The 221,361-nt window shown below is 45.8% G+C and overlaps 10 protein-coding genes and 4 long non-coding RNA genes across 30 annotated transcripts in view; 6 read left to right on the top strand and 8 right to left on the bottom strand.

Moving 5' to 3' along the window:
• The first annotated feature begins 6,465 nt into the window (after positions 1-6,465).
• Positions 6,466-61,121, top strand: RALGDS (ral guanine nucleotide dissociation stimulator). Of its 6 annotated transcripts, none has more exons than XM_039323068.1 (18): positions 6,466-6,498; positions 44,126-44,236; positions 46,011-46,204; positions 47,310-47,384; positions 47,906-48,099; positions 48,395-48,516; positions 48,603-48,818; positions 49,584-49,687; positions 50,841-50,925; positions 53,436-53,513; positions 53,869-53,955; positions 55,230-55,262; positions 55,921-56,042; positions 56,401-56,496; positions 56,919-57,174; positions 57,523-57,768; positions 58,139-58,253; positions 58,481-61,121. In XM_039323068.1, exons 1-18 carry the CDS (start codon positions 6,481-6,483, stop codon positions 58,654-58,656), a joined length of 2,328 nt encoding a protein of 775 aa, XP_039179002.1. In that variant the 5' UTR covers positions 6,466-6,480; the 3' UTR covers positions 58,657-61,121. The 6 variants fall into 6 exon arrangements, with proteins under 6 accessions (XP_039179002.1, XP_039178998.1, XP_039179001.1 ...); XM_039323064.1 differs by lacking the exon at positions 6,466-6,498 and adding an exon at positions 11,181-11,506; XM_039323067.1 differs by lacking the exon at positions 6,466-6,498 and adding an exon at positions 17,819-18,363.
• On the bottom strand, positions 8,787-11,074 carry LOC120298895. The gene is made up of 2 exons (XR_005554254.1): positions 10,886-11,074; positions 8,787-9,231 (listed from the first exon to the last, which is right to left on the bottom strand). It is a non-coding gene; the product is annotated as an uncharacterized LOC120298895 (long non-coding RNA).
• On the bottom strand, positions 43,364-45,976 carry LOC120298894. Its single transcript, XR_005554253.1, has 3 exons — positions 45,201-45,976; positions 44,100-44,520; positions 43,364-43,861 (listed from the first exon to the last, which is right to left on the bottom strand). It is a non-coding gene; the product is annotated as an uncharacterized LOC120298894 (long non-coding RNA).
• Positions 61,122-61,456: 335 nt separating the features above from the next.
• Positions 61,457-70,091, bottom strand: CEL (carboxyl ester lipase). Its single transcript, XM_039323069.1, has 11 exons — positions 69,933-70,091; positions 69,148-69,298; positions 68,232-68,354; positions 67,309-67,506; positions 66,581-66,711; positions 65,678-65,785; positions 64,930-65,047; positions 64,175-64,361; positions 62,985-63,188; positions 62,454-62,651; positions 61,457-61,732 (listed from the first exon to the last, which is right to left on the bottom strand). The coding sequence occupies exons 1-11, from the start codon at positions 69,993-69,995 to the stop codon at positions 61,537-61,539; spliced, it is 1,677 nt and encodes a 558-aa protein (XP_039179003.1). The 5' UTR covers positions 69,996-70,091; the 3' UTR covers positions 61,457-61,536.
• A 925-nt stretch (positions 70,092-71,016) lies between these two features.
• On the bottom strand, positions 71,017-78,428 carry GTF3C5 (general transcription factor IIIC subunit 5). Its single transcript, XM_039323031.1, has 11 exons — positions 78,015-78,428; positions 76,912-77,128; positions 76,235-76,433; positions 75,051-75,246; positions 74,658-74,762; positions 73,856-73,970; positions 73,557-73,637; positions 72,931-73,019; positions 72,727-72,809; positions 72,232-72,374; positions 71,017-71,875 (listed from the first exon to the last, which is right to left on the bottom strand). Exons 1-11 carry the CDS (start codon positions 78,177-78,179, stop codon positions 71,718-71,720), a joined length of 1,551 nt encoding a protein of 516 aa, XP_039178965.1. The 5' UTR covers positions 78,180-78,428; the 3' UTR covers positions 71,017-71,717.
• Positions 78,429-80,442: 2,014 nt separating this feature from the next.
• LOC120298819 lies at positions 80,443-82,840 on the top strand. Its single transcript, XR_005554234.1, has 3 exons — positions 80,443-80,817; positions 81,459-81,563; positions 82,636-82,840. It is a non-coding gene; the product is annotated as an uncharacterized LOC120298819 (long non-coding RNA).
• GFI1B (growth factor independent 1B transcriptional repressor) lies at positions 82,591-92,525 on the bottom strand. 4 transcript variants are annotated; one of them, XM_039322900.1, is made up of 7 exons: positions 92,352-92,525; positions 87,620-87,777; positions 86,432-86,590; positions 85,426-85,664; positions 85,167-85,304; positions 83,841-84,006; positions 82,591-83,429 (listed from the first exon to the last, which is right to left on the bottom strand). In XM_039322900.1, the coding sequence occupies exons 2-7, from the start codon at positions 87,735-87,737 to the stop codon at positions 83,251-83,253; spliced, it is 999 nt and encodes a 332-aa protein (XP_039178834.1). In that variant the 5' UTR covers positions 87,738-87,777; positions 92,352-92,525; the 3' UTR covers positions 82,591-83,250. The 4 variants fall into 4 exon arrangements, with proteins under 4 accessions (XP_039178834.1, XP_039178835.1, XP_039178836.1 ...); XM_039322901.1 differs by having other exon boundaries at positions 87,620-87,748; XM_039322902.1 differs by lacking the exon at positions 92,352-92,525 and adding an exon at positions 91,892-92,053.
• On the top strand, positions 85,488-116,230 carry TSC1 (TSC complex subunit 1). 7 transcript variants are annotated; one of them, XM_039322895.1, is made up of 25 exons: positions 85,488-85,614; positions 93,020-93,158; positions 93,584-93,619; positions 98,737-98,804; positions 99,365-99,550; positions 99,859-99,962; positions 100,143-100,295; positions 101,058-101,202; positions 101,849-102,003; positions 102,482-102,555; positions 102,715-102,893; positions 103,706-103,821; positions 104,462-104,582; positions 105,507-105,559; positions 105,912-105,978; positions 106,739-106,843; positions 106,961-107,510; positions 108,260-108,303; positions 108,449-108,615; positions 109,441-109,623; positions 110,119-110,229; positions 110,405-110,527; positions 111,194-111,381; positions 111,683-111,850; positions 112,332-116,230. In XM_039322895.1, the coding sequence occupies exons 5-25, from the start codon at positions 99,445-99,447 to the stop codon at positions 112,858-112,860; spliced, it is 3,441 nt and encodes a 1,146-aa protein (XP_039178829.1). In that variant the 5' UTR covers positions 85,488-85,614; positions 93,020-93,158; positions 93,584-93,619; positions 98,737-98,804; positions 99,365-99,444; the 3' UTR covers positions 112,861-116,230. The 7 variants fall into 7 exon arrangements, with proteins under 7 accessions (XP_039178829.1, XP_039178826.1, XP_039178831.1 ...); XM_039322892.1 differs by having other exon boundaries at positions 99,357-99,550; XM_039322897.1 differs by lacking the exons at positions 85,488-85,614; positions 93,020-93,158; positions 93,584-93,619 and adding an exon at positions 94,368-94,493.
• A 1,143-nt stretch (positions 116,231-117,373) lies between these two features.
• On the bottom strand, positions 117,374-127,171 carry SPACA9 (sperm acrosome associated 9). 2 transcript variants are annotated; one of them, XM_039322906.1, is made up of 5 exons: positions 127,040-127,171; positions 125,454-125,609; positions 122,176-122,378; positions 120,714-120,861; positions 117,374-119,171 (listed from the first exon to the last, which is right to left on the bottom strand). In XM_039322906.1, the coding sequence occupies exons 2-5, from the start codon at positions 125,595-125,597 to the stop codon at positions 119,163-119,165; spliced, it is 504 nt and encodes a 167-aa protein (XP_039178840.1). In that variant the 5' UTR covers positions 125,598-125,609; positions 127,040-127,171; the 3' UTR covers positions 117,374-119,162. The 2 variants fall into 2 exon arrangements, with proteins under 2 accessions (XP_039178840.1, XP_039178839.1); XM_039322905.1 differs by having other exon boundaries at positions 117,374-120,861.
• On the top strand, positions 126,745-171,419 carry AK8 (adenylate kinase 8). Of its 2 annotated transcripts, XM_039322898.1 has the most exons (14): positions 126,745-127,024; positions 127,773-127,984; positions 130,182-130,266; positions 136,392-136,441; positions 137,809-137,922; positions 141,000-141,068; positions 143,597-143,678; positions 144,347-144,418; positions 145,849-146,049; positions 148,263-148,394; positions 150,490-150,579; positions 157,235-157,376; positions 169,793-169,873; positions 170,671-171,419. In XM_039322898.1, exons 2-14 carry the CDS (start codon positions 127,901-127,903, stop codon positions 170,915-170,917), a joined length of 1,449 nt encoding a protein of 482 aa, XP_039178832.1. In that variant the 5' UTR covers positions 126,745-127,024; positions 127,773-127,900; the 3' UTR covers positions 170,918-171,419. The 2 variants fall into 2 exon arrangements, with proteins under 2 accessions (XP_039178832.1, XP_039178833.1); XM_039322899.1 differs by lacking the exon at positions 126,745-127,024 and having other exon boundaries at positions 127,970-128,084.
• Positions 171,420-174,305: 2,886 nt separating this feature from the next.
• Positions 174,306-180,480, bottom strand: GTF3C4 (general transcription factor IIIC subunit 4). Its single transcript, XM_039323014.1, has 5 exons — positions 180,113-180,480; positions 177,330-179,117; positions 176,915-177,045; positions 175,984-176,072; positions 174,306-175,648 (listed from the first exon to the last, which is right to left on the bottom strand). The coding sequence occupies exons 1-5, from the start codon at positions 180,473-180,475 to the stop codon at positions 175,584-175,586; spliced, it is 2,436 nt and encodes an 811-aa protein (XP_039178948.1). The 5' UTR covers positions 180,476-180,480; the 3' UTR covers positions 174,306-175,583.
• Positions 180,481-180,757: 277 nt separating this feature from the next.
• Positions 180,758-206,079, top strand: DDX31 (DEAD-box helicase 31). The gene is made up of 20 exons (XM_039322945.1): positions 180,758-181,073; positions 181,437-181,681; positions 181,896-181,971; positions 182,581-182,624; positions 183,033-183,103; positions 183,379-183,443; positions 183,960-184,004; positions 184,350-184,391; positions 184,834-184,898; positions 185,849-185,968; positions 186,441-186,547; positions 187,311-187,552; positions 187,990-188,166; positions 188,532-188,591; positions 192,306-192,356; positions 192,739-192,878; positions 195,564-195,645; positions 198,676-198,787; positions 200,371-200,542; positions 204,220-206,079. Exons 1-20 carry the CDS (start codon positions 180,960-180,962, stop codon positions 204,359-204,361), a joined length of 2,172 nt encoding a protein of 723 aa, XP_039178879.1. The 5' UTR covers positions 180,758-180,959; the 3' UTR covers positions 204,362-206,079.
• Positions 206,080-213,831: 7,752 nt separating this feature from the next.
• BARHL1 (BarH like homeobox 1) overlaps positions 213,832-221,361 on the bottom strand; it is a 16,067-nt gene continuing 8,537 nt past the window's right edge. The window contains exons 2-3 of the mRNA XM_039322946.1: positions 219,338-219,560; positions 213,832-214,126 (exon numbers count right to left, since the gene is read on the bottom strand). Coding sequence (XP_039178880.1) covers positions 213,832-214,126; positions 219,338-219,560 — 518 coding nt within the window. The remainder of the gene's footprint in view (positions 214,127-219,337; positions 219,561-221,361) is intronic.
• LOC120298841 overlaps positions 215,119-221,361 on the top strand; it is a 6,803-nt gene continuing 560 nt past the window's right edge. Inside the window, exons 1-2 of the long non-coding RNA XR_005554245.1 lie at positions 215,119-215,463; positions 216,729-216,927. This is a non-coding gene — a long non-coding RNA (uncharacterized LOC120298841). The remainder of the gene's footprint in view (positions 215,464-216,728; positions 216,928-221,361) is intronic.

Here is a 221,361-nt window from a genome sequence, read left to right as displayed (position 1 = left end):
CCAAGCGTGCACATTTTGATCCAGGGACCACAGTGGTGTGAAAAACGGCCATCAGTCCCTTTTTTTCAATGCCTTTTCAGCTTCAAACGGTTGTAAGTCGAGGACTCCCTGTATGATCCGTTATGATTTGGTAAATGAAAACCCTCTAGCTAATTTTCAGTCCATCAGCCAAGATTTCTGCTCACCCTGGGTCAAGAATAGCTACGATCACAACACACACACACACACACACACACATACACACCCCACTCGGAACTGATCCGTTCCTCCTGACCTGAAGTCTTGGCGTGCAGGGGTCCTACTCAGCCACTGCTCCTCAGTCGCTTCCAACTCTTTGTAAGCTATGAATAATGTTTCAACAAGGCCGAATCTCAGTGGCTTTGAATTCTTGTCGTTCCGTGGGGGAAAAACACCAGCCACTTTCTCCCCTCTTGGTTTTTTTTCTAATTACCTTTGATTTTTCCCCCCCCTCCCAAGCGGAAAGTCTTCCCTACTGTTTCTCACCTTTGCATTATGCATACAAACTGTGGGAGAATCAGCTTCACCTTCCATGCCTGCAGGGAGCCATTAAACTTCACGTCATCTGGTGTTCGGTGTATAGTTCTCCTTACCCCCCATGGTAGCCTTAATTGTGTTCTCCAGCAACACAATCTGGAGGTTGGAATTTTATTTCAGTTCACCTTTCTGATTCATTCTCTCTCTCTCTCTCTCTCTCTCTCTCTCTCTCTCTCCCTCCCTCCCTCCCTCCCTCCCTCCCTCCCTCTCTAAATCTCCCTCCCTCCTTCCTTCTTATGGGAAAATTGTCATGAAAAAGAACATTTGGGAGAGATTTATGTAACGGGAGAAAAAAAAAACCAAGGAAATTTGCATTTAAACTGCTTTCTTGGGGATTTTCTAAATATACAGTGCTTTCATCATTTCTAAAAAAAAAAAAAATTCCCACTTTGTCATTATGAGGCACTGAGTGTAGACTAATCAGGAAAAAAAATGGATCAGCCGTAGAACCAGGCTGCAGCGTAACAAAATTGGCAAAAGCAAACGTTTGAAATTGGCAAAAAGTCTGAACGTTTTCTGAATGCACTGTATATACGTAGTAAAATGATTTGTCCAGCCACCTATCTCAGCCAAGGTGACTCTGGGCAATTTGTGGAAAATTCGGCCAAACGTAATGGAAAGAATACAAAAACACAATACATAAATCAAGAAGCAATAATAAAATGATAGCAGGCTGATCTGAGCGGTTCAGCAGCCACCTGCATGAGGACTCCCTTACTCTATTCTATTGCTATTCTACATTGTATTATGCTATTCTATTTTCAATTCTGTATTTTATTATTCTATTCTACTCTGCATTCTATTCTATTCCTATTCTGTGTTGTATTGTAATAATAATAATAAAGTTGGAAGGGACCTTGGAGATCTTCTAGTCCAGCCCCCTGCTCAAACAGGAAACCCTATATCGTTTCAGACAAATGGCTGTCCAGTCTCCTCTTAAAAACTTCCAGTGTTGGAGCATTCACAGCTTCTGGAATTCTATAACAGCTTATGCTATTCTATTTTCAATTCTATTCTGTATTTTATTATTCTATTCTACTCTGTATTATTCTATTGCTATTCTGTTGCCTTATGCTATTCAATTTTCTATTCTCTATTCTATTTCTATTGCTCTTCTATTCTACTCTACTCCTATTCTTTTCTATTCCATTCGATCCTATTCTATCCCGTTCCATCCCCTTCCTATTCTATTTCTGTTCTGTTCAAAATCAGATTGATTTAGGCATCCTCTGTCTTAAGAGCCCACGTAGAGGCGATTCTTTTACTGTTTGACTGACTGCAAAGGAAAAATCATCTCTTTCCAACCTACAGAAGGAAAATATGAGAGAAGCGTATGATTTTCCACCCCTCCTTTGCTCCCCCCCCACCACCCAGGACAGGCTCTCTGCAGCTCTTGAGGATGTCAGCCTGGATTAACTCTGCTGGCTCTTGTCTGCAGAGATGTTTATATGCTGTGGAAGCGCCAGCTTTTTAAACCAGCAAGGCAAACTAATCCTGTTTTATCTTTAAGCCCGTGTCTACTTTGCCAAATGCGATCAACGTTCCCTACAGGTGAGATCACGGGGTGCCATGGAGACGAGCGAGCAAAATAGCACCTTTTCGCCTCTCTCTTACGCTCACCGGACAAACCCAACTAGGATTAGCATGGAGGGTGAATCCAGGTTTATGTGGCTCAGCCAAAAAACCTTTGCTGTGGCTACGGCCAGGTTCCCATTGTGCGATTTACCCCTGCAGGGGAAAAAAAATAAATAAATAGCCCAAAACACAGGTTGTTTTGCAAACTGCAAATAAGCCTGCTGTAATGTGGGATATTTTGTTCTCCTTTCCATATAGGTACCCAAGCATCTTATCATTTTGATGGGTACCCATTTGGACTCTCAAAACAGAAAAAAAAAACAGAATAATAGGAAGGAACCTTGGAGGTCTTCTAGTCCACCCTCCTGCTCAACCATTCCAGACAGGTGGCTGTCCTGTTTCTTCTTAAAAACCTCCAGTGTCGGAGCACCCACAACTTCTGGAGGCAACTTCTGTTAATTGTTCTCCGTTAGGAAGTTCCCCCTTAATTCCAGATTGCTTCTCCCCTTGATCAGTCTCCATCCGTTGCTTCTTGTCCTGTCTTCAGATGCTTTGGAGAATAGCTTGACTCCCTCTTCTTTGTGGCAGCCCCTGTTTGCAAAATCTTAGATTGCAGAGGCTGCTGTTTTGTGTTTTTTCCCCCAAAAAAGTTTTTGACCTGGCCTGGTATGTGGCTTAATGGGAACCTCTTCTTTGTTGCTTTAACCTGTTGTGTCGGCTGTTCTGGAGAGGCTTGAGACAGGATATAGATCCATGCAGATATAAATAAAGGGATAAATAAATAATATGGCTTAATGAGCCAAGAAAAATGCATGGCAACATATGGAGGCTGCTGGCATACCTTTGCCTGGGACAGTTGGCTCTCTCTCTTCAAATAGTCTTTCATTCATTTAGTGACCGTTTGACCTGATGACGGAAAATGCTGGAAAAAGTGACTTAACGGCAGGTCCTCACACTTATGACCGTCGGAGTCCCCAATCATGGGATCAAAATTGGAGGCGTGTCTTTACGACTGTTTGCAGCATCCCAGGGCCACATAACGGTCATTTGCGACCTTCCCAGCTGGCTTCCAAGGAAGGAGGCTGGATTTGCTTAACAACCATGCGGTTCACTTAACAACTGATTCACTTAACAACCGTGGCTAAAAACAAAAACCCGAGAACAGTGGATGCAACTGACTTCACGACTACACAATTAACCAGTGGAACGACCTGCCTCCAGAAGTTGTGAATGCTCCAAAGTTGGAGGTTTTTAAGAAGAGGCTGGACAGCCATTTGTCTGAAATGGTAATAAGGGCTTCCTGCCTGGGCAGGGGGGGGTCAGACTAGAAGACCTCCAAGGTCCCTTCCGACTCTGTAATTCTGTTAACAACCCTCTCGGTTAACAGCAGAAGTTCCAGTTCCAACTCTGGTCATAAGAGGAGGAGGATCTGTACAATAGGCAGATTCATCTTGGGGTGGATTATTTTAAAAACTATAAATGGCTCCTTTGAATGATTTAAAAAAAAATCAGCTGTGAGGTAATTAAATTAAAGACACTGAGTGGGCTCCTTTCTCTGATAATAACACAACACTAAACACTGACCCTCCAGGATGAATTCCTGCACTACCAACACTGTGTTGCTCACAATCTTTTAAATCCCCCCCCCATTGTACACGCGCGCATGCACACACAGACACACACATATATATTAGAGTCTTCTCGTCTCCATAGCAACCCCCACCAGTCCTTTTTTTACTCTTGCCCAAAGCACCGATGACCAAAATTAAAATTAAATTTTACACACACACACATTATGTGTGTAAAAAATGAAATGAAATGAAAACAGCAAGGGCAGGAGGTTTGCAATGAGTTCCTGCAAGCATTGGTCTGAATAGAGATAAAGCTGTTGGGTTGTGTGTGTGGGGGGGGCATGGGTTCAGTCCCACGGTGGGGGTCATGAGCTGGAGACCCGAGCATCCTTCTTGTCTTGAGGTGGGGATTTGGCTAATTGGAAATCCCACACCCCCTATCCACCCCCAGAGGCCCTGCTTGGATTGGAAATGGATCAGGGACCCTTTTTCTGGAAAACTGCCTGTGGCATCTTAAGGACAGATAATTGGATTAGGTTTTCAGGCTTCATAGTGGGCGATTTGTTAGCATCCAGGGGTCACGAAACCCCCTCTTTTTTCCCTGTGATAAGCAGGAGACCCCCACCTCGTGTGAAAACGTGGGCTGTGTGTGTGTGTGTCCTCAGGGTTTTATCCAGCCAAAGTCAAACAGCTTCCAAGTGAGTTTTTGGTTTGCTTTTTTTTTTTCTTCTCCAAACGTGGGTGGCCTGCGTGGCAGGCGGCCTGAGTGGCTGCCAAGAGGGAGAGTTTTTTCTTCTCCAAATGATTCAAGGGCTTTAATTGGGCTCGGAGGCAGACCGGCAAAAACACACTATCTCCATCCCATCTGGCTTGCAGCTTCTCCAGGCAGGCAGGCAGTCCTTGGCTTAACGGCCACGACAGACCGCAGAATTTTCGTGGCTGAGCAAGGCGCTTGTTAAGGGCGCCCTATTTTACAATCTTTTTTGTGAGGGGTTTTTTTTGGGGGGGGCCACATTAAGAGGAGAAGGAAGTATATTTGTGGGTCTCGGCATTGAACAATGCAGCAATTTTTTCCCCACGGCCTTCTGTTGGCAAAATGAAGCAAAATTCTGCATATGCTCAGCAGCCCTCTTTTCTCAGCACCCAATTCAGATTTCTTTCTCCTTAAAGATCTTGCTTGCTTGCTTTTTCTTTCTTTCTTTCCTTCCTTCTTTTCTTTCTTTCTCTTTCTCTCTCTCTCTCTTTCTTTCCTTCTTTCTTTCTCCTCCCCCCTCTCTCTCATTATGTAAATGTTTAAATCCTTGTTTTGCTTTCGTTACTAAACCACGGTCCTGCCCCCACAGAAAGCGTAGATTTTAGGAGAACTGAAATATATGCTTTCTTTTTTCAGTTCTCCCTTAAACAAAATATATCAGGCCTGCAAAGTACGCTTGTAGGACAGCCCCCAATGCCAAACAATACCCCATAGATTGCCAATCAATGAAACAATAGCAATAATTGTAAATATATAATCGCTATAATAACTAACTTGGCTGCTGTGGGGATGCATTTTGGGGGGGGGGACTTTCTAAGGTTTTTAAGTGCTTTGACTGTTTTATAGTTTTAGAACTGTAAGGTGCTTGAGGACACTGAGCTGAGAATTGGCTGGCTATAGAAATCATCAATCATCATCATCAATCAATCGATAACATCACCTGCCTGTCCAAATCAGCAAGGTGGCCTAGCTCACCCACCTTAGATCGCTTTCCTTTGACATTCTGCAGATGCTCAGAAACAGCCTTGTTTCTGGTTTCCTGTCAACCTCAGCCGGCTGGGCTTTCCACTCTTTTGTCTTTCAGGGATGTCCCAAAAGGGACGTCTCGTCTTTTTCTTTATTTTTTGCAAGGCAAGGAGACAGCTTCAACGGTAAATCCCTTGGACTGGCTGGCTGGCTCTCTGCACACGCTCAGACGCCCCGGCCAAGGCGTCTTTACTTTTCACTCGCTTTTGCGCGCGCGCGGTTCTTGTTGTTGTGGGCGGTGTAGTTTAACGCACACACACACACACACACAAATCTCTTGGGAAACGGTGGAGGGGGGGGGGGCAGGCTGTTTTACCTGCTCGCCGGTGGCTGAGTCACGTTAGCTCGCCGCCCCTTTCCCCACCCAACCCCCCGGGCGCTTCTCTCCGGCTCCTCCGCCTTCCAGATCCCCCTCTCCCCGCGCGATCCTGAGCCCCAAAGCCGGCGCAGCGATCCGCCTCTTCTCCGCCCCGGGCAAGGGGCGCGCGCTTCTGTGTGTGTGTGTGTGTGTGTCTCTGTGTGCGTCTCCGTGGGTGCTTTTGCAAGCTGCGCCCACGGGGCGCGCTCGTCCCCCGAAGGAAATTGACCAGCTCTGGGTGCAATTGACAGATCTGGCTGCAACTGATCCGGCTCCAATTGACCGATCTGGCTGCAATTGACCAGCCGCCTCTGCCAGGCCCCTGGCGGCGGGCGAGGTGGATGGAGACGCCGATCGAGGATAGCCCCAGCACCGCCCGGAGAAGGCGTGTAGGAAGCCGGGATTATTATGGGCTTGGCCAGCTGCTAAACAGCTCCGCGCTGGCGGCGGCGGCGCTTGCTTGGCCAGCCTTGCGCTCCTCCACCCGCCGCCGCTGCTTCCTTCTTCTCCTCCTCCTCCTCCTCCCCTTCCTCTCCTAGCGGCTCTCCAAACCCCCTCCCCCCGCCTGGATCGAGCCCCCCACCCTCGCCCCCTCCCCCTTTCTCCTCGCCCGGCTCCTTAGAAACGATGCGCGCAAAACCATGATGCTGGAGAGCCAGGTAAGGCGCGCGGCTGGCCGGGAAGGGCAGGGCAGGTGGCAGGGCTGGGGAGCTGCGTCCTCACGACCCTGGCCTTGTTTTGGGGGGGTGGGGGTGGGGAAAACGCTCGGGAGGTTTGCCCCCCCTCTCCACTCTCGGCTTCCCCGCGGGAGGAATCGCCTTCCCCTCCCACCTGGCCCCTAAGCTTGGCTTGGCACGTATGAATGCAGCTGTTGGAGGGCACCGGGGAAGCCCAAATTCGCCTCTGAGAAAGGAGTGGGGGTGGGGGCAGATCTGGAGGCTAGAAAGGTCCCCTCCGAACAGGGGAACTGGGAAAGGGAACTGGGACCCAGTCTTAGCCACACCACTCACGTTCCTAAGGATTCCTTAGAACAAGCTTTAATGGGGGTGTTGAAAAGCAAGGGACACCCCCCCCATAAACACACACACACACACACACACACACACACATATACACAGAGTGGTCATTGAGGATGTTGGTGAGGTGGGCTAGATGATCCTTAGAGAGGCTTTCCCACGCTGAACTGGGATGATATTTCCAGTCTGTAGAAATAAGGAGGAACTGGGCCACCTTCATTTTTAAGCCCAGGGATCAGCCTCAATGCTCAGCCTTTGTTGTTCCACAGTGACACCCCCCCCCAAACCTGGGAGGATCAGTCACGATGCCACTGAATCATTAAAATTATGGGTTTTCTGGGGGAAAAGATTGCGAAAGGAGGGGTTTTTTTCCCCTCTGCCACAGAGCGTGAAAAGTGAGGGGTGTCTGAACAGGTGCTGGGGGCGCCCCGCGAACACCCAACCCTGGTAGACAGCCACTACTTGGGGGTGGGGGACAGGATTTCACAATTGGGACGATGGAAACAAGACCTCTGATTTAGTTTTGGGGAGCAAAGAACCTGAACGCGCTATTGAGCCCACATTTTTTGTCGCTAAGCGAGACAGCCGTCCAGTAAACTTTGCGCGTTTTACGACTTTGATGCAGTTAAATTCTCAAGCTTAGGAATGCAAAGCCGGTTCCTTCCCACTTTTGCACCGCTTCGTGATGGAGTAAGAATTACCTTGGAAACGTGCGTTGGCTGGTTAGCTAAATCTTGAATTTGGCTTCCAGATGGATGGGAAACTTGGACGCCACAGATATTATTTCTTTTTTTTTCCCCTTCAAAGTTGATGCACAAAGAACCCCACCCATAAAGAGATGCTTTCTTGTGGGGGGGTGGTAAAAGGGAGTTCAGCTGTTTTTTGTTTTTTTTTCTTGGCTTAGCCAAATAAGCACCTTGGCTGCTGACATCAGCTAGAGCCAACCTGGGCCTGTGTTGACTTGTGTTATGCTGTGTCTGCACAGGGCAAAACGGCACCACCAGGGTTTAATTTCGGCTGTAAAAACAAACTGCATTGGTGTCTGGGATCTCGGTCTGGGCTTTGCAGCTGGGAAGGGATGAGTTGCTGATGGCATCAGAGAAAACGTTCTCGTTGACAGGGACCTTAGAGGTCTTCTAGTCCAACCTCCTGCTCAAGCAGGAGACCCTATGCCATTTTAGACAAAGGGCTGTCCAGTCTCTTCTTGAAAACCTCCTGTGATGGAGCAACTTCTGGAGGCAGGTTGTTCCGCTGGTTAATTGTTCTCACTGTCAGGAAGTTTCTCCTTAGTTCTAGGTTGCTTCTTTCCTTGATTAATTTCCATCCGTTGCTTCTTGTCCTGCCTTCTGATGCTTTGGAGAACAGCTGGATCCCCCTCTTCTCTGTGATACCCCTCAAATATTTGAAGACTGCTGTCATGTCACCCCTAGCCCTTTTCATTAGACCTTCTCCTCCTTTGACTAGACTTTTGAAAGGTCTTTCTTTGACCCGGCTCCTTTGGTGTCTGAAAGGGTGAGAGAAGTGGCGGGTGCGGGTGCTTATGTGTAAAGGCTGGTGGTGAGTCACTAGTATCTAGTATCTATATTTTAACTTCAAATGGTCACTAAACAAGTGATAGTAAGTCGAGAGGAACTACCTGTAATATTTTCAACAAACCGGACCCCCCCTTTTTGCCCCGTTCTTCCTGATCCGGCCAGGAGGTGGCGCCCGGGCCGCGTGGCGTAGATGCAAAATACCTCCTAAAAAAGAACAATTTGTTCTGACATTTTATAATGACTAAATACTTGGGGAGACAAGAGGCTCGTGAATCATCACCATTTTGTACTTCTGGCTCCTTCGTAGTAGCTGAAACTCTCTGCATTTCACATCATGCCTTTCTGCTCCCAGCTCAACCCCGAAACTGGGATGTATATTTATTTTATTTTATTTTATTTGTGGCAAGCTTGATCGACACAGAGCAGCATCACCCAACGGCAGTGGATCTGAGCCGGCTGGGATTGGCTGACTCACAGGTCATCCTCGGCTTACGAGCCCCCCCAACTGAGCCCCAAAATGCGAGACCTTTCTTGCCGCAGAATTAAAATCAAGCCGTCGCAACGGTGCCCTTGGGATGCAGACTAAAGTTTCCCTCGGAGTTGAAAGAAAAGGGCATTATAAAAAGACTCTGCCAGCTTCCTCTTTTTGTTTTCAACTTTCCAGTCTACTCTCAAAGTTGGGGGGACTTTCCTGGAGTTTCCCTGATGGAGTTTCCTGGAGCTCGGGCTGGTTTCGTCTTCAGAAGATTGAGTTTGTGATCTCTTGGCTGAGAGAGGCCAATCCTGTTTCGTTTTTCTGAGATAAGCCAAGGATGGTTATCTGCTGCCATCTTCTGCCCACCTAAAGCATGTGAACATCCAAGAGAGGAAGGGGGGGGGCAGAAGGATAATAATAATGAAAATTTAAAATCATAGCTTCGCAGTGCAAACGGAAAAACAGCCCCGGATGAGCCCGGCGTGGCTGTTTTTGCAAAAGAGCAAATGTAGGTAACGTGTTGGAAATATATACATGTTGAAAGAATGATCTGTTAAGGTGGTCCTCTACGTATGACTTTGGCTTTGCTTGCCAAAAGGCGATCACAGGAGCCTTTTAGAATAGAATAGAGCTGGAAGGGACCTTGGAGGTCTTCTAGTCCAGCCCCCCGCTCAAGCAGGAGAACCTATACCATCTCAGACAAGTGACTGTCCAGCCTTTTCTTAAAAGCCTCCAGTGATGGAGCGCCCGCGATTTCTGGAGGCAACTTCTGTTCCACTGGTTAATTGTCCTCACTGGGACACTGGGACCGTCATAAGTATGAAACAGCTGCCAAGCGTCTGAATTTTGATCGCATGTTCATGGGGGCGCTGCAACCGTCGTAAGTGTGAAAAATAGGTCATACGTCACTTTTTTCAGTGCGGCTGTAACTTTGAATGGTCACTAAAAGAACTGTCGTAAATCGAGAACTACCTGTATCAGTAGTCAGAGGCATCCGAAAGTGGACTTAAATGCCAAATCCAGTCTAAACATCTGGCTGGGAAGGAAGGAAGGAAGGAAGGAAGGAAGGAAGGAAGGAAGGAAGGAAGGAAAGAAAGAAAGAAAGAAAGAAAGAAAGAAAGAAAGAAAGAAAGAAAGAATCAGGTTTCTCCAAATGATAAGCTCATTTGAAGGAAGGTCATATGCAGCTATCCCAAACCCTGAGCACACATTTATTGTTTTTTCTTTTAAATAGCTCTGTTTTTGCCCACCTACAAAGTGCCAGGATCCCGCTGATTTTACTCCTCAACCGAGGATTTATTGCCTCGCTTTCTTTTCCAGTTCTGAGCCTGGGTTTGGCCCTGGGTCAAAGAAAATATTTTTCAGGCTGCAGAGTTGACGTCAAGAGCTGCGAGGTGACTCCCTGGCCAAACTCCGAGGCTTCGTTTTGATTTCTCCCCAGAGGGAGATGAACAGGAGGAGTTGATCTAGATATAGAATTACAAAGTGAGAAAAGCAAGTGGACTGGCACTGAGGCAGCTCCTGGCAATGTGTTTACCAGGGACTAGAAACCATTGCTTGCATTGGCACACGAGCACTTACGTTTTTCTCCCTGTAATTTTAGGCAGAGCAGACTCAGTGGAGATACAGAATTATTTCAGGCTGCAGACTGGAATTGGCTAAGCCCTTGACAAAGGAAACAATCCTCGCGTGTAGAAAATAAAAGTTGTCAGGGGGAATGGGCCCATTTTCCTGATGACTAGTTTTCTCTATGCAGGCTTTTAAAAAAAAAGATAGGTAAAGATAAAGATAAGATCTATCATAATTGTGATGTGCGGAAAGAGGGGAGGAAGGAAGGAAGGAAGGAAGGAAGGTAAAAGGGGAAGGAGAGAAAGAAGATAAAATGAGGTAAGGAAAGAAGGAAGATAAAAGGGGAAAGAAGGAAGGAAGGAAGGAAGGAAGGAAGGAAGGAAGGAAGGAAGGAAGGAAGGAAGGAAGGAAGGAAGGAAGGACCAAGCACCAAAAGATTGTGTGAATGTACCTGTTAGGGCTTGTCTTGTCTTGCCCGAAGGGGTGGCCTGCCTGTTTCCCAAACGAATTATCAGGTTTTGAAACGGTGGTTCGCATTTTGCCCTTCTTCTTACGCTGCTGTTTGACCCTCATCAAGCTGTGATTCAATCTGACGTTCTTTCTTACCTTCGGCTAACCCGCGTGGCATCAACGCGGGATGTTTGCGGCAGGTTTCAACACAACCAGGTCAACAGTCCTGGTTGGCAAGTTTTCCCAGCTCCTCCCAGTTACAGCTTATTCCCGCTTCAGGTCACAGGAAAGGCAGGGCGGCGTGTCTTCTCGTATTTCCTCCAGGTGAGGCCAGGCAGGTGGGAAGGGAGCGCAGCGCACAGAGAGGCGATGTCGCTCAAAATTTGGGCCGCAGAGCAGCCATGAGGAACATCTGGGAGTTTTGGGAAAGATGGCAAATATTCTTAACGGGGGCCAGGGAGAACGCAGCGGACAGGCTCGAAAGAAGCCCCCTCAAGCTCCCGGCCGGCGAGGGGCCAGCAAGTCTCTGTCCCTTGATGTCTCTAAGGAGAATTTGGAGCGGCCACAAAGTCAGGTTGGTCGGTTCTGCTCAACTCGTTTCAAGCCCTGGTCTTCTGGAAAGGTGCGTTGCAATTCTTGCATTAATAAAGGAGAATGTTTGTAGCAGCTCAGGGCTGAGATGAGGGGGGGGGGTCCTTGTGGCTCTCTGAGCTGGGTGGTTTTCTTGCCGGACGTTTCATGACCCAACCAGGAGGAAGATTGTGGGGTCGTTGATGCTCTCTGAGCTTCCTTGCAGACGTTTCATGACCCAACTAGGTCGCATCATCAGTGATGGGAGGTTGTGGAGGAGGAGGAGAAGGTCTGAGCTTGGTTGCTTTCTAGCAGATGTTTCATGAATGAGGAGGAGGAGAAGGAGGAAGAGGAGGAGGAGGAAGGAGAAGGGGGAGTCCTTGGTGCTCTCTGAGCTTTCTTGCAGACTTTTCATGACCCAACTAGGTCACATCATCAGTGATGGAAGGTTGTGGGGTTGGAGGAGGAGGAGGAAGATTGTGGGGTCCTTGATGCTCTCTGAGCTTGGTTGCTTTCTAGCAGATGTTTCATGAATGAGGAGGAGGAGGAGGAGGAAGGAGAAGGGGGAGTCCTTGGTGCTCTCTGAGCTTTCTTGCAGATGTTTCATGACCCAATAAGGAGGAGGAAGAAGGGGAAGGGGGGGTCCTTGCTACTCTCTGAGCTCTGTTGCTTTCTTGCCCACGACGTTTCATGGCCCAAACTAGGCACCTTCATCAACACATGTTATCTGCTTTGGGTAATGAAATGTCTTCAAGAAAACAACTCAACTCAGAGAGCACCAAGGCACCCTTCAATTCTCGCATCATCCAACCTTGGGTCTACAAACAAGGATTAAGTGTGGCTCTCAGCACAATAGTTTTTTTTTGGGGGGGGGGAAAGGTAAGATTTGAAAGACGATGTGTACCACCCAACTCTGTTTACACAACACAGCTCCCCTGGATCCTGAAAGGGCCAGTTGGGGGACTGCACTCGTCCAAGGCTAAGGTCTCAAATTCGAGAATGTACTTGCTGGGACTTGGCTTGGCCCGGTTCAAAGGGTGGTGGGCCCGTTTTCTCTCTCGCTGTCCCTCTGCACCCTCCCCCTGCTTGCTCTCCCCCATCAGAAAGAGATTCTTCCTGAGCTCTCCGTTTGGATGGACAGCCAAAGAGAGTGTGGAATAATGGAGAAAGGATTGGCAGGGGGCTGGACTAGAAGACCTCCAAAGTCCCTTCCAACTCTGTTGTTCTGTTATTCTGTCCTGTTATTCTGCCAGCAAGAGTCCTTGCTGAAAACCCTTTTCCCCTGAAAGAAATTATGCACGGGGAGTCCACTGAAACTATCCTATCCTTTTGCATGATTTCAGAAAACACCCAGAAGCTATTAGCTTGCAACTCTGGGGAGTTAGAACGGTTATTTCTTTGAATAACCTAATCAACTGGGAAAGAAAGAGAGTGACATCAGCGATGGGGATTAAGCAAGAGGCAAATAAAAAAATTAGGTTCCCCAAGCTCCACTTTCTGCTCGTTAATTAAAAAAAAAATCAGATTGGCAGTTCGGTTTTTTAATTCAGGTTTGAACATTCAAATTGCCAATGGGGTTGCTAAACGTGGCTTTGATGCCACAGTCTCCGTCCTGTGAAGGCGACAATTTTAACGTTTGGCAGCAGGTAAGAAGACTGTTTGATGGGAAAAAGAGAAGCAGGGATGGTTTGTTTCATTTCTCTGGGGTTGACAGCTAGTTCTCCACTTACGCCCGTCCGTTTAGCGACTGTTCAGAGTTACGACGATTCTGAAAAAAAACCTGACTTATCATCAGTTCTCATACTTAGGACTGTTGGGAGCTATAGCTTTATAAAGTTTGGCAGTAGGGAAGAGGATACCTTGATGAAAAAAAGCGCAGAGAGTATGGGAGCCTCAACATACGACCTTTTGTTTAGTGACCGCTCAAAGTAACGACGATGCTGAAAAAAAAGTGACTTAGGACTGGACTGTTGCAGCTATATTTTTTAAAAAGTTGGCAGTGGAAAGGAAGATCGTTTGATGGGGGGGGGAAACAGAAGCATGGATAGTAGGTTTCATTTGTTTGATGTTTATAGCTAATCCCTGACTGACAACGCCTTCCATTGAACATCTTCTCTTGCAAAAAAAAAATAATAATAATAAAAGGTGAAAACTCTTATTTATCTCAAGCAGAGAAATCAAAAACCTTTAAATTTAATCAGTTGGGTAGGAGGGATAGCTTCAGGCCAAGCATCACAGTTCCCCTTCCCATCAATGGATGGGGTCTCTCTCTCTCTCTCTCTCTCTCTCTCTCTCTCTCTCTCTCTCTCTCTCTCTTTCTCTTCCTCCCCTCCCTCCCTCTCTCTCTCTGTTTGTGTGTGTGTGTGTGAGAGAGAGAGGGAGAGAGAGAGAGCTTGCTTTCATGGCGTGTTAACCAGGTCAATTGAAGGCTCAATTCACGCCGTGCCAAGCTTGATCAATGTTCCCCTTGGTGAAATTCAGGCACAAAGCTGTTGTTAGATTCCAGGTCAATGCCTTCTGTAAACCTAGAGAAACAACGTAGTAGATCGGTAACCAGGTTAATGAGCTGAATGTGTGAAGGATCCAATTCTAGTTTTTTCAGGCTACCAAAAGCCTGGGGAAACACTTGACTTCTCGCCCGTCATCTTGAATTTTGAGCTGTTTTGAATAACCCTGCGTACATTTTGGGTTTTCCCAGTCTCTGACATGTTGCACAGAGAACCCCCCCACAGGCCAGAAGTCATGATGGCTTAGAGGTATAAACCAAATTTCGGAGGCTGATTTGATGCCGTTAAAGGATACAAACGCTCTGAGTTTGCACTGCGTACTACTTCCGAGCAATTTTCCCCCCTTGCACGCGCACGAGGGTCGTCCCCGGCCCCATCGTATGCTTTGTAAGCATGGCAACGTTGCATGGGGCCGTCTCCATGGCAACCGTGTGTGGTACCCAGCACGAAAGATGGAGAAGGATGGGGAAAACCCGTTGCTGAATTGTTTCCCCCCCTCCCCCATTTTACAACCTAATCTGACAGCGTCCTGTTTAGTTCAGTAATATTCAGGGGACGGTTATGAAAAATGCCGAAAGCTGCAGATCTCTTTGATGGACTGGCAAATTATCTTTCTGGCTTTTTTGCAATTAGGCAGTTGGGGTAAATAATGTTCCCCATTTTGAACACAAATCTGTTTGCTTTATCTTGCAAATTGCAGCCCTTGTCGTAAAATAAAACAAAATAGCAATAACGAAACTCGACAGGTGGATAAAAAAGGTCAAATCCAATCCAAACCTCCGACTGACTGGGCAATGAAGCATAAGAATACCTCAGTCAATTGCAAAAGGCAGCTTCACTTGGAACAGCTTACATCCTGCATTAATATCGGTAACCCCATCCAACGTCCACATCTGCTTATCCCAGGTCCTTGGGAAGAAGGCGATAGGCGGGCAAAAATGCCAAATTCAGTCTAAACATTTGGCTGACTGGGTGCCGAACCGTATAAATAATGCACAATGCAAATTAGAGCCTTTGCAATATAGATAAGCGAAGAAGAACAAAATGAAGAAGCTCAAGTGCTTGGGGACTTTAGAATTCAGATAGACACATAACACCGAAGATTTAACGACTGTGGATAAGAAAGACACACAAAAAAAGTCTGGATGGTGGAGAGAGCGAGAGCGGAACAGAAGGAAAAAGAACTGGGAGGGAAAAAATCACAAAATAAAAAGAAATGCAAATAGAAGTAGAATGACTGTGGCAAAAGAAAGCCGAGGCAGCGCCAATAGTGTTAGGCGCCTTGGGTGCAATCCCAAAACATCTGGAGCATCAATTGAGCACCATTGGCATGGACAAGCTCCCCATCAGTCGATTGGAAAAGGCAGCTTGATTCAGCTTGATGGACAGCCATTTGTCTGAGATGGTATAGGTTCTCCTGCTTGAGCAGGGGGCTGGACTAGAAGACCTCCAAGGTCCCTTCCAGCTCTATTCCAACCATTTCCAGGATTTTATTAAACGCCACCACCATTCCTGGTTTCCCCCCCCACTCCTTCCCAGAACCAATTTTAAAAACTGCTGAGAAATAGAAACCAGAAATAGCTGTACAATTGCTTTTTTTTTTTTTTTTCCAATGCAGTTATCTCTTTGAGAGGCCGTTTCGATCATCATTTTTTACTTCTCATTTTTCGGTGAGCCGAGCGCCAACTTGACAAACTCAGCCGGGCTCTTTGGCACTGTTCGGATTTTTGAATGACTTCTCTCTGGAAATCTCCCCAGAGATTGGAGAGAGAAGGAAACAAAACAACAACAACAACAAAAATCCAGATAACGCCCCACAAGCGAGTTTTTCTGAGTAATTGGGAGTTTGTGGTGCAGTTCCAGCCAGGGCTCTGTCGCCAACTTGCTTTTTCTCACAGTCTTAAAAACAAGAGAGAGATAATTTCCTCCACCTCTTGATTTCCATCTTTTTTGCAGTTAATTGCACGCGAATGGTTTGATGATCCTGAATGTGGCTCCTTGGCCATCCCAGGTTGTTCTTGTGTGCTGAATGTCTCAATTTCCTTTGGAATGAACGGATGTTTAGAGTGGCCACATCCTGCAAACTCCATTCTCTGTTGGTTTGGGGTGGGGAAACTTCCTTCTTGTGTACCCCCCCCCGCCTGTCCTGTTGCTGGATTTAAACTGGGTTAAAGCGGATCGGAAACTGCCCGTGGATTCCAAACAATGCTAGTTTTGTTGTTCTTGGCCCAGAAAGCCAGAGAACGGCGCTGGGAGGAGAGACAGCGCAGTGCAAATGATGGGCAAATAGAATTGCACCTTCCCATTTTGCAAGTGGGTGTGTTTGGAGACACGTTGTGTTGCGTTGTGTTAGGGCAGAGTAGTCAAATCTGCTCTGTTTACACTGCATTTGGAGTTATTCTGCCAATTAGTGCAAATGTGTGCCTGCCAAGGCGGGTGGTGAGGCTCCATTGCTAGATTAATCAACTCAAAGCCAGTGGATTGATTGATGGATGCATCTAAAAACTCAGCACCCAGATCTCTGGCTCTTCTTTTCCTTTGCTCCCGTTACCAATAATGTGTGTCTTTTTTCCAAGTGCTAATTCTATATTTGCCCGGCGAAAGCTTGCTTTGATGTCCCCTTCTCCGTTCTGATCCCCTCCTTTATTTTTTTTTAAATTATTATGTTATTGTTATTATTTAAGATGTAAGCTTCAATTCGATTCATAGTCTGGGGCTGGTTAAAACTTAACAGTTCAAGTCTTAACCGAGAACTTAAGAGCTGTTAAGGTAATGTCTGAATATATATGGCAGCTCCAAGTAAGGTGGGTTTTTTTTTTTTTTTTTTGCAAAGTTAGGATATTCAGGTCTGATAAGTTCAAAATTTTCACGGATCTCGGCAGCCCTTGGAGTGTTGCTCCAAGAGCTCCTATTACTGTTGGCAAAAACGTTCCTCCCCAATTGCTCAACTTCAGTTTGCAAATTGCCATATTTTGGTGTGTTTTTTTCTAGCTGTTTCTCCTCCATTCATGCATCCCCAGGTACTGCCGTATCAACGAACCAGCCTTTTTTTTTCTTTTCCACAATAGTGGTGTCAGGCATGTTGTGGGCCAGACATCTGTCTATTTGGATCCGAAATAATAATATTTTGTTTTATTTATTTTTTATAATGTTATTATTTTGATCCCATTTTGAAATCATCCGTCTCCCTCACAAGAGACTTGAGGAAGAACTGCCCTCCTTAAAAAACCACCAATGAAGAGGTGGTCTCATTAGGGTGGGCCACAATGCCTCCCACCCTAGAGAGAACTATCTCTCTTTTTCTCTCCCTTTTTCTCTCTTTCTCTCTCCCTTTCACTCTCTCTTCCTTTCTGTCTCCCCGTCTCTGTTTTTCTTTCTCTCTTCTTTTCTCTCTCCCCCTCTCTCTGTCTCTTTCTCTCTCCCTCCCTTTCCCTTTCCTTCTCTCTCCCTTTCCCTCTCTCCCTTTCTCTCCCCCGTTTTCTCTTTCTCTCTTTCTTTTTCTCTTTCTCTCTCTCTTCCTTTCTCTCCCCCTTCTCTCTGTCTTTCTCTGTCTCTCCTTCTCTCTCCCTTTCTCTCTCTCTCTCTTCTTTTCTCTCTCCCCCCACCCTCTCTCTCTTCCTTTCTCTCTCTCTGTTTGGCAGAGGGGGATGCCCAGCATAGGATCTTCCTGCAGAAATGCAGAGCTAAGGAATATGAATTCAGGTTTCCCACCCCTGCCGTACCCTTGATGCTGAGGGAGGGCGTTCTCCTTGCCAGCAAGGAGGGGAATGAGCTGGAGGGAGGGTGGGGAGGGGGGGACAGAGAAGGAGAACGTGGCTGCGTCAACCTCCTCCTCCTCCTGGACCCTTTTTGTGCTTTCTCTGCCATGGATGACTGCAGACTCCCACCCTTGCAGTAGCCGGCTCCAGCCGACCGAAAGGAAGGACCTGTTGTGTTTGGGGGAAAGACGATGCACAGAGGCTCAGCCTCAGCCCCCAGCCTTTGGGGGCAGCGGGGATCATCGGGGGAAGCCCAGCCGTCGGGAAAGCAGGTCAAGCCCCAAAGGAGGCGTCTGCCTTGCCTTGCCTTGCCTTGCCTGCCTGCCTGCCAGAGGCGGGGACGGGATCCCTGATGATCCACAGCCTGGCCACGCAGACGGAAATGGCTCTCTGATGCTGCCTGTGGGATCACCCTGGAGAGCTTCTCCTGCGGGGCTTGTTTGTGACCAACCTGTTCCAGGGGCGCTGAGACCAGGGAGGCGGCTCCACCCGCCAGGAGTCAGCAGCCAGGTGGGAGCAGAGCTTGGCGTGGGCCGGTCAGCCTGAGGATGGAGAGCAAGCCTCTGTTCAGCATGCAGAAGGCGCTGGTGCAGCCGTTCCAGATGTGCATGTTGGATATCCCCTTGAGCGTGCAAGACGACGATGTGAGTAGCCAGCCACAGGGCGGCGGCGGGGGACGGTGGTGGGGAGGATTTAGGCAAGGGGAAGCCTGGGACCAGGTTTGGGGCAGGGGGCTGTCTCCCCCCCCATTCCCCCAGATCCTTCACGCTCCTGCCTGCCAGAGAAGTTTCCCTCCCGCAGTTGTCCTTTGTTCCTATCGTGCTTCTGCAGCTGACCAGCATTTCAACTCGCTTGGCTAAAGGGTTTTTTTTTCTTCCTGGCAGGGTTTTGCCACCATTCACACAACCCCAGACTCTGCCAAACAGGCGCCTCGCCTTGCCTGGAGGCCCCGACACCGCCAGGAAGCCCTCAAGGGAGAGGCTAGGATGGGGTCCTGGGCGCAAGAGGTCTCTCTTCGTAGGCGCGGCGTTGGGCTTGTCTTTATTTTATTTCACTGATCAAATTTACAGGCTGCCCGTCACACCTGGAGCTAGCTCCAGGAAGCCTCCGCCAAAGGGAACTAACTGCACTTGGGGATACTCCCAGTCTGGTTCCAGGGATTTCAGTCTGCTTCTTAATTGCCTTCCACACAAACAAACACCCAGGGATTAAAATTCCCTGCAAAAAAAAGAAAATAATCCAGATTGTGACATGGGAAATCCTGATGGAGATCTGTCTCGGGAATTTTTTTTTTTTTTTTGGCCACTCCTGGCTGAACGTCCCTTTCAGCGGACTTTTTTCCCAAGCTCTTCCTGGAGGAGCCCATATTGGGATTTTTGGGGTTCAAAGCAGGGACACGGCCAGGGAGCCTTGGCATCTGGGCTTGCCCTGGGGAGGAGGGGGGGCTTCAAACCCCAACCCCCCCTGTGCAGGATGTACTGGAAAAATGCAGTTTTAGCCCGGGGAATAGGATTGTGAAAAAGATCCAGGTATTGCAAGGAAGGTATGCAGATGATCTTCAAGGGTTTCCTGCCTGAGCAGGGGGTTGGACTAGATGACCTCCAAGGTCCCTTCCAATTTGAGGATGATGATGATGGTGATGTTATGACCACGACTGAGAGCAGAACTTCTGTTGCCAAGTGAGACACTGAAGTGAGTTCTGCTCCATTTTACGTCCTTTCTTGCCACAGTTGTTAAGTGAATCCCTGCAGCTGTTAAGTGAGTAACATGGTTGTTAAGTGAATCCTGGCTTCCCCCATGGACTTCGCTCGTCGGAGGGTCACCAAAGGGGTTCACGTGTCCCAAGGGGATGCTGTGACCGTCATAAGTATGAGTCAGTTGATCAACAGTGCTGGAACGGTTGTAAGTGCGAGGACTGGGCGAAAGTCGCTTTGCTCCGTGCCGTCACAATTTCAAACCGTCGCTAAATGAGCAGAAGCCGAGGACGATCTGCAACATCTGGATTTACTGATTAACAAGGGCAGGAGATCAAGAGTGGTTTTTAAGGGTTGTGTGGTTGTAACTTGAGGACTACCTGTGAATTGTGAGTTTCGTTGTCCACATTTAGGTTGTTGTCAACCTGGACACTTAGTGGACGTAATGACCTTGCCTCCAGAAGTGGTGGGTGCTCCATCACTGGAGATTTTGAAGAAGAGGCTGGACAACCATTTGTCTGAAACGATAGGCTCTCCTGCCTGAGCAGGGGGTTGGACTAGATGACCTCCAAAGTCCCTTCCAGCTCTGTTATTCTGGAATTAACCAGTGGAACTGCTTGCCTCCAGAAATGGTGGGTGCTCCAACACTGGAGGTTTTCAAGAAGAGACTGGACAACCATTTGTCTGAAATGGTGTAGGGTCTCCTGCCTGAGCAGGGGGTTGGACTAGATGACCTCCAAGACCTTCAACGCTGTTCTTCTGTGTTTTATGGACTGAGTTGCACAGCATTTGACTCCTTGATGCTGAGTTGGCCTGAGCAGCAATTTTAAAGGATGCCAGCCCAGATCTTCAGCGGCTGCTGAAACGCGGGGATGCGTCTCTGAAAGTTTGATTGTTTTGCCTGGGAGTGAAGAAGATATTGACCCGGCACACAGCTGGAAAGTTCAGAATGTACCCCGGAGCAGAATTTGAATCAAATGAGAAATGTAAATGAAATCTAAGCGAGGACAGTCTGGCCTGGATTGACCAAAAGTGACCCGGCTTAAAGAAAAAGTGTACTGACTGCTTTCTTTTCCTCTTTTCTTTTTGTTTTCTCTTGTCTTCCCCTTTCCCTTCTCTTTCTTCCCTCTTCCTCTCTCTCTTTCTTTTTTTCTCCCTCCCACCTTCCTCTTCTCTCTCTCCCTCTCTCCCTCCCTCCTTTCCTTTCCTTTCCTCTCCTCTCCTTTCCTTCCCTTCCCTTTCTTTTCCTTTCCTTTCCTTTCCCTGTCCCTTTTTTCTCCATTTCTCCTTCTCCATTTCCTTTCCTTCTCAGCAAAGACTTCTCCAAAACCGAGCTGATTGTGCTGATGACCCAGGGAAGTTCTTCTTTTACTAACCCTCAGTTCCCTCTTAGGTGACAGGACAGTTGCAGTCCTAAAGTTACCCAACCAGTTGGGCCTTCAAAGAAAGTCTTGCTCTAAAAATAGACGACTTTCTCCAAAGTTGCAATTAGCAACGCCTCCGGGGCTTCAGCTGGGCATCCCTTGCCAGCTGAGACTGTAGCCGCTTCAAAGCCTCACCTGTTGAGCCACCGCCAAGCACCCTGAACCTGTTTGACTTTGACCTGACTTAGCGTGGTGTCTTTTGTATCCAGGATGTTAACTGGTCAAGCAGGGGCATTTTACAGGCTTCCAAAGTCCAAGACCTCCAAGATCCCTTCTAGCCTTATGATTTCATGAAGTCCACTTCTTGGACTCTTTAGTCTTTGTGTGTTATTGCTGACAAAAAAACAACAACAACCCATGGAAAATGTTTTGCCTTGGGTGCTAAAATCATTTAGCTGTTTTCAGAGTTCTGATCTTCCGGTTTAGATCGCGTTCATGGTACTTCATGTTCCCTGCTAAGCAGCAAACCATCTTTATGGGGTTTGTTTATGAGTTACTACATTAAAAACAAAAACAAAAAAAAAAAAACGGTTGCTTAAAGCAGGATCTGTCTGGACAGAGGACAAGCAGTTAAAACCCGAGGACAATAAAGTAACGGCGATAGGAACTCAACGTTAGAAAGGAATGAGAGAACTGGGAAAAATAAATACATAAATGATAAAACAGGAACACTGTGGCGGAGCGGGATACTGTCCGGTGTTTCTAACAGATTAAGTCAAGGGAAACAAGCTTTTTTCCCCTTTCTGACTTCAGAAAAGACTTTTGAGGCGAATCTGCTGATTTTGGAGCTTAGAAACCCAGAAGGCAGAAGTTGGCAATATCTGCATCGCTCAGAATTTTAGGAAGTGAGGCTCCAGTCTAGGCAGTGAAAACGTGCTGTGGAACATGTCAAGTCGATCCCCAAATGCATTTTACTAGTGGAAAGCTGGCTTGTACAATAGCGGTCCCCAAACCCTGGACCCTGGGCCAACACCGGTCCATGCAAACAAGCGAAGCTCCACCCGCGGGATGCAGGCAGCGCGTGAAACCCCACGGAAAAAACCTCTCTCCGAGGAACCGGTCCGGGCAGCTGTTAAATGAATCGTGCGGTCGTTAAACGAATCCAGCTTCTATTGATTCTGCTTGTGGGAATCAGGCTGGGAAGGTGGCAAATGGGAGATCACGTGATCCCTGGACGCTGCAACCATCGTAAATGTGTGCCGGTTGCCAAGTGCCCGGATTTTTGATCACGTGACTGTGGGGAAATGCAGTGACGGTCATAAGTGCGAGGGCTGGTTGTAAATGACCAGGAAAATTTTTTACCTCCGAATCTCAGGATGATCCTATTAGTCTAAATGTTTTCATTTCATTTATTCCATTCATCTCTTTGTTTGTTTGTTGTTTTCTCCTCCTCTCCTTAAGCCAGAAATACGGCTGGCTTTGCTTTTGCTTCCTTTTGCGACCTTCCGCCAGGTGGTTCGGTAGAGGGATCACTAACGGTCGGGAACCTTGGACTCTTCCTCCACCCAGGCATTCTCAGGGTTAAACTGGCTAGATTACAGAATCACCGAGGTGGAAAGGGACCTTGGAGGTCTTCTAGTCAACCCCCTGCTCAGGCAGGCGAGCCTATATTTTGCACCCAAGAGGCTGTCCAGTCTCTTCTTAAAAACCTCCCGTGATGCTTCCAGTGTTCCAGGAGTGGGCCTTACTAAGCCTTTACAAAGCGTTACTAACACTTCACTTTTTTTTTTAATTGCTGTTGGATGTTAAGCGAATAGCCTACAGAATTTCAATCTTGTGATGGGGTTGGTGAATAGGATAGAATACTGTAGAATAGCCTCAAACAAAACAAAACGGAAAAAAAATAAAACAAAACCAACCATTGAAAACCTCGCCTCTCAGCCTGCAGAGGGCGCCTGGTGGTCTCCTTTCCTTTCCAGTTGCGCGCCGACGCGGAGACGCGCTTACGCGCTTCCCTCCTTCCTTCTTTCTCTCCCCCCCCTCCCCAAAGGAGTGAGTGACATCAGGGCTGCTGGAGGGAGGGGGCGGGCCTCTGCCCGGGGGCGGGGCTCGCGGAAAGCCTGCCGCGCAGCTGGCCGCCCCCGCTGGCAGAAGCCGCGCGCCGGGGACCCCCCAGCCCGTCTCCAAAGCGCCCGGCCGAGCAAACGGAGCCCGGCGGGCGCAGCTCCATGGTGATCCTCATGTGGTCGGAGCTGCTGCCGGAGGAGCGCTCGGCTAGGGCGCTCCAGGCCGGCGGGGGCAGCCCGGAACGCCTCTTCGAGGGCTGCCGCCGGCTTCGCAGCCTCTGGGACGCGGTCAGGCTGGAGGTGGCCGCCGAGGAAGGCAGCCCCGTCGTCTTGCACAGCTTCACCCAGCTGGATCCGGATCTGCCCCCCCTGGAGGTAAAAGACCCTGTGGGAATGCAGACTGGGGCGGTGGGGGGCGCGGAGAGGAGTTGCAAGGAACTTGCAAGGGTTCGCACGACGTGCAAAACCCGGGGTCGGGTCCTCGCTCTTTCCGCGCTGCGCCCGGGGCGCACGCGATGCCAATCCCCCCATCCCCGCGCGCGCGCTTGCCTCTGTTTGTTGGGCCGCTGTGGATGCTGGTGGGGCTGGATGTGTGAATCCGGCTAGTGAGTTGTTTGGCTTGGCTTTGCGGGTCACTTTTTCTGTGACTTGTTTTCCAGGGTTTGGACTAACGGGTTCTCCAGCTGGGGTCCCTTTTGGCTTGAACAAAGAAAGCTTAGGAGTGTCCAATGGACTCGTGTACACACACACACACACACACAGTCTGTCTCTAAAGAGCCACACTTGGCTTTGACTATTCGCATTTTGTGCCTTCAAACATCCCATGCTTCAGCTCCACAACTGTGACTTATTCCTGGCTTGGTCCGAGATAGAAAGTGACAGATGAAGCCGGCCAAGATGAGGGGGTAATTGTTGCACCCCCCCTCAGGTTAACTAGGTTAAGATTTCCCCCCTTGGGTGTTTAATCTGACGAAAAAGCTGCCTGCCCCCTTTAATAAATCCTTGCTGTGGATTAAGTCACATCGTGCCACTTTGTTGGTGGCACACACTTAAATAGGCTTAGCCTGCCTGGTTTACACAGAATGACCCCGAAAGCTGAGCCACAGAACAACAACTGTCGTTTAATCAAACTCTAGCCTAGAAACAGACCTTCCAAATTTTGGAGAATTTACACTTTTTAAAAGATGAGCTGCCAGCGTGGAGGGCTGACAGGGGGACTTAAGGGGGGAGGTTCTAAAGTAAGAAAGGACCCCTGTCCTCCATTTTGCATTGACAGCTTTTGGGGGGGGGAAACGGGATGATGGGCACTGATGATATTACCTAGTTTGGTCATGAAATGTCTGCAAGAAAACCCCCCAGCTCAGAGGGCACCAAGGACCCCACAATCCTCCTCCTCCTCCTCCCCACAAGCCCCTCTCCGTTGTAGCACTGATGTTGTTACCTAGTTGAGTCATGAAATGTCTGCAAGAAAAAACATCAAGCCCAGAGGACACCCAGGAGCACTCCGGGCACCGTTTTTCGGGGAAGGAGGGAGGCGATTTAAACTTTGGAAGACTACAGGCAGTCCTCAGCTTGCAATAATTCATTTAGTGGCAGTTTGAAGTTGCAACGGGGCTGGAAAAAGTGACCTATGACCCTTTTCCCTCCCCCGACAGTTGTGGCATCCCCGGGGTCACGTGATCAAAACTGAGACGCTTGGAAACTGGCATGTGCTTATGACGGTTGCAGCGTCCAGGGTTCACGCGATCCCGTGTGGTCACCTTCCGACAAGCCAAGTCAATAAGGGAAGCCGGATCCCCTTAGCAACTGCGTACCTCGCTTAAGAACCGCAGTGATTCGGTTCCGCTGCGGCTAGAAAAGTTGTAAAATGGGGCAAAACCTAACAAATATCTCTCTTAGCAAACATAAACTTTTTTATGTTTGCTAAGAGAGATATTTGTGGCCGTAAGTCAAGGACTTAGCAGTATTGTATTATAGTCAAGCAAACTAAAAGCCAGATGCAAGCGTTCTTTATGCGCATCGTTATATTAGAAGAAGTGGGAAGTATCTTTGTGTATCTTTGTGTTTTCCTTTTTTTTTCCCTTTATAATTTCTCACCTTATACTTTCTATCCCTATTCTCTTTCTACTCTCCATGGTTCCTCTCAAGGGTTAGTTTTTCTTTTATTCGTATACTTTGTTGAAACATTATTGGAGGGTAAACTTCCCAAGCCTTCCCCATCTTATCTTCCTCCCAAAAGCTCTTAGCTACCTGCTTGTCAGCCGGCTTCTTGTTTGGAAGCAGATGTTTATTCTAGAAGAACAAGGATACCAAACTCAAGCTGTCCTTCGCTCTGTTGAGTTGGTTGCTGGGTGCACAGCCTCTGGGTAAAATCACCGCCTTCCTTATTTGCTTGAGTACAATGTGTGATGATCCCTGGCTCACCCTGCTTGATCTGATTTTTATTTTTATTGTTTAATTTATGCATGCATCCAACCGGGAGGTGAAAAATGTTGGTCGCCTCCCACGCAAACATTTGTTTTCTCAGATCTGGAATGAATGAAATTCACGCAAGGAATTTCTGCGTTCTTGGATTCAAGCCCTGTGCTAGGAATGGTCCTCAGGAAACAATGCAAGCCCTGGTTGTAACTGGAAGTAAAGCTTTATATATCTTGCACTTTGGGGATCTTTCCATCTGCTCTCTTCTGCTTTCCCCAAATAAAATCCAGGGGAGTTAAGAGTTCTCCCCAAGGATTTAGGAGGCCATTTGTGTTTATCAAGATACACAGAAGTCTGTAGCTTGCTCAGCTCCGCGGATATATTAAGGCACACAAATTAGTACCCTGGAATTTCGAGGCAGCTGGTTGGTGATACACAATCCAACGAATAATTCTTGCCATCTGCACAAACGTTGTTGCGTTTTCTTACTGGTGAAAGGCCTGTGAAATGTATGAGTTATTTGTTTGCTTCAGGGCAGAGATGAATTTGAAACTGTGAATGTTGCATATTTTTCTACGCAGCTCAAATACGGAGGTGTAGAGCACATTATAAAATCCAAAATAAAGAATTCACATTGATTTGGCTCCTTGGGAGCTTATGGACCCAAACATAGTTTTATTGGCAAAATTGCCCTTTTTTTAAAAATCCTTTCTTGATTTTTCCTCCAAATATTAATATTGTGTTAAATTTAGGTGAGGGATGAATACATAGGCTGGCAGTATAATAGGATTTAAGGCCACTTTTTTTTGGTATTATTGATTCTTTTGTCTTAAAAAAAATAGAAGGGTTATCAGTCCATACAACTCATGAGTTTTCTAGCACTGAAACCCCATCATGAAACTGATTCTTTCTGGAAAGGCTAATCAAAAACAAAAAGACCACGAAATGCAAAGTAACCAGTGCATGAAAGCAACTTTCTAAATCGGTACTACTTCGTTGAAAACACTGTAGCTATGACTGTAGGCTCAGATTGCATGCTTTTGAACTGCTAGTTAGGCAGGAACTGGAGCAAGGAACGGGTGCTCACTCCATCACACAGTGCTTGGGTCTCGGACGGGGGCTGTCAGCTTCTCAGATGAATGGAATGAGATGGGATAGGACAGGATAGGATAGGAGTAAGAATAGAATAGGGATAGGATAGGATTAGAAATGGAATAGTATAGTATAGGGATAGGATAGGATAAGAATAAGAACAGAATAGAATAGAATAGAATAGAGAATGAAAGAATAGAATAGAATAGAATAGAATAGAATAGAATAGAATATGGAATAGAATAGAATAGAATATGGAATAGAATAGAATATGGAAAAGAAAAAAAGGATGTAGTTTTATCGTGGAGAAACGGAAGGAACAATTTAGGCTTCGCGAGTTAACTCATTTGGGAGCCGAGGATATTAAGGCAGCCAATGAATAATTCCACAAATGCAACATCGCAGCAAAAGTTCTTGATTCTGTCTTGCTCTTTTTTGCATCTGTCTACCAAACAGCAGGAAGGAAGGAAGGAAGGAAGGAAGGAAGGAAGGAAGGAAGGAAGGAAGGAAGGAAGGAAGGAGGGATTCTCAGTCCTTAAATTGGTCCAATAAGGAGGCCATCTTTCATAAATCTCAGCTTATTTCTCCCCTTCCCCATTGACCAGAGTAGCATTGCCTCGGATTTCCTGTTTGGGCTCCAAAGAACTTCAATTTTCTTAGTATTCCCCCCCCCCCAGTTATCTCTTATCCTTCTCAAACCTCTAACCTTCCCTCCCTCTTGGATTTTGCCTCTGATGTGGAGAGGAGGGGGGGGGGAGATCTGCTTCTTGTGGGTGGGCTGGGCCCCTTTCCCCTTATAGGGGGTGTTGAATAAAGCCAAACCCACATCATCTGCTTCCCATTAATTCCTCTTTCTTCAGCCTCAGGAATTGGCAAGAAAAGGAGGGCCCTCAGTTTCAGACATTTGGGGGCTGTGTGTGTGTGTGTGTGTGTGTGTGTGTGTGTGTATTGGGACTGCTGCGTTGCAGAAAGGAGGAAAATATTTTTTTTTTGTCATGGCATTTTTACAGCTGTTGTTCAAAGGGTTATCTCATGCTTTTCCTTCTTTCCCTCCCTCCTTCCCTCCCATTCTCATCTTCCTTCCTTCCTTCCTTCCTTCCTTCCTTCCTTCCTTCCTTCCTTCCTTCCTTCCTTCCTTCCTTCCCATTCTCATTTCCGTTCCTTCATTCCTTCCCTCCCATTCTCACCTTCCTTCCTTCCCCTCCCTCCCTCCCTCATTTCCATTCCTTCATTCATTCCTTCCCTCCCATTTTCATCTTCCTTCCTTCCTCCTTCCCTCCCTCCCTCCCATTCTCATTCTTCTCCCTCCTTCCCTCCCTCTCTCCCTTGATTCCCCCCCCCCTTTTCTCCTTGCTCTAATGTGATCTGGATTGCTTACCATCACCGAAAAGGGATACCATTCTTACTTGGATTAGGTTCAAGGTCCATTTTAACCCAGCATCCTGTTTCCGCTGGGGGCTGGCCAAGGATGATAGGAACACCCTCCCGGCTGGGTTTCTGTTGTTGTGTACTCCTCCAGGAAAAATATTGTCCTCAGAAGAGGGACTTTCTCATTCTTTACAATAGCTTTAATTTTGCTGCTGTAAATGCTTTCCACCGCCCTTTCGGAGAACCGAGAGATCCTTGTCTTGTGGCAGGGAGTTCCGCCAGCAGCAAAGGGAATATATAAAATGCCATCTTCTTTGGCTAGAACTGACGAAATGGGATTTACTAACGTCTCAAATTTTTGTTAGGAAGGGAGAAAAACCCAGTTTCTGCTTCTCCGTGCTTTGCACATTACAAAACTATAAAAGGAACAGACTGCGTTCCCCAACCTTCACCTGTTCGGTATCTATTCCCAGATACTCTCTTATATTTGCCATTTTTACCCTGAATAAAGCTTCTTTTACGACCGTTCGTACAGTACTGCCATAAAAATAAAGCTATTTTTATGGGTTGCCTTTATGACCAAACTGTCCTTGCCGTTTTTCTGCCCTTTCAAATGAGGCTTCTGTGGGGTTTTTTTCCCCGCTTTATTCTCGGACTACTTGAAAATTTCTTCTGAATTTCTCTTGGTGTTTTTCTACTCAGAAGGTTTGCTTTCCATGACTTTTTTTTTTTTTTTTGCCCTCCCTTAAAAGTCTCCCTGCTGTCTGCACGTTCCAATCTGGGGTGGAAAAAAATGCCCAGTTTGGTGTCTTAGAATTGCCAGGTTTTAGAGATGGAAGGGCCACCGAGGTCATCAAGTCCAGCCCTAATTCAGTGCAAGAATCCAGATTAAAACGTCTCGGCCAGCAACGGACATATAGGTAGTCCTCAACTTAACAAAAGATGACCGTTTAGTGACCGTTCCAAGTTACAACAGCACTGAAAAAGTGACTTATGCCTATGTTTCACATTATGACCGTTACAGCATCCCCTTGTGTGGCTTAGCCAGTCCTATTTTATTTTGACTAGTCCTACCTTGCTGGATTGTTGGGGCGACAAAGTGAGCCTCAACAGGGCACATCTGCTTGGCTACAATTTTCAAGCTAAGGACTGATAAAATTACAAAATTGGCCCATCTTTTTTCCTAACCTCGAAGATTTTCCTAACATTTGAAGAGATTATTATTGTTATTATTATTATTTGCCTTCTCTTGTAACTTTAAACCAGTGTTCTCATTTCTGTACTCTGGACTAATCAAGGACTTCAGACCTTTCTATCTCCTGCAGATATATATATATATATATATATATATATATATATATATATATATATATATTCTCTTCTCAAGGCTGAACTTATCCAATTTGGCTTCTTGTCTACTCCCCCGCCCCCCTTTATATCATTTTCATTCTTCTTTGCAATTTTTCTTCTTCTTCTTCGGAGCAGTTCTTAAAATCTGATGCTTAGAAGAGGAACGCCCGACTCATGCAGAGTTTGACTGGGCAGAATAAAACAGCACCGTGATTTTTTTTTCTGGCCTGGCCCAAAAAAGCATAAACAAAGATAAACCCAGCTCGTTTTTTAAACACGCTTTATGGATTACATTGCAATTTGCCAAGTTTATGCAACGCTCAAAACTCCAGAGATTTGATTGGGAACTTATCTCAGCATCTTGTCACTGAAAAAGGATATGATAACCAAATTCACCCTTGGCTGTTTTCCCCAAAATCTCTTAACCTGAAAGAAACTCTGAAGAGTCATTTAAAGGATTATTTTAAACTTTAAAGAGTCATTTTCAATTGGCTGCCTTCAACTATCATTACTGTAGGGTAGCATTATTGTATTATTAATCATTTAGGGTGGCTAATTCAAAGTGACAAAGACACTGAAAAAAGTACCTTTGTAACCCCAGTCCTCGCATTTATGACCGTCGCAGCAGCATCCCCTGCTGATCAAAATTTGGACACTTGGCAACCAGTGTGTATTTACAACAGTTGCAGCATCCCAGGGTCACGTGATCACCATTTGCGACCTTCCCAGCAGTCAGTATGGGGGGGTGAGATTCATGTAATGACCACTTGATTAACTTAACAGCTGCAGTAATTTGCTTATAGTGCCCCCCCCCCCAAAGGGTCATAAAATCAGACAACTGCCTTGCTTAACAACGGAGGTCCCAATTTTTGTCGTAAAACAAGGGCTATCTTCTTTTCCTTCTTTAAAGTTGCAAATTAACACAAACACAAATCACCACACACTGTCTCCCAGCTTCTCTTTGCTCACATCTTTGCTTTTCTCTTTTTGTTACTCTGCTGTTCTTTTCTAATGCTTTGTTGATACACTGTTGGGAGTGTTTTGCTTTTTTGTTCAGAAGAAGAAAAGAGTCATTTAGAAAAGAGGCTGTTTTTTTTTCTCCCCTGGTTACATTAGAACTTTTTTCTGCAAAGCTGCAGAATTTAGCATCCCCTCTTATTTTTTGCTGGCTTTTTTGGGGGAGGAGGGGGGAAAGCAACAACTTTCTGACTTTGAACTGATGAAGAGACCTCCTACTCGTTTAACTTCTGCTGATCTGCAAAATTAATTCTGCCTTGTTGGGATTTTGCTCAGAACATCGTGTTAAAAATTCTCGCTTTCCATTTATGTGTCAACCTCATCAATATTTAAGAGAGTGTATAGTTCCCCTTTATTTTTCCGGTCACTTCCCTGATTGAAAAACTTTTTGAGTTTGTGGTGCAATTCTAAAAAGACACTGTTCTTTGAGGTCAGCCTGCATTTTGGTTACCCACTGACTTCCAAATAGGTGTAAACGGTCAAATTATAATTTCAACTTGAATGGTGGAATTTTGTCATGAGTGTGTCCGCCACCTCTGTCTCATCTACTTACCCACATTCTCCGTTGCTCATATGGACCATTTGCCGATAAACTTTGTTTTACTTGGGAGGTTTTCAAACAAAGACTAGACAACTGTTTGACCAGGATGGTACTATAGAATCTTCTGCTTGTTAACAAACTCGGATGCTGATTTTCCTGTTTTTCTGATCTGAAAGTCTTTGTAGCTGCCGGAAATGGATTTATTTAAATCCCACCCAGCCTGATTAGTCCCCCCTTCTCCCCATCCTCTTCTGATTCTCTGGCTCTTTTGTTCCGCAGTAAGAGAACCAAATCTGGAGATTTATTTGTTTTTTTTCCTTGCTTGCGATTTTTTTTTCCCTCTCTGCTCTCGACCAGCCAGCCCAGCCAACAATTCAGCAAGGGAGGCTTTGCACGAGCTGCGTGCCGGCCCTGGGTACACCAGACAAGGGATCCCTCAGTCCAGCATCACAAAAGGGGTGTTGTCTTGTTTTTGTGTCCTTGCGAGCTCAGCTCCGAGGAGGGCCGGAGGAAATAAAGAGGAGAACGCGGATGCATTCAAGCAACTGCTCTCCTGCGCCAATCCACTTGGCGCTGGCTTCGAGGCCTCGCCATCTTTGCAGGGATTGGTTTGGATTCTAACTTGCTGGCGGGGGGGGGGGGAGCTATTGAAAAAGAAGAAGAAAAGGCTTGTTTCCCCCCCCCCCCCCCAAGCTCTAATGGTGCATCTTGGAAAGCACCCTTCCGTTTTCCTGTTTCCTTGTTTGGCTGGCAGGGTTTTGTCTTTCCGTTCCCACCTTCCTTGCCTGTTATTTTATTTTGCTTTTTTCTTTGTATGGTGGAATGGTGTTCAGCCACAGAAGGAAGGGAGGAAGGGAGGGGAAGAGAGAAAAAAGATAAAGGAGGGAGGGAGGGAGTGAAGGAAAGGAAAGAAGGAAGGAAAGGAAGTTGAGAGGGAAGGAAGGAAGAAAAAAATAAGGAAGGCAAGAGAGGGAAGGAAGAAAAAATATAGAGGGGAGGAAAGGAAGGAAGAAGGGAGGGAAGGAAGGAAGGAAGGAAGGAAGGAAGGAAGGAAGGAAGGAAGGAAGGAAGGAAGGAAGGAAGGGGAATCCTCAATTGCCTGTTACTTGCCAGCAAGCATCTTTCATAGGTGTGGAGATTATGCATGGAGGGGATTTTTTTTTCTGCAGATCCAGCTAGGATCGCTGTTTCAGTTTCCACCAATCATTTGATGCTTCTGGGAAGGTAGGAAAAACACCACTGGGCTTTTTCCACCACCAAGTTGTGTGTGGTGGACCGGATCTGGATGCTGTGTGTTTGTGTGTATGTGTGTGTGTGTGTGTGTGTGTGAGAGAGAGAGAGAGAGGGAGAGAGACGGATTTGTGCTTTGTCTTGCAACAAAGACTGAGGCCTGGAAAAAAGAGCACAAACAAGCAAAGAAAGCCCCATCCGCGGGATGCAGGCAGCACACAAAACGATGCACTCTCCGGTCCATGTAACCGGTCCTTGGTGCCCAAAAGGTTGGGGACCTCTGGTCCCGTTCAGTCTGTGATTCTCCCTTTCTGAGTAATGCGTGTGTTGAAGAAGCAATCAGCAGGTTACTGGGTGTAACCAGCTATTTGTTCCCTTAACAACAAGGACGGTGTTTCCTTCTTAAATTACAGGGCTGCGTCTCCAGATAAACTTTTACTGCTCACGCCTGGAGGTATTGTTAAGAGGATACATTGCTGGGCAAAAGACCTTTGGGCCAAGGGGGGCCATAAAGGCTGGCAATCAGACTCTCAGGTTCCCTTGCATGCTTTGCAATTGTGTGTACTTGCCCTCTCAAATTGACAATTTTGACATGTAGGGTAGTCCTCCGTTTGCAATCGAATCGACCTTGCAGGAGACCCTCTACTATTTCAGGAAAGTGGCTGTCCAGTCCCAAAACACGAGGAGGGGGTTGCATCAAAGCCACGCAAGGGAGGACCCCCTTCCCTGACCCAGTTGCGTTTTGCAATGTGCGAAACAGCTCTGCTTTGGAAGAACAGGTGCCCCGGCTTTCTGATTTGGCACGGCCGAAACTAGAAAGCTGCAGAATTCTGTTTGGATCCGCTTTGAAGATTTTCCCACTTTCTCGGCCGACTGCAAAAAGTTTGGACCTATGTTTGAAATTGGAGAGGCCGGCCTTCTTTTCCAGATGGGGGGTGCCTTCCAGATGTGCCGGACTCAAGTCTTCCAGATTTCTCAGCATTCTGGAGCCCACACACCTGGAGGGTCGCCAAGTGGGGTTAAGATTCTCCCTCTAGATTTCGGCGTGCAGAATAACCAAGCTGGAAGGGACCTTGGAGGTCTTCTAGTCCAGCCCCCTGCTCAAGCAGGAGACCCTACCCCATTCCAGACAGGTGGCTGTCTCTTGAAAACCTCCAGTGATGGAGCAGCCACAACTTCTGGAAGCAAGTCGTTCCACTGATTAATTGTTCTCACAATTAAAGAGAATTCTCCTTAGTTCTAAGTTGCTTCTCCCCTTGATTAAATTTCCATCTATTGCTTCTTGACCTGTTCTCAGGTGCTTTGGATAAATAGGTTGACTTGACAAAATGTCTCACCTACCAACAGAAATTTTGGTCTCCGTTGTGGTCGTAAACCAAGGAATGCTTGTAATCCCAGAGGAATCCTGTGTAATTCTCTGTCACTAAACCTCTTCAGAATAGCCCCCTTATTAATTACTTTCTCTTTAGAAAGCCAGTCCTAGCCCCCTTTCTTTTCCTCCAATGGAACAGGGGCGATTAAAAGCAGAATATTTGTTTTATTTTTTAAAAAAATTCCTTGGCACTCGTTTGCGACAAATTCTTTTCTTCCTCCCTTCCCAAGCTATTGTTTCCGAGGAAGCAGCAAACATCCCTCACAATGTAAGCCAGATGTGTAGAGATCTGGGCTGTGGGATAGGGGGGTCAGGCTTGGAATTTAAGTTCCTTTGCAGCAAATGTTTCACGCCCAACGCTGGGCCTGCTAGGCAGCTGCCAGACCCACCACGCCCCACTGCGCCACCGCTGGTTGGAGAAATGCAAGGCCCGTGGTTCATCGGCAGCCTGGGTGAGTGGGTGGGTGGCATTGCCAGGATGCCACAATTCCCTTCTCACGCCTTCTCCTTTTTCAAACGGCCTCGTGCCACCTGCCCCGATGAGTGGCGATCTTGTGGATTGTTGTTTTTTTCTCCCCTGCCTTCACTGCTCCATGGTTCACAATGCTTCAGCAATTGGGAGGAGATTGGCTGTGTTGTGGATTTGATGCCGGAACGACGTTGAACGAGGTTACCCTAGTTCACTGACCCCCCTGTGTTTTCCCAGTTTGCAATCCGGAATGAGCGGACGGGGCCACAATAGGCTTCTGTTCCTCTGACTCATCCAGCGATGGATGGGCGCTCCGAGTGCCTGCCTTGCAGCCAGGCACAGGTGCCAAGTTCGAAGCCGGGCGTGACACAATCGGAGGGCTCCTTTTGGGGGGTGCGAAGGGCCAGGTGTTCCAGCAAACAGCACAGCCATTATTTAAAACGTTCCTTGCGATGGATAAAGCCCTTTTGGGCCATTGTGCGTAATTAAGTGGGCAGCGCCAGGCATTCTGGGGGAAAATGTAGGGGGATTATGGGTGAATGAAGCCAGTGGCTGAATGGAATACTTTGCTCCTGTCCCGTTAACTGGTAAATAGAGCCCCAGGATCTAGAACATCAAGGTAGAGACCTTTTCGAGCAATTCTGAATATCCCCTGAAATGTATTGTACTTAGATGGCTGCAATGATCCCACTGCCCCTCTTTTTATATCATTATTTATATTTTATTTCTTTTCCATTCCTTATCTTGGAGGCTAAAGCATACTATGAACGGTTGAGGAAGCTAGGTATTCTAGTCTAACGAAGAGACGGTTGAGGGTGGATATGATAACTCTCTTGCAATATTTGAGGGGCTGGCACAGAGAAGAAGGGATCCACCTATTCTCCAAAGCCCCTGAAGGCAGGACAAGAAGCAGCGGATGGAAACTCATCAAGGAGAGAAGCAACCTAGAACTAAGGAGAAATTTCTTGACAATGAGAACAATTAACCAGTGGAACGGCTTGCCACCACTGCTCCATCACTGGAGGTTTTGAAGAAGAGATTGGACAACGCTTTGAGTGGGATATAGGTAGTAGTAGAGAGCTAGTGGGATGGGTCTCCGGTCTTGAGCAGGAGGTTGGACTAGAAGACCTCTGAGGTCCCTCCCAGCCCTAGGATTATGTTCTAAGTCTCTTCACAGTCGTGATTAGGATGAAATAAGAAAGAGAAACATGCAGATGGAACCCAAAGAGGCTTTTTCAAAAGGCAACTGGACTTGGGCTTTCCCTGTGAAGACGTTTCACTTCTTGTCCAAGAAGCTTCTTCAGTTCGGACTGAAGCTTCTTGGATGAGAAGCGAAACGTCTTCGAGGGAACACGAAGATCTGAGCTCAGCCAAAGATTTGTTAAAAGGAGTTGGAATTTTCTAAATCACCCCAAAGGGATGAGATTCTGGAACAGACAAGGCAGGAAGTCAATTCTCCGAATTGGTTATTTCAGTTTTCAATGATTAATCGGGTTTTTTTATCTACATTCAAAGTTAGGACTTGTGTCCAACTTCAGTGGCCGTAATAGGCGAAAAGAGAAGTCCAAGCTTCCCGTAAACCTTTTGTTTCAAACCTTCCAAGAAAGGTGTTGTAAGATATTCAGAGAAATTTCCAAGCATGTGTGTTTTTAATTGCGCCTCTTAACAAAGTCAGCAATTGTGTCTCTTTTGACGCCCAGCCCTTTTACGGTTATAAATTAATCCACCCTTGATTGTTTATTGATTGGTGGCTTTATTAGTTTTGATTGAGGATCTGAAGTATTTGCAAGTATTTGCTTCCTTGTTGGAAATGTTCCAAAATAGCAGCAGTTGTAAAAATGGTAAAAACTAAAAAGGCTAAATTAAAACGTATGAGAGGGAATTAAGTGGAAGTGATAAAAGCAGAGAGAGAGGTTAAAAAAAATCTGGCTGGATTGGCACTTAGTTAAGTTCCAGATTTGAGTCAACTCTTCTGTGCAGGATATGGGGCACCTAGATCTATAGATCCTGTTGGATTCCAGGCTCCAGCATCCTCTGCCTCTAGAGATATGGGACTTGTAGTCCCACAGTAATATGGTCTTAATGGATAATCGTAATAATAATAATAGTAAAGTTGGAAGGGACCTTGGAGGTCATCTAGCCCAACCCCCTGCTTAGGCAGGAAACCCTATACCATTTCAGACAATGTTTGAGGTTTATGTCCGGGGTGATTGGTGAGTGTAAGAAAAGACGAGACAAAGGGGAAGTGGATTGCATAAAAACAGGTTTCCCTTTATGGGAAGTTCTCGGCTTATGACCACAATTGGGATAGGAATTTCCCTTGCTAAGCCAGGGGGTTGTTAAGTGAGTCGCGACTGATTTTACAGCTTTTTTTTTTTTTGCGAATTGCTGCCATTGTGAAACGAATTTGGCTTCCCATATTGACTTTGATTGCGCGTTAAAATTCATAGGTAGGATAGCTTTGTGTTCCAGGTACAACTTCCCTAGGTTGCTTTACAAGTCTATATTTCAAGGCCCTAGTCCTTAAGGGGAGCGGGAACTAAGTTCCTGGGCCGTGCTTGCATGCAAATATTTGGGCATTCCTCTTCTGACTGTGCATTTCAGGAAATTCTTAAGTTTTTACTCCTTAGTTACAATGACTGGGTTTCACAAATTGGGGCTCATCACAATTCTAGCCCTCAGTGTTTACAATTACTAAGTTCAGGTTTCTAGTCCTTAGTTATTGCATTTGCTCAGTTCCATAAACTTTTTCCATCAAGGTTCTAGCCCTTAGTTTTTGCAATTACTAGCTTCCACGTGCCAAATGTCATCGAGGTTTCTAGTCCATAGTTTACACAATTGCTAGGTTCCCCAGGCAATATGTCATCTTGTTTCTAGTCTTTAGTGGTCACAATGAATAGGTTCCACAAATGGTGTTTCATCAAGGTGCTAGTCCTTAGTGGTCACAATTAGCGGGTTCCGTAAACTGTGTTTTATCAAGTCCTGAGTGACTGCATAAATGAACTAAAAGGCTAATCTGTCTGGAAGGAATGATGCCCTTAATTTTGTTAGTGCAAAACATTTCCTGCAATCACATAACCCATCAGGCTGTAACCTAGCCAAGAGGGATTGTGTCTTTGCGTATCATGATAAAAATACCGTGATAAAAAAATGAAAAATAAATTTGAATGTAATAAATGCATGAATATACGGGAGAGAATTTGTTGTTCTTTTATGCTGGAAATTATCAGCTGCTGGAAATCCGAGGGTATGGCGTTGATTTCTGGAATCTGGTGCCCACCTTGACTGTCCCAGGGTAATCTGGCCATTGGCCAGATTCGGGCTACAGAAGGGCTCTTAGAGATCCTCTAGTCCAGCCCTCCACCCTGACAAACAGTTGGCTCCTACTGCAAGTCTTGATCAAGTCAGTTGCTAAACACTTGGCTTGTTTTAATCCTGGCTGCGGTCAACCTATTTAGCAAAGCACCAGAAGGCCGGACAAGAAGCAGTGGATGGAAGCTTGTTTAAAGAGAGGAGCAACCTAGAACTAAGGAGAAATTTCCTGGCAGGGAGAACAATTAATCAGTGGAACTCCTTGCCTCCAGAAGTTGTGGATGCTCCAACACGGGAGGATTTCAGGAAGAGCATCCCTCTTCTTCTCTTTCCTTCCATCTTTCTCAGCATTACAGACTTTTCAAGAGAGCTGGGTCTTCGTGTTGATTAACTGGGTGTGTGTCATCAGGCTGGTGTCAACTCTTAACCACCACGTAGATCTTCTCCAGATGATCTAACCTGGTCCTTCAGCTCTTGCCAAGATGCACTCATGGCCCTTGACTCCATCACCCTTGCTCATGGTCACCCTCTTCTTCTTCTCTTTCCTTCCACTTTTTCCCAGAATTAGAGCTTTCTCCAGAAACTTAGATCATCCCTTAACGTGCTCAAAGTGAGATCACGGCTACTTCAAGTGAGAATTCTGCATGGCTTCATTTCATGAGAGTTGCTTTTCTCCTTTTCCCCTTTGATCGGAGGGGCGTAGATGATTAATAAAGGACTTCAGAGTCATCAGATAAAGAACTTACAGCTCCTCAGGGATCTTTCACTGCTAAAACCAGCAGCGGGGAACTTTGGGAGGGGGCAAAAGGCCGAATTGTGAACCCCCAAAAAATCATCCAATCACTGCATACGGGGATCTGAAGAGGACAAGAATTTCAGCAGATTTTTTTTGCCCTAGCAACTGTCCCTTTGGCAACTAAGAGTTAGAATTCCATTTCTTTTAGAATTCCATTTCTTTGGGGTTTTTGCTTCGGAAATAGAGTCACAGGCAAAGGATTTCCTACTAGGTCTGGGTTTAAAACCTGTTTTAGGGCCATGCTGATGTTTGGGGAGCCAGGCTTGGAAGTTCTGGAATTTGTGAGTGAATTTGTGAATTTTTTCCTCCCTGTCTGGCATTCCAAAAATGGGATACCTGATTTCAACTTTTCCTTCCTTCCTTCCTTCCTTCCTTCCTTCCTTCCTTCCTTCCTTCCTTCCTTCCTTCCTTTTCGTCTTCCTTATCTAAGACTCCAGAAAATGTATTTTGACTTGCCAGCACAAGATGGGAGACGATGGGTTATTGCAGAGGGTTTTTTCTTTTTAGTATGTTAAAGGCCACCAAAAAGGTACAAAGGAAAACATGAAAAAGAGAAGACCAAAAGAGAGAAAATAAGAAAGTAGAAGGGAAAAGTGCACAAAGGAGAGGAGGAAGAGGAGGAGGAGAAGAAGAAGAAGAAGAAGAAGAAGAAGAAGAAGAAGAAGAAGAAGAGGAGGAGGAGGAGGAGGAGGAGGAGGAGGAGGAGGAAGAAAAAGATGATGAAGAAGAAGAAAAAATATGGATTCCCAATCTTCTGTCAAATATAGTTAATTCTATTTCCGCCTTCCCAGATTATATATAATAACATTTCCTTCATTTCTCCCCCCCCCAAATGTCTCACTTAGCAATGGAAATTTGAGGCTCCTGGTGGTCATAAGCCGAGGACCGCCTGTATTTGTTGTTTGTTCCTTTAAAGCTTTCATCCAGAGAGAACAAAACTAGATTCTGTGAATTGGAGTTTTGAAGGTTTTTTTTTTTTTCCCTTTTCCATTCTGCTTTGTTGACTCATGGACTTTTTAGCTGATGTAGCAGAGCTGCAGATGTTCACTGAGGTTTTTTTTTCCTTTCTTTGTGAGAAGAAACCAAGATAGGTTGGTGGGAGGTGAATTAAACCCATGCCAAAGTTAAGGTGGTTCTTTTGCGAAACTTAAAACGCTTTTGTTAACGTCCAGGACTGCTAACTTTCTTTAAAGAAAAACAAAAACGAGTTGCTAAAGTAAACCAAAAGAGTTGCGTTGAACAGCTGGACAAATATATTTCTTTTTATTTTCATTTTGTTCCAGGCAGGAAACTCTGTTTCTTCCTTCAATCTTTCCCAGAAGCAAATGCAAAAGACTGAAACGATCTTAAAGGCCACTGAGTAATAATAATAAATAATACAAAGGGCTTTAACTTTATTAAACAACATCGGTCGGTCCCAGGTCCTTGGGAAGGACTCAGTAGAGGAACACAAAATGCTATATCCAGCTAAAACATCTCACTGACTTTGTGACCAGCCATAATAATAATAATAATTTGAAATATAAGGTATGGGTTGTTGTTTTCTGTTTTGTTTAGTTTTGCAATCGTAGGCATGTGGGAGTGCAATGCCCATCATGTCGAGCGCTTGCTGCGATGGTTTCTAACCTCGTGAGAATCCTCTTCTCTCTTTCGTGCAATTAGACATGGATATGACCCTGCCCGCCTGGTGTTGGGTGTTGTTGTTGTTGCTTTTAAAAGAAAAAACAAAGCTTCTAGCCCTCAAGGCTGAAGATCTGAATGTTTGAAATTGTAGGGAAATGAGCAGCTGCAGAAGCTTACAAATAAGCCCCTTGCACAGTTTCCGCTACTCTTACGATGAGTTTGTGTGCCTCGAGCGTTTGTGAAGGGACCTAAAAATACCGTAGCCGGAGTAACACCAAACAAAAGAGCACAATTATATAACAGGAACGGAAGGTGGTTGAATAAGAGGAAACTGTGATTCATTTGAAGACTTCTCTTTAGGCAAATCTAAACCCCCCCCCCCGCCGCTGCCGCTCTTCTCTCTCTTTTTCTCTTCCAAAATACTGAGACATGTTTTGCTTGCGTTTTCTGTGCGTGCACAAGGAGGTGGTGCGATCTTACTGCAAGCTCTGAGTTCGAAAACGGGAGGAAAATAAGTCCTCAACTTTCGTTTGAGCAACCGTTCCAAGGGCACTGAATAAAGGGACTTGCAACTCATTCTCCTACTTAACGACCGTCGCAGCCTTCCCCAGGGTCACGTGATTTACATTCGGACACTTGGCAACTGACTCGTTGGCATTTACAGGACGTTCTCCTTTTTCTCCTTCCGCGCTAACAACCGCCCTGCCAGGTAGGCTCGGCAGGACCCCACGGAGCGTGCCCGAAGTGGCCCAGCAAATTTTGCGGCGAGGTGAGAAAGCTGAGCCTCCGGCTTTATGCGGCAAAAGCCAGCCCCATCATCCCCTCGGCACAGCTGCCGGCCTCTCGTGCTTCATTATGTCAATCAGGGATTTTTGGCTGCAGATCTCAGCATCCATCCATCCATCCGTCCGTCCTGCCAAAATTTAGATATTAAGCAGGTAAGAGACGAGGTGGTGGGGGTGGTTTTAAATAACTTCTGGGCAGAATTGCGGGCCCCTCCGTCCATTAGCCTGTGTCATCGTAGGCCTGAGTCATCAGAAACACATTACAAAATGCGGTGGCTCTCCGGGGCCAAAGAAGCACTTAAGAAAAATTATTTTTATATATCGATGGCTTCTGCGCTGCAAGGCGATCTGCAGAGCCTGCCTCAAAGCGCCCCGGAAAGATGTACAGTTAGTCTCTGTTTCATTTAGTGACTGTCCAAAGTTACAACGGCGGCACAGACCAACTTGGCAGAAACAGGAAAAGAAGCCACTTGAGCGGGCGCCAAAACCAGCGTGCCCAGTGTGATCCAGAGGTCGGCCCCGTCATGTGCCAGGCCCTGAATCTGTGTCAGCTTCTCCAAACTCCTTCTTCAGCCTGGGGTGCCGACGCCGAGAACTCTCTCCCAACATACCCTTCGCCGTGAAACTGAATCAGCTTTTTTGGGGGGGAAAAAAAGGGAAGGAAATTGAGGGCACGCACTCAGCAAACTGGGGCATTCCTCCTTCCGGCTGTCACAGCCTCGTGAGCCTCTAGCCGAATCTGCGATGTTAGGTTTCCATTCCTGATTCATCCTTTCTTGATAAGGCTTGCGGTGTCCTTTTCAAATCACCAAGGCGTAAATCATCATCTTTTTCCCGTCTGCTGGGTGCAAACGTTCCCCCCCCCCAACTCTTGTTCTAGGAGTTGGCACTTTGTTTCTGTAGAAAAAAACTACACTTCTGCAGAGTTGGCGTCTTTGTAGGCAACAATTTCCAGGAAAGGGCTGAAAACGTGGGAGCAATTGAATTAGAGGCAGAAAGAGAAAACCCGATGAACGTAGAGAAGCCAAAATGATGACTTTATTTTACTGTCACTGGGCTGATTCTTGGGTGTTGGCTTGAGTCGTGATCTACGTGGGGATCCGCAGACGTTCCCTGAGGTTTGATCGTGTTGGGATGTTCTGGCTGAAGGAGATTGCAGACAGATTTGTGCGAAGGGGTGCCTAAGAAAGAGCTGCTGAGGTTTTTGCCCACAAAGGAATGGCGTAGAATTACACAGAATCCCACGGTGGGAAGAGTCGTTGGAGGTCATCTAGTCCTCCTGTTCAAGCAGGACACCCTATATCATTTGAGACAAGTGGCTGTCCAGTCTCTTCTTAAAAGCCTCAAGTGATGGAGCATCCACAACTTCTGGAGGCAAGCCCTTCCACTGATGAATTGTCCTCACTGTCAGGAAATTCCTCCTTAGTTCTAGATTGCTTCTCTCCTTCATTAGTTTCCATCCACTGCTGCCTTCGGGTGCTTTGGAGAAGAGGTGGACCCCTTCTTCTTTGTGGCAGCCCCTCAACGATTGCCAGACCACCATCATGTCAACCCTAGTCCATGTTTTCACCAGAGTAGACATAATCGTTCTTTGTATGTTTTAGCCTCCAGCCTCCTGATCATCTTTGTTGCTCTTCTCTGCATTCTTTCCAGAGTCTCAACATCTTTTTTAAATCGCGGTGACCAGAACTGGACAGAGTATTCCAAGTATGGTCTTACCAAAGCAGGATAAAGGATAAAGTTCACCTGGTCTTGCTGCAGTTGGGAGGGAAGGAAGGAAGGAAGGAAGGAAGGAAGGAAGGGAAGGAAGGAAGGAAGGAAGGAAGGAAGGAAGGAAGGAAGGAAGGAAGGAAGGAAGGAAGGAAGGGAAGGAAGGAAGGAAGGAAGGAAAAGAAGGAAGGAAGGAAGGAAGGAATAACTCAGGGTTATCTTTTTCTGTACTTGAGGCAGCTTGTGTTGGAATGTGATCTTTGCAGGAATGTTTAATTCCAGCGGTTTAGAAAACAGGATTTCTTCTGCAACACAGTGTCAGGCTTTTAATCATCCGAAAGGAATTTCAGCGGCTTTCAAACAGGAATTAGTATGTCGAACCAATCCTTTAGTCGGTGGAAATTGTACTTTTATGCAGTGCTTTCCAGCGTTATCTAGTAGCAACAGGGACATTGGGAGGGAAAGTAATATGAGATCCTGGCTTTTGATTGTGAGGCAAAGAATGCGGATGGCTTTTCTTGTGGACTGGTGCCTCTGAAAAGCACAGGCAGACTTGGTTCAGGGATGTGGAAAGCTCTTCAGAGGTTTCCAGGCCGTTAAGCAAAATGGTGTGTTTTCCCTGCCCCAAATTCCGTATTGGAAGAAAGAAAGAAAAAATGGAAGGAAAGGAAGGAAGAAGAAAAAGGGGAAAGGGGAGGGAGTGAAAAGGCAAAAGAGGAGGAGGGAAGAAAGGAAGGGAAGGAAGGAAGGAAGGTATAGAAAATATTCTGAGTAATTTGAGGAAAGGGAGGGAGGGAGAAACAAGAAAGAGGGAGTGAAAAGGCAAAAGAGAAGGAGGGAAGAAAGGAAGGGAAGGAGGGAAGGAAGGAAGGTGTAGAAAATATTCTGAGTAATTTGAAAGGGAGGGAGGGAGAAACATGAAGGCAGGGAAAGAGAAAGAAAGAAAGAAAGAAGAGAAAGAGAAAGAGAAAAAGAAAGAAAGAAAGAAACGTATTATCCTAATAAGCTAGGATAAAAAGATGATTTTTTGGGGGGGGGGGACTCACAGTGATCCAGAAATTTGGCTAAATCTGTAATTTCAGGGCCCATTTCAGATCATACCTAGTCTGCTCCCCATCACCAAAGGAGGCATGACTCAAGTTAGATCAACAAAGGAATGAGAAGCATCCTCGTGATGCTGACAGCCCTGACATATTCACACTAGATTCTTTCTCCTTTGTTGTGGGGCTGGTGTTTTTGTCCGTCATTGTCCCTGTTTGGCATGGCATGACCGTGTGTGTGTGTGTGTGTGTGTGTGTGTGTGTGTGTGTGTGTGTGTGTCCCACTCGATTGCTCGGCCATCTGAGCTGGGCCACCCCAATTCCACTTCCCGGTAAACAGGAGGACACGACAAGCTTCCAAAGCTGAATTTAACCAAAAGGGAGGCCATTTCGACTCTTTTTTTTTTTTTTTTTGCCCTAAACAGCTTAAGGAAGATTTGAATCACAAGGAACCCAGTTAAATTTGCAAGGGTTTCAATAATTTTATCTTTCAGTTCGGTCTGCCTTCGGTTAGAACGGCAACTTTCAAAGCCCGGCTGGACAAGCATTCCTAGAACCAGTCTGCCCTGTTGAGGATGATGGGGGTTGTAGTCCCAACCCATCTACAGAGGGCACTAGCTGTGGCAGAGTCCGGATGGCAACGTCCGATCGGGAGCTAATCCTGTTCAGGATCAGTTGTGTTTTCTCTCGTTACTGGGGACTACAGTTCCCATCCTCCTCCCCCTGCAGCAAAGGTAGAGTTGCAGGCTGCCCCTGATGTCCCCGAGATAAATAACACGGTCTCTAGGCGAGATGAGCAGCGTATAAGTTTAATAAACGAAACAAACTCTTTGTGTGTGTGAGTTTTCCGTGAAATCCAGAGCTGAGTTTTAACTGCTTAATAAGCAGAATGCCCCTATTGAGGAAGAAAGAGAAACGAGATACAGTAAATGCTTGGAAGAAGGAGGGGGGGAAAAAAAGAAAGGAAGAAAAAAAAAACACAATTGCACAATTTCAAAAACCACCAGGGAGAAAGGAGACTCTGTTGAGCTTTTAATCGCTTTTGCTCCATGTTTGGGTTGGCATATTTGTGCAATTTGGGACACACCATCTTAACCCAAACCTGGAAATCACACAGATAGTCCTTGACTTACAATTTTTCTGCCATTTCTCGTTCCAGAGCTCAACTCAGGAGATCGGAGAAGAGTTCGAAGATGGTGTGATTTACAGTATTTCTCTCCGCAAAGTTCAGCTCCATCACACAGCTAACAAAGGCCAGCGGTGGCTGGGGGTAAGTTCCTTATCTGGTGTTTCAGAACACCAGCCTACCTTACAGAGGTGTGGTAAGAAACGTGTGGGGGGAAATTGGATCTTTCCACAGACACGGAATACCATTATCCCCTGCCCTTTGATTATTCTGTGTATTTCCATAAGGCTGGGATTGGCCCCCTTGGATGGAAGTCAGTAGTAATCATACAGGAGGTCCTTGGTTCGCGACGGCCTCATTTAGCAGCCGTTCGCAGCGATGACAAAGTCACTTGGCCACGAGTCTTCGCATTTACCACCTTCAGAGGTCTGTAAAGCAAAGGAAAAATTACTTTGTGGTTTCACTTAGTGATCACTTCGCTTAATGACCAAGTTGCTGGTCCCCTTTGTGGTTGCTAAATGAGGACTGCATGTACTAATGCTAATACCATTAGTAATAATAAAGTTAAACACATATACTAGGGAAGCCCAATTCCCTGCATGGATACAGAAGGAAAAATGGCTCCCTTTACTCGTGGTGGAAAGGAGCTATGGGAAAGCAAGGTTAACGTAAAAGTGTTCCTTGTCCGGTTGTCCTACTCCAAGGAGTAGTGCCTACCTCTGTTTCTTGGCCAAGATAGCCAGCGTTGTCCGAAGACAATTCCCGTGCTCGTGGCCAGCATGGCTATACACCAAAGGCACGTAGAATGCTGTGACCTTCCCAACAATGTGATACCTATTTATCTACTCGCAGTTGCATCCTTTCAAACTGCTAGGGCAGAAGCTGGAGCAAGGAACGGGAGCTCACCCCACCGCGCGGCGCTCAGTTCTTGAACCCAGGCTTCCAGCTGACAAGCTCTTTAACCGCTGAGCCATGGGGCCCCCATTGAGGATGGATAAAACACTGCTCCTAGGGATTTTACTTGGATTCCCCCCCCCCTCGCCTACACCGTTCTCCAGTCTTGAGGACTAGAAGCCCGTTCCTTTTACTGCTGATAAGCTGGACTTACGGCTTATAGGGTTTCCTGCCTGAGCAGAGGGTTGGACTAGAAGACCTCCAAGGTCCCTTCCAACTCTGTTCTTCCTGTTCTTACCCCCGTGGCGGCGGAAAACAGGCCGTCCCTCATGGAGGCTTTTGCCCTGGAAGGAGGGTAACATCCGAGCTGGGTGTTCAGCCTCTCCTTTGTAAGGGAACGGAGGTGTGGCGTCTGCGAAGCCGGGGGAAATATTTTGAATATTGACAAGACCGAAAAGATTAAGAGCTTGTTGTTTTTCTCTTCTCAAACTATGCAAGCACAGCTGAGAAAATATATGCTTGGCAGAGAGAACGAAGGCGTGGCTTTGATTTTGGCACGGCTCTCCAGCAGTTTAAACACGCTCCCCGCCCTGCAGAGTAGGACCAAAGTGTGCCTTGCATGTAGTCCTCAACTTACAACCGGAAGCGGAATTTCCATCGCTGAGCAAGGCGATTGTTAAGAGAGCTGTGATTTTACGACCCTTTTTTTCTTCCTCTCTTTTGCCACGGTCGTGAAGAAAACCCCTGCCGTTCTTAAGCGAATCGTGCAGATGTTGAAAGCAAGTCCAGCTTCCCGCGTTGACTTTGCTTGTTGGAAGCCGGTGGGGGGACGGTTATAAATGGCGTTCACATGGGGATGCTGTGATGGCCGTAAGTGCGAGGACAAGTCCCAAGTCAATTCTTTCAGCGTGATTGTAACTTCAAACGGTTGTAATTTGAGGAGTTCCTGTGTAACATTGTTGGTTTTAAGGCTTCCGTCTCGCGGCCCTTGGAACCCCCCTCCTCATGATTGTCCCCTTTGCAGTTTGAGAACGAGTCAGCCTTAAACCTCTACGAGACGTGCAAAGTGCGGACGATCAAAGCCGGCACCCTGGAGAAGCTAGTGGAATACCTGGTCTCGGCGTTCAAAGGCAACGATTCCACCTACGTGACCATCTTCCTCTGCACGTACCGGGCCTTTGCCACCACCAAACAGGTCCTGGATCTGCTCCTCAACCGGTAATCCTTCCTCCCTCCTGACGGGAGACGGGCTCTGCTTTGAACCTCGGAGCCATGGTGACAAAAAGCAGCAGGGAGATGATGGGTCTTCTCTCCTGTGGCCTGCCTGAAGGGGTTGGTGTTCTTCGGGGCTTCATTGACCCGGGAGAGGCAGTTGGCCTCCAGCACCTGGTGTGTGTGTGTGTGTGTGTGTGGATTGGACAGTTGGATCTTGGAAGGATTTGAGTTTGGGAAAAGGGTAGAAAATACGCAAGACTGTTTGTCTGTCCATCCATCTGTCCATCCATCCATCCATTCATCCATCCATCATTGAGCCTTCTTTCCTTCCTTCTGTCATTTTCCCTTCTGTCATTTTCCTTCCTTCCTCTCTCCTTCCTTCCTTCCTTCCTTCCTTCCTTCCTTCCTTCCTTCCTATTAATTCCAAGAGAGGATGGATGGATGGATGGATGGATGGAAATTCCAAAAATGAATGAGAAAGAGGGAGGGAGAGAAGGAAGGAAGGAACCTTTGAAGCCTTCCTTGCTTCCTTCTTTCCTTTCTTTCTTTCATTCTTTCTTTCTTTCTTTCTTTCTTTCTTTCTTTCTTTCTTTCTTCTTTTCTTCCTTCCTTCCTTCCTTCCTCCCTCCTTTCTCTCTTTTCTTTCCTTCCTTTCTTTTTCTTTCTCTCTCTTGCCTTCTTTCCTTTCTCTCTCTTCTTCCTTCCTACTACTACTTCTCCTCTCCCTCCTTCTCCTTTACCCATCTGCCCATCCAGCCATCCTTTCATGAAATGTATGTAAACGTCAGAAATATGTTGGCATAAACCACTTCCTCCTCCTCGACAAGGGAGCCGATTCGGTTCCTCGGAAACAGTTTATCCCCAAACTTGTCCAACTGGTTATTGCTTTAGCTCCAGGCCCCCCCAAATGTTTGCTTACTTCTGGTGTCGGATCTTAACCCCTTCCCAATCTGGCCCAGTCCCCACATCTCAACCCAAGCTTATCTCCCAGAGGTGCCCATATAAAGTAGCAGGAAGCTTCAATTTGGTAACAAAAAGCTACTGTGTGCTGTTAAAAAAATAAATAAAGTTTTGCCTGCACATCCTTTTTCTCCTTTTTTCTCTTTAGGTATGGGAAGTTCAACCTCCAAGCCAACGGAGACCACCCCAGGCACGCGGTGGACGAGAAGCTGGAGTTGAAAAAGTAAGCGCCAGTTCGTATTGCCTCTCTTTCAAGTTTCTAGCCATCAAGATTTTTTGTAAACCCCCTCCCCCACAAAAAAAAATGACGCTTGATTATTTGTCTGGTATTAATCTTAGTGTCAAACTCTGCTTTTCTGCATGGTCCTTTTGTTTCCCTTTTGGCTTGTTGATTGTCTCTTTTCAATGGCGTGTAGATGTTGTTTGTGTGTTGGTGGATGGCTGAATGGTCCGAGTGCCGAACTTCCAGGAATTCCCTAACACCTTTGCACTTAGCTTGGTCTACGACACTCCCAAGTTTCCCAGGTGAAAATATGGTTAACCCTATATAAACAGATCCAGCCCCCACTTCCCTCTAGCACTGATGATGTTACCTAGTTGGGTCACGAAACGTCTGCAAGAAAACCACCCCAGCTCAGAGAGCACCAAGGACCCCTGAGAAACAAACACCCTCTGTTTAATAAAGAAAGGGGTCGCATGTTTTCTCCTCTTAGTCTCCTCCTACTCCTCCCTCTTGATCCCCAGCACCATCTCCTCCATCCTGGGAGCCTGGCTTGATCAATACTCCGAAGACTTCCGGAAGCCTCCCGACTATGCCTGCCTTAAGCAGCTGATCATTTACGTCCGGCTTAATATCCCCGGCTCGGATTTGGAGAGGCGAGCGCGAATCCTCTTCACCCAGTTCCAGCAACAGGAGCGTGCCGAGGCTGAAACAGAAGGTGAGTGGGCTGCTCCCGTACCCCTCGGATACCCCACATTCAGGCTGCCTGTTCTCGACTTGGAACTTTGGTTGAAAAGTCAAAAAAAAAAAAGGAGAAGAAAAGAATGAAGTAGCTGTCGTGCTTGGTTAGCAAATCCTGGGTCAACAACCTCCGAAACCTGAGTTAGTTTTCCTACAGCTGTATGACCCCATCCTGGTTTGCTTTGCCATCTCTCCCGTGCCTGAACCTAGAAAAGGTTTCAGACGGTTGTGAGAACGGGCATTGCTTAATGCCTGGCTTTCCTCCCTTCCAGCTGTGGATCATCCCACCTGCACGCTGAGGTTAGAGCCGGAGAATGGACTGAGCGAAGGCAGGTCGGAGTTCCTCTCTTTTCCTCCAGAGATGGCGGCTGAGCAGTTCACCCTAATGGATGCTGTAAGTCTCACTAGGCCTGCTGGCCCTTCCGTCGGCTTCCCGCCCGTCTCCTCTGAGCTGATTCCCCTGACCTTTTTCAACCCCAGGAGCTCTTCAAGAAAGTGGTGCCTTATCACTGCCTCGGTTGCATCTGGTCTCAGCGGGACAAGAAGGGGAAGGAGCACCTGGCGCCCAGCATCCGGGCCACCGTCTCCCAGTTCAACAGGGTCACCAACTGCGTCATTGCCACCTGCCTCGGGGACAGGACGCTGAAGCCCCAGCTGAGGGCCAGAGTGGTGGAGCGATGGATCGAAGTCGCCCGGGTACGTGAAGGATCCGATCGGCTTAGCTCTTTTAAAAAAAAACAACACCAGAAAGCAATTATAGCTGTGCAGGGATCAGAACTGAATGTCAGAAGTCCAGATGGATAGATGGAGATAGATGATGGGTGGATAGAAGTGGTAGAAAGATGGATGAAAGAAAGGAATGGATAGGTGGATTGGACAGAGGAAGGGAAAGAAGGAAGGAAAGAAAGAAAAGGAAGGAAGGAATGGAGGGAGGGAGGGAAAAATATATAGAGAGAAGATGGATTAGAGATACAGAGTAAAATTATAGAGAAGACCGATATAATCAGATGATAGAAGAAAGGAAGAAAAATGATAGGGAAGGAAAGGAAGAAAGGGAGGGAGCGAGGAAGGAAGGAATGGAGGGAGAGAAAAAGAACATATAGATAGAGAAGATGGATTAGAGATATAGAGAAATATAGAGAAGACAGATACAGATGATAGAAAAAAAATGATAGGGAGGGAAAAAGAAAGATTAAAGAGAGAAGATGGATTAGAGATATGAGAAAGATTATAGATAGATACAGACAGATGATAGACAAGGAACGAAGAAAAGAAAGACAAGACAGGTGGGTAGGTAAATGGGTAGGTCAAGATTATAGACAGAGAAAACAGACAGATGATAAAGAGCATAGAGAAGATAGATTAGAGACACAGATAAGCGTTTTACTTACAGCACAAGGACTTCCATAACAGAGAGATCTGAGCAGCTGCTGACATCTGTCTTTCTCCCTTTGGCGACAGGAATGTCGCATCCTCAAGAATTTCTCCTCCCTCCGAGCCATCCTTTCTGCTCTCCAGTGCAACGTAGTTCACAGGCTGAAAAAGACGTGGGACGAGGTGTCACGGTGAGTCAGAGGAGGGGAAAAAAAAAACCCGCTGGTTTAATGTTGACATTTTCAGAACGGTTGAATTAGCCGGAAGATCCCACTGAGGCTTCTTTAACCATTTAGAATGAATGAATGAACAAATGAACGGATGAATAAATAAATGAAAACTGCACCAAAGAGTATAAAAGGAAAATTGCATTTAAGTTCCCCTAAAACTTCCTTTCTTATCCGCTTTGCTGGCTTGGCAGCCAAATAGAATTTATAACGGGATGGAAACTTTAATTTTAATGGAGATTTTAGTTCGAGAACCGGAGTGCTTTCAGATCAATTGTAAGCCTTTCTTCTTGAGCTGACTTTCACCTACAGGGAAATGTTTTGGAAACAAAGCTAACCAGTCTCAAAATGGGAAGCCTGCAGAGTTATTTGTCAAATTAAAATCCTTTTCCTGAGACAATGTTTCCAAAGGATTTGGTGGGCTGGATAGTGAAACATTTAATTGCAAAAGGGAAATCAACATTTAAAAAAACAACAATGTTGACTTCCCCTTTGCAATTAAATGTTTCAATATCCAGCCCACCAAAACATTTGCCTTCTATTCATTTTTTATTTTTATTTTATTTTTTTGCAATTTAGGTTCTCTGTATTTTCTGCTGCAATCGTAGCTCTGCTTACAGAAAAAAAGAGAGTTATGTTTGCATATTTGCAGACGTTTTTTTTACAAGACTCTGATGCTCCTGAGCTTCATTACTATTCCTGTTTCAGGCCAGGGATGATGATGTTGTTGGTTGGTTGAGTTTTAACCGCAGTCAGATCTCAGTGCAGCCAGCAAATCTATACAGATAGTCTTCGACTTATGAGTCCAAAATTTCCGTTGCTAAGTGGTTTTTACCCCATTTTAAGACCTTTTTGACCACACTGGTTAAGTCAATCACTGCAGTTGTTAAGTCACATGGTCTGAATTTTGATCACGTGACCCTGCGGGACGCCGTGACGGTCGCAAGCGTAAAAATGGGTCCCAAATCCCTTTTTTTTCAGTGCCGTTGTAACTTTGAACAGTCGCTAAATGAATTCAGGGGAAAGAGAGAGAGCTGGATGGAATGAAGACGTGGCCGAGGATATTTTTCACACTGGATTTTGTTGTGTTTTTTTTTTTTTGTTCCTTCGTTTACAGGGAGAGCTGCCGCATGTTCCATGAGTTATCCGAAATCTTCTCGGATGAGAACAACCACTCCTTGAGTCGGGAGCTGCTCATTAAGGTAAGGGGGAGAAGCGGCTGTTTGCTGGGGGGGGGGGGCAAATAAAAGGGCAGCGCCCCCCCCCCGCTTGGCTGGAGACTGGGAGGGAAGTTAGGAAAGGCCCATAATGAACAGAACAGGAACTCCTCTGTTTCCTTCAATGTCTGTGGTCCTTCAGCTCTCTTTTTTTGGGGGGGGGGAGCAATTTGGCCTCCTTTGTGGCCTCCTTTCCTTTTGGGAATGTTCCTCTTAAAGCTTTTCTGGAACCCACCCTGATGGGGTGTGACAGGGGACTTAAAATCTGGCTTTTCCTGGGGTCTTGAGTTAGACGGGACGGTGGCTGTTGGTTTTATTATTTTTAGAATGGATGGGCTTCCTTCCTCCATTTATCCCAGAATTCATTCATTCATTCATTCATTCCTCCTTTCCTCCCTCCCTCCCTCCCTCCCTCCCTCCCTCTTCCTTCCTTCCTTCCTTCCTTCTCTTTCCTTCTATTTTGTCTTTCTTTCTTTCTTTCTTTCTTTCTTTCTTTCTTTCTTTCTTTCTTTCTTTCTTTCTTTCTTTCTCGCTGTCTTGAAAGAGGGCGGGAAGGAAATTTCAAGTATGAATGCAAAGGAAGGAAGGAATTTTGAGAGGGAATGAGAGAGGAAGGAAGAAAGAAAGAAGTGAGAAAAGGAGAGAAGGAAGATATCCTTTCTCGCTCCCTTCCCTCCATCCCTCTTTCTTACTCACCCTTGGAGTCCCTTCCTTCCCTCCCTCCCTCCTTCCTTCCTTGGAATTTTCCTTCCTTCCATTCACTCCTCTGGATGCCTGGGGCTTCATTTGTCTTTTCCCACAATGCCTCCCTTATTCCCCACTGGGCAAAGTTCCTGTGGAGTCGGGCTGCCTTATCAATCCGATAAATAAATAAGCCGGCAACATTGAAACCCTGCCTGCAGAAAACCCACAGCAAACATGTCTCTTGGACATGCGGGTTGGGAAGCATCCTCGCCTTCTCCCCGGTGGGAAGAACTGCAATGTGAAACAGCCTCTGCATTCTCAGAGGGAGGGGTGGGGGGCCGAAAAGGCACTTTTTTTCCCTGTGCTGCAAGAAGTAAAGGCTTCCCTCTCGCAGGAACGTGCTGCAGCCCAAATGCCTTCTGAATATATAAACATGCCGGTGACTCATCGGCCTGAGCCCGCCTGGGAGGAAACTTTGAACGAGAGCATAGCAAATAACATTTTTGTGTGTGTGTGTGTGTGTGTGTGTGTGTGTGTGTGTGTGTTCAGCAGGAGTGCTAAAAGCCACAATAGCTGGACTCCTTCCTATTTTAAAAGCTCGACTCTCAAGGGACAGGGGCCGAGTTGTAATATGGGGCGTGGAAGGCTGGCGAAGTTCGCTAGTTGCTCAAGTGTTCTTTGCTCGCTCTTTGCACGAAGCAGAAGGACGGAGCTGCTGTTTGCAGCCGGTATCTGGGTTGTCTGCTTAATTTCAGAGGAAACTCCCAAAGTTGGCAGCCGAGGAATCCCCTGGTAGGTGGGGCGGAAGATAAGAAGCCCAGAAAAACATTTGACGTCTCACCTCTGGGCTTCCCTGCCTCTTATCTCTTTCTGAAAGCACAGACAGCTCAGGACGAGTGGATTAGCTACTATGCCTTGCTCACGTTTGCCTCCCAGCCTATCCTCCACTTACAACAATAGTTCATTTAGTGACCGAGGTTACAGTGCCACTGAAAAAAGGACCCTTTTTCATACTTGCGAGGACTTCCCCGTGTAAATAAAGCAGCTGCCTGCCACTCAGGCTGTCCAAACCACGAGGAGGGGGGTTGCATCGAAGCCACGCAAGGGCAGACCTCCTTCCCTGACCCAGTTGCGTTGTGCAATTTTCCAAAAAGAGAGATCTGCTTTGGAAGAACAGGTGCCCCGGCTTTCTGATTTGGCACGGCCGAAACGAGAAAGCTGCAGAATTCTGTTTGGATCCGCTTTGAAGATTTTCTCACTTTCTCGGCCGACTGGGAAAAGTTTGGACCTATGTTTGAAATTGGAGAGGCCGGCCTTCCTTTCCAGATGGGGGATGCCTTCCAGGTGTGCCGGACTCGAGTCTTCCAGATTTCTCAGCATTCTGGAGCCCACACACCTGGAGGGTCTCCAAGTGGGGTTAAGATTCTCCCTCTAGATTTCGACGTGCAGAATAACCAGAGCTGGAAGGGACCTCGGAGGTCTTCTAGTCCAGCCTCCTGCTCAAGCAGGAGACCCTACCCCATTCCAGACAGGTGGCTGCCCAGTCTGATCTTTAAAACCTCCAGTGATGGAGCACCCACTGATTAATTGTTCTCACTGTCAGGAAATTCCTCCTTAGTTCCAGGTTGCTTCTCTCCTTGCTTAGTTTCCATCCGTTGCTTCTTGTCCTGCCCTCAAGTGCTTTGGGGAACAGCTCGACCCCCTCAATCTATTCACCTGGCTAATGGTTTTGCCTTCGACTTTTTCTTCAGAGCAGGTTGAACTCATCTTTGCTTCTCCCCTCCCTCCCTTTCTCTTCCCTGAACATCCAGGAAGGGACCTCCAAGTTTGCCACGCTGGAAATCAACCCCAAAAGAGCTCAGAAGCGCCAGCAGCAGCAACGGGAAATGGTGAGGGTGTGTCAGTGCAATAAAACAAAAAGAATTGGCCGAGCCAGGCTCCCAGGATGGAGGAGATGGTGCTGGGGATCAAGAGGGAGGAGGGGGAGACTCAGAGGAGAAAAATTGGGGCACCTTTCTTTATTAAACAGAGGATCTTTGTTGCTCAGGGTTCAACTGTGGGATCCTTGGGGTGGTTTTCTTGCAGACGTTTCATGACCCAGCTAGGTAACATCACCAGTGCTAGGAGGGAGTGGCATCTTCCCCTGACACCCTCACCTGGATGACTGAGAATCTCCCTAGACATCCTTTTCTCCTGCTTCTCTGCCTCCTTTCACGTTCCTAATTTTAATTTTTTTCATTCCAGGGTGTAATGCAAGGCACCATCCCTTACCTGGGCACCTTTCTGACCGACCTAGTGATGCTGGACACGGCCATGAAGGATTATTTAGACGTAGGTTCTCCTTCTCCCTTTTTATTGCAAGCCACAATTTAATGTTGGCGTTTTTTGTCGCCTCCGTCCTCCGACTTTATGTTGTTGCTGTTGTTGTTTTAAATTTGACGCTTTGGGTGAAGGGGAGGTCATTGTGTTTTGGTTTTTGTTTGTTTTTGTTTTGCAAAACCAGCACAAGACATGGTTTGTGGGTTACGGAAATTGCTCCACCCAGATTGAGGCCAAAAGAGAGCACGGCGCCCCCTGGTGGACATCTGATTTTCTTTGCTTCCATTTTTAGCAATATTCACTTTTTAATTTCACTGGGGTCTCTTTGGCAGCAAAACGAAAAGCACGAGAGGTGTTCTCTCTTCGTGGTGTTCCATCAGTCAATAAAAATAAAATTGCCTTCCAGCCTCAGGGAAGCTCTCTCTCACCAGAATGTGTGCTTTGAGCTATTCTGTGCATTGAATTTGTGCATTTGTGTGTGGGGGTCTTTAGTTGTTGATTGGGGTGTGGATGGATGGCTGTTAAGTCATTGGATGTTGTTTCCTTCTGTTGATTGACAAGGGGCTCATTCCCCAGGTTTCAATCATTTCCCCGGCTGTTTTTGTACCTGCTCTGCCCACAATCTTAGTTGCTGCGAAATTGAATGTGTTTCCTTGTTCATTGCAATGTGAGGCTACCAGTGAGTTTGGGTCTCCTCGTCTCCTTGCTTGTGTTCTTGCAATCTGGGTGGTTAATGTCCTCCCTCGCTCCAAAAATCCGAAAGCTCAGAAGACAAAAACTTCTGATAACGGTGACCGACCCAGATTGGATCCTGCAACATTGTCCCGGGACTCGTATATTTGCCTTCATCCATGAAAAACAACAAAGGAACATTTCAATTGATCAACTCCCTTTTTTATCCAGAGCTACGTCCCCCCAATTTTGTTCCCTGCAAGCTGAGCAATGGGAGATGGCTTCCATAACACGAGGGGAGAATTCTGGGATCTCTAATCTCAGTTACTGACTTATGGCTTTTATATCCATCATTACAGCCATATCCCATCTGCCTCCTTGTCTTTTTAAATGTATTTTATTTCTCTCGAACCCCTTAAGAAAAAAAAAATCTAGCCTCCAGATGCAAATAAATACATCACGATCCATGGTACGGTTGCTGTTTCTGCTTTGCTACAGAACACATGTGTGTTTTTTTAAAAAAACCTTTCTCATCTCTTGGATGTTTAGAAAGTGAAAACCAGGCTGAGTTGGGATATTAAGGATCTATGTTTTTTCTTTCTTTCTTTTTTTAGGGAGGCCTGATCAACTTTGAGAAAAGGAGGAAGGTGAGAGCTCTGTGTGATTGTGGTTGTGGCTGTTACCATTGTCCAGACTTGAGGGCCACTGCAGTTAATCCTCAACTGAAGACTGCAGTTGAGCTCAAAGTTTTTGTGGCCAAGTGAGACAGTTGGGTGGTTGCGACCTTTCTCACCACCGTTCTTAAGTGGATCACTGTTAGTTGTTAGGATTTTGCTTGTCGGAAGGTCGTAAACGGGGACCCCATGACCCCAGGACACTGCAACCGTCGTATATAGGAGCCAGTTGTCAAATTTTGATCCCTTGACTGTGGGGAGGCTGTAACAGTCCCTGTAACGGGGAAAACAGCCGTAGGTTCCTTTTTGTCAATGCCGTTGCAATTTGAACGGCCACTAAACAAATAGCTATAAGCCGAGAACTACCTTATTATCGTCAGAAAAGGGGAGGCCACGGCTCAGACGTGGACGTGTGGGAGGAAAACTTGGAAATCCGGAATCACCCGGAAGAGGTCCTGGTTGACCAGCCGTCATTTTCACACACAAAAACCTTTTCGAGAGAGTTTGGTTAAATCCACCCTCCTCGCTTTACCGCAGCCGCTGCTTTTAAAGTCACATTTCTGGGAGGCTTTCCCCCCCCCCTTCTTGTTTTGTCTAAACGTAAACACACACACACACTTCTTCCTTGCAGGAGTTCGAAGTCATCGCCCAGATCAAGTTGCTTCAGTCGGCTTGCAATAATTACAGCTTCAAGAAGGACGAGCGGTTTGGGTCTTGGTTTCACGGCGTGGAACGGCTTAGCGAAGCCGAGAGGTCAGTGGCGGCTGTCTTCTTCAGGGCTGTAAGGGAAGATTATTCTGGGTTCGTTCCTAAAGCAGGACTAGAACTCACCGTCTCCTAGTGATTGGCCCCAAAGTCACTCAACCAGCTTTTATGCTTAAGGCAGGACTAGAACTCACCGTCCCCTGGTGATTGGCCCAAAGTCACCCAACCAGCTTTCATGTCTAAGGTGGAACTAGAACTCCCAATCTCCTGGTGATTGGCCCAATGTCACCCAGCCGGCTTTCATGCCTAAGGCAGGACTAGAACTCAGCGCCTGCTGCTTTCCAGCCATCAGACCAAATCTCCTACAATTGGGGCCAAATGCTCACAGCCCTCCCTTTGCTCTCAGCTACAGCCTTTCGTGTGAGATCGAACCCTTGTCGGAATCAGCCAGCAACACGCTGAAGGCCAAGAAGAACACCGGCATCATTAAGCGGTGGAGCGAGTAAGTCGCAAGGGAGGGGCCAGAGGGTCTTCAGGGCAAAATGGTAGCAGTCACCCACCCAGCCGGCCCTCCTTGAAACACGGGACTTGTTGTAATGGAGCTGGCTACATTGGGGTGTGTGTGTGTGTGTGTGTGTGTCAAAAGCCCAAGGGATTCAAGTTGTCTAGCTTGGCACTCCCCTCTTGCTCCTTCCTTCCTTCCTTCCTTCCTTCCTTCCTTCCTTCCTTCCTTCCTTCCTTCCTTCCTTCCTTCCTTCCCTCCTTCTCCTTCCCTCCCTCCCTCCCTCTCTCCCTCCCTTCCTTCCTTCCTTCCTTCCCAAGATCACCCACACAATCCATTACAGGGCCACTCTTCCCACTCAAGGTGGGAGCCAGCCCCGTCCAATCCCCCCAGCCCTTTTCCTGACCCTCTTCTCCCCACAGCCGACAGGCCCCCAGTACTGATTCCTGTGCCAGCGGCAGCTCTCACTCCAAGTCCTTTGACCAGCTGAAGTGCGGCCCCTACCTCTGCAGCAGCGACGGGGCGGATTCGGCCAGCATCACCTCGGCGGGCTCCAGCAGCTCCGACGTGGAAGAAATCAACATCAGCTTCGTTCCCGATTCGCCCGAGGTTCAAGAGAAGAAGGTACAGGACCACGGCTCGCTGGGATCCACTCCTGCCCAGGGGGTCAAGCAGCAGGTGCGCCCCGCTTCGGGGGGGGGAGGAGGTGGTTCGGAGCAACCAGGGAACGGAGAAGCTTGGGAGGAGATCAGCTGAGATCCAGAGAGATTCTTCTTGAGGCCTTGGAGAGAGAGACGATGGCCAAGAAAGACATAGGATGGAAGAAGATAATAGAAGACGTTTAGAGGTGGTTCGGAGAGTCCATCTCCAAAACTACCTTCTCCACAACGTTTTTGTCCTCCTGGACCACGGAGGCTTGTGATGTAGGCACCATGGAGACCTCTCCAAACAAGGACAGAGGATAGATAGGCAGATCTCCTTGATTAGACAATCAACATTCTCCTTCCTTTTTTCTGGTCTACTCAGTTTTGGGAATCTACCTCGTTGTCCTCCTTGGATACATCGGGTGTTGGGTCAAGTTCAAGCAGCGCTTCATCATCGTCCGTCTCCTCCACGCCGGTGACAGTGTCCCGTACGCACAAACGCAGCGTCTCTGGCATTTCGAGCTATTCCTCTCTCTCGTTACCTCTTTATAACCAGCAGATCGACGATTGTTGTATCATCCGGGTCAGCTTGGCGGTGGATAACGGAAACATGTATAAAAGTATTTTGGTAGGTACCCCGTCTTTGGCCGGAGGCGAGGAGGGGTGACGAGGTTGGGATAACAATCTAGCATGCATTGAAACGGTCTGTACGCTGATGAGACTTGAGCTGATGGACATGGCTTTGGAACCAGAGTTGGTGAAGATCGTGGGTTTACACCTTCTTGCACACTCACAAAGACACAGCCTTGGCATTCTCAAGAAAGTATTTGTAGCTCTGAGCTTGGTGGTTTTCTTGCAGACATTTCAATACCCAACCAGGGAACATCATTAGTGCAACATCTGGAGAACATCAATTACCTTAGCCATGCAATGAAGGGAACTTGGTTTCATGTCACTGTTGACCTAAAGGTGTACCTCTTTTAAATACCCTCTTCCAGGTGACGAGCCAGGATAAAACCCCGGTGGTGATCCGCAAAGCTATGGCCAAACACAATCTGGACGGGGATCGGCCGGAAGATTATGAACTCATCCAGATCATCTCAGAAGAAAGAGGTGCAGAAGATGGCCTTTTGAGCTCTCCAGTTTATTTATGCTATTTTTTTTATTTGCTGCATTGCTAACTTTCCCTAAACCTTATTAACTCGGGATTTTTTTTAAAAAAAAAATTGATTATTATTTATTGCTGCACTAGCCAAAATAAGATAATTAGAACGAGACTCGGCTCAACCCAGAACCTTAATTTCTTTCTCTCTCTCTCCACCCCACCCCTTCCCCTGCAGAGCTCAAAATTCCCAACAACGCCAACGTCTTTTATGCCATGAACTCAGCTGCCAACTACGACTTCGTGCTCAAGAAGCGCGGCTTCTCCAAGGTGATCAAAATCAAGCACGGATCCAGCTCAACTCTACCCAGGGTGAAACAGAAAGGCTTGAAAATCGCCAAAGGCATCTTCTAACATCGTGCGTGTGTGTGTGTGTGTAGGGAGGGTGTCTCCCTCTGCCACTGACTCTCCAGGTTGCAGTCCCTCCTGTCTTAAGCCACGTGGGAATGTGAGGATGACGCTGCCTCTAGTTGCGTAGCCTCGGATTTTCGCCCGGGAACTTAGGAACACCGTTGAGGTCACTCAAGAGGTTGACGGCTTCTTCAGAGCCAAGCTTCTGCAGACTTCTGAGCGTGTGCGGGATGTGTTGGCAGAAGCTGGTTCTTGCCTTTAAAAAGATGTGTATTGCTGTTTTCTTTTTTGCCCTCCGATCTGGGAAGGATTTTTAGCTTTTTTTTTTTCAAAAACAAAACAAAGAATTCCACCTCTCAAGGTCTAAGGACTGCTTAGCCTCCGGCTGCGTTGACTTCCCCACCCACCGTTCTGCCTTATCGTTCTATTGACCAACGAGGGTGGTGCTCTCCTCCCGCCGTGACGTACCAGAAGAGCGAGGGATGTGGGATCAGGTCCCCTTTTGCCGATGGTGCAAAGACTCATCCTTTGAGATGCTCCAGAGGGATTGAAGTGCACTTTTGTGGTCTAGGAAAGAGGGATTTCCCATGCTTTGGGGCAAAAAGGGGTGGCTGAAGATGGACTTTGGGGTGCCAGACCAAGCCACCAGACAATTAACTTCTCCATTTTGTTTTTGTTTTTTTGTTTTTATTACCTGGCCTTTTTTATTTCCTTTAACAAGAACCTGCACCAAAGATCTAACAGCACTGTTTATTTTATTTTATTTTATTTGGTCGTCAGACCTTCTGCCGACACACTAGAAGTAAAAGACACTTCGCTTTTGTACAGACACGTGTAAATAAAATTTGTGGATTGGACACAGGGATAGCGGTAAAGTGTGGGGGCCACTCCTCGCCCTTCAATTGACGATCCTAACCCGGACGGACAAATGCCACTTTTGCGTTTTCGCGGACTTCAGCCTGACTACGAAGTGGCTTCTGTGACTGAGGATGCTCAGATATTTTTTTTTTTTTTGTAAAAAAAAAGCCGCCACAAGAATCGACCCATCCTTCTGAATTTACTAATTCCCTCGATATTTATTGTTTGTAAATAGCCCAGCTGGATTTATACATTTTACTAACCCCGTCTAAAAAAAAAAAATCCATCAAGTTCCCTTTTTTTTCCGTTTTAAAAAGGCTTTTGAGGGAGGGGGGCATGTAGGTGTGCAAGGAAGGTGTTTTTCACACGTGGGTTGTTTCGAGAGAGAGTTTCTTGGTTCGAGTGCCAAGAGCTGGAGGTGAGGAATTCAGGCACGGAGGCATAGAGAAATACCCCTGCTTTCGTTTTTTTAAAAACCCGTGGAGGCTTCCAGGCTTGATAGATTCATCCTTAAAACTACAAAACAACAACAACAAAACACACAACCCCACAGGGATAAGCCGCTGTTTTTCAAAAGGGCTTTTTTTGCACTCTGTGCCAAGAGGCAACTAGGAGGCGAGGAGTATTCTAAGAGAGGGGGAGAGCATGGCTCACCCCTTCGTCCCGACGCCTCGAATCCACGCAGAGAAATCTGGATTTTGCGAGGAAAACAAATGCAAGGCTTTTTATCCCTTGCCGATACCCGACGATCCGGGTTTCTCGGCAAGCATCCTCTGGCCCAATTTGAATCTAAAAGCGGTGTCAATGCAAACGCAAATGAAAAATCTCTGAGTTTCCAAGCCATCATCTGCCTGGACGGGCAACTTCTCAGTGTTAGGATGCCAAAAAAAAAAAGGATGCTTTTTCTAGCCTGTTTAACAGGAAGATGCTTAAGAGTTTGGTTTTTTTCCCCTCTGCCTATGAAGGAAAGCATCGTCATCCGGAAGGCGGAGAGGAAATCCCTCATCCCTCATTTTTTTTGCCATCTCTCCTCCTTCCCGAGTTTTCTGGGATCTGTCGCTGTTAGGAATTTAGGCACCCTGAAAAGACAAGGCTTAATTTTTTTCCCCAAGTCTCGCTTGTTTACTTTCCTTGCCTTAAGGGGGTTTTGTGGCCTCCTGTTCAGGGCAACTTGGCTGGGAGGAAGGAAGGCGCTAAGGGGCTATTTCTACCTGGAGGCTACCTTCTCTCTGTTGATCAGCCAGGTGAGCACTTCCTTCCCCCCCCCAAAAAAAAATTGGCAAGGGTCTGCCTTCCTTGCGACAACACGCTACGTCCCTTGGCGATACCAAGATGCTATTAAAGGGGAGGCAAGCTTGCTGTTTTTTAAAGTATTTTTACCTTTTTATTTTGTCCCTGCTGGAGATTGGCGTCAGGAGACAGCCTCCAGCAGATTCCGCAGCCGTAAGGGTGTGTGTGTGTGTGTGTGTGTGTGTGTGTGTCTGGGTGGCTGAGTGAACTCTGTAGGCGAGGTCTGTTTTTGTACCGATTTCCGTGGAAGTAGCAGACTAATGCTGGGCAATGTGTGTACGGCAATGTCAGTAGCCTTTTCGATTAAAAGAGAAACTAGAGATGCCAGTGTCTTGTTTGGGTGCCTCCCTTGAAGAGTCAGGGATTTTAATTCCCTGTGTTTTGCCCGAAAGAACGGCGTTGGGCACAAGAAACCCTTGCACCAACAATGTGAGAAATTGAGAAATTGAACTTAATGTAGAGATAAAGACGCGGGTGCTTTAAAGGGTGGTCGAGAGCAGCCAGCATGCTGCAAAGCTCCAGGTCCCTTCTTCCAGGTCTGAACTGCCGGACAGCCCATTCATGGGCAAGATTTAACCGGATTTAATGTCCAACAGAGAGGCTGGAATTTGGGACTTTTGCTGGCAGAACCAATGAGGGAAGAGATGAAAGAAAGCCCGTGAGCAAGATCTGTTTATTGGATTCTCGTTTTGTGTACAAACAGCAGAGGTGCAGTTCGTGGTGTTTTTTTTTTTTTTATTCCTGCTTGGCTGAGCTTCGGACATCGGGGAGTTTGCGGAAATCCACGTTCCAAAATTTGACGTAAAGGGCACGCAGGCCTTGTTTCACCGACTGGTAGTTGATGTCGTGATTGATGTCTAGGTAGAAGGCGCTTTCGTTGTTGTAAGGCACCCAGGCAATGGGGACTTCCGACTCTCCTTGATTAGGGTCACTGGAGGGGAGGAAGGGAAAACACACACACACACACACACACTAGCTTAGTTCCTGTGTGGGACGCAGGAGAGGAAATTGAACCTCCTTCAGACAGAAGCAGGTGTTTTGTAGATTGAGGATACAAGACGGTTAGGTTTTTTGGGGTAACCTGTTGCCAGAAGGGCCCTGGAAAAACCTTCCAAGGGGGGACACTGGGAACTTTCTAGGGCGCTCATTCGGTCTGTCTGTCCATCCATCCTACTCTACCTTCTCTATTATCTTTTCGTTCTATCTGTCTGTCTGACTATCATCTATCTATCTATCATCTTATCTCTATCTCTATCATCTATATCATCTATCTGTCCGTCTATCTATCTATCTATCTATCTATCTATCTATCTATCTATCTATCTATCTATCTATCTCCTATCCGTCTATCTATCCGTCTATCTCCTATTTATGCATCTGTCCGTCCATCCATCCATCATCCATATATCTATCAATCCATCTATCTATCTATCTATCTCTATCATATTTAAGAACTGCTCATCTCACTCACAGAGGCTCTCTGGGCAGTCTACAGTAAAGCATAAAAAGCATTTTAAAAAGCAGTATGTAACATTTAAAAGAGGGATGTTAAAAATTGCTTAATAGGTGGTAGTGGGGGGGGGAAGTGAAGGCTTTCAGGGCCCTAAACTGCCCCATGGCTGCGTGCTCCCCTCTGCCCCCCAGGTTCTCACCCAGTCCTGGCGAAGTTGGTCCAATAAGCAATCATGGCTTTGGAGAGCTTCCTGTGTCTGGGCTTGTAACCCAAGGGCGTAGCAAACGGTTTGCCGAAGACGTACTGAATTTCGTCGGCGTGATCCGCCCCCACCCAGCCAGGGTAGACCGGCATTCGCGAGGGCTCGGAGAAGAGGTAGCTGTAGGTTTTGGCCGTTCTGGAATAAGCAAGGGAGAAAGAGGACAGTAAGCATGGTTAATTGGTGGAATAGTTTGCCTCGGGTGCTCCCATCGCTGGAGGTTGTCAAAAAAAAGATTGGACAACTATTAGAATGGTGCAGGGCCTCCTGCTTGAGCAGGGGGTTGGACTAGAAGATCTCTGAGCTCTCTTCCAGACCTAGGATTCTAGGCAATTTTCCTGAACCTGGTTTATAACAATTCCTGCCTTGGTTAATTCAGCTGAGGTCCCTCCCAGCCCTACGGGGGCCAGGCGAAAGCAAGATATCCTTCCCCACTAGCAAGGACCCCCTCCCAAATCCTTCGTTGCTCACTTGGCGTTCTCTCGGTGCAGCTGAAGAGTTTGCTGGGTGGGAACCAGGAAGATGTAGTCAGTCTCCACGTCCACCACTGTCCTCTTTATGACTTCTTGGTCTTCCGTGTTGCTCCACATCTGGGTGTACAACGCGTAGGCCGCGTCAGCTCCTGCTGGCCCCTTCTCTACCGTCAGCCCCTGAATTAATCGGTAGACCTGTTCCCTGAAAAAGAAACATGGCGTTTCCATCCCATTTGGGGAACAATTGTTCTCCCTGTCAGGAATTTTCTCCTTAGTTGCTTCTCTCCTTGATGAGTTTCCATCCGTTGCTTCTTGTCCTGCCTTCAGGCGCTTTGGAGAATACATCCAAGGCCCTATATCCCATTCCAGACAACTGGTTGTCCAGTCTGGTTTTGAAAACCTCCAGCGATGGAGCACCCACAACTTCTGGAGGCAGGTCGTTCCACTGATTAATTGTTCCTACAGTCAGGGAATTTCTTCTTAGCTCTAGACTGGATTTCTCTTCAATGATCTTCCATCCGTTACTTCTTCTAACGCTAACCCTACCCCTGACCTTGGTGCTTTGGAGAATAAGTCAATCCCTTCTCCTATGGGGCGCCCTCAAGTACTGGAAGACTAGCATGTCACCCCTAATCCTCCCCTGGTTAGGCTTGACATATCTAGTTCCCTGAATCACTCATCCTACGGTTTAATCTTTGTTTACGCTTGGCTATGTGGTTGTTTCCCTGCGGACTGTTGCAACCTCGAACTAAGGAGAGACATTTCCCAGCAGCTAGAACAATTAACCAGTGGAACGGCTTGCCACCAGAGGTTGTGGGTGCTCCATCCCTGCAGGTTTTCAAGAAGAGGCCGGTCAACCATTTGTGTGCAATGGTGTACGGTTTCTTGCCTGAGCAGGGGGTGGGACCAGAAGTTCCCTCCCAGCTCTGATCATTCTGCTATTCTGTTAAATAACCCAGGCAAGATATTATCACATTTTCAGGATTGTCATTTATGGGAACCTTGCCCTTCCCAGCGTAAATGTACATCTTCCCCTTTTGACAGCAAATCCAAGCACGCGCAGTGGCCTTAAAGACCGCAAGGCAACAGGCAGCAGGTCAGCCCAGCCAAACATCTCCAGATGTTCCACCAGCCTCCTCCCTCTCCCCACCCCCCAGTGCCCACCATCCATTCGCCTTCTCTCCTTACGGGGTGATCTTCGCCAAGGGGCGGTTGATGCTTGGCAGGTCGATGCCGGCAAAGAAATGCCCGTCCATATTGTTGACCCCAACAAGATAGTCAATGTCGGCCGTGTTGGCGAAGAGGTTCTTCGGGTGATCGGGGATGAAATCTCCATCCACCACGGGAGTGAAGGCCAGATAATGGACCAAGGGGTCTGCAGGGGAAGACAGCCCGCTCAGCCCCTCGAGTTCAGAGAGACGGCAGGAGGGAAATCTCGGGAAGAAAAGGGCCAGCGAGGCGGGATAAAAGTGTCACGGTATCAAAAGCACCGTCAGAGGAAAGTTGAGTAGCTGGCCACCCTCCCAGCCTTGGAGGAGAAGGATTGTGGGGTCCTTGGTGCTCCCTGACCTTGATTGCTTTCTTGAAGACGTTTCATTACCCAACTAGGTAACCTCATCAGTGCTAGAAGGGAGTGGAGTTTATGGAGAAGAGGAGAACTGTGGGGTCCTTAGTGGTCTCTGAGCTTGGTTGTTTTCTTGCAGATGTTTCATTACCCATCTGGATAACATCATGCTAACACTGATGCGGTTACCTAGTTGGGTCATGAAACGTCTGCCTAAAAATAGCGAAGCTCAGAGAGCACCGAAGGCCCCCCCCCTCATTTCAACCCTGAGCTAGAAATATTCTCCTTTATTAGAAGCTCAACTGTCCCTTTGGGTGGGCTTATGAAACCCTCCCCCTCCCTGGACACCCCCAGCCCAACCCCCCCCCCTCTGGCTTACAGCGTAAGTTGGTGACTTCCAGGTGATAAGCCAGGGTCAAGGTCTTCGGATCGGTCCCTCGGAGGCAGCTGGCCATCACGGTGGTGTTGTCTGCCGGGCAGCCCACTTTGTGCGCAATCTGGAAGGTGGAATCTGTTGTTTATTTGGCTGCAGGAGGGAACCATCCTCCTGAACAGGAGATCCTCGATTTACAACAGTTCATTTACTGACCCTTCAAAGTTACAACGGCCCCGGGGGAAAAAAAAGGGACTTAAGAACCATTTTTCACCGTTAACGGCTGTTGCAGTATCCCCATTCAAAACGGATCATAATCTGGACGCTTGGCCACTGACTCATATTTACGACGGTCGCAGTGTCCCGAGGGCAGGTCACACAATCCCCTTTTGCGACCTGACGAGCAAAGTCCATTGGGGAAGCCGGATTCACTTAACAACCTTAACAATTGCAGCAATTTGCTTAACAACATAAAATGGGACACCGCTGGATGAACTGTCTCGCTCTTGACTCAAGAAGATCCCAGTCTGCATCCATGTTGGCCAGCTGTGGTCTCTAGGGCCAGCCTTTCGAGATCACACGGAGGGCGGCTGCTCCACGCCCGCCTTCTATCTTCTCCAACCCACTTTGGTGAGAACTTTAGGGAAGCCCCACTGGACCCCCACCAGCATCTCAGATAGACCCTGAGACCAAGACAGGACGCAACGCAGAAGGAGGGACTCCCAGGAACGTTAACGGGTGGGTTCTACGTTACCTTGATAGCCCAGTAAAGGGGGTCCTTTTGGATGGCCCACGGGCACAGGCCGACTCCACTCTGGCTGAGGGCCCGTCGGATCAAGCCTTTGTTGTACGGTGACAGCGTCTACATGCAGGAAACAGAGGAAGCTTAGGAAACCTAGGATTTCAACCTTAGCGGAATTAGAATCCCTAGGGAGTGAATTCCAAACAAATCTGCTTGAGAATGCTGGAGAAATAAACCTAACTCATAAAGGAGAATATTTGTAGCTCAGGGATGAAATGAGGGGGATGTGTGAGATGGTGATGTCTTGCAGATGGCACTGATGATGTTACCTAGTTGGATCATGAAACGTCTGTAAGTGAACAAGCAGGCTCAGAGAGCACCAAGGATCTAGCAATCATAATCCTCCTCTTCCTCCTCCCACAATCCCCACTCCCTTCTAGCACTGATGATGTTACCTAGTTTGGGTAATGAAATGTCTGCAAGCAAAACCACCAAGCTCAGATAGCACCAAGAAGCCCTCATAAACCTACCTGTTCCTTCCAGGAATCATGACTTCATTCCCCAACAGTCAAAGTGAGACACATTCACACGACACCCGTATCCCAGAACTGAATTAAAATAGGGACTTTGTAATTAGCTTCGTTCCAAAGAAGCGTACTAGCTGGGCTGGCACAGGCAACGCAAAATTAGGATTACGCCAATGGTGGTTTGCTTTGGGGAGATTTAGCAGGCCAGGCGGGATCCGGAGGATCCAATGAGACAATGAAACAAACATCCTTTTTTGTTTTTCTAAAAAGGTTGCCCTATTTGTCTTGGTCATTACTAAAGACCTGCCATCAAGAACATCTCACCCATTTTCAAGATAGTCCTCACAAACACCCACTAGGAAGCCGAGAGACTTCCAAGCCCCCTCACCTGTAAGGAGACGCTGACAGCACCAGCAGATTCCCCAAAGATTGTGATGTTGTCAGGGTCTCCCCCGAAATTTTTGATGTTCCTCTTCACCCAAGCGATGGCCATGTGTTGATCTTTGAGGCCGTAGTTGCCTAGAAGAAGAAGAAGAAGAAGAAGAAGAAGAAGAAGAAGAAGAAGAAGAACAAGAAGAAGAAGAAGAAGAAGAAGAAGAAGAAGAAGAAGAAGAAGAAGAAGAAGAAGAAGAAGAAGAAGAAGAAGAAGAAAACGTGAAGCATTAAGCAACTATTGTTCTCCCTATTTTGTGAAATTATTCATGCTTTCTTAATCCAGGAAAGAGAGAGCATTTGGCCCAGTGGTGAAGGCGCCAGGTTACAAACCAGAAGATTGGAAGTTCTAGTCCCGCTTTAGGCATGGAAGCTGGCTGGGTGACTTTGGGTTAATCATCAGGACTTGGTGAATTCTAGTCCTACCTGAGGCATGAAACCTACCTGGAAGATTTTGGGCCAGTCCCTCCCTCAATTAAGGATCTACCCCCCCCCCCAAAAAAACCTGCAGGTATTTCTACTGTCAGGAGCCAGGCTGGATCGATGGACAAATAAATGGAAACCTTGCTACTAAAAACAACTAATGAAAAGTAACTGAAAACTAAAACGACCCAAAATCGTTATTAAGAGGTTAGTCTTAACAAAGGATGGAGAAGAGCAAAATTTCTCCCACGCTGAACTTACCTGGAAGAGCAGCGTCACCAGTACTTAGGAAACCCAACGGTCCGAGCCGGTAATTGAGAGTCACCACAATCACCTTCCCACGGCTGGCGATTTCCTCCCCATCGTACAAATAATTGTTCAGGAAGTTGGCGCCTTGTCCACCTCCCCAGACGAAGGCCCCTCCGTAAATCCAGATCATCACCGGCAAGTTGGTGGAAACTGAAGCGCAGGGAGATGGCAAAGCAAAGAGGAAATACGAAGTGGGCAAGAGACAGCTGTCAACTCAGCCTTGATTGTCCATCCTGAGGATGTCCAGATAATAGGCTGAAATCTCAATGTAGCTGGCTACTTGAAAAAGCCAACCCTGGTTTTCAAACGTTGACTGGAGGCCAGGTCGAGCCAAAATAGGCTTTATCTCTTGAGGTATCACATCTTGTGTGAATTTAGGACTTGGCACGAAAACCGGTGGACGTGTTGCCCGTGGAAATTCTCCATCATCCAGGACATGGTTGTGCTTTTGCAAAAGGCAACTGGATTTTTTTGTTTTGCTTCTCGTCCAGAAAGCTTCTTCAATTCTTAAGTTCTGAAGAAGCTTCTTGGATGAGAAGCAAAACGATTTCAAGGGCAAAAAACCCCCCTCAAAGTCCAGTTGCCTTTTGGAAAAGGACCTTTGGGAAAACGAACGTTTTTGGTAGATTACACCGATCTATTCCCTGAAACAAAATTCCAGTGAAAATTTCTTACAGCCTTCTTTTTCTCCATCCCAATTTGCTGTGGGGCTGGTGCTAGGTTTTCCAGAACTGGAAGACCGTGGAGCTCCAGGCATAATCTGGTTTTCAAAAACAGTTTGTTCCTTGCTACCTCATTTCTTGGAAAGGCAGCAGTGAAATAAGGAGTCAAAAATAAAAATGATGGGCGAATTCTGAGTTCCAGCATAGCCTTACCTTGTTTCTTCCCTTGAGGGACCCAGATGTTTAGATACAGGCAATCTTCAGAGCCACGTATATCTGTCTGGGTGAGGGTGGACTGCATGCAACGTTTTTGAAATTTGTCAGCCTGCAGTGTGCCTGAGAAACAAAGGACACCACAGAATTGATTGTGTATCACTTGAGGTGAAGTATGCTTTGTGGGCAATCTCAAAATTCCAATCTCCTCTGTACTCTTTCTAGAGTCTCAACATCTTTTTTACATCGTGGTGACCAAAACTGGATGCAGGATTCCAAGTGTGGCCTTACCAAGGCGTTGTAAAGCGGTATTAATACTTTACGTGATCTTGATTCTATCCCTCTGTTAATGCAGCCTAGCACTGTGTTGGCTTTTTTGGCAGCTGCAGCACACGGCTGGCTCCTATTTAAGGGATTGTCCACTAGGACTCCGAGATCCCTTTTGCCGTTACTACTATTGAGTCACATTAATATTTAGACCCTATTCTTGACAAGCAATGACCTCATCCCAATTCTAGAGGACAGAAGGAAATGAAGAATACACACTTTCATAATAAATCCCTCCCTCCCACAACTTTCTACTCCTTAAGGATGCAAAGGGATGCCTTCAAAAGCCCCTGGAGAACGTCTAGCAAGATGCCAAAAATATATTTCTTTTTCTGCCTCATTCCTCAAAGTTACCAACCTTAGAAGCTCCCTCCTCACCCACAGTTAAACCAAAGCTAGAGAAAGGATGCCAAGTCACTCTGTACCACATGCCGACATTCATCAAAATAGAAAAGATAACTTAAATTGTTTAGGCCAACAAAGGCTTTTCATTCTTCTTATTTAAGATGCCTGAGGAACTTCCTATAATACAATTGTTATCAGTTAAAAACAGAGTTTAATTCAATTTAAGGTGCCTTTTCCATCTTACCTGGCCAGCCGGGGTGAGGCTGGGGGTCTTCCAAGGTCTTGGTGGGGGCAGCAAAAGGGATTCCTTTGAAGGTATCCATATAATCTCCAAAGAGGCCCAGTTTTTTGTTAACACCTTCCACAAGCCCACCTTCTGTGCTTACGATGCCCAGCTACACACATGCCACAAAAGGGAGGAAGCGTGCGTTAATTCTTGCATCAACAGAGACATGGCAGTTTTGATGAGACACCAACAGTAACCTCAGCATTCATACCGATTTCAAAGAGATCAAACCAAAGGGAGATTCTGCTTGGTTTCCCCCCAAATATTTTACATACAGGTAGCCCTCAACTTACGATCACAATTCAGCCCAAAATCTGTCGCTAAGCAAGGCACTTCCTAAGTGAGTTTGCCCCAGAATAGAATAGAATAGAATATGGAATAAAATAACATAGAACAGAACAGAACAGAACAGAATAGAATAGAATAGAATAGAATAGAATAGAATAGAATAGAAGCTGGAAGGGACCCTGGAGGTCTTCTAGTCCAGCCCCCTGCTCAAGTTTGCTTGCCAAAAGGTTCCAAAAGGGGAACCCATGACCCAGCAATGGTCATAAGTATGAATCAGTTGCCAAGAGGCTGAATTTTGATCGCCTGACCAGGGTGATGCTACAAAGGGCATTGGTGTGACAAAAAGGTCCCAAGTCTCTCTTTTTTTCAGTGCCGTTGTTCACTTTGAACGGTCGCTAAATGAACGGTGATAAGTCAAGGACTACCTCTGTGCCCCTTAGTTAGCTGAAGATTACCTTTGCAGCTCCTGCTGCCTCCAGGCAGAGGACCACAAAGCCCAGAACGGTCCAGCAATTCATGGTGAAGTCCGAATGGGCTGCTACGCTCCAGACGGACGGCTTTATAGCCTTAGGTTCAGCCCAGTAATCTATGGCACCTCAAGGGCACTGGGGTCCCACTCAACAGCTGAAAAACTACTGGGCAGGGTTCTTTGCCTCCTGCCAGGTTTTGCAGGGAAATATCCAAGATATATCCAGTAAGTGGAAAATCTTATCTTCCTTTTCTATTCACCAGCTGGTGCTCTCACACAGTTCGGCCCTCAGCCCTGACAGATAATAAATAAAACTCACACCTAGAGAGGGATGAAAAGATTAGAACTACTACGGGAAAATACGGCCTTTTTAAAAACGATCAGCCCTCCACAGGGATATAGAATTGATTTTGAATGTTTCTGCCTCGGCCGTGCCAAATATGTGGAATAACATTTGTCCAAAATGGTATAGGGTCTCAAGCAGGAGACCCTATACAATTCTGAACAAATGGCCGTCCAATCTCTTCTTAAAATCTTCCAGTGTTTGAACACCCACAACCTCTGGAGGCAAGCTGTTCCAGAGGTTAATTGTTCTCGCGATCAAGAAACGTCTTAATTCTAGGTTGTTTCTCTCCTTGCTTCGTTTCCGTCCATTGCTTCTTGTCCTGCCCTCAGGTATTTTGGAGAATAGGTTGACCCCCTCTTTTTGGTGACAGCCCCTCAAATATGGGAACACTGTTATCAGACCATCCCTAATCCTTCTCTTCACTAGACTAGACATACCCAATTCCTGCAACCATTCATCTTATGTTTTAGCCTCCAGTCCCTTAAGCATCTTTGTTGCTCTTCTGCAATTCATTCAAAATTCAGAATGGAAATATTCTGGAACATTTTAAGTTCCTTATTAAACTGAGATCAAAACATCAGGCCAGTACAGTTCTTACATTCACAGGCTGAGCTGCGAGTGCGGGCATTCTCAAAGGCAGCTTTGCTCCAAGTGGGATTTTAAAATAAAGTCTCTCTCTGTGAGTTGCTTCTAAGTGTCCTAGGAATAAATCTCATGTAAACAATTTTGAAGGCACAAAACTCTTGGTTTTATTTGCACTCAAGCTGAAAAGGAAATCTGTACAAAACAGTGGAAATCTCTTCAGACTGTCCATTTGATGTCCCACAAAGCCCCCGACAATTGAATCACAGAGATTTTTCTCAAGGCTTCACGAGAAAGAAATTACAAATGGCTTTTTGTTTGAGAAGGATAGGAACAATTAAGTCAGAGCAGGAATGAAATGATAATTTTGCCTGCCGATGTGGAAGGTCTGAGATAGCATCAGGCCGTGCTTGGAAGTTCTACCGAGGCCGATGGAGAAGGAGACTCCAGCAGACAAAGTTGGACGTAGATGGGCTTGGCCCTGGATGGCAACAATGCTGAGATGCTGAAGGAATTCCCCAAAGTAGAGTCTCTTATCTTACATTTGAATGCAGCGATTGAAGGAAGGCTATATCAAGGAACAACTGCTGAGCTTGAAAAATAACATGCAACATCTGTTAAGATGCAATTTACAAATGATACTTCTGCACAAACTCCATCAAATCAAAGATACAATGCAGCCAATTGGTGGGTCGGTCTTTCTCTTTCTTTCTTTCTTTCTTTCTTTCTTTCTTTCTTTCTTTCTTTCTTTCTTTCTTTCTTTCTTTCTTCTGTCCTCCCCCCCCAAAAAAAGAGCAAAACAAATCCCTCCAAGATCCAGTCCAGCCCACCAGCCCCGTGGCATTAGACGTAGTCAAGCATTTCAGTCTCCATTTCATTTTCGCTCCCATCCGAAGGCTTGAAAACCTCTTCCTCCTCCTCCTCCTCTTCCTCTTCTCCAGATTCAAAAGTCAGTTGCTCTTTGCCTTCCGTGGCACTGGAACTAGGGTTTCTGAACAGAGCTGAAACAGACCAGAGAGAAGGGAATTATCAGTGAGAAGCAGAAGGCTCAAAAGACCCAGTTAGAATAATCCCGCATGATAGTTTAGTACAGGATCTGGCACTTTGGAAAATCTCGTGGGCGGCAAAGACAGGATCCCAGAATTATGGGGGTAAACACTAAGAAACACAAGATCTTCTTTTAAAAAAATTAAAACAGGAAGAAAAAGAGAAAAGCTGCCTGGGTGACATTATGACAGGTAGTCCTTGAGTTATGGAGCCTGCCCATCACAATCACGACTCGTGATTGTTGTCGTACAGGGTCATCCACATGACCAACACACCTGGACTTGCCAGGTCTCTTCCCCCCCCCCCTTACCTGGCCTTTGGGATCGGATTATCTGCCTTATCATCAGTGACATGGTGTCTCTCAACTCATCGTTGGTCTTTGGAAGGCACCAGCCATCCCGCTCTGTGCAAGCCGTCTCCCTGTTGTCATTTCGATGGATGATCTTCTGCAAGCTGAACAGAAGCCAATTTCAGAAGGATTCTTCTGGGCGCAGAGAATCGGACAAACCAAAATACGAAGCCAGTGCTGCTCCTGTTTTGGCAACCGAGGTCAAGACAAACTTGCCTCCTGGATAGACCAAGCCAGGGCTACTATTAGCCCAATTTCTTGGAAAGCGATGGGACTTGAGATGCCTACAGACATGTGGGCAAAGCTGGCTTTCTAGAGTTGCAAAGCAGAGGGCATCCAAACGTTTCAACCACCAAAGAGCCTCAAAAATTGAAAGAGGATTGCAGGTAATCCTTGACTAAAAGGCAAGAGGATTTGAACAGCTTTAAAACGAACAGGCCAATACAAATACTGCACCTTTCCACTTTCAAATCGCACAGCTGGTAGAACATCTGTCGATAAGGGGGCAGCGACCCTTCCTCAAAGGTGTAAATGGAATCCTACGAGGAAGAGAAGACAGAGAATCAGAAGCAGGGTTAGACTAAGTCATTATCTGGGAAAGTGGCAGGACACCTTAGGGTAACTGATCTTCCTTGTATGGCCAAGAGGAGGAGAACTTACCTTAAGTTTGTATTTGTTTGATTTTGTACCAGATGTTCCAGATGTGCTGAGCCCCTGTTTTAAGTCTTGGATGCCCAGGCCGTGATTTCCTGAAAGGGATATAAGATAATCTTAATTTCTTTGGGATAACAAGAACAAAGTGGGGGGGCGGATGGGAAACTCAATGTCTCAAGAGGTTGCTGAATGATGATGGAACGATTCAGTCCTCATTCTCATCACGTTCAGCAAAAGCATGCAGGCTAGGGAATTCTGGGAGTTGAAGTCCACACATCCAGAAGGCATTCAAGATGGAAAAGAAACATCTACGTGGATCGGTGGAAGCTTTTTATGGGTTTCAAACAAGCCTTTCTCAGCCCTGATGAGACAGAGGGCTGCAGATCCTCTAATCCGTGTGAAATGCTCAGATTTGGGCAGCAGAGAAATGCTATGAGACACAGATAACAGTTAAGGGGTCTCCTGTAAAGAAAATATTGGTCCAACTGACAAAAACAGACACCCCAACTTTAGAGGCTGCCAACAGCAGGCGTTTCGCAACAGATCCTTGGCGAATTATCTCAAGTATTTCCTAGCAGAAATCAAAGCGATTCCATTCCTGTTTCTTCCACGTCCCAAATCCTACGGCGTACCTGGTTTTTTTAAAGTAATAGGCAGACTGTAGTTGTAGGTGCTACGTTTGGCCTTCACCGGCATGTCATTTGGGGCATACCCTAAAGAGAAGGAAATATGATCCATGAAGAAAACAATGGATTGTAAGCCTTGGGGAGGACAGGACAAAGGCAGGACAGTTCTCAGGGGAAGCCTGGAATGAATTGGTGAGTCACAAGAAAGCCCCCCCCCCAAAAAAAAACAGAGAGGCTGACAATAGAACTGAACGCTGGGGCAACGTTCTGGCTGCTGTTTGAGAATTTTTTTATTTTTTTTTTACCGTATTTCATGCCGCAGCGAATTCTGAAATCCAGGACCTGGTAAATCTTTGCTTCCGGATGTTTCCTGGGGTCGTACCCAAAACGAACCCAGAGGCTTCTCCAGGGTCCTGTGAGCTAAAAGGATCGTGAGAAAAATAAAAGAAGCAGTAAACGGACTGCTAAAAATTTAAATCTCGGAGGGGAAAAAAATGGTTAGGATATAGAAGCAGAGGCCTTCTCTCCTAACGTGATTTTTTTTCTCCCCCAAAGAAGTTTCACGGCAATTCGTCATTTCTGAACCGTAAAATGCATTGAAGCAGGAAAGAATATGCAGCGCATTTTTAAATTTTTGTTTATCGTTAGATTTTTATCTTGCCTGTGTAAGTAACTCAAGGCCACAAACATACCTAATGCTTCTTCCTCCCTCTATTTTCCCCACAACAGCCCTGTGAGGTGGTTGGGTTGAAAAGAGAGGGATTGGTTGAAAACCTGCCTTAGGCATGGCTTTCATGCCTAAGGCAGGACTAGAATTGCCAGTCTTCCGGCGATTGGCCCAAAGTCACCCAGCTAATTTTCATGTCTAAGGCAGACTAGAACTCCTGCTCTCCTGGTGATTGGCCCAAAGTCACCCAATTGGCTTTCATGCCTAAGGCAGGACTAGAATTCCCAGTCTCCTTATTTCCAGGTCAGCCCCTTAACCATTAGACCAAACTTGCTCTCAAACATGGGCATAGAAACACAATGCATGTTTATCTAAATTATATTCTTTTTGGGGGGGGGGTTGTAAGAAGGCACTCTAAGGCTGATAAAACAAGGACTCACCATGTAATAAGCTAAATAGGGTAGGAGCAGTTTCAGCTTGTCGGGGTGAACGCTGATGTTGGCTTTCACCGCGTTGCGGGACCAGACAGGACGCAGTTCAAAAAGCTGGAAAAAAAAAAGAATTCATGCAGGCATTAAAAAAAAAAGCAAAAAAGGGGAAATCCTGCTGGATTTACCTTCTCTTTCCACCCTGCACAATCTACTTCAAAGAAGCCACTTCAACAAATCAGCCCAGCGCGTTACAAAATCTCATTCTTCAATTTGAAGAATACATTGCTATTTTGGGGTGGGGGTAGGGAGAAGTTTCAAGCTGAAGCAAGCCTGCTTCCTGAGCAGGGGGTTGGACTAGATGACCTCCAAGGTCCCTTCCAACTTTATTATTATTATTATTACTTTCTTCAGTTCCCCTTCTACTTGATGATCCACCGCATTGCTGCAGACTTTTTTCCAAGTCTGCACGGCCGCCTCCAGCGGCTTGGAGGGGACCTCTTCTTCCTCAAAGTTGACAAAGATGGCGTTGTGAGGACGGCGCGCCCGACTGAGGCCAATCAGGTTCTCGCTAGACAGGGGAGGATTTCGATAGCCTTCCCTGGAGAACAAGGCAACACAAACAAAGGAAGGTCAACTCGAGCTGGACATAATGCGTTGGTTGTCACGTAGAGGCAATAGCCCTCGATTTACAACCGTTCGTTTAGTGACCGTTCAACAGCTGCAGAGATCCACTTAACAACAGTGGAAGGGAGGTCGTGAAATGAGGCAAAACTCAACTTAAATGTCTCGCAAAGTCGAGGAGTCCCTGTATTCTAGCCTGACCTTCTTTTGCTTTAAGTCTTTTAATTTCAATCCTTTTTATTTTAAAAAATACACCACAGAGCCTTTCCTAAACATTGCACAACAGCCGCTGCTACTTTTTCATCACCTTAGAATAGAAGAAATTGCAGAATTGGATGACCTAATTCAGCGTCTAAGATGAAGCAAGATAATTTGGAACGGAAGGCTATAACATCAACATTGTTTTATAAGCCTTTTGCATGAAGGACAAGAGTGGGAAAAAATCACAGATGTCGGCCTGGGAGACTGCCCAGATGTTATATCGAAGAATGGAAAAGCAAGTGAGGACAGGGACATTATGCCAAACATCCTGGCATTTGGTTACACATATCGGAAAACCCTTCCAAATATTATTTGGATTAATGCAGTTGCGCACAAGTCATTTAAGCAGCTGTGTGGTTACGGCACAGGAGGGCAAGGAAGCAACTCTGAAACAGATCACACCTGCCCTGTTGCGACTGTCAAAACTAGTAACTGTTACTTGCTGGAGCCAAGAGGCTTCTGAAGATGTGAAGGGCAAAGCAACTTAAAGAGTAATTTCCCAGTGTAACTATTCCTATTGTTGAAAAATTTCTTATCATTTGCCATACTTATAACCACTTTACTGGCTCTTATCATTTATTTACAGTAATTATAACTCACTTTACTGAAAGCTAGATCCTTACTATAAGTAATCAGTCCACATCTCCAGAGAAAGGCAATTTCAGTAAATATCTACTCAGGTATATCACAAGAGAGGCATTCACCTATGATGCACATCTGGCCGATAGTAATAATCAATCGGAGTGTCCAGGCGTGAGAAAATGGGTGGAGGAATATAAAGTGGTAGCTCTTTCATAAAAAAATCTTCTTTTTCTGGCTTGAGCATCAAGACTTTGTCATACATTGATGTCTGTTTACTGTCCGGCTCTGAATGCATTACCAAGTATTGGAAATCGGACATACCTGTAGAATGAAATGAAGGCACCTAGTAAGCTGACTTTTCCCCTCACTCTGCATTATTAAGAAGCTAGCACAATAACAAAACAGATAAATATAAACAGTAACTTACTTTGACATTCTTAGAATCAGATATGTAACTCATAATTACCTATGGATAAATTGCCCATCACATATTAGGACTGTGCATAGAAACATGCTAAGGAAATAGGCAAATTGGAAAGTTATCCAATTAACTAGCCAGAATGGATAAGAATAAAAATAACAGATTTTGTACATAAGTTCCAAGGTCCCTTCCAACTTTACTATTATTATTATTATTATTGTATATATATGTATATATACGTTATTGTATACATATTATTGTATATATATGTATATATACGTTAATAACCAAAGACCTATATATATATGTTCATATATATATTGTACAGCAAGCAGATGTAAGGGCTTACTTACACACAAGTGTTTTAGAATGAATTACCTTGAAATTTATAAAGGGTGGAAATGACACCAAGTATCTCCACTTCAAACTTGGTTTGTTCTTCTAGGCCTCCTTCTTCTGTCCTTTTCTGCCTCGTTTTCTTTTTCACTTTAAGCAGCATGGAAGAGGTAGGGAAGCGATTTGCACACACTGGGTGACAATAGGGGTCTTTGGGACGGAAATACAGCTCCAGTCTTTTGCTGGGATCGGCATAGATCTAACAAGGATGCAACAGCCAATAAATAGGTCAGGTTCCAATCCCAATGACTACAGAGGCATAGGAAAGGAGACAGAATTATTTATCTAAAATTAGAACTTTGCCCCCAAACTCCAAATTTCCTTTCTTGAGATAGATACAAAGTCATAAATACGAGCCAGTTGCCAAGCACCCAAATTTTGATCAGGTGACCATGGGGAATGCTGTAATGGTCGTAAGCATGAAAAATGGTCATAAGTCCCACTTTTCCACGCCACTGTAACTTCAGTCACTAAACCAATGGTTGTAAGTTGAGACCTACCTGTACTTCGGCCAGTCCTACTTTCTGAAAGAATGTTTACATTCTTCTTGGATATTTGCAGCAAATCATTAGCCTTATCTTTGAACATGGCAAATTTCAAATGCAAGAAAACAGTACCACAAACTCATATTGCAACTTAAATATGGAGATTCTCAGTCATTCCAGGTCATTCCCAAAAGTGCTTTTTCAAAAGACAACTGGACTTTGTTTTTTTTTTCCCTTGAAGACGTTTCGCTTCTCATCCAAGAAGCTTCTTCAGTTGTGAAGAAGACAGCTAGTGTCATATTGCCAAGTATTACATGGCCTTCAGTACGTAGCTGTGTGTGTGTCTGTGTGTTTATGTATATATGTATGTATGTTTGTATATATAAAATTGTGTACATCCTATTCTGTGTCCTAATTAGATCATTTATATCGTAAATTGCGTGCATATCCAAATGCCAGGGCTGAATTTTGGATAAGACTAGGATAATCGTAATTCCTCTGAGCATGAACAAAGTGCCTCCCCGTCCCTTTGCTCCTGCAGTTAGACAGGGTTATGATAGGAGGGACAGGCGAGGCTGCGGGTGGGTGGGGAACTCTTACCCGGGAGACCCCCTCTTCTCCCCCTAGGGTCTGCAGCGTCTTGCCCACGTCCTGCACCACGCCGGGGAACTCCACGCACACCAGCCGCTTCTCCCGCTGCAGCTCCGAAAGCACCGCGCCGCTGCTCTGCTCCTGCCCGCCCCCTTCCATTGAGGAGGCTGCCATGGCGAGTTCGGTGCCGACGCGAAGGAGAACAGCTCGGTCCGTTCCTTAAAAGTGTCCCTCTGGGCCCCCGGAGCCACGCCAACTAAGGTTCCGGGGAAGGAGAGTTCCTATGATGCTCGAAGCCAGAGGCGGGCGGCGCTCGCTGGGTCAGCTCAGCCCTGCCTCTTTTTTCTTTTCTTTTCTTTCTATCTTTTTCTTATTTTCTTTCTTTCTTTCTTTCTCTTTTCTTCTTTCTTTCCCTCTCTCTCTCTCTCTCTTTCTTTCCTTCCTTCCTTCCTTCCTTCCTTTCTTTTTCTTTCTTTCCTTTCTGTCTTTTTCTCTTTCTCTCTCTCTCTCTTTCTTTCTTTCCTGTCCTTCCTTCCCTCCCTTTCTCCCTTTTTCTTCCTTTTCTTTTTTCTATAACGAATCTCTCTTTTTTCTTTATTCTCTATATATCTCACCATTTTCCTTTATTTTCTTTCTTTAATCTCTTTCCCTTCTTTTTCATTGTTCCCTCGTCTTTTTTCTTCCTTTAGTCTCTTTTCCCCTCCTCCCTCCCTCCTTCTCCTTCTTTCTCTCCCTCCCTCCCTCCCTCTTTTCTCTCTTTCTCCCTCCTTTCCTATTCTGTTTCGTAATTTCTCTCCTCCCTTTCCCACCATTGTCCTTATCTCTCTCTTCCTTTTCTCTCTTCCTTTTTAACCACCGAAGAACGTTAGTCTGTGATCCAGTCTCCCTGTGGCAATATTCTTCTGCTTCCTCTTGGTCATCTGCCATGTCATTTGCAAGCCTGTTTCCCCCCCCCCCCCGAAGATTTTGCTGAATCACCCACAGGCGGAGAAAGTGAAGGACAATGGCAGCGGCTGGTGAGAAGTGATAAAACAGCGCCTTTCCCAGGGATTTCATTTCTGCAGGCTGAGGAGGAGAAGGAGGAGAAAAGAGGCAATGGGATGGCAGAAGATTTCAGCTCAACCTTTTAGACACGTGCGAAGGAAAAAAAACAGCGTTGTTGTTTTTTCCTTCACAGACTCTCTAGAAAAAAAAAATGCAATTCAGGATTGTAGTGGCCGGTTTTAGTTTGGTTTTTCAGGGTGGTTCTTGATTTGCAGGAGACCCCCATATCATTTCAGACAAATAGTTATCCAATCTCTTCTTCTGAAAATCCTCCAGTGTTGGAGCATTCACAGCTTCTGGAGACAAGTTGTTCCACTGATTAATTGTCCTAACTGTCAGGAAATTTCTCCTTAGTTCTAGGTTGGTTCTCTCCTTGGTTAGTTTCCATCCGTTGCTTCTTGTCCTGCCTTCTGATGCTTTGGAGAACAGCTTGATTCCCTCTTCTTTGGGGCAGCCCCTTGGACATCTTCTAATAACCCAACTATCTGGACTAAAACTCAAATACTATGATATGTTAACTGCACACTCCAGTTTCCCGAATACAAAGGATTGATCAGTGGCCTTGGGAGCGGGTGACTGACAGGTTGAACCCATAGGATGCTTGGGGATACAATCATTTGATGGACAGCTTTATTCAGCTGTGGTTTCCCGGCGGTTTTCTTGCTATTTTTTAAAACTTCCTGCTCCTGAAAGATAGTTTGCTTTAGACGGAAAGGAAGAAGCCTGCCAGTTTTTTTAGCCGTGGCCAAAAATGAAATGAAAGCTGCAAATTTGGGACAGGAGATAAGTGAACTTGTTCGGAAATGATCTGGAAAAACGGGGGAGAAAAAAAGCTTTCTTGTAAGCTGTTTATACATCACGTATTGAGGGTCTCACATACAAACACCCCCCCCCAATATCATTGAAGCACACTTAGTTGGCTAAATCCATCATCCACTGCTCTTCCATCTAATCTCTCCCTCCTTGCCATTTCAATCCAGCAGGCAGCAAATAATCGTTCTGTCACTGTGGAACACAGTTGTCCTTACATAAGTCATTTTTTGTTTGCTTTTTTAAATTGTGATTTCTTATATTAGATTGTTAGTCCCCTGGAGTATTCCAGAGGGGAAAAAGATATATTGTAAATAAGAATCTTTTTTTTCCCTTTCTCTTTCCTTTCCTTTCCTTCTTTCCTTCCCTTCCCTCCTTTCCTTTCCTTTCCTTTCCTTTCCTTTCCTTTCCTTCCCATCCCATCCCTTCCCTTCCCCTTCTTCCTTTCCTTTCCTTTCCCTCCCCTCCCCTCCTGTCAAGCAGTGTTTATATTAGATTTTACTCTTAAATTCTTAATAAAAATTAGAGAGAGGGAGGAAGAGGAAGAAGACTTGTATGAGATGTTACTATTGTCATCAAAATTCTTAATTAAAATGAGAAGCATGGGGGCTGGGCGGGGAGGGAGAAGAAAAGAGTCTGGGAGAGATTTGGCGTTTGTCTTTCACTCTCCCCATTGCTGTCAATCTGCCTGTGTGGAGGGGAAGGAGAGGTGTTGGGGGACTCTCATTCAGACCGGGGTTGATAAGACCAAGGCTGACCTATCTCACCCTGGGAGATGGTCCCTCTCCTCCCAAACAGGCGGTCTGACCGTTGACAGCCGGCGAGGCCCGATAAACTTATCACTCCAAACACGGGTCGTCAACCCAACCCCTCCACCGCTTCAGATTTCCAAGCTGCACTTTCCCACATCAATCCTGTTTGCTTTGCAAGCTTTTTCTACAGGAATATGTATTTGCAAGTATGTATATGTAAAGTCATTTGCTTTCCTTCCTTCCTTTCTACCTTCCTTCCTTCCTTCCCTCCTTCCTTCCTTCTTTCTTTCTTTTCTTCTTTCTTCTTTCTCTTTCATCTCTTCTCTCTTCCTCTCCTTTCTCTCTCTCTCTCATCTCCTCTCTTCCTCTCTCCCCCTTTCTTTCTTTCTTTCTTTCTTTCTTTCTTTCTTTCTTTCTTTCCTTCTCTCTCTCTCTCATCTCTCTTCCTCTCCTTCCTTCCTTTCTCTCTCTCTCTGATCTCTTCTCTCTTCCTCTCTTTCTCCTCTTTCTTTCTTTCTCTCTCATCTCTTCGCTCTTCCTCTCTTCTCTTTCTTTCTCATTCTCTTCCTCTCTCCTTTCTTTTCTTTCTTTTTCTTTCTCTTTTCTCTCTTCCTCTCTCTCCTCTTCTTTCTTCCTCTCTCCTCTTTCTTTCTTTCTTTCTTCTCTTTAGTTTTTCTCTTCTCTGTCTTCTTTCTTCATTATAAGTTTTTCTGAGTTTTCATTATTTTAAAATCTATGAAAGTTATTTTTCTTTCTTTCTTTTTTTTCTTTCTTTCTTTCTTTCTTTCTTTCTTTCTTTCTTTCTTTCTTTCTTTCTTTCTTTCTTTCTTTCTTTTTTTTTTAAAAGAGAGACCTGTATTTCAGCGGCCCCTGTCCTTCTCCACCCTCAAAATCTTCGACCCGGACCCAAAGGCTCATGAATGAGAATCAACACACTTCTTCTTTCTCAGAAGTAAGCATGCAAATTCGAATCCCACCTCCATCAACACTTCTTTTGTTGTTCGCCTCCCTTAACAATTCCCCCCCCCCCACAACACCGGAACATTTGACTGAGAATTAGCTAAGGTAGGAGCTGATGCCAAAATCTCATCCAAGCCGGGAGCCGCAGAGAAACCAGTTCTCCAAATTCTTGCTTGTCTTGCACAACACCTCCCTGATCTGTGGATGGCCTGCTTTGGTTAGCAAATCAGGGTCATGCAAAGTGATGGCTGGAGGGCCCTTCCAGGAAAAACTATGTGTGTGTCTTTGTGTATTTACTGTTACTCCTCTCCGCTGTTTTCCCCTAACAAGCTGTAGATTAGTGGTAGATAGTCCTCAGGTTACAACAGCTCACTCAGTGACTATTTGACGTCACAACGAGAAGGGAGAAAAGGCACTTTTGACCATTTTTCATACTTATGACCGTTGCAGCACCCCCATGGTCACATGTTCAAAATTCAGACGCTTGGCAACTGACTTGTATTTATGTCTGTTTTTCCTCCCTCAAAAAACTGGCAGGTTCCCAACCTCAAGGGGGGGGGGAAAGCGGGGAGACAAATGACAGGGTGATGTTGTGCACATTGATGACATCATCAGATGCCGCCATGGCATCGCCCTGGGCTTTCTTCTCCAAAGTTGGCGGATGTCCAAGAGAGTCCTGGCTTATTTTACAAACCTGGTTGAATTTCCATTGGTCAGCGAGGCGTTTGTTAAATGAATCATTGCCGTTGCTAAGCGAATACCACGTTCATTGATTGAATCTGTTTGGTTAACCTGAGTTTGCTGTGTTTGTGGGAACAAAACCACGTCCTAATTTACAGTGTGACCCAGCCTGAAATATTAAGCTGCAAGCTGACTTCGTTCTTCGCACACGTCTATGGTGTGAACACATCTATTAGGTCGTGTTAACCTGGATTAGGGTTCAGTGTGTTGTCTCAATATGTCCTGGGGTGTGAAACACTGAGAAGGATCTCTTTCGCCAATGCCAAAAGACTCAAACAGTTTGTTAACAGCATTTATTGATTTCAAGTTTTTTTTTTTCTTAGGAAACAGAGATTCAAACAGAGGCAAAATCTTTGCACAATGGATCATGTAAACCATGGATAGCGATGGAAATATCCTGAACACCAGATCCTTTGTCTTCCACCCCGGAAACCTGGTGTCTGATTTGTTTTTTTTTATGGGTAGTTTTGCAGATTTGCCTTACCTATTCAACCTAGTTACATCTACTAAACACTTCCTGTTAACGTAGTCTTCTAATCTGAACTTTGTTGCGTTGCGAAACCCAAAGAAACATGGCAAATCCAGATTCTTTTGCCCTCTTTCTATCTCTCTCTCTCTGACTTCACAAACCAATTCACATCCTTGCTCTTTTGTTCTCCACATCTCAGCTTGAGGGGAATTTTATTTCTTATTTTTCTACCACTCTTAACCCAACGGGGCTTTTAATATGGGCTGAAGGCTTCCCGGCTGTAGATGCAATCTGAGATCTACCTTCCATCGGTGAGTGGCACCAAGGCCCAAAGCAGGCGGGGTCAGAAGCAAAACGGGTGGAGCCAAAGTGGTTGGGATTGACAATCTGGGCCAAGGACTGCCTACAGCTCTTGGGCCGCACGCTCCCGACCCTCTGCCACAGCGAATGCCAAGACGGGAATCCCCTTTCACTTGAGGCTGTGCTGGCTCTCCCGGTGACGCCGAAGATCCACCTTGCGCTGGAAACCTCTCCCGCAGAGGTCGCAGGTGAATGGTTTGAAGCCGGTGTGCTTGCGGCTGTGTGTAATGAGGTTAGAGCTTTGGCTGAAGGCTTTGCCGCAGACCTGGCATTTGTGCGGCTTTTCCCCTGGCGAGAACAGAGAAAAGGAGCATTAAGAAACTAAAAAGCCGGTCTCGCTTTTCTAGATCACAACCGATCCTAGCACCTTCTGGTCAGTGGTGGACCGATACCGGGCCACGGCATGCCAGCAACCGGTCCACACAAACAAGCAAAGCCCCATCCGTGGGATGCGGGCAACAGACAAAACCACACACTTTCCGGTCTGCGGAAAAACCTCTCTCCACGGAACTGGTCCTTGGTGCCCCAAAGGTTGGGGATCTCTGCCTTAACAGGTTTTGGTCCCGATTATGGTTGTAAGTTGAGGACTATCTGCGAAGCATTCGTTTTACTCGGAAGAAAGGCACCCCTTAATGGCAAGGCGCGTCGGAGCCCCATCGATTGCACACACACACACACACACACGCTTTCCCTGCCCACCTGTGTGAATGTAGGTGTGCTTCTTCATATCCGACTTCTGATGGAAGCGCTTCCCACAGTATTGGCAGGGATACGGCCGGGTGTCCGAGTGGATCAGCAGATGAGTAGACAAGGTGGACGACCGCTTGAACGTCTTGCCGCACATTTTGCACTCAAAGCTTTTCTCCTGGCAATCAGGACAGCAATGGGGGGGGGGAGGTGTGAGGAAGAGAACATTGCAACAGAAAGACCCCCCCCCTCGCGTCCCCTTCGAGGGAAGAATCCAACTATGGAGACCGCAACGAATTTTACAGGAGGGGAATGGAGGCTGAAAGATATCGCGAACCGTTGCGGGATCTGGGAACCAAGTTCTTCAGATCAGGAAGCCGTTTGCGACCCCTGAAAAAGTTGCTTCTAAACCTTAGACCTTATAACGAGGGGGACCTTGGTGCTCTCTGGGCTTTTTTGTTTTCCTGGAGACGTTTCATCACCCACACCGGGTAACATCCTTCCTGCTTCTTTCCTTCCTTAAATGTCCATTCAGAATGAAGGTCTCCTGCGTATTAGTTCCACCTCTGCTTTTACTCCTTCCCAGATGATGAGGATGCTATTCTGGGATCTAGTTATTATTTACCTAGTTTGGGTAATGAAACATCTGCAAGAAAACCACTACAGTCCTAGTCCTCCTCTTCCTTCTCTTCCTCCTCCTCCTCCTCCTCCCCCCCCCTTCTTTTCTTCCACTCCACAAACCCCACACCCTTCTGGCACTGATGATATTCCCTAGTTTGGTCATGGAATGTCTGCAAAAAAATGACCAAGTTCAGAGAGCGTCAAGGACCCTACAGTCCTCTTCTTTTTCCTCCTCCTCCTCCTCCTCCTCCTCCTCCTCCTCCTCCTCCTCCTCCCCCCCTTCTTTTCTTCCACTCCACAAACCCCACACCCTTCTGGCATTGATGTTATTCCCTAGTTTGGTCACGAAATGTCTGCAAAAATATGACCAGGTTCAGAGGGCGTCAAGGACCCTACAGTCTTCTTCTTTTTCCTCCTCCTCCTCCTCCCCCTCCTCCTCCTCCTCCTCCCCCTCCTCTTCCTCCTCACAAACCCCACTCCCTCCTAGCACTGATGAAGTCAACTAGTTTGGATCATGAAACTTGGTCTGCAAGGAAACCACCCAGCTCAGAGAGCACCCAGGACTCCTCATTGCAACCCTGAGCTATGAAGAGTCTCCTTAATCGGTAAGGCTTATAAGATCTTTTAATGGCTGTATTTATTCTACAAGGGATCTGGGCACCAACCACAGTTTTACCCACCAGACGCTTTTCTCGATTCTCCGGCTTCCAGACTGACCTGAGAGTGGATGTTAGTGTGTTGCTCCAAGCTGACCGCGTGGCCAAAGGTTTTCCCACAAACGCTGCAAGCAAAAGGCCGGGTGCCGCTGTGGGTCCGCCGCACGTGGACCTCCAGGCCGTGTGGGGTAGAAAACATCTAGAAAGCAAAGGGGTCCAGGCAGTCCTCAGCTTAATTCATTTAGGGACTGTTCAAAGTTAACAAGGGCGCCGAAAAAAAGGGACTTGGGACTTTCTGTTCTAGCCTCTGAGTAACTCACTTTGTTGCAGATGACACAGTGGTAGGTCTCCATCTCGGCCGAGAAGGGCATGCTGTAATCGAGAGGGAGGTCCGAGGCAGGAAGGATTGGGCTGCCATACAGATGAATGGAGTGCTCCAGCATGGTGGAAGTCATGGATCTGTAGCCGAACGGAGGGCGGAAGGTGTTCCAGGCAAAACTGGGGCTGTAGTAAGTGGAAGCGTTCTCCTCTTGGGGTTTTAAAGCCGGGATGGGCATCTCTGAGTCAACAGAAAAGGAACACCAGAGAACACTGGAGCATCAGAGAGCATTAAAGTGGTGTCTAAGCCTCAGTTCTAAGCGGAGGGGAGGGGGGAATCTATTGATTAGGCCATGGCATCTATCAGGACGTAGGATGAGACCTTTCTGTGTTGCCAAGTCTGGAACAGCCTTGGGGTAGAGTTGAACCCCACCCCTGTAGAATGTTACTTGACTCAGCATCTTTTTTTCTGGATCAATCTAACCTTTTTCTGCGGAGTCCTTGGTGCTCTCTGAGCTTGGTGGTTTTTTTTTTATTTTGCAGACGTTTCATTGCCAAACTAGGTAATATCATCAGTGCTAGAAGGGAGTGGGGTTTCTACCAATTCTTCCTGCCGACTCTCGATAAATGTGGGACATAGTGAAAAAGTTACCAAATTTGGTAATGAAATGTCTGCAAGAAAACCACCAAGCTCAGAGAGCACCAAGGACCCCACAGTCATCGTCGTCGTCCTCCTCCTCTCCACACACTGCACTCCTTTGTAGTACTGATGAAGTTCCCTAGTTGGATCATGAAACGTCTGCAACAAAACAGCCAAGCTTAGCACCCACAATGATCAATGATCAATTCTTCTATTGATGACCCTTTTTCCTATTGTTTCATTGGTGTCTGTTGCGAGGAATATGGTTGGTGTGCATTGCAATGAAGGCTGTTTCACTGGGTGTCAACAACAAATATTCTTTTATTGGATGTGAGGGGCTGCATGAAAACCCAGCCAGAATTGCTCACCTTGATTTGGCTGCTGTGGTGCCGTCAGTGTTATATTCTGAACGGGAAAATGTTCCTCCTTGTCTCTCTGGAGGTCCTGGTCTTCTTTTGGAGAACAGCAGGGTGGACTCTCTGCCTGGAAGGCTTTGCTATCTTCGGGGACGCTGTCCTCGGAAATAACTGTAGTATCAAAAATGGTCCAGAAATGAAACTTCCAGATCAAGACCGGTCCAGATAATCACCAGGGAGTGATGGGGGCAGGACAAACATCCCTAGTGATAAAACTAGACAGTCAACCCCGTCAGGTAGACTAGATTAAGATATCAAGTCTACAGGGAGACCAAAGGTACTTGGGGTTGAGTTGGGCTCCAATTACAGCATTTTCTAAGTCTGATTGTGCTGGACATTCTCTCCCTTCTTCCTATGTTGGGATACCATTTCTATTTCAGCCATTTCCAAATATTATTTGGATGTTCAGTGAAATCTTCTCATCACAATTTGTCCAGCCTTGCAGATATGCTATTTGTACCTCACTTTCCAAACCAAGGCATAGGAGGAGGAGGAGAAGAGGAAGGAGAAGGTGAAGAAGAAGAAGAAGAAGAGAAGAAGAAGAGGAGGAGGAGTAGGAGGAGAAGCAGGAGTAGGAGTAGGAGTGGAAGAAAGTGAAGGTGAAGAAGAAGAAGAAGAAGAAGAAGAAGAAGAAGAAGAAGAAGAAGAGGAAGAGGAGGAGGAGGAGGAGGAGGAGGAGTGGAAGAAAGTGAAGGTGAAGAAGAAGAAGAAGAAGCAGAAGAAGAAAAGAAGAAGAAGAAAAAGAAGAAGAAGAAGAAGAAGAAGAAGAAGAAGAAGAAGAAGAAGAAGAAGAAGAAGAAGAAGAAGAAGGGGAGGAGAAGGAAGAGGAAGAGAAAAGAAAAGAAAAAGAGAAGACAATGTCCTTAAAGTGTACCAAAACAGGAACAATTGCGGAGATAAGTGCATTTCTCACAAAAACTGAGATCCATGGTTTAGTAGCGGCTTAAGAAAAGTGCCATTCCAACAGAATATTTGGGGACTGGGCTTCCTTTGCACTTGTTGACTGAGGAAGAAGGACCAGCCAAAGTGCAGACATTTGCACAAAACCAGAAGAGATGGAGAAAAAACCCCCAAATAATTTCTCTCTGTGTACGGCCAGGACCATTTCCAGATTCTCGGCGGTTAAACCATCCAACTTACCGGCAGGAAAGGCTGTTGAGGGTCCTGTGTCCCACCTGGGCAGCAGGATGCTGTCATCCACCGCACGATCATGGTGGGAGTGAACCTTCCTATTTTTCACTAAGAACGAGCGGGGCATCTCCCGTTCACCTGGGGATCAGAGACGGAAAAAAGGTAGTCTGTAAACGAGAGAGGAGGAATGGAGGAGAATTATAAACCTGTCTTCCATCTTTTTCTCTCCAACCCTCCTCTAAATCTTTGCACGTTCCTCTGATTTAATATCTTTACAGGTAGTGCCCAGCTTACGACGGTTCATTTAGCGATCAAAATTACAACGGCACTGAAAGAAACTGACTTAAGACCGTTTTTCACTCCTGCAGCGTTGCGGCGTCCCCTCGCTCACGGGAGCCAAGTTCGGACGCTTGGCAACCGACTCACATTTATGAGGGTCATAGCGGCCCTTTTGCGACCTTCTGACAAGCTTCCCCGGGGGAAGCCATGTTTGCTTAACGGCCATGTTGCTGCAATGACTCACTTAACAACGGTGGCAAGGGAGGTCGTAAAACGGGCCAAAACTGACTTAATAACTGTCAGTTGTGGCTGTAAGTCGAGAACTACCTCTACTTCCTCCGAACGTTTTGGCACAATCTATGCAAAACCCTAATGAGCTGGAAGGTAATGAAGCGTCCGCTGATTTGCATGGATGTTTGCATTTTCTGCTCTCTGCAGAAACAACTCAGATACAATTCTAGTGTTTGTGGCCCAGGAAAATCTTAGCTTTCGGGATATATATATTTTTCTTCCCAGTCAAGTGAAAGGACAGTTGCTGTGGGGGTTAATTTAGAAAAAAAAAACTTAGTTTGTATGCCTTCTTAATCACACAGGTCTGGTGTTTTTTCAAAAGGCGACTGGACTTTTTTGTTTTTCTTTGAAGATGTTTCGCTTCTCTTCCAAGAAGCTTCTTCAGTTCTAAAGAAGAGCTGAAGAAGCTCCTTGCAGGAGAAGCGAAACGTCTTCAAAGAAAAACAAGCAAATCCAGTCACCTTTTGAAAAAACACCTTTAGGACTAGTTTGTATGCCTTATTAAATCATGCTGGATAAGGAAATTACCCTGGGGAAGCTTGCCAACTCAGTGACGAGTTACAGTCCACAAGGCCACGCAGCGCGAGTGACTGAAGGTAGCCCTTTTTGAAGAAACCCTAAAAGAAACCATGATTTAAAGAGGCAATCCCAGCCAGATCTGAAAGTGAGAAGCAGCGTGGGAAGAATAGGCTAGCACCCAACTTGGGTGAGTAGAAATTTATCTCTGAGAAGCGGTCAACCACGGTCTGATAAGCAATGAAATTAATTAAATGGATTCCTACCCTCCTTTGGAAGATATATATGTGTATATATATTTGCAATAAGGTCAAAGATCTCTTGCAGATTTGGAGAGATTTATCCAAATTTGGAGCATTTGAATATCGCCTTGGGGGTTTAGCTCCCAGTAGCATCCGGAGGTGAGCTGCTTCAACTGATCCATGCAATACAGACTAAGGTTGTCCCTTGGATAGGATTTCTGAACCAGGCAAACATTCAGCAGGTGTGTCTTGTTCCTGTCCTGGGAAAGAGAAAACTTCTCCTGTTGAATTTGGGCCTGTCTTCCAGATTACAGCAAACGCCAAGCCTGGGAGAATGGTCAAAGACAGAAAGCTACACCTGTTGAACGTGGGCTTATTTTACCAGATTACAACAAGCTTCAAGCCTGGGAGAATGAGCAAAGAAGCTTCTCCTGTTGAATTTGGGCCTGTTTTAAGAGATTACAGCAATCTTCAAGCATGGGAGAATGGGCAGAGACAAAAAAAACTTCTCCCGTTGAATGAGAATTGGAAGCAAAGATTCAAATCCTTCTACTTTCTCCCTTTCTAAATTGAAAAAAGAGGCAAAAATTACACAGAGATAGTTTTGAAAAATATTTGCCGCTACAAAAGAGACGATTCGGGGGCCCAATCAACCCGTCGTGTCATTTTGTGAGGCATTCTGTTTGCAATTTTCCAATTCCAGCCTCCAATACTCAAAAAATACTCTACTCTTCTAACCAAAGTCCCATTTTGCACTGTTGGTGAAGGCTTCAACTTCATGTCCTCAGGACACAGAAATGTTTTATCTCTCCTTCTCCATATGCTTATCTCTGCTTTTCCTTCCCTTCCCCCCAACCCAACAAACTTTAAATTAGAGTCAGTTCTTGCATGCTTTTCATTTCCGAGCAAAACTGCATCTTGGCCAAACTTGAAGCTAGCTAGGAAAACGTAAGAGGCATCCTTGGTGCTCTCTGAGCTTGCAGACGTTTCATTACCAAACTAGGTAACATCATCAGTGCATTTGGTAATGAACCGTCTGCAAAAAGAAATCACCAAGCACAGAGAGCAACAAGGACCCCACGGTCCTCCACTCCACAACCCCACTCCCTTCCAGCACTGATGATGTTACCTAGCTTGGTAATGAAACTTCGGCTGATGAGACTGCATTCTTATTAAGATTTACTTAGAAGTAAGAGCCGTTTGGTCTTTGGTCGAATTGCATCCCTTTTTAAGTTGAAACATATGAAAGACCTTGGTTAGTTTATTCTCCTTGCTTTGTGTGCATGCAGTGAAGCTATACAAGGCATCAGGAAGTGTTTTCACTCAAGATTAACCACGTTTAATTAAACAGTTAAGCAATGGGGGACATCAGCATAACATGGTAGGCTTCAATCAAACCAGCTCATTCTTGGTTTAAGTAGATAGTCTAATTCCTCTAAGATAGGAAGGCAAGAGTTTTCTGGAAGTGACGCTGGAATTTAGGAAAATTCAAGATGTTGCACTGCAGAACTGCAGAAATGGAAGGCAAGTTTGCAAGGATATAAATTCTGTGCAATGAAAGCCAGTTTTCTACAAAGCTCCCTTCATACAACACTAAGATATTTCCAAACATTTACATACAAACCAAACTTTTCGTATAACATATGAGTGCAGTTTGGTGCAAATAATTCAGGTTTCACTTTTACTCAACTGTGTATAAAGAGATTTGTTTCCGTAACACTGAATGTTGATTGTTTTTCTTCTTAACTCATATTTACTTAACGTAGGGCCTTAGCTCCTTAAGTCTTATTCCAAATGTTATTGAAACTTCTTAAAGCGGATACTTGTTAGAAAACTCTTCCTCTTTCTTCACTCTTTATTCATTCATTTGCTAGATTTTATTAGCCTGAATTTGGTGTTTGCAACAGTTCTGACTTTCGCTTCTGCATTTTGGATTCTTTGCGGTAGCGATGCTCTAAGATTTTTTTTCTTTATTTTTGCATTATCCTGTTCATTCCTAATGAACGCTTCAAGAATTTTTCATCCACCACCTTGGTGGCTGTGTGACATGCAAAGCACACAGAAATCAAAAATACGGAGATGCAGAAATTAACCCCACCCAAAGTGGCAACATTTATCAGATTTCAACTGCCTTGCACAAGCACACTTTAAAAAACAGCTTTCATGAACCCTTCTGTATATATATATATATATATATATATATATATATATATATATATATATATATATATATATATCCATGACAGAGGTCAACATTTTATGCTAAGCGTTTAAAACAAAGGATCAGGAATAAAATTAATTCTAGGTCCTGGGGATTAATGCAATGGTTGGATGTAGCAAAATTAACTGCAAAACTACTAAGGGTAGCAAAAGTAACTTTACAAGTTTAGCCTCTTGGCAATATGACATGCTTTTAAACATACACATGATAACACAGATGTAAATAAACTCCTAAAAGATTTATCTCTCTCTCTCAGAAAAATCTAAACCAGAAATAATAATCTAAGGTGAAGCTATCAGATTTTGAGCTGCAGAAATCCAGATATGCTATGGAAAACTTGACTCCTTAGCTATCTCTCTTAGTAGTTGCAAATTTTCCCAGTTCCTGGCATATGATACCAGATTTAAGGCTTTTTTTAAAATCCAAAAATTAATTTACAAGCCAGGTTTCTTTGCTACACACCCGCTTAGGCTCAATTCTGTCTTTGCAGCGATCAGCAAATGTTAGCCAAGCTATCAACAGCACAATATTCCTTAATTCATTTGTTCTCTCAGAGCATTTTTCCTTCTTCCGTTCCTTCCTCCCAAAGGCTCCCAAAGCTATTTACAAAATAATGAAAATTAATTTGCTTCCCATCTCCACCCAAACCGAGGACATTCATTTACAGTAGCACCCAAAGAAATCTACCTATGACACAGCTACCTTCCTAATTTCCAAGCGGGTGACTTTTACCTTAATGCAATCTTCTTTGCAAGGGATTCTCATAGAACTTCTTAAAAAAAAAAATTTTTTTTTTAATTGGAGGGAGAGAAAGAGTGAGAGGGAGAAACAGACAGACAGAGAATGAGAGAGAAAGAATGAGAAAGTGTGTGTGTTAAGAAAGAATGAGAGAGAAAAAAGAGGGAGAGTGTGTGTGTGTATGTGAGAGAGAGAGAAAGAATGAGGGAGGGAGGGAGGGAGAGGGAGAGAGAGAGAGAGAGAGAGAGAGAGAGAGAGAGAGAGAGAGAGAGAGAGAGAGAAATTAAAGTATCCAGGAAAAATAAACCCCCATTGCCTAATTTTCACAAAATATTCCTGCATGCTTATTTCTTTTAAGCGATCAAAATTTGCAAGAAGAGGTAATTGCAGGAAAATTTAGATTTTTTTTTCTTAAAAAACAAAACAAAAACTTGTTTTGGAAAAGGGAAATCACCTGCTAAAAGGATGGCTGTAGAAGGTTAGCCTCAAAAGTTCTCTCCCACGGAGGGATGTGATGGTTCTGGGTTCCCTTAGCTGGTGTGTGTGTGTGTGTCCCTTAAGTTTTCCACACTCCTGTTATCTAGCAAGGGTAGATAGATCCCTTTATATTTCACCCCTGCTTGTTTTCTCTCCCTCTCCCTTCCCCACCGGGCCCTTGCCTTCCCCTCCCTGATTTTTCAATCAGATTATTCGTGTCAAAATCTGGCCCCAGCCAATGGGAGGGCCAAACCCTTGACAGCATTTGCTTATCAAAACAAGCCAGACTTCGAACATTTGTGCATTGCTCAATTGTACAAACCCAGAAGTAGTGAGTTGCCTTCCGCAGATTATTCGGTGCTTGGCTGTTTTTTTTTTTGTCGGTAGAGTGTTCTTTTCAGATACTGATTTTTTTTTAAAAAAAAAGAGAGAGAGAGAGAGAGAAAAGCAAAATAATCATACAGACAATTTGCAAAGGCTGGAAAAAAAAAGTAAACTTTGAATGCTTGTTGCTTGCCAAATGGTGCCTCGTTGTTGATCTAGCGGTAAGATGCAACAAGGAACAAAACTGCTGCGTTTATTTATTTTTTATCACCCTACGTAACGTTTTAACTGGTTTTTCATTTATATTTTTCGTGTTTCTAGGCTGCCTCTTCCTCTTAAGGGGGGACAGTTCTTACCGAAGCCCCATTTCCGTCTCTTCCAACCTGTTAATACAGATGCTCCTCGACTTTTGACGACAGTTGAGCCCAACGTTTCTGTCGCTAAGCGAGACGGATGCTAAGTGAGTTTTGTCTCTGTTTTATGACCTTTCTTGCCACCGCAGTAAAGCGAGTCACTGCCGTTTTTAAGTCAGTCACACGATTGTTAAGCAAACCAGGCTTCCCCGCTATCAAAATTTGGACGACTCGTGTGTAGTTGCAACGGCAATTTTAACAAGTGGCTTAGGACAAGTCCTTGCATTCCTTCCATTATATATCCAAGATGGACAGTATTTAATATTCATTTGTTATGTATATGTAGAGGTGTGGGTCTATACATATGCTGGACATAGTATGTTGAGGTGTGTGTCATGTATGTGTTTCACTTTGAGAGTGGGCAACTAAATTGCATTTTTGATATGTGCCGTTGTGTTATTGTAAAAAAAATGACAATAAAGGTTATCTTATCTTTTCTCTTATTTATGAAAATGTGACCACGTGACCACAGGGATATGTGCAGCCGTCGTGACGTCAGACATGGGTGGTAAGTAGCTTTTGGGGAGAGCCATCGTAACTTGAAATGGTCATTAATCGAGGACTATCTGTAATTTCTTTAGACAGGGCATTAGACGTTGTGTGAACCCAGCCATTAGGTTAATGCAGGTTTAGAGTTTAGCACTGTGACTGGACGATCATCATATGAGGATTGCAAAACCCCTAAATAGGCGTTTCTCAAATCTTGGCAATTTTTGAGATGGGTAAGCATGCTGGCTGGGGAATTCTGGGAATTCAAAACAGTCTAGCATTGCTTCAAGTGGCCTCCAGGGGGCAGCAGAGGCAGAAAGCGAAGCAAACGTTCTGCTGCCCTCTTGTGGCCATCAAAGGTTATAGCCCTGTTTATTTAAGGTAGGTAGGTAGGAGAATGCTGATGTGCTGAATTTGAACTCAGGACCAGGCATAATGCTTTTACATGGGGAGGGGGGTGGAAAGAGGGGCAGGGAGCAGTCCTTTATCCAAGGAGAGGTTGCATTGTAAACGTTGTGGTCATTTTCCCCTTGCATTCTTCCCCATGGACCAGGGGCTGCGGCTGATGGGGGTTGTAGTTCTGCGACCTTTCCCCAAAGAACGTCCGCGCGGACGCTTTGCATCATTCAAGCAGGTTCCAGCCCGGTTGCCACGAGCAACTGGGTGGGCGTGGCTCGGGAGCCTTTCCGCCCCGCCCCGCTCCTTGTTTACCATCCCGCAAGCGCCCTCGCCAGCCTCTCCTCCGCGTCACGTGATTCCCCTCCGCCTCCCTCTTCCCTGCCGGGACTCCTTCTCGGTCTCCCCTCGGCATCACGAGACCATTCCCCCCGCCTGATCCTTCCGCCACGGGAGCCCCCCCCCACGAAGCCGCTTCCTCGGGCGCCGGAAGAAGGGTGAGGAGACCCCTCTCCCGGACCCGTGTGGAGAGTGGAGGAAGAGTCGCGGCGAGGGGGAGGGGGGGGCAGTCACCCGGCTTGGAATAGGGGGGACTATTTTGCTCCCCCCGAGCGGGGCGGGGCGGCCGCGGAGGGATCCGCGCGCGGCGCTCGGAGGGTGGCGGAGCCAAGATGGCGGCGCCCTGTGGGCTAGAAGAGGCTTGAGCGGTAAACAGCTGAGGGGCGGAGAAGGAGGACGAGGAAGAGGACGGGGTGAGCCCCCGTGGCGGGAGGGGGCCCGGGGGAGGGCCCCTGCGCGGCGGAGAAACTGAGGAGAAGGGCCCCTAGCTGAGGCAGGGCGGCGCGGCTGGGGAGCTGTGGGGCGGGGCGGTGAGGGGGGGGGCTCGCCGTGGGACCCCCGGGCAGGGACGCTGCTTGGGGGGGCTGCCCGGCCTGGCCTCCCTCACAGGGTCGTGGTGGAAGAGGCTCCCTGGCAAGAAAGGCCCGCTGGATCTTGGGGGGGGGGGTGTCCTTTTAATTAATAACTGTTTATGTATTCATTGGGCTGGTCCAATCCCCCCTCCCCCACCCGGCCCCATTAACTCTGCATATAATTCTATTAAGGTAACGGGTGATTCTAGATAATACATCTAATAATGTCTATAATATAAAAGTGTGTGTGTATGTATGTATGTATTGAATAGCATTTATATTATAGACACGTATATAATCTAGGATCAGTCATTACCTTAATAGAATTATATGCAGAGTTAATGAAAGGAGCTGAGTGGGTTATTATATATTATATATTAAGATATGACATACATTGATATACATTGATATGTATTATCTAGGTTCAGTCATCTTAATAGAATTATATGCAGAGTTAATGAAAAGGGTTGAGTGGGTTATTATATATTATATATTAAGATACGATATATATATTGATATGTATTATCTAGGATCAGTCATTACCTTAATAGAATATGCAGAGTTAATGAAAGTGGGTTATTATATATTGTGATATGCTGTATACATTTATATACATTATGATATATATTCTCTAGGATCACCGTATTAGAATTATGTGCAGAGTTAATGAAAGGGGCTGAGTAATGTATGTAATCCAAGGGGCTGGATGGGTGAAGTTGGGGGGAAGGAATGGACCCCTTTTCATAAACCACTAATGGGGGGGCTGTAGTCCAATTCGGGAGAGTAGTCCAATTCTTGAAACTTGCATTTTTAGGCATCTGAATGGGTGCAAGGGATTATATACCAAGATTATCTTTTAAAAGAGAAAGAAACAAATCTGGGAGGTATATTTGGGATGAGCTAGGTGAAATGGAGAGGGGGCAAAGGTCAGGTTTGGGGAGGGGGCAAAGGAGGAGGCTGGGAGGGATGCAGGACCTGGGGAAGAAAAGGACACCCCCCCCCCAGTAAATGGCAGAACAATTCCCCTTTGAGTGGTAGAATATCTTCCCTTTTCATTCGAAAGAGAGGAGTGGTATGCAATCAAAGTTGGGAAGAAAGGAGAAAAAAGGTGTTTATTGGGTTTCATTGCATATAAAGGATTTTTTTTAATTCAATACATTCAAAATGGAGCTTGGGGGGGGGTTGTCTTTGTGAAGCTCTGAGCTTCAGGCTTGTCTGAGTCCCCACGCTGGTGTCTTCCAGCTATTGCAGGATAAGTAGGTAAAATGATTTGGGTGATGGTTGTTTCGGAATGCAGTAGGTGAGCTAAATAGATCTGTGTCATTAAAAAGCTATAAGTAAATACAAACGGCCCTATGTTTTATTCATCTTTGTTACAATAAACAGCACGTGAGGTGGACATGGTAGGGGGAGTGAATAAGAAGGAAGAACTTAAAGAGGAACTCTTTAACCCTAAAACAGGAAAAAAGGGCCAGCCAGTTATGCTTAACAAATTAATCCCACTCTTTGATTATATGCTATTTTTTTTTCCTGGAAATTGGCTATTCAAATGTTGTCTTGATGTAAACCTGGAGTGGCGTTAGTAGCCACATTTAAGCCACTGAAAGTCCAATAATAATATGATTTTTTCACTCCTCTTCTGCCAGCTATGGATGGATATCTATCAAGATTGTTTTAATTTGGTGGTCTAATTTCCAACTCCATTTCTTCCTGCCTCTGTGTTGTTTGTCTGGCATCTTATTTAAAAGGAAAAGATGAATGGTTTTGCTGAAATAGAACTTTGAAAACAGTTGGTTAATATAGAATCCTTTTTTTCTTTTTCTAAAAAACTCTCTTTTGAAAAATCATGTTGGCTGACGTAGGAGGGGTAGATTCGTGGAGGCTTTTTTTAAAAGGGCTATTTTATTTTAATTTTCATTTGGATTCTTTCTTTAGCACATGCTACGGCTTCTAGGTGAAATGGTCTAGTTATCTACAGCTTGTGTGCCTGTCTGATTTAGATTTGGCAGAAAAACCTCTAAGACCTTGAGCTTACAAAGCTCTCTACATTCTTAAGCTCCTCAAGAGTACGGACTCATTTTTAAGATCCAAATTCAGTCGAAAGTGTTGTTTTGAAACGGAATAATTTCCATTTATGTTATTCATTTATCTTATATTATGCCTAACCAACCCAATCCTTCCACCCCCTCAGCCGAGAAAAAATAAATAAATCTCATTTTAAGTGATGGGCAATAATATTACTAACTTTAAAAGCCCTGACCTGTTTTTGTCTGCCATGCGAGCAAGTTGGCAGGAATCGGCCTTGTTATCTTTCTGCAGAAGTAGAAAAATAAAAAGAAAATAGTATATAGTAAAGCAGTAGATTTAAGCATTGCATGTTATCATTCTTTCCCTATGTAAATTCATGGATTTGAACTACAGTACTAGTTCCAAAATCTCTCTAGCCGGCCTTCAGTTGCTTCTTCCATTATAGTGTCACGATTACTGCCAGACTTTTAAAAAAAAATAAAAAAAAGATGAATTAGAGATCATTAACTTAATTGCTAAATTAATCTATGTGAACCCTGTACCCTGAACAAATAAATCAGGTTGCATTTGTACAACATGCTTTATCTCATACACACACACACACACACACACACACACACACACACACACACACAAAAGACACCACCGCCCTAACCAAGATTAATGTTAACCACAATTAGCCTCTTCCAATCTTTGTGTGCATGTGAGTTCAGATGCTGGGTCCTTGTTTGGTTTGTTGAACCATTTGGTGGAAATAGAGCCATCTTTGCCCTAAGATTTTTCCCGTTTTGTATAAAGTTTGCGGAGAAAGATACTTTTGGGTTTATTTATTTTTTTTTTAAAAAAGCTACCTTTTATAAATGCACCTTGTGTTAGAAACAGAGTAGCAAGTGACTGCATCTAGACTGTGTTTGCAAATTGGGGAGGAGAAAAAAATAAACAGGCCTGGAAATAGATACTGTCGAATTGTGTAATCAGCCAAAGGTAGTTTTATATCTGGAGTTGAAAACACATTCCTCTCCCAACTGCCAATCTGCCGTGCCATTCTTTTTTAGACACGTTGCAAACCCATCTTTTCCCCCAGACAAACAATATCAGAAGTTTTATTGACTTCTAAAAGCTGAAAATGGCAGATGGGAACAAGCGAAGAACTCCTTTCAGAATAAATCAGATAAATCACGTTTATCGGTTTTGATATTGACTTCCCAGCTTCCCTTCTCTTGGAAGCGCTGCGGGAGGAAAGATTTAAGAGCTATGCGTATCTACAGTATATAAACGCGTAATTTTCTTAGCTATCAGCAAACCTTTGTGACAGCACAGATAGACCTGAATGGATCCCAAACTTTCCATTGCTGAGCAAGATAATTATTCTAGTCCAGCCCCCTGCTCAAGCAGGAGAACCTATACCATCTCAGACAGGTGACTGTCCAGTCTCTTCTTGAAAATCTCCATTGATGGAGCTGCCCACGATTTCTGGGGGTAAGCTGGTTTGATTGTCCTCACTGTCAGGAAGTTTCTCCTTAGTTCCAGTTTGCTTCTCTAAACATTGTCAGGAGAGGCTTGTTGTATGTTTCAGAAATGCAACAGTAATAGTAGTACCTCGTGTTTTATATTTTTCTCCTGGGGAAAATACTGATGAATTGTCACAGCAAACACCTGGACATCCCTGACGACTTCCGAATCTTATTTTAAAATCAAAACGTGCCAGTTGAACCATGATTGCAGCTTTCTTTGGCCTTTCCTCTTTTGAGAGATACATACTCACTAGCTTTTTCTCTTTTTCTTCTTTTTTCCTTCCTAGTTCTGTGATCATGAAAAAACCAGATTGTAAAGGGGTGGAAAGGAAGAAACGACTTGGAAGTGTAGCAGGTACATTTGTAACTTCTGTTCTTCGTGCATCAACTGAGGGGTTGTTTTTTTTTTTGTTGTCCAGATTTGTCCTTATGACTGCAGGTAATCCTCGACTTAACGAGAGTTTGTTTAGTCACCGTTCAAAGTTGCAACGTCACTAAAGAACGTGACTCACAAACGTTTTCACACGTACGACCGTTGCGGGCGTCCCTGTGGTCACGCGATTGAAATTCAGACTCTTGGCAACTGGTTTGCATTTATGACGGTTGCACTCTCCCGGGGTCGCGTGACCCCCTTTTGTGACCTCCTCATGAGAAAGTCAATGGGGAAGGCCAGATTCACTTAACGGCCATGTGGCTGACTTAACACCTGTGGCAAGACAGGTCGTAAAAGGGAGCAAAACGTACTTAACAAATGTCTCACTGAGCAAGATAAATTTTGGGCTCAGTTGTGGACCGTAAGTCAAACGTGACCTATATTGGATGAGAAGCCTGGAATTCAGTATCCCTGGTGGCTGGAGAGCCATGGGGACATTTTCCCAAAAAAAATCTATATGTTCTCTTTACCTAATTTGACAGGAGCACCCATGTAGAACTGGAAGCAACCGTGCCTTGCATGATCACACTGTCATGCACGTCAGCGCCTAGCGTGAAGCAGGATGTCTCAACAAGCAAGTATTGGGGATCTACTCCCCATGCTGGATTCTCCAGTCCTGGCTGCTCTGGAAGATATAATGGCTGTATTTAGAGACAACCTAGCCACGGGTAGGTTTTGATGGGGGGAGGTCTCTTGCCTTTGGTCCTGGGTGGCCTAAATCACAAGCAGAAAATGGGAGTTAGCAATGAGTGACTTTGGGCCACTCACCAGGCGACGGGGAGTTCTAGTCCCGCCTTAGCTATGAAAGCCAGCCAATCTCCAGGAGATTGAAGTCCTCAAGTCATAAAAGGGCCAAGTCTGGAGACCCCTGCCTTAGTCAAACTTCTACGCAACTGCTGAAAGAACCAAGTCATTTTGTGCGAGTTGATTTGTAGGTTGTTTTGTTTTTCCCCGTCCCGATGGTGGATCGCAACAGACCGTGGGCCCATGCTGGTGAATTCTTTGGTGGATTACTACTTGGAAACCAGCTCCCATCAAGCATTGCACATCCTGACGACTGTTCAAGAGCCACACGACAAGGTAAAACCAGAAGAACGGTTTACATGAAGGCGCTTAGAGGGCTAGTTCACATTTTGGGGTCAGCTCACATCCACAACAGCCCACCTCATTTCCTGTTCAGAATGATCTTCTAGTGTCCCCTGTTTTTGTCTGTGGCCAACATTTCTAATTTCTCCCCTTTTAAAATCTTTCCCTCCCCAGCACCTTCTTGATAAAATCAACGAATACATGAGCAAACCTGCTACCCGCCTGGCTACTCTTTCGCTACTTGGCCATGTGATTAGATGCCAGCCCTCCTGGAAACATAAGCTCCCCCAGGCCCCCGTTCTCCTTTCCCTCCTCAAGTGTCTCAAGGTAAGGGCCTGATGCTGATAAAAATCTCATTTATCGTGTTTGGCAGATGGGGATAGGGGTTGGGATAAGGGAGGGAAGTTCTGTGGCTTTCCACCGAGAGGGAGGTCTGCCAAGGGAATGTCATGAGTGCGTTTTTGGAACTAGGGGCTTCATTTATTGATTACCAAGTCAGTGTTGACTCTTGGTGGATGCATAGATAGATAGATAGATAGATAGATAGATAGATAGAGGATAGATTAGATTAGATAGATTAGGTAGGTAGGTAAGTAGGTAGGTAGGTAGGTAGGTAGGTAGATAGAGCGAGTGAGCGAGCCCTGGTGTGGTGGTTTGAATGCAGCATTGCAGGCTAACTGCCTACTGCCAACAGTGCGATCCTAACCGGCTCAAGGTTGTCTCAGCTGTCCATCCTTCCAAGGTAAAACGAAGACTGAGATTATTGGAGGCAAGATACTGATTCTGTAAACTGCTTAGAGAGGGCTGTAAAGCACTGTGAAGCAGTGTATAAGTCTGTTATTGCCCTTCCTTCCTTCCTTTCTTCCTCCCTCCCTCTCATCACCCTCCTTCCTTCCTTTCTTCTTCCGTCATTCCCATCTCCTTCCCTCTCCCTTCTATGGTGGCTCGGTGGTTAGCATGCAGCATTATAGGCAAACTCTGTCCACAGCTAGGAATTTGATCCTGACTGGCTCAACCAGGCACTTTATCCATCGGAGTTGGAGACAGCCTAACTCTCAAAAGAAAATCTCGTTTTCCTTTCTATGGCAGACTGACACCGACGTCGTGGTCCTCACTACGGGGGTGCTAGTGTTAATCACCTTGCTACCCATGATCCCTCAATCTGGGAAGCAGTACCTTCACGACTTCTTTGGCATCTTTGGCCGTCTTTCATCTTGGTACTTGAAGAACCCAGGTGAGAAGCTCAGTTGCTTCCGATTCTGCTGGTCCCACTTGGGGTGGGCGGGGGGGGGAAATAATCTCTGGTTTTAGATAGAATGCTGGCCCTGGTTGAAATCTGGGTGCTTTCTCAAGGCCATCACTCCTCTTGTTTCCGACGGAGTATCGTTAAATGCTTCCTTGGGGTATTGTCACAGGTATGGCATGTAGGGGTACAAGGTAAACTAGGTAACATCAGAGCTAGAGAGAAGGTGCATGGCGTGGAGGAGAAGGGGGGGAGGAGGACTTAGGACCACCACTGAGCCCCAAAATTTATGTTGCTAAGTGAGACATTTTGTTAAGTGAATTTTGCCCATTGCCACAATTGTTAAGTGAATCACCGCAGTTAATAAGTTAGTAACACGGGTGGTTGAGATCCTGTTTCATGGGAGAAAGTTGAAGTAGCGTCTTCTCTGTGGCCATAATTGTGGACGAGGAAGAAGTTCAAGGGGAACCTATCAAGAACCTTTATGGAGACCGTCAAATTTCATTTTGAGCAAGGGGGGGTCTTGCTTTTTTCAGAATTGGGCGTCGGAGAGGGTGATAGCCAAAGAGAATCGGATTCGTGTGGAGTTGTCCAAAGAGGGATGGGTTGATATGTTTTGTGTTGGCTTTCTCCTCAGGCCACGTGGCAGAGATCTACCTGGTCCACCTCCACGCCAGCGTGTATGCCCTCTTTCACCGCCTTTATGGAATGTACCCATGCAATTTCGTCTCCTTTCTGCGCTCCCACTACAGCATGAAGGAAAACCTGGAGACCTTTGAAGAGGTGGTCAAGGTAACCAAATGGAGGTTGATGGTCTCCCTGTTGGAAGAACTTGGAGATGGTTATTTGCCACGCTGACTTCACCGGGTTGAAGCCTGCTAGCCAGCTTAGGATGAGAAGCTTCTTAAAAGGGGCCAGGAGAGAACAGAGCAGCGGCCCATCCCGTCCATTGGATTAAATTAATTTAAGGAAAATCGTGAGATGTTACCTGCAGAAGATCTAAACCTCTCTGAGTGGAACAGGGATGGACTCCTTTTCAGTATCAGTCAGGACCAATCTAGAGCGAAATGGGCCAATTTTGGAGCTGAGTTTGTCTCAGGATTGTCCTACTTGGGTCAGATCTCTAGAAGTCTGGATTCTTGGGTTGGATCCTTCAATCCTGAATGAAATGTTCTACCCAACCAAAACGTTGCCCTTCTCCATGTCTCACAGTGCTGAGCTGTGTGCTTGCCTTTGTCCCCATTATGAGATCTCTTTGCTGTCCTTCCAGCCAATGATGGGCCACGTGCGTATCCATCCGGAGCTGGTGACCGGTTCCAAGGATCACGAACTGGACCCTCGGAGGTACATAACGCTTCTTTCCCTGACCACGGAAGCTTGGGAATCTGCCTCCTTGTCATTAGGATTGCCCGTTCTTCGGATAAAGGAACGGTTTCCCTTCCAAATCTGAAGCGGCAAGCCTCGGAATAGGTGGAAGCTGACAGGTCCTTGTGCCTCCAACAGGTGGAAGAGGTTAGAAACGCACGACGTTGTGATTGAATGTGCCAAAATCTCCCTGGATCCGGCAGAAGCCTCCTATGAAGAGGGCTACTGCTCAACCTCCCTACAAGCCAGCGCACACCTATCGCTTCGCCCCGTAGACGTTGACGCCAGCCCTTACATGATTCCCCACAATAGTCTGGGTAAGACGCTTTAATCCTCCCCAATGTATAATAGCAATAGCACCTGGACTTTACAGCACTCACTAAGCCATTTACTGAGTCAGCCTTTTGCCCCCCAACAATCCGGGTCCTCGTTTTACCGACCGCGGAAGGATGAGAGGCTGAGTCAATCTTGAGCCTGTCGGGATCGAACCGCTGACAGTGGGTAGAGTTTGCCTGCGATACTGCATTCTAACCACTGCGCCACCACGGCTCTGGTACAGTTTTGCCAGGGGTGGAAATAAGGATCCTTTATGCTCTCTGAGCTTGGTGGTTTTCTTGCAGATGTTTCATGACCCAACTAGGTAACATCATCAGTGATAATGTATTTGGGGTTTGTTTCCTGTTAGGGGAGAGCTGTATGATTTTCTTCTTTGTGGTTCCTTGATTAGGGTGATGTTTTCTGCTGGATGTTTTTTCTGGTGCCAGAATATCTATACATATCTGTATATAAAAAGCGGGCAAACACCACACTCACTAAATATTGATGATGTTCCCTAGTTGGGTGAGGAGACGTCTGCAAGAAAACCACCAAGCTCAGAGAGCATCAAGAATCCTTATTTCCACCTCTGGCAAAACTCTTCCAGAGCCGTGGTGGCACAGTGGTTAGAATGCAGTTCAACCCCGGAGCTACAAAGATTCTCTTCTGTCGAATCTTTCTTCCATTAGGCCAACGACTCTATCTCTTGATGCTGAAAAAAAAAACCCTGCATCGTTTAGCAACAAGTTCTGATCCCAATTGTGGTTGCAAGCCAAAGACCACCTGGTTTTCTTTCCTGTCCTTTTCACTGCAGGAGCCATGACGTCGACCCCGTACTCTGCTTCTCGGCTGGTCCTCTCCCAGATACCAGGGCAGCTACCTCACATCCTGAACCCCCAATCCTCAAGCTTGTCCACTGAGCCTCAGCAGGTAACGGGCTGGGATTTATAGCCTTGGGAGGACAAAGTTGAAATCTTTCCTTTTGGAGGGGGGGGGTCCCCTGCATGTCTTGTAAGGGACCAAAGAGTGGTCTTAACCTGCCTTCTTTTGCGTGAAAGTGTTAAGGATTTCCAAAGGAAAGATGGAGGAATTACCAGTGGAGGATGAGACAATTAAGACAATTCTAGTTTGTGTGTGTAGAAATGGACAGACTGACTCTGAAAACGAAAGAGAAAAGAAGATTCAGAATAGTTGAGAACAGGGGGGATACCTTTTAATCAATGGCTAGAAAAACGGAGAGAAAGGAGTTTAACATGGATTAGTAAGCTAAATATTGGAACCCAGACAATACGTTGCTGATAAAATATTGAGGATTTGTGACTGTAAAAAATTAATAAAATATTGAAAGGAAAAAAAAAAAGAGAGGCTCTCCAAAGGTGGATTTGTTCTCTCTCTCTCTCTCTCTCTCTCTCTCTCTCTCTCTCTCTCTCTCTCTCTCTCTCTCTCTCTTTCTCCATGGTGCATTTTGGACAGGGAGCACGTGGAGAAGCTCAGATTGGGCCAAGAAGCCAGTTTTTCCTCCTCCTCTTCCCCCGTAGTAACCAGAAACTCTCTCCTTTATTTTTTTCAGGCGTCTATCTGGAGCCCCTCCGCTATTTGTGGCATGACCACCCCCCCAACTTCTCCCGGCCTTGTTCTGGAGTCTTCGCAGACCTCTTCCCAGCCTTACACCAAGTTCTTCAGCACCGCCGGTACGACGCCCGCTTCTCCCCATTCCTTCCACTCACCCCAGACCTGAAATCTTGGGTTTGTGAGGGGTTTACTCCATCACTACTTTACCCCCTGTGGTCTACCCAGACATTTATTCTCAAGGGGGGGGGGAATGGGCTTAAGAAGCTGAAGCTGAGTGAGCCTAATACAGGCAGTGCCCAACTGAACAAGCATTCATTTAGTGACTGTTGGAGGTTCGCACAGCACTGAAAAAAGGTGACTTACGACCCTTTTTCACACTTAACAACCGTGGTCACCTTATCCAAATTCAGACGTTTGGCAACTGGCTTGTATTTATGACGGACGCAGCATCCCCGGGATCACGTGATCCCCTTTTGTGACCTGACAATGGGGAAGCCAGATTAACAACCAGGTGACTAACTTACTAACTGTAGTGATTCGTTTCACACCTGAGGCAAGAAAGGTCGTCAAAAGGGGCAAAAATCACTTAACAGGTGTCTGTCTCCCTTAGCAGCAGAAACGGGCTCAATTCTGGTCGTATGTCGAGGGCCCTTTTAAGGAAGGAGGGGTGCCCTTCGGAGCGTCGAGGTGGTGGGATGGGGGCTGCCGCAAAACAGCCCCGTTGCGACGTGCTCGCTTAACCAGCGAGCGTAGAGGCTTCCACACGTTCTGTCGTTCCAGGGGAGAATTTTGGTGTCGGTCAGAGATCTCCCTTGCAAAGAAAATGCTTTTCTAGAATGGGATGCTCTGCTTTGCTGGCTGTTGGCTTCGTGGGCCATTCTCCTTTTCTTTAAAAAGAACAAATAATAAAGTGAAGCATGTCGGTTCCTCTTGTGCTAAAGTTTGCTAAACTTCGTTGGGCATCCCCTGTTATCTACTGTTGAGCCGTTGGGAAAGGAACTTCCCAGCGGTGCCAGCCATCTCTCTTCTCTTCTGCATTTCAGATGATTTGGGTCCGAGTTCGGTTCCTGCAACGACCGCTGCATCTTCAAAGAAGGTAGAGATTAATGTTTCTAGCAGCCCCCCCCCCGTCTTTGACCCGGGGGTAGAAGAATGTCTGAAATAAGCTGGGTTGAGTTGATTTGGGCTAACTAGAAAATTCTTAGTGGAACCTACGTGGGCTGTTGGCAATTTTGCTCCATCAGTTGCCTTTAGGATAAGCAATCCGGGTTGATTTGTGGACTGTCCTCCAGGTGTGCAGATTTTCAGTCCCAGAATTCTCTGCAGTTGCCACGCTGGCTGGGGGCTTCTGGGAGTTGAACCCCACTTCTTGGAGGGTTTATTGCAGTTCAATGCTTCTGCAGTTCAATTTGAATTGAATCCTCTCTTTTTTTCTCCCCCCCCCCCAGGAGGAAAAAGCAGATTCTGCCAAGTCTTTCCCGTCCCGCCAGCAAAATATCACAAACAGAACTTTAGGTGAGCTTTCATGCTTAAATAAATGCCTTTTCCTCACTTCTTCCAGTTATATTGACCAAATTTGCATGGTTAAACGTCTTCAGAACCGGATGGTTCCTTTGCCCCCTTCTTTCTTTGAAGTGGAGAGGCTTGAACACCTCCAACGAAGCTTGATGTAGGAACACTTGATTCAATAACAGTCTTAACAGAGTTGGAAGGGACCTTGGAGGTCTTCTAGTCCAACCCCCTGCTCAAGCAGGAGAGCCCCTCAAACAGCCAGGTTCGTTGTAGAGTTGACACTTAACCTGTTGTCTCTTTTTGTGTGGCATTCCTTGAGAATAGAACAACTCTGAGCTTTTTGTCTGAGCTCTTCCGGGTCTTCCATACAGAGAATCCTTGATTAGTGACCGTAATGAGAGCCTTCCTATTATGCTCCATAAGTTGACTAGTTCTAATTGAGTTGACCTACTATTGATCAAGTTTGGGGCAAGCCAGCAGAATTTGGCTAGGCGGAAAAGAGCTGATGGAACATATTTATGTTAGTAAGGTAATCTTGAATTTCCTTTTATGTTTTCTCCTTCCTCTTCTTCTTCTTCTTCTTCTTCTTCTTCTTCTTCTTCTTCTTCTTCTTCTTCTTCTTCTTCTTCTTCTTCTTCTTCTTCTTCTTCTTCTTCTTCCTCTTCCTCTTCCTCTTCCTCTTCTTCTTCTTCCTCTTCTCCTCCTCCTCCTCCTCCTGCTTCATCTTCATCTTCTTATTATTATTTTGACCTTGGTTATCCAGACTCGCAAGGCAGCAAAAATTCTGTAACTTTAAACGACCTGCCCAACGTCCTAGGAGACCTGGAGGCCTCTTGTGAAGACAGCGGAGAGAAAGACAGAGAAGAAGGTGAGAACGTGGCTGCTTGGAACATCAGCTGCGCCGCCTGAACTTCCGATTAGACAGGCAGGATTAGGCCTCAATACATGGAATTTCCCCCTCCCTCCCCCCCGCCCCTTTCCCCAGATGCCATCTCGAACGAAATCTCCGCCATCACCGCCACGGAGGCCGAGCCCGTCGTGCCTCGGGGAGGATTCGATTCTCCCTTCTACCAATCCAGCGAGAATCTCTCCGGCTCTCGGAAGTCTCAGTCGGCCGCTTCGAACGCCGCAGGGCAGCTTTCAAACACGGAGCCCTTGGCGTCTTTTCTGGACCAACTCGAAGGCTCACGGGACACTCCGAAGGAAGCCTTCACGCCCATCGACCGGCCTTGTCGTGACGCCGAGGAAATTCCTGCGGGGCTTCAAGAAACGGGCATTTTGACCCCCAGTCCTTGCAAAATCCCTGCCCGCCAGAGGCCCGGCCTTGGGGGCCAGCGGCTTCCGGGCTACGAGCACCTGTTCGAGGTGGCCTTGCCGAAGACCGCCTACCTGTTTGTCAGCCGGAAGACGGAAGAGCTGCTGAGAAAGAGCAAGGGAGGAGCGGAGGATGATGGCTTCCTGGCTGCTTCCCCGCTGGATGTCTTAGACAGGCTGCTTCAACACGGGGCCGATGCACACGGCAGGGAACTGAGCAAGTAAGTGGCTGTGCGCACACACCCTGAACCCGATCCAGACAACACAACAAGGTTAGCAGCTGACCTGCCTGCCTTTACGGCCGTTTGCAGTGTCCTACAGTCACGTGGTCACCACTTATCCTCTCTTTCGCCTTCGCTCCCAGTTTCTGGCAAATCCAGGAAGTCCTCGCTTTATGACTGCAAGGGAGCCTAGAATTCCTGTTGTTAAGCGAGACACTGGTTAAGTGCGTTGTGCCCCTATTTGATCACCTTTCTCGCCACAGTTGTTAAGGCAGCCACGGCGGCTGATAAGCTAGTTAACCAAGTCCTTAAGTGAACCTGGATTCCCCATTGACCTTGCTCGTCTGAAGGTTGCCAAAGGGGACCGCGAGACCCCCCCGTGGACGCTACGACCGTCATAAATATGAGTCAGTTACCAAGCGTCCAAGTTAGCAAGAAAGGCCGTAACCTGGGGCAAATTTGGCTTCGAGGTCTCACTTAACAGAAAGGCTGGGGTCAGCCGTGACCCTAAAGTCAAAGATTACCTGTATTGGTCTGCTTAATCCTGGAGAATTGATCTGGCCAGGCAGTTATTTTGGGGGGGGGGCATGGCAGGACTCTCAAATAACCAGGCCTCATGCCAGGTAGTGAACCTACACCTTATCTGTGGACCCTCCCCCCCCCAATTACTACCAATCTTGCGAGACTTTAGAGAGCAGCAGTTCCGATGACACTGAATTTTTTTGTTTTTTTGTTTTTCTCATTTCCAGGTTGTCGTTGCCAAGCCGATCCGCCGACTGGACTCACTTTGGAGGTGAGCCAATTTTTCCCCTCGGGATCTGGGTGTCCAGGGAGTTCTAGTCCTACCTTAGGCAGGGAACCCGCACGCACCCACAAACACACACAGAGAGACACCCTGAGACACAGCGCCATCTTTCCCTGGTGTGTCTCCCCTGCAGGTTCTCCTCCTTCCGACGAGATTCACACCCTCCAGAATCAGCTGCGCCTGCTGCATAACCAGCTGTTGTACGAGCGCTTCAAAAGGCAGCAACACGCTGTCCGGAACAGGCGCCTCCTGCGGAAAGTGATCAAAGCTGCTGCCCTGGAGGAACACAACGCAGCCATGGTGAGCCGGCGGCGGGGCATCTCCTGCCCAGCAGATGTTCAACCTCTGGATCTTTGATGCAATTGCCTGGGTGGCCTCTGAGGCTCAGCTGTTCCCTTGTGCAGTTCCTGGCAGTGAAAAGATTTAGATCCATCCATCCATCCATCCATGTCTTTTACCCATCTACCTGTTTCTTCTGTCATCCATCTAGATCATGTTTTTCATCTATTCATCTCTTCTATCACTTTCTACATCCATCCATCCATCCATCATGTCTTTATCCATTCATCTCTTCTGTTTATATCTATATCTGCCTGCCTGTCTATCTACATCTATCTATCATCTATCCATCCATCATGTCTTTATCCATCAATCTCTTCTGTTTATATCTATCTATATCTGCCTGCCTGCCTGCCTAACTACATCTATCTATCATCTATCCATCCATCATGTCTTTATCCATTCATCTCTTCTGTTTATATCTATCTATATCTGTCTGCCTATCTATCTGTCTGTCTATCTAACTATATCTATCTGACTATATCCATCCATCATCTATCTCTCTGTCTATCTGTCTATATCTATCTATCTATCTATCTATCTATCTATCTATCTATCTATATCTTCTGTCTATCTATCATCTATCCATCCATGTCTTTTATCTATTCATCTCTATCCATCTGTCTCGAAGGGGGGCAACAGATAAATTCGATAAACAATTAAACAAACCATGGTCTTGCGAAGTCCTGCTCCGAATAACCAAACAAATGATTCCCCTTTGAGCAAGCCCAAGAGCGGGCAAAGGCAGGGCCCGGCCTCTGACTTCTGACTTCTTCCTCTGGGCAGAAAGACCAGCTGCGGCTCCAGGAGAAGGACATCCAGGCCTTGAAGCTCAGCCTTCAGAAGGAGCAGGCCAAACATCGCCTCTTCCAGGAAGAATACGAGGGCATGGTGGCTCAGCTGCACAGCCGGCTCCGCCAGCTGCAGCACCAGCGGGAGGAGTATTACAGCCAGAGTCAGGAGCTGAAGGTAGCGATCCCACGCGGGACCTTCCCAGGGTGGTTTTCTCAGAGGAGGGGCTGGATTCCTTCTGCCTTTACCATTCCCCCCCCCCCCACCAAAAAACTCTCCCCAAAATCAGGGTATTGTAGAAAACAGACTCTCCCCATTAGATTCCCCCAAGTTCGCTCTAATGCTTAGGGCGCCAAGCCAGAAATCAAGAGATTGTGAGTTCAAGTGTCTCCTCAGCTAGGAAAGCCAGCTGGGTGACTTTGGGCCAATCCCCAGGAGACGGTGAGTTCTAGTCCCACCTTAGGCACGAAAGCCAGCTGGCTGACTTTGGGCCAGTCTCTCTCAGCCCACCCAGTTGTTGTTATGGGGAAAACAGGAGGAAGGAGTCTAGTAGTGTCTGTTTGCCTCCTTGAATTATTTATAAAAATAATAAAGGCTGGATATAAATAAAATTACGACGGGGATCCTGGCATAAACTGGACAAATGGATGCCTTCCCCCCCCCCTTAACTAGACCAAACTGGAAGACTGTTCCAATGTCATCCGAGACTTGCGGTCCGAGCTGAAAAAATCAAACCACAAGGTGTGCCACACAGAACTGCAGCTGAGCCAAGTTTCACAAAAGGTAAAATTGCTCGGGGGAACTTCCGTGGTTTCCTGCTTTCTGCTCAAGGCAGCGTAATCGCCAGGGCCGGGGAGGGAAGACGAGAGGGTGGGTAATTAATTGCCCTCTACACACCCTTGAAAACACGACCCCGATTATCAGCTTCCAAAAGAGCCTTAAATATTTCCTCCTCCAGCTTTCCAACAGCGAGTCGGTCCAACAGCAGATGGAGTTCTTGAACAGGCAGCTGCTGGTGCTGGGGGAGGTGAATGAACTGTACCTGGAGCAGCTGCAGAACAAGCACGCCGACACCACCAAGGTAGCCTCCTTGGACCCTGGTTCGTGTGGGGTGGCCGCGCTGCCAATCACAGCTGGCTTGCTTTCCTTTCGGCCCCTGGTGTAAAATTTGGCCATTTTTAATGTCTTCAGCGAAGCCAGTTCACAATTGATGACGAAAGAAAGACTCCGAGAGGGCAGAAAAGAGCAGCTAAGATGACAAGGGGGCTGGAGGCTAAAACATAAGGAAGGTTGCAGGGATGGGCTGTGTCTAGCCTGATGAAAAGCAGGACTGGGGGTGCCAGGACAACTGTCTTCCAATATTTGAGGGGCTGTCCCAGAGAAGAGGGGTGTCAACCTGTTCCCCAAAGCACCTGAAGGCAGGATAAGAAGCAACGGATGGAAACTAACCAAAGAGAGAAGCAACCTAGAATTAAGGAGAAATTTCCTGACAGGGAGAACAATTAACCAGTGGAACAGCTTGCCTCCAGAAGTTGTGGCTGCTCCAACACTGGAGGCTTTCCAGAAGAGACTGGACAGCCAATTACCCACAATGATATAGGTTCTCCTGCTTAAGCAGGGGGTTGGACTACAAGACCTCCAAGGTCCCTTCCAAGCTATTCTGTATTTTGAGCCTAGCTACGTGGAAGGTCCCTCCAATGCTGCGTTTCTCTCTTCTCCTCCTCCTCCTCCTCCTTCTCCTCTTCAGGAAGTGGGGATCATGCAGACGGCCTTCCGGAAGGAGCTGGAGAGAGCCAAGTCCTGCCTCCTCCTCCAGAGTCAGCAAGTGGAAGCGTCTCAGAACCGGGTTGCAGAACTGGAATCTCAGCTGACCAAGAAGGATCACCTCTTGCTGGAGCAGAAGAAATATTTGGAGGACGTCAAAGTCCAAGCCAGGTTGCCTTGACGATGCCCTCTTTTGCCTTGCACTGTAGGGAGCCCTAAGCTGACTTAGAAAGTATGGCGGTGTGGGGTTCCTGGGTGCTCTCTGAGCTGGGTGCTTTTCCTGCAGGCGTTTCATGGCCAAACTAGCTAACATCATCAGCGCCAGAGGGAAGGTGCATGGAGCAGAGAAGAGGAGGCCTTACGACCACAATTGAGCCCCCAAATTTATGTTGCTAAGTGAGGCAGTTGTGAGTTTTGGCCCAATAAAGTATTCGATTCGATTGAGCTCAAGGTGGCTTCTTGTCCGTTTCAGGGACCAGCTCCAGGCGGTCGAACAGCAGCACAAAGCGCAAAAGCAGATCACGCGGACCTTTGAACTGGAGATACTACGCTTGTACAGTTGCCTGGATAGCGACCGGTTGCAGAAGAAACAGGAGGAGGAGGAGGACAAAATGGAGACGGCAGAAATGGCCGAAGAAAGGTAAAAAAAAAACACAGCCTGCCTCTCTTTCTGGCTTCTTACGAGAAACTCGAAACGTGCCCGCTTCCGAAGTGAAGCCGTGATCTGATGCGTTGAATTTGCCCAACGGGTGTTGGCTGAATTCACCTCTCTCCTCCTTCTAAAGCTGTGCTTCTGAAAATGGGCCTCTTTAAAGATGGGTGGACTTCAACCCCCCAGAATTCCCCCTGCCAGGGGGAATTCTGGGAGTTAAAATCCACCCGTCTTAAAAGTGGGCCAAGATTTAGAAACCCTCCCTGTTCTAAAGTGTCCCGTTTGGTAGATTTAACTGAAAAGAAGATAGCTTGGGCGAAATAATTGGGGTCCTCATTTTTACCGACCTCGGAAGGATGGAAGGCTGCGGCGAGACTGCAGAGTTTGCCTGCAAGGCTGGAATTTCTCACCCCTGCACCCTCCCTCCTCCGCCTCCTCCTCCTCACCCATTGCTCGTCCTTCCCCACAGGCTCTCGGGGGCAAATGAGGGCCTGTCCCACCCAGTTGCCCGATGCGGTGAAGAAATGCGGGGCAGGAACGGGGAGGCCGACTCTTCCGTCGTCCAGACTCGTCATAGCAGCAGCAGCAGCAGCAGCAAAGGCAACAGCGGTGGATCCAGTCCGGAGAAGCCCCTCGCCGACCGAGCCGGGCCCTTCAACAGCTGCTGGGAGGCCTCTGCGCGACAGGAACCTCCTTCCGCCCGCAGCCGGCTGACCGTGGGCTCCTTCCCGAGTTCAGAGAGCTTCCTGGGCATGAAAGCTCGCGAACTCTTCCGCAACAAAAGCGAAAGCCAGTGTGATGAAGACGGGGCGGCCCTCCAGAGCCTCTGCGGCACGTTGAAGACTGAATTGTGCAAAGGGCCTGGCCTAGAAGCCCGGAGAGCCTTGCCCCCTTCCCCGGGTCCCGCGGAACCCACTTCCTCTCCCTCAAATCAAGAAAGCAGCATCGAATCGCTTCATATAATGGACTACAACGAATCCCATCACGGTCATAGCTAAGCCGGGAAGCCCGCGGGGGGGAAACAAAAAAAACAAACAAATCAGTGTTAACTTTTTCATAATCTCAGCCTTGGAGAGAGCGACGGAGCGCGTGTGTTTTTTAACTAAAAGCTTTCACGTTTCGTTCTAGACCCGTGGGACTCCTGCCGCGGCAACACGGACCGGTTTGTTTTCGTTTGGGGGCAGGTGGACCTTGGCTGAGTGAATGCAGAACGGATGCCAGGTCTGGAAGGGCCAAAGAACTCGGTCGTCCTCCCTCCCCCCTGTGCCATCTTTGATGCCTCCCCCCCCCTTATACTTGTTCCTTCACTTGGGATGGTGACTCCTCATTTTGCCCTTTCGCCTTCCCGCCGAACGAACTTTTGTGCAATAGGTTAGCAGGCCTCTCTGAGCGAATGGGGGTGGGGGTGTTTGTGTGCTTAATCTGAAGGACTGTGCCCCACCAGTCCTCAATCAGGGCTGGTAGCCATCTTGCTCCCACCCAGCCCACCCACCCCCCTTTTTCGCCAGGGACTGGGGTGACGGTTCTCCGCCAAAGTAAGATTTTTAAAAAAGAGTTTTGATTTTCCTCAACCTTGCTCATCATGAGTACCGCCGGACTTTGCTCTGATGATGATGTGGTTTTTAAATCCTACCTTATTTCGATCTACATTCCCCTCCTGCCTTTTAAAACAACAACCTTCCCCCCCCCCCAAAAAAAACGGGGTTTATCTCCCCTGCCCTGCACATTTTCTCTGCTGGAATATATATATATGTTTTGGTTTCCTTATGAATCATTTTGGAAGCTGCCCAGCATAGTTCCCCCCCCCCCCAATATTCTGGAAACACTATTTCTCTTTATACTTTATTCTCTTTAGCTGTGTTTCTCTCTAGTCTGATAAGCTGATATGACCTGACTTGAGCTTTGTTTAAATGGAAAGGAAGACAGCAGCCTTCTCGATCGGTGAGTGTTTTATACCAGTAGCGCACAAAAAATTATGGGGAAAAAAAAATCAGTTCTCTCCCCATCGTCCGTCCTGCTCCCCTTTTCCCGTGTCTCCTCAAAAACGAGAAGACTCTCCGCTGGTTTTGTGTTCCACCTGAACCAAAAATGAGGTTTTATCCTTCCTTTTTTTTTTTTTATAATCCAGTCTCTGGTTTCTTCTAAGAGGCTTATGATCTCTTGCTGGTGGCTGCCACCAAAACCCATCAGTCTGAAGCACTTATGGGGATTTGCCTCCATTGGGACTGGGTGTGTGCACGCACGCACATACATGGATTAGACCTGTGACAATTTCCACCCACCCCCTCCATCCTCAAAACCCAGCATCATGGTTTTTGGATACTAACGTGGCCCTTCGGATGCTTAAATGCTTTTTTTTTCTCCCCCGTTTGCATGGTGTCTATCTTTCACAAGGATGTGTGTCACTTTGGGTGGAGAGCACGACACCTTGATTCTTAAAACCACACAGGGCATCCTCTCTGCCCCTTCCATTTCCAAACATCTTCTGCCCCCTTTGTCACAAAGCCAGCCTGGGGAGGCTCTTCTCGTCAGAAAAAGCTGCTAATGTACCCCCAAAATGCCGTCTCTTGCTTTTGCCTCCAGTGGGCCTTCATACACTTCTTAAACCAAACCTTTTTTATTTTTATTATTATTATTAAAAAAAGAGAGACTTCTCTCTCTCTCCAACCCTTCCTTGAGGTTTCCCTAAACAGATGGTGAGTTTAAATAGCTGTGGTTTGAGCAGAAAAACACGGTAAGCCTGCGATGGGATTTAGGGATGCTGTGTTCAGGTGAGCGATGCGAGGCCAGGCTGGCAGAGTGCCAGGAGAAATTGTGAGCTGCTGCCTTGTTTTATCCTTTCCAAGCTCCTTTTTTTTTTTTTTTAAATGGATGGGCTGAAGACGCGTGGCTGATGGGGGCTGTAGTGCTGTCCAGATACGAGCTCAGAGACTTGAATGGTAGTTGCTTTAGGGAATGCTGTTTTCTGAGGTTGAAGCTCCTGTCCCCTAAAGCAGAGTTCTCCAAACTTGGCCACTTTTTAAAACTTGTGGACTTCAACTTCCAGAATTCCCCAGCCAGCCATTCTGGGGAGTTGGAAGTCCACAAACATTGCCCAGGTTTGGAGACCCCCTACTCTAAAGGAAGAGACGTTCATTTCCCCCCCCCCCAATTCTACTCCTAAAAATGATTTAATTTGAACCGTGTGCAAAGCTAATGCTGGCCTTTTTCAGCCCAACCAGGATCGTTTTTCAACCTCTCTTTATTCCACAGGGGTATTCCAGCTGGGACAGCCCCCATCTTTGTGGACACTGGTAGAGCCCTTCACACCTGGGGCTTTCAAACTTGGCCACTTGGAAGACTTGTGGACTTCAGCGGTTAGAATTCCTCAGCAGAATTTCTGGATGTTGGAAGTCCACAAGTTGCCGAGTTTGGAGAGAGCCCTGTTCCACACCATCTCTCTCTGGTGCATAGACGGATTTGCAGATCCCATCCGGCTCACTGATAGGGGTTGAGTTTTGCTTCCCTCTCACTTGTTGGGGGGGGGGCATTGTCTTTCCACCCACCTTTTAAAGGGACCCAACCTGATTTCTCATTTTAGCTAGCTAGATTTGGAAATACCTTCATGGGAGTCTATCAGGAAAGTTCTGCTTTTTTCAATGCAGGCAGTCCTAGTTTTAATGGAAAGGATCTCTTTGTTTTCAGTGGTCAAAATAATATTTCCCCCCCCCCCCAAATGTTAGAAACCGGCTCCTCTATCTGCTTTTGGGAAAGATGCAATGAATTAGCGATGAATTAGTGGAATTATCCTATCTCATTTTTCCCAGCAGACCACTGGAAAGACGGCGGAATCACTCTGGGTATCCTTATCAGAGCAACTCTTTGAATCATGGATGTAGCGTACATAATGAAGTTCTTGTTTTGGGGTGTTTGGTTTTTTTTGCAATTTTGGGGAGAGGGGAGAAAACTTCTCGTTAGCGAAGCTGAAAAAAATAATCCTTGTTTTTTTTTTCCCCTTTAAGAGAAAAAAGAGAAAAAAAAAACCTGACTGCTTTTAGTTAAATCTTTTAAAAAGAGAGAGAGAGAGAGAGAACGAAACCAAGCTGTCTAAAGAGTGAATGTTTCCTGCCTCGCTCTCTTTGTAAGCATGATTTAAATAAATAAATAAATAAATGACTTTTTTTAAAAGGGGGGGGAAGGGAGGGGAAAAAAAGCCACAGCGATAATGAAGTGATGCTATGAAATGGTACAATCGGAACTAAATATTTCACAAGCAAAACCAAACTGAGGGCGTTTCGCTGACGTTACTAGAATGTTCTAATACATCAAGGCAGTTGCTTGTGTTTAACTGTGAACAAATTAAAATATATATATATTGTTTTTCATTCATCTTAGGGTTGAGAGGTGTCTTTTTTTGCTCCACCTTTCAGAATAAATCGAGTTGGAAGCCACCTTGGCTGGCTTGTGTAAATAACCATTTTGGGGAAAAAAAAAAAAAATTCAACAGGATTGAAAACTGCTCTGTTCCAGATGGCCAGTGGGAAAGAAAAGAGCTTCCAAAAAATAAGAGAATTAAACAACCGTTTGACCAGGATAGTAAGGTCTCCTGCCTAAAGCAGGCAGTTGGACTAGAAGACCTCTGGGGTTCCCTATGTGTTCGACATTCTTTTTCACAAGACCCATCACAAAACTGTTAAATGGTCACCAGAACAAAAACTTCAGCAGGCCAGTGGGTTATACTGGATGGAGAGAGGAAATAGAATTATTTTTTCCTGTGTCTTCAAATTTTCTGGGGAGGTGGATCTAGAGAAATGTAAGTTAGCAACTGGTGTCTGGAAGACTAAAACATATAAAGAACGGTTGCAGGAACTGGATATCTGTAGTTTAATGAAGAGGAGAACTAGGAGAGACATGATAGCAGTCTTCCAATCTCTCAGGGGCTGCCCCAAAGAAGAGGGAGTCAAGCTATTCTCCAAAGCCCCTGAAGGCAGGACAAGAAGCAACGGATGGAAACTAAAGAAGAGAAGCAACCTGGAACTAAGGAGAAATTTCCTGACAGGGAGAACAATCAGTGGAACGACTTGCCTCCAGAAGTTATGGGTGCTCCAACACTGGACGTTTTTAAGAAGAGATTGGACAGCCATTTGTCTGAAATTGGTTAGGGTCTCCTGCTTGAGCAGGGGGCTGGACTAGAAGACCCCCAAGGTCCCTTCCAACTCTGTTACCCTCTTCTGTTGTATTTCTGCTAATCCCCCTATATTGAAACTGCTCTAAAGCATCTTCAGGCCATTTCCCCCATATTCCAGTTTTGCTGCGAAGACGTGACTTTACCTCCTTAAGTTCAGCGTTTGAAGGGATTCAAAGGGACGCCAGCCGTCTCTGGTTTGCAAACCTTAAAAACAGGGCGGTTAAAAAGATCCCGTTTCAAAGCTGGACTTCTCGCCTAAAAGGAGAGTTGTTTATCGGCAGCTGAAGAAACCCTGACACTAAACACATACCTTCTTTTTGGAAAGAAAAAAAAAGGAAAAAAAAGTCTCCACGCTAGTTTAATATTCAAAGAGTCTGTCTCACCTGGATCAAACTGATTAAATATGTATTACGGAGGAGAGAGAGAGCCAGCAAGATACAAAAGGAAAAATAAATTGCCACCCTTGCTTTCTTGTGCTAAGCAGAATAGCCAGAGTAGTTTTATAAACAGAACCATAAATAATAAACATTTTTTTACGCCACAGGACCTGGAGGTGTGAGTTGGAAGAGCTCAATTATTTATTGATTTCGAAGAGAAGAAACGCTCAACTATCTTTGGTGCGCTTTGGCTTTCTAGGAAAAGGAAACGTGTTTTTGCTTTTAAAGGGGGGGGGGGAATCTTTTAAGACTGGTACCATACAGGTAGTTCTCAAGTTACAACCATTTGTTTAGTGACTGTTCAAAGTTACCAGGACACGGAAAAAACCGGCCTTAACACTTAACAGCTGTTAGGGCATCTCCACAACGATGGGATGAAAATTGGGCTTGGCAACTGGCGTGTTTTGCTACCTGTTGCGGCGTCCCGGGAGGGCCACGTGCTCACCCTTTGCGCGATCCTTCCCAGATAGCTTCCAGCAAGAGAAGCTGGATTTGCTTTGTGACCACGTGGCTCACTTCACCATGGCAAAAAGGATGCGGCTCATTTAAGCACGGCCTCCCGTAGCAATGGACGTTCCATTCCCGATTTGTCATCAGCTGTGGATTACCTGTACCCTCTGATCGGTGGGAAGACCGTGATGCTACAAGAAGCATTCCCAAGCACCTCCATGGGAAAGTAGGGTTTTTAATACTTGCTTTCACCAACGCCACAAAAAAACCCCACACGTTCCCTCTTTGCTGAACCCCCCAAAATGCCTGAATATTGAAGCCTTGATCTAGTCCCAATCCTTTCTCAGTGCCTACAATGTTCTTGGCAGATACTCGCCTAAACTCTACACAGCTCCGATAAGGGTGAGTCCCGTCTGCAGAGACAGCGGTCCCACCATTAAAACACCTCTGGCTCTTCCAGATAGTCCTCAGCTCAACGACCCTTCGTTTAGCGACGGCTCAGAGTTAAAAAGGCACTGGAAAAAATGACTTGAGACCGTTTTTTACACCTAACAGTCGTAGCATCCTTGATGGTTACGTGATCAATATTTGGACGCTTGGCAACTGACTCCGGTTTAGGACGTTCGCGGTTTCACGAAGTCACGTGACTCTGCTTTTTTGCGACTTTCTGACAGGCAAAGTCGGAGGGGGGGGGGGCAAGCCAGATTTAAAAATAAATAACTGCAGTGATCCTCTTAACTGGCAAGGGAGGTCTTAAAATGGGGCAAAACTCACTTAACAACCAATTGGGCTCAATTTTCGTAAGTCGAGGACTTTTCTGGTTTAGAAGATCCCAGAAATAAACATCCAGGATGGCTTGAATGAGACAAAGATGACCTTTTGGGAGAAAAACCACAGTGGTCTAGAAAACACCCATCCTTATTAAGCTTAACAAGAAGGATTTTTCATTGTCAAGTTGAGGGCTACCTGTACAAGGAAAATCTGGATTTTTTTCCCAAACTGCTCTAAGCTTTCGGTCAACCAAACCACGGGTCGCTCCAGCAAACCCACCCCCACGTGGTTAGTTTGTGGTTCAGCATCTCACACCCAATGCAAAATGCGGGCTGGCGGGGGTCCCTACAGGGTTTTATCTACTGGCCACGAACCACCTTTGGTGAACATTTTAGCAAAGAGTATTAAATGCAAGGGAAATGGCTTTATTCAGAAGCGTCTTCGGGTTGGAAGCAAAAAAAAGGCAGAGGTAGTTTTAAGAAGCCTGTGAGAAGGTGGAAGAAAAAAACACAAAACCACAATCAGACCCAAAGAGCAGAACTGGGAGATCGAATATTGCATGCATCTTTTTTTTAAAAAAAAAGTTTTCTGCCCCTGTGGACATCGAGAAGGAAGAGAATGGAGTTTTCCAATAGCGAAGTTCCAGCTTTCCAACACATGTTGGTTTTGGTTTGCAAAATGCATAACCTGGTTATAAGGTGGCTTCTCAAATATTAACAATCTGCAATTTACGTCTTCCAGGATAAATGTTGCAGGATCCAATCTGAGTTGGTCGCTGGGACCAAAGGTTTATTCTTCCAAGCTTTTGGACTCGTGTTGCTATCTCCAGAATGTGTGCACTGGGCTGTTCTACCTGTTGTATTTGCGGTGCCCAGTGCACACATTCCCTGAGGATGGGCTCCAGACAAGGCAGAAACCTTGGAAGAATAAACCTTTGCATCCCGGGGACCGACTCAGATTGAATCTTGCAATCTGCTTATCTTCTGCTCCCTGATCACTGAGGTCCTGATTTAAGTACATCTGCTCTGGGATCAGGTTTGGAAAGCCAGTGGGGACCTACACAAGGGAACGGGCTCTAGGGCTGCACGTGGTTTTGACCAGGAGCATGGCGGAGATTTGGCTGGAAGGTAGAATTTGATCTAGTTGCCCTTGGAACCGAGCGATCCAAGTGGATTGCCTTATGGAAGACGGCCTGATAACTTGCCCAAGTATGGACAGGCTTCTAAAGTCAACAAGATTGACTTGATGGGGACTTCCCCCGAGTCAACTGAGAATCAGACCACAAAATTCAACAGGTTTTTGACAGGTGAAATCTTATTTCTGATCTCCCCCCCCCCAAAAAAAACAGAATCATCCATGGGAAAAGGTCTTCCTAACTCCCCAACCTACGTCTCTATTGACCCGTTGGCCAACGCAATCTTGAGTTCAAGCTAGTTGGCTTAAGTGGTGATTCCGTTCATCGCTGCTTGGGCTCCTGCCTTTACACCAACAAAAAAATGCAAATCGGAGTCGGGTTGTGATCCACATCCAGCCAGGTCATCCCGTGATCTACAACCGGGGCACAGGGCTGTGAAAAATGATCCTATGAAGGGAAGGGCCACGGCTGATTGACCCAACCGAGCATGGCCTGTCTTTTCTGCACCGTTCTCAGAAAAGCTGAAGCAGTTCCAGGGAGACTAATTTTAATTTCTAGACACCATGCAAGTGTGTGGGTCGTGCCGCTTTCCTACCCCCTCCAGCTCACACAACGCCTCTATTTAGTTGGGTTTGGTTGGGTTCAAAAAGCATTTTTACCGGGCGGTTTCCAGGGACCGTCGAGAAATTTTTGAATGGCTCGCCCCAGGCCGCCCATCTGTTTTATTTTAGCCGCCCGCCTATTCTCCCGCTTCTGAGCCTTATCCACCAAGCTGAGCTTGGTCTGGCAAGCCTCGGTGACGAAGGTGGGCCGGCCTGACAGATCGAAGCCCTTCTTGGTCCGGGTTGGCAAGTTTATCTGCTGGAGGATGGCCGCTTTGCGGGCACTCACGCTCTGGAGCATGTTGCGCGGCAGCTTCTCCGTGTGGGCCACCCACTCCTTCATGCAGTCCAGGATGATGGGGATGAGGCTCACCACCCCGCCGTAATGGTTCCGGGCTTCGTCGCAGCTGAGATGGTTCACCACGTCATGAGGGTACCTGCGGTGTGTGGAGGAGGAGGAAAGAAATATAGAGGAAAAAGAATTAGACAGAGGCGAAGAAATTACAGGGCGAAGGGGAAAAGGAGAAGGATTTATATGGAGAAGGGGAAGAGAAGGAAAAGAAATTAGGAGAAGGAGAAGCGGAGAATGAATTATATAGAGAAGCGGAGAAGGAATTATATGAAGAAAGGAGAAGGAAAAAGAAGGAGAAGGAAAAGCGGAGAAAGGAGGAGAAGAAGGAATTATATAGAGAAGCAGAGAAGGAGAAGAAATTATATAGAGAAAAGGAGACGGAGAAGAAATTATATGGAGAAGGAAAAGGGGAAACAATTATGTGGATGAGGAGAAGGAGAAGAATGATGAAAATTCAACTTTCCAATCAGCTGATCCAACTTGGACACACCATGCTATGCCCTGGCACCTTCACCATGCTCTTCCACAAACTGTCCTGGTGATTGAGAGCTTCTGGCTTTGGGGATCAACCACCAACAGTCAACACCTTGAAGGTCTTCTAGTCCAGCCCTCCACTTAAGCAGCAGAACCTATACCATCTCAGACAAGTGACTATCTGGCCTCTTCTTAAAAATCTCCACAATTTCTGGAGGCAAGCTGTTCCACTGGTTGTCTTCACTGTCATAGACATACCCAATGGCTATAACCGTTCTTCGTATGTTTTAGCCTCCAGCCCACTAATCATTCTTGTTTCTCTTCTCTGCACTCTTTCCAGAACCTCAACATTTTTTTTATATTATGGTGACCAGAATTGGAAGAAGAAGAGAACAACCAGGATCATGGCTGGATGGATGCAGTTACAGTACTGGATGGGGCCATCCCCGGAAGACCTGAAAGACCAGGTTAAGGACAGATCCTCCTAGTTCTTTGGGGTCCCCAGAAGTTGCAAGTGACTCGAAGGAACATAGTCAACCAATCCTCCACAAACACTCACATTTTGTGGCTTGTAAGCCACGGTTCCCAGGTCTCCGTTTTGTGTTTGTGGAAGACTGAAAGCTCGGAAGATTAAACCTCTGGTCTTAGGTGATCAACCTAGATTAGGTCCTGGAAAGAACTGTGCTCAACCCTGGGAGTGTGATGCAGCTCCTTTCAGAGTTGTGCGGATGGAAGCTATTGTGGATCTTGTGTGTGTGTTTTCCCCCAAACTACGTTTTTACTCATTCTCAAATCGTTAAGCTGTTCAGAGTCACGGATTTGAGATGCACGACTCCATCAATGCTAGTTAAATCTCTAAGGAAGCTAACTTAAGGCTTTCCGCAAGGCTGGGGCGTGGAGTGGACCAGAGGGACTAGAAACTTACTTAGCCCGGAGGCCACTGAGGTCGTTGCTGTGGCTGACGTACATCTTGCACTTCTCCAAGATGGCATTGGTGGTGCTGTTTCCAGGGTGCAGGGACTCCAGCCTTTGGCAAAGCTTGTGCAGTTCACAGCAGATGTTGAGAAACATCAGGAGGATGCGCTTGTCAGTGGTGTTGTTGCAGTAGTGGTCCATGTACGTCTGCACCTGTTGGACAAGCAGGGCGAGGATGGGTAATACAGGTGGGTCCTCGGCTTCATTTAGCGACCGTTCAAAGTTACGACGGCACTGAAAATAGGGTCATGGGATCAAAATTGGAAATTGAAACCATCATATTTACGACAGTCGCAGCGTCCCAAGGAGATCACGCGATCCCTTTTTGCGACTTTCCACGGGGAATCCGGATTCATTGGACAACCGCGCTACTAACTTAACATCTGCAGCGATTCGCTTAAGAACCGTGGCAAGAGAAGTCGTAAAACGGGGCAAAATTCACTGAACAACCGTTTTGCTGAGTGACGGAAATTTTGGGGCTGTTACTGGCCGGTTAGCTGAGGACTACCTCTATTTTCAGACCATGTTTACATGTCACAATCTGGCAGGCAGCGGAAGGCATGCTTCACCTGGCTTCTATCAAGGGGGGGGGCTTCACTAAGCGTGCTGTGCCCCCCCTTTCTTTGTCACTTTGTCACCCAGAACCAGAGAGAAATTCATTAACCAGGTTAAGCCTGTCGAATTAAGGCAGCCCGTCTCCAAGCTGGCTTTGCAGTTTATGGTTTGCGCTTCGAAAAACCGCAACTTTTGCAAGAAAATAAATAAATAAAAACCCACACAAAAAAAACCCCTGGTCATTATCTAGCGAGTTTTGCTCCCTGCTATCCCCTTCTTCCTCCCTCTCTCCCTCCCTGCGTGAAAAGTTAGGAAGAGAAAAAAGTTTCCAGGGAACATAATGGGGTGCAGAGGTTGCAGCTGACTCCAATCCGAGACTGGCCGGCATTGTGTTGCAAACCGCAATCCTCAGCTGGCTGCTGGATGGGTCTCAGGTCAGCTGTTAACAGGCAGGCTGGTTCTTGCACCAGAGCAATTCCTGGTAGTTCCTGAGCTTAATTGGATCCCGGGGTGACCAGCTCAGCAAGAAAGAAAAGAAAAAAAGACAGAGGGAAGAGACCTCCTTTTTAAGTGGCCCCATCAGATTCAAACTCTTCCTCCTGCCTCCTCAGTGCTCCCAACCCTGATGGGGGAATGTAGTAGATCAAATAAAACCTCTTTCTCTCTCTTCCTCTCTCTTTGTGTGTGTGTGTATGGGTGTCTTTGGAAAAAGAAAGCGGTTGTGCTGATAGACACACCTCCAAGGTTTGGGGTTCCTGGAAGACGGGGGGGGGGGGAGAAGGTGAGGTGGGCCTACCCCCTCAGCTCGGTCCAACAGTTTGTATATTGCCATGTTGTTAAGCCTTGGGTTATGATAATTCAGCTGCTGTGATTATTATTTGTGTCTTTTGGAGGGGGGCTTTTTTTTCGTGAGGATCCCCTGGTCAAAATTTAGGCGATGGATGAATGGATGGATGGATGAGAGGAAATGGATGGATAAAGAGATAGATGAAATGGATAGCTATGTAGACAGAGGATTAGAGAGGTAGATGAGAGAAAGATATAGATAGAGATAGATAGATAGATAGATATTAGGTAGGTAGGTAGATAGATAGATAGATAGATATTAGGTAGGTAGGTAGGTAGGCAGGCAGACATAGATGATAGAAAGAAAGACAGAGGAAGTGAGTGGATGGATGGATAACAGATATGACTGGTTGAGTCATAGTCCAGCCCCACCTACAATAGGTAGAGAAGGTTGACTCAATGAGACATTCTTCATTTTCTTTTTTCTTCTTTTTAAATAGTTACTTCAAAGATAATCCACATAAGGTGTCTTCTCCTGCTCCTTCATCATCTTCATCTCCTTCTCCTTTTTTCCTTCCTTCCTTCCTCCTTCCCTCCCTCCCTCCCTCCCTCCCTCCTAAAGAGAGAGAATCCGATTCTGCTCCACTTAAGAGTTGACATTTCTTTTTAACGTGAGTCCCCAAAGTCTGAGAAATAAAATTAAAAAACCCACCTGCCTCCATTCATCATGTTGCCTTAGCAGACACTTCTCCATCCATCACAGCCCCCTCGGCTACAGAGCCATTACTTTTAATAGGCACTTTCAAATGCTATCTCTGCCCTGTGGGAACGCACGCTGGGGCGAGAGGGACACTGCCATGCTCTCCATTTCAGTTTGGGAGGAGAGAGAGAGAGAGAAAGTTTTCAGGAAGTCAAGGAAAGGAGATGAGTCCAGTCTTCGCATGCCTGCTTTTGTTTGGGAGTATTTATTCTGTTCTTGTTTTTTTGTTTTTGTTAATTAGGTCAAAACGATCCAAAGGCAACGAACCACAAAGAAAAAAATGGCTTTTTAATTGTATTGTATTAGGTTTCTAGCTTGGTAAGCTGCCGGAGTCACTGAGAGTGAGTTGGGCGGTTATGTAAATTTTGAGAAGGAAGGAAAGAAGGGAGAAAGAAAGAAGAAGGAAGGAAAGAAAGAAAAAAAAGAAAAGGAAGAAAGAAAGAAAAAGGAAGGAAAGAAAGAAAAGAAAGAAAGAGAAAGAAAAAGGAAGGAAGGTAAGAAAGGAAGGAAGGAAAGAAGGAAAGAAAGAAGAAAGAAAAAGGAAGGAAAGAAAGAAAGAAAAAAAGAAAGAAACATCAGGAAATTTCTTCTTATTTCTAGGTTGCTTCTCTCCTTTTTTAGTTTCCATCCATTCCTTCTTATCCTAGTAAATCTCTCTGGAGATTCTCTATCATCCAGGTCATGGCTGTCCCAAAGCTGCTTCCCCCCCCTTTCAAAAGGCAACTGGACTTTCTTTGTTTTTTTTTAATCTCCGAAAACGTTTCACTTCTTCTCTGAGAAGTTTCTCCAGTTCTGACTTAATGGTGGAGAACGGAAGGATGTCTATTCCTTGCAGTCCTCTGGTCGTTGGCACTCCTTCAGAGAGGTTTATCTGTACCCTCGCTGGGAGGGGGGAGAGACGAATCCTGTAACCAGAACTGAAGCAGGTTCTCTGGATGAGAAGCAAAACCTCTTCTAGCAAAAGCAGAAAGTCCAGTGGCCTTTGGAAAAAGCGACTGCCCTCCGGTGCTTCGGAGAACAGATTGACCCCTTTCTCCAAGGACTTTGCTCATCTCCCCATCTCCCCCCTCAGTTCTATCACCCCAGCCTTAGGTCCCAAAGGGGCGGCAGGCGGACGTCCTCCTTACCTGCCCGATGCTGGACACGGGTTTAATTTTATCATGGGCGTTCTCTCGGACGTGTTCCAGGGCAGCGATGAAGGTGAACTGCTGCTGCTGGAAGATTTTATACGTCTGTTCAATGCTCCGAAGGCTTTCCTTGATTTCATTCATTTTTCCCCCCTCCTAGAAGGGAGAGAGAAGCAGCCAGGAGTAAACTTGCAAAGCAGGCAGTCCTCAACGTTACGACAATTCACTTAGTTGACCGTTCATTACAGCGGCACTGGAAAAAAGGACCGTTTTTCACACTTACGACCTTTCCAGCACCCTCCTCGACACGGGATCAAAATTCAGATGCTTGGCAACCGACTCATATTTATGATGGTTGCAGAGTCCCGGGGGGGGGGTGTCACGCGTGATCCCCTTTTGGGACGTTCTGACCAGCAGAGTCAAAGCCGGATTCCCAGCAACCAAGGTTTCTAACTTATCCCCTGCAGTCATTCACTTAACAACCGTGGCGGAAAGGTCGTAAAATGGGACACAACGTACTTAACAAATGTCTCACTTAACAAATTTGGGGCTCATTTTGTGGCGGTAAATCAAGCGCCACGTGTATGACGACAAAACAGCTTTCCTCCGATAAGGTTTTTATCTGCCGTGTTTTCATAATGGATGACATTCATGTTCTCAGTGTTTTTATGTTGTAAGCCACCCCCGGATGTTGGATATGAGATGCGCAGCAAATAAATTTTGTAAATAAATAAGCAAGCAAGTAGCGGCAGTCCTTGATTTGCGCCGATTTTACAAACTTGTTGCCGATTGTTAAGAGAGTCACTGCTGTTGGGGAATGAAGGATTGATATTCTTTGCAGTCATCCGAATATAAATCCTTCCATTCATTTAGTCAGAACTGAAGAAGCTTCTTGAGCAAGAAGCGAAATGTTCTCAAGGAAAGAAAACAAACAAGAAAGTCTGGTTGCTTTTTGGAAAAAGCACCGACCTGGATGATTGAGAATCGTCCACTAACATGCTGCACGCGTGAACCCACCCCGTTTAGGAGAATAACAGACCTTGGAGGTCTTCTAATCCAGCCCCCTGTATCATTTCAGACAAGGGGTCGTCCAAGCTCATCTTAAAATACAATTCACGGATCGAAATATTGTCAGTGGGGAGATTTATTTATTTTTAAGCGCCATTCATGACTTTTTGGAAAGGCCCGCCCGGTTTACCTTTTATTATAATTATTTTGATTTATATAGCCATCCGTCTAACATGCGTGACTCTAGGTGTAATGCGCCTAAAATTATTTCGGTTCTCCCCAGGGAAAGTACAGACTTGAATGTCCTGTGAGAAGGACATTCTCTCTCATTAAAATATATCTTCTCCATTGATTTGAACCCAGAGCAAAAGGGATCCGGTTGATGAGCTGAGGATTCAGGAAGAAAACACAGGCATGGAAGCGAAAGCAAAGACTCTGAAGCTGGAATGTTCACAGGATCGGAACTCAGGATCGGCTGCATGGAAATCCCCCCGATCCCCCCGCGGAAAGGGCACCATCCAGCGTTCCTTCGGCGTTCCACCTCCCCCTAAGAGCCCTGCCAGGTAGGCTCGGCTCACCTTTATTCTTCCCCCCGATTCTTCTGCATGTCCCGGAGTCGCTGCTGCTGCTGCTGCCGGCGACCATCCGGATGGATCCAGCGGCTTCTTTACTACCCCGCCCGCCTCCTTGCAATCCCGAGGCGAGCCCGGCAATTGTTACACGCGTCTCCCGGGCAACCGAGGGGCGGGACCCTTGCTCAGCCGCCACGCCCCCCACCCACCCACCCCCTTACACGTGGGGACTAGCCGAGGAAAGCCCGGGGGAGGCTGAAAAGAGCGCCCGGCTTTTTGCAAAAAAAAAAAAAAAAAAAGTTCCGCAGAGCCTCCAAAATCAGGAGCAGTCTATCCGCCAACCAGGGCTTTGGCCGTTCCTGGAGCTCAAAGCGGAAGGTTGGCAGGTCTGCTGCCCAGGAGTTCTCCGTAACTCTCTTTGTCTTGTTCCCTTTGCCTTGCTGGCTGGGTGGGTGGGTGGGGAGGGCTCCCACGAGGCATGTAGTCGGTTGCTGCTGTGCTGCCTCTTGCTCGTGCGCAAGGTTTTAACGGGGGGGGGAGAGGTGCAATAGAAGCTGGGGGTGGGGTGGGGGTGGAGAGTCGCTCGTGCAAGCTGAAAAAATGTGACTGCGTTCTCACAAGCCGGGAGAAACCCGTGCCGGCGAGGGAAAAGCCAGTCCTGCATTGAACACGTGCAAAAAAAAAAAAAAAAGCGCTCCAGCGATGATTTTTTTTGTTTTGCCTCTCGGTCGCCCTCTAGCGGCCACCCCCGTCGCCGCAACCCAGTCTCTTTACCTAGCCAGCGGGCGGCGTGAGGCCTGTCGCTCGGTGATGACGCCACCGTGGGCGAAGCTCGCAGCATAGCGACGCGCGGTTGCTAAGGGCGCCATGGACGCTACCAAGAGGCCTCTGTACATCCCCCCGCAGATGGGGCTCTACGCGGAGAAGCACCGTCTTTTCGATATGATGCAGGTGAGGGGAAGCCGGGCCTCGCCGGCTCGTTGGCCAAGAACGGGCCGCCCGCCTCCCTTCGCGGTCCGGACAACGGCTGTATTCTTCCGAGGGAAAATTGGTGAGAACTCCCAGCAGCCACCGCGGCCAACTGGCCGGCTGGCTTGTTGGGAAACCCCATTTCCCAGCATGCCCTAGACCTGTAGGGAGAACGTGGGTCTCTTTGCAAAGTTGCAGGACTCTAGTTCCCATGCAGGCTGAGGATTATGGGGCTTGAAGTCGGGGAGGTGGTGCTTTGGAAAAAAAAAACATGATTTTTGCAATTTAATCCTGCAGATATCACGGATTTTAAAAAGGCGTGGATGAGTGCTGGAGAAGGCTTTTTTTTTGTTTTTTTGCTCCATTTTGTTTTTTGCTCCAGTTGATTTTATTGAAAATTCTCTCAGTCCTAACAGGAAGAGGGTGCAAACATGATTGAAAAAGCGGGAAACTGCTTTAGGTGCAGCTAAGAAGTTTGGTCCTACCTAGAATCTTTTTCTTAATTTATTTTTATACTTTTTAAAGATCTTTTTTTTTTTAGCTTGCCTTTATTATCTTTATAATTAAACCCAAAGTAACAAATCTACCCAATATTCCTTCTTGCTCTTATTTTCCCCACAACAACAACCCGGTGAGATGGGCTGAGCTGAGGTAAAACGACAGGCTCAAAGTCACCCAGCCGGCTTTCTTGCCTAAGGCAGGATTAGAACTCAGGATCACAACGCTGAACAACGGCGTCAAACAATCTCGTTCCCATATAAATAATTGTGGGTTCTTCTGCTGACAGAAGTCCAGTAAAGAAAGAAATTAATTGCAAGGTAGTTTTTCAAAATGTTGACAAACCTGAAAGCAACATTGGGCTGAGAAAGTAACATTTTAAAGAGTGAGTTAAAAACATCACAAAGCTTCTGTTTTTGTTGCAGCTTTTTGTTATTGTTAGATACAAGACTTTCCAATTGCAGACCTACTAATGCCCTAGGCTTCTGATTTTTTTTTTTTATTGTTAGCAGTCCTTGTGTAATATAAACCAGGAAGCTTTTCTCCCTAAGTCAATAACATGAGCAGAGTTGCTAATAATTTGTTTGTTAAGAAGCAGGTAAATGGAGAGGATTGTGTGGATAGATTTTGCCTTGTAGATGAGGAAGAAAAAAAAATGGTTTCTTTTGCAAAGCTGGACATTCAGAAGTTCCATTGAGGGGACTGGAAAAAATGAATAAAGGCCATAAAGCAGGGGGTCTTCAAACTCGGCCCTTTTATGACTCATGGACGTCAACTCCCAGAATTCCTCAGCCAGGCACGCTGGCTGAGGAATTCTGGGAGTTGACGTCCATGAGTCATAAAAGGGCCGAGTTTGAAGACCCCCTGTCATAAAGCATTGTTTCAAAGTGTAAGACTATTCAAAAAACATGCTTAGCAATTTCTCTTCTGGATTTACACAACTTTAAGAGAAGCAAGTAGCTTGCTAAGTTGCAAAAAAAAACAACAGCCCCACAAAACAAGATTAAAACTAAGTGTTTCTGACGGACAGATATTCTGTGATTGCAAGAGCTATTCTATATAAATCAAATATATGCAGCTAAATCAAGGAACTACCAAACAATGAAACCACAATCTAATCAAGGAATTACCAAGAAGAAAATAACATCCCTACCAACACTAGCAAGGCAACTCCTGTATATAAACAGAGAGCAAACCCCACTCCCTTCTAGCACTGATGATGTTACCTAGTTGGGTAATGAAACATCTTCAAGAAAACCAACCAAGCTCAGGAAGCACCAAGAGCCCACAATCTTCCTCCTCCTCCATTCTGCCCTCCCTTCTAACACTGATGATGTTACCTAGTTGGGTCATGAAATGCCTGCAAGAAAACAGTCAAGGTCAGAGCTACTCAAATAAACAGAGAGCAAGTCACACTGATGATGTTACACAATTGGGCCACAAAATGTCTGCAAGATAGCAAGAGTCTGGTAGTGTAAACATGTAATTAATAGTCTAGCATTTATCTCTCATGTGGCGTTGTACCTGTTTATAAAAACGGGCTCATAAATGCAGCCGCTTTTCATTGGAGGGCTTTTCCTAGTTAATTCTGACTTGGCAAACTTTTGGATCGGTGGAAAATGTTTTGAACAGGGACCAGAAATTTCTTCCTGGTGACTTAGCCCATTTGATTCTTTTCTAGGATTTGCTGGGAAATTTGCTAATCCACCGGCCGGAGAACCCCCTGGACTTCTTGATAAGGCAGTTAAAATTCAGCAACTGTGACGGTGAGTAAAGCAGGGCCTGTATTTGAAATGATTTGCTGAAATTCTGAGCAGTTTTCCCCAAACCGGAGTGAGTGGTTACGTCTTTCAGAATTGATGGTTGTGGCCTGAGGATTGCGAAGGTTGTCTCGTTCCCAAACATCTGTAGGATTCCAGATGGGCAAGAAGGGTACAGAAGAGGTTTGTTCACACTTGGCAACTTTAAAATGTGTGGAATGCAACTCCCAGAATTCCCCAACCAGCGGGCTTCAAGAGGCTTGGACTTCAGTTCCCAGAATTCCCCAGCTTGTCTCGTTGTTTAGAACCCTTCTTATAAATAAGTGAAGATGCAACTCCATCCATGTCAAATAAAAATTAAGAGCCGGGAGGCAAGGAAGAAGAGGAATTTCTGTTAAGTCTGATTTAATAGCATTTTCTTTTTCTTCATTTTGAAGAAGGAGCTGGCTGTTTGGGAAGGAGGGTTATCCTCCCCTTCCCTTTATTAAAGTCATCAGCAAAGCTATGAATTTTCATGATTTCTGCTCGCAAGTCAGTTTTCACCCAGGAGGAGATTTCAAGCAGAGATGTAGAGGCAAAAAAAAGGGGGGGGGAATTAAAAGAAAAAAAGTATTCCTGTCATGAAGTCAAAAATGATTTTAATTAGTCATAAATTCTAAAGCGAAGTGTAGGAAAGGGAGATACCCCTTCTCAATTCTTCACAAAAGCAGTAATAATAATTTAGATCTAAATTTGTGGACAAGGATTAAGCTGGTGAGATGCTTTTTTTTTTTACCTTTTAGCCTTTGGGCTTTATTCAGACTAATCGCCATGGGCGAAAGAGGTGCAGCCTTATTCCCTTCTGTGAATTATTATTAATTCTTTTCTTTTTTTTGAAAAATTAAGTTTGTATTTGTGGAGGGAAGAAATCTCATTTCCTGAGAACCTGTATGATTAATTCATGTTGTTGCTTGTCATAAAATGCAGTGTGATCCTTGCAAGGTAGCGGTTTTTAAAAAGGACTAATACATCTGTGGAAAATAGATCTATTGAGAGCTAATATGAAATTTTTATTGATTTTTATTAAGTTGCATTGGTATCATCTTCTTACCGCCCAACCCTCGGGGGATGACCTGATCCATACAACAACTAAACCACCTTTCTTTAACCACAATTGACTAGAATCTGTCCTGGTTTACAGCTTACATAATAGATGATAGGTAATAAATACATAAATAACAGATAATAGATAATAAAGATAATAGATAGATAATGGAATAAGAAGCAAAGGAGAAAGTGGGGAGGTCTTTTCCACTAGTTCCTGGAACAGATTTCTTTTCAGAGATACCAAAAATATTACATTTTCTGATCTGCCTCCAACAGGCATGTGCTTTTACTGACTCCATAGCATCCACAAACCCGGATCTTACTCTGTGAAACTGCACAATATTCAAGAGAAACTGAATTCTACTTCCGCTGATTGGTTGGGTGGCTGGTGAAATTTTATTGTTTAAATTCGTACAGCCGCCCGTTTCACCGCGGTGACCCTGGGCTGCTTTTACAGAAAGATAACTGTCAAAACGCGAAAACGATAACAAGCAACACAACTATTAAAGCAGTTTGGGAACCGTATCTACTCTTTATTGAATCAGGAACCCTTCTCGAAATATTTCTCCGACATGTTTTAAATTTTAAATCCAGTTCTTTTGGAAATAAAAATATTTAGTTAATTTCTCTCTCTTCGCCATGATGCCAGGATAAGTCAGGATGCTTCGGGCCCTTAAAAATGGTGGCTTAGCCTCTATTTAAAATCTTTATTGAATTTTGGCTGTTATGAATTAATTGCCTTTTTTTTTTTTTTACAAGCCAGGGAGGCTTAATCAGAACATCTGTACTTTCCTGTGGAAGAATTCACTTTTCGTTCCTCTCCCCTTCAAAATCCATGACATATGTTTAGGGTCGGTGGAAGATATATTTTTTTTTTTTTACCAGCGTGCAAATGTGTAAATCAATGCATTTGCTATGTCTGCTTAGCTGCTCCTAAGCAAAGGGAAAAGCAGATTTAGTACAAAGCGAACGTTTATAGTTGCCCTGGGCAATATTAAAGCGTGATACGGTGTGTATAATGATAAGTTTCTTTTTTTCTTTTTTCTATCAAATGTTTGTCCAAGAAAGCAGTGTATTAAAGCTTCAGTACCTCCGGGTTTTGGACTGAATTTTAAATCAGGCTTCCTACTTAAAGCTCAAAAGGATCTGGAGCTAGAAAGCTTCTTTTTTTTAAAAAAATTTTTCACCCCGTTTGCTTTGAAGCCGGGCGGAAGAAGTTGATTAGTGTTGGCACCAAAGCACATTTCCGACAGGACTCTGTTTATAAATAATTCCTCATTACCAGGCTGAAGTTTCAAGGTGTTAAAATTCTAAGGGGGGGGGGAAGAAACAGAAGAAGAAAAAAGGAAAAAAGAAGAAGAAGAAAAAGAGAAATTAAAAAAAAAGCTGTATGTTTTAATCTGATTTGGAAAGAAATTAGGTGATGAAACAGCTTAACGTACTCGGTTAAGATCTTCTTTTTCCGATCCTTTTCAAAACCAATCAGTGAAGCAGCATTGCCTTAAAACTCCCAAGTCAAGAGAGCTTTGTTAAGATAAATTTGTAATCTGAGGATTTTGCCCTTGATTTAAAAGTTGTCCAGTTTAGTGTTAAAAATATTTGCAGAGCTCCTGAGGGGCGTCAACAAGTTGAGAGGAAGGGGCAGAGGAAAATCTGTGCAACGTATAATTGTAAAGAAAAAGACCAACAGAATAAGGAGCTTAAGGAATCCCCACATGTACTGGCTTCTGAGCCGTTGGGAGACTCAGAAAATTTGGAGCAGCTTTTGAGGACAGATCCTAAAGCATTTGTTTTAAGCTTTATGACGAAAATGGACAATCGAGGCTGACAATAATAATATCAGTATGATAATGAATGGAGAATGAAAATGGACAATTGAGATTGATAAGGACTGGGGTTTTTTGGTTGCAACTTGTTACTGATGAAGATTTGAATATCTATTGTGTTTATGGTGGATGGAATTTCCTATAGTGTTAATCTGATAAGATTTAAATGAGTATAAAGGTGTCTTGTTTTTTTTTCCTTTTTTAAGTTTTAAGTAATGTATAAATTTGTGTTTTGGGGGAGTTTATGAAAATGATAATAATATTTAAGATATTAGAAGGATTGGAGTATATTACAATGTGTTTAGTGTTTTGAGCGGGATTTTTAATGTTTAAAGTTTTAAGTAATGTTTAGATTTGTGTTTTTGACTGACTATAATTTGTTTGTTCTAATGTTTCAAGTTTTGATTGTTTAAATTTGTGTTTTGGAGGGACTATAACTCGTTTAACTAAATGTATTTAGACTTTATATTGTAGTTATAGATGTTTAAAGAAAGCAGTGCTTAAAATTGTGTCTTGGAAGAAACTTATGTAGAAGGATGGATAATATTATAAGTAAGATTAGAAGATTTTTAGAGTATATTATAATGTGTTTATTATTATTTTTTAGAAATAATTCATTTAATTTAAGGTTTTTAGGATTGTTTAGGATTTATAGGTGTCTTAAGTTTTATATGTGTTTTAAGTTCTTTTTCTTTTTTTTCTTTTGAAACATTTTGGATAAGCCTCTAATCAACTCTGGGAGGTTCAGGGGAGGGTTAGGGAGGTTTGGGGAGTTGGGGGAGGGTATGGGTAGGTGGGCGGGTTTGGGGAGGGGATTTATTTTGTAAAATGTTAAAAATTTTCAATAAAAAAAAAAAAAAAAAAAAAAATATTTGCAGAGCTTTTGGGGGGGGGGGTAAAATTGCTCAGCACAGTTCTTCCTTAGCTACCATTCAAGATCAGACAAAGCTGTCTTTTCTTGTCATTATTTTATATTTTAATTGATAATTTTAATTTATTATTTTGGACTTGAGTGCTTCATTGTTGCTATTATTTTATCGTGTGTCGTCTTCATTGTTTTAGATTTTAGTTTATTTTAGTTTTGCTTTTTATGACATATTTAATAATAATAATAATGTTGGAAGGGACCTTGGAGGTCATCTAGTCCAACCCCCTGCTCAGGCAGGAATTTTGATTTATTGTATTATGTATTTTAGTCTGTTTTTTATTGCTTTAAGTTTCCAGTTTCTTATTTCAGTTGATCTTGCTTTATATTGTATATTTTAGTCTACTATATTATACATTGTCATTATTATTTTTTTTAGATATTAGTTTATATATTTTTAGTGTATTTTTCATTGTTTTGGATTACTTGAATTTGTTGTTTTTATTATATATTTTAGCTTATTTTAGTATTTAATTTACTTTGTTGTCTTATTTTCTATTTTAGTTTAGTTTATCTAGTTTTATTTAGTTTAGTTTATTATTTTCTATTTCAGTTTATTGTTTTATTTCATTTTTTTTTAAAAAAAAATTTAAGCCATTACAGTCTTTATTTTAATTTTAAGCCATTATAGCCTCTTGTCTACTTGCAGAAAATGTCCTTAAAGGAAACATAGAAAAAAAAAAAAACAGGCCATTTAAAATAAATAAAAATAAAAAATAAATCCTATCATTAATTTTTTTAAAAATACAGTATCAAAATGGCAGCCAGCAGTTTGAATGTAGCAATATTAATTAGTTAATGTAAAAGCCCTCTGCAGGTGCTACAGCCCTTCGGTGCTATTCGGTGCAGGTGCTATTGCCCCTTAAGCCACATTAGGACTTAACTAGCTTCTTTGGCTTCTCCACCGTGAGACACCGATGGCCACATTCCCACCACCACACAACACCCACTCCATTGTAGCTGAGTTGTGTGAATGCAACTCTGCATCAGGGAGAAGAGAAAATATGATTCCTTCCCCTCCCCAGCCCCCCCCCCCAATTTTCTCTCTTTAAATATTGCTTCCGATTCCATCTTAGTAACGTTTCTCCCCTCCTCAAAACCTGGTTAGATTCTGTGTTATTCATTCAGACATCTCCCGTAAATCCTGGCTTGAATTCTCAGGCCTTCTGCCCTATTTTAATCCTCAAATTAGCCGTGACCCTCAAGAGGGGAGACTTGAAAATTCATTCAGAGAGGAAACTTAAATTCGGCCGGGCTGCAGGACCGAATAGATAGATAGATAGATAGATAGATAGATAGATAGATAGATAGATAGATAGAGAGAGAGAGAGAGAGAGAGGAACTTGAGGATGTTCCTCATGCTTTTAATTGTGCTCTGAACGAAAAGGTGAGCTCCTGTAGACAACCCCTTCCCACGAACACACAGGAAACGAGATCAGGGAGAATTGGAGATGAAGGTTCTGAGCCGGGGCAGGAAGAACTGAGGAACAACACGCTCGTCTCCAGTGGCCGAGGGAAAGGGTTGCCTGCCCGCGCCAGAAGAACCTGGAAAATGTTCAAGGGGCCTTCTGCTTCTAAGCTCACCCTGGGAGGAATGCGAGTCACAAGCACCAGACGTGAGAGGAAAAACAAATGCTCTCCATTGCTTTCCGATAGGCAAAATAAAAAAATAAATCTTTCTGGGCTGGCTAGTTGCATGATAAGAACACAGAATAACAGAGCTGGAAGGGGCCTTGGAGGTCTTCTAGTCCAACCCCCTGCTCAAAGCAGAGTCCTCATACCATCTCAGACAAAGGGTTGTCCACTCTCTTCTTGAAAACCTATAGATGATGATAGAGGAGGAGGAAGGATAGATGATAGGTAGGTAGGTAGATAGGTAGATAGGTAGGTAGGTAGGTAGGTAGGTAGGTAGATAGATAGATAGATAGATAGATAGATAGATAGATAGATAGATAGATAGATAGATAGATAGATAGATGATATATATATAGAGAGAGAATAGGGACATAAGGCTGGAAGGGACATTTGGGGTTTTCTAGTCCACAGTAGCAAGACCTTATGGGAGTTGAAGTCCACAACATCTGGAGGGCCCCCAAGAAAGAGCACCTTCTGTTTCTCCCATTCAAGCCTCCAAATTGGAGGTCCATGTTGGGGCATGAAGAAGGTTGTCAACCCCCCTCTGAAGCACCAAACTGAACCTCTAGGAAGCAGCTCCCATGATGTGCAGTCGTTGGAAACTGACCCAGCTATGTAGCGATCAAGAATCTTGACAATTCTTTTTATTTACTCCATAGCTCCAAGGATCTTTCTGCTTGGCCCTCCAGCCTCTGGGAAAACTACTATTGTGAGTAGCTCCCCCTTGTCTGTCCATGTATCTCCTTCTCCTCCTTCGCCTTCCCTTTCTCCTCCTTTCTTTCTTCCTTTTCCTTGTCCACCTTCACCACCATTTCCTCCTCCTCCTCTTCTATATAATTCCTTCTCCTCTGCCATATAATTCCTTCTTTCCCTTTTTCTTCTCCTTCCATGATCACTACACAAATGGTTGTAAGTCCAAGACTACATCTCCTTCTCCTCCTTCTCCTCCTCCTCCTCCTTTCTGTGCACCACACTCCCTTCTAGCATTGATGACATCTCCTAGTTGTCATAAAAAGTCTGCAATAAAACAGCCAAGCTCAGAAAGCAACAAAGCTCTCCTCCATCTCCTCTTCCTCCTCCTCCTTCCTTATTCTTTCCTTCTCCTTCTTCTCCTCCTCCTCCTCCTTCTCTTCCTCCTCCTTCTTCTCCTCTTCCTTCCTCATTCTTTCCTTCTTCTCTTCCTCCTCCTCCTCCTTCCTCATTCTTTCCTTCTCCCTCCTCCTCCTCTTCCCCTCCCCCTCCTCCTTCACAAGGGTTCCTAGGAAAATGTCACCCTACCTAGCGCGCCATAGTCACCCCTTCAAAAACCCCACTTCTCTCCTGGAGCTCCTTCTCATCCCATTTGGAGGGAGCAAAACACCCTTTTTAAATTATGAGAATGTGTTGGCCATCCTTGTTGGCCATCCTAACGGACCGGTTCAAAGCAGCAGAAGGGCCTGTTGATTTACACCAAACAGAAATCCAGATGTTCCCTCACAGGGCTGTGTAAGATTTTCAATGCCATTGCTCTCTTTCGGTGCTCTCCTTCAGACCTTTGGTATTGGATGACCCAGGTTTTGATTTATTTATCAATAGCGGACGGGCTCTCAGCTAAAAAGAGAAGAAGTTGCTTATGGCTACATCCTCTTGTAACGCCGGAAAAAGGCTGTCCGTTTTCACTGCTCTCACTTCTTGATTTTATTCATCTCTTTAGCAAACCGCGTTAAATTGAAATTCGCATTAAAGCAGCCAGGTTAAATAGGTGACAGCCTCGGCTTGAAACCTCCAGGAAAGTATGTCTGGTTTTCAAACAGACATATTTTCCGGGGCGCCGTAAATGTCACCATCCCAAATTCTCATTGTGTCAAATTTCAGAGTCGTTTCTTCTCTCTTTTTCACCAGCCGTTCGTGCATCATTTTGACTTTTTTTCCGAGCACCGTGGAGTTCTTTTCCTGCCAGGAACCTCCCTAACAAATGAAAAAAACACCGACCGCACAGAGTTTTTATTTTCTTCAAACATTCTTGGCAAAGACACATTTTTTCCCCCCATCCCGCCCCTCTCCTGCTCACTTCTCCCACCTTGTATCTCCCTGCAGGCGATGTGGCTGAGTAAACAATTGATAATTCCCCATATTTCCCAGGAGAGTTTGTTAACCAATGAATGGTCAGCCCTATCAAGTGAAGTGCAAGGCTATCGGGAGAGAAAGCAGGTATGTAACAAGGCCATCCCTGCGTGCGAGGGGGAAAATAAATTGCGGCGTTTGCCAGGTTTTTTCAGCAGACGCACGACGAGGGGTCCAATTACCCGCGTTCGTTTGCATCAAGGACGTCTCCCGTGCACCCTTCGGAGTCCGCGATAAGAGGCTCGCCCTGTCAGTCTTCTCAGGTAGACCAGACCAGGAAACACAACCAGATAAACTAATTCTATTTTATTCTAAAGCTACATTCACAGAAGCTTGCAAGTCTGAAGTTTTTGGCTACCTGGGTGTGTCGTTTTCTTGCTGCTTCGGTCATGGATCACCCCAACCAATCTTGCTCCCCCTTTTTTAAAAATTCATCTTGAACGAAACAGCCCAGAGCTCTTTTCTTCCTGGAGGCCAAGGATGGATTTTTTTTCACTTCATTCACAGTAAAAACCTCAGTTGACTTGCAGGATACACACACAAACACACCCCACACACACATGCCCAAACACACAGCCGTGTTTGTGAGCAGGAAGGAGGGGGGAAAAAATCCCCTTTGGCTTAATTACTCTCATTATTAGCATATTTCAGGCTAATCAGCTATGCTTTCAAGGATGCCCTGTAGGCTTTCCTTGATTATCACAGGGTAGGACACATGAAAGGCATGGAGACCTGGCAAAAATCAGACATGGCAGGCAGGGGGAACGGCTAATGAAATTGACAACGGGCGCTTTAGGCCTCTCCCTGGCTCAGCTGGCATCTGGGAAGAGCGGTTTTCTGCAACTTGTGGCCCTTCAAAGGAATTGAAAGTCCCAGCCAAGCCCAACTTTCCACCATATGGTGAGGAAGACTTTTAACAGAGTTCTCTCCAGGCGCTGTCCGAGGTGCTGCTTTCCTATGTCTTATTGAGAAAGACATTTTTGTTTTTAGCGAAGAAGATGGCGTTTATTTTACGGATGGGTTAGATTTTTATCCCTTGGCAAAGCAACTCAAGGAGGCGAACGTACACCCTATTGCTCCTTCTCCTCCTCCTCCTCCTCCTCCTCCTCCTTGCTACTCCTTCTCATCCACGGAGGCTGGTCCAGCAAGCCCAGGAGAGGATGAGAACGAAGGAGTTGGAGAAGGAATGGGGAAGATGGGGTGGGGGGGGAGGCTCAAATTGGATTCCACCAGCCTTTGCTGGGCAGACCCCAAGATCTCTTGAAATGACACATCAAAGAAGGCTGAGAGAGACTGAGAGCAGCATGAGGCACCTTTTGTAAAGTGACAGCCTCAAAGCTGCCGAGGACGTCTCCAGCGGCGAGAGGCTGCGGGAAGCTTTTGACGCACCTGCCCGGCGGGACTCTCAGACTTCCAAGAAACGCAGAGTTGTTTCTTTCCCTTCTTCGGCTCTCGAATGCCTAGCGTGGCTTGCTTCAGAGCTGGCTTTGAGTCATCGGGGACCCAGAGAAAGGCCTAATTGGGTCACTTAGTCCAGCCTTCACCTGTCTGCCACGGATCTGTTCTCGGTACTCCATCCTGGACAGCTTACATCCCGGCTCCTTTGAAGAAAATCTGTTTTCTTCTGGTTGGTGAAGAAGAAGGGCTGAACTGTTGGGCCTGTAACACAGGCTCCCTTTCCAATCTCATTGTAAAAGGGGGTTTATTTTGTTAAAACCGTGAGAAACTGTAGGACATGTTTAAAAGGAGGAAAGAAAGAAACCAGTCAAAACGGACGAAGGCCGAGACTGCCGAGACGCTGCATTTGTGGCTAAGCCAAGCAGCTGGCGATGGTTGTGAACTCATAATTTAGCACTGCTCCGAGGAAACCGGGATATTTTACCCAACTGATAGAGAAACTTTCTCTGCGGATAGCCTGAGGCCGATCAACTGAATCTTTCAGTTGCCTGTTGGAGATGCTTTAATGTAGATGGGTCTCTTCTGACGACAATGGACGAGACTCCGGAGCAGAGCCCTCCGTCCTGCTGAAGCTGGCTCCTACCCAAAACTAGAGTAGCAATAGAATGTTTGTAGCTCAGGGTTCAACTGGGGGGGGCTCCTTGGTGCTCTCTGAGCTGGGTTGTTTTCTTTTAGAGATAAAGAAGTTAAAGAAGAGAAAAGGGAGTGGGGTGTGTAGAGAGGAGGAGGAAGGAGATTGTGGCGGTTTTGGTCCTCTCTTTGGTTGTTTTTTTGCTGACATTTCACCACCAGGAGCTTCCTGTAGCTACTTACATAAGCCCCCCACTCTCTAGCACCGATGATGTTCCAATAGAAGAGAATATTTGTGGCTCAGGGCTGAACTGTGGGGTCCTTGGGACTCTCTGAGCATGGTGGTTTCCTTGCAGACGTTGCATGACCCAACTAGGGAACATCATCAGTGCAAAGGAGTGTAGAGTTTGCCATGGCACTCATGAAGTTACATAATAATGAAACATTTGCAAGAAAACCACCAAGTTCAAAGGGAAAGAAGGACCGATAGTTCTTTTCTTCCTCTTCCTCTTCCTCCTCCTCCTCCTCCTCCTCCTCCTCCTCCTCCTCCCCTTAGCAAACCCCACACCCTGCTAGTACTGAAGATGTTACCTAGTTGGGTAATGAAATATCTGCAAAAAAACAGCCAAGCTCAGGGGGCGCTGGGGACCCCCAAGAAGTATTAACTGGCCATATTTTTATGAATCTTCTGCTCTCCTCTTCATCCTTCTCTTCTATGTTTTCTAATAGAACATAAAGTTAGAAGGGAGTGGGGTTTGCAGGGAGGAGGAGGTGGAGGAGGAGGAGGAGGAGGAGAAGTAGCTCGGTAATATCAGTATTAGAAGGGAGTAGGGTGTGTGGAGGAGGAGGAGGAGGAGAACTCTGGGGTCCCAGGTGTTCTCTGAGCTTGGTTATTTTCTTACAGACATCTCATCACCCAACTTGGTAACACCATCAGTGCTAGAAAGAGTGGGGTTTGCTTTCATTTTATATTCTAGTGGCTTGCCCTGTCTGTGTTGGCAGGAATGTTCTTTACTGTTAGCTTGCTTGTCTGAGTTGGCTGATTGGCATATTATTTATTTATTTATTTCTTGTTTACGTCGGGTCTAATTCTCCTTAACTCGTGTGTTCCTTCTCTGTCTTTAATGACTATCTAGAACATTCCTAAAGATCTGTGGGCCCAGCTGATTGAGGAACGCATGAAGCTTGACGACTGTCTCTGCAGCGTACGTATGACTGATAGCTTGGTGAATAGGGTTGACCCCACAAATATTAACACAGGGAATTGTGGAATTATCAATACAGGTAGTCCTCGACGTGCGCGCGCATGCGCGCACACACACACACACACACACACACACCCTAGTAAAGAAGCTTAAAAGTGGGAGGGAAATCCTGCAGAAATTGTAGCCTTCCTTACAACCGCCAGCCCGATTTATAGTGTGGGACTTGGAAGGCAAGCCCGTATATTACACTGGAAGAAAAATGTCAAAAGAGTGTATGAACTGGGCCTGCAGGCTACCGTTCCTTCGCGTTTTCTTTTATTTCTCCTCCCGGTGCCATTCGGCTGGCCTTAATTGCCCGGCTTTCGTCCCACCTCTCGCAGGTTTTGTTGAGTTTTGTGTGCCTGTGGACACTCTGGGGTTTAGTGCTGTCACTTGGACCCTCCATGGAGCCCCTTCATGTTGATCGATGGGGCTGCCAGGACCCCGGAGGGCTTGTTCCCCTAATGCAAATGCCGCTAGAATCACGAGCAATCACAACAAGGCGGGGTGTGTGTCTTGCACACAAGGTCCACTGCAGCCGGCAGCTGGCGGGCCAAAGGTTTCGGCAAACTTGCGCATTACGGCGTATCAAACAGCTCTTTCTCCCTGGCATCTCCGGGTAACAAAATAAATTTATAGATGCCAAGAAAATTCTGTAGCCAGAAGCTACTTCAAAACCAGCTTGGTTTTTGAAGTCGCTGTTAAGAAGAGCAGGGAGCTGGTTTTAAAGAGTAGGCAACACAGCGTATATTATACAGGCAGTCCTTGACTTAAGAACAATTCAGTTAGTGACTGAATTTACAACAGCACCGGAAAAAAAGGGACTTAACCACCCCTTTTTCACACTGACAAACCCTGGTCGCCTGATCAAAATTGTCAATTGCTTCCTATTTATGACGGTCGCAGCGTCTGGGGGGGGGTCCCGCGATCCCTTTTGGCGGGCTTCTGACAAGCCAAGTCAGTGGGGGAAGCCCGTTCCACTTAACGACCGTTTTGCTAACTTGACAACTGCGACGGTTCGCTTAAGCATCATGGCAAGGAAGGTCCTAAAGTGGAGCAAAATCCCCTCCCGGGTTTCCTTTAGCAACGGAAATGTTGGGCTCAGTCGTGGCCGTAAAGCGAAGACTCCCTGCAGCTGGGTGATTTATCTGTTGCCCCCCGTAGCTTCCTCCCGACGGAAGTCTTGAGTGTCTGAAGATGCCAGTAATGACTCTTCAATGGTGACCCATGGGGTAGCAACGGTCAATATATAACTTGGGTTGCCTCCTTCCACACCCCGCTGTTCCATCTCTCTTCCCCCCCCCGTGCCTTCCTCCGCTTCTCCTCCTCCTCCTTTCCTTCCTCCCCTTCCCCTCTCTGACATCTGTTGGAAGTTGTCCCTCCTGTGATACCATTTCTGCTCGCAGCTGTTTCAGACCTCCGGCTCTGCGCCAGGCAGGCAGCCAGCCGTGGGGGGGGAGGCAGGAGGGGCGGTGAGGAGTGCCCTGAGCACACAGCCCTTTTGATGTGGGATAAAACAGAAGCCGGCCGCTGGGGGGTTCGGCCGGGGGAACCCAGCGGAATATCAATAAACCTGTGCCAAGCCCAGCGAGCGGGGTACCTAAGCTGTGGACGTTCGACTGAAGTGTCAAGCCGGTGGATAATGTATTCTAATTAGGGATTGGCTGGGCTCTCGGCGCGGCGAAACCTTGGTGGGGTGGGAGAAGGAGAGAGTGACCCATATATCTGTTTTAGAGGGGCTTATTTATAATGCATTAGCCCTGCACTTTGAAATGGGCTTAATTATAGACAACTTGTTTGTCAAGCTACCTTCTATTCCCTCCACACCTGCCTTCCTTCCTTCCTCTATCTATCTATCTATCTATTTATCTCTATTTTCTATCTATGTCTGTCTATCTACCATCTATCATTTAATCTGTCTGTCTGTCTATCTATCTATCTATCTATCTATCTATCTATCTATCCTGTCTGTCTGTCTCTCTATCTAACATCTATCATTTATTTGTCTGTCTGTCTGTCTGTCTACCTATCTATCTATCTATCTATCTATCTATCTATCTATCTATCCTCTCTCTCTTATATATATATATATTCTATCTGTCTCTCTCTCTCTCTATCTCTCTATCTATCTCTATATTCTATCTATCTATCTACCTACCTACCTACTTACCTATTCTATATCTATTTATCATCTACCTGTCTATCATGTCTGTCTGTCTGTCTCAGGGACCAAACCGTTGAGTGGTGGGGTTGGTCACACTCTTGACAGCTTGTCTTCTGTTACGGCCTAATCTCAGGCTAGGAGAGGATCTTCCCAGACTCACCTACGGGGTCTGTGTTTAGCTTCCGTCTTTGGGACTTCCCCAGACCCCCAAGTTCGTCTCCTCTGAAATAAGGAAGCCCTCCGTGCTCCTCTGGTGTGGTTTGCCTTCGTGTTCTGCAGATGCTCTTTGGCGTGAGAGATTAATTTTGCATCTCTTGTTCTCCAGGGTTGGATTCTTGAAGGACTTCCTGACAGCCGAGAACTTGCCAGGTGCCTGCAAGTCCGGGGGATCATTCCTAGACATGTCGGTACGGACTCTCTTCGAACGCTTCCTGGCTCACAGCCAATAGCTTTGAACTGCTACTGCTGTACATGTGATGCAATTACAGGTAGTCCTCAATTCACGACCACAATCCAGCCCGAGATTTCCACTGCTAAGCAAGCCAGCCATTAAGTGAGCTTTGCCCCATTATCTCACCTTTCTATGAGAATCACTGCAGTTGTTTTGTTAGTAGCATGGTAGTTAAGTAAATCTGGCTTTCCCCCTTGACTTCGCTTGTCGGATGGTTGCCAAAGGGGATCACGTGACCCCGGGACTCTGCAACCGTCACAAGTACATGCCAGTTGCCCAGCATCTCAATCCCATGACCACAGGGATGTTGCAATGCTCACAAAGTGTGAAAAACAGTCCTAAGTTACTTTTTCAGTGCCAAACGGCTGTAAGGTGAGAACTATGTGGACGCCAAAGCTTTTATCTGGAAGAAAGGAAAGTCATCGTGCGTCAAGAACGAGCCTGTAAAACCCCAAAAGACGATGAAATAAAGATGGATTTTCACCCTCCCCAAGAAAAGACCAAGGAGAACCTCAGTGTGATTTAATCTGAAAGCATGGGGTAACACACACACACACACACACACACACTCACACCAATTTTCAGTCTGGCACTGGTAACGTTCTCCTCAATTTTTTTTTCCAGTGGTGCTCTACGCTCCCGATATCGTGCTGATCGAGCGGAATCTGGGAAAGAGAGTGGATGAAATCACCGGAGGTACATCTTGAGGGATTTTCACGGTTGAGGTCTGCAACAATGGAAATCAACCATGACAAAAGCAAATCTTCGGGGCCAAGCTTCACAGTCTGATCCATCAGGCTTCAGCCTGATCCTGAGATGTTTGGAGAACAGGTCTTATCAAAGTTCCTCTTCCTCACACTATCAAAGAGGCCTCCCCACGGTCCCGGTGTGGTGGCTGAGATCTGGATTTGTTGGGTTTTTTTTTTGCTAAAGTTCAAAATCCACAGTTGGGTGGTATTTTTATAACAGAATAAGAAGAGTTGGAAGGGACCTTGAAGGTCTTCTAGTCCAACCCCCCTGCTTCAGACAGCTACCAAGATCAACTGAACAGTAAAAGAAAGGGAACAAGCCTCTGAGTTATGGAATAACAGAGTTGGAAGGGGCCCTGGAGGTCTTCTAGTCCAACCCCCTGCTCTAGCAGGAAACCCTATACCATTTCAGACAAATGGCCATCCAATCTCTTCTTAAAAACCTCCAATGATGAAGCCCCCACAACTTCTGGAGGCAAGTTGTTCCACTGGTTAATTGTTTGGTCAAGAGATTTCTGCTTAGTTCCAGGTTGGTTCTCTCCTTGGTTAGTTTCCATCCGTTGCTTCTTGTCCTGCCTTCAGATGCTTTGGAGAACAGGTTGACCCCCTCCCCCTCTTATTTGTTGCAGCCCCTCAAATACTGGAACACTGCTGTCATGTCATCCCTCTTTTCATGCATCCATCTTTCATCCTTTCTGATTCTGAACTTCTCTGAACTACAATAAGTCTGGCTGATGCCCTCCAGATATTATCCACTAAGGCTTGTAGAGTCCCCAGTGATTAGATCTGTAGACTGGAGAAAACGGAATTAATCATCCAGAACATTGGGAGATAACCATGCCTCTATTCTAGAGGGACAAGTACAGAGAAATATCCCTGCTGTTATACTGTATCTCAGACATTGCATGAATTCCTCTTACAAATGAAGAGAAGGACGAGGGTGACATGATAGCAGTCTTCCAATATCTGAGAGGCTGCCACAAAGAAGACGGGGTCAAGCTATTCTCCAAAGCGCCTGAAGGCAGGACAAGAAGCAACAGATGGAAACTGATCAAGGAGAGAAGCAACCTAGAACTAAGGAGAAACTTCCTGACAGTCAGAACAATTAACCAGTGGAACCACCTGCCTCCAGAAGCTGTGAATGCTCCAACACTGGAAGTTTTAAAGAAGAGACCGGGCAGCCATTTGTCTGAAATGGGATCGGGTTTCCTGCCTGAGCAGGGAGTTGGATTAGATGACCTCCAAGGTCCCTTCCAACTTTATTATTATTATTATAAATATTCTCCAAGAATAAGATTGGTTTGCAAGTTGAGTATTTTTTTTTCCAGCATTTAAGTCAAGTCTATCTCATGTCCTGGTCTTTATCTTTAACACCAGAGGTGTACCACACCACTTTTGATTGGCCCACTGACGAAAACATCCGTTGGCGTTTGAAGGCACCCCGTGGCATATCTGAAAAAGAGACCGCTCAGAGGCTGCTGGAATATCACCGAAACTTCCCAGGAATCGTTCAGTCCTTTGGGAAGTCCATGAAGTTAATCAACGCGGACCAACTCTGTGCAGATGCCTTCTGGCAAGGTAGGACCAGGTTGGACACACCTTCATGTATGAGTCATCCTTGGAATGGAACGGTGTCAATCAGTAGACCAGTGTTTCTCAGACGGGGCAACTTGAAGATGGGTGGACTTCAGCTCCCAAAATTCACAGAATAACAGAATTGGAAGGGACCTTGGAGGTCTTCTAGTCCAGCCCCCTGCTCAAGCAGGAGACCCTATGCCATTTCAGACAAATGGTTGTCCAGTTTCTTCTTAAAAACCTCCATCACTGGAGCACCCACAACTTCTGGAGGCAAGTTGTTCTACTGATTAATATTTCTCACTGTCAGGAAATTTCTCCTTACTTCTAGCTTGGATCTCTCCTGGATTAGTTTCCATCGGTTGCTTCCTATCCTGCTTTCAGGGGCTTTGAACCCCTCCTCTTTGTGGCAGCCCCTCAAAGATTGGAACGCTGCTATCCTGTCACCCCTAGTTCTTCTTTTCATCAGACAAGGCATATCCAGTTCCTCCAACTGTTCTTCGTATGTTTTAGCCTCCAGTCCCCTAATCATCTTTGTTGCTCTTCTCTGCACTCTTTCTAGAGTCTCAACATCTTTTTTTACATTGTGGTGACCAAAACTGGATGCAGGATTCCAAGTGTGGCCTTACCAAGGCCTTGTAAAGCGGTATTAACACTTCATGTGATCTTGACTCTAACCCTCTGTTAATGCAGCCTCGGATTGCGTTGGCTTTTTTGGCTGCTGCAGCACAGGGCTGGCCCATATTTAAGCGATTTAAGTCCACTAGGATTCCAAAATCCCTCTCGCCTTTACTACCCTGGAGCCAGAATTCTCCAGCCCACGTGCTTTCTGGGAATTGAAGCCCACCCATCTTCACATTGTCACGGTTGACAAACACCGCGACAGACCCAAGTCCTAGGAGAGAAAGAACATCATGGAATCCTTGCAAGGGATGTTTTCTCATTTGGCTTGGTCTGTCGTCTTAGCTTTGAACATGATTTGTTTACTTTGGTTTTGGCCCTTCAGTAGGAAAACGGAGAAATCGCTTGTTCTAAAGTCGGCTTTTTTTTTAAAAAAAATAATTGCTCCATTCCCAACTGCCTGCCACTGACAGCCTCTTTCTAGGACTTCAGCCTGGGTTTACGCAGTTTTGAAAAAAAAAAAAAAGCCTCTCCCTCCCTCATTTCAAGGCCTCTATTTTCCTAAGGTAAACAAGGCAGCCAAAAGTTTATCTTTGGAATTTACAGATTAATTACCTCTAAATTACTTAATTAAATTTAAAAGTTCACATCATCGTTCATAAACAATTCATGCCTTGGATGGCAAATGCACGCGCGTGCAGGCTGAATATTAATTATTGTTAATTAATAATGCAGTGAGAGAAATTGAAAATTGGAATGATAAAAAAAAACAAACAAACTTCCTTTTTTTTCTTTCTTTCTTTCCAGTGGAGGCATCAAGCATCTCTAGATTCTTTCTTTCTTCCTTCCTTTTTTTTTAAAGAATAATTAGAAGTGGAGTCTGGGGGATCATTACTCCTAATTAACTTGGTTATTTACTGCAAATTAAGCATCATTTGTAAGCAGGCTGGTTAGCCTGATAACTTTGTATCTTGGATAGGGCGGCTTGGGGAGACGAGAAATAAGCTGGTTCTAGTTAGCTGAGGTTTAGTCGGGGTTCAGTTTGGGTTCACGAACTAGGAGCAACTTGAAATCAGGGCTTGGAGTATCTGTAAGTATGAACACTTCAGCAAGTTTCTTTCACCACTCAAGGATGCAGTGTGTAAACAGAGACTTTAGAGAGAAAATGTATGGAATGGGCTAGGGAACAGGTCCTTGATATGTATTAGATATGTATTGCCAGCAATCAACACTCAGATAAGCAGAGATGAACTCCAAGATTAACACTAGAATGACAATCAAGCAGTAAACAATACTACCAAATCAGACAAACAAGCTAACAATAAACAACAGCCCAATCAAGGCACTACCAAGACCAACACTGATAGGGCAAGTCCTTGAATGGAGTAACAGAGATGGAAGGGACCTTGGAGGTCTTCTAGTCCAACCCCCTGCCTAGGCAGGAAACCTTACACTATTTCAGACAAAGAAGGGTATTGTTTTCTGCAAGGAAACAACCAAGCTCAGAGAGCACCAAGGATGTCTCATGAGCTATAAATAATTCTCTTTTATTACGGTAATACTTCCTTTTTCCCCCCCTTTTTTTTCCAAAATAGTTCTGTCACATGTCCGACAACCGCCTCAAACGCCCGCTCCGTTCTCACCGCGGATTCTTCTCTGCGGACCTCCAGGATCTGGGAAAAGTCTGCAGGCAGCTTTGCTCGCTCAGAAATACGGCCTCATCAACGGTTGGTATTCCATAATATATTCCTCTTTTTTTTTTGTTTCTTTGTGCGCTCTTTCCTCTACGGGTAACCTTCTCGATTTACGATCACCATTTCCATTCCTAAGCAAGGCTGTTGTTAAATGAGTGGCAGGCTGCCCCGGGGGATTCTGGGAGCGGAAGTCTCTTAAAGCCTGCTAGCTGGGGAACTCTGGGAGTTGAAGTCCACCCGCCTTAAAGTTGCCAAGTCCGAGAAAGAATTGCTAATCTAAAAGAAACAGGTTTTCTCCTACATCTGGGATCCAGATGTAAGATTTTTTAAAAAAGATTTTTAAGGTTTTAAAATGATAAGGTTTTTAAGTTTCATCCCTAAATAAAGAGACGAGTAGCTTCTGAAAAGTCCCACTCTTGAAATTATAGCCAAGTAACCCTCAACCTACGGCCGCAACTCAGCCCCAAGTTTATGTGGCTAAGTGAAACATTTGCCCCATTTTACGACATTTTCCTTCCCCAATTGTTAAGTAAACCCCTGCAGCTGTTGTTTAAGTTGTTCAGTGAGTCCCGCTTCCCGATGGACTTTGCTTGGCAGAAGGTCGTAAAAAGACACGGCGACCGTCATAAATATGAATCAGCAGCCCAACCTCTGAATTTTGATCACGTGACCTGGTGCTGTCCTTGAAGTCACTTTTTTCCAGTCCCGTTGTAAGTAAATGAATGGCTGTAAGTCAAGGACTACCTGTATAGGATCACAGAGTTGAAAGAGACCCCGGAGGTCTTCTAGTCCAACCCCCCCCCGTTCAAACAGGAGACCCTTCTGGCTGTCCAGTCTTTTCTTGAAAGCCTCCACTGATTGGAGCACCTTCGTTGGAGAACTACCAGATGTTCTTCTGGTGAGCAGCCAAGACTTGGAAGTCCTACAAAGAAAATCCCCAGAAGTGTTCATAAGAAATAACAAGAAAATTACACGGGTGGATTCATAAACTCCCTCAAGTCAAACGGGAGGTGATTTTTTTCTTTCTTTTTTTAACCCTACTGTGGGTTGTTCAAGGCAGAGCTGGGAGAAGACAGCTAAAGTAGCATCCCAGAAAGATTTGGGTTGCTTTGGGAGAACTTTCCATCCAGCAAAACTCAGGTCTTCTTCTCTACGAGTTCCTTCCGTAATTGTAAGTTTGTGATCCGTGAGAAGCCCACCAGCTCGCTCCTGTGTGTTTCTCTGCCTCGTTTGGATTAGTATCTGTCTCTCTCGACCTTACAAAATGAAAACGACGGGGGAAAAAGAGAAAACTTCCTATTCTTTTTTAATTCTGTAGTCTTCCTTGCTTTCGTCTGGTACAGCAAGAGAGAGAGAGAGAGAGAGAGAGAGAGAGAGAGAGAAAGGTATCTGATGGAGGAACTGCCTGAAAAAAGCCCCACGGCTTTTGTATTATTCAGTGTCCTTTTTTCACACCTAGCTTTTTATTATTATTATTTTTGCTTTTTGTTATTCTGTTCTCCTCTCCATCTTCTCGGTTAGCGCTCCCCTTTCTGCCTCCCTCCCTACCTCGCTCTCGCTTCCTTTTTCTTCCCCCCCCCCTTTAAAAATTAACCTTCTTTTTCTGTTTCTACTTGAGCTCCTCTTTTGCTTCTTTCCTTCCACCCTTCCTTTCTCCCTCTTTTTCTTTTCTTTCCTCCCCTTCCTTTTTTAACAATTAACCTTGTCTTTTTCTGTTTCTCCTTTTTTTCCCTTGAGCTCCCCTCTTCCTTCCTTCCTTCTTTACTTCCTTTTTCCCTTCCTTCCTTCCTTCCTCCCTTCCTTCCTTCCTCCCTCCCTCCTTCCCTCCCTCCCTCCCTTCCTCCCTTCCCTCATTCCTGTCTCCTTCTTTCCTTCATATCCCTTCCTTTCTTCCTTCTCTCATTCCTGTCTTCCTTCCTTCCTTCTTTCTCTCATTCATGTCTCCTTCCTTCCTTCCCCCATATCCCTTCCTTCTTTCCTTCTCTCCTTCCTTCCTTCCTTCCTTCCTTCCTTCCTTCCTTCCTTCCTTCCTTCCCTTCCTTCATTCCTCCCTCCCTCCCTCTTTTTCTTTTTTCTCCTCTTTTTAAAAAATTAACCTTGTCTTTTTCCATTTTTTCCTTCTTCTCAGTTTCCTGTGCGCAAATGCTTAAGGAAGCTGCTACCAGCGATACCCGACTCGGGAAGTTCATTAAGCCTTACCTGGATGGAGCATGGCCAGGTAAGGAGAAGGGTGATCAGATTGTGGAAGTGGATAACCACCAACTTTTTGCGAGAGGAAGGACAAAAGGAAGTCAAATCACCTTCCCAACGTTTGTCCCTGGGGACAGGTCCCTATAAGACTCATCCAATTAATTCAAGGGTCCTTTTTTTAATTAATTCTGAGCTTCATTCTCCAAGTGGGGAGACTTATCTCATTTATTTTTCTTATTTATGTAAAATGTTTCTACAAAGAACTCCTGTTTCCCCCAAAATAACATCCCCGTGACGTGGATTGGGCTGAGAGAGAGGGACTGGGCCAAAGTCACCCAGCTGGCTTTGATGCCTAAGGCAGGACTAGAACTCACCGTCTCCTGGTGATCGGCCCAAAGTCACCCAGCAGGCTTTCGTGCCTAAGGCAGGACTAGAACTCACCGTCTCCAGGGATGCCCAAAATAACAACCCGATAAATCAACCTGGTCTTTTTGGCAGAGGAGGAAAATGCAGTCTTCTTGTCTGCCCCAGAGTTTCGCTCGGCTTTTTTGTCCTAAGATCATCAAAAAAGGCGAGCACTCAAAACTGGCAGCCACCCATTTTCACCAAGCTCCTGCTTGCCTTGCCTTGAAAAAAAAAGAATCATATTCTTTTGACTCGTGGCTGGAGAAGCGAGCAGGAACAGGATGGGAATTTGGGAATCTTTGAGACACCCCCCCCCTTTATTCTACTACAAACAAGAAAGAAACAGGATGATTCCTTTGATCCGAGGGCTTCTTTTTATTTCCTTTTATTCTTCTCGATTTGAAGAGTGGCCTCCACCACTTGGGATCTACCAGGGAGGCTTGGGATCTACCTATTTGGTTCACCCTCAACATCCACCCCCACCTTATCTCTAAAAAGTCTCTAACCAGCAGCAAATCTTCTCCCCCCCCCCCTCTTTTCCTCTGCTTCATTTTATTATTTTCAATATATTTATCCAGAAGACATAATTTATCCAGCCTCTCGGTGAGTTGAAAGGCTAGGTAAATTTTCCTGCCTAAGAGGTAAGCTTGGGTTTTATTTTCTTCTTTATTTGATGAAAAAGAAAAAGAAAGAAAGAAAATAAAATGAAATAAAACCACAAGCCAGGCGCGCACGCTGCCTGAACATCGCTAAAAAATCCTCGGGGACTTTTGCTGGGGGGGGGCTTTCCTCCCCCCTTCCACCGGTCCTCCCACGCCGTGTGTTTGTAGTAGCGCGTGGCTACTTGCTAAATAATTTACAAGTTGATTAATAAACTCACCAGGGTATAATTAGGTGAAGGAGAGAAAGAGAAAGAAAGAGAGAGACGGCGGAGGCTTTGGTAAGGGGCACAGGGCTTAAGGGAGCTCTGGGCTGGCTTTTCTCCCCCATCTCTCTCTCTCTCTCTCAATTTCTCTCTCTTTCTTTTTTTCATGAAACTTTCTAGGGTGCTGATGTTTGAAGATAACTTGGGAAGAGCTCAGCGTGCCTTCCCTTTTGATGTGGAAATAGGACAGTTTGAATCCGTCGAGTTTAATTTTTCACAAGCTGTAAGGACTGGGTAGTCGTACTTCCTCATTTTAGTGTGTGTGTGTGTGTGTGTGTGTGTGTGTGTGTGAGAGAGAGAGAGAGAGAGAGAGAGAGAGAGAGAGAGAGAGAGAGAGAGAGAGAGAGATAGACCAGAGGGAAAAATCTGTTCGTTTTCTTTCTTTCTTTCTTTCTTTCTTTCTTTCTTTCTTTCTTTCTTTCTTTCTTTCTTTCTTTCTTTCTTTCTTTCTTTCCTCTCTCTCTCTCTCTCTCTCATTTTAAAATACACAGTCACCTAGACAAGCCCATGCAAAATCCAAAATTGGAGCAAATAAACAGATTGGTTTGGCTTGGGGGTCTCCAGTGAAGGGGAAAAAAAAATTGGCGGGCAATTTATTTGGGGCTGCTAAAAAAAAGGGGGGGGCCCGTTTTGTGTCTGCGTTTTCAAGAGGGACCTTTCACTTCCCTCTGAGGATGTTTTTTTTGAAATACCGCTTGGGATGCTGTGCTGGCTTCCAAGTGCCGCATCAAAACTTTTGACAGTCTCTCTCTCTCTCTCTCTCTCTCTCTCTCTCTCTCTCTCTCTCTCTCTCTCTCTCTTGTGGGAATTGTTAGAGGTTTTTTTTTTTCCGCTGAAAGGGAAGGAAGAAGAGCTGAAGTCTTTTTCCTTCTGGTTAGGTAAAATTTGATAGTTAGGAGAATATTTATATTTCTGTGGACCTTTTTTTCTAGCTAGAGGTCATCTAGTCCAACTCCCTGCTCAGGCAGGAGACCCTAAACCATTTCAGAACAAATGGCTGTCCAACCTCTCCTTAAACATCTCCAGTGATGGAGCACCCACAACTCCACTGATTAATTGATCTCTTTGTCAGGAAATCCCTCCTTCGTTCCAGGTTTCGTCTCTCCTTGATTAGTTTCCATCCCTTGTTTCTTGTCTTGCCTTCAGTTCAATCCTGGCCTTGATCCCGTCAGGACTGAATTCCTAATTGCAGATTAGCCTGCATTCTGCACCACTCACGCCCAGCTCTTTCGTGAGTGTTCTCCCCCTGAAGGTTGTCAAGAAGAGATTGTCCAGAACGGTCTAGACTCTAGGGTCTCCTGCTTGTGCAGGGGGTTGGACTAGAAGATCTCCAAGGGCCCTTTCCAGCCCTATAAATTCTACGTTCCATCTTCCTTCTCCTGTAGGAAGGTTCTACCGCCGGTAGGTGGTGCTAAATAATCGATAAAACCACTCCACCAGGCCAGTTTTCCTGTGATTGCTGATGTTGTGTTTATTACCGGCACACATCACAGGGCAGCCGTTAAAGCAAGCTGCCTGGCAAAAGCCGCAGTTGGTTGGATTCAAAAGCCAGAAAAAAACAGCAGTGGTGTTAAGAAAATAATGATGGCCTTAGTCATCTCCCGCGCTTATTACGTTGACCACAGTTTGAAGCTTTCTGAACTTTGGTTTCCAGTAGAGACCGTGGTTTGCATGCAGCCCCCGTCAAGCGGTCTCCCAGACACAGGGTGGCTTCAGAAGTGCTCTTCAAAGCTGGAATCTTCCAGAAGTCTCAGCTCAAGGAAGAAGAAAAAAAAAGAAAAGAAAAAAAAAGAAAGAAAGAAAGAAAGAAGAGAAAGCCACCCACGGAGAGACCAAAAATGCAGAGATATGTGTGTGTGTGTATGTAAATCAGTTTGGAAAAAGCACAAATGACTCTTGTAGGCTGAAGCAAACTCATCACGTTCATTTAGGGTGGAAGGAATCTTCCAAGAGGGCTTCGTGAAAGGGTTAGAAAAGGTGTCCCCTTGAGACCATCACAAGTGGGAAGATGGTCTGGACCCTGGTCCTTAAGGCTTCCACACTCTCTCTCTCTCAGACAGAAAGAGGCCGTGGGCTACGATCTTGACCTCTTGTAACCTAGCGAGTTTGAAATTATGGCTTGGTTGTTCTTGTTTTAATGGCTTATAAAGAGGCCGATTTATCACACGTTCTAAAGATGACCCATTGCCCTCAGGACAGATGTAGCCTGAAGCGAATTAAAATGAAAATTAGTTCTGGATCTTTTTTTTTTCCCCCTTCCTCTTCTTTTCCCTTTAAAGGTTAAAGGCTGGCATGCTTAAGAAGAAATAAAAGACATTTCCTGCAGATTTCCAATGCCCGGAATTGTTTGCTTTGGGCTGAGAGTTATGTGTGAATCTGGTGACTGATTCCCAACGCCCTTGTTAAGGAAAACAAGACAAAACAATTCGGAGAGAACAAACCATAGCAGAACAAAACAAAACAGAACCCAATCGAGACAAAACAAAACACATCAGAGCAGAACAAAACAAAACACAAAACAGAAGGAAAAAAAACATGGATGTGTGAAGATTGAGCAGCACAAGATTTTGTTACTGATGGCTGTTAGGGGTTTGTTAATCAACCCCAAGATGTTTTTAAATAGATAGTCCTCGACTCACATTTACTTAGTGACTGTTCAAAGATACAACCAAACTGAAACAAATGGGACTTGCAACTGGTCCTCACATTTATGACCGTTGCAGCATCCCCTGTGTATTTTCTTTGGATTCTTGACAACGGATGCGAGGCAAGATCTGAAGAAGAGGGCAACAAACAACGAATGGAAAAAGTTCGGTCACATTCAGCACCCCGGAGAGCTTCTTCAATAGGAGATGTTGCTCCAGCAAAGGAGATGTGCTCCAGCAAAGAGCCCGGTCTAATTCTTGGCTCATTGCCCCTGCTGGATGGATTCCTGCCTTCCCACTTCACCCAGTTGGCTTCATCCAGACGTACTGAAGCTACAACAGCCAAGAGTCCCACCTCATTTTGGGGAAGAAACCTCCCGTAACCAGGAGGCTCTATCCTCATCATCTACTTCCCAACGTATCTCATGAAAGAAAGAACTCTTCCAAACTTTGTGGTCAGCGGGAAGACATGTGGTTTCTCCCCTCCCTGGAGGATTCCAATAACATTAAACGAACCTGACCTTTGTGGAATAACCAGATGTTCTGCTCTTGCGCTTTGCTGAATTTAGAGATGACACACCAGCCAGTAGAAGTACCCCTTGGCAGTCGGCTGGTAATCAGGGCAAGATGTTAACTGTCAAACCCTGAGTTCAACCCTCAGGCATCTGAATTAATGATGGAAGGATATAGACCTACTGGGAGAAGGAGAGGGGAACATATCTAAGAAGAGGAGAAAAACTAAGTGGGCCAGGGGATCAAAGAACCCTCCGACTTTCAGCACTAAGGAACGGACAGTTCCTCCCACCCTTGTCCCAAGAAGACCATGGCAGCGCTCATGAATATCAAGGATTTATAGATTTAGAAGCTGGGTAAATACATGTAAAAGGACCTCCATCTTTAGAGAAAGCAAAGCTATCGAACAAAAAGCTTCAAATCGGACTGGCGCGAAGGGAGCATCGGCAGGGCCGGTGGTTTGCTCCAGTTCTCATCTCTGCTTTCGGCTCGCGGCGTCAACCTGTTTTGAAGTTCGTTACAGATCCATCCGTCCAGCCTTCAGATAGTGAGAGCGACTAGAGACTCTCCTGTTAAAACAACAACAACAGCTTTCAGCTTTCAGTTTTCCTTAATTTCCCCCCCCCCTTTTTTTTTTAAGGCCAGGGTTTCTAGTCCGTAGTATTCTCTTACAGGCTGGGAAGTGCCAAAAATCGAGCAGGCGAGAGAGGCTAAAACGTGCACACGTTTTGGATAAAAAAAGAAACCAGCAGCGTGACAATTTGGGCCCGTCCTGATCCCTTGAAAGCCTGGCAGTTGACAACTTCATCTGACCGCTCCAAGCTTCAGCTCCTCACCCTAGTTGTTCGCTTGAGGCCAAGCGAGGCAGGAGAAGCTGTTTTGTTTACCCTCATGGCAACGACACTCTTTCGTGGCCAGCCGGGTGTTGCTGACAACCTTACGGACGCCTCTTATGAACAAAGAGGCCGTTGGCTGCGCCTGCCTCATTTCGTTTTGAGCAGCAGAAACCGGGCAGTTTTCTGCCTGCTTTGCGAGCCGTGCTGTTTGTTCTTGTCAAGGGCAGTTTGTATTTTATTGATTCACAGAATATCAGAGTTGAGAAGGAACTTAGAGGTCTCCTAGTCCGGTATTATTTCAGACAACCTCTTCTTAAAAACCTCTAGCGGTGAAGCAGCCACAACTTCTGGAGGCAGGTTGTTCTGCCGATTGATTGTTCTCACCGACAGGAAATTCCTCCTTAGTTCTAGGTTGCTTCTCTCCTTGATTGGTTTCTATCTGTTGCTTCTTGTCCTGCCTTCAGGGGCTTTGGGGGATATCTTGACTCCCTCTTCTTCTCTGTTATAGCCCCTCAAATATTAGAAGACTGCTATCAAGTCACTCCAATCTTTTTCTTTGTTAGACTAAACTATCTAACCAATCACTGATCAAACACATCCAGTCCCCTAATCATCTTTGTTGCTCTTCTCTGCACTTATAAGTTATACGGCCAGCCAGTTCATTGTTGGTGACTCTGGGTAGCTTACAAGTATAAAACCCCAATAAAAAAAGACCACCAGCCTGGTGACAACAATGAGACCAGCTGCTTGATGGGCTCCGTTTGACTCAATTGTGATAAACCGAGGACTATCTGTACAGGGTGCCCTGCTCGGGGTCCCGTCCAACCTATTATTCTATGTTGTATGCCTATGTTCTTGGTCCTGCTAGATCAGGGGTCTTCAAACTTGGCCCTTTTATGACTTGTGGACTTCAGCTCCCAAGTTGCTGGCTGAGGAATTCTGGGAGTTGAAGTCCACAAGTCATAAAAGGGGCATGTTTGAAGACCCCTGTGCTAGATTGACCTCCTTAAGAGAGAGGATCTGGAGCGTTCCCCACCTCCCCATTCCGAGAGGTTTCTTTCAACCCATGAAAGGCTATCATGGAATGTGGGTCTTGAAGGCTCCATGTTACCTCTCTGAGTTGGGGCTCAACCTGTCTGCCAATCCCGAACTGCAGAGAAACAATGGCTAGGGAAAGGGAGCATGTTGGCCTCACCCCAAAGAACTACCCTTACATTCCAAATCAGTGCATTTGTGTGTGATACTAAGGTGTTAAATTAGGACTGAAGCATCCCTGGCTTTGTTGATGTCGTTTACTTCGGTTCCTGTTATCAGTTGACAGCAGACCTTATCAAATCTCTTTCCTTTTTCCTCCTCTAGTGCCAGACAAGATTGTCATCAAACTCCTGTCCAAACGGATCAACAGACTGGATTGCTACATTCGAGGTTGGGTCCTGCACGGTTTCCCAAAAGATGAAGATCAAGCCAGACGTATGCCGGGTGCCGGGATTTATCCGAACAGGTGATTGAGTTCTTTCCTTCTACGTCTGGAGGATCACAGCCTCAGTTCTTGCAACTGGCCGGCTGGCCAATCTTTCCTTCATAGAAAAGTGGCCTCTGAGCTGGGTGGTTTTCTTGCAGACGTTTCTTCACCCAACTAGGTAATATCATCAGTGTTAGAAGAGAGTGGGAGGAGGAAGAGGAAAAGGAGGAGGAGGAGGAGGAGGAGGAGGAGGAGGAGGAGGAGGAGGAGGAGGACAGCGACTGTGGTATTCTTAGTGCTCTCTGAGCTTGGTTGTTTTCTTGCAGACATTTCTTCACCCAACTAGGTAACATCATCAGCCTTAGAAGAGAGTTGGTTGGGCCTCATTGTATATACTAATTGCTTGCTCTGTCAGTGTTGGTGGGAGTATTCTTGGTAGTTCCTTCAATTTAGGCTGTTGTTTACTATTGTCTAATTTAGTAGTTTCTTTATGGGATATTGCTTACTTCTTGATTGTCGGTCTTGCATTAATCTCTGCTTATCTGAGTGTTTATTGCTGATGAGAAAGTATTTCGGTCTCTTTGTCTCCTTTTTGGTGCTTCAATTGTCTCTTTTGAATGTTGTGTAGACAAACAACATCTACCTGTGCTTCTTTAAGGGCCAGATCTGCCCTTCAAGAAAACGGGGATAAGAGATACCAGCCCTTCCACAAAAAGGAAGCAAGAAAGGAACCAGAAAATCACATGTAGCTACTCTCGGTTGAAGCTGGGGCTGTAAATCACTTGCTTCTGAGACAGGTTACAAAACACTCAACCTGCAGCTAAGCATGTTTCTAACACCAAGAGGAGAGAGAGAGAGAGAGAGAGAGAGAGAGAGAGAGAGAGAGAGAGAGAGATATCCTCTTGAAATAGAATTAGTGCTAAGGAATCAATCTAGGAACAGAAGCAGACAGGTATATATCAAACCCAATTGCAACTCTGCCTCTTGCTCATTTTTAGGGCAGCCCGGGTGGCTGACATTAGATTAAAATAAATTTACATAGATATCAAAGTTCATGAAAGCCCCCCTCACATCCCTAAACAAAGTTATTGGTGGAAAGGCCGTCTTATTCTGCCTTGGGATCGGCAACTCGACCTCTCTGGTTGATCAAAAAAAAAAAAAAAAAAACCTACAAGCAGATATACTATCGGGACCTCAACCCGTACGTTTGTTTCTTAGAAGTAATAAATGCCCCAACCCCTTCAGATCCTGTGTTTTATCTGACTTCCATCTCATAAACCTGCCGCAAATACTACTAAATTATATAGCAGGGAACTGCATCAGTCTCTGGGCTTTTTCAATTTATGGAAAGAAAGACGAAAGCAGCCGATAATTGATAGCCGAGAAGAATGTTGGGGGGGGGGAATCAAGTTATTTGAGTGAAGTGGGCGAGAGAAATTCCTCCCAACCAGAAGAAACAAATTGGGCTATAAAATTTCTTAATATGTAATCATAAAACCGGTCAGGAGACCCCTTTTTCGCTTCCCGTCCTGGCATCCTGCAATCTGCCTCGGGCGAAGAAAAGAATAATTTATTTCCCGTTGCTTCAGAAAAAAAAGGGTTAGATTCGGCCTGGGTCAACAGAGCAAGGCAGAAATGCTGGAAGCCTGGTGGAAAAGTTGCATTTTTTCCCCCCTCCGGTTTCTCCTGGCACCAAATTAGCCGGCGGAATTCACCCCCGCTGGGATGAGGTCAGCATTCTGCCTAAAGGGCTGTTTTTCTTCTTAAAACAAAGACTTAGTCAAAATTAGAGCCGGCGCGGTGGGGGGACCAGGGGCGCCAAATGGGACGGTCAATGTTGAACCCTTCTCCATGGGTTCGAAACTTTTTGTCGCCAAGCAAGGCGGTTCCTAAGTGGGTTTCGCCCCCGTCTACAACCTTCCTTGCCGTGGTACCGTTGTTAAACGAGTAACACGGTTGTTAAATGAATCCAGCTTGCCCCCACTGACTTTGCTGGTCATAAGGTCGCAAAACCTGATCACCTGACCTTCCCGGGACGACGCCACCATCATAAATACGAGTCGGTATTTATGAATTTGATCCTGTGACCGTGGGGATGTCACAAGGGTCATCGGTCCCTTTTTTTTCCCCAGTGCCGTCGTAACTTCGAAAACGGTCGCAAAACGGATGGTTTAGCGGTCGGCGGACCGTCTGTGTATCGTGGACAAAAACGGAGATGTTTGAAGGGGGCGTGGAAAGGACGCTGCCCACAACTTTTTGTTTTTGCTTTCCTTCTTCTGCTCTCTTTTTCCCTTTGCTTAGTATGAAGAAAAGAAAGGGGGAAAAAGAAAAGAAAATCAAAGTGGCGAGCTGCTCTAGTCTACTAGAAAGAAAACGGGGGAATTTATTTTCTCCTGCTGGGTGATTATTTGGACTTTGCCTGCCTGCGCGGTTCGTTTTCAGGGTGGATTAAAGATAATCAGCTGCCTATTAATGGAGACCTGAACTAGAAAACGGCGTAGGAATCAGCCACCCAATTCAACGGGCTGGGAGAGGTTAATAACCCTATTACTACCGGTTCTTTTCTTTAGCCGTTTGAAGAGCTATGCTTTAGCCTTATCTTACACCTCCATTAATTGAGCTAATAAAACCTCCCTGACCTTATCAGGGTGCCATTATCTCTGAGTTTGCCAGGCGTGGGCTGGCATACTTATTGTTGAATATGTATTCCAACGGAGGTGTACCGGTTTTGCGTCTGGGAGGAAAGATTTTGGTTAAAAGATCACCCCACTTCCAATCCCACCCCATCCCCCTGTCCTTTCTTCCTCTTAACATTTACCTGCTCTCTTCGGCTGAGCCATCAAGAGAAAGGTGGAAATGAAAGGACGTGACTTAATTAAAGCCTCGGGAGAAGTGTGCGTGTCCCGGGGTGCGTTTGGGAAGTTGTTGAAAGGCCAACGAAGGGCTGTAGGTGAGAAGGTGATGAAGAAGAAGAAGAAGAAGAAGAAGAAGAAGAAGAAGAAGAAGAAGAAGAAGAAGAAGAAGAAGAAGAAGAAGAGGAAGAGGAAGAGGAAGAGGAAGAGGAAGAGGAAGAGGAAGAGGAAGAAGAAGGCGAGGAGGAGGAGGAGGAGGAGGAGGAGGAGGAGGAGGAGAAGGAGAAGGAGAAGGAGAAGGAGAAGGAGAAGGAGAAGAAGAAGAAGAAGAAGAAGAAGAAGAAGAAGAAGAAGAAGAAGAAGAAGAAGAAGAAGAAGAAATAATTAATCACCCAACCTAGAACTAAGGAGAAGTTTCCTGAGAGGGACAATAGTTAATCAGTGGAAGGGCTAGCCTCCAGAAGTTCTGGGTGCTCCATCACTGGAGACTCTGAAGACCAGATTGGACAGCCATGGTATAAAGGATCTCCTGCTTGAGCAGGGGTTGGACTAGAAGACCTCTGTCGTCCCTTCCGTCTCTGTTATTCTGTCCTTTTACTCTGTTGCGGTCCTAGATAGGCTTGTGATGGCTGGGATTAATTAATTGACATCCGATTGTCCCCTTAAGCAGATGCTTTTCTTCTGGTGAACGGCAAGCCTTCAAGATCATAGAGAGAAGAGACGGAGAATGTCAGCAGAAAGAAGTCCTACCACCATTGTAGCCAATGTCCTATCCCAGTAGTTCTCAACCTTGATGACTTTTAAGATGTCTGGACTTCAACTCCCAGAATTCTCCAGCCATCTTCAAGCCGTCACGGTTGAGCAACACTGTCCTATCTCATATATGTCCATGATGGCTTAGTAAATCACAGAATCCCAGGGCTGGAAGGGACTAGACAAAGAATCAAGCAGAAAACAATGCCCTGATCAAGGAACTGTCAAGGAGAAAAACCACACTCCCACCAAGACTGGCAGGGCAAGATATCGGGAGCGAACCCTCACTAGCACGGATGACATGACTTAGTTGGGTAATGAGACGTTTGCAAGACAGCAGCCAAGCTCAGAGTACTGTATATAAATAGAGAGCAAGCCACACTCCCTAGCACTGGTGGTGTTACCTAGCTGGGTCATGAAAGATCTGCAAGAAAACAACCCAGCTCAGAGGCCATCAAGGACACCACAGTCCTCCTCCTCTTCCTTTCCACAAACTCCACTCCCTTCTAGCACTGATGATGTTATCTAGCTGGGTCATGAAAAGTCTGCAAGAAAACAAGCAAACTCAGAGAGCACCAAGGACTCTGCAAAATGAGTATCCTTTCCCAGGATACATTGGTAGGGATTTCCACATTTCCAGCCCCCTCACCACCCTGGCTACCACAGCTCCTAGCTGTGTGGGTCACACACACCGCCTTTAGCAACGTCTCCCTCTCTCCCCCCTCCCCCTTCCACTTTGCTATAGATCTTGAGGGTTGTGTTGAGTTGTCAGTGTTTTGTCTATATTTGCTTTAACCCAGATGCCCTGCCTAGCCCGTGGTGGGGAGACGTAGTCCCCTCTCTCTCATCAACAATAATTAGGCTTGTAAGACTAATGGAAGGAATCATGTCTAATTACCTTACTGAAGGCCCAATTATGCTATTAACATTCGCCGGCTAGAAGCTAACGGGCGAGGAGAGCCGCTCATTTGCATAGCATTAAGTTAATTGAGCTGGAAGTGAAAGGGCGGAGGACGGTGGGGCGGGCAAGGAGGGAGGAGAGAAAGTGCTAGAGGGTTAGTATTACAAACTGGATAAGGATGTCCAGACTTGGACAATTAACCTGACAGTTTTATTAATTAACGGGGATCTGATTACCTAGAAGGAATAGCATTTGGCAGAGACAGAGAGAGGGAGGGAGAGAGAGACAGAGAGGAGAGAGAGAGAGAGGGAGAGACAGAGGAGAGAGGGAGGGAGAGAGGGAGAGGGAGGGAGAGAGGAGGAAGAGAGGGAGGGAGAGGGAGGGGAGAGAGACAGAGAGGAGAGGGGGAGAAAGGGAGGAGAAAGAGAGGGAGGGAGGGAGAGAGAGAGAGAGAGAGAGAGTGCTGGTGTGTTTCATTCTCAACCAAGGTAATGGTCAATTGTGCTGCAATGAATGGAATAATATGGTTTGCAAATGGTGAATATTCAACCTTGATGTTATGGTGAGGAAAGTACAAACTGATGGTACTAACAGCAACAGCACTTGGACTTATATACCACTTTGCAGTGCTTTACAGCTCTCTCTAAGTAGTTTACAGAGTCAGCATATTGGCCGAGACCTTGGGGGGGAAAAGTGGGGATTATTGCATGGCAAGATCAAACAATCAGAATAGAGCTGGAAGGGACCTTGGAGGTCTTCTAGTCCAACCCCCTGCTCAAGCAGGAGACCCTAAACCGTTCCAGACAATAGTTGTCCAGTCTCTTCTTAAAAACCTCCAATGATGGAGCACCCACCACTTCTGGAGGCAGGCCGTTCCACTGGTTAATTGTTCTCCCTGTTAGGAAATTTCTCGTTAATTCTCCTTGCTTCTCTCCTTGCTTTTCGTCCTGCCCTCAGGTGCTTTAGAGAATAGGGTGACACCCACCCTTCTTTTCTGTGACAACCCCTCAAATAGAAGACCCAGTGAGATAATAGTGAAAGGGCCTATCAAACTACAGTAGGTCCACAATTCCTGAAACTGTGACATCTATGTTTGCCTTGGAAAAAAAAACCTCCTAGAGAGAGAACATTATCCTAATTCACCAGTCTTCGGGAAGGAATACTAATATAGACACAGTATATTTACTTTTATAAGTTGGTATTATAATACTAATAAATACTAATATATTATACGAGCGCTAATAAATGTACAATTATGTGTATGTTGCCTGCCCGAGCGATTATGCAGCTCTCAGTGGTATATTAAAAAAACCCATAAAATCCAATTAGTATAATCTTTAATCCCTCCCTCCCAAAACTTTAAAAATCTGCTGCCACAGTATATTTCACATCCCAAGGACAAATTCTGTTCAGATTTGGGAGGTGTTTTATCAAGTTGTGTGTTTTGGGAACATCTCTCCTTTCCTTCCTTCCTTCCTTCCTTCCTTCCTTCCTTCCTTCCTTCCTTCCTTCCTTCCTTCCTTCCTTCCTTCCTTCCTTCCTTCTTCATTCCATCTTTCTCATCTTCCTTCCTTCCTCCCTCCTTCCTTCCTTTCTTCCTTCCTTTCTCCCTCCCCCTCCTTCTCTCCTTCCTTCCTTCGTCCCTTCTTCATTCCATCTTTCTCATCTTCCTTTCTTCTTACCTTCCTTCCCTCCCTCTTTCCCTCTTTCTTTTCTTCCTTCCTTCTTACCTTTCCTTCCCTCCTTTCTTCCATCCCTCCCTCTTTCCCTGAAATACTAAATACTAAACCACCCTGGAATCTTTCTGGATTTGTAGTTAGTGTGTTGAATCAGCCCAACCAACAGATCCTGGTTCATCTCTTAGTGGTTTAACACAGATTCTGAATCCAAACCCTGAATTTCTCTCTCTCTCTCTCTCTCTCTCTCTCTCTCTCCCCCCCCCCATTGGCCTTTTCCCTTTTTGATTCTTGTCTCTTCTGCCTACATAGAACCTAGAATATTTTAGTGAACTGCAATTTATTTGAGCGTACCCCAAGGGCGAGGAAGTGCCAGCAAAATCCAATCATGGGCTCCTACAAAGACGAGGGGGATCAAACCATTTTCCAAAGCACCGGAAGGGAAGGCAAGTAACCAAGGAGGGAAGCAACCTAGAACTAAGGAGAAACTTCCTAATAGTGAGGACAATTAACCAGGGGAACTCCTTGCCTCCAGAAGCGGTGGGTGCTCCATCACTGGAGGTGTTTAAGAAGAGACTGGACAGCCACTTGTCTGAAGTAGTATAGGATCTCCTGCCCGAGCAGGGGGCTGGACTAGAAGACCTCCAAGGTCCCTTCCAATTCTTTGTTACTCAATGTTCTACGTTCTAATACAAAAACTCCTGGCCGAGGTGGAAATTTGGCCAGCCGCTGACATATTACAGCACAGACATAGATGCAAACAACCGAAGTATTTGGGAACAATGAAATATGCATGGCGATCAGTCACAGCCTTATAAAGTCGAGCAATTAGCCGCGTAATCTGAGAAAGCCGAGGCGGGCCCAGGCCCAGGCACGCGGTTCCCTATTAGTTAAATGCGAGGGGGGTTTTTTTGTATTTCTGCTTCCCATCAAATCAACTAACACTTCCTTTAATTGGCTCATGAATTATACAGCGTTGGGGGGGGCGCATTATCATTTAATCACCAGTAAACATTCCTGCCTCTCTCTCTCTCTCTCTCTCTCCCCTCTTCTCCCTCCCTCCCACCCCCCCCCCAGTTGCAAAATGCACAGTTGCTCATTAATTCCTTAATTTCAGCAGATGGAAGGGGAGCGATGAACTGTTTGGCAAGACAAAATCACCTCCGGCAATGGAAAAAAAAAAAAAAGAGAGAGGCGAGGGGGGGGGGAAGGAAAGTGGTAGGAGGGACATTTAGGCTTTTTTTTTTTTTTAAACTATTAAAATGGGCTGTCAGGAACTCCATCTGCGAGCTGTCAACTGCTTGGACCCCCACCCTCCCTTCCATTTTTCTTTCCTCTTCTTTCTTTCTTTCCTCCCCACCCACCCACCCACCCACCACGGAGAGTGACTGTGACTGACGTGTATCCCCACGCAGCCTTGTCAACGTAGCTTTAAACATCAAGCTGGCGGGTAAACCGAACCCAGTGTAAATTATTTCTTGTCTTCCTGGTGGGGTGGGGTGGTTGGGTGGCCGGGCAGGCAGGCTCCCCTCTTCTCTGTCCCCATCAATATTTCATGCTAGGTTGCATAAATATTAATTCTAATAGCTGTGCACAGCGGTTATTATTTCTGTCTTATGACAAATATTCATAAAATATTCAGGATCCCTTTTTGGGAACGTTTACGCACTTGATTGTGAAGTGGGTTTTTTTGGGGGGGGGGAACACACTAAACATGTTGGGGTACTCTTGATGGACCAGTTCCCCTCGCCTCCTTTTTCCACCCAGCCCGCGCGGTGCCTCTGCTTCTCTCCATCCTCTTAATTAATACTCTGGAATATAAATATTTCATCGGATTTATTTGGCGTTTCCCCCAGCAGCGAACCCTATTACACTGGAAAGGTTCAATTTGACAGTATTTAAATAGCGAGAATGTATTCTCTATTAGGACACAGGTTACTTCTGACACACCTGTAAAATGGCAGATGATTGGTTCTTGTTTAGCCCTCTCTGTTTGGACCTCCTTCCCTCCCCCCCCCCAAAAAAATGTATTATTCAAGGACGTAAATCTTGCCCTTATTGGGAAAGTTCCTGTCCCAATTGTTAGGGGTGCAGCATAGGGCTGCTTCTGTTTAGGAAGCACAGAGGAAATTAAATATCTTTTTTTGTTCCTTGCGTAAAACGAAGGGAAGCCATTTGCTGCTTTCCCAAACAACTTTCAAAGAAATGCAACTCGTTTATTTAAGCTACGTAAGAGAAGACTTTTACTCAGATGGGCTAGGAAAAGAGCATCTCACAAGTCCGTGGAGATTCCCAGTCATCCAGGTTGCCTCAAAGAGGCTTTTCCAAAAGGCAAGCGGACTTTATTTTCTCCTGGAAATCCTTTTGCTTCTCGGAAACTTCTTGCGTGCAAAGTCAAGAAGTCAGAACTGAAGAAGCTTCTTGGATGAGAAGCGAAACTTCTTCTTCAAGGACAAAACACAGTCCAGTTGCCTTTTTGAAAAAGTATCTTTGAGACATGGATTGAGCCAACTGGGCTTCAAGCAGTCGAAGCAATCTGGAATTGATTGACAACGGTCAGCCAGAAGATGGTTCCAGTAAAAGGAAAACTCTCAGAGACGAGTGGAAAAAAATTATTTTATGTAGGCTACGTTCACGCAGATAAAGATGTACCAGTTCCACATGTACAACATGCTAAGCTTGACCGTGCTAGCCGTGATTAGCTGTTGGCTTGACCTGCTTGGATTGGTGATTTTAGGCTTCTGTAAACTGAGAAAAAACGGGTTAATTCAATGCGCCATTGAGCAAGTTATACACATAGAAATTCTTCTTCCAGGTTTGGAGACAAAGTCATCCTTCCTTCCTTCCTTCCTTCCTTCCTTCCTTCCTTCCTTCCTTCCTTCCTTCCTTCCTTCCTCCCTCCCTCCCTCCCTCCCTCCTTCCCTCCCTCCCTGCCTCTCCTTCCTTCCTTCCTTCCTTCCTTCCTTCCTTCCTTCCTTCCTTCCTTCCTTCCTTCCTTCCTTCCTTCCTTTCCTTTCCTTCCTTCCTTTCCTTCCTTCCTTCCTTCCTTCCTTCCTTCCTTCCTTCCTTCCTTCCTTCCTTCCCTCCCTCCCTCCCTCCCTCCCTCCCTCCCTTCCTCAATTTCTATCTTTTTTCCAAAGTTCAGTAGTACAAAACCAAGAGGACTCCTGCAAGCGCTCCCTCTTGGTCTTCCCAGCCACATAGGGTTTAGCCTCTCCAAAACCTGCCATGTGGGAGAAACCCCACCCCACCGTGCAAGTAAAGCGTGCAAGTAAAGCGAGGAGGGGACTAAACAGCCTCCAAAGTGGCTCCCTTTTTCCCTGCTCCGTCAAGTGCCATCAGAACAAACTCCCAGGGGAATTTCCCCATGATGGAATAACAAACGAGAGCAAGGAGGGAGAGAGCCGTGAATAACAATGAGAAAAGGAGGAGGGAGGCCTTCTGGGAAGCTGGTGGACCTGGCTCGCCAGGCTGAAGGAGAGAATGAGCCCGAAAGGGTGGCGAAGCCAGGCCTCTGAAGGCCGTCTAGACCTCTCCAGGCTCTTCAAATGTGTGCTCTCCACGAATGCGGGACAAGCAGGACACAGTTTCCTCCTTGTCTTGTGCTGGCAACGTTCCTACAGTGGAGAAGCTTCCATGTTTTCTTGGAGTCAGTAACGGGGGTGGAAGAATTGAAAACCCAAATCTTTCTTTGTTTGGGAAACTTCATCAGGGTGTATCTACGCGTCTAAGGAGGAGAAGGACTAGGAGTGACACGATAGCGGTCTTCCAATACTTGAGGGGCTGCGACAGAGAAGAGGGGGTCAAATATTCTCCAAAGCGCCTGAAGGCAGGACAAGAAGCAACGGGTGGAAACTAGTCAAGGAGAGAAGCAACCTGGAGCTAAGGAGAAATTTCCTGACAGTGAGAACAATTAATCAATGGAACAGCTTGCCTCCAGAAGTCGTGGCTGCTCCATCACTGGAAGTTTTTAAGAAGAGATTGGACAACCGTTTACCTGAAATGGTGTAGGGTTTCCTGCCTGAGCAGGGGGTTGGATTAGATGACCTCCAAGATCCCTTCCAACTCTTCCCTTCCATTCCTTTCCATTCCAATCCAATCCATTCCATATTCTATTCTATTCTGTTCTATTCTATTCTATTCTATTTTGTTATTCTATTCTATTCTGCTATTCCATTCTGTTCTGTTCTGTTCTGTTCTATTCTAATTATTTCATTCTCTGTTCTGTTCTGTTCTATTTTGTTCTGTTCTGTTCTAATTATTTCATTCTCTATTCTATTCTATTCTATTCTATTCTATTCTATTCTATTCTATTCTATTCTATTCTATTCTATTCCCCTCTAATCATCTTCATTGCTCTTCTCTGCACTCTTTCGAGAGTCTCAGCGTCTCCTTTGGAGACAGAAGGCATCCTTATCTGTTTAGGCAGAAATTGGGAACGCCGCTTTTCCCATTCTTCCACATTTTTTCCACCAACTCGCCTTGAATGCTGACACCGTAGTGGATAATAAGACAGACACCCAAACATACACATATCGGAAGACGAAAAGCACATTTCTGACAAGCCGTGTCCAAGATGCATTTTGTTAGTGGCTTCACCAAGAAAAGAGTGGAGGGTTTTTTTTTTTAAGTTCTTTTTTTTTTTTTTTTTTTGAGCTGTCTCCCCTTTTCTGGCATTTCCGACAAGCTTTCTCGAGATGCCTTTCCCCTTTTTGTGTGTGTTTTGTTTTGTTGATTTGGAAAATATAATGGGGAAAGAGTATCAATTATCGGGGCGATACAAAACAGCCGTCTCCCCCCCCCACACGCTCCCTTCTTCCTTTCTCTGCGAGAATATTCATCTGGAGACACACGTCTTTGTCATAAGTTATTCATTCTGACAATTGTGTTTCCTCAGTGTTGTTGGGCAACGGAAACAAAGCTGAAACAAAATGTTTGGAGTGTAAAGGATAAAAGACGGTTGGAAACTGTATATTCTTCTCCTGTCTTCAGAAACCATTAGATTCCTCGGCTTTTTCTTTCTTTCTTTCTTTTTTCACGCCAGGCTGAGTTCCTGTTTTGTGTTTCTCATCTTCTTCTTCTTTTTTCTAAAATAAACAAATCCTGCAAATGGGCATGGAAATTATTATCTGTAAACATTTGAAGAGCAAACAGGGATGATTTTCATAACTTTAAGTTCTACAAAGGTGCTGGCGCGGGGGAGGAAAAGCTCCCCCTTTCATCTGATTCAATTCTCTCCAGCAGATATAAAATGTTCCTTTTGGTGGAACGTCTCAAGCTTGCCAGCCTGAGAGGCAGCACACCAAAGCGGAAAAATGAAATGAAATGAAATAAAAATTCTAGCATAAAAGCCGAGCGGAGGAATTGAAAGTGGGAAGAGGGCTCACAGAATGCCTTTTCCAGAAAGCCTTTCCACCCCCCCCCGCTAAATCTAAATTAATTCCTATAAATTGGGTGCGAGTTCAAAAACCGCCAGGGCGCTTTCTGCATCCTTACATCAACCCTGAACCTGGGGGAGGTGGGCAAAGGAGCCGGCGTGGCTGGATTGGCACGGCACCAACCGCAAACTGCATTGCATGAGACACTCACCCTGCAATTAGGAGGTGAGGTGAAGCAGAAGGAGTCCTCAACTTAACTGACTGCCGCGGAGATCAAGCCAGGCGGTTGTTAAGCGAAATCATGAGGCTGTTAAGTGAGTCGCGCCATATTTTGAAACCTTTTTGCCATGGTGGCTAAGCGAATCCCTGCAGAGACTGGACAACCATTTGTCTGAAACAATAATAGTAAAGTTGGAAGGGACCTTGGAGGTCATCTCGTCCAACCCCCTGCTCAGGCAGGAAACCCTATACCATTTCGGACAAATGGCTGTCCAGTCTCTTCTTAAAAACTTCCAGTGTTGGAGCATTCACAACTTCTGGAGGCAGGTTGCTAATAATAATAATAATAATAAAGTTGGAAGGGACTTTGGAGGCCATCTAGTCCAACCCCCGCCAGGCAGGAAACCCTATACCATTTCAGACAAATAGCTGTCCAAAGAGTATAAGGTTTCCTGTCTGAGCAGGGGGTTGGACTAGAAGACCTCCAAAGTCCCTTCCAACTCTGTTGTTGTTGTTGTTATAGTTGCTAAGCAAATTGTGCGGTTGTTAAGTGAGGAAAGTCATTCCAAAGGACTGGGCTGTCCTCAGAAAAAAACATCGTCCAGCTCTCCCTACCGGAGTTGACCATTCAAATGTTTTTTTTTTTTTTTTTTATCTCCATCCTTCTTCATTCCAGGGTTTTTTTCCTGAACGTCCCAGCTGAAACCATTCTCGAGCGCCTTTCTTACTCCATGGTGGATCCGGTCAGCGGAGAAAGGTTAGCCGCACTACTCGATATTGCTCGAGGGGGGGGCTTTGTGCAGGGTGCGTGGAGGAGCCACGATTTGCCAAATGGGGCGTGGTGATATTTGGGTGAGAAACCGAAGAGACCAATGGACAGTGTCCACATTCCTGGTGCTCACCGGTTCGAATTCTGGCTGGGGTTTGGTAGAAGATTTTATTCATCTGAAGGACGTTGCCCACTCTGGATAAATCTCAGGCTGAGGGGAGAGGTCTTTCCTGCTCCATCGCCCCCTGGATGACTTTTGAAACCTTGACAAAGTCACGACAGGAGCCTCCCTCTCTCTCTCTTTTCTTCCGCATTTCAGAAAGATTCCAGGGTGTTCTAATTGCTCTAGTCAGAAGGTAACCACAAAGAAGAGACCAGCATGGGTTGATCCAAGGGGGAAAAAGTGGCACAATAAGGTTGCCATTTCCAGTTGCATCTGTTTTGAACAGCCATTCTCAAAGAGAGTGAAGGAAACCAGTCAGTCAGAACATCCATCCATCCATCCATCCATCCATCCATCCATCCATCCATCCATCCATCCATCCATCCCCTGGTTCTGGAAGATAGCCCTCCTTACAATGAAATGCTTTTTCTGGGTCTGGAGGTGTTTTGGGTCTTTTTGTTTCCTTTTGGGCGTTTTGGTTGTCTCTTTTGACTGGCGTGTAGCCGTTGTTCACCTCTTTCTGCTCCAATCGGCCCTCAGCCAGCCGATTTGTTTTCAAGCGACATGTAAAAGTTTGCATCCCGTCTTCCTTCCTTCTCTTGAGTTTTTTGCCCCTTTCTAGATACCACACCTTGTACAAACCTGCCCTCACCAAGGAAGTCAACGACCGCCTGCTGATCAATCCGAAGGAGATGGAAGAAACCATCCAGAGCAAAGTCGACCTGTATTTCAGGCTTTCTAGCAACCTGGAGCAATATTTCGAAGACGCCATTTTTATCAATGGCGATCAAGACCCGCAGACGGTATTCGAGTACATTGAGAGCTTTGTGATCAACCCCTTGCCGGTCAAAGAGATCTGGGACCTGTAGTAGCTCAGCCTCCGCAGTAAGGAAGCTGAGAAACCAATTCCCAATCTTAAGAAGAAACGGGGGTAAAAAAAAAAAAAATCGAGTCATTTGAAGTTTGCTAAATAAGGAAGTCCACGCAAAGCCATAAAATGAGTTGGAAGTTCTTAAAAAGTTGAATAGTTCTACCTTGGGTTTGCTCTGATTTCTCTTCCTGGGTGAAAAGACCGAACGGCCCTTTTCACACAACCCTCATGGGATCTTGCTTTTGGAGGAGGGAGGGCGACACGTTGGAAGGACAGGATACGTGTCCCCTTCCCCAAATTACAGTTTATCCCTTTGTTCTTCCCAAGCGAAGTTTTTTTAAAAAAAAATATTTGGATTGTTAAGCGGACCAAAATTGGATGAGGCTAGCTTTCTTCCTTTGGCTCCTGTTGTGTTTGCTGAAAAAGAAATCTCATTTCTTCCCACCTTGATTACTTGGTTTGGTTTAAACCGTGCATTATTAAAAGCTTCTTGAATCACAGACAAGGACTTTCCAGTCTTTTCAAGTTGATTTTTTTTTTCTGGCGCCAGCTTGGTGAATCTTAAGAAAGCATGTTATAGACATGCCATTCTTTTTGGTTTCACCGGTTATGTACGGTCTCCAGGTTTTAATTTAGCACTGTTGTGCTGTTCATATGTGGGTCTCTGTACTATTCAACACACAGTGCTGAATAGGATCCAGCCCTTGCCTCACCTCCGTACGTTCCTCTTGCATAATTTTGACCCCCTTCACTGTTCTTTTAGATTTCCAACAGGGAGACCCAACAGCTTTCTGGCTGTTTAATAGGAGAGCTGCCTTGCTAATAATAACAACAACAAAACAACAACGACGATGATGATGTTGGAAGGGACCTTGGAGGTCATCTAGTCCAACCCCCTGCTCAGGCAGGAAACCCTATACTATTTCAGACAAATGGCTGTCCAGTCTCTTCTTAAAAACTTCCAGTGTTGGAGCATTCACCGCTTCTGGAGGCCGGTTGTTCCACTGGTTAATTGTTCTGTCAGGAAATTTCTCCTTAATTCTAGGTTGCTTCTCTCTTTGGTTAGTTTCCATCCGTTGCTTCTTGTCCTGCCTTCAGGTGCTTTGGAGAATAGCTTGACTCCCTCTTCTTTGTGGCCACCCCTGAGATACTTGAAGACTGCTATCATGTAACCCCTCGTCCTTCTCTTCATTAGACTAGACAGACCCAATTTCAGCAACCGTTCCTTATATGTTTTAGCCTCCAGTCCCCTGATCATCTTTGTTGCTCTTCTCTGTACTCTTTCTAGAGTCTCAACCTCTTTTTTACATCGTGGGGACCAAAACTGGATGCCGTATTCCAAGTGTGGCCTTACCAAGGCCTTGTAAAGTGGTATTAACACTTCACGTGATCTTGATTCTATCCCTGTTAATGCAGCCTAGCACTGTGTTGGCTTTTTTGGCTGCCACCGCACACTGCTGCCCCATATTTTGGGCTCCCTTGCGGTCATACGTCGAGGACTGCCTGTAACGGTGTGTGAGAAGAACCTCAAGGAAGAGATGCTGCCTACAAGGGAATGGTCAGATAAGAGGACACGTAGCCCAAAGCTGCGTAACGAGTGGAGGAAGAATCTGAGCAAGGAATCTCATGCCTCAGACTGTAGAACAGACAGCGGGAGCCCAGTCCTTTCAAGCCTACAAGATTGTGTAGTAGAATTAGAGTAAGAATCTAGCGGAATTAGCTTCACCTGGTTGCGCTGGGAAGGCCGACGCACGGACTCGGGAATCCTTAGGCAGACCTCTTCCTCTAGGCCCTGTGAACGACTAAGCCCCTTCCTAGCCACATCGCCAGCCCCCCCCCACCCCCCCAAAGGGGCCCTGCGGCTGAATCCTGAAGGGTTTGTAACCCTTCTCTTTTCCGCTGACTGCAAGGCTGCTGACGTGAGCGTCTGCTTTCTGCGCCAGCTGGTGGCAAAGATACACTGCTGTGCATAAATTGGACGGCTGGCTATTAATAATAAATAGAGGACTACATCTTGCTTAATATCACCTGCATCAGAGTCCTGCTACTAAATATTGATAAGGAAAACGGCTTGGCCACGCATTTAAATACTGTTTGCTGTGCGCAAGGCCAGGGTACAAGGGACAACGGCGACGTGCCTTTAATTAGACAGGTACATCTGCTTAATTAATTTAGCCATAAAGCCTCATTCTTGTTTCCTTCCTTCCTTCCTTCCTTCCTTCCTTCCTTCCCTCCCTCCCCTTTCTTTCATCTATATGCGCCCGCTATTAGTTCTGCTTAGCTGACTGCACAGAAATCCAGCCAAACATCCCTGCCTCATTGAAATGCAGCTGGTGCTGCGTCCGCCCGCGGAGTTTCGGGTCAACGGTTGCCCCCCCAAGGGTGTCCGCTGAGCCTGAAGTGTAGGCCGTCTGGGTTAGGAGACCATGCTAATACTCGTGTATGACGCTCCCTCGGAAAGCGCTAAAACAATTGACATTCATTTAATTACCAGGGAATGCTCGCAAGGCCTTTGCATCCCGTTTGCATAGTTAAGAGAGCCCCCCCTCCCCGGTTCACGTTAGCAAATGTTCAGCAAGCAAGAAAAAGGAATTAGGTTTTTATAATTGGACAACAACCTTTCCCAACCAATTTGGGACCCGCGATGGATTTGATTAGCATCTGATTGCAGTTTTAAAAAGCACTGGCCAAGGAGATCAGGAGATAAACAGGATGGAGCCACGGCGACGATTTGATTTGATTTGGCCCCTTGGCCTTTTTCTTCCACAGTGGAATTTCCTAATTTTGGAGAATCGGTACCCCCGATCCTGGAGGGAACAAGGCATTCAAGCCGATCACCCTATTAGCCTTGGGGAAGAGGGTGGCCTTGAGTGGGACTCTCTGGGGAGCGCTGCAATTACAGATAGTTTAATTGAGCCCCAATTTCTGTTGCTAAGCGAGACATTGGTCAAGAGACTTTTTGCCCCCTTTTTTTATTAACATTCTTGCCACAGCTGTTAAATGAATCACTGCAATTGTTAATCTGGCTTCCCCCGTTGATTTTGCTCATCCGAGCATCGCAAAAGGGGATCACGTGACTCCGGGACACTGCGACCGTCATAAACACGAGTCGGTTCCCAAATTCTGATCACCTGACTGTGGGGATGCGGTGACGATCATAAACGTGAGGACCGATGGTTACTTTTTCGTGTTTTTGGAATTTCAAACTGTCACTGAATAAACAGCTATATTTTAAGTTTTCAGTTGATTCATTTTTCTTCTCTGGAAAGTGTCCCAATTCCTCAACCTTTGTCGTACCTGGGGCCACCGCCTACACCACAAACACACAAGACCTCCTCCCGCTCTTTGGGGTGATCACACAACAGGGAAGTCAACACTGCTGCTCGTTTCGTTAACACACACACACCAGTAAAGTTGTGTGTTGCTTTATTTACAAACAGCTTTATGTCACAACAGTGGCTGCGGCAGTAGACAAAAACACATTTTTCCAACTATTATTTCACACCCAACATTTATAGTCAAGTATCATCTCGGAGGGAAAAAGAGGAACGCCTAGATTTTTTCCCGTTAACACTGCTTTGATTTGGGGGGGGGGGTAGGAACACAACCTGTTCTCCACAACACAGTTTAATTCGCTGCTTTTGCTTTTCAAGCAACAGACAAAAAGCTTAACTAGAGTCAGGAGCTATATGGAAGGGCTTTTTTTACAACTATTTTTTTAAAAGAACCCCGGATTGCTCAGATCAAAAGCTTGCCACAGGTCTGAGCTCCTGAAAATTTTTTACACAAGGTGTGGGCTGTGTATTCCGACAACGCACAGCATGATAACCCAGGATTAACAAAGGACATTTGTCATCATCATCATTGCATCCAAAGCATTGCTTTGCCAAGATAAGTCACCCCATGAATATCCTGGAGAGAGAGAAGAATTTTGCCAGTTGGAACTGGAGGATAAGATCCTTTTTACTGTCGCTAAGTGAAAAATTTGGAAAACCTACGAGGAGGAGAGGGGACAGTGCAAGAATTATTGACTGCAGCCGGGGAAGTCAAAGTTAAAAACACGCATGCTTAAAATATTAACAATCACAACCAAAATTGGCTCATTTAAAATAAGCTCCTTGCAGTTGGTTCAGTGGGTCTTTAGCTGCCTGGAAGTTTTTCAAAGGAGGCTTCGCACAGGGCTGTTAATCTTTCTTCAATGACCACAGGCATGCAAGGTTCCCCCCCTCCGAAACAGTTCAAAAACCTGTTCGTTATTTGTAATAATTTAACTGTCTCCAGTTCAGCAAGTGCCACTGTTTGTTAGGTGTTAATGAAGGGAAGTTACAAAGTCCGTGTTGCACTCAGGCCATCACAAAGTACCTACTCAGTTGGACCACCAGCTTAGCATCTCTTTGTGGAACAAGACGGTCCTCCATCCCAGAACTTAGTGGTCAAAACCCACCGAATGCCAGCAACCTTGAACCTGAAGAGAGTTCAGAAGCCTTTCAAAAACAGCGGCGGTGGGATTTCAGAAAAGACCTTTTCATTTCCCGGAAAGGGGCTGAGCTTCTCCGGTTCAAATCTACAGGTCGGAACGAGCCCTCGTGCAGATCCAACGCTGGGGGGGGGGGTGCTTTGCCCCTAAAGACTACTGCTTCAAGCTCACTGTCTTGAGTTGTTCTCTAGAAAACGGGCGAGTCGCAGAAAGTGCAAGGCCCCTGCAGCAACCTCTTGATCCACTCAGGATCTGAAAAGGAGAACAGATGTTGTTGAAGGACAAAAGGAGGAAAAGGCACTTGAGATGCACCAGGTGTGAAGAGCAAACTTGCCTTAAGGCTTCAGCAATGAGGTGCTTATAAACAGAAAGTTAAGAGTAACGAACTTTGGAAAAGCTATCCTTTTCTTCAAAACATACATTGGACCAAACAAAACCGGCATGCAGTTTGATTTTCTCATGACACGGTATAAAGAGAGGAAAAGATCTTATTTGCAGGCACACACCCACTTTCTACAATTAGGTTTCAAATAGGATCCACCTTTATTTCCTTCCATTCCCAGATTGGGCAGCCTTTCCAAACTCACCTTCTGAAGTGGAATGGCGAGCGATGCTGTCCCGGAGCAAGCATCTCCTGTAGACTAAACTCTGGCAGGCCTGATAGGTTAAAAAGCACCTGAAAGCAAGAGAATTATGGGGAAAAAAGTGTGTGTGGGGGGGCAATAATAACAGTTCAGTTCACACAACAAAGTTAACTCGGTCCCTTGTTCACCCTTTTCTAACTTGCGCCAATACACTGAATTGGATACTAATCGAACGAAGGGGTTTGCTCCAGAAACTAAGCAAAGGAAAACAAACAAACAAAAAAATCTAACCCAGTTTGGGATGGGGTGAGAATGTGGGTCCTAAATTTTCAGGTGACTTGGTTAAAGGGGAGTGTAGAAACGTAATCCGAGGGCTAGTTTGGTTTTGACTGCCGCGTCTCTTAGCCGCAGCCATGACCAAAAAAAAAAAAAAAGGCCTGAGTTCATATCACATATCATAAACTACAAAAAAACAAACAAACCACATAATATGAAGGGCGAACGCAGCCAAAGTTGGTTTATTCTAGAAACCTGAGTTTCGGCTGTTACATAAACCAAGGTTTGATTTGCCGTTGGGCGGTGCCTAAATGGAATAAATCAAATCTAGGTCCAATGCATAGCTATAATCCTACTGGGAAAACTCCATTGCAGTCATCACTGAATAACAACAGCTATTACAATGAATGCAGTTAAGGTTTATAAAAGGAAAGTTTCAATCACCCTATCTTAAAAAGTATTTTCTGATCTAACGACGATAGCATTTTGGTCAACATGCAAATTAAAGCGGCGAAGCTTCCTGTATGAGAAGCGAAACATTTTCAAAGAAACACCCCCCTCCCCAAGAAAGTCCAGCTAGCTGAGCTTCTTCTTTAGGCATTACGTTTTTTTTGGGGGGGGGGAGACAAAGAAATGTCCCAGGGAACATTTAACGTACCTCAGCCAAATGTGTCCATTGGAGCAAATGGCCTGTTTGCAGTCCGTGAAGGGCAGGATCTCTTTACACAAACTGCAGCGTTCGGGGAAAGTCTGCTTGTTCATCTTCTTCAAAATATGCCCGATCAGCACCTGGGAAAACATGGCCATGCTGCTTACAAGGAGAGACGGCGGCAGGAGCAGAGATTTGGGAAGAGCTGGAGATGGAAACCCTCCCCCTTAAAATCTTGCTTAAAATGGAATGAATTTAAGGTGATAAGAAAGGGAGGGGCGGGGAGGAAACCTGCCACAGGTGCAGATAGCCCCGTGGGAGAGCAATGGAAGCAACTGCGTAAAGCCATTTACAGGGCGTGAAATCCACCAGCCACTCAGGATGTTTCTCCAGCCCAACGGTTCTGAGGTCCGGCTGCCCTCACCCGTGCGGTCCTGTCCTCGTAGCTTTTATCGGAGGTCAAGAAATCGCAAACGCCCCTAGTGGGAATGCTGGTATTCTCCGTTATCCACGTGTGGAGGTAGACCTCGCCCAAGACTCGCTTCATGTGTTCTCGCACCAGGTGCATTTCGACCGCTTCGATCTGATCCTGGATGGCCAGCATCTTCTCTTTCGTCTGCTGCTCCTGGCCCCCACCAGTCGAGGGGGCTGGCTGAGAGCCCTTCTCTTTGGGGGCCTCCCTCGGATCCTGCCCGCCCTGTTCTAAAGGCTGTTCCTCGCCGCCGCCTGTCTCGGAGAAGTCTACGATTAAGGCCTTGGTGTCCTCGTGTGTGGGCCTCCACAAGGCCTCCGAAGGAGAGGCTTGCAGCGACTGGTGCAAAATCCGCAGGAGGAAGAGCTTAAAACGCCACAAGTAGGTGGAGCCCAAACGTTCGATCTTCTGATCCAGGGCTTCCTGCAGAAAGCGCGGGATCTGCTTCTCCCTCAAGATCTTCCAGCGCACCAGGTCGGTGAGGTCCACCTGCCGGTAAAGGCTCTGGGTGGATGATTCCAGCAGCTGGGCAGCGGCTTCCTCACAGGTTTTCAGGGTGACAAACTGAACCTGGTAGGCTTTGGTGATGGGGTGGAGACCCTTGACCATGCCCTTGGTGGTGATGACGGCCAGGTACGCGCCGCAGGGGCTGACGGCAATCCCGTGGCTGCGGACGGAGCCCAGCACGTCCGACAACTGGATCAGCTGGTGCTCGAACTTGAGTGCCAGGTTGGTGAAGATGGGAATCAGCTGCCGGACCTTCCCATCTACGGAGCAGGTGTAGACAGTGCCGTTCTGCTTATCGGCAGTCATGGAGACGATGGGTAGAGAGTGGAGCCCGGTCACGTGGGAGTTGTGGACGTTCAAGCCTGCTTTGGATATCAAGAGGAGACACCAAAAGAGGTAGCAGCCTCTCGCCGCTACCACCAAACTGCAGCTACATTTCTGATAGGGGTGATAGAGAGGGATGCTCTTGATGTTCTGCACGGGCAAGTGATCCACTTCCTGCCACAAAACCACCGGCTGCCTCAAGGTGAAGTAACCCTTGACCGCTTTCAGGTTGACCGGGAGGATCTTAACTGGCCCGAAAGCACTGCCCACAATCAGTCCGCTCATCTTCCTGTTGCTATGCTCATATTCCCACCAGGCCAAGACGCTGGGGGAAGAGATGCCCGACTCGATGGTGTTACAGGACGAGATGGATTCTTTGCCGACAAACGGAAGTTGGCATTGCCACACGGCAATGTTCCCGTTTTCAAAGATCACAGCCAAAAGGACGCTGCTCACATCCCGGCATTCGTTGTTGTTCTTCACCTGTTGGATGGTGCAAATGCCGGACCATTCCATGCGGACCGGGGTCTGCATGCTGTGTCTTCTCTGGAATTCAGCAAAGTCCCCTAAGTCTTCTCGGAAGGGCTCTGTCTTACAAAGTCTGTAGCTGTTTTCATACAGGCATTCCCCATAGAGTTCAGTCAAGTCAACTAACTGCACCCACTGAAGTCTGTTCAGGTTAGCGTGGATGGTCAGCCTGTTGTCCATGGTCAGCGCGGCTAAGAGACACCGGCCGTTGGCGTCGCAGCCCAGCGGAGACCAACTGCAGTATCTGAAGCCTCGCATGGAGGACAGTGACTTCCCTTCGGGATTGAAGACTCTGTCCAAGGTGAACGCCTGGATCACGACTGGATCGTCGGAATTTGCAAACTTGTGTTTGCATTCAGCCACTTCCTTTTTGGAGCCAACCTGTGGGGAGGAAGGGAGAGCAGGTTTTACACTGTGTTCAAAATGATAACAGCTTTTTTCAGCATGTGACTTGCTAGGTATTGATGGCAGTATATGATGAAGGAAACAACAGCCAAGTCTAAAGCACTAAAAACACTACATCGAGGTACTCATTTGTTTATAACATGTGGTAGACAGGCTCAACTGCAGCTTGGGCTTGGAAACTGTATGCATCCTAGATCAAACCAAGTCCAAAATCAACAGAGAATTCCTGGAAGCCTGGCAGGCAAATCATTAACAGGCACATAAAACATACCACTCAAAAGATACAATAAAAAAAAACAAAACAAAAGGAAACAAAAAGTCCAAAACATTTCCTCACTAGCAATCAACACTCAGATGAGCAAAAATAAACACCAAGATAAACACCAGGCCAGCAATCAAGACGTAAACAATACCCCAATCAAGGAACTGGTGAACAAGCTAACAGTTTAAGTAACAGTCCGAACAACGAACCACCAGGGCTGCCTCCACCGACACTGACAAGGCAAGCCACTAGAATATAAAATGAGACCAATGCCCACCCTCTTCATTCAGGTTGAAGCTTTCCTCGTTCCTAGACAGCCAAAGAACATAATCGCAATAGTTCAAAAGAGGCGTCAATCTTTTACCCTTGGATTTGGTGCTCCAGCTGCTATTTCCACACCATGGGACCTTTGACTCCAACTCCCATAATCCCCCAACTGACTAGGGAGTCAGGGAAACTGGTGGAAGGAAGAGAAAAAGGAAGGAAGGAGGAGGAAGAGGAGGAGGAAAGAAAAGGAAGAGGAGGCGGAGAAGAAGAGGAAAAGAGGAGGCAGAGGAGAAGAGGAAGAGAGGAAGAGGAGAAAGAAAGGAGGAAAGAAAAGGGAAGAGGAGGAGAAAGAGAAGGAGACGAGGAGGAGGAAAGGAGAAGCCCACCTAGGCCCTTCCCTCGCCCCCCCTCCACCCAGTGGCGGGCAGTTCCCCGGACCCACCTTGAGATGACAGGCGGCGTTGGGGGCCGGCACGGCCGTGCGATGGATGACGAGATCGCTGCCGCCGCGGATGTCGCTCAGCTGCTCGAGGACGGCCACGCTGCGGGCGGTGCTGACCGACACGCGGTGGTCCTCCGACCAGGCGAGCGGCTCCGAGCCGCTCACGCTGTGCTGCAGCCGCACCGCCGGATCGCGCCGCACCGCCGTCACCCGGAACCCGGCGCGGCTGCTGGGGCCTGCCCTCCCTCCCGCCGCCGCCGCCTCGTCCTTTTTCCCCGGCCCTTCGGCCCCGTCGGGCGGCGACGGCGAGGGGGACGTAGCCGTCCCGTCCGCCGGGCTCTGCTCCGCCACCGCCGCCGCCATCTTTGCCGCCGGCTTACCAGCGCGCGTGCGCCGCGCGCGACGCCTCGAGAAAGGACCCCGGGAGGAGCGTGACTATCACGCTGCCTGCATGAAAACAACTCTCTGCTGTGTTTAAGAGAATAACAGAGTTGGGAGGGACCTTGGAGGTCTTCTAGTCCAAGCAGGGGACCCCGTACTACGGTATTCCAGACAAATGGTTTCCTTTCCATTTTAATCAAAGGGGGTTGGTTTTGATTATTTTGGCGAGGCGATCAACTAGCCACCTATACCGGGGGTCCTTTCCCAGGCAATACGCTTGCAGGCATGGCCTGGCTGCAAGTTTGGAGTTGCGAGATTATTACTGTTATTGTTATTGTTATTATTACTTTTTCCAGTTGCGCTCCTGGTTTTGCTGCGGCCGCTTTCTCGTTAGGAGCCTCTTTGCAAACTTGGGAGTCGAACCTCCCTGTGCAGGAACTGTCTACCGGAGCTGGATTCGCCTAGCATGGCTTCAGACGAAGGGTTGCTTATTAACGTCAGCACGTTGCCTCTGCCCAGGCCCTGCCGCCCCCTTGCAGGACAGAGACCCCCCAACCCAAAATGGGGGCGTGGGAAAAAGGTAGGCTCATTGCCATTGGGGAGGGGGGAAGAGGGACGTTGGTTTATATAGAAGGGGTGCGTTGCAACTGGACAGCCATTTGTCTGAAATGGTCTAGGCGGGTCTCCTGCTTGAGCAGGGGGCTGGACTAGAAGACCTCCAAGATCTCTTCCGTCCCTTCTGTAATTGGAAAGTGGAACGACTTGCCTCCAGAGGTTATGGGTGGCCCAACACTGGAGTTTTAAATATGAGATTGGGCAGCTGTTTGTTCAGAATGGTATAGGGTCTTCTACTTGAGCTGGGGGTTGGACTAGAAGACCTCCAAGGTCCCTTCCAGCTCTATTCAGAATCATTTGCTAACAGGCTTTTCTTTTCTGCTCTAAGGCCTGGAAAAGAACATTAGAAGGGGCACAGGAAGCCACTCCTGTAAAAAAGCAGCGCTCTTCTCCAGTGGCCCAGAACAAAAAGCCATGGAAAAAACCCCAAACTCACATCAAAGGAACTGGGCTACCAGTATCATCCCTGGAGAAACTTTCGTCTGAAGCCAGAGCAGGCGACATTAACAAGAGACCTTTTGTAAAGACTTCCAGCCTTTTTAAAAACAATCCAGAGATCCCCCACATTCAGAGGTAACGTAACTTTTCTTCACTAAATAAAAGACCGATTCATTGTAAACTGTTATTATTTATCTGCTGCTGCGTTTCTGTAACTGCCATTTTGGATTTTGCTTCTGAAACATGTTGGTGTATCGTGGTTTGAAGTTCTGGGTTAATCTTTGACTTAAACAATTTTGCTTTATGTCAAATTTTGATTGGTTCCTGGGTTGATCTGCTCCTTATCTAGAACTGCGGTGAAACAAGTTCAAGAGGAGATTTTCACCTCAGATTCCTTTGACCAGCTGGATCTCCACCCTCACTTGGTAAGTTCTTTCACTAAGATGTGCAGCAGTGTTTCAACGAATCCTCCCTTTAATCCAGACTGTTTTCAGGAAGAATTTTTGGGTCATGGAATTATACCACAGGAAAAGAATTTGGAAACCATCCCATTCAACCTTCTGTTCATAGAGCTTTAAGGTGGCCAGGTGGCCTTTTCTCTCCACAGTTAAAACGTTTCTCCCAGTGTTGAACATTTCAATCCATTTTCTGCATTTCTGGTTAAGCTCACCCAACAGTCACAACTATCTTGTTTGATTTTCTATGCCACCATAACAACCAGTGAAGGTATCAAAGTGATGTGCATCTATTACCGTGTGAATGGCACAGTTGTCATTATATAGAGATGTCAGAGACAAATACGTATGATAATACACAGTACCTATGTCATCTTCTGTCCTGGTGCAGACACTGATTTTTGCCCTGCTTTTATAGCTTAATGTGGGAAGGGAACTCTACAGTAGCTTTTTCAATAAGCGATGTTTAAACAAGCCAAAGTACAATTAAAGCGTTGTGCTAAACTAAATGGATTTGGGCCAACTAAACTCTAGTCATAATACAACTCCAGCACTAACATATTTTTTTTTCTGTGTTAGATTTCAACAATATCCTCATCCTTGAAAATATCGAGCATGACCAGGTAAAAGGATTTATGGGGTTTTTGGGGGGAGGAATATGAATGCAAGAAATATATTCTAACAAATTTTATTCTTGTGTGTTTTTGTATATACAACGCACACGGGGATCAAATAAAGCTATCATATCTAGGCCGAGAGATAGATGCGTGCAGAGCAGAATCAAAGCCATTTTAGTTATCAAGTTATGTAATGCATGTCTGTGTGCAACCACACAAAAAGCCAGAAAACTATGCAGCATGCCAGATGATAAATGATAAATGATGTGATAAAGGTGATAAATGAAATAGGCTCTAAGGATAATCATACACAACTTGACGGTGAAACAGTGGAGTGAAAGCACCACCTTGTTGTTGTTGTTTTTTTTAAAAAAAACTTGTTGATGGTCCCTTTTTATCTTTAAACCCATCCAGTGTTCAGAAGGAGGCCATTCCCATGTTGCTACAAGGAAAGGATGCTCTGATCAGATCACAGACAGGCTCAGGTGAGGATTTAGCTGCTCCTGTTTGGGAATGACTAACCATGCAGGGCAGAATAGGATGGAGATGGGGCAACCTGGTGGTTTGAGACACCCTGTAGGGTTTAAGGGGTCTCCACAGGTAAGTGGGATTGAGCCTGTTTGGGGTTTTTTTTTTTTTGAGAGAGATAATGTGGAGGTGTTAAACATCTGCAAAATTCTGCTTACAATGGTTTTTTTTTTCTATCCTTCCTTCCTTCCGATTTCCTTCCAATTTCCCTCTCCTTGTTACTCTCTTCAAGGAAAGACACTTGCCTATAGCATCCCCCTCATACAATCCTTACAAAAACTGGAGCCCAAAATCAAGGTAAGCACAGACTTTTGATTGCAGAAAAGCTACTTTGCCCTACTAAAGAGGCCAATATATATATATATATATATATATATATATATATATATATATATATATATATATATATATATATGTATATATATATATTTCTATTCTTGAAACGACATATTCTGTAGAGTCCTTAGTGCTGTCTCTATGAGCGTGGTTATTTTTTTGCAGACATTTCATGACTCAACTAGGTAATATCAGGACTAGCACTGGAGTAGCATTGATGATGCAGCCTTGTTGGGTATGGAACCTCTGCTAGAAAACAGCCAAGCTCAGAGCTACTGTATATGAGCAGAGAGCAAACCCCACTAGCACTGATGATGTTGCCTAATTGGGTCAGGAAATGTCTACAAGAAAACCAGCTAGCTCAGAGAGCACCAAGGACCCCACAGTTCAACCCTGGAGCTACAAATATTCTACCAGTATTGGCCTGGCCTCTCTTTTGCTCCTCAACCTGATCTGTCTCCTTGTTCCTTCCTCTAGCGTAGTGACGGACCATATGCCCTTATCTTGGTTCCAACTAGAGAGGTGAGTTTATTTACCCATCTTCCCAGTTTTAATTTTAATCCCAATCGGCAATGCCTTTGAATATTTCAGGGTTTTTTGATAACATGGAATCACTACTTATCAACCCCATTGATCAACCCCGCATTTCTCTTTCCTGCAAGTTCAGATCATTCCCATCATCCCCAGCTAGCTGACAAGCAGCAGGGGATGATGGAAGTTACATTTGTCTCCAGAGCAAATCCTGTATGTTTTTTAACAACAGATAGATACGGTTGTGGCGAAAGCTCCTATTTAGGGGATAAATAGCTAAAGGCAGAGTAGGGTGGTGTGAATGGTGTAATAAATCCTACTTTTTTTTCCTTGTAGCTAGTTCTACAGAGTTTTGAAACCCTCCAGAAGCTCTTAAAGGTAAGCATGGATTGAAAAAGATGGAAGACATAATTGATGTTTGTTTATTGTCTCTGGCACCTCTCTGTTGCTCCTTGCCTGGAAAGAGGACTTTATTTAAGAAAAAATCCCCCCTCCCATCACATTAAATGAGTCTTGAGGTTGAGGAAAGAATTTGTATCTAAAAATTAAAACACCTGTTTAGGTAACATGCGTAATTTTGGGGTGTAATGTTTGTGAGGCCTTTGTCTTCCCCTCTGTCAGACATCTTAAGTACATTATGAGATGAGCCGCCATTTTGAGCCCAGTTGGAATGTGGAGATCGCCTGGCCTCACAAAATGGTGGCCCTACTGGCATTTCTGTCAGAGAAAACAAAACCAACGGATGCTGAACAGGCTTATTTTCTCTCCCCCCCCCTCCCCACTATAAAGTTTCACTATCTCCATTTCCTGTACTTTTTAGCCATTTACCTGGATTGTGCCAGGAGTCTTGATGGGGGGCGAAAAGAAGAAATCGGAAAAAGCCAGGTATGGGCTGTGGAAAGCACCTCAAGGGGAAGAAACATTCTCTAGTTTTTTGGAAAGTAAAACTTCCTTTCTCTCTCTCTTCCCTCCTTTCCTTAATCCCTCTCCCTTCTGAATCCTTTTCTCCCTTTCCTTCGTTCCTTCCTTCCTTCCTTCCACTTTTATCTTTTTTCATTTCTTTAAATTTTCCCTCCCTTCCTCCTTTCCCATTCTTATCTCCTTCCTTTCCTTCTTTCTTCCCTATCTCCCTCCCTCCCTCCCTCCCTTCCTTCCTTCCTTCCTTCCTCTTTTATTTTTTTTATTCCTTCTCTTTTAATCTTCCCTCCCTCCTTCCTTCCCATTCTTATCTCCTTCCTTTCCTTCTTTCCTCCCTATCTCCCTCCCTCTCCTTCCTTCCTTCCTTCCTTCCTTCCTTCCTTCCTTCCTTCCTTCCTTCTTTCCTTCCTTCCTTCCTTCCTTCCTCTTTTATTTTTTTCATTCCTTTTAATCTTCCCTCCCTCCTTCCTTCCCATTCTTGTCTCCTTCCTTTCCTTCTTTCCTCCCTCTCCTTCCTTCCTTCCTTCCTTCCTTCCTCTTTTATTTTTTTTCATTCTTTTAATCTTTCCTCCCTCCTTCCTTCCCATTTTTATCTCCTTCCTTTCTTTCTTTCCTCCCTATCTCCCTTCCTCCCTCCCTCCCTCTCCTTCCTTCCTTCCTTCCTTCCTCTTTTATTTTTTTTCATTCCTTCTCTTTTAATCTTCCCTCCCTCCTTCCTTCCCATTCTTATCTCCTTCCTTTCCTTCTTTCCTCCCTCCCTCCGTCTCCTCCCTTCCTCCTTCCTTCCTCATTTTTTTCATTCCTTCTCTTTTAATCTTCCCTCCCTCTTCCTTCCTTCCCATTCTTATCTCCTTCCTTTCCTTCCTCCCTCCCTCTCCTTCTTTCCTTCTCATTCTTACTTCCCCTCCTTTCAACAGATTGCGCAAAGGAATCAACATCCTCGTGGCAACTCCTGGACGGTTGGTGGATCACATCACATCTACCCAGTGCATCCACTTCCGCTGTATCCGGTGGCTGATTCTGGATGAGGCTGACAGGTAGGAACATTCTGGATATTTGATAGAAAGATCTGCTCAGGTGGCAGAAGTGAGATTTCCTCTCTGCAGCCATAAGTGCAAGGACAGTCAACTTTTTCCACTGCCGTCATAACTTCGAACAGTCACTAAACAAATGCTTGTAAGTTAAGGACTACTTGTACCTTGGTTGTGCTTGATACCTATCTGTCTATATCGATAAAAGGAAATAAGTGATAAATTTTCTAAGCTTTAGAGTACTAAACCTTGAAAGTTCAGAGGCTTACTTATTCATTTCAGGATTTTAATTTTTTTTTTTTTAATTTGAAAGGAAAATTAAGTAAAAGAAAAACTGGCATGGGTGAATCGAGACTTTAAAAATCTTTTTTTCTTCTTCTTCTTCTTCTTCCAAAATTGTACATCGTACTCAGTAAACATAGTGGGTGTAAGATGCTTCTCTGACTGATTTCCCATTTCTGTCCTCCCCCCCCCCCAGAATTTTGGATCTGGGCTTTGAAAAGGCCGTGGCCGCGATATTAAACGCGGTCAATGCAGCCAGCCCGAAACGGCAAAACGTTCTTTTGTCAGCCACACTTTCTGAAGGTGAGTCTAATCCTAACTGAATAACAGAGTTGGGAGGGACCTCAGGGGTCTTCTAGTCCAACCCCCGTCTAAGAAGGGACTAGAATTCACCCTCTCCTGGTGTCTAATCTGATTCCTTGATCCACTAATAGCCTTAACCAGTTTGGGGTTAACTCTAGTCGAAATCTGTATTAATTCTGGGACTTGATAACTAAAAATGTTGGAAGCTGATCCCAGTCCAGCTGGTGAGGAGGTAATTTTGCCAATTGCATTCTGAGGATTTTCTTTCCAGTGGCTAAAAACTCCCAGATTTGCAGAAAAGGGCTCTTGAAAATATTTTGGATTACGCTATTCGTTTTTTCTCTGCTGCTTTCCAAGAAAATCACCAACAGAGGGAGTTTTTTGGATCTAGGAAATGGCAAAATACAGCTTGCAGGGATCAAAATATTTAAAGGGAGGGAAGGGGAAGCAGGGCTTGGCTGTCAACGGTGATAATAACGATAGCGATAATTTTTATGAGGGTCCCGGACCAGCATTACAAATAAGAAGCATTTAAAAAAAAATTAAAGAACGAGACAATACGCAGGTAGCCCTAGGACCACAATTAAGCGTAACATTTCCGTCGCTCAGTGAGACAGCTTTTGTGAGTTTTGCCCCATTTTATGACCTGGGCTGTGTCGTAAGTTGAGGACTATCTGTATTTTTTTCCCTTCTTTGATCAAAGTAGTCAATTTGCCATTTCTGTCACCTATTTCTTGTTCATCCACCCACCGATTCTCCACAGGGGTCTCGAGACTAGCTCATATCAGCTTGCAAGACCCAGCCTGCATTTCGGTGGCGTCAGAAGCCCTGGGTTCAAATGCATCACGGGAAAAAGACCACCTTCGGGAGGTTGTGGCCGTTCTTCCTGCCCAGGAACAGCGAGGCAGTTTTGCCGTGCCCGAAAAACTCCGTCAGAACGTGGTAGTGGTCCCAGGCAAGCTAAGACTAGTGACGTTGGCGGCTTTCCTGTTTGGGAAATTCAAGGTAAGAAGTTCAAAGTAGTTCTGAGAAAAGCCCAGATGCTTAGAGAGGTGGATTCTATATACTCTCTGTCTAGAGTTACAACTGGGATGGAAATGTTTTATTCGTTTCTTTGTTTATTGAATTTGGGTGTATGAGCTCCGTTCTTCAAAGCAAGACGTGTTTTAAGTCCCAAAATGTCCAGATAGCATTCGAAAGCAGACCGACACATTCCTAATTCATTGAGCTAGTAGTTCTCAATTTACAACCATTCATTTACTGGCTGTTTGAAGTTACAACAGTACAGAAAGCAGGGGCGTACGACTGGTCATAAACGCTTGCTTATGGCTACGTAGAAATTCTGGGCTGATGCCTCTTTTGACTCCGCCCCCCTACCCTGACTCTCTTTGGAGTCCCAACATATCATCAATGTTGAATTCGGATTTTGTTCTCTTCTGCAGTTCGAAAAACGCCACAAGATGATTGTTTTCTTCTCGAGCTGCGAGCAGGTGGAGTTTCACTACATCCTCTTCCAAAAAGTGTTATGTGAGGAGTCCGGGGGTGAAGGATCAGGGTTAGCACCAGCCCCTCCTTCTCCGTTGACCTTTGCACGTTTGCACGGTGACATGAAACAAGAGGTGAGTTCAGATCCTTCCTATAAACTCCCCCCACCCCCTTTATTTTAACCTCTAGCGAGGAAGCTTCCTTACTGCAACATAAGCCAGAAATACGTCTCTTGCGCCTGAAATTTACAATCTTAAACAAGTAAAATTCAGTTAAAAGCAGCAGCCAAAAAGTGTTTGCTTTTGTGCATAAAGTCTTCTGTTCGTTAGCCATTGGAAATCAGCAGGCCCAAAGATTCTGCCCTCCCACCTCAAAAAAAATTAAAATGGTTGGTAACCTTGGCAATCCTTTTTTTTTTTTTAATCTTCTTAAGGAATTAGTTTTACTTGCCTGATCTGGCAGCACGTTTTATGTTTTTTTTTCTCTCCTTTTCTTTTAGGAGAGATCGTCCGTGTTCCAGGCTTTTCTGCAGTCAAAGACTGGGGTGTTACTCTGCACAGTGAGTTGCCAAATAATGCTGTATTCGGTGCCTGACATATCTCGGGGTTTGCCAGAGAAAAGTAGCAAATTAATTTGGACGATGCCAGATCCAAACTTAGGAAGGGAGCGTGATCGTGATTAACCTGGGTTAGGATTGTGGACTTCGGAGCAAAACTGTTTGTGTGTGTGTGTGTGTGTGTGTTTTAACAGTATTCTATTTTTATCTGTCTTATCATCCATCTATCCATCCATGTATGTATCCATGTCGTCTAGCGCTCTATCTCTCCATCCATTCATCTATCTGTCTGTCTTTCTATCTGTCTATATCTCTGTATCTACTCACCTACCTAACTCTCTCTCTGTCTATTTACCTACCTACCTGTCTGCCTGTCTATCTGCCTATTTACCTACCTACCTCTGTCTATCTACCTACCTACCTGTCTGTCTATTTACTTACCTGCCAATCTGCCTGTCTATTTACCTACCTGCCTGCATCTATCTATTTACCTACCTACCTGCCTGTCTTTTAATTACCTACTTGCCTGTCTGTCTTTCTGTTTGTCTTTCTCTCTACCTACCTACCTACTTACCTCTGTCTATTTACTTACCTACCGGTCTGTCTGTCTATTTACCTGCCTACCTCCGTCTGTCTATCTACTTACCTACCTCTCTGTCTTTCTGTTTTGTCTGTTTGCCTGCCTACCTACCTACCTCTGTCTATTTACTTACCTACCGGTCTGTCTGTCTATCTACCTACCTCCTGCATCTATCTATCTATCTCTCTATTTACCTACCTACCTGCCTGTCTTCCAGTGTCTGACCTATCATCTTCCAAGTTTAGCTTTGGCCTTTCTAAGGAGCCACTGCCGCCCTTCAGGGCTGGACATCCCCTTTGAAGGAGCATCTGTTCCTTCCCTTTGCCCATTGAGTCCATCACGCTAACACGTCTTGCCAGTTTTCTGGCGGGCACAGGCAGCCGTTCCCCCCCCCCCAATCTTCCTGACAGCTTGGGGGCTGCCGCCCTACCCTTCCCTTCCGCCGATGACGCAGCCCAATCTGTTGCCCGGCTGGCGGAGGCATCCTCCCTGCTGACGGCTTTCCACGCTCGGCCTTAATGACTCTTGGCAGGCAGGGGGAGAGACACGGGGGGGGGCCTCCCACGTCCGGTTCTGACCCCTCCCCCCACTCCTCCCATTTTGCTAAGGTGCTCTTTGGGGCAAAGAAATGAATCATCGGAGTCCGACTGACAAGCTGGCACCGGCATGTAGGAGCTTCCATCTGGACCTGGAAGCTTCACGTCGGTGGGCAGGCCACGATGCCCAGGCTGGTTTAGAAGATGCGGCCTCTCTTTTTTTGCCCCAAGATTTTGTGACCTGCCTAGCATGGCCGGCTGGCTCTAATTTGAGAGCTTTTTTAAAATTAATTAATTTATTTAAATTATCATTCTGAACATAATTGCCAAGGCTGTCCTGTCACCTTGCCTAAAACCATTCTAATGGCGTGAATTCTACCCAAGAGCGTATTTGTATTAGGGCTCAGCCAATCAAGTGGTCTTATTCCCAGGGTAGACTGGAAGAGGAGGCATTTATGCTCCATTTTGGCCAATCGGGAGACTGTCTCACTATGGAGTCACCCAATCAGATTGCCGTCCTCTTCCATTCTCCTAGAATGGGGGTGATGGCTGTCATCCTGCGTTTGGGCACCTGTTAAGCGCCTCGGACTACAATTCCAGTCTCTCCATCCCACAGATCGATGGGGGTTGTAATCCAACTCTTAGAAGAGACATCTTTGGTCCTCTGCAGTGTGGGCCTCCGTATTTTAATTTGTTTATTTCTTTATATATCAAATTAGTTTTCTTATTTAGCAACTGCATGGGAAAAGCGGCAATAATGGAATTGTTCTTCCTGGTGGGCTAGTAGAAAGAAACCTCAGTCTTAGCTTGCTATAAATATCAGAATATATATTTTTTTGGTCTAGAGAGAGCCAATTTGGTGAAAAGGTTAAGGCATCAGGATAGAAAGTGGGGGGCTGAATTCTAGTCCTGCCTTAGGTATGAAAACCAGCTGGGTGACTTTGGGTCAATCACCAGGAGACTGGGAGTTCTAGTCCTGCCTTACACATGAAAGCTGACTGGGTGACTTTGGGCCAATCCCCAGGAGACTGGGAGTCCTAGTTCCATTTTAGGAATGTAAGCTGGCTGGGTGACTTCGGGCCAATCTCCAGGAGAAGGGGAGTTCTAGTCCTGCCTTACACATGGAAGCTGGCTAGGTGACTTTGGGCCAATCCCCAGGAGACTGGCAGTTCTAGACCCGCCTTAGGCATGAAAACCAGCTAGGTGACTTTGGACTAGTTCCTCTCCCTCAGCTCATCCTACCTCACAGGATTGTTGTGGAGGAAAACAGGCGGGAGAAAGAAGCAGTAGGTCTGTTTCTCATCTTGAGTTATTTATAAAAAAATAATACAAAGACTGGATGCAAATAAATAAATAAATAAACCTTGCAGAGCGGCGCCTCCCAAGTTTTCAGATCCCAGCCTAACTCTTATCAAAAAGTGAGTTTTGCCCCATTTTATAAACATTTCTTGCTATGGGTTGTCTTTGGCTGAAATGCAGCGGGAGGCGCAGCCCATGACGCACGAGCCTGGGATCGGGAGGCAGCTGGCCTTGATTGCACCAGCCAGGTTGAAAAAAACAAAACAAAACACAAAACCCAGAGCGGTGGAAACACTGTAATGAGCACTGATGTATTTGCATACTCATTACGCCTTTGCATGGGGTCCTGCCTTGATCTGCTTAAACTAATAACCCTTTTTGGCAGGGTGCGGGCTTCATCAAGTGGACGGGCGGGCAGGCGGTGCCAGGCGCTGCTGGCTGGAGTAAAGCCTCTCCCCCCCCCCCAGTCCGCTCCTTGAATTGGAACCCGGCATCTTGGCATAATGGCAGCTAATAAGCTGAAGCGCCTGGTCAAACCCAATCTCCCCCCCCCCCCGTTTTGGCAGAGCAGAAGGGAACTAAAGGAAAGAGTGGGGATAATGAAGTGGATGAGGACTTTTGGAATTGGAGGGAGAGAGGGAAGGAAGGAAATAGGGAGGGGGGAGGGAGGGAGGGAAGGAGAGAAAAGGATTCGGAAGGGAGAGGGAGGGAAGAGAGAGAGAAAGGAAGCTTTACTTTCCCAAAAAACTAGGGAATGTTCCTTCCCTTTGAGATGCTGTCCACAAAGGGAAGGAAGGAATGAAAAGAGAAAAAAATGAAGGGAAGGAGGAAGGAAGTGAGAAGGGAAGGGAGGAGAGGAAGGGAGGGAGGGTTAAGGAAAGGAAGGAAAATGGGGGGGAGAGAAGGAAAGGAAGGAAGGAAAGGGAGGGAGGGAAGGAAGGAAGGAAGCAAGGAAGGAAGGAAGGAAGGAAAGAAAGGGTGGAAGCTAACTTTTTTTCCTCCAACCCAATTCTTCCCAAGTTTCTTCAACAAGATTTGTTGAGACAAAAAGGCAAAAGTTGCAAGAATCCTAGCCACAGAATTTGTCCTTATTTAGGACAAATGCATCATGAAGTACGTTCACGGAGGGAGACTTTCTGATTGTCTTTCTTCCCACAAACTGACAGATCTTTTCACCAATATGAAAGGACTTTGGAGGAGTTTTTTTTTTTTTTAAACTCACTGGCCTTTAGAATCATAAAAAACAAAAGACATTATTAGGGCCATAACAGAGACTTTTCTGATTTTTTTTTTTTTAAATAGGATGTTGCTGCTCGCGGTTTAGATCTCCCTCAAGTCACCTGGATTGTGCAGGTAAGTGGTCTTCTTTTCTCACTTTTTTCCCCGTGTGGTCATAACCAAACGGTCACGAAACGAACAGTTGCAGTTTGAGGACGGCCAGTAGTGACGCAATATGTTTTCATGGGCCCCAAAAATACATAAATAAATAAATAATCCCAGTAGGCCTTAACAGCTTCTGATCCCCAATTTCTTCCTATTTCCTTTATTTTTCTTTCCCCCTCCTTAAAAAATAAAAGGGATGCCGCCAGGGCTGTTTAGGGGGTGTGTTATTTTTGAAAATGATCTCGGAGACTCTAATTAATCACTCGTGCAATCTGCTAATTCATTCTCCACTTAGCTCACGTTGTCATTTTTCTCTCCCCCCGTCCCTGCCCTCCCCCCAATTCCTGGGAAGTATAATCCACCAGCTTCGCTCGCTGAATACATCCACCGAGTCGGGAGGACAGCCCGAATTGGCAGCCCTGGAAACAGCCTGCTCATCCTTTTACCTTCAGAGGCCGAATATGTCAGCTTTCTGGCTTCCTACAAGATTAAGTGAGTCACACAAATCTTCTCTGTTCCCCCCCCCTTTCCCCCCACCGGGTGTCAAAATCCTTGGCCAACTTTAGCTAATATAACAGCTGCAGCCCCACATCTTGTTTGCAAGAGGGAGAGAGGGAGGGAGAGAGAAAGGCAGGAAGGAAGGAAGGAAGGAAGGAAAGAAAGAAAGAAAGAAAGAAAGAAAGAAAGAAAGAAAGAAAGAAAGAAAGAAAGATGGGGTGAACAGTTAGTGTAAAACTAAAGTTAGATGAAAACTTCAGCGTGATTTTTTTTTAAAAAAAATGTTCTAGGTTTCGTCCTGAGTGATGTACAAGCAGAAACAACCTGGAATATTAGAGAGCAATGAGAGAATTGTTGTTGTTGTTATTATTATTATTATTATTGTAAAAAGGAGAAGCAGAACAATGATGTTACTTGATTGCAGAAGAAATTAGGTTAATATTTGGTGGGGTGGACTTTATTTATTTGATTTTTTTTTTTTAAAAAAATCACACCTTTATTATTGTTTATAAATAACTCAAGGGGTCTAACACACCGAATGTTCCTTCCTTCCTCCTGTTCTCTCCGCAATGATGCTACGAGGTGAATTGGGCTGAGAAAGAGGGACTGACCCAAAGTCACCCAGGTAGCCTTCATGTCTGAGGGACGATTAGAACTCACCATCACCTGATGATTGACTAGAACTCACCATCTCCTGGCAATTGGCTTAAAAGTCACCCAGCTGGCTTTCGTGCCTAAGGCAGGACTAGAACTCACCATCTCCTGGTGATTGGCCCCAAAGTCACCCAGCCGGCTTTCAACACTGGCAGAGCAAGACAGTGTATATAAACAAGGAGCAAACTCTGCTCCCTTCTTAAACTGATAACGTTACCTAGCCGGGTAATGAAACGTCTCCAAGAAAACCCCCTAGCTCAGAGAGCACCAAGGACCCCCACAGTTCAACCCTGAGGCTACAAATATTCTATTCATGTCTAAATATTTGCCCCTGAATAAAAGGCCTTCTCCTTCAAACACCCTGCTCTAATTTTTGTTTTTGCTCTCCTGAAGCTTGGCCACCAAAGGAATTTGCCGGCTGTTTCATCGCAGTTCCTAAGAGCTGTGAAACTCCGCTTCATAAACCTTTTTTGCTTTCAGGACAAAGATTTTTTTTCTTCTCTTCTTTTTTTTTCTCTTTTTTCGAGAGGTGCACGAGCCATCTGCAAAATTAGCTTATATATCTGTGTGCATGTACACAGGCAGTCAGGGACTGCGAATATATGGATATAACGGATTGCAGATCAGATCTGGAGAGACAGATTCACGCCTGGGGCACGGCGTGGCGTCAGATCTAATTGCCCTTTCTGTTCGTAAATGGAGCCGTGTGGAAATTTATCCTGACAAATTCAGTGTGGCAAACGAGGCAGAAAGAACGCCATGTGCCGGCCGGTCATGGTGTGCCGGTGGGTGTGCGGAGAGCGAAGCCGGTCGGTCTGTTTGTTTTTTATTGTTTTTTTTTTAAAAAAAATCACTGATCACTTTCTTTGTTCCCTGTCTCTTTAATGGGCCAAGTGGAACTAACAGGTGGGAATAAGCAAAGATATTCATGGCAATTTGGAACACTTTTCAAGAGTGGGTCATTTTCTCTCTCTCTCTCTCTCTCTCTCTCTCTTTCTCTCTCTTTTTTGATGTGTTACTTTGTCGTTTTGGGAGTTCCGGGCAGTTGAGCATGATGAAAACACAATCCCTGGGCTGTGGCTGTTTTGTCTTTGTAGGCCGAAATTCTTCCCGCCGTTTTTATTTGCTTAAAGTATTGCTTTAAGTTCGACTTTTGGCACAGTCCAAAAAAACCTCCCATAATAGCTTCTATGGGAATGTTTTCCACCTCGAGAGAGACGACTCTAAAAGAGAGAGGCAAGGGGAAGGAAGAGGAAAAGAAGATGCTAGGAATCAGTTCTTGGTTCAGTTTTTGAACCATAACTTGCTCCATACTGGATGAGACATCTTAATAATAATAATAATAACAACAACAACATCTGCCTATCTCAGGTCCTGGGTAAGGACTCGATAGGTAGACAAAAATGCCAAATCCAGTCTGAACATCTGGGTGACTGCAATGATCCATAATAATAATCATCCATCCATCCATCCATCCAGAATAACAGAGTTGGAAGGGACCTTGGAGGTCATCTAGCCCAACCCCCAGCTCAGACAAGAAACCCCATATCATTTCAGACAAATGGCTGTCCAGTCTCTTCTTAAAAACTTCCAGTGTTGGAGCATTCACATTCACTGGGAATTCTAGTCCTGTCTTAAAGATGAAAGCCAGCTGGCTGACTTTGGATCACACCAACATGCTTTTTTTGGAAATATTATCAAACTTCGCATTTTTAAATAAGCTTTATCCCCAGGCAAACTTGCGGGGGGGGGGGCCCAAAGAAAGCCCCAAAGGAAATCAATTTAATTTGTGGTATTGCAAATTCTGTCGCCAAATTCGAATCTGCACAGATTCTCACTCAGAACCGACGTTATCGTTCTTGGCTTTGATCTAAGAAGTGAAGAAAACAGATGATTCTTGAAAACTTAAAAGGAAAAAAAACCCCAACAACGTCTGCCTAGATTTTTAATCTGGAGAATTGTGACCGAAGGTTTCACTGTCATTTATTATTGTGGTTTTTTTCCCCCTTTCTTTTCTGTTTCCAGCATTGCAGAGATAAAAATGGAAGAGATTTTGTCCAACTTAATGAAAGATGACCGTTTCAAAGGAAACCAGGGGAGGTACCAGGTCAGTTCCTTTCTCCTTCTGATTTTATTCCAGTTTCCTCATTCTTTTTTTTTTTTTTAAATTTGCAAGAGCAAAAGACTAGCTTATGAGTTGCACCCAATTTTACCACCTTTTTTTGCCCCAATTGTTAAGCAAACTTGTGTCCCAAGCCATCTGGGAAGGTGTGACAAATGGCAATCATAGGATCATAAGTGCATGCCAAGCGCCCAAATTTTGATCCCATGACTATGGGGATGCTGCAATGGTTATAAGTGTGAGGATCAGTCATAAGTCACTTTTTCCAGTGCTGTTGTAACTTCAAACAGTTGCTAAGCAAAGTATGTCAGTCCAGGAAATGATGTAGACTCTCTGGCTTGTGCAGGGACTAGTATGACCTCCAAGCCTGTTATTTTATGTTTCTTCTTCACTCTATTTGTTAGTGGAGAAGGGCACAAAAGATGACACCTTGACAGTTGTCTTTTTATCCCCCTGCTTCCCTCCCTCCCTCCCTTCTTTCTTTTCTTCTTTCCTTCCTTCCTTCCTCCCTCCCTCCCTCCCTTTCCTTCTTCCTTCCCTCTTTCTTTCTTTCTTTTTTTCTTTTTTTCTCCCTTCTCTTCCCCCCCTCCCTTTCTTCCTTCTTCTTCCTTTCTTTCTCCCTTCCCTTCTCCCCTCCCTCTCTCTCTCTCTCTCTTCCTTCCTTCCTTCCTTCCGTTCACGCTTCCCTTCCTCCCTCTCCCTCCTCTCTCTTTTCTTTCTTCCTTCCGTCCTCCCTTCCTTCCTTCCTTCCTTCCTTCCTTCCTTCCTTCCTTCCTTCCTTCCTTCCTTCCTTTTTTTCTTTCTTTTTCCTTTTCTCCTTCTCTCTTTTTTTCCTGGAGAAAGGAAGAACCAATACCTCATTTCGAAACCTAAAAGACAGGGAGCTGGGGCCTTGGAGAAAGCAGGTAGTGAGAAGTCCTTTGTAATATATTGCCATATTATTACTAAATCCCCAGACAGTCTCGGCATAGCTCAAGTCACCTGTCACTTAAATTTGAGGTCCCTTTAATTTTCTCCTGGAATTCGCGCTGGGCTGTCTTTAAATTAAGGCCTTTATTGGAAGCCTGAAATCTTTCCTTGCTTCCCTGGCGCTGGCGTCTATTCTGAGCTCGGTTACAGGAAAGTATACAATAACCATCAGTGGGATTTCGAGAGGTGTGAGGCTGTGTTTATTTAACACTCGGGGGGGATTTTTCGAGTTTATTTGGTCCTCACTGCCCGCTTTCAATAATGCTTTGACAACCGGTCTGCCCTTCTCATTAATTTTAAACAGTTAAAACACGGGGAAAAGGAGGGGCAGGAGGGGAAAAAAAAGTTTTTCATTATTAAAGTGCTTTACTTTTTAATAACAGAGGATTCTGGACGTCGGGGGAAAGGGCAGCTTCGCTTAATTTCACATTCATATTAAAAAAAAATACACACACACACACACACGCATACCGGGAAGGAAGGTGACACCATGTGCAACCCAACAGGTCTTTAAAAAAAAAAAAGAAGAAGAAAAAAGCTGGATTGACGAATGCAGGAGCATCAGGGAGCAAAGAACGAGGGAGAACGTCTTAGTATTTTGCCAAGACAAGTTTTAAAAATCAGTTTTTAAATATGATTTGTGCATCGCTTTTCTTTAAAAATGCAGAAAGGCGACGCAAATGGATATATTGGTGGGACGTTTTAGCTTCATGGCTTCTCCTGTGGTCCATTTTTATTCCCCCCAAGGGAATCAAAGGAACATTTCTTTTTTGTGGTGTCACAGCAACCTCACAAAATAGTCCAGATGCAAGAAGAAGAAAAAAGAGAGAAAGAGAAAAATTGTTTAGTTTTGGCTTAATGCGGTATGGGAATCAGCTGCCATAGTTTATCCATCGTGGTTTTGCTTTGTGCAAAGGTGTCTAAATGCGGCCTGTGGTCTTCTGGTCCACAAACCAGGATTCACACCAATTTGAGGTATTGATTAGATTGGATTAGATGTTAGATAACCTTTATTGTCATTCTTTTTACTGTGGGCAGAACAGCACACATTAAAAAGTGGGTTACAGTCTGGATTTAGCTAGTTGTGGGTTTTTGCAACACTCTTCCAAAAAGAATCCCTGCTTAGCACAAAGTACAGGAGTCCTAGACTTATGACGATTCATTTAGTGACGGTTCGAAGTTTACAACAGCACTGAAAAAAAGTGGTTTATAATAGTATCCGTTTAATAATAAATATAATTGAGCAGTGAAACAGATTTCTGCAGTTGCTGGAAAAATCAAGATACATTTGGCATTATTCAGTAACAAAAAGCCTTAGGAAATCAAGAGGGTTTTAATTGTTACAGTTGCCGAAAGGAAAGAGGTATTTTAAAGCCAAATAAATAACACAAGTAGTTCTTAACTGTTGCTATTTTAATAGCTTTGGTTTTGAGTGCTTTGGATAAATATTCACGTATTGGATACTTCTATTGCTACTGTGCTAAATCAGGTGGCAAAGTTTTCTCCTTTGCTTAATAAGGGCCGAGAAACTTCCATCTCTGTTATTCTGTAAAAACCATACAAAGAACGGTTAGGTACACCTAGCTTAATGAAGAGTAGGAGTAGGGACGACATGATGGCAGTCTTCCAATATCTGAGGGGCTGCCACAAAGAAGAGGGGGGTCAGCCTATTCTCCAAAGCACCTGAAGGCAGGAAAAGAAGTAATGGATGGAAACGCATCAAGGAGAGAAACAAACTAGAACTAAGGAGAAATTTCCTGACAGTGAGAACAATTAATCAGAGGAAAGGCCAGAATTGTGTCCTTTTCTATCACTGGAAGTTTTCAAGAAGAGATTGGAACAGCCATTTGTCCAGAATGGTTTAGGGTCTCCTGCCTTGAGGAGGGGGCTGGACTAGAAGACCTCCAAGGTTCCTGAACCATCTCTACAATTCTATGTTCTCACCGCTTTCTTTTCCCATGTCTGAGTTGCCAAAGCGACGCATCTTTTGAAATCTCTTCTGTTGACCCTCTAGAGCTTAATTTTTTCCTCTTCTTTCCTGTTTAGAAGAGCCAGCAGGGCGAGGTCCAGGAAATACACCGAAGAGCCACCGTGATGCAGACCGAATTTGAGGATTTTGTCCACTCCAGCGCTAAAACCCTCCGATGGGGCAAAAAAGGTCAGGAATTTGCTTCCCTAACTTTACGAGCGCTGGCGTTTCCGCGTTCGAGGGAGGTTTTGTGGCTTAACGAGGCAGAGTAGGAAGTGGCGTTTGAAGCAGAACGGAAGTGTTGGGTCTTTCTGCCCACCAGCGTTTCTGGCACGAGACGCTGGCACCGGGAATGGCAGGAGAAAGGCTTCTCCACGACCAGGGCCATATTGGCATCTGCAGTTTTGACCATTGAGGCTTCCATAAACATGGATGAAATGGGCTTTCCCGTGCCAGCCTTTGAGGACCTCCACGGCTGCCAAGGAACAGGAGAGCGGCCCCACGTTTTCCGATGAACACTTGTCTAGTTCGTATCTTCTCCCTCCTGTTTTTTTTTTTTTTTTTTTGCAAAGTTGCCCCCTCCCTCCATCTCTCCCCCCCCCACTCGGTGCCCATCTCTTTGTATCCGTGTCCTATCCATGCCCCCTCTCCAACTGGCATCCACCAGCCGCCCTTCTCCAGCCCGGCCGAGAACGGTGAATAATTGACGCAGCAGCTGGGCTCTGGGTGGATGGCAAAAAACCCCAAATGGAAACGGCGCCAAAGAGTCAGCCTCCCGGCGTTTCCTCGGCTGTCCTTTCTCAATCCGCCACCTTGGTGGTCTTGACCTGGTCAGTGTGGATGGTGGATCGGGGCCTCCTTGGCAGACTTTTTATCTGGGGCTGGTAAGATTTTGGGGTGGAGGGGGAAGAGGAGGGGAGAGAAGGAAAGAAAGAGAATGAGAGGGGAAAAGAAGGGAGGGATTGAGGGAAGGAAGGAAGGAAGGAAAAGATGGATAGAAGATCCTAAGGAAGGAAGAAGAAAAAAAGAAAACAAGATTCTGACGAAAGAAGGAAGGAGAAAGAAAGAAAAGATAGAAAAAAGATTCGGAAGGAAGGGAGGGAGAGAGAAAAAAAATGGATAGAAAATGACAGTGAAGAGGAAGGAAGGAAGGAAGGAAGGAAGGAAGGAAGGAAGGAAGGAAGGAAGCCTTTTTCTCCTAATCAGTGTGGACCAAAGTTACCTTTAGTGCGCTTTCAGTGGAAGCAACGGCTGCTTTCAAAACCCAGTCCTAAAATCCACTCCTATTTTAAAACCTTCTTTCCCCTTTCATCAGTGTGGACTAGAAACTTGCCTTGGCAGCTGTTTCAGAGGCTTTGAGGCAGGCACGTATGCCAGAGACGTCATTTGACTCCAAATACCTGAGTGGGCATCTTGGGAGTCTTGCTTCCTGCCCTTCCCTCCCCCCCCCCGCTAAAAAAAATGGAGGCTAGGAAATGAGAGGAGGGGGCTGCCGCCCTTGGCTATTCCCTCATTGATTGGGAAATGGCGTTCGCTTTGCTTAGCAAACAGAGCTTTCCGAGATTCCCCAAGATCTTCGGGAGACTGAGCCTGCTAAAATGACATTTTTATTACTGTTCGTAAACCGCAATCTCCTGCCACACAGAGATTTAGGCTTAAGTTCTGCGCAAATAAACCGGTGTTCTGACTCAGGAAGGAAGGGCAGGAAGAGGTGGGTGGGGAGGGGGTGTTGGGAAGCTGGGATGTCTTCATTGGCCCCTCTTGTCTTTCAGCCCTGCAGTCCTTCATTCGCTCGTACGCCACCTACCCCGCCACCCTCAAGCCCATCTTCCACATCCGGGCTCTGCACTTGGGTCACGTGGCCAAGAGTTTTGGGCTCCGCGACGCTCCTGGGAATCTCGGCGCTGCTGCTGGAGCCTCGCGGCCGGGAAAGCAGCAGAAAAGGTAAAATGCAAAATAATCTCGTTTCCAGACCCAGATTCGAAGCAAGGCGAGCGGAGAAATCCTCTTCCTGGCTGCATCGTTGGGCACCAAGCGTGGGGAGGAGACGACATCCCTTGAAAAAAGTTCATTTTTCATGGTTTTTCTCCATCCAGGAAAGGAGAAGCAATCCCTTTCCTTGGATACAGATTTCAGAGACCTCAGCTTGCCTTCCTTAAAAGAGGAGATGGACGTGAGGCAATGCTGAGAGTTTACAGTCTTTTATTTAATTATTATATTTATACGCTGCCCAGATCACTCTCATGCCACCCTGGGCATCTTACAGTCCAATGAAACAATCTTTATTTTACCTATTTGTTTATTCAATTTATACGCCAGCCAGTTCACTGCCACGCCATGCTCGGCGTCTTACAATCCGATAATATTATTTTATTTATTTATTTTAAACGGATTTTAAATGGATATGCCACCCAGCTCACTGACAACGCGACTCTGGGCGTCTTACAATCCGATAAACAATATTATTTTATTTTACCTATTTATTTATTTATTACATTTATACGCCAGCCCGTTCGCTGTCCCACCATGCTCGGCGTCTTACAATCCGATAATATTATTTTATTTATTTATTTTAAACGGATTTTAAATGGATATGCCACCCAGCTCACTGACAACACGACTCTGGGCGTCTTACAATCCGATAAACAATATTATTTTATTTTACCTATTTATTTATTTATTACATTTATACGCCAGCCCGTTCGCTGTCCCACCATGCTCGGCGTCTTACAATCCAATAAACAATATTTTTTTTTTTACCTATGAAATTGACATGCCAGCCACTTTGCTGTTACACCATGCTCAGTGTCTTACAGTCCTATAAAACAATCTTTACCTATTTATTTATTAAATTTGATATGCCACCCAACTTGTTATCCAGTGATCCCGGCTGCCTTACCAGGTGATAACACAAACCATATAAAACGGTGAAAAGGTTTAAAAAAACATGAAAACATCAGGCCTCAAAGTCCCAACTTTAAAATTCACGTCAACCTTAAAATTCAATCTGATCAAAGATTAAAAGAGTCAAGACAATAAGTGTTTGGAGGGATTTTCTCCCCCCCACCCCCACCTCTCTTGTGCTGACAAAACTGATCGGGGAGACCCGAGAGTCCCACAAAGACAGCCCCTCTCCTAATCTCCCCCCCTTTTTTTGACAAGGAGCAGAAATGGGGTGGGGGCTGACAGTTCTGCCTCTTTGAACCAAATTAAGTGAGATGGGGTGTGTGCGTGCGGAGAGGGAAGGCCGTTGGAGAGAGGGGGGTCTTTGGGCATTGTCCTCTCCAGAACCCGCTAGGGACCCCCGTGTTTTTGAGGGGGACGGTTGACCCTCGCCAGCAGATGGGGAGCACGACAAGCGAGCGGGGGTGGGTGGGTGGGTTTAAAAGAGCTTTATTGAGTGAATAGTAGCCTGATTAGCCGATAAAGAACATGTAAGATGGGATGGGGGCTGCTTTTGAAGTCTCGGTGACCCAGCGGGGAGCGGATTGACTGACACCGAAAGTCTCTTCGGATTAGAGGCACACAATGTTTTCCTCTGTTCCTGCAAGCTTGTTAGTCTCTTAAATTCCCTTTCCCTACACTCTCAAGGGTCTAGCAGAAAAGCAGGGGACACCGATACCAAACACGCCCTTGTTTCACGCTCCTGTAGGAGAATAAAAGCTTTCTCGCTTTCGTTTCCAGAAATCCGGGTCTGGTCTTCCCGCTCGGGTGAGCCACCAATGCTTTCCTTTAAAATAAGTTCATTTCGCGTGTTTTAAAATAAATACATTTTGATAAATTTATCGGTCGCTTTAGAGGCAACACTTGGGATATTGCAACCAATTCTGGTTACCACGATATAGGAAAGAAGGGAGAAATCAGAATAGCAGAGCTATTACAGACCGTAAGAGGTCTCTAACAGAGCCCGACAAAGAGACCTTGTAGGTCTTCTAGTCCAACCCCTTGCTCAACCCGGAGACCCTACGCCATTCTAGACAAATGGTGATTCAATCTCTTCCTAAAAACCTCCAGTGTTAAGAGTACTCACAACTTCTGAAGGCAAGGTCCTTGGTGCTCTCCGAGCCTGGTGGTTTTCTTGCAGACATTTCATTACCCAACTAGGTAACGTCATCAGTGCTAGAAGGGGAGTGGGGTTTGTGGAGCGGAGGAGAAGGGTAAGGGGAAGAGAAGGACAATGATTGTGGTGTCCTTGGTGCTCTCTGAGCTTGGTTGCTTTCTTGCAGACATTTCGTTACCCAACTAGGTAACATCATCAGTGCATTAGTGTATCTAGAAAGAGTGCAGAGAAGAGCAGGAAAGATGATCAGGGGTTTGGGGGCTAAACAGTACAATGAACGGTTGCGGGAAATGGCTGTGTCTAGTTTCATGGAGAAAAGGACTAGAGGTGACACGATAGCATATTTGAGGGGCTGCCACAGAGAAGAGAAGGTCCACCTATTCTCCAAAGCACCCGAAGGCAGGACAAGAAGCAACGGATGGACACTAATCAAAGAGAGAAGCAACCTAGAATTAAGGAGAAATTTCCTGACAGTGAGAACAAGTGGAACTGCTTGCCACCAGAAGTTGTGGGTGCTCCATCCCTGGAGGCTTTTAGAAAGAGACTGGACAGCTATTTGTCCGGAATGGGATAGGATCTCCTGCTTGAGCAGGGGGTTGGACTAGATGACCTCCAAGGTCCCTTCCAACCCTATTCTAGGTTCTAACCTGGTCACTGATGCTCCAAAGCCACCTTTTCTTCTTCTTCTTTCAACCGAGTTCTCGCAGCCCAGAGTTGCAGCTGAATCATCATCTTCTTCTGGCGTAACCGTTGCCGATGGCTCAGGAGCGTCCTGGCTGCCAATTTTCTTGTGGCATTTAAGGGGCCTTAATATCACTTAATTAGAGGCAGGAAGAACTGGAACCCTTCCCAAGAGGAGGGTGGGGTTTCTTTTTTTTCCTCCCCCCCCCCTCCGTGCAGCAACCAGACCGACGCTGCCCTACATAATAAAAGTTCTCTTCCCCCCCCCCTTTTTTTAAAAAAAAATAATAATAAAAACTGTCAGGGCTAGTCTCCGATCGAACAATTGGCTTAGCCGTTTGGGTCTGAGTTGTAGATGGTGCCACAGCTGAGCCCAAAATTTCTATGGCTAATCAAGATCGTTGTTAAGTCAGTTTTGCCCCATTTTATGACCTTTCGAGAGAATCCTTGCGGTTGTTAAAGTTAGTAACACGGCTGTTAGGTGAGTCTGCCTTCCCCCATCGGCTTTGCTTGTCAGAAGATTGCAAAAGGGGATCACGTGATCCCCGGGACGCCGTGACCATCGTAAATATGAGCCAGCTGCCAAACGCCCGAATTTTGACCGTGGGGATGCAGCAACGGGTGTTAAACGTGAAAAGTGTTCCTAACTGGCTTTTGTTTTGTGCCCTTCTAATTTTGAATTGACTCACAGTGAAAACTTGTTAAGGACCACCGGCAAAATGAAACTTTTGGTGGACTTTTCAGAGAATCCAAGGCTGGTGGCCTTGGAGAAGGAAACAAACGAAGCCTTTTCTCCTGGAAACCTAAATCCTAATATATATATATATATATGTTTGCTTTTAAATTTCTCATCTGTCCGTCACTCTCTTTTTCTCTCCAGGCGTGACCTTCTCAGGAAGACTCAGGTCAAACCTCACCTCAGTTTTGCCTTTGAATATTCGAGTGGTTTGGACCCCTCAGCTTTGAAGGGGAAGAGGAAAAAAGGGCGAAGGAAATTGGGAGAGCAGAATTCTCCCAGCTGATCTGGAGCTCTCGATGGCTTGTGGACAGGATTGGGAAACGGCTGGAACAAGAAGGAAGACACAACCTCGGGAATGTGCCCTTTCCGATCTAGAAGAGGAAACCAGGTTCCACCAGGAATACCCCCTCCCTTCCTGGTCTAGAAGAGAAGATCAACCAGGTTCGGCCAGGAACGTGCCTTTTCCTCCTGATCTAGAACAGACCAACCAGGTTCAACCAGAATGTCCCCTTCCTGGTTTAGAAGGAAAAAAAAATACCCTAACCAGGTTCAATCGGAAATGTCCCCCTTTCCTCTTGATCTAGAAGAACAGACTAACCAGGTTCAACCAGAAATGGCCCCTTCCTCTTGATCTAGAAGAGACCAACCAGGTTCAATCAGAAATGTGTGTCTCTCTCCTGATCTAGAAGAACAGACCAACCAGGTTCAACCAGAAATGTCCCCTTCTTGATCTAGAAGAACAGACCAACCAGGTTCAACCAGAAATGTCCCCTTCTTGATCTAGAAGAACAGTCCAACCAGGTTCAACCAGAAATGTCCCCTTCTTGATCTAGAAGAACAGACCAACCAGGTTCAACCAGAAATGTCCCTTCCTGATCTAGAAGACCAACCAGGTTCCACCAGGAACGTTCTCTTCCTCCCTGATCCAGAAGAGAAGGCCAACCAGGTTCCACCAGGGTTAATCCGTCCTTCAATTAAAGACATATTGACAATAAGGCATCTTTCAGCTCAAATTGCTTTTCAGCAGGGAGAAAAAAGATCTTGAGGTACTTTGGTGAAGATTTGGGGAAACTCTGCCAGCAGGAAAAAACCAAATCACCAGCAATGATCTGTTTATCAACCATGGCAAAAAGAGGCCATAAAATCAGGCACGGCTCTCTTCCCGACTGCCTCGTTTAGCAACACAAATCCCAGTTCTAGTCATTAGTCAAGGACTGCCTTGCAGAACCCGATTCCTCTTTAAAACCAGGGGAACTTTTCAGCTTTTGAAGGAAGCAAATCTTGGCTCCCTCCTACGTCAAGAGACATTTTGTAAAAGGATGGCCCAAGCAGTTTTAATTTGGGCTGAATTTTCACCTTGCTTTCCTGCTTAGAAGGAAAGTTAATTTTTTCAAATCTGGAGTGTAAACTTTGTGAAAGGAGATGCCTTTCAAATCTCAAAAGTTACACAAGAGATACCCACACACACGTACGCACACCGAGCTTGCTTTTGGGTGGTTTAATTCAAGGAGTTGTGCACAAACCACCCAGGGCTGCTTCTGGCAAGGCTCTATAAAATTTGATAAATAAATAAAACAGAAGGAGGCTTTGCAGGAAAGACTCCAGCCAGTTTTCAGCCTCTCCTGCTGAAAATATCCTGAGCAGTCCCGAGTAACGCAGCAAAGCTCACGTCAGAATTCAGAATAAATCTAACGTTTTCTGTTTGTTTCTGAACGAAACGCAGGCAGTCTGGAGGAGAAAAAGAAGAGCCTTTGGCAGAGCTGAAATGTCATTCCAACATCGGAAGGTATTAATCTCGATTTTGACAAATCAACATTTTCTAAGCGCATTTATAAAGTTCCCTCTGAAAACCTACCACTTGCCTGCCTTTAATGTGGTTCTTTGTTCCAGTTTTAAGTGACATTGGCAACTTGGGTTTTACTCGTTGAGGCGATAGCATCTCGGCTACGAAGCTGTAAGGCTGTCTTTCCGAATAAAACAAAACATTGTTTTAACATGCCATGGGATAGGAAGGGGTTTTTTGTGTGTGTTTTTTTTCCATTGCATAGAACAGGCAAAGCATTCAGAGCCACATCGGGAAATCTCTTATCGGGGCAGAAAATGGAGTTCAAACTCTGTTTTGTCTCTGTTTTTTCATAGCCTGAATTATTCTGTAGGTCAATTAATCTGCAAAACTCTTAATACAGTTAGGCCACAATGGAGCCCAAAGTTGCTGTGGCTAAGTGAGACATTTGTTAAGTGAGTTTTGCCCCATTTTGTGACTTTTCTTCCTCTAGCTGTTAAGCGAATCAGCGCAGTTGTGAAATTAGTAACACGGTTGTGTAAGTGAATCTGGTTTTTCCATTGACATGGCTTGTCAGAAAGGTCGTATGACCCCTGCTGCGACCGTCATAAACATGAGCCAGTTGCCCAACATCTGAATTTTGATCAGCATGGTGGATGCTGCAAGGGTCCTAAGTGTGAAAAACAGAAGTCTCTTTTTTTTTCAGTGCTGTTGTAATCAAACGGTCACTAAACGAGGCGTTGTGAGTCAAGGACTGTCTGTAGCACTCTGCATGCAACATGAAACGCTTTTGATTTCTGGGGGTCTCTACTTTGCAATAAAGGAACCCTTTTTTTGAGGGGGTGGGAGCAGATTTTGAATTTCACCCTAAAGCAGGAGACTGTCACCTTTCCATTTCGCCACCAGCAAACCTTTTAATATGCTGTTTCAAATGAATTTTGGAGGGAAGGAGTGGGTATCCCAGCGTCCAGCTTTTTCCCCAGACGTGCCTGCAGAAAGCAAATTTTAATCGTGCGGCTTTTCCAGGCATCCGAAAAAGTTGTCCTTCATTAACCCATAGATGGGGCAGTTGCAAGAATAATGAAGTGATCCTGAATCTCTCCAGATTTCCATTTTTTTAGGGGGGATGTAAGATGCTGGGCTTCATTATTTCACCCCGTTCCTCCCCCCCCCCTATTTCTCTCTCTCTTTCACACCGAGTTGTTCCTTTGATAGATTTTTAATATGATTTTAAGAGAGTTTTGTTTGGCCTCATTCTTAGGCAATAAGATTAAATTTCAAGCACTTATCCCCTGGGTTTAAGTCAATCCATGTAGGCCTGTCCTTGAACAGGAGGCCTTTTTGTATTAAGGGGAGGGGGGGTGTCGCCCTCTGTTTGCCCTGCCTTGAAAAAGAGACTGCTTTCTTACTTCATTAACCTTAAGCTGAGGACAATCCGGCTGGTCTTGTCTGTCTTCGCACCCCCATCACACACCCCCTTTTCTTTTTATAAGCAAAACACAAAACTCATATGCGCTCAGCAGTCCAAATCCTCTTTTCCCCCTCTCCGTCAATTGTGCTTTGTTATGGAAAGTTGTCATTTTTCACAAGCAAGGTGGAGGGGATGAATTGCAGCTGCCTTTGGAGCTAAACGCATTGCAAAGAGTTCCCCAAATTCTCTTTTCCGTGTTTATGTTTTCCTTTCCCGCCCTTCTTTCCCTTCCTTCCTTCCTTCCTTCCTTCCTTCCTTCCTTCCTTCCTTCCTTCCTTCCTTCCTTCCTTCCTTCCTTCCTTCCTCCTTCCTTCCTTCCTTAAGGAGGTTGGTTACACTGTGATGTGTCTAGTGGCTAAGGCACCAGGCTACAAACCTGGAGACCAGGAGTTGTAGTCCCCACTTAGGTGTGAAAGCCAGCTAGGTGTCTTGGCCAATCACCAGGAGGCGGTGAGTTCTAGTCCTGACTTAGACATGAAAGCTGGCTGTGTGACTTTGGGCCAATCCCCAGGAGGCGGTGAGTTCTAGTCCTGCCTCAGGTACAAAAGGTAGCTGGTTGACTTTGGGCCAATCACCAGGAGACGGTGAGTTCTAGTCCCACCTTTGGCACAAAAGTCAGCTGGGTAGACTTTCAGTTGGTCATTCTCAGCCCAGCCCGCCTCACAGGCTTGTTGTGGGAAAAACAGGAGGAGGAATCTGTATTGGATAAGTTTGCGGCCTTGGAATTATTTGTAAAAATAAGAAATGCGAGATAACAATGGCTAGCTGGGTACTCAACTGCTTTGAAACTCATCAAATTTGGTACTGGGTGCATTTCAAAGCAAAGATTTTGTACCCGGGAATCATTGTTTGGTACTTAATGACAGTGGAACTTGTCAGCTGTCTTGTGACTCACTACATTATTCCTTAGGGGGAAAATTTGTTTGTTTTTGGTACTCCTCACGCCTTCTGGAACCTATTAGTGATGAGTATCACTGTACAAATAAATATTTATTTTTTTTTAAAAAAAAAACCCGCACACATCTAAGTAAATCCTGGTCGGTTGGACCGTAGAGAAGAAGCCAGAGCTTTCTTTTTCATCTTGTGAAACTCTTGTGAACCAATATTTTATCGGAATAATTTGGCCTTCAACTTGGAGAGGAAAACAATGGAGAGGGAGAAAGGGGAGGGGGCAAACTGAACTGCCAAGAACAAAAAACCCAAAACCCTGCTGCTCTTTTAAAAGGCTCGCAATCCATCTGCCACCTTCCCAAGACGGGAAATGGGAGAGGGGGGGGCGGGAAAAATCTGAAAAAGAAAAAAAAAATCTGTAAACTCTCCCGGTGACCAGCTGGTGAGGAGAAACAGGCCGAAGACAGACGAGTAATACATTCCTGACCTTTCTCTCTTCCCCCCCCCCAAAAAATATTTCCATAATTATTAGTTTTGGCCCAAGAGATAATTTACAGCCATTATCCTGTTTCGGAAGACAAGCGTTAATAATTGGCCCAGCAAAGTTGGGAAATGAGGGGGGGGCAACATCTTCCTTATGGTGATCTCCCACCCTGGATCTGTCGTTGCTCCAAACTGCAAAGAAAAAGGGGAATGAGTGAGGGGAGGAGGGACAACCCACCCCCCTCAAAGGAAGGAATTCCTTAAAGAAATAAAACAGAGGTAGAAAAGGCTCTCTGATCTAATGGATCATTAAAGTGTCCACCTCACCTCTGCTTCAGTTTTGGTCAGCACAATATAAAAGATGTTGAGACTCTAGTAAATGCAGAGAAGAGCAACAAAGATGGTTGGAGGGCTGGAGGATAAAACATGAAGAGTTGCAGGAATTGAGTATGTCTAGTTTGATGAAAAGAAGGACTAGCGACAGGATAGCAGTCTTCCAATATCTGAGGGGATGCCCCAAAGAAGAGGGAGTCAACCTTTTCTCCAAAGCACTTGAAGGCAGGACAAGAAGCAACGGATGGAAACTAATCCAGGAGAGAAGCAACCTGGAATTAAGGAGGAATTTCCTAACAGGGAGAACAATTAACCAGTGGAACCCCTTGCCTCCAGAAGTTGTGGGTGCTTCAACACTGGAGTTATTCCAGAAGAGACTGGACAGCCACTTGTCCAGAATAGTATAGGTTCTCCCGCTTGAGCAGGGGGATGGACTAGAAGACCTCCACTCTTATTCTGTATCTCTGCATTCACACTGCTATTAGTACCAGTGTTTTCTAAAAAAAAAAATCAAGCCTCTTTTGTTATGTTGGAAGATACTCAATGCAGCTTCTCTACTAAGCTAAGTCATTATTATTATTTGGTCTTCTGTTCAATCGTGGCCGATTCTTGGAGATTGCTTGGACAAATCCCTACAGTTTCCTTGGCAAGAACCATTGCCTCTTTCCCAGGATTGAGAGAAAGCGTCTGGCTCAAAGTTATCCAGCTAGCTTCGTGCCCAAGGCAGAACTAGAACTCACATCCTCCCGGATTTTAGCTCGGTGCCTTAACCACTGTGCCAAACTGCCTCCCAGCCACTGTTATTTGCCTACCACTTATTGTTGTATTAAAGCTTCGTCTTTCTTACGTGCTTAGATAAAACATTCTCTTTTCATTTTAGATGTGCCTCCAAATGCGATCTACCTCACAGGCTTGTTGTGCAGGTGAGTATTTAACTCCATTTCTGGGAGACGGGTGCTTTGGAAATGTGAAAAAATAAACCATGGATTTATTCCAACAATTCTCCTCCCAGTTGAGCTGGGCTCCTGGTCATCAAATGGAAAACCCTTTTGAGGTTTTCAACCTCTCACCATTAAGTATCCTCTGGGATATTTTAAGATGTTTCTGTTCCTGAAGCCCTGGCATTTCTCGTCTCGTCTCTCATCCAAGTTTCTAACCAGATTTGACCCTATTTAGTCAGCCAAGGAAAGTAAAAACTGATAAATTTTAGAGACTGTCAAACTACAATACCGGTAACACAACCGAGTTCTGTCATGGATCCATAGCTGTGAAGATGGAAGCACAGATATTATAATACAAGCAGTCCTTGACTTACAGCCACAACAGAGCCCAAGATTTCTTGTCGCTAAGCAAGACGGTTGTTAAGTGAATTTTTGCCCCATTTTGCGACCTTTTGGGCCAGAGCTGTGAAGGGAATCCCTGCCGTTGTTAAGTTAGTAACATGGTTGTTGCGTGGATCTGGCTTCTCTCTTGACTTGGCTTGTCAGAAGTTCACAAAAGGGGATTATGTGATCCCTGGGGACACTGCAACCGTCCTAAGTACATGTCAGTTTCCAAGCTTCCGGATTTTGATCCCCCGGCCACGGGCTTGCGGCCACAGTTGTGTGAAAAATGGCCTTCAGTCCCCTTGTGATAATGGCAAGAGGAACAGCTCAAGCACTCCTTAAGGTAAAACCTGGAAGACGACAGACGGGCTGTTCTTGACTCGCAAGCTCTTATTTAGGGACTGAAGTTGCAATGAAAAAAAAGGGGACATTTTTCACCCTTAAGAAGCAGCCCCGCAGCCATGGGATCGCCACCATTTTACTCCTGTAACAGCGGCATTGATGGTAGCAAGAAAAGTCGTAAAACGAGGCAAAACTCAATAAATGTCTTGCCGAGCGACATAAATTTTGGACAGGTCGAGGACCCCCTGTCAAAAGTGGCTGTCTGTCAAAGGAGAGATAGCTCTTGGAACAGGCTGAGATGCAGCAAAATATTTCTTCCCCGCATGAGAAGAACGGACAGACGGACAAACTCCTTCGGGTTTTTCGACTCGCTCTGATGTTTCAACCGAAAGTCCTGCATAGTAAAAATCAAAAGCCTTCGCAATGGCCTCCCTCTGTTTGTAAAGAAGTTTATTTCCACATTTTTAAAAAAAAGAGAAAGAGAGTTTTTTTTTTTTTTAATCTGAGCTCTTCTAAAGCGGAATTCTCCTTTTCGTCTCCTTTTTTTTTTCTTCCTTCCATTATAAAATCCAGAAAAGAGAATCCCACAGTGGTACACACTTAACAAGACGCACTTACACAAATACACCCTGGGGGGGGGGGGGTTCACCATAAATAATATACTTTGTGTACATTTATTTACAATGGCAACCAAAAAGAAAATTTAAAATTTAAAAGAAAAACAACTCACGGACCTCTTTTTTTTTTTTTAAAAAAAAAAGAAGGAATGTCGTTTTGAAAAACTTTTGCCTTAGCATAAAAAGGACTTTCCCCCCCTCTTTTTTACAGTACACTAGGATACAATCTGTGTGTTTGTGTTCTCCTGGCTAAGGAGGGGTGGATTGGTTCTACAGGCAAACACCCAACTGCAAAGAAATTAAAAAAAAAATAGGATCTGTTTCCAGGCTCAATTTTTCTCATTTAGTCTTGGCTAAAAGACACCGAAACCAGACCACAGAGCTGACATTCAACAAGCATCAGTAGATGTGGCCTTCAAAGGAATATGAACTGTGGGTCTAGGAATGAAATGTATAATTGTACCCACTGGCACAAGTTTGGGGCAAGAATTGGAATATTCATGGAATAAAATTAAAAAGAGACTTTTTTTAAATGGACCTCAGCTCTCCCACCTTGCTTAAAAATGGGTTCTAGATATCATCCCAGCTCCCATGCTTGTTGAGACATCACATAAGTGGTAACTCCCAATACTTTGGAGACCATGAGATACCTAGAAGGATACCTAGATAACGATGGGATGAAATCTAGGTCCCAGGACGTTGGAAGATCCCTGTCCCTGGATCCAGAACCGGTGAAGTGTCCAGATCTGAGCTGCAAAAATCCATAAGAACCAGTTGGTAGCAGGAAAGATCGGATGTCCTCAGTGGTCATAAGGATGTTGTAGACCAGTTCTGGAACCCCTACTGAAGCAACCGAGAACCAGCTTCTTCTACAAGATCTGGAAGTTCCGAGATCCGGCGCTCCAAAACTGAACCCCCTTTCCTGCTTTCCCCTCTTTTGTGGCTGAAATCAGAATAAGCAGAGAGGGCCTTGCAAAGCACTCTTCATTTTTTCTTCATGAAAGGAGAGTCATCCATCTGTAGGGAATCTGCCTAGCCACGTCTTCCCTCTGACCCATATTTAAAGCAAGGGGTTTTTGTGTTTGTGTTTGCTCACTGTTTGCATTTCCTTTCTTTTTCTCTCTCTCTTTGTCTTTCTGCAAACAGCACACAATCAGGAGTTGTGGTTCTGTCTGGGGATTTCACGCAACCAACCCCCTTGAAGAGAGCAGCGAAGATAAAGTTGAAGCTTTATCATCACTTTGAGACACCCAGAACTCGCTGGTGCTCTCAGGTAGATACACACACACATACACACAAACATGTGTGATGACATTGTGGAGCTTCTGAGTCCCTCTGGCGTGTGTTTCGAGATCTTTTTTTATTGTCCTGGTTCAAATGTCGTGCCAATTTTACTCTACGATTAAAAAAGACAGTTTTGTTCAGCTGCTTTGCTAGATTACGGCCCATCAGGAGTCAGAACTGGGGTTTTGCTTCCTTCCTTTTCTCCAAAGTGAGAGGGGGGGCCAGGACAATTTTGGGAGCCGAAGAAAGTAAGCAAGGAGCAAAAAGGGGAGAGAAAAAGACCACCGGGCCCTGCAAACTCAGAAAATCAATACTCAAAATCGATTGCTGATATGTGCAACGAGGATTTCTGAAGAAAAAAATATATATATATTTCTTTTTTGTTGTTGTTAAGCCAAGGCAGGGAAACTCTGCAGGAAATGGTTGCAAAGCAGAGAGAATTTTGCGATTTTTCAAAATAAACCCTTTATGTACAGGAAACATCAAAAAGAGGTTTTCTCCAACTGGGCACTTTCTATGAGAGTTTGAACTATAATGAGCCTTCATTTTGGGAGTTGAGCAGGCCAAGGTGTGGAAAAGATTTGCTCTGCCTTCTCTGTAGCACGGAGCTGAATCCCCAGCCATAAGTGGCAACCTTGGGGTCGCTGGATTAACTCACCTTCTGGATTTGCCCATTAGGCAGAGCGGCAGGGTTCACACAACTCATGAAACTCCCAAGAATTGAACAACAGGCCCAGATTTGCCTGTCTAAAACATGTTTGAAGGACGGCTGGCTGTCGCTTGGCGAGGACGGGGACCCCCACTCCAAGCCGGCAAAACCCAGAATTCACACACCACCTCCTAAACCCAACTAGAACCCACTTAATCTAACAAATGAGCTGAAGATTGTGGGAAATAAGCCAGGATAGAAAGAAAGAAAGAAAAAAAAACTGATACGGAGCAAAGAAGTCTGAAAGTGCCTGGGATGGGTTTTTTTTTGCAGCATCTCAGCTTGGTAAGGGCCGGCGGTTAGCCTGATGGCAAGCAAGAAAGGCGATCGGTCGGTCGTGGGAATGGCCCCGAGATGCGTGCAGGGCTGCTGCGCCAGTTCCAGCCCCTCCCCGCGTCCTTTCCCCCCCTTCTCCTCCCCCCTTCCCCCCCTTGGCTGAGTCAATCCGGCGCAGGGAAGCGGGGGCGCCCCACGTAATCTTCCTGAAGCCAAGCCCGGGTCGGGGGGGTGTCCGCTCACCGGGGCTGAGCGGCTCTGGGGAGGACGCCGGCCAGCGGGGGCAGAGGCGGCGGGGGCTCGCTGCCCCCTTGCAGTCCGTGGATCAAGATGCGAGGGACCAGAGGCCGCTGGAGCGCCGGCGGGGGCGCGCTGGGTCCCCGGTACAGGTAGAGCGCAGCGCCGGGATCCAAGTTGGAGACCAGACTTTGCGGGTAGAAATAGGGCGAAGGGAACATCCGTTGCAGGGCGGAGTAGTTGCCCGCCTCGGCCAGCAGCTCCAGCCCCACCGCCGTCTGCCTCTTCCACTTGGTCCTGGAGGGGGGAGAGAGGAAACGGGATTCAGACGGAGGAGGAGGGAACTTTGTTGCTCTCTGAGCTGGGTGGTTTTCTTGCAGACATTTCATGACCCAGCTAGGAGATGCCATCCATGCTAGAAGGGAGTGTGGTGTGCAGAGAGGAGGGGGAGGAGGAGAAGAAGGAGGAGGAGAAATTTAACTCCGCAGGAAGGTTGAAATTACTTTTATTGAGATGGGCTCTAAGAACAGGGTTCAGACAGAGGAGGAGGAGGAGGAGGAGGAGGAGGAGGAGGAGGAGGAGGAGGAGGAGGAGGAGAGAGTGAATGTCTTTGGAGATGCTCAATTATCCAGGTCCTGGTTGCTCCCCCAAAGGGGCTTTTTCCAAAAGGCAACTGGATTTCCTTAGTTTTTTCTTCTTTGAAAACAGAATAGAGGTAGTCCTTGGCTTACAACAGTTTGTTTACTGACCGTTCAAAGTTACACAGCACTGGGAAAAGTTATTTATGGCTCTTTTTCACACTTACAACCATTACCATATCCCCACGGCCAAGTGATCATAATTCAGACGTTTGGCAACATTCCTAAGGTGGAACTAGAACTCCCAATCTTCTGGAGACTGGCCCAAAGTCACCCAGCCAGCTTCCATTCCTAAGGCGGAATTAGGACTCCCAGTCTCCTGCTTTCTAGCCTGGTGTCTCAACCGCTAAAGCAAAGTGGGTCTATTCTTTAGAGTAGCTTTTCTTCAAGTGTGGTCTTATGATCCCACAGAGACCCCCACCCACCCACCCACCTCCGGGCCAGGGATCCTTAAAATCAAAGTCATTGGCTGGCCTGTGTTGAAAAAATACTACAATTTTAAAATCCCAGTAAACCACCCTGAGAAGCAGTGGCTGGAGTGATGGCCTCAATTTTTAATTTTTAATTCAGTCCGTATCGATAAATACAACCCACCCGAACGAAAGCGCCTTTGGGGGGATCTTCCGTAACTTTTAAAAGTGGGAAGAAAAAAAGAACACTTACTGAGAGCCACGGTGGCACCTCACACGTTTGTCCTTCTCTACAGGTAGTCCTCGACTTACATCCACAACCGCTGCTAAGTGAGGCGGTTGTTGAAGGAGTCTTCACCCCATTTTACGACCTCCCTTGCCACGGTGGTAAAGAGGACCCCTGCAAATGTGAAGGGACCAACCCGGTTGTTCAGTGAATCGGGCTCGTCAGAAAGAGGATCACGTGACACACACCCCGGAACACTGCAACAGTCCTCAGTACAAGCCAGTTGCCAAGCGTCTGAATTTTGATCACGCGACCACGGGGGGACGCTGCAATGATTAGGAGTGCGAAAACTGGTCGTAAGTAAGTGCCTTTTTGGCAGTGTCATTGTAACTTCGCACGGTCATTAAATGAAAAGTTGTAACTGAAGGAATACCTGTAGGGTCTCCAGATTCTAACTCAAGGAGAGATTGATAGGTTACCCTCCGTCACTAAACAAACAGGTTGTAAACTGAGGACTACCTGCAGTTTTAAGGATTAAGCATCTATAAAATTGACTCTCAGCAAGAGGCTCTCTCCTTCGCTCTCCGTTCTTACCTGCTGCGAGCAGGTAAGCCAGCTCAGTCACTGGAAGCCTGGGAAGTAGATGCCTTTGAATCCAGTAGCCCATAATCCTCGCCTTTCACCTTTTCTGCCCATCTCTCTTTCCCCCAGTAAATTATTTATCGTCATCATAATTGTGTAATTACTGTAACTGCCCTTAATTATTGATGCCCGGAGCATCAATTGGGATATATTATTAATAGCTCAGCAACATGCTGTTATGCCTTTAGCTGAAAAAAAACAACAGATTTCTTTCCCTTTCTCGTTTTTTTTTCTCCCACCCACCCAAATTAAATGCCTCCTCCTCCTCCTCCTCCTCCTTCCTCTTCTTCGTTTTCCTTTTTCTCTCCCCTGCCTCATCAAATCCAAAAGATTTCCTGTCTCTGAGAAATTGAGAATAAGAAGCAAATCATATGGATTTGGGAGAAGGAAGGAGCACTTTTAAAAAAAAATGCAAAGAAAGCAATGTTTTAAAGCCTAACATAACAACCAAATAAAAAAAAAAGAGGTTTAAAAAAAAAAAAAAGGAAGAGGAGAAAAATCCCAAAGGAATTTCCCTGGGTCAAAAAAGGACACGTCCAACGGGTTGCAATAAATGTTTTGCAAACTCGGGATGCAAAAAAATGACTAAGTTTTCTCAGTCTGTTTTTCCACCCTTGAGCCTGCTCGCTTTTTATTAATAGCCCATTGAATAAAACTGCTAACAGCTTAACTTTTCCAACCTGGAGAAGACAGCCTCATTCACACAGCTTGCCCTACCCTACTTTACTGAAACAGTCCCCGAGGTGCTGGATTCACACCAGACTAGGCAAAGCACAAACTCTGGTGGACAAAGCCGCACGGCGTGGAGTGTGCGTTCACATGTCAGCCTACACCTCAGACTAACAAACCAGGTCGGGGGAGGGGTCACCTCTGCTGTGCAGGCCCTGTTTTCAGATTGGGTTTAAAATCTTAACCTAGCTCCTTCGAAACCAGCAAGTCGGCTAGTTTCTACCTTCTTGTTTTTCCGGCTTTTTTTTTTTCAGACAGAAGGTGAAATGACCTCGGAACGGTTCCTGCTTCTTTGTTCAAATTCTCCCAGCTTGCTCTGGCAACCCTGGGCAGGGGCCAGCATCTTCAATTTAATTTGCTCTCTTGATTTGCAATTATCACCAAGATGATGGCTTCAAGGAGGAGGTGGGATAAGGACACCAAGGGATCAAGAGTTACGACTGCTCGGGAAAGGTCAGTTAACAAGACATCATTCATCTCTCTCTCTCTCTCTCTCTCTCTCTCTCTCTATCTATCTATCTATCTCTACTATCTATCTCTACCTGTATATCTATCTGTGTCTGTCTGTCTATCTGTCCATCTGTCCATCTATCCATCCATCTATCCATCCATCTATCTATCTATCAATCATCTATCTATCTATCTATTTATCTATCCTATATATATATATTTATTCTTATTGATAATAGTACAGGTAGTCCTTGACTTATGACCACAACTGAGCCCAAAATTTCTGTCGCTAAGCAAGACATTCGTTAAGTGAATTTTGCCCCATTTTGCGACCTTTCGTGCCAGAGTCATTAAGTGAATCACTGCAGTTGTTAAGTGAGTGACACGGTTGTTAAGTGAGTCCAGCTTCCCCCTTGATTTTGCTTGTCTGAGCAATAGCACTTAGACTTGTATACCGCTTCACAGTGCTTTACAGCCCTCTCTAAGAGGTTTACAGAGTCGGCATCTGGCTCCCCAACAATCTGGGGTCCTCATTTTACCGACCTCGGAAGGGTGGAAGGCTGAGTCAACCTTAAGCCGGTCAAGGTCGAATTCCAGGCTGTGGGCAGAGTCAGCCTGCATTATTGTATTATGATGAGAACATGAGAGAAGAGAAGTAAACGTATACACACAATCCATGTAATTATACACAACACTTCTACGGGGGTATGGCAGTGGCCTCATAACGGGATGTCCAATTCCCCTTGTTGCGATTGTGGTGCTGCTATGCAAAGTATTAAACATATTGTGTGGCCTTTGTTTTCTGGTTCCCTAGAAGACCAGCATGAAGCAACACCAGATTACAAAACCGTACATTAACCAAAGTGGCTAGCTGCATTCACACATCAGATTCCTGCCAGGCCTGATAATAACAACCATGATCAAAACTACAGGTGATTAGAAACTAAGCAAAATCTAAACCGATCAAGGTCAATCTAACCAACATCAAAAGTAATCAAGATTTTAAAAAAATAGCCCAAATCAAAAACCAATCCAAGTCAAAAGTAATTAAAACCCAAACTAATCAAGGTCCATTTAACCAAGTTCAAAATGAATTGAGATAAAAAATAGCCAAGATGGACACCAATCAATGTCAAAACTAATCAAAATCTAAACTCAGCGGAATCTCTTGAGTTGATTTAAAAATCTTGTCCTCCTCACCAAGTCCGCTCTGTGCAGACATGTGTGACAGCCAGATTGTGGCTTTGACACAATCAGGTGTCTTTTTTTTCCAGAATCCAAATAGGAGCCCTGTGTAATCCAGAAACTGGCTTCAGTGTCAAGAGTTCAGTGTAAACTAAAAGCTTGCAAAATAACCTGAAGACCTGCAGGTGGATTTGACCTTTTTCAAAACATTTCAGCACCATTTGAGCTGGACAGTGTTTATTTTCACTCTGCAGTGATTTCATTTGTCTTTTAAGCAGGGTCTGAAGATTAAGTGACTTCTGCAGTTTAGCATCCTAAAATCATTTAAAAAAATAAATAAAATCCTTGGCACAGAGAGAAACTACCCAAAACACAAAGTTCTACATGTCTACACAGAATTGAATTCAAGATACCAATTCAAAATGTCTACAGTTACAACTAAACGCGGTAGAGTTTTAAAACAACGGGGGCCAGTTTCAAAATCATTTTTAAACTGCATTCCCAGCACAGCCACACAAAAAATATATTGTAGGAAACAGCACAAAAGTTAATTATTCTTGACATACGCCTCTAACCACAATTACCTCTCCTGATTTTTCCTAAAATTTGCAGGCGATGGGATATTTGCTTCCCTCCCCAAAACCAAGCTAACTTCCAACTTCGCCCTATCAAGGTTCACACACCGCATTCCAACAGGAACCAGCCAGCAAATTGGCTGGAGTAACCAGGTTAACAGAACCCAGGTAGAAGGAAAGAAAAAAAAGGAAGGAAACCCGGAAACCCGTAGATTAAGAACATAAGAGTTTTCTACCAAAGATAAAATAGAAGGGGGGAAAAAATAGAAGGGGAGAAGGAACCAAGGAATTAAATTCATGGATTAAGTTGAAGACGCTCTCCAACTAAATCTTTAACTAAACTCGCTTCTTTGCAAACGTCCACACCAGCTTCTTTTTTTTTTTTTGTCCACCAACAACCACCTTGATGCCAATTTCGCAACTGCGACTTTTTTCTTTGTCTTTCTTTTTTTTTCTTTTTCATTTTTTTGGAACAGACTTTTCTCCAGTCCTGTTTCTCAAAAGAAGCCTGGATATTTGAGATCTGGCTGAGAATTCAGGAGCGGCTGGATCCAAATTAAACCAAGCCAGATACAAATTCGCGGCTCGGTGCTGTCTCCCTCTCCCCTCCCGCTTCTCTCCCCGCCTCCCCGCCGCCTCTCTTTCTCGCTTACCTTCTGTTCTGGTACCACGTTTTCACTTGGGTGTCGGTGAGGTTGAGCGAGGCGGCCAGCTCCATCCTGTCCTGGACGCTGAGATATTTCTGCCTCTCGAAGCTGCGCTCCAGCTGCGCCAGCTGGTGATCGGTGAAGGCGGTGCGCGCCTTGCGCGGCTTCTTCAGCCGCACCGGAGGGCTTTCTCGGGAGCTGGAGATCTCCCGGTCGCCTTCTTCCTTCACTGGGGCCGGGAGAGAAAGGGAGACAATGGGTCCCGGCGCTTTGGGGGGGCGGAGGGGAGAAGGGAAGAGGGTCGCCCGATTGGGGAAGAGAAGGGCGGCAAAAGAAAGGAACAGGAAAGAAAAGGAAGAGAAGGGAAGGGAAAGGGTGGTGGGGAAGGAGAGAAGAAAGAAAAGAGAGAGAAAGGAAAGGGAGAGGAAAAAGAGAGAGAGGAAGGAAAGGAAAAGAGAAGGGGAAGGAAAGGGAAAAGAAAGGAAGGGAAGGGAAAGAAAGGATGGGGAGAAAGGAAGGAAAGGAAAGGAAGAGAGTGGGAGGGAAGAAAGGAAGAGAGTAGGAGGGAAAGAAAAGGGGATGAAAGGAAAGGAAAAAATAGAAAGGGAAAGAAAAAGAAAAGAGTGAGAAAAGGGAAGGGATGGGAGAGGAAGCTGGTAAATAGATAAAGAAAGGGAAGAAAAGAGAAGGGCAAAGGAAGAGAAGAAAGAGAAAAAGAGAGGAAGGGAAAGGAAATGACAGATAAAATAAAGAAAACCTGAAAGAGAAGATAGAGCAGGAATGAAGAGTGGTAAGGAAGGGCAGGAGAAAAGGAAAATGTGGAGAATAGATGAGAAAGTTAACACATTTAAAAGAAAGGAAGGGGAAAATTAAAGGAAGGAAGGAAGGCAGAGAGAGGGAAGGAAGGAAGGAAGGAAGGAAGGAAGGAAGGAAGGAAGGAAAATATTTTTCACAGGAACAGAGTTAAGGGTGTCCACTAGCTTCTGTGGATTTATCATGACAAAAAGATCCCACTGCTGTTTACTCAGGAGTAACTTCCCTTCACTTTCATGAGACCCTCTCCTAATAAATTTGCACACACAAAACCATTTGCTTCTCTCCCCCCACCCCCCCAAACTCCAGGTAGGTTTACCCAGAAGTATGCCCATAGGAAGATGGGAATTGTAGTCCAATAGAACTGGGGCGGGGTGGTGAAAAAAAGGTGAGCTATGCCCATTTCAAATATATAATCAAAAGGAGCTTTGCTGTTTCCTCTGCAAAGTGACACCCCCCCTCCCCCCCAAAAAAACCCCCCACACAGGCGCACACAACACACAGCACTGCCTGCCTGGTGCCACGTTTTACACACAGTGGCAACAGCCCAAACATATTCCTCTCCTTTCATTTGCAACCTTTGTCATTAAATAATAATCAAACAATCAATTATTAAACAATTAATAGATGTAATCAGCCCAGCCAGATCACGGATCCTTCCCTCAATAGCTTTCTGCACAAAGTCCTTTGGGGCTGTCCAGGCTGATTCTACGCTCCGAATGTAAAATTGGCATAAATAATAGACCTCGTTTTGGAAAAAAAACAGCAAGGTGGTGGAGACGCGTGTTGTTTTAAAGGACAGAGGGGCTTTAAAAAAGCTGAACTGAAAATCCACTATCCTTTTTAAAAACAAATATATTTATTTGGGGAGAGGAACATTTCAATCAATCAATCAGCTGGAAGGGATCTTGGAGGTCTTCTAGTCCAGCCCCCCCATACCCTTTCAGACAAGTGGCTGCCAATCTTTTCTTTGAAATCTCCAGTGATGGAGAGCCCATGATTTATGGGGGGCAAGCTGTTCCACTGGTTAATTGTCCCCACTGTCAGGAAGTTTCTCCTTTATTTCAGATTCCTTCTCTCCTTGATTAGTTTCCATCCCTTGTTTCAAAAGAGCCGAAGATCTGAAGTAGACATGGAGTGGTAGAAGAATGTGTTGAGATGAGTTTTGTGGGGCAAATGGGGATTGGGGTTGCAGAAAAGGGGGCTACTAGCCACCC

The sequence above is a fragment of the Crotalus tigris genome, unplaced genomic scaffold (genome assembly GCF_016545835.1).
Source record: "Crotalus tigris isolate CLP2741 ecotype Arizona unplaced genomic scaffold, ASM1654583v1 scf7180000024153.1733885, whole genome shotgun sequence".
Taxonomy (NCBI): domain Eukaryota; kingdom Metazoa; phylum Chordata; class Lepidosauria; order Squamata; family Viperidae; genus Crotalus; species Crotalus tigris.
The sequence above is the reverse complement of the archived record's forward strand: the minus strand, read 5'-3'. Positions and strand labels throughout refer to the sequence as shown.

Coding starts and splice junctions, on each gene's coding strand:
- AK8 (XM_039322898.1), top strand. CDS start 127,901: ATGGACGCTACCAAGAGGCCTCTGTACATCCCCCCGCAGATGGGGCTC. Junction 127,985..130,181: donor GTCTTTTCGATATGATGCAG/GTGAGGGGAAGC, acceptor ATTCTTTTCTAG/GATTTGCTGGGAAATTTGCT. Junction 130,267..136,391: donor AAAATTCAGCAACTGTGACG/GTGAGTAAAGCA, acceptor TTTACTCCATAG/CTCCAAGGATCTTTCTGCTT.
- TSC1 (XM_039322895.1), top strand. CDS start 99,445: ATGTCTCAACAAGCAAGTATTGGGGATCTACTCCCCATGCTGGATTCT. Junction 100,296..101,057: donor CCCTCCTCAAGTGTCTCAAG/GTAAGGGCCTGA, acceptor TTTCTATGGCAG/ACTGACACCGACGTCGTGGT. Junction 104,583..105,506: donor CAAGTTCTTCAGCACCGCCG/GTACGACGCCCG, acceptor TCTGCATTTCAG/ATGATTTGGGTCCGAGTTCG.
- CEL (XM_039323069.1), bottom strand. CDS start 69,995: ATGAATTGCTGGACCGTTCTGGGCTTTGTGGTCCTCTGCCTGGAGGCA. Junction 69,299..69,932: donor AGGCAGCAGGAGCTGCAAAG/GTAATCTTCAGC, acceptor GCATGTGTGTAG/CTGGGCATCGTAAGCACAGA. Junction 61,733..62,453: donor ACCAACTTCGCCAGGACTGG/GTGAGAACCTGG, acceptor CCTCCCCTCCAG/TGACCCTAATCAAGGAGAGT.
- GFI1B (XM_039322900.1), bottom strand. CDS start 87,737: ATGCCCCGCTCGTTCTTAGTGAAAAATAGGAAGGTTCACTCCCACCAT. Junction 85,665..86,431: donor ACCACAGCAGCCAAATCAAG/GTGAGCAATTCT, acceptor CTGTTGACTCAG/AGATGCCCATCCCGGCTTTA. Junction 84,007..85,166: donor ACACTAACATCCACTCTCAG/GTCAGTCTGGAA, acceptor CCTGATTGCCAG/GAGAAAAGCTTTGAGTGCAA.
- RALGDS (XM_039323063.1), top strand. CDS start 23,006: ATGGTGATCCTCATGTGGTCGGAGCTGCTGCCGGAGGAGCGCTCGGCT. Junction 53,514..53,868: donor AGCAGCAGCAACGGGAAATG/GTGAGGGTGTGT, acceptor TTTTCATTCCAG/GGTGTAATGCAAGGCACCAT. Junction 53,956..55,229: donor CCATGAAGGATTATTTAGAC/GTAGGTTCTCCT, acceptor TTCTTTTTTTAG/GGAGGCCTGATCAACTTTGA.
- GTF3C5 (XM_039323031.1), bottom strand. CDS start 78,179: ATGGCAGCCTCCTCAATGGAAGGGGGCGGGCAGGAGCAGAGCAGCGGC. Junction 73,020..73,556: donor TATTACTTTAAAAAAACCAG/GTACGCCGTAGG, acceptor TATCCCTTTCAG/GAAATCACGGCCTGGGCATC. Junction 71,876..72,231: donor AATCCGATCCCAAAGGCCAG/GTAAGGGGGGGG, acceptor GGTCTGTTTCAG/CTCTGTTCAGAAACCCTAGT.
- GTF3C4 (XM_039323014.1), bottom strand. CDS start 180,475: ATGGCGGCGGCGGTGGCGGAGCAGAGCCCGGCGGACGGGACGGCTACG. Junction 179,118..180,112: donor ACGCCGCCTGTCATCTCAAG/GTGGGTCCGGGG, acceptor TCCTCCCCACAG/GTTGGCTCCAAAAAGGAAGT. Junction 176,073..176,914: donor AATGGACACATTTGGCTGAG/GTACGTTAAATG, acceptor TCTTGCTTTCAG/GTGCTTTTTAACCTATCAGG.
- SPACA9 (XM_039322905.1), bottom strand. CDS start 125,597: ATGAATGAAATCAAGGAAAGCCTTCGGAGCATTGAACAGACGTATAAA. Junction 122,379..125,453: donor CCGTGTCCAGCATCGGGCAG/GTAAGGAGGACG, acceptor CTTGTCCAACAG/GTGCAGACGTACATGGACCA. Junction 120,862..122,175: donor CTCAGTGGCCTCCGGGCTAA/GTAAGTTTCTAG, acceptor CACACACCGCAG/GTACCCTCATGACGTGGTGA.
- DDX31 (XM_039322945.1), top strand. CDS start 180,960: ATGGCTTCAGACGAAGGGTTGCTTATTAACGTCAGCACGTTGCCTCTG. Junction 184,899..185,848: donor AAGAAATCGGAAAAAGCCAG/GTATGGGCTGTG, acceptor TCCTTTCAACAG/ATTGCGCAAAGGAATCAACA. Junction 192,357..192,738: donor AAGTCACCTGGATTGTGCAG/GTAAGTGGTCTT, acceptor ATTCCTGGGAAG/TATAATCCACCAGCTTCGCT.